The sequence below is a fragment of the Felis catus genome, chromosome B2, assembly GCF_018350175.1.
Source record: "Felis catus isolate Fca126 chromosome B2, F.catus_Fca126_mat1.0, whole genome shotgun sequence".
NCBI lineage: Eukaryota > Metazoa > Chordata > Mammalia > Carnivora > Felidae > Felis > Felis catus.
The window spans coordinates 35,631,010-35,866,404 of NC_058372.1; the positions used below are offsets into that span (position 1 = coordinate 35,631,010).

General features: G+C 43.8%; 3 protein-coding genes, 1 long non-coding RNA gene and 2 pseudogenes across 9 annotated transcripts; 2 read left to right on the plus strand and 4 right to left on the minus strand.

The window, feature by feature from the left end:
• Positions 1-22,428: 22,428 nt before the first annotated feature.
• On the minus strand, positions 22,429-23,457 carry LOC101093774 (annotated as a pseudogene).
• Positions 23,458-33,715: 10,258 nt separating this feature from the next.
• LOC101094020 (transmembrane protein 217) lies at positions 33,716-60,440 on the minus strand. Its single transcript, XM_003986112.6, has 2 exons — positions 60,324-60,440; positions 33,716-34,893 (listed from the first exon to the last, which is right to left on the minus strand). Exon 2 carries the CDS (start codon positions 34,792-34,794, stop codon positions 34,216-34,218), a length of 579 nt encoding a protein of 192 aa, XP_003986161.1. The 5' UTR covers positions 34,795-34,893; positions 60,324-60,440; the 3' UTR covers positions 33,716-34,215.
• A 71-nt stretch (positions 60,441-60,511) lies between these two features.
• On the plus strand, positions 60,512-141,133 carry TBC1D22B (TBC1 domain family member 22B). Of its 2 annotated transcripts, XM_045057467.1 has the most exons (14): positions 60,512-60,730; positions 78,221-78,277; positions 88,905-89,212; positions 92,664-92,843; positions 93,377-93,447; positions 94,849-94,977; positions 96,233-96,298; positions 100,457-100,571; positions 118,453-118,559; positions 118,881-118,956; positions 121,258-121,385; positions 121,670-121,765; positions 123,152-123,214; positions 140,090-141,133. In XM_045057467.1, exons 1-14 carry the CDS (start codon positions 60,675-60,677, stop codon positions 140,216-140,218), a joined length of 1,581 nt encoding a protein of 526 aa, XP_044913402.1. In that variant the 5' UTR covers positions 60,512-60,674; the 3' UTR covers positions 140,219-141,133. The 2 variants fall into 2 exon arrangements, with proteins under 2 accessions (XP_044913402.1, XP_006931744.2); XM_006931682.5 differs by lacking the exon at positions 123,152-123,214 and having other exon boundaries at positions 60,514-60,730.
• An 881-nt stretch (positions 141,134-142,014) lies between these two features.
• On the minus strand, positions 142,015-157,971 carry LOC109499653. The gene is made up of 4 exons (XR_002157045.3): positions 157,835-157,971; positions 142,951-143,621; positions 142,529-142,670; positions 142,015-142,290 (listed from the first exon to the last, which is right to left on the minus strand). It is a non-coding gene; the product is annotated as an uncharacterized LOC109499653 (long non-coding RNA).
• A 131-nt stretch (positions 157,972-158,102) lies between these two features.
• RNF8 (ring finger protein 8) lies at positions 158,103-191,204 on the plus strand. 5 transcript variants are annotated; one of them, XM_045057469.1, is made up of 8 exons: positions 158,103-158,182; positions 164,519-164,647; positions 173,651-174,391; positions 176,827-176,889; positions 179,057-179,146; positions 181,256-181,363; positions 183,295-183,499; positions 190,699-191,204. In XM_045057469.1, exons 2-8 carry the CDS (start codon positions 164,579-164,581, stop codon positions 190,713-190,715), a joined length of 1,293 nt encoding a protein of 430 aa, XP_044913404.1. In that variant the 5' UTR covers positions 158,103-158,182; positions 164,519-164,578; the 3' UTR covers positions 190,716-191,204. The 5 variants fall into 5 exon arrangements, with proteins under 5 accessions (XP_044913404.1, XP_023109698.2, XP_023109699.2 ...); XM_023253930.2 differs by lacking the exon at positions 158,103-158,182 and adding an exon at positions 158,189-158,383; XM_023253931.2 differs by lacking the exons at positions 158,103-158,182; positions 183,295-183,499 and adding an exon at positions 158,189-158,383.
• LOC101094507 lies at positions 191,111-193,571 on the minus strand (annotated as a pseudogene).
• Positions 193,572-235,395: the final 41,824 nt, after the last annotated feature.

The following is a 235,395-nucleotide window of genomic DNA, read 5'->3' on the forward strand; positions in this document are numbered from 1 at the left end:
AAACATTTATTTATTTTTGAGACAGAGAGAGACAGAGCATCAATGGGGGAGGGTCAGAGAGAGGGAGACACAGAATCTGAAACAGGCTCCAGGCTCTGAGCTGTCAGCACAGAGCCCGACGCGGGGCTCGAACTTACAGACCACGAGATCATGACCTGAGCCGAAGTCGGACGTTTAACTGACTGAGCCACCCAGACGCCCCCCAAGACATCTTATTTAATGTATATATTAACTCATTCACATTGAGCTCATGGCCAATAGTCCTGTAACTCACACCTGAGGGAAGCTTATCTAACACATGTGTTTTCTCCATGAGGCATGGTCACTTAGGGACACTAGACAGCACCTCATCACCACATTTGGGGCAGTTTTAAACAACAATGTCACCAACAAAGAGCACAAAAATGGCAACACCTAAGCGGCTTGGTTGGTTGAGCATCGACTGACTTTGGCTCAGGTCATGGTCCCATGGTTCGTGAGTTCGAGCCCCACATCAGGCTCTGTGCTATCCGTGCAGAGCCTGCTTCAGATCCTCTGTCCCTCTCTCTCTGCCTCTCCTCTGCTCATGTTCTCTCAATCAAAAATAAATAAATTTTTTTTTGAAAAGCACAAAAATGTAAAAAACACAGCACTAAATATATCACAAATACTGATTCATTTTGTTCCGTTTTGCATTTAAACTTTCTTTCATATATTTTGTTTCTTTGGAGAAACATGAGGTAGGCAAGGGAAATGATATCTCCCCCTTTTTTGTTTTGTTTCTTTTCTTTTTCTTTTTAAAATAATTTCTTTTTTTTTTTTAATTTTTTTCAACGTTTATTTATTTTTGGGACAGAGAGAGACAGAGCATGAACGGGGGAGGGGCAGAGAGCGAGAGAGACACAGAATCGGAAACAGGCTCCAGGCTCTGAGCCATCAGCCCAGAGCCTGACGCGGGGCTCGAACCCATGGACCGCGAGATCGTGACCTGGCTGAAGTCGGACGCTTAACCGACTGCGCCACCCAGGCGCCCCTTAAAATAATTTCTACACCCAACCTGGGGCTCGAACTCGAGCCTGAGATCGAGAGTCACATGTTCCCCTGATTGAGCCAGCTTGGCGCCCCAAGGGCAATGTTCGTCTCCCCACTTTATAAATGTTTAGAGTGACAAGGCTTGAGTGTCAGAGATAACACTAGTGCCAGGATTTTACCCTTCTGTCCCAGGACTTGTCCACCACAAGTGTGTTTTGGTTTCGGTTACCACAAAGTGTCATTATTCAAGCCTACTCAACTGAATTTTGAAATCTTTATGTTTCCAGTCATCTAGATACTCGGTGAAGGAAGTCATTTGTTTCTGCAATGATTTATTTTAGCAGTATGGACTCATGGGTTTTTATTTTGTGGGTTACAATATCCAATACGATTGTTACTTATTTTGTGGCTCAAACCTTGACCCCGCCTTGGCCATTGAGAGTGCTTTCAGGTTGGTTCTCGTGTCCTTTCCAGGAACTCAGGTGCTCCAGGCTCATCTGGTGCTTTCCCTTCCCAGCCCTGGAATCAACCAGTTCTCCAAGGAACCTTGGTTTCTTTCCCTGAAGAAAGGCCTTGAAAAAATAAATCTGGGCGCCTGGGGGGCTCAGTCGGTTGAGTGCCCAGCTTTCGATTTTGGCTCAGGTCATGACCCTAGGGTTGTGGGATTGAGCCCTGAGTTGAGTTCCATATTCAGCATGAAGCCTGATAGAGATTCTCTCTCTCTCCCTCTCTCTCTCTCTCTCTCTCTCTCCTCCACTCCTCTCCCCTGCTCATGCTCTCTCTCTCTCTCAAATAAAAAACAAAATCTTTATGGGGTATCTGGGTGGTGCAGTTGGTTAAGCGTCCGACTCTTGATTTTGTCTCAGGTCATGATCTCAAGGTTTGTGAGATCGAGCCCTGCGTCTTGTTCTTCTACTGACAGCGTGGAGCCTACTTGGGATTCTCTCTCTCCCTCTCTCTCTGCCTCTCCCTTACTTTCTCTCTCTCTCCCTCAAAATAAATAAGTAAACTTAAAAAAAATCTTTAAAAGCAAAATCTGGGCCCTAGATGTGCTCAGTTGCTACTGGGGTGTTACTGCTTCTACACCTTCTCAGGGGTCAGAGCTAGGAAATACATGTATACATACTCATCCATGCATGAGCACAGATCTGTGTTTACTTCTGTATCTATCCGGGATACCGATTAAGGAGCACTTTTTTTTTTTTATAACGCTTATTTATTTTTGAGAGAGAATGAGACAGAATACAAGCAGGAGAGGGGCAGAGAGAGAGGGAGACACAGAATCCGAAGCAGGCTCCAGGCTCTGAGCTGTCAGCACGGAGCCCAAGGCGGGGCTCGAACTCAAGAACCGCGAGATCATGACCCGAGCGAAGTCGGACGCTTAACCGACTGAGCCATGCAGGTGCCACTTAAGGAGATTTTCATGAAGGTCGTTCCTGTCTTTACAGTGTAGTATATAGTAGGTTTACAATAAATATTTTCTGATTTGAATTGCATTAATTAGATAATTAGAGAACAATGTGATGCAGAAAAGTGTTTGAAGATTGAAAGAAAGCAAGATAAAGGAATTTTTGTCGACGGTGACATTGAGGGGGCCCAGGCTTGGGGGTGCCTGGCTGGCTCAGTCTATAGAGCATGTGACTCTGTCAGGGTCATGAGTTCAAGCCCCACATTGGGTGTAGAGTTCACTTTTAAAAAAAAGTCTGAAGGGGCCCAGTCTTGGATTCAGAGATCTGAGTTCTAGGACCAACGCTTGACATGTATAGCCCCAGGACCTTGAGTCAGTTACCTAACCTCTATGAGTCTAAGTTTCCCCGTCAATTAGAAGGGGGAGCAAGTGGGCTAAATGATCTTTAAGATTTTTTTTCAGCTTGGGAACACAAAACATCACATTGCTCATTTGCTTAAAACCTCTCGTAAGAACAGGAAGTTTCTCTCTTTCGCTCCCTCTTTTTAATACAATCCATCATAATGAGTGTCATTTACAATATGGCCTGGGGTGTGTGTATAAGCACATGTACATATAGGAACACATACCCATGCATATATACATACACACCCGTATGTGTATTAGGGATTGGTCTGAGATAACGTACTAGAAATGTTAGCGTGCCTTCAATAAGATAGATGTTAACTTCTCTTTCACATAACTTGACTTCTCTTTCATAATCTGGGGGTATGCTTTTCAGGGCACTGACACACTGAACACATACATAGCTTCTAATTCTGGGCCTAAAGTGGCTGCTCCAGTTCCTGCCATCATGTCTGTATCCCAGCCAGCGAGAAAAAGGAAAGACAAAGAAGTCTATTCTTTTTTAGGAGCATGACTCAGAGGTGGCACTCACTACCGTGCTCACACTGCACTGGCCAGAACTTACTAACATGGACCCACCTGACTGCAAAAGAGGCTGAAAAATGTAAATTTTTCAAAATGTTTATTTGATTTTGAGAGAGAAAGACAGAGAGCAAGAGCGGAGGAGGTGCGGACACAGAGGGAGACAGAGGATCCAAAGTAGGCTCTGCGCTGACAGCAGAGCCCCACGTGGGGCTCGAACTCACAAACCGCGAGATCGTGACCTGAGCCAAAGTTGGACGCTCAACCGACTGAGCCTCCCAGGTGCCCCAAGGCTGGAAAATGTGGCTTTTAGCTGGGCAGCCATGAGCCAACACTTGGGGATCCGATATTAAAACAAAGACGAGAATGGGTTGATGGAAAACTTGTGGCATCTGGGTCAATGTATATAAACGAGATAACAGTTTCACAAAATGGTACTTACTCTTTTCAAACAATTTTTTTTAGATGCTCCCTTTATTTATTTTTCTAAGTAGTCTCCACCCCCAACGTGCGGCTCGAACTCATGACCCCCAAGACCAAGAGTTGCGTGCTCTACTGACTGAGTCAGCCAGGCACCCCTAGAAGGCTGCTTACTCTTCACGCAAAGAGTATTGTGTCTGTTTATTCTCGTCTGTTCCACTCAATTTTCTTTTCATTTTTTTTTTAATTTTTTTAAATTAAAAAAAAATTTTTTTTTAACGTTTATTTATTTTTGAGACAGAGAGAAACACAGCATGAACGGGGGAGGGGCAGAGAGAGAAGGAGACACAGAATCGGAAACAGGCTCCAGGCTCCGAGCCATCAGCCCAGAGCCATCAGCCCAGAGCCCGACGCGGGGCTCGAACTCCCGGACCGCGAGATCGTGACCTGGCTGAAGTCGGACGCTTAACCGACTGCGCCACCCAGGCGCCCCTCTTTTCATTTTTAAAAGCACTGGTCTTGACCTACCTACCTGATTTCACATACTCAGATGGGTTGCAACCCTCAGCGTGAGCAACACTTTCCCAGAGCGCAGTGCAAATGCCTTGGCACAGTGCGGTGGTCTCTTCAAGACACGGCTGCCACTCGCTCTGCCACCTCCCTTCTGGCTGTTGCCACGAGCACAGTGGCAGCCCCGCGGAGCTCCCACACCCTCAGACACATCATCATGTTCCCCACCTCCTTGTCTTTGCACTTGGCTGTTCCCTCCATCTGGGATGCCTTCTGCCCTTCCCTCAATCTTCGCCTACGCCAACCCCCCCCCCCCCCCCCCCGACTATCAGCCTGGCAAACCGTCTTCATTGTTAAAAGCCCAACTCGTATGTCTCCTCCTCTAAGAAGCCTTTTCTTACCTGTAAGTCCCCTGCAGGGCTGGTACCTCCTTTGGTGGTATCTCTGCTTCCCCCCTGCGTAGAAGCCACTTCTTGTCCGGCTTCACAATTAATGTTCTCAGCTGTCACCTTCCCCTCCTGCCTGTGAGCCCCTCAAGGGCAGGAGGGCAAGTCTCATTCATTCTTCTACAACCAGTACCCTTCTCCAGGACCAGCACAAAGTCCAGGTCCAATGCACATTTGCCAAACTGACCAGAAGATCTTCCGATCTCTTTTGGAGGAAGGGAAGCCTGACCTGATCCCCTTAGGCTGAGTTACTTGTGTCTTTGCTTTGCGCTCGGAACGCCTTCACGGAGCCTCACACGCTGCCTGGATGGGATCAGTTGCAGAGACTCCGGAGCCAGGTTGCCTGGGCTCAAATCCCAGCAGTGTACTCTATGCGTTAATCTAGAAGAGAGACTTAACCTTCCCGGGCCTTGGTTTTCTCATCTGTGAGATGGGGAGAACAACGTGATTTATTTCATAGCATTGCTGTGAGAATCAAACGGGTTCGTTCATTTGGAGCACTGCCTAGGGGACACTCACCTAGCCTTAGTTATTTGGTCTATCCGTGCATTTCTCTCCGCTGGACGTTCGGCACCTGGAGGGAAGCCCTCTATCTCCCTTGGTGCTTTCTGTACAGGCTTGCTTAGAGTCGCACTCCTTAAATGTGCACTTTAATTGGCAAATCACCTGGAAGTTCAGACCAGTGTCGTTTCCAGGTCTGGTTAGCCTGTGGGAATTGTGATAAAGGGCAGGTTAATGAATATCTTGCCAAGTATAACCTAACTCAGGGAAAGATGGCCGGAGGAAACCAAGCCTGCCTGCAACATCTACTCACGTTTTTTTAGCCATTCAACAAGCGTGGCAGACAAAGGGAAACTTGTGGACTTGTTTATTAAGACTGCCAACAATTTTTTAATGTTTACTTATTTTTGAGAGACAGAGTGTGAGCAGGAAGGGGACAGAGACAGAGGGAGACACAGAATCCGAAGCAGGCTCCAGGCTCTGAGCCGTCTGCACAGAACACGACGCGGGGCTCGAACCCACGAACCGTGAGATCATGATCTGAGCCCAAGTCGGATGCTTAACCAACTGAGCCACCCAGACGCCCCTAGACTGCAACAATTCTTTGACCAAGTCTGAACTACCCTGGGGGAGCGAGGGGAAATGTTTTGTTACAAGCGTGGAGTTGGCTGGGAAACAGTGGGCAGAGGTAGACAGGTGCTTGTCTGTGTAACAGAGGGGTCTCCCGAGGGGCAGAGCTGGGCCTCCCAAGGATCAGGATCAGCTGCAGGAAACTGGAGACCCCCACGGGTATTTGAGGCAGGAAGGGATTGAATATAAGGAATCGGTTCCTTCACAATCTTTGGAAGGGTGCAAGAGGTTTCGGGCTGGGCCTCTGGGATGACTCCTGGAATAACAGTGCTGAACCGCCCCACCGGGAGAGTGGGTTGCTGTTGCCCCCTCGTTAAAGTGGGAAACAGGGGCCACCCTTGGCACTGTTGATTTTCAGGAAACACCACAGCTGTAGCCCAGGGATCAGGAAGTTACAGCAGATACCAAGGCCACTGACCAAACCCTGGAAGGTGGCTACAGAGAGAGAGGGTTTCCACACATTACCCCGTTGCCAGTGGCAAATCAATGGCGGCAGGAGCACGGCCTCTGCCTCACTTCTGGTATATCTGAGTACAGTTGACACGGCACGTTTAGTTTCAAGTGTACAACGTAGTGATTCGACAAGTTGATACACTATGCTGTGCTCATCACAACATAGCTGCCGTCTGCCACCATAGATCGCTATTACAATACTGTTGGTTCTAGTCCATGGGCTTTTTGTTCACGTGACTTATCCATTCCGTAACTGGAAGCCTGTATCTCCCACTCCCCTTCACCCATTTTGCCTGACCCCACACCCTCTGTCACGCTCCTACCTTCTCAAGTTCATACTCCGTGGCCAGTCTCCAGGACTGTAGCTGCAAGGGAGTCTGGAACGTTGGGTGTTAGGTTTCCGCTCTGAGACACAGGGAGGCACGCCAGAGCAGTTGAAAGGAACACAGGACCAGTTGAGCCACCATATCCTCCAGGCTGTCACCCGCTGTGCTCTAGTCACTGGCTTTTTGACTGGTCTTTGCACACACTAAATTTGCTCCCCCTGCTCAGAACTTTGCATTTGCTGTTCCCTCTGCTTGGAACGCCCTCCCCACTGATTGTCCAAGTCCTGTTAAGCATCACTTCTCCAGAGAGACATTCCTTACTCGGAGGCCTCCTAGATGCCCCCCTCCACTGGGTCTTGGACCTGTTCCTGAAACATTGAATCATAAGAGGCTGCAATGCTAGGACTGGCTAAGTCTCACTATCTGGGATGAAGCTCTATCACGTCACCTCATTTCATTTTCTTAGCACCCATCACTAGCTGAAATCATTATCGTTATTTTTTTATTTATTATTATTATTTTTTTAAATTTATTTTTGGGACAGAGAGAGACAGAGCATGAACGGGAGAGGGGCAGAGAGAGAGGGAGACACAGAATCGGAAACAGGCTCCAGGCTCTGAGCTATCAGCCCAGAGCCCGACGCGGGGCTCGAATTCACGGACCGCGAGATCGTGACCTGGCTGAAGTCGGATGCTTAACCGACTGCGCCACCCAGGAGCCCCTATTTTTTTATTTTTAAAGATTTTATTTGTAAATAATCTCTACACATAACGTAGGGCTCGAACTCAAAACCCCGAGATCAAGAATCGTATGTTCATCCGACTGAGCCGGCCGGGTGCCCCTGAAATTATTGTATGTACTTGCGTGTTACTTGCTTATCCCTTGTCTTCCCTCCTTAGAATGTAAGTTTCATGAGGAGAGGAACTGTATCTGTTTTCTTCTCCCCGAAGCTCCAACATCTCGAACAGAGCCTGATGTGTAGCATAGCATGTGCTTAATAAACATTTGTTGAACGAACCACTGAGAAACATAGATAACATAGCACTTTGCACTTACCTCCATTACCCAATTTATCATATAATGTTGTAATAACTTCCTCACGTGTCCCTCTTCTTTTTGTTTTTAATTTTTTTAATGTTTATTTATTTTTGAGAGAGAGAGAGAGAGCGTGAGCAGGGGAAGGGCAGAGAGAGAGGGAGACACAGAATCCGAAGCAGGTTCCAGGCTCCTAGCTGTCGGCACAGAGCCCGACACGGGGCTCAAACTCACAGACCTCGAGATCATGACCTGAGCTGAAGTCGGACGCTCAACCAACTGAGCCACCCAGGTGCCCCATCTTTTTTGTTGTAGTTGTTAACGTTTATTTATTTATTTATTTATTTTTATTTATTAAAAAAAATTTTTTTTTCAACGTTTATTTATTTTTGGGACAGAGAGAAACAGAGCATGAATGGGGGAGGGGCAGAGAGAGAGGGAGACACAGAATCGGAAACAGGCTCCAGGCTCCGAGCCATCAGCCCAGAGCCTGACGCGGGGCTCGAACTCACGGACCGCGAGATCGTGACCTGGCTGAAGTCGGACGCTTAACCAACTGCGCCACCCAGGCGCCCCTGTTTATTTATTTTTAAGAGAGAGAGAGACAGAGTGTGAGCAGGGGAGGGGCAGAGAAAGAGAGAGAGAGACAGAGACACAGAGTCCGAAGCAGGCTCCAGGCTCCGAGCTGTCAGCACAGAGCCCAACGTGGGGCTCAGAATCACAGACTGTGAGATCATGACCTGGGTCCAAGTTGGACGCTTAACTGACTGAGTCACCCAGGTGCCCCAACATGTCTCTCCTTGATTCACAGCCAGGACTGCGTCTCATTTTTCGTTTTTGCCTCACTTCTCACACAATGCCCCAGCATGTAGGTGGCAAACCATGCATTTTGGTGACTGAATAAATGAAAAGAAAGAAAGAAAGAAAGAAAGAACCCAGCAATTGCACTACTAGGCATTTATCCCAGGGATACGGGTATGCTGTTTTGAAGGGACACATGCACCCCCATGATTATAGCAGCACTATCAACAGTAGCCAAAGTATGGAGAGAGCCCAAATGTCCAGCGATGGATGAATGGATAAAGAAGATGTGGTATATACATGCAATGGAGTATTACTCGGCGATCAAAAAGAATGAAATCTTGCCATTTGCATCTACGTGGATGGAACTGGAGGGTATGATGCTAAGCGAAATTAGTCAGAGAAAGACAAAAATCATATGACTTCACTCATATGAGGACTTTAAGAGACGAAACAGATGAACATAAGGGAAGGGAAACAAAAATAATATAAAAACAGGGAGGGGGACAAAGCATAAGAGACTCATAAATACGCAGAACAAACTGAGGGTTGCTGGAGGGGTGGTGGGAGGGGGGATGGACTAAATGGGGAAGGGGCACTAAAGAATCTACTGAAATCATTGTTGCACTAGATGTTAACTAATTTGGAAGTAAATTTTAAAAAGTAAAAAAATAAGGAAGAGAGAAAGAAAGAAAGAAAGAAAGAAAGAAAGAAAGAAAGAGAGTGTTTAGGAAGCATAGGTGTGTTCCAGGAGGGCCAAAGGTAGGGAAGGAGGGTGGTTAGTTATTTATTTTTTATGGTAGGCCCCATGCCCAATATGTGGCTTGAGCACAGGAACCTGAGATTAAGAGTTGCATGCTCTGGGGCACCTGGGAGGCTTGGGCAAGCGTCCAACTTCGGCTCAGGTAACGATCTCACAATTCGTGAGTTTGAGCCCCGCATCGGGTTTTCTACTCTCCGCACAGAGCCTGCTTCGGCTCCCCTGTCCCCCTCTCTGTCTGCCCCTCCCCTGCTCACGCGCTCTCTCTCAAAAATAAACATTAAAAAGAAAAGAAGAGTCGCATGGTCTACCGACTGAGCCAGCCAGGCGCCCCAAGAGGGTGGTGACTGTACGAGGGTGACACAATGCTAGAAAAAATCGCCTCAGTTGGTCCAGAAAACGCAAGCTATCCCTGGGTCAGAGGGTAGAGCAGGTGGGGTGGGGCCGAGTTCAGGGTGGCTGGCGGGAGCTCAGCCTGGGCAGAGGAAGAGGCCAAGAGCTAGGGAAGCTTCGGAGCTGCAAAGGTTACTTTCAGAATTGAGAGGCTTTCTAGTTGCTTGGGCACTTTTTATAATTGCTTCCTCCCAATCCCTCTGAAAAGGATCATCTGTTCCCCTAAAACTCTGAGAAGCAGGACTGCTCAAGTTTCATTCTCCGCGTCATTCATAGACTATGTCTTGTCAGGGTCATGCTCTTGGGGCAAGAGAAAAACCAAGTATCCTATTTTTATTTTAAGATTGTGTTTATTTGTTTAAAGATTTTGTTTTATTTATTCTTTTATTTGAGAGAGAGAGAGGCAGAGGGGCAGAGAAAGAGAGAGAATCTTAAGCAGGTTCCATGCTCAACATGGAACCCGACAAGGGGCTCGATCCCAGGACCCTGGGATCATGACCTGAGCCAAAATCAAGAGTCAGATGCTCAACCAACTGAGCCACCCAGGCATCCCTAAAGATTTTATTATGAAGTAATCTCTACACCCAATGTGGGGCTCGAACTCACAAACCTAAGGTCAAGAGTCTCATGCTCCACTGACTGAGCCAATTGGTGCCCCCAAACATCTTTTAAATAAGATGCCTTCTAGTGTTGCCCCTTTGGGGATGTATTTCTGAAGAGGAAAGGCAGTGTTGGTAGGAGTCAGAAGCAAATTTTAGAAGAGCATAAAGCCTGGGCATTTCTTTGACCTTTTTATATCTTTAACATGTAAGTTATTTTTTTATTATTATTTATTATTATTTTTAAATGTTTATTTATTTTTGAGAGACAGAGAGAGATAGAGCATGGGTGGGGAGGAGCAGAGAGAGGGAGACACAGAATCTGAAGCAGGCTACACGCTCCGAGCTGTCAGCACAGAGCCTGATGCAGGGCTTGAACCCACGAACCGTGAGATCATGCCCTGAGTCGAAGTTGGATGCTTAACCAACTGAGCCACCCAGGAGCCCCAATATGTAAGTTATTTTTGACCACCAGCAAATAATTGTTTGACTCAGCCGTTACATGTTCACAAACATGAAGACCACACATTACAAATACAGATACATAAACACACACACACAGAAACACAACATACACAAACACACACGAACATTCACATACACAAACACAGATACACAAACACACACAATCACACACACAAACACATACACAGAAGGCATTTGTGAAAACTATCTCCCAGGGAAGAAAATCATAATTCACTTATGAAAATAAGAAAGTAAGCATTTTTTAAAAGCTTCATTTATTTAAGTGATCTCTATATTCTACCTGGGGCTTGAACTCACAACCCTGAGAGCAAGAATTGCATGGTCTTCCAACTGAGCCAGCGAGGTGCCCCAATTTTTTATTTTTTTATTTTTTTTAATGTCTATTTATTTTTGAGAGAGAGAGAGAGAGAGAGAGAGAGAGAGCATAAGTGAGGGAGGGGCAGAGAGGGAGACACAGACTCCGAAGCAGGCTCCAGGCTCCGAGCTGTCAGCACAGAGCCCGACGTGGGGCTCGAACTCACGAACCGTGAGATCATGACCTGAGCCGAAGTCGGACTCTCAAATGCTGAGCCACCCAGGCGCCCCCAGGTGCCCCAATTTAAGGATTTAAACAAGTTATTTTACTAACAACTGGTGAGGGGATGGAAGAGAAGAGAAAGGAAGCTGAGGCGAGTTTCGCCGAGCCGCTCACCCACGAGAAAGGCTGTCTTGAGAGTCAGGGCCTGGCTCTCAGAGGCCTTCATTAACCTCTTGTCCGGTGGGCAAATGAGTTGGAAAAAACAGCAAAGCATCAGACGATACGTAGAGACTGGTTGTCAGGAGAGACCAAAGAAAGGGAAAAAAAGAGCTTTGAAGGCTGAGGCCAGTAGCAATCAATGTGGGCAGTTCTAGGGGAAAGGAGGCAAACGAAATGGAAACCTAGATCCTGGGGAAAAAAGAAGTCAAACAGATGGAAACATTGACGCATCTCGAAACAGATGGGGAGAAGTGGACGCAGAATGAAGTCTGTAGGACATGGCTGCTAGGGGAAACTTGGAGTTATAGGTGACAGCAATGAGGTGGGAACGGTGCTCAGAAATATTCAGTGGTTGTGTACTTCAGAGCAAACGCCTTCTGGGAGCAGCCAGCAGAGGCCGTGGGAAAAGGGGGGACCCTCTTCTCTCTGGGGAAGTTCATGTCTGCTTGCTTCCTCTTGACACCATCATCTCCCACACAGAGTAGCTTCCTTCACCCTGGGGTAGCTCTACTATCCCAGGGTGTCTGCACCTTCTCAGGCTGCCACCTTTCCTTTTCCTCCCCTCCCTTCTCAGGGCTCTCTTCCAGCTGCGGCTTAAATGTCTCCTCCTCCAGGAAGACTTCCCTGATTCTCCCGTCTCCAAGAATTAGGCCTCCTCCGACGGTCCCCCCAGTGCTTCCCTCAGCACCCATCTCATGGATCCAAATGGCCCCGAGTGACTCAGCCCTCCCGAGGCTGTCAGCCTCTTGAAATGTGGGCTGTATCTTACTTTCTAGGGGATTCCCCAGTTCCTAGCTCAGGGCCTGCTACAACAGTAGGCACTCAGCAAACCTAGGGAAGCAGCGGGGGATGGAAGGCCAGAGATCTTCATGGGGGCGGGGGGCCGAGGGGAGATAAGGAGGTGATGGTGACAGCTCTCAGAATATACCCTTCCCAGGGACACCTGCACCGTTCAAAAGGCTTGTTGTAGGCTTGGTGAGGTGAGCTGGAAGATGGGGTGGTGTTTCTAGGATCAGCAGCTGGTGCAAAGGAAAAGAGGGAAGAAGGAGAGGGACAAGGAGGCTGAAATCATATCCCTTGTGAGTGTTTCCCACCTGCAACTATCTGCAGACTCCAGAAGGGAGTGAGAGAAGAAAGGAGAAGGAAGAGCAGGCCGAAGGGCATAAGAATTTGCTCCTCACTGGCCCGCCTGCTATAACCACCAGGGGGGAAGCTGGCAAGAGTTGCTCATTCCATACTGCTGAGGGTCTGTGTCCACTCATCCACAATGCTTTTTTAGAGTGAGAGAGAGAGTGTGTGCGCGCACAAGGGAGGGGGTGTGGAGGGAGAGAGGGAGAGAGAGGGAGAATCTTAAGCAGGCTCCGTGCCTAGTGCAGAGCCTGATGCGGGGTTCGATCCCACGACCGTGAGATCATGACCTGAGCTGAAATCGAGAGTCGGATGCTTAACCGACTGAGTCCCCCAGGTGCCCCCATTTCACAAATATTTGTGGAGCACATGCCATGCGCCAGGTGTCGTTCTAGGTGTTGGGAAAACAGCGATGAAGAAAATATGGCGCTCATATTTTGGGGGGCAGTGGAGGTAACTATAGTAAGTCAGGTGATGTGTTATGGAAAAAATAAACCAGGGTAAGCGGGTTACAGAGGGAGGGAGTGGGGAGGGGCTGGGTTCCTAGGTCAGTAGGGAAAGCGCCTCTGATGACTTTTGAGCAGACACCCGAAAGAAACAAGAGAGGAAACTATTGGATACCTGGAGTGAGAACATTCCAGACTGAAGGAACAACGGGTGCAAAGGCCCTGAGGCTAGAGTGTGCTGGGTGTGTAGGAGGAACTGCAAGGAGGCCAGTGTGGCTGGAGCAGAGGGAGGGAGGACAATGGTGAGAAAGGAAGTCAGAAGGATGACAGGAAGCATTTCCAATGTTTGAAGGTCAGGGACATGAAGCCCAGTGAGGCAGGTGGTGAATGGGGAGTGATGGTCCTGGTGAGAAAAAGCTGTTTGCAGGTCCGGGAGGTATCAGGTGGTCAAAAGCCATGGAGAGGTCTAGCAAGAGAAGGCTGAGCTCAGGACTGGGCGGTGTGGAGGCCACCGTGACAGGAACAGAGTCGGTGGAGTGGAGGGGGTTCTAGAGAGAATGGGAAGCTGGGACGGGGGAAGCGGGAGGCGGACAGAGGGCTCTTCTGAGGAGTCCTGGTGTGGAGGGGCGCACAGCCTTGTATCTGAGCATCTTAAGCTTTCCTGCTCCAGGTAACTCTGAGTTGAGCTGCTTCTTGGAACTTGGCTTCCCTCTCCACCTCTTCTGCACACCGTCGCCGGTCTCCCAACCTCCCCACCGCCACCCCGGCTGGGAAGGGGGGATTAGAGCCTGTTGTCAGCCCATGTTTTATTTTTTATTATCTGGTACCAGTCAAGACGTGCTTTGTGAGACTGGGGAGGGGATGCACACTGTTAGTCCTCAGTTATCAGGTTGAGGCTCCCCAAATCCCTCATCATCCACCCTTAGAGGACTGGCTGGGAAGGCGAACAGCGCGAAGCAAAAGCTGGTGACTGACTGCCATCTGGTGGACATTTTGGGAACTGGTTTGGATCCAAGTCTGTGACGGGGTAGGGTGGTGGGAAGAATTTAATGAGTTCTCCCAGTAGCACCAGGCATTTATTAAGTGTTTGGTAAAAGTGGGCTACTGTCGTTATGCTCCTGGTTTGGAGGAGTGTGGTTAAAATAAATGTGTCCCGGGGCGCCTGGGTGGCGCAGTCGGTTAAGCGTCCGACTTCAGCCAGGTCACGATCTCGCGGTCCGGGAGTTCGAGCCCCGCGTTGGGCTCTGGGCTGATGGCTCGGGGCCTGGAGCCTGTTTCCGATTCTGTGTCTCCCTCTCTCTCTGCCCCTCCCCCGTTCATGCTCTGTCTCTCTCTGTCCCAAAAATAAATAAACCTTGAAAAAAAAAATTAAAAAAATAAAATAAAATAAATGTGTCCCTTGGGCGCTGGGTGGCTCAGTCGTTCAGCATCTGACTTCAGCTCAGGTCATGATCTCACAGTTTGTGAGTTCGAGTCCCACTTCAGGTAAACAAGAACCCCCTCCTCCGGTAGCCCCCTTCTCTCTCTCTCTCTCTCTCTCTCTCTGTCCCTTGCTTTCTTTCTCTCTCTGCCCCACCCCCCACTTGTGCCCTCTCATTGTCTCTCAAAAAAAAAAAGTGTCCCTTGATTTCACTTACAACATTTTTCTTAATGTTTATTTATTTTGAGAGAAAGAGATTGCAAGTGAGAGAGGGGCTGAGAGGGGGAGAGAGAGAATCCCAAGTAGGCTCAGCATCGTCAGTGCAGAGCCCTACTTGGGGCTTGATCTCAGAACTGTGAAGTCAGGACCTGAGCTGAAATCAAAAGTTGGACGCTTAACCAACTGAGCTACCCAGGTACCCCTCACCCCCAACATTTTTTTGAGTGAAAAGCAAATGCTCTAAAGGGAGGTCCCTCTTTTTTTATCTTGGTGAAGATAAGACTGCTTCAGGGAACCAAGTAGGACATTGTGTGTACGGTCAGATGATCTAGATTCAAATCCGGCTTTAGCCACTGTGTGACCTTGATCACATCCCTTAAGCACCCTGAGTCTCAGTTTCATCAAACCATAAAATGGGAGCGTTAGCGTTAAAGGTACACCAGGCAGTGAATGTAAAGGGCTCTCAGTAAAAGAGAGTTAATAGTAGTAACATAGCAGCTCTCAACGCTGGGGTGTATTGTAAAACAGTGGTTCTCAGGACACCTGGCTGGCTCAGTTAGAAGAGTGTGGGACTCTTGATCTTGGGGTTTCGGCTCCAAGCCCCATGTTAGCTGTAGAGATTACCCAAAAAGATAAACTTGAAAAAAATATAAAATAAAATAGTGGTTCTCAACGGGGGGCGATTTTGCTCCCCAGGGAACATTTGTCAATGTCTAGAGATATTTTTGGTTGTCACAAGGATAGGGGGGATGCTCCTGGCGTCTAATGGGTAGAGGTCACAGATGGTAAACATCCACCAATGCATAGAACAGCCCCTACAGGATAGAATTATTCTGTCCAAAATGTCAGTAGTGCTTAAAATGAAAAAATCCTGGAGCTTTTAAAAATGAGGATTCTTCTTGCCATGTATGGACCAACACGAGGAATTTCTTTCTGAAAAGTAAGAGAAAAGCAGAGTGATGCATGAAGCTGGAGAGGGATTCTTTTTTTTTTTTTTTAATTTTTTAAATGTTTTTGTTTTTACTTTTGAGACACAGAGAGACAGAGCATGAGCAGGGGAGGGGCAGAGAGAGGGGGAGACCCAGAATCTGAAGCAGGCTCCAGGCTCTGAGCTGTCAGCACAGAGCCCGACATGGGGCTTGAACTCATAGAGTGTGAAATCATGACCTGAGCTGAAGTCAGACACTTAACCGACTGAGCCACCCAGGCGCCCCGGAAAGGGATTCTTTCTACGATTATATGCAGGTGAAAAATGAGGGTCCGGATTATTGTGCTCTCCAGTATGGTAGCCAGGCGCCAGCCACGTGTGGCTATTGAAGTTGAAATTACTTAAAATGGGAAAAAAAATTTTTAATTGATCCCTGGGTTGAAATAGCCACGTTCCCAGTGTTTAGTAACTTTGTGACTAGTGGACAGCACAGGTATAGAACATTTCCATCGGCACAGAAGGTTCTACAGGATAAGCACTACTCAAAACAAAACAAAACAAAACAAAACAAAAAAACCAAAAAACAAAAAACCTCAGCAGAACCAGGCATGGGTGAGACAATCTGCAAGAGAAAAATTAGAAACTAGGGACGCGCAGGGAGGAGGGGACCATGAGAAGTAACGGCATATACCGAGACGGCTAAGTAAGAACAAAGGCAGAATATAATTAAAGGCTAAAACAAGTCACAAATACACACATGCACAATAATTGATCCGTGCAAACGTCCCTCCCCCAAGAATACTCTTAGGTGCATAAAACTCAAGGACCCTGAAAAGGTAAGCAGAAGCAACAGAAGGCAAGCAGGGAAAAGGGGAGCTATCGCTGGGGAGCACTGTTTATTTATTTCTCTCCTTCCTGGCACAGTTCAGTTTAACTTGCGGTACAAGGTTCTCAGCCCGACAGGCGGCCACGAATTGACAGTACTGATGGAAGAGTGCCTGTGGCGGCCTATTTTAACTGAAATCTTGGGGTCCTTGTAAAGGACGTAGGTATACTTGGTGACAAAAGGCAGAGAGAAGAAGTGCAGGAGCATACGGGAGATTTGGAAGATCAGGTGGAGGTACATCACCTCCTTGAACTCATCTTTGATGATGCTGTTGACGATCACGATCACGGAGACACTGATGAGCTCGTACGCGATGATCCACAGGGCATAGCACAGCAGCCCCACGTAGTTGTTCACGCGGATGCAATAGAGAAGCAACACGCTGAACACGAGGGTGATGGTGGATGAGACGACGTTGATGCTCCTCCTGTGGATCATGACCCAAGACACCAGCTCAGATTTTGTGTCCTTGTAGATACTGACTTTGTCCTCGTAGCCAAAGTACGTAGTGTGGTACAACTCAAAGATGAGGAACTGGAAGGTGTTAAGGAGAGAGAAGATGCCCACCACGAGGGAGAGCGTCTTGTTGTTCATTTTATACATGTTTTATCACAGCACCTGCTGCAGGGGAAAAAAAATGGAGATAAATGATACGGTGGTAGAGCTAACCCTAGACAAATTCCTTGAGCCCCCGGATGTAAATGGGAGGGAGCCAAGAGTAAAATTGGTATATGGATAGGCAATGGGCCAGAGGTCAAGGGACATGGGCGTCTGGCCCCTGCTCTGACGTGACTAGCTATAGGCGACCAAGGCACTGGGAATTGAGGGCATCGTTGGCCCAGGATACCCCTGGGATAGCTCACAGCTCTGCTGTTTCAGAGGCAGCTATGCTTGAAGGGGGCCAAAAGCACGCTCCTGTCAGTGCCAGGCTTGTGGGAATCAGGAGGCTCCTGTATCTGGAATGATGATGAAGGCAGCTCTGGGCTCTTCTCTGGGATATTTGTTTCTGTGAAGTCAGAAAACTGGCATGGCTCCTTGAATGGGGGCCTGGAGTGACCCCTGATTTTTTTTTGCTTTTGTTTGTTTGGTCAGTGCAATTGTTCTATTGTAGTGAAATATACATAATTTTTACCACTTTAGCCCTCTGCAGGTGTGCAGTTCAATGGCATTAAGTACATTCACATTGTTGTGCGACCATCACCACCATCCCTCTTCAGGCTTTTATATATTCCCCAAGAAAAAGTCTTGTACGTAGAAAATGCTAACTCCCGATTCCCCTACCCTCAGCCCCTGCTAACCACCAATCTACTTTCTGTCTCTGTGAATTATGACTACTCCAGGCACCTCACAGAAGTGCAATCATACGCTTTTGTGCCCGGCTTATTTCATTTAGCATATTTTGCTTCTTCTTTTTTTAATTAATTAATTAATTAATTATTTTTAACATTTTAATTTTTTTTAATGTTTATTTATTATTGAGAGACAGAGAAACAGAGCATGAGCATGGGAGGGGTGGAGAGAGGGAGAGACACAGAATCTGAAGCAGGCTCCAGGCTCCGAGCTGTCAGCCACAGAGCCCCATGCGGGGCTCAAACTCACAAACCCCGTGATCATGACCTGAGCTGAAGTCGGACACCCAACCGACTGAGCCACCCAGGCGCCCCTTTAATTAGTTTTTTAAATGTTTATATTTGAGAGAGACAGACAGTGTGCAAGTGGGGGAGGGGCAGAGAGACAGAGACAGAATCCAAAGCCGGCTCCAGGCTCCAAGCTTGGAGTTGTCCGCACAGAGCCTGACGCAGGGCTCAAACTCACGAACCGTGAGATCGTGGCTTGAGCCGAAGTCGGACTCTTAGCCGACTGAGCCACGCAGGCAACTCTAGCATAATGTTTTTCAAGTTCATCCCAAATATTCTTGTACCTTATTCCCCACTATCCTCCCAACTCCGTGTGTCTCCAGAGTTTAGTCCTTGGTACACAAACCTCTTGCTGCACTCCAGGCCCCAGCGGTTTCCCAGGTAGGGTGGGAGAAGCTTTGTGCTGGCTGGTGGAGAACTGTGCTGATCCTTCCCTGCCCCCGCCGAGCAAACCTCCCATTGTCCCTGCCCACAGAACAGCTTCCAGAGCTGCTACTTTCCACGGGGTACTCTCCTGCATCATTCAAAAAGAAGGCCCCAAGCCACACAGGTGTCTTCCCTTGGTTTAAGACTGTTTTGGGGCGCCTGGGTGGCTCAGTCGGTTAAGCGTCCGACTTCAGCTCAGGTCACGATCTCGCGGTCCATGAGTTCGAGCCCCGCGTCGGGCTCTGGGCTGATGGCTCAGAGCCTGGAGCCTGCTTCCGATTCTGTGTCTCCCTCTCTCTCTGCCCCTCCCCCGTTCATACTCTGTCTCTCTCTGTCTCAAAAATAAATAAATGTTAAAAAAAAAAAGACTGTTTTGCAGATTTCAAGGCTTGTCTTTGTAAATCCCCTTGGTTCTTTGTCCGTGCTGCCCCAGCCTTGGGCTTAGCCTTTAACGCTGTCCCACGGTCACCATAAAAACTGCCTGACTTCCCTTTCTGCCTCCTGTCCTGTTCCTCTGGCCCATTTTAGTCATTCAGCATTCACTCAGCAAACACGTACTGAGCATTAACTATGTGCTGGATACTGAGCTTGGCACAGGTAAACATTCTAGTGAGGAAGCTAGACAAAAACAAAACAAAATGTGAATAAAATGTTTTTGATGTTTTTAAGGAAAACTTGCGATGCGTTGTGATAAATGCCACGGAGGAGGTGGTCCAACGTCCTCAACATGTAGCAAGATCTAATCCGGAATCACTCTGTTGTACACCAGAAACAAATAAAACACCCTGTGTTAATTAACTGCAATTAAAATAAACTTAAAAAAAAAAAAGATCTAATCCAGAATGAAAATCAGGGGAGGCTTTCTTTCTTCTTTTTTTTAAATTTTGTTTTGAGAGCACAAGTGGGGGAGGGGCGGAGAGAGAGGGGACAGAGGATCTGAAGAGGGCTCTGGGCTGACAACAGCAAGCCTCATGAGGGACTAAAACCCATGAACCATCGTGACCTGAGCCGAAGTCGGAAGCTTAACCGGTGCTCCAGGGGAGGCTTTCTGAAGGAGGCAATCGTGGAACTTGTGTCTTAGAGGATATGGCCAATAACTGGATGGAAAAGGGAGGGACTTCACCTCTGGCAAAGTGGACAACATCCAGGTAGGCATGACAGGCAAAAACCATTTGGGAAATAGCAAGTCTGATGTGGCTTGAGTAGAGAGGTAGGTTACAGGAGATGGTAGGGTCAGAAAAGGAGAGGACTTACCTGCCACGTCCAAGTTTCTCTGGAAGGCAATGAAGGAGACTCGGAAGGGCCTTAAGGATGTGTGTGTGTGTGTGTGTGTGTGTGTGTGTGTGTGTTGATCTGATTTGCATTTTAGAAAAACATTTCTTGGGGCACCTGGGTGGCTCAGTCAGTTGAGCATCTGACTTTGGCTCAGGTCATGATCTCGTGGTTCATGGGTTTGAGGCCCACATCGTGCTCACTGCTATCAGCCTGTCAGTGCAGAGACTGCTTCAGATCCTCTGTCCCCCTCTCTCTGCACACACCCTCCCCCTGCTTGCACCTTCCAATAAATAAATAAATATTAAAAAAAAAGAAAAACCTTTCTTGCTGGTATGCGGACCATGGGTCAGAAAGGAGGCAAGAGTAGAGGCAGGCAGAGAAGTTGACAGATTTAAAGGCAATGGTGAAGCAAGGCAATATGAGGTGTTAGGGGGTTGCATTTGGGGTCTGGGGCTGTGGGAGGAGTCTGGGATTAGCACCAGGGTCAAGGGTGGCCCATTCACTGAGGTGGGAAGCACACTTAGAATGGGGGTGGGAAAGATGAAGAGAAGAACAGCTTGGGAAATGGTGGGTTTGAGCTCCCCTGGGATAGCCAAATAGATATGTCTGTTATGAAGTCACCTCCATCAACCTGGAACTCAGAAAGAATCTGAGTGTTTCTGAAATACAGCATTGCTGGATACAGGATTCTTGGTTAATAGTGTTTAGAAGGGGGTGTATTCTGAATACATTATCACCACCAGTTGGCCTCCATTGTTCCTGCTAAGAAATCAGCTGTTAATCTTGAGATTCCTTATAAGTGTTGAGTCATTCTTCTCTTGTTTTCAAGATTTTCTTCTTGGGGTGCCTGGGTGGCTCAGTCAGTTGAGCATCTGACTTTGGCTCAAGTCATGATCTCATGGTTTGGGAATTCAAGCCCCATATGGGGCTCTCTCCTGTCAGCACAGAGCCTGCTTCCTCTGTCTTCCTCTCTCTCTGCCCCTCCCCAGCTCATTCTCTCTCTCTCAAAAATCAACATTTAAAAAAAAAAAAGAAAGATTTTCTTCTTGTCTTTGACTTGAGCATTTACTATGCAGGGTCTATGGATCTCTTCGAATTTATCCTAATTGGAATTCTTTGAGCTTCCCGGATGTGTACGTTAGTGTTTTTCAATAAATTTTGGAAGTTTTCAGGCATTATTTCTTCAGATATTTTTTTCTGTTCTTGTCCCTCTCTTCTCTCCTTCTAATACCCCCACTAGGCATACGTTGCTTCTTGTTAGTATGCTTCTCATGTTTCTCTGAGGCTCTGTTTATTTTTCTTCACATTTTTCCTCTCGGTTCTTCAGATCGCATAATCTCTAGCATCTATCTTCAAGTTCATTAATTTTTAAAAAAAATTTTTTTTTCAACGTTTATTTATTTTTGGGACAGAGAGAGACAGAGCATGAATGGGGGAGGGGCAGAGAGAGAGGGAGACACAGAATCGGAAACAGGCTCCAGGCTCTGAGCCATCAGCCCAGAGCCTGACGCGGGGCTCGAACTCACGGACCATGAGATCGTGACCTGGCTGAAGTCGGACGCTTAACCGACTGCGCCACCCAGGCGCCCCAAGTTCATTAATTTTGTTTTCTTCTGCCAGTTAAAATCTGCTGAACCTCTCTAGTGATTTTTTTTTCACTTCAGTTATTGGACTCGTCAGCTCTAGAATTTCCATTCAGTTCTTTTTTTTTTTATAACTTATTTCTCTTTTATTCATATTTATTGATATTCTGTGTTTGATGTGACATTGCCATCATATTTTCCTTTACTCCTTTTATCACTGTTTCCTTTAGTTCTTTAAATATATATATGTTTAATGTTTATTTTTGAGAGACAGAGAGAGAGAGAGAGAGAGAGAGAGTAAGCAGGGTAGGGGCAGAGAGAGAGGGAGACACAGAATCAGGAGGGAGACACAAATAAATTTGGCTATTGTTGAAAGTACTGCTATAAACATCGGGGTACCTGTGCCCCTATGAATCAGCACTCCTGTATCCCTTGGATAAATTCCTAGTAGTGCTATTGCTAGGTCATAGGGTAGTTCTATTTTTAATTTTTTGAGGAACCTCCACACTGTTTTCCAAAGCAGCTGCACCAGTTTGCACTCCTACAAACAGTATGAGAAGGTTCCCGTTTCTCCACATCTTCGCCAACATCTGTTGTTTCCTGACTTGTTAATATTAGCCACTCTGACCGGTGTGAGGTGGCATCTCAGTGTGGTTTTGATTTGTATTTCCCTGATCATCATCAACTACGTTGAGCGTAGTTTCACATGTCTGTTGGCCATCTGGAAGTCTTCTTTGGAAAAGTGTCTATTTATGTCTTCTGCCCGTTTCTTTACTGGATTATTTGTTTCTCAGATATTGAGTTTGGTAAATTATTATTATTATTTTTAATGTTTAACAGTGGCTTTATTAGGTGAACGCTTGAAAGCATTCAACGTTAAATTCAATGTACTTCATGTTAAATTTTTTTTTAACGTTTATTTATTTTCGAGACAGAGAGAGGCAGAGCATGAATGGGGGAGGGGCAGAGAGAGAGGGAGACAGAATCTGAAACGGGCTCCAGGCTCTGAGCTGTGGGCACAGAGCCCGACGCGGGGCTCGAACTAACGGACTGCGAGATCATGACCTGAGCCAAAGTCGGACGCTTAACCGACTGAGCCACCCAGGCGCCCCAATTTACTTCACGTTAACGTTTGCAAATACATTATTAGCAATTCTTAAATATTTCAAATCAACTCACTTAAGTATAGAAGGCTTGCTCATAGGTCTTCTGAGGTGACAAGACGACTGAAAGGAGCCTTGGACTTGAGTCCAGATCTCTAACCAACAACCACCTGTCATCACTGGTGAACTCATATGAGGGAACTTCAAGACTGAGAGGTGCAGGCCCCTTCCTGATCCCGCCAGAAGCATCATGGTGTGACCCATGGCAAGGACAGTAATCACCAAAATCTCCTGCATTTGCAATGGGTACACAACCAAGATGAACGCAAACACCTATCAGGATAACCCGTTCAGGTTTTTCTTTACTCGATCTAAATCATGCTGCAGGTCCCCCAACTGGGACACTTCAACTGCGGCTTCCTGCTCAATTTCCTTCCTGGTTCTATGACGCACAAACAGCGGTTTCCCTCTCCATTGGGAAGCCATGTTCTTGCCTTCTGGAACATCGGAGAGCTTGATTTCGATTTTCGACACGGCCAACACGTGAGCAGAAGCACTCATGCTGGAAACAAACTGGGAGACGACATTCTTGACAGCATATGCGACACCTATACTCGTTGTTGCGTTATCAAATAGGAGAAACCTTTTCTAACCTCACTGCTCTCTTTTGAAGACTTTGTACCATCTAACACTTCGGTGCGTCGATAGTCAGACAAGTCAGGCACTCTGATGTCTGTGTGGGGATAACGGACAGAAGCAGGGACATTGAGGCCCACGGAGGCGACTCCTGGCGCAGGAAGGGCCGCCTCACGTCGGGCACTGGCGGCCCCAGGGTGGCGGGCACCGAAGCCTGCACCAGAGGCCGCCACCCCGCCGGACGTGGCCCATAGGACGGCGCGACATGGCGACAGCTGCTCCGAACGCCGAGCCGGTCGGTCACAGGCGAGTTTGGTAAATTCTTTATAGATTTTGGATACTAACCCTTTGTACGATAGATCATTTGCAAATTATTTTCTCTCATTCCGTTGGCTGCCTTTTAGTTTTGTTGTTTCTTTTTTATTTTTTTATTCTTTTTTTAACGTTTTATTTATTTTTGAGGCAGAGAGAGAGCATGAACGGGGAGGGTCAGAGAGAGAGGGAGACACAGAATCTGAAGCAGGCTCCAGGCTCTGAGCGGTCAGCACAGAGCCCGACGCGGGGCTCGAACTCACCGACCGTGAGATCATGACCTGAGCCGAAGTCAGACGCTTAACTGACTGAACCACCCAGGCACCCCCAGTTTTGTTGTTTCTTTGCAGTGCAGAAGTTGTTTATATTGATGAGGTCCCAATAGTTCACTTTTGCTTTTACTTCCCTTGCCTTCAGAGACGTGTTGAGCAAGAAATTGCTGCGGCTGAGGTCAAAGAGGTGGTTGCCTGTTTTCTTCTCTTGGGTTTTGATGGTTTCCTGTCTCACATTTAGGTCTTTCATCCATTTTGAGTTTATTTTTGTGTGCGGTGTAAGACATGGTGGAAAGTGGACATTGTAGACAATATACTGTAGTAACTCTGGGTAATGGGATGCCCCACCCCTCCCCTAGGCTTGTTATTTGCTTGTTTACTCGTTTAGTGACTGGCTGGATTACTTTGGTAAACTGTATTCTCCCCTGCACCCCAATATCCCACAGTGTGAAGCTTCTGGTATTGTTTGTCCGGGAGGTGCAGCTTAGGGTATGCCCACAGTCACTCTAGGATGACAATGGTTTTGGAAGTGCTGTCTTTCCTCTTTCTCCAACCGTGCCTTAGTTGTTAAAATTCACTAATCTCTGGCTGATTGCTCTATTGTTTTCAATAATGCCCTAGGGCATAAATTGCTCTACAGACTAATCCAATAAAATTTGGGCTCCTTTGAAGGAATAGTTTCAGAAGTCAGTGTTTGAGGGTGTGTGTGGGGGGAAAAAAGAAACTGGTGTTTGATATTTTTTCTGACCCTAGGAGGGTTTCTCTTAGTTCTTTCTTTCTTTTTTTTTTTTTTTCTAATTGGGTTGCTTGTTTTATTTTTTAAAGTTTATTCATTTATTTTGAGAGAGACAGAGAGAGAGCATGCTCTCTCTCTCTCTCTCTCTCTCTCACACACACACACACACACACACACACACACACATGCGTGCACGGTGAAGGGGGAGGGGCAGAGAGAGTCCTAAGCAGGCTCCAGCTGTCAGCACAGAGCCGGAGCCCAATGCAGGGCTTATCTCATGACCTGAGCTGAAATCAAACATCGGACGTTTAACCAACTGAGCCACCCAGGTGTCCCCTCCTAGTTATTTCTTTCTCCGGTTCTCTCCTGAAAACTAGCTGGCCTAAAGTTTAGCCTCTATCTTCATTGGAGCTACACATCTCCTATCAATTGCCTTTTGCCACAACCTTCACTGTTTTTTGGGGTTTTTTTTAATTGTTTTTTTAATGTTTACTTTTGAGAGAGAGACAGAGAGACAGAGTGTGAGCAGGGAGTGGCAGAGAGAGAGGGAGACACAGAATCCAAAGCAGGCTCCAGGCTCTGAGCTGTCAGCACAGAGCCCGACGCGGGGCTCGAACTCACGGACTGTGAGATCATGACCTGAGCCGAAGTCAGACGCTTAACCGACTGAGCCACCCAGGTGCCCCCCAACCTTCACTGTTTTTAAAGAATGTCTTTAGGTTTGAACTTCTCTATGCTCTATTGGAAATGAATCCAGTTCCTTTGGGAAGAGATTGTGAACAATCTGTTTTATGGCTTACTTCTGTCCTGTCCCAGCCAAAATCTCTGAGCCACGGCTTTGGAACTGTGAGTGAGGACAATTATATGCTTCTGTCTTAGGGACACTCCTGCATTAGGAACTGAATGCTCTGTTGGGGGGGTGGGGGGAAGAGAGCTGGATAAACAACATGTATACACATACAGTGGGATATTACTCAGCCTTAAAAAGGAAGACAATTTTGATCCATGCTACAACGTGGATGAACCTTGAGGATGGTATACTAAGTGAAATTAACCACTCAAAAAAAAGACAAAGGCTTTTTTATTCCATTTACATGAGATAGCTAGAGAAGTCAATTCATAGAGACAGAAAACAGAATGTTGGTTGCCAGGGGGTGAGGGGAGAGGCCGAGGAGCTGTTGTTTAATGGTTATAGAGTTTCCGTTTTGCAAGATAAAAAGAGTGCTGGAGATCTGTTGTACAACAATGTGAATGTACTTAACATTATTAAACTCGGCACTTAAAAATGGTTATGATGGGAGGTGCCTGGGTGGCTCAGTTGGTTTAACATTTGACTCTTGATTTCAGCTCAGGTTGTGATCTCACAGTTCATGAGTTCAAGCCCCACATCAGTCTCTGTGCTGATGGTGTGGACCCTGCTTGGGATTCTCTTTCTCTCCCTCTCTATCTGCCTGCCCCCCCCCCCACTTGTGTGCGTGCATTTCTTTCTCTATCAAGATAAATAAATAAACATTTCAAAAAATGTTTTCTAACTTTTGAGAGAGAGAGAGAGCTTGAGTGGGGGAGAAGGAGAGAGGAGAACAGAGGATCCGAAGCGGGCTCTGGCCGACAGCAGTGAGCCTGATGTGGGTCTCGAACCCATGAACCATGAGATGATGACCTAAGCTGAAGTTGGATGCTCAACTGATTGAGCCACCCAGGAACCTCTAAATAAATAAACTTTTTTTTTTTTTTAACGTTTATTTATTTTTGGGACAGAGAGAGACAGAGCATGAACGGGGGAGGGGCAGAGAGAGAGGGAGACACAGAATCGGAAACAGGCTCCAGGCTCCGAGCCATCAGCCCAGAGCCTGACGCGGGGCTCGAACTCCCGGACCGCGAGATCGTGACCTGGCTGAAGTCCGACGCTTAACCGACTGTGCCACCCAGGCGCCCCTAAATAAATAAACTTTTAACAAATGGTTATGATGGCAAATCTTATGTGTATTTCACTATAATTTAAAAATTTTAAATTATTTAAATTTTTAAAAATGAAAGTGAAATAATCTTTTTCAGACATAAAAAAAGCTGAAAGGATTAATCATCAGCAGACCTGCACTACAAGAAATGTTAAAGGAAGTCCTTCTGGCAGAAGAAAAATGATACCCAGTAGAAATCTGGATCTATACAAAGGAACAAATAACCCTGGAAATGGTAACAACACAGGCAAATATAAAAATAAAAAAAAAAAGATATTTTTCTTGTTATTTAAAGCTCTTTGAAAGATAATTTAAGGAAAGATAATAACAATATATGAGGAGGTTTATAAAAGTCAAATGTATGATAACAATAGCACAAATAGGAGAGGAAAATTGGAAGTATACTGTTATAAGATTCTTATACTACATGTGGAGTAGCATAATATCACCTGAAGGGAGTTGTGCTAAGTTAAAGCTGTATACCATAAACTCTAAAGCAGCCACTAAAATACACAACAAAGAATTACGTATCTATAATAAGTTGGCAAAGGAGACAAAATGAAACCATAGAAATATCAAATTAATCCAAAAGGAGGTTAAAAAAAAAAGAGGAAAAAGAAAAGAGAAAAGGTGTGATGAATAGAAAACAAATAACAAGATGGCTACTAAATGTAAATGATCTAAATACTCCAACAAAAAAGCAGAAGTTGTTACATTGGATAAAAAAGGAAGACACAGGAACACCTGGCTGGTTCAGTCACTAGAACATGCAACTCTTGATTGCAGGGCCGTGAGTTCAAGCCTTCTGTTGAGGGTAGAGTTTACTTAAAAAAATTAAAAAAAATTTTTTTTGGGTGGGGGGCACCTGGGTGGCTCAGTCTATTAAGCAGCTGACTTCAGCTCAGGTCATGATCTCACAGTTTGTGAGTTCAAGCCCCACGTCGGGCTCTGTGCTGACAACTCAGGGCCTGAGACCTGCTTCAGATTCTGTGTCTCCCTCTCTCTCTCTGCCTGCTCCCTGCTCACATTCTGTCTCTCTCTCAAAAATAAATAAATATTTAAAAAAATTTAAAAAAATGTTTATTTATTTTTGAGAGAGAGTGTGAGCAGGGGAGGAGCAGAGAGAGAGAGGGAGACACGGAATCTAAAGCAGATTCCAGGCCCTGAGCTGTCAGCACAGAGCCCGACACAGGCCTCAAACTCACAGACCGTGAGATCGTGACCTGAGCTGAAGTCAGACACTCAACCGACTGAGCCACCAGGCGCCCCCCAAAATTTTTTTTTAAAAAAGGAAGACCCAACTAGTTACTGCCTATAATAAACATACTTCATACATAAAGACATAAATTGACTAAAAATAAAAAGATGGGAAAAGATATACCATGTCAACACAAATTAAAAGAATATTAGAGTGGCTGCATTAATATCATATAAAGAAAACTTCAGGGCAAAGAGTAATCTCAGGGATAAAGAAAGTCATTTCATAATGATAAAAGGGTCAATTCATCAGAAGGATATAACAATTCTAAACATTTATGTACCCACTAATAGAATTTCAAGATACATGAAGCAAAAACTGATAGAATTATAAAGAGAAATGGACAAATCCACAATTATAATCAGAGATTTCAATGCATTGCTTTCAGTAATTGATAGAACAAGTAGACAGAAAATTAGAAAATATATTAAAAGATTTGAATAATACTATCAACCAACTTGATCTACTTGACGTTTGGAGAACAGTGCACCCAACAATAGCGGAATAAATATTCTTTCCAAAAGCACCTGGAACATATATCAAGATATAACATATTCTGGACCATAAAACTATTTTCAATAAATTTAAAATGATTCATATAATAAATTTATGTTCTCTAATTATACTGAAATAAGTTAGAAATTAATAACGGAAAGCTTTCTGGAAAATCCCCAAGTATTGAAACAAAGTAGCACATTTATAAATAACCCATAGATCAAAGAAAAAATCAAAAGGATATTAGAGAGTTTTTAACTGACTAAAAATGAAACACAACATATCAAAATTTGTATGAAGCCATTCAAGTAGCACTTAGGGGAAACTTTCTAGTACTAAGTGGCTATATTAGAAAATAAGTAAAGTTGGGGCACCTGGGTAGCTCAGTTGGTTGAGTGTCCGACTTGATTTTGGCTCAGGTCATGATCTCATGGTTTATGGGATTTAGCCCTGTGTCAGGTTCTGTGCAGACAATGCAGGGCTTGCTTGAGATTCTTTCTCCTCTCTCCCTGCCCCTCCAGTGCACGTGCACACACACACACACACACACACACACACACACACACACTTTCTCCCTCTCTCAAAATAAATAAGTAAACTTTAAATCTTAAAAAAAAAAGAAAACTATATGGTCTTCAATCAATGACCTCAGCTTCTACCTTAAGAAGATATAGTAAGAAGAACAAATTAAACTCAAAGTAGAAGAAAGAAAATAATAAAGATCAGAGTGGAAATCAATGGGACATAAGACAGGAAAAAGAAGAGATAAAATCAATGAAACCAAAAGCTGATTTTATTAAAAACTTAAAAATGTCTAGTCGGGCTGATCAGAAAAAGAGAGAAAACACAGATTAACAATATCAGGAATGAGATCAATGACCTCACTACACATTCTACAGATGTTACAAGGATAATAAGGGGATATTGTGAACAGCTTTATGGTAATAAACTTTACAGTTTAGATAAAACAGACAAATTTCTTAAAAGACACAAACTACTAAGGCTTACTCAAGAAGAAATAGATAACCTCAGTAGTCCTATATCTGTTTTTTTGTTTTGTTTTGTTTTGTTTTTTAGTTGAATTTGTAGTTTAATACTTCCCACAAAGAAAATTCCAGGTCCTGGGTAACCTGGGTGGTTCAGTTGGTTAAGCATCTGACTTCAGCTCAGGTCATGATCTCACAGTTCATGAGTTTGAGCCCTGCATCAGGTGAGTTCGAGCCCCACTTTGGTTGAGCCCTGCTTTGGGTGAGCCCTACTTCTCTCTCTCTCTTTCTCTCTCTCTTTCTCTCTGCCCCTCATGGGATTTTCCCTCTTTCCCTCTCTCGCTGCCCCTTGCTCATTTGCACCCTCTCTCTAAACGAAAGAAAGAAAGAAGGAAAGAAAGAAAGAAAGAAAGAAAGAAAGAAAGAAAGAAAGAAAGAAAGAGAAAATTCTAGGTCCAGATAACTTCATTGCTGAATCCCACCAAACATTTAAGGAAGAAATAAATACCAGTGTACATAAACTTTTAAGGAAAATTGAAAAGGAAGAAATATTTCTTTCTATGAAGCAAGTATTACTCTAATATCAAAACCTGATGAAGACATTATAAGAAAACTACAGACAAACATCTCCTATGAACATAGATGCAAAAATTCTAAACAAAATTGAACAAATCTAATCCCACAGTATATAAAAAAGGTGATACACCATGACCAAGTAGAGTTTATTCCAGGAATATCATGTTTGGCTTAATGTTTGAAAATAATATGAAAGTAATTTACCATATTAACAATCTAAAAAATAAAGACCATATGATCATGTCATGTAGAAAGAAACATTTGACAACATGAAGCATTTGTTACTGATTTTAAAAAAACCTAAGCAAACCTGGAATAGAAGGGAACTTCCTCAACATGATATAGGACATCTATGAAGAATCTACAACTAACACCATTATTAACAGAGAAAGACTGAGTGCTTTCCCTCTAAAATCAGGAACAAGATAATAATGTCCTTTCTCAGGGTGCCTGGCTGGCTCAGTTGGTGGAACATGCAACTCTTGATCTCAGGGTTGTGGGTTCAAGCCTCATGTCTGGTGTAGAGATTACTTAAAAAATAAAATCTTAAAGAAAATAATGTCCCATCTCTGCTTCTACTCAACATTGCCCTGGAAGTGCTAGCCAGCCCTGTAAGGCAAGAAGAGGGAGAAGTAGGGAAACCTGGGTGGCGCAGTCGGTTAAGCGTCCGACTTCAGCTCAGGTCATGATCTCACGGTCCGCGAGTTCGAGCCCCGCGTTGGGCTCTGAGCTGATGGCTCAGAGCCTGGAGCCTGCTTCTGATTCTGTGTCTCCCTCTCTCTCTGCCCCTCCCCCGTTCATGCTCTGTCTCTCTCTGTCTCAAAAATAAATAAACGTTAAAAAAAATTTAAAAAAGAAGAGGGAGAAGTAAAACTGTCATTATTTGCAGACCATATGATCGAGTATACAGAAGATCCACAAAAACATTACTTTACCTAATACATGAGTTTAACAGCGTTGCAGGATAAAAAAAATCAATAGGCAAAAAAATTATTTTTATATCCTAACAACGAACAACCAGAAATGAAATTTAAGAAATAATACCATTTACAACAGCATAAAATATACACAATTCTTAGAGATAAATCTAACAAAAGATGTGAAAGACTCATGCATTGAAACCACAAAGCATTGCTGAGAGAAATTAAAGAAAAGTGAATGAAGAGAGATACTGTTCTCAGGGGTTAGAAGACTCAATATTATTAAGATGTCAGTTCTCCCCAATTTGATGTATAGATTTAATGTAATCCCAATCGAATCCCCAGCAGGCATTTTTTAAAATAAAAATTTTAGGGTGATTCTAAGTTCATGGAAATGCCAAGGACCTAGAACGGCCAAAACAATTTTGCAAAATAATACAGATGGAGGAATGTGATTTAAAGACTTATAAAACTGCCATAATCAAGGCAGGATGACATTGGCATAAAGATAGACAAATAGATGAATGGAATAAAATAGGGTCCAGAAATAGGTGTGTGTGTATATATAAAGTCAATTCAGTAGAGAAAGGATAACCTATTCAACAATTAGTATTAGAACAATTAGACATCCAGGAGCAAAAAAGGGAACTTTGATCTATATCTCTTGCCATATATAAAAAAATATATCTCAAAAGAGATTATAGGGGCGCCTGGCTGGCTCAGTTGGTAGAGTCTGCAGATCTCAGGGTTATAATTTTGAGTCCTGCGTTGAGTGTAGAGATTGCTTAAGAATAAAATCTTTAAAAGAGAGAGAGAGAGAGATTATATATCTAAGTGTGAAAGCTAAAATTTCTAGAGGAAAACATAAGAGAAAACCATTATGATCCTGAGGTAAGCAAAGATTTCCTATATATGATAACCAAAAATGTGAGCCATAAAGGAACAAATTGATAAATCAGACTTCTTTGAAATTAAAAATCTCTGCTCTTTAGGGCACCTGGGTGGCTCAGTCAGTTGAGCATCAGAATCTTGGTTTTGGCTCAGGTCATGATCCCAGGGTTGTGGGATCAAGCCCCGCCCTGGGCTCCATGCTGAGTGTAGAGCCTGCTCGAGATTCTCTCTCTCTCTCTCTCTCTCTCTCCCTCCCTCCCTCCCTCCCTCCCTCCCTCTTTCTTTCTCTCTCTCCCTCTGCACCCCCCCCATATTTGTGCTTGCTCTCTCTCTCTAAAATTCAATTCAATTCAATTCAGTTAAAAAATTGAAAATCTCTGCTCTTTAAAAGACACTAAGTGAATGAAAAGACAAGGCACAAACTGGAGAAAAATGATAAAGGACTTGTATCCAGAAAATATAAAGAACTTCCAAAACTCAGTAATAAAAAACAAAACAAAACAAAACAAAACAAAACAAAAACCCCTCCATAATAAAAAAACAAACAACCTCAATTTTTTTTAAGTAAGCTCTATGTCCAACACGAGACTTGAACTCATGACCTTGAGATCAAGAGTTACATGCTCAGGGTGTCTGGGTGGCTCAGTTGGTTAAGCATCTAAATCCTGATTTCAGCTCAGGTCATGATCTCACAGTTTGTGAGTTCAAGCCCCGCATCAGGCTCCACTATGACTGTGTGGATTCTGCTTGGGATTCTCTCTCTCTTTCTTTCTATCTCTCTCTCTACCCTGCCCATGCTCACACTCTCTCTCTCAAAAAAAGAAAAAAAAGTTGCATGCTCTAGCCACTGAGCCAGCCAGGTGCTCAATAACCTCAATTTTTTTTAAAGTTTTTTTTTAATGTTTGTTTATTTTTGAGAGACAAAGAGACAGAGTGAGAGTGGGGGAGGGGCAGAGAGAGAGGGAGACAGAATCTGAAGCAGACTCCAGGCTCTGGGCTGTCTGCCCAGAGCCCAACATGGGGCTCGAACCCACAAACTGTGAGATCATGGCCTGAGCTGAAGTCAGACGCTTAAACGACTGAGCCACCCAGGTGCCCCAATAACCTCAATTTTTAACATAGACGAAAGATTTGAGTAGACACCGTACCAAAAAAGATATAAGGATGCTAAATAAGCACATAAAAAGATGTTCAACATCATTTGTCATGAGAGAAATGCAAGCAGAAACCACGATGAGAACCACTCTATACCCAAATGGGGTATAATGAAAAGGCTAAAATGAAAAATTTATTGTTTGTGTTAAGTGCTTGCAAGGATATGGAGGGACTAGAATTCTCATACCCTGCTAGTGGGAATATAAAATGGGACAACCACTCTGGGAAAACATCTGCTAGTTTCTTAAGAAGTTAAAATTGTATTTATCCACAACAAATGAAATCATAGGTCTATACAAAGTCTTATCCACAAATGTTTATAGTGTTCCTATTTGTAATTGCCCCAAACTGCAAATCACTAGATGTCCTTCAAAGGGCAAATGGATTAAAAAACTGTGGTATATTCATGCCATGGCATACTACTCAGTGATAAAGAATGAACTTTCAACACACATAACGTGGATGAATCTTAAAGAATGAACTCTTGATACACATAACAACATGGATGAATTAGGCTGAGTGAAAGAAGCAAGACAAAAAAACAGTGCATACTGTATGATTCTATGTATGTAAAATTCTAGAAAATGCAAACCTAATAGATAATGATGGCAAATCCGTGCCTTGTGATGGTAGGGGGTGCTGCAGGAAGGGGAGGGAGCAGGGGTTAAGAGGAAACTTTTGGGAGTGATATGTTTAGGAATTCAGTTGTGATGATGTCACCGGGATACACTTAGGTCAAAACTTATCAAATTATGTACTTTAAACACGTGCAGTTATTATATGTCAATTATACCTCAAGAAAGCTATTAAGCTTATTAAGCCATAAGCGGTGGTTTTGTTTCTCTCACTAAACTGCAAAATCCTCAAGGTCAGGCCTTGTATCTTGTACTTTTTTTGTATCCTTCTACTAAGTCCAGCATAGTGATGGACACAGAAAAGTTTAGCAAATACCTTTGGGCTAACCGAGTGCATTTTGCACTCTTTGACAAATCTCGGGGAGGGGGTACTCAAGACAGAAAATGGAAAATGGTTTTCTCTACTTTTATTCTTTTATTTATCTGGAATATAGCACAGAGGACAGAGGGGGAAAGACCATGGCACAAAGCTACCCCAAGACACCACCAGTCTCCCTTACACTACAGCTACCTGAGGTATAAATACAGATATGCCCGTGTCCCAGGGTTGAATTAGAGAGCTGTGGGTCGAAGGCTGATGAAGGTATATAACAAGGTGAAAGGATTGCCAGACTGCAACTCAGCTTCATTTCATTCCCTTACCCTCTTTATTTTGACCTCTAAGGTGGCACTGACCAGAAAACGAAGGAGGCACCCAAGAAGTGCTTGGCAAATAACAACGGCCTTTCACTAAACGCCCTTATGGATTGAGCAGGTGGTCCCCATTGGGATTATAATTACATTTCTCTCCACTTCTCCCAAAAAGATGGCAGTAGGGCCTCTATTCTGAACAGATCAGCAAAAGTGAAAGAGATGGAACTAGAATCACCATCAGTGGCGAGAAGGGCAAACATCATCCATGATAGTGTCGGGTAAAGTTGATGATCTTTGATTTCCGTCGTAGGAACACTCCATTGCCTGTCGAAATACGTCTGTTGTAGGAAATTATATTCCCTGGGCTTTGACTTTTATAGATTATGTGGGCATAGGAGATGACATAGAATATCCAGAAGCAGTGCATGAAAATACGAGACATCAGGCCAAACCAGCGCACGACTCTGACCTCTTCAATGACAGAGTCATTGTTGGTAAAGATTTGTACTATAATGTTTACAGCTTCATAGAAAAGGATCCAGATGATGTAGGTCATCAAGCCCCGGTGTATTTGAGCGTATACTGAGTACAGGAGGAAGCAGCTGATGATGAGGGTAATGAAAGACAGGAAGAAGACCATATTGAAAGCCCAGCAGATGATGAACTGGCTTATCAGGACGCTTGCACTCTTGTTCAGTAGGTGGTTATCAGTGCAATTGTTGTTCCTTATGTATCTGTGTTCGAAGATGAGGTACATGTTGGTGGCCACGATGGTAAAGACCCCTGATAACACGGTGCCCATTTTGGCAGTCATCCCAAACCAGTGCTGCTGTCTCATGCTGAGACTTCCTGTGAAGACGAACAAGATACAGGAGAATTCTGGTTCCTGCCAATGGGATCAATGGTCACAGTTTCTGCCTCCTGCCCCAAATGCACCCTGGAAAAACAATAGAGAGAAATATGGAAACAAGGAAATAACAGCTTTGGGAAGACAGAAGGACTTCAAAATTGCTTGCGAATGACGTATCTGATAAAGGCTCAGTGCCCAGAATCTGTAAAGAAATTATCAAGCTCAGCACCCCAAAAATGAATAATCCAGTTAAGAGATGGGCAGAAGATAGGAGTAGACATTTGCCCAGAGAAAACATCCAGATGGCTAAGAGACATGAAGAGGTGCTCGACAGCACTCATCATCAGCGAAATACAAATCGAAACCATGATGAGATACCACCTCACACCTGTTGGACTGGCTAAAGTTAACAACACAAGAAACAACAGATGTTGGTCAGGGTGTGGAGAAAGGGGAGCCCTCTTGCACAGTTTCTGGGAATGCAAACCGGGGCAGCCACTGTGGAGAACAGTATGGAGGTGCCTCGAAAAGTTAAAAATAGCCCTATAGGGGCGCCTGGGTGGCTCAGTCGGCTAAGCGTCCGGCTTCGGCTCAGGTCATGATCTTGTGGTCCATGGGTTCGAGCCCCGCATCGGGCTCTGTGCTGACAGCTCAGAGCCTGGAGCCTGTTTCAGATCCTGCGTCTCCCTCTTTCTCTGACCCTCCCCTGTTCATGCTCTCTCTCTCTTTCTGTCTCAAAAATAAATAAATGTTAAAAAAATTTTTTTTTAAATAATAAAAATAAAAATAGCCCTACAACCCAGCAATTGCACTACTAGGTATTTACCCCAAGTTTATAAAAATACCGAATCAAAGGGTACATGCACCCCAATGTTTACAGCAGCAGTGTCAACAGTAGCCAAACTATGGAAGGAGCCCAAATGTCCATCGACCGATGAACGGAAAGAAGATGTGGTATTGATACCATGGAATATCACTCAGCCATCAAAAGGATGCAGTGTTGCCATTTGTGGTGATGTGGATGGAGCCAGATTGTATTATGCTAAGCGAAATAAGTCAGAAAAAGACAAATACCGTATGATTTCACTCATGTGGAATTTCGGAAACAAAACAGATGAACACATGGGAGGGGGGAAAGTGAAGGAAACAAATCATAAGAGGCTTTTTTTTTTAAGTTTTTATTTATTTTGAGAGAGAGAGGGAGTGCGTGTGTGCACACAAGTGATGGAGGGGCAGAGAGAGAGAATCCCAAGCAGGCTTCACACTGTCAGCGCAGGGCCAGATGTGGGGCTCGAACCCATGAACTGTGAGATCATGACCTGAATGGAAATCAAGAGTTGGATGTTCAACCGACTGAGCCACCCAGGGGCCCTCCATAAGAGACTCTTAACCACGGAGAACAAGTTGAGGGTTGATGGAGGGAGGTGGGTGAGGGACGGATTGAATGAGTGATTGGTATTAAGGAGGGCACTTGTGATGAGCACTGGGTGTTGTATGTAAGTGAGGAATCACTGAATTCTAGTCCCGAAACCAATATTGCACCATGTGTTAACCACTAGAAGTTATTTATTTATTTATTTATTTATTTATTTATTTATTTATTTATTTTTAAATGTTTATTTTTGAGAGAGAGAGAGAGAGAGAGAGAGCGCACATGAGTGCGAGTAGGAGAGGGGCAGAGAGAGAGAGGGAGACAGAGGATCCAAAGCAGGCTCCATGCTGACAGTAGAGAGCCCGATGTGGAGCTTGAATCCACAAACCGGGGGATTATGACCTGAGCCGAAGTCGGACACTTCATGGGCTGAGCCACCCAGGTGCCCCAACTAACTAGAATTTAAATAAAATTTTGGAAAGAAAAAAAAAAAATCGCTTGGGAGTGGGAGTGGGGAGGAGGGAGGATGCAATCTGGGGCGGGTGGCAAGCAGCAGGTGATTAGAGACGCGGTTCTCAGCCCTGGCTTTACATTAGAATCAGTGAAGTACCCAGGCCCAGGCTCCACCCCGGACCAGTTAGAACATCCTGCGTGTGCTACTCAGAAATCGGTATTTTTCACCACTTCCTGGTGATTTTCACAGGTAGCCAGTAGTAGGAAACACTGGGTAGAGAAGGTAGTTTAAATTATGCCCTCCTCTTCTCCCAGCACTGCTGCACCCTGGTAGGGAAAATTGGCGGCACTTGCCAGACCTTGAGTGAAGGTGTCTCAGGAGAAAAATCAGTACAGTATCGCCGCTGGCGTGAGGCGTTGACGAAAACAGGTGGACACCAACTGGCTTTCCCCAATCACTCCTGCACTACGTATCAAAACTGAAAGAATACAAAGAAAGTGGGAGGGACGAGAGGGCGGGTGATGGGCACTGAGGAGGGCACCTGTTGGGATGAGCACTGGGTGTTGTATGGAAACCAATTTGACAATAAAGTTCATATTTAAAAAAGAAAAGAAAAGAAAAGAATACACAAGAAAGGTATACCTTAAGGGCAATTTGGAGCCTTCAGGAGAGGATTGCCTAACAATAGAAAAGAAAAAGCCACAATGAGCTGGGTGTTCAACTAAAAAACTTAAGGGGAAAAAAATCCCAATAATAAGAACAACAAAAAAAATAGGAGGAAGAAAATTAAACAGAAGAGCAGAAATCAGTGAAAAGGAAATAAAGATAGAGGGGTCTCTGATTGGTTAGGTTATCGGGGCCAACTTGCTGCTTAAAGCAACTAAAAAATGCTAGACACCATAGTTTTAAAATATTCTTAAAAGCACAGAAGAGCTGACAAAGTAGGAGGTGGGAAGACAGTCTATGGGAGAGGTAAGAAAGCATGGAAGTCGATTTTGCTCTGAGGGTATTTACCAGTCTGAGCAAATGTGAATTACATTATGTGCTGTAGGCTAAGGGTGAATGAAATCAAAGCTCAGGATCCACCAAGGTGGGGAGTCTATTAGAAAGCCTTCCTTGTATTTGTCATGCCCGTTCCCCAGAGGGCTATGATTAAATGTGAATCAGAAGTAAACCTGACCCCACATCTTTCTCTCAAGAGCTCCAAGGAAGACAACTTAGTACTACACTGCACAAAAGGGGAGAAGACTCCCCTTGAGACGTTGTAACCATAGCTAATCTTTTTGTGGATTCGTAGCCCAAATTTTATGAAGTATTCAAAAAAGCTTTTCATTTACCAGGAGTCTAGTTTAAAGCAGTCCTGAGGGGCGCTTGGGTGGCTCAGTCAGTTAAGTGTCGGACTTCAGCTCAGGTCATGATCTTGCAGTTCGTGGGTTAGAGCCCCACATCGGGCTCTGTGCTGACAGCTCAGAGCCTGGAACCTGCTTCAGATTCTGTGTCTCCCTCTCTCTCTGCCCCTCCCCTGCTTGCACTCTGTGTGTATGTGTCTCTCTCTCAAAAATAAATAAACATTAAAAAATAAATAAAATAAAGTAGTCCTGAACTGGAATTCTCTTAAGTTCCTGGTAGCAGCAAATTCACATCTTCTCTGGAGGAATGCATCTTTGTGTTGGTCCTCAAAGAATCTCCAGCAGTTAATCACTGCATAGACGATGGGTACCACGCAGTAAAAAAGAACCCAGCATGCAAGGAACAAGGCACTGCAAGTGAGAACCAGCAGAAATAACAGCAGAAACAGAACTGCGAAAAATATCAACTTATGAAACAATTATAGTTAACTACGTTTTTTGCATTAAAATTTTTATTTTCTTAAATTTTTATTTTATTTATATTTTATTTTTAATGGGTAAAGTACACATAAAATGTACCACCTTAATCATTTTTTAAAGTTTATTTATTTTAGTAATCTCCACACCCAATGTGGGGCCCAAACTCATGACCAAGAGTTGCATGCTCTTCCAACAGAACCTGCCAAGTGCCTCACCATCTTAACCATTTTTAAAGCGTACAGTTCAATGTTAACTATATTCACATTGTTATGCAGCCATTCTCTAGAACTTTTTCATCCTACAAAACTGAAACTGGATGCCCACTAAACAACTATTTCCCCTCCCCCACAACCTCTGATGAGCATCATTCTACAATTTTTTTTTTTTCAGTAGGCTCTATGCCCAGTGCGGGACTTGAACTCATGACTCTGAGATTAAGAGTTGCATGCTCTCCCAACTGAGCCAGCCAGGCGCCCCATCTACTTTTTTTCCCTATGAATTTTGCTATTCTGGATATAATGCATAATGTACTTGGATGATACATATTCAGAGTAGTAAAGTGGAATGATACAGTATCTATCTTTTTGTTTCTGGCTTATTTTACTTAGTGTAATTTACTCAAAGCTCATCTATGTTATAGCTTGTATCAGAATTCCCTTTGATTACACACTTATGTAAATAAAAGACGATATTGAAAATATATGTAAAAACAGGAATCCATAGAAAATAAACTAGCAGACCTGAATGAGAAGCAAATAGAATTTCTAGAGAGGAAAACCTCAAGACCTGAAATTAAAATTTTGGTGGCTGTATCTGGTAGCAGATTGGACACAGACAAAGTGATGATTAGTTAACCAGAGACAGGTCAAAGGAAATTATCCCGATCGTAGCACAGAGAGGCGGTAAGATGGAAAATATGGATGAGAAGTTAAGAGACATGAAGAATATAATAAGATGGTCTGACGAGAGAGGGAGAGAGGGAGGGAGGGAGAAAGAAAGATGGAGAGAGAAAGAAGAAGGAGTAGAAGGAGGAAGAGAAGAAAGAGGAGGAGGAGGAAGAGGGAGGAAAGAGGAGGTGGAAGGAGAAGGAAGGGAGGAGACAGAAGAACAGGGTAGCATATTTGGAGAGGTAGTAGCTGAGTGTGATATTGTGATTTATTATAAGAAATATATATTTGGGGGGCGCCTGGGTGGCTCAGTCGGTTAAGCGTCCGACTTCGGCTCAGGTCATGATCTCACAGTTCGTGAGTTCGAGCCCCGCGTCGGGCTCTGTGCTGACGGCTTGGAGCCTGGAGCCTGTTTCCGATTCTGTGTCTCCCTCTCTCTCTGCCCCTCCCCTGCTCATGCTCTGTCTCTCTCTGTCTCAAAAATAAATAAACATTAAAAAAAAAAATAAAAAAAAAAAAGAAATATAGATTTGGTCTTCATCCCTGGTTCTGGCTCACAGCTCCCCAAACCCTTGGAACTTCCTAAGTGTAGAGAACGATAGAGGTGTCCTTTGTTATGTTAATGAGGCGACTCTTGTACCTTCCCTCTCTCTCCTATCCTACATCCCCAAATACTAAGTTCCATCTCCTCTCCCTCCCACATATCTCTTGAATCAGTCATTGTTTTTCCCACCTCCATTGCCACCACCATAGTCCAATCCCCATCATGTTCTTCTCTGGACTACTGTGACTGATACCACTTGTGAAGTTAGTCTTTTTTTTTTTTTAATGCTTATTTATTATTTTTGAGAGAGGGAGAGAGAGTATGAGTTGGGGAGGAGCAGAGAGAGAAGGAGACACAGAATCCGAAGCAGGCTCCAGGCTCTGAGCTGTCAGCACAGAGCCTCATGGGGGGCCCCAACTCACAAACTACCAGATCATGACCTGAGCCGAAACCGGCCACTTAACCAACGGAGCCACCCAGGCGTCCCAGTTATAGTCTTGATACAGTCATGAATGATGCTACAGGGAGTGGGGAGGAAGACAGTGGATATGTGTGCAGGGGTAAGAAGTCCTCATCTATCAGGGTGGGAAGCCAATAGATACTGTCTAAAAATGATTAAGCAAGAAGCATCAATACAAGTGTATCGTTTAGAGATAATGAGGTCAGTAGGAGGGGAAGTAGAAGAATGAAGGTGGATGCCTGTGGGAACTATGACTAGGAGTGGGGGGCGGAGGACTGCTGTGTTTACTATAAGCCTTTCAATATTAATTAGTGCTACACATACACAATTTTAATAAAAATGGGCTTATGAAAATATAATTATTTTATTAAGCCTAATAAATCAGATCATTAAGTATATCCCATTGGCTCCCTTTATGTTGTCGGGGTAGCTTTCTTTAAATTTTTTTTTTTTTAACGTTTATTTATTTTTGAGACAGAGAGAGACAGAGCATGAGAAGGGGAGGGGCAGAGAGAGAGGGAGACACAGAATCTGAAACAGGCTCCAGGCTCTGAGCTGTCAGCACAGAGCCCGACGCGGGGCTCGAACCCACGGACCGCGAGATCATGACCCAAGCTGAAGTCGGCTGCTTAACCGACTGAGCCACCCAGGCGCCCCGGGGTAGCTTTCTTTAATACAGTATCTTTGTAGCCCCCAAAATGGTTAAGCCAGCATTGTGGAAGGACAGCCAGGTAATTCTGTCATCGTCTAAACCAAGAGCTACAAATGTTACCATGAAAAGTAGTTGGTAATAGTGCGATGAGGTGCCTGAGTGACTCAGTCAGTTAAGCATTCCGGTCTTTATCTCAGAGTCGTAAGTTCAATCCTGGACTGGGCTCTGTGCTGAGCCTGAAGCCTACTTAAAAAAAAAAAAAAAAAAGTGATCCCAACAGTCTTTTTTGTTTATTTGTGAAATGTTCTGAAAATGAGACATTATTTCAACAAGTACACCACTAGAAGTGATTCTGATTCCATCTTTGAATATTGACATTTTTTTTTTAAAGTAGGCTCCATGCCCAACGTGGGGCTTCAACTCACGACCCTAAGATCAAGGGTCACATGCTCCATCAACTGAGCCAGCTTGGTGCCTCGAATATTGATATTTTAAATGCTGAAAAAATATTTAGGGGTGCCTAGGTGGCTTATTTGGTTAAGCGTCTGACTTCAGCTCGGGTCATGATTTCGAGGTCTGTGAGTTTGAGCCCCGTGTTGGGCTCTGTGCTGACAGCTCAGAGCCTGGAGCCTGCTTCGGATTCTGTGTCTCCCTTCCTCTCTGCCCCTCCCCTGCTCATGCTTTGTCTCTCAAAAACAAATAAACGTTAAAAAAAAAAAACACAACTATAGGTATATATCATACACACATTTTATGACTATATGTATAGGTGCAATAAAACTATAAAACTGTTGGTGTGCCTGGGTTCAGTCAGTGGAGCATGCGACTCTTGATATCAGGGTTGTAAATTTGAGTTCCATATTGGGTGTTGAGATTACTTTTCAAAAAATCTCTTTTTTTTTTTTTACATTTATTTACTTATTTATTTAGTTAGTTAATTTTTTAATGTTTTATTTATTTTTTAAGACAGAGAGAGACAGAGCATGAATGGCCGATGCGGGGCTTGAACTCACGAACCGTGAGGTCATGACCTGAGCTGAAGTCGGACGTTTACCGACTGAGCCACCCAGGCACCCCAACATTTATTTATTTTTTGAGAGACAGAGTGGAACAGAGCACAAGCAGGGGAGGGGTAGAGAGAGGAGACACAGAATCTGAAGCAGCCTCCAGGCTCTGAGCAAGCACTCAGCACAGAGCCTGACGTGGGGCTTGAACCCAGGGACCTTGAGATCATGACCTGAGCCGAAGTTGGATGTTCAACCCACTGAGCCACCCAGGTGCCCCTGGATTACTTTTTTAAAAATCTTAAAAAGACCCCTACAGGGGCGCCTGAGTGGCTGAGTCGGTTAAGCGTCTGGCTTCGGCTCAGGTCATGATCTCCCAATTCATGGATTCAAGCCCTGCTTTGGGCTCTGTGCTGACAGCTCAGAGCCTGGAACCTGTTTCAGATTCTGTGTCTCCCTCTCTCTCTGCTCCTCCCCTGCTTGTGCTCTCTCTCTGTCTTTCAAAAATAAATAAATGATAAAAAAAAAACAACAACTTATAAACCTCTATGAGGAAACCATATAAGGAGGGGAATGGTGAATTTAGGATTCTAGATGATGGTCACCTCAGACCAGGGGAGGAAGTGAAATGGCTTGAGCAGACCAGACAATAAGGTATGAATTACTGACAAGATCCTAATTTTATTTTGGGTGGAGGATTTGAAGGTACCTATTACATTACTAAAAATAACTAATACTTAAAAAATAAATAAAAGAGCCATGAATGGACCAGTGAGGAATATGTCATGCCCCAAGGATTATGGTTAAGTCTAACTGAGAGTATATGAAGTACAATAAAAAATACATAAAACAAAGATAACAATAGCACTTACCTCCAAGTCGTTGTGAAGATTAAATGAGTTAATATGTGTGTTAATATATTTAAAACACTCAGAACAGTGCCTGGAAACTAGTAAGCATTCCACTGTGTAAGTATTTTTGCCACCATTTGTTTTTGCTTTATGCCAAGGGGTAACTATTTATTATGCATGCAAAACTACTCCTCATTAAGCTGTGTTGTAGCAGACGCCATAAGCTTTGTTCTCAATACTCATTTCCGTCCCTTTTTTTTAAAGTTTATTTTATTTATTTATTTATTTATTTATTTATTTATTTATTTATTTATGTTTATTTCTTTATGGAGAGAGAGAGAGAGCACGAGCTGGGCAGGGGCAGAGAGAGGGAGAGAGAGAATCCCAAGCAGGCTCTGTGGTGTCAGTGCAGAGCCCAACTCGTGGCTGGAACTCAACGAACCGTGCCTATCTTGAGTCAACACCAGGAGTGGGATGCCAACAAGGAACCCCTGCTTTTCTTGATAAAAGAGGGAAATGTGGCCGACACCATCCCTGCATCTTCCTCTTTTCTTTCTTCTTTAAATGTTTTATTTTTTTAAGTAATCTCTACACCCACGGTGGGGCTTGAACTCACGACCCCAAGATCAAGAGTTGCATGCTCTTCCGACTGAGCCATTATTTTGGGGGGATGTGCCTGGGTGGCTCTGTCGGTTAAACGTCTGACTCTTGATTCCGGCTTGGGTCATGATTTCACAGTTTGTAACCTCAGGCCCCACGTTGGTCTCTGCGCTGACAGTGCAGAGCCTGCTTGGGATTCTCTCTCGCTCCCTCTCTCGAAAGAAATAAACTTAAAAAAACACTAATTTTTTAGATGTATTCTTTCTACTCAATCTATATAGTAAGTGAAAATTCATGTTCTGATTTGTGCATCTTTTTTTTTTTAATTTTTTTTAACGTTTATTTATTTTTGAGACAGAGAGAGACAGAGCATGAACAGGGGAGGGTCAGAGAGAGAGGGAGACACAGAATCGGAAACAGGCTCCAGGCTCTGAGCTGTCAGCACAGAGCCTGACGCGGGGCTCGAACTCACGGACTGAGAGATCATGACCTGAGCCGAAGTCGGACGCTGAACCGACTGAGCCACCCAGGCACCCCCGATTTGTGCATCTTATTGATGACTCTTTAGGTTGAATATTTTAAAAGTATTTGTTAACTACTTTTATTACTTCTTACGAGTTATTTATGTCCTTTACCTAATACATTTGTGTATTAAGATGTTAGTTATCTTTTTCCAATTTGTAGGAGTTTCTTATATGATAAAGGTATTACTCTTTGTTAAGAAAGAAAATACAGAGGTGGCCGTGTAGGTGATGGGTGGTGTTGAGACCCTGCAGTCCTCTCAAGGTCATTCAAATCCTCACAAAGGTGTCGGGCTGTAGGATGGCATCCATAATTCTCTTGGCCTTTCCTTTGTGGTCGTAAGCCGACGGCCGCAGTGCCTCGCACCAATATCCCGAGCAGGAGTGTGCCAGTAAGCTCTCCCCCGTGTCCGTCTCTTTCATAGGAAGGAAAGCACTTTCCAGAACCCCTCAGCAGCCTTCCTCTCATGGCTTGTCGGTCAGAACTGGCTCACGTGGCTACCCATAGTTTCAAGAGAGGCTGGGGAAGCCAGTTCCTGGCAAAGCTGAGTAGAATTGCCATAACTGGTTTAGTCATATTGTGATTTATGCCCAGAATACAGCTGCCCCCCTCCCCCCCCCCGCCCCCAGAGTCCCCTGAACAAGGAGAAACAAGGAAGTGGCTGATAAAGTCTGCCATACATATCTCGCTCCGTTAATTACTCTTTTTCTCCTCTGACATAGAAGGAACCAGGGCTACCTGTTCGCCCCTTCTTTCACAGAAGCAGAATGTTTAGGTATATAACATGGTTGGCCAGGATAAGGTTTGCTTTTCCCCAACTTTCCTTGCAGCTGAATGTGGTCATGTGGCCAATTCCTAAGAAAGAGTTGAAAGGGGACAAAATGAACCTAAGTACCAGAGAGTGGGGCACGTGGGTGGCTCAGTCGGTTAAGCGTCTGACACTTGATTTCAGCAAAGGTCACGATCTCATGGTTGTGAGATCAAGCGCTGCATGGGTTGTGCTGGCCATGAGGCTCCCTTAAGATTCTCTCCCTCCCTCTTCCTCTGCCCCTTAGCTGCTCACACGGGCATGCTCTCTCTCTCTCTCTCAAAAAAAAAAAAAAAAAAAAAAAAAAAGCCCACCAGATAGTAAGGAGAAAGTCCTGTTCTCCCTTTCCTTCTTCCCAGTGGTTGGAACACTGATGTGGTTGGGAGTCATTTTGGACTCGCCGGGCAAGGGCACAGTAGAGCATAGACAGAAGGAGCCTAGGTCTCTGAAGATTTCACGGGGCAGAGATACCCACACCAGCTTAGGCTTTTACATGAGAGAGAAAAACTATAAACTTTTATCATCTTTAAATTTTTCTTAATGTTTATTTATTTTTGAAAGCGAGAGAGACAGAGTGCAAGCAGGGCAGGAACAGAGGGAGAGGGAGATACAGAATCCGAAGCAGGCTCCAGGCTTTGAGCTGTCAGCACGGAACCTGATGTGGGGCTCAAACCCACGAACCATGAGATCGTGACCTGGGCCAAAGTCAGATGCCCGACTGAGCCACCCAGCACCCCAACTTTTATCATCTTTAAAGCACTGTTATTTTGGGGACGCCTGGGTGGTTCATTCGTTTGAGCATTCGATTTCAGCTCAGGTCATGCTCTCATGGTTCATGAGTTCGAGCCCTGCGTCTGGCTCTCAGCTGTCCGCACAGAGCCCACTTTGGATCCTCTGTCTCCCTCTCTCTCTTCCCACCCCCTGCTCACGCTCCTTCTCTCAAAAATTAAAAAAAAAAAAACACATTAAAAAAATAAATAAAGCACTGTTATTTTGCAGGCACGCTTACATCCTAACAAATACAACTGCCTCCAACCCTCTGTCTGAGAGCATGCTAAAATCTCTCCCACCTTGATCTCTCCCTTGATCCTGTGTTTCTAATTTACATTCAGTCTTTCTCTGGGTTAGTCGGAGAGGGCAAAAGATACCGATCATTTGCCTGATTTAAGCAGAAAAGGGCATAGCTCATAGATTGTGGAGAGGGCTAGAGAACTGTCAGCTATCTATTGCTACAATAACACCACACAAACAACTCCAAAGCCGCGGTGGCACGTAACAGTGAACAGTACTTCATTCATAAGTCCATGGAGCTCAGTTTATCTGGGGCTGAGCTGAGCTGGGCTCAGGTGAATTCACCGAAGTGTCTGGGGGTCAACTGTTGGCTGGCGAGAGAGTTGTGTTGATTTTGGCTGAGCTCATTCATATTCTGAGGCTCAACTGGTTGCTGGCTGATCTCGGATGGGCCCAGCTGGGATGACTCGGGGAGACTAGGCCTAATGTCGCGCGTCTCTCATCAGTCAACAGGCTAGCCTAGACATATTCTTTTTTTTTTTTTTTTTTATTAAATTTTTTTTTCAACGTTTATTTATTTTTGGGACAGAGAGAGACAGAGCATGAATGGGCGAGGGGCAGAGAGAGAGGGAGACACAGAATCGGAAACAGGCTCCAGGCTCCGAGCCATCAGCCCAGAGCCCGATGCGGGGCTCGAACTCCCGGACCGCGAGATCGTGACCTGGCTGAAGTCGGACGCTTGACCGACTGCGCCACCCAGGCGCCCCTAGCCTAGACATATTCTAACGGCGATGGTGAGGACACCAGCGTGAGTGCTACAGAATGAATGTTTATATGCCCCCCAAATTCACCGGTTGAAGACCTAATGCCCAAGGTGATAGTATTAGAAAGTGGGGCCTTGGAGACTCATTAGATGATGAAGGTGGAGCCCTCGTGAAGAGATGAAGAAATTAGTGCCTTTATTATTTTTTTAATTAAAAAATTTTTTTAAGTTTATTTATTTTGAGAGAGAAAGAGAGAGCACGAGAGCTGAGAGCAGGTGAGGGGCAGAGAGAGAGAGAGAGAGAGAGAGAGAGAGGCAGAGAGAGAATCCCAAGTAGGCTCCACCCTGTCAGCGCAGAGCCCCATGTGGGGCTCGATCTCCCCAACCGTGAGATCATGACTTGAGCCGCAACCAAGAGTTCGCTGCCTGACAGACGGAGCCACCCAGGCACCCCCAAAATGAGTGCCTTTATAAAAGAAGTCCCAGGGAGATTCTCGCTTTATTCACCACATAAGGGCACAGCAAGAAGTCAGCAGGCTGCAACCCGGAAGACGGCCTTTCAACGTTTATTTATTTTTGGGACAGAGAGAGACAGAGCATGAACGGGGGAGGGGCAGAGAGAGAGGGAGACACAGAATCGGAAACAGGCTCCAGGCTCTGAGCCATCAGCCCATAGCCCGACGCGGGGCTCGAACTCACAGACCGCGAGATCATGACCTGGCTGAAGTCGGACGCTTAACCGACTGCACCACCCAGGCGCCCTGACGGCCTTTAAAACCAGACCCAACCTACGCTGGCACCCGATCTTGGACTTCCAGCCTCCGGAGCGGTGAGAAGTAAATTTCTGCCGTGTGTCAGCCCCCCAGGCTGCCGTGTGCTGTTCCAGCTGCCCAGACAGGCTAGGACAGAGAGCGAGCACTGACCAAAGCAAGTCCCAGGGGTGAGCCCGACCTCAGAATGGGAAGGTCTGACAAGACAACATGGATGCAGGGAGAGGCGAAGAACTGAGGCCATGAATGGAGTCAGCCCACCGCCCCACATTCAGAGCTCTGTCCGGAGGGGTTGCCAACATCTTACCACAGGGCCAGACTACTACAGACGCTGCTAGTGCCACCGAGGAGCATTTGACGCTCAAGTCCCACCGACAGACCTTGGGGCACCGACCCCAGGTGCCGCTGCCATTGGCTGTTCCCCCCCAAACTGAGCGTGGCTGTGACAACTGGCACTGCCCACCCAGAGAATGATTCTTTTCTGCCGGTGTTTCTTCGCCTCACAAACTCCTCCTCGTTCAAAGCCGAGGCTGGGCAGATTTTATTAGCAGAGCCTATGACACAAGTGCGTGACTTCGTTCACAAGGAAAGATGGGAAAGTGAGGAGCGGGCGTTTTGGGCTACACAGTCCTGGGAGGTGGGCTGTGCTTGCCACAAGGTTTCGTAGACTGGAAAATTCTCCATACATGGGAAAGGGGCTTATATCGTGGGCGGCTAAAGAACCGTAAGGGAACCACAACAACGAGGAGGAGGAGGACACTAGGCTCTCATTCCTTTCACAACTAAACGTCTTTTTTTAAAAAAATTTTTTTTGTTTATTTTTCGGAGAGAGAGAGACAAAATGCGAGCAGGGGAGGGGCAGAGAGAGAGGGAGACACAGAATCCGAAGCAGGCTCCAGGCTCTGAGCTGTCAGCACAGAGCCCGACGCGGGGCTCGAACTCATGGACTGTGAGATCATGACCTGAGCCAAAGTCAGACGCTCAGCCAACTGAGCCACCCAGGTGCCCCTGCAACTAAATTTCTTGAAAGAGTACTCCTGGCTCGCTTTTCTCATGGCCCACTTCACTTCTGTCGTAATCAGTTACTACCACACCAATGAGGCAAAATCCAGTGGTGTACAACCACGAGCACCTATTTTTCTCACTCATGCTTCAGGCTGCACGTCGGCTGGGTTTAGTTCCGGGCTCCAGTCTGGGTTTCTGTCTGCTACACACGTCTCTTCTCCACCTGGGACCAGCAGCTCCCAGAGTATGCTACGATGGTGAATGGTAGGAGTGCAGCGGAGTGAACAAAAATATATGATGCCAGGGCGCCTGGGTGGCGCAGTCGGTTAAGCGTCCGACTTCAGCCAGGTCACGATCTCGCGGTCCGTGAGTTCGAGCCCCGCGTCAGGCTCTGGGCTGATGGCTCAGAGCCTGGAGCCTGTTTCCGATTCTGTGTCTCCCTCTCTCTCTGCCCCTCCCCCGTTCATGCTCTGTCTCTCTCTGTCCCAAAAATAAATAAACGTTGAAAAAAAATTAAAAAAAATATATATGATGCCTCTTCAGGTACATTGGCATTTTTGTTCACATTCCATTGGCTGGAAGAAGTCTAGCAGGGAACTGTATACTCCATCCACCCTCATGCCTGCAAGGTCACGTAGAAAGATGGAGGAAAGAACTGAGGACAATAATCCAGTCTCCCGTAACTCTTCATCTGGCTCTGCCCAGCTGAGCCATTTGGGTCCATAGTAACTCTACAATTGCCAAATCAAACAGTTTTCAGAGGCTGGGGGAGCAGGCAGGTGCCGGGCCAGCAGTACCTTTTCGGGCATGGTTAGGAGTTTGGGTTTTATTCTAAGTGTAGTGAAAGCCACTTCGTGGTTGAATATGTGGTCTTTCTGCAATGCAAATCTGGTCATGCTATGCCCCTACTTAAACTTTCAGTGAATGTCCACTTGTCTACAGGAAAAGGTACCACAACTCTCATGTGGCGTTAGAAGTCCACCATGAGGGGCGCCTGGGTGGCGCAGTCGGTTAAGCGTCCGACTTCAGCCAGGTCACGATCTCGCGGTCCGTGAGTTCGAGCCCCGCGTCAGGCTCTGGGCTGATGGCTCAGAGCCTGGAGCCTGTTTCCAATTCTGTGTCTCCCTCTCTCTCTGCCCCTCCCCTGTTCATGCTCTGTCTCTCTCTGTCCCAAAAATAAATAAACATTGAAAAAAAAGAAGTCCACCATGATGGTTCCCTGCTCCACTATCTACCATCACTGCACCCCATTCTGTGCACTCTTTGCTGTTCCCATGTAGTGCTACTTAGATTTTATTTTAGTTTGGACTCTCCTAGGAGCAATCTCTAAGACAAGGACTTGAGAGCCAGTAGTTTATTTGGGAGGTGATGGAAACACCAGTGGAGAAGAGGTGGAAAGTGATACAGGGGAGGAATGTAGCCCATAAAGGATGAGCTATTAAGCTAACTACCACAGTGAATAAGAGGAGCTTCATCCTGTCAGGAAACTGGGCAACACATGCCTCAGAATGATCCCATCTGAGGGGTGAAGGAGCTGGTGAATTTACGCACCAACTCCTGAGAGTTGTTGGTTGAGGGCTGCTCCCGGGAGGAGTTAACTCCTAGGCACTAATAGTGCACTGGGAGTTTGTGCACTGCTTTTTTTTTTTCCTTTCCAGTTTTGGGGAGTTGGAAGAAGAGCCTTTGGGCAAAGAGAGCATACACAGAGGTCGAGGGATGTGGGTGAGGCACTGACAGCGTCTCCTATGTGGTTTTCCAAATGCAACCTCTCTTGTAGACCACAATTCCATAAATGTGTCATCCTTCTGCCTAGGATGCTTTTCCTGCCCTCTCTACCTGCAAAACTCCTACTCATCCTTCCAGACTTTTCCCAGCTTCCTAAACAGAGAGGACCACACTTCACTCTGGTTTTTTTTTGGATATAGTGCACACTTCTTACTTTTATTACTTATCACACTGCTTTACTTATGAGCCCGACTCTCGTACTAGATTATACGTTTGTTAAGGGCAGGAGCTGTACTTCACAGCTCTTAATATAGTTTGGTGCCTGGAATATAGTACATGCTAAGGAAAAGCTAGTTGGACGGAAGGATTAATTTCTGTCTACAGAGTCTGGCGATGATCTGCTGGAGTGCTACATTGAACTGTGGCCAACCTGAGGGTAAATAATAGCAGTTTTTATGCTCCTTTTCATCTCGATGACATTACCTACCCTTCCTTCGCCCAATATCCTCCTCTTCTCTCTCCCTATCCTTACATCAAAATCTGCTCCTAGATAACTTCTTTTACATCAAAGGAGGATCAAACCAAGAGACAGGAAATGTGAGTTCCTGTTCCTCTTCACCAGGTCTTTGAGCAATTTCTTCTTCTGAACTTCAGACTCCTCACTTGTAAAGTGATCTTGAATATCCCTGCCCCTACTAAGGGGCTCTGTAAGAATATCTCTAGAAGGGGAGCACAGAAGGAACTGGCAACAGTGGTTGCCGCTGAAGGATATATGGGTGGCTCTGGGACAAAGATGAGAGGGAGACCAACTTTTTCTTTACATCCTGGGTTAATTTCCTAGGACTATTGCATCAAATTGCCATTTGGTGACATAAAACAACACAAGTTTGTACTCTCACTGTTCTGAAGGCTGGGAGAGCACAATCAAAGTGCTGGCGGGGCCGTGCTCCCTTTGAGGATTTCAGGAGGAATCCTTTCTTGCCCCTTCTGGGTTCTGGTAGCTCCAGGCATTCCTCGACTCGTGACTGCATCACTCCAATCTCTGCTGCCATAGTTGCACCACCTCCTCCTCTTCTGTCTGTGTCTTCTCTCTCGTAAGGACATTTGTCATTGGGTTTAGGACCCAACCAAGTAAAACAGGACAATCTCGTTTCAAAATTCTTAACGTTATTATTTCCACAAAGACCCCCTTTTCCAAATAAGGTAACATTCATAGGTTTCAGAAATTTGGATGCGGACATGTCTTTTGGGAGGCCACCATTCAACCTATTACATACCTATTTGGATGTCTTGAATTTGTATCATGTGCAAGTTTAAGAAAGGAAGATAGGAAAGAGGAAAGAAGGGAAGGAAAAAAGGAAGGACCTGCTTGACAGAATCGTAGGAGATTTTTTTTCTAGGATACCTAATAGTTCAAACAAAGGTGGTCCACTCCTGTTATTGATTACAAGCCCAATACCTCCCATCTCCACGATTTTCTCTTCAAGATATCCCCATAATTAAAAAAAAAATTTTTTTAACGTTTTATTTATTTTTGAGAGAGGGAGAGACAGAGCATGAACAGGGCAGGGTCAGAGAGAGGGAGACACAGAATCTGAAACAGGCTCCAGGCTCTGATCTGTCAGCACAGAGCCCGACGCGGGGCTCGAACTCATGGACCGCGAGATCGTGACCTGAGCCGAAGTCAGCCGCTTAACCGACTGAGCCACCCACGCGCCCCAAGATATCCCCATAATTTTGAACAACAAAACATTTGCTTTCAGTACAGAGCACTCATACAAAAGAGTGGCGAGAAAAAGGAAGGAAAGAAGAGAGACTTGGATGTGACTGAACAGACACTAAGATTTCTATTTTTCTGCTTCCCGTTCAACCCAACTTTGACGGATCTGGCTTTGAACCAGCTTTCTCTCCTCAATTTTTATTTACTGTTGAAACCACGTTGCAGGCGATGAAAATGGAACTCTCATCCCATGCAGGTAGAAGAATAAAGTAGTACAACCACTCTGAAACATGATTGAGGGGTGCATGGGTGGCTCAGTTGGTTGAGTGTCCAACTTCAGCTCAAGTCATGATTTCACAGGTCCTGAGTTTGAGCCCTACTTTGGGCTCTGTGCTGACAGCTCAGAGCCTGGAGCCTGTTTCAGATGCTCTGTCCTTCTCTCCCTCTGCCCCCTGCCTCTGCTTGCAGGGCAAAAATAAACATTTTTCAAAAGAAACACAACTGAACACTATTTTGCAAAGTTGAACACATGCACACAGACCAGCAATTGAACTCCTACATTGATGTCCTAGAGAAACCCTTCCCCCTGTGCACTTATCCAGGAGACATGGATGAGAGTGTTCATAGCAGCAGAGTTCACACTAGCACAAAATGTGAAGCGACTGAGTGCTGATCAGTAGTCACGCAGATAAACTGTGCTATTTCTAAATTTTTTTAAATGTTTATTTATTTTTGAGAGAGACAGAGACAGAATGTGAGTGGGTTAGGGGCAGAGAGAGAGGGAGACACAGAATCTGAAGCAGGCTCCAGGCTCCGAGCTGTCAGCACAGAGCCTGACGCAGGGCTCGAACTCATGAACCGTGAGATCATGACCTGAGCCGAAGTCGGATGCTCAACGGACTGAGCCACCCAGTCTCCCTGAACCTGTGCTGTTTATAAAATGGAATACTGTACAGCAGTGAAAATGAGCAAACTACACTCATCAATGTGAACTAAAGCTAAATCTCAAAACCCCAGTGTTGTCTAAAAGCAGCAAGCACAGGGGCTCCTGGGTGGCTCAGTCAGTTAAGCGTCTGACTTCAGCTCAGGTCATGGTCTCACGGTCCGTGAGTTCAAGCCCCACATCAGGCTCTGTGCTGACAGCTCAGAGTCTGAAGCCTGCTTCCAATTCTGTGTCTCCCTCACTCTCTGCCCCTCCCCCACTCATGCTCTGTCTCTCTGTCTCTCAAAAATGAATAAACGTTAAAAATCTTTTTTTTTTTAAAGCAGCAAGAAACAGAATAGGTACAATACAATGTCATTACTATAAAGAATACATTATTTAAGGTTATGAACATAGGTGGAAAAGTATAAAGAAAGACAAGAGGACAATACAAAACCCTGCACAGTGGTTGTACCTAAAGTGAGGAGGAAGGGGAATGTTAACTGAACACCGTTCAAAATTCAACAAAAATTAGAGACAACAATTGAGGAATATTCACAGAGTGGAACACAATATTAGAGCTACTATGAATCAACTAAAGCTCCATTTATCAACAGAATACTGAATGAAAAAAGCGAGTGGCTGAAGTTTATGTGTAGTGTGGTGCTATTTATAAAGTTTCAAAATGTGAAAAACATGATTATGGACATTCATACATAAAGTAAAAGTTTGCAACACGCATACAAAGCTGAACACATAACTCAGGATTGTGGTTTCCACGGAGAAGGGGAGGGGAACAGGACCCAGGAGGAACAAAAAGGGGACTTCAGGTTTACTGTAAATTTTTTGTTTCTTAACCTTGTTCTTATGTGTTCTTTATTCTTTTTTTTATGTTTATTTTATCTAAAAAAAATTTTTTTTAGTGTTTGTTTATTGTTGAGAGACAAAGAGTCACAGAAAGTGAGCAGGGGAGGGGCAGAGAGAGAGGGAGGCACAGAATCCCAAGCAGGCTCCAGGCTCTGAGCTGTCACCACAGAGCCCAACGTGGGGCTCGAACTCACAAACTGTGAGATCATGACCTGAGCCGAAGTCGGACGCTTAACTGACTGAGCCACCCAGGTGCCCCTATTATTTATTCTTTATTGCAGGGGTTGGCAAACTACCACACATGAACCGAATCTGTCATGCTTTTTTTGGTATGGCCTGTGAGCTAGGAATGGTTTCTATATTATTATTATTATTTATTATTATTATTATTATATTTAAAAAATTTTAAATGTTTATTTACTTTTGAGAGAGAGAGAGAGAGACAGAGTGTGAGTGGCGGAGGGGCAGAGAGAGAGACACACACACAGAATCTGAACCTCGCTCCAAGCTCTGAGCTGTCAGCACAGAGCCTGACATGGGGCTCAAACTCACAAACTGTCAGATCACGACCTGAGCCAAAGTCGGACGCCTTACTGACTGAGCCACCCAGATGCCCCTATTTTTTTAATTATTATTATATCATTATTATTATTTAGTCTTTACATCTTTAAATAGTTGAAAAAAACTGAAAAACTAATTTTTTTTTTAATTTTTTTTTCAACGTTTTTAATTTATTTTTGGGACAGAGAGAGACAGAGCATGAACGGGGGAGGGGCAGAGAGAGAGGGAGACACAGAATCGGAAACAGGCTCCAGGCTCCGAGCCATCAGCCCAGAGCCTGACGCGGGGCTCGAACTCACGGACCGCGAGATCGTGACCTGGCTGAAGTCGGACGCTTAACTGACTGCGCCACCCAGGCGCCCCTGAAAAACTAATATTTTATGATGTGAAAATTACATAACATTCACATTTCTGCATCCAAAAATAAAGTTTTGTGGGAACACAGCTACACTAGTTTATTTTCATATTGTTTGTGGCTCCTTTCATGCTATAGGGCAGAGTTGAGCAGTTTCAACAGAGCCCGTATGGCTGGGAAAGTGGAAAATATTTACAGTCTGGCCCTTTATAGAAAAAGTTTACCTACCCCAGGTTAAATATCTGACACATATTTCAAAATAGCAAAAAAGAAAAATTCTGGAAATAGAAAGATATATAATTCCACCACCTAACAAAATTTCCTTAATTTTCCTATGTTTTCTTCAGTCTGACAAAACCCATCTATTTTTTAAAAAATGTTTAAATATTTATCCATTTTTGAGAGATGGAGAGAGACAGAGTGCAAGCGGGGGAGGAGCAGAGAGAGAGGGAGATAGAATCCCAAGCAGGCTCCACACTGTTAGCACAGAGTCTGATGCAGGGCTCAAACTCACAAACTGTGAGACCATGGCCTGAGCCGAAACCGAGTCGAACACTTAACCGACTGAGCCACCCAGGCTCCCCTGTGACCACTCTAACTCCCTTTACTCCAACAACCTCTTGTTCCTTCAGTCTTTTTGCTTATCGCTTTGCCTTCTCTAATACAACGGATTTCTCTCATTTTGCTCTTTCTAGAGGTTGTTTAGATCTCGAGAAAGCTCTGTTGCCTTTAGATCCCAGGTTGACCTCACCATCCCTTTGGTAACTCAACAGAACATTCTGTGGTGCATTGTGAGGGCTGCTCCTTGCTCTCCTGTCTTAACCCTTCTTCTCATCACAGGGTCCACTCCACTCCTTTGCAGAGGTTAAAGTCTGCCAGTGATCTCCCGGTAACTAAGTCCAAAGGCTTTTTCCTCGATTTTTATCTTCCCCAATCAGGCTCCTTTTTACTATTCTTCAAGTCTCTCTCCCCCTCTCTCCCTCTCTTTCTTTTTCCTATGGTGTCTCTACTCAGGGCTTATCTCTTCACAGAACTTTCTCTAAGGATTGGGATACACCCACCTCTTTTGAATCCACCTGCAACCCACACGTGGATCATTCCCTTAACTCTACTTTGCCCCCGACTGAGTTGTTTTACTCTCCTTTGAATGAAGATGCAGTTAAGGAGGGAAAGGTTTAAACCTTGCAGGCAGATTACGTTGAGAGTCTTCTATTCATACTTTCAAAATAATCAAACCTGGGGTACCTGGCTGGCTCAGTCCGTAGAGCATGGGACTCTTGGCCTCGGTGCTGTGACTTTGAGCCCCACATTGGGTGTAGAGATTACTTTAAAAAATACATTGGGGCGCCTGGGTGGCTCAGTCGGTTAAGCGGCCGACTTCGGCTCAGGTCATGATCTCGCAGTCTGAGTTCGAGCCCCGCGTCGGGCTCTGTGCTGACAGCTCAGAGCCTGGAGCCTGTTTCGGATTCTGTGTCTCCCTCTCTCTGACCCTCCCCTGTTCATGCTCTGTCTCTCACTGTCTCAAAAATAAATAAAATGTTAAAAAAATTAAAAAAAAAATAAAAATAAAAAATACATTAAAAAATAATCAAATCCTTGAGATAAACTCAAGGGTCAAAGGCCATAAGGTGCTTGAAACAGATCTATGAAGGGAGGTCCACAGATAAGCAGCATCAGTGTCACAGGGGGGCTTATCAGAAATGCAGAATTGTAGGGGCGCCTGGTGGCTCAATCGGTTAAGCAACTGACTTGGGCTTCGGTCATGATCTTGCGGTTCATGGGTTCGAGCCCCGTGTCGGGCTCTGTGCTGACATCTCGGAGCCTGGAGCCTCCTTCGGATTCTGTGTCTCTCTCTCTCTGTTCCTCCCCTGCTCATTCTCTGTCTCTCTCTGTCTCTCAAAAATAAATAAACATTAAAAAAAAAAACCCAAAAAGAAATGCAGAATCGTAGGCTTTAGCCCAGACACGCTGAGTCAGAATCTGGGCTTTTAACGTGATCTCTATGTGATCCACATGTATATTAAAGTATGAGAAGACTGCAAAAGAGTTTGAAGAGGACAGTCTTTCCAAGATAGGAAGGGAGACTGTTCTTCAACCAAAAGTAGCGGCAAGCTTGTAGTCTTTGGTAAAGTGGACGCATCCTAGTAGGTGTTAGAAAACATGGTTTGTAACATGTTTTCCAACAACAGCAAAATGTTTATGAACAACATAGAGCCAAAGGACAAGAACAGTTTATACTTTTCATTTTCCTACTTAGTCAATATTAAGCACCGACTATGTGCCAAGTGCTATCCCAGGTGAGAACAGCAGAAAACAAAACAGGCAAAAATCCCTGCCCCAGAGGAGCTTACATTCTAGGGATGGAGATGGGCAACAAAGAAGTGCATAATAGGCCAGGTGGTGATCATGTCTTTTTTTTTTTAATGTTTTTATTTATTTTTGAGACAGAGAGAGACAGAGCATGAGCAGGGGAGGGGCACAGAGAGGAGACACAGAATCTGAAGCAGGATCCAGGCTCTGAGCACAGAGCCTAACGCAGGGCTCGAACTCACGGACTGTGAGATCATGACCGGAGGTGAAGTCGGCCGCTTAACCGACTGAGCTACCCAGGCGCCCCAAGAGGGTTTTAAAGAAAAATAGAGTGGTGGGGACGGCTATTTAAGATGAAGTCAGGGATGGCATCCCCAGTGTGAAGACACTGAGGGAGCAAGTCATCCAGATCTTTGTGGCGAGAGAATTCCAAGCAGAAGAAATGGCTAATACAAAGGCCTGGAGGTAGGAACATGCTTGGAGTATTCAAGGAACAGGGAAACTGCCAGTAAGTGCGGTTGGAGCAGATTAAGCAAGAAAGAGAGTGGAGGGGTCTTTAAGGAGCTTGGATTTTATGCCAAGTGTGATGGAGCCATTGCAGGGTATTGAGCAGAGGAGTGACATAAGGTGACTAACATTTTATTTTATTTTATTTTTCTTCCCCTGAAATATACATGTTTATTATTTTTTTAAATTTAAATCCAAGTGAGTTAACATATAGTGTAATGATGATTTCAGGAATAGAATTTAGTGATTCATCATTTACATATGACACGCAGTGCTCATCCCGATGACGAGTGCCCTTCTTAATGCCCATTGTTCATTTAGCCCATCCCCCCACCCAACACCCCATCAGCAACCCTCAGTTTGTTCTCTGAATTTAAGAGTCTCTTATGGTTTGTCTCCTTCTCTGTTTTCATCTTAGTTTTGCTTCCTTTCTCTTACGCTCATCTGTTTTTTTTTCTTAAATTCCACATACGAGTGAAATCATATATTTGTCTTTCTTTGACTGACTTATTTTGCTTAGCATAATACCCTCCAGTTCCATCCACATTGTTGCAAATGGCAAGATATCATTCTTTTTGATCGCCGAGTAATACTCCATTGTATATATACCACATCTTTATCCATTCATCAATCAATGGACACATGGGCTCTTTACATACTTTGGCTGTTGTCAGTTGTGACTAACATTTTAGAAGGCTCTCTCTGGATGCTCTCTGGGGAAGAGACTCTAAGGGGGAAAGAGTGTAAGCAGGGAGGACCAATAGGAGGCTGCTGTATAGATGTGGTTGGTTTAGATTTTGATAATGATGGTGGTGGTGGTGAGAAAGGGCCCAACAATCTCAACTATCTTAATAGAGACTATTTGGGTTGAGGTGGCTGGGTGCTTAACAAAGACTATTTAAAGGGCCACGTGGGTGGCTCAGTTGGTTAAAGGTTGGACTTCAGCCCAGGTCATGATCTCACGGTTTGTGAGTTCAAGTCCCGCATTGGGCTCTCTGCTGTCAGCACAGAAACCCCCCTTTTATCCCTCCCCCACCAAAAAATAAACACTGGGGTGCCTGGGTGGCTCAGTAGGTTAAGTGTCTGACTCATGATCTCAGCTCAGGTAATAATCTATAGGTTCATGAGTTCGAGCTCTGCACTGGGCTCTGTGCTAACAGAATGGAGCCTGCTTGGAATTCTCTCTCCCTCTCTCTCTGCCCCCACCCCACTCCTGATCACTCTCTCTCTCTCTCAAAATAAATAAACTTAAAAAAATAAACATAAAAAAAGACTATTTAAAAAGTTTTTGTCAGATGACAAGAGTGATTTTTTTCCCCCTTTGGATGAGAAACTGGCTTAGATGTAGAAAACAAAGAGTAGGAATAATAGCACGTCTCTGGATTGAATGATGTTAACAGCATCCCCTGGGAATCAGTGTTATTTAACACCTCATAAACAATTAAGAAAAAGGAATACTTTAAGACATTTTTTGGTGTACACATTATAGTCTGCTTTCCACATAGTGAAATGTCAAGTCAATAGGGAGCATCTTCTGGAATATTTCTGAAGCTATGTGAGTAGGCTGGAAAGTGGCAGGTGACTTGCCACATGGACAGTATAAGGCAGCTAACACAGGGGGACACAATTCTGAACTGCCAGTTACCACCAAAGAAAGGGATCTAGAAGTTGCTGTACATTATTCCTTTGAGATGCCAGCTCTTGTAAAGTCCAAAATGCCAGCAAAAGTTCTGGCTGTCCAGAATAAAGACAAAGCATCAGTTTCAACAAAAACCTCAGGAAACTCCTCGTGGAGCCCAGTATGCAGTGCTGGTCACTGCATTCGAAGAAAAAGAAAAGCCAAAGAAAGGCAGCGAAAATGATTTAAAGGCTAAAAGGGCTTTTGTTTGTTGGATTAAATGCCCATAAAGGTGACTATCTGCGACTATGAAAGTCTATGAAAGCTTGAAAAATTCATAGAAAGTAAAATAGCCCGTTTCATACAGTATCATGGTTGCAAAATTTACAAAAGAAGGTTGAAAATGGGGGTAATGTCAATATAGAAAAAGGCCATTGGAGGGCATATGTTCTTTTTTAGACAGGGGGTCCTTAAATGTTCTCCAATATGTGGGAGGATGTGTTGTAACAGCAAACAGAAGCCGGGATGGAGGACAAGCAGCCCACGTCAACAGTTCTTTTTTAGGACAAAAATTACTTTGGACTAGGGTGTGCTCTCTGCCCACCCCCTCATTCTCCCTGCTCACCCCAATCGCTGTAGTATACAACCACAGAAACTCACAAAGAGCAAAAAACACTGACCAGACATTCAAAGGATTCAAAACGCTGTATCGAATCTCATTCCAAGTGAAAGCTAGATTGAAAATGAATTCAAGGGTGATAGATTTATAATAGATTAATAAAGGGGATTAAAGATGTTTGGGGGTATATCCTTAATCTTTGTGATTCACGCCTTGGAGATAATGCTATGTCCCGGCAGGAAATGTTACTTAGTAGTCTGAATTGGATGGAAAAAATAAGAGCATGTCCTAAACAGTCAGTATCTGGCTTCTCATAGTCAGAAAGTGGCAGTTAATGATAGAAACACGGATTAAATCATTCGAATTTTACCCCCAGAACAAATCCTTTACTAGTGATCAATTACCAGACGAATGGAAGACTCTTACGAACCAACCGTTATTCACGTGTTGAACAGTTGGCAACCCTGGGCTATTGGATACGTATAGATCTTCCTTCATAGATTTAACCAAAAAAAAAAAAAAAAAAAAAAAAAAAAAAAGAAAAAAAAGGACACCAAACGAAACAGGGAAAGGTGAGGAGGATAATAACCAGAGTGACATTGATTTGGGAGATGTTAAAAATGGGCGGCAACCACCACATGGCCGTTATTTTTAGGTCAAAGATTTATATATATAAATACATATACTCTGTCTTTCCAAAAAATATTAGGCTCAGGAACCTCATTCCCTCCCGAAAGAAAACAGTACTCTTTCTTCCTTCCCCATAGGTCCCTTTCTTTACCTGCTTCTTCCACTCCCAGGGTTAAGGAACTTTCAGCTCCGCCTCCCTGCTCTTCCAAGCTCCGCCTTCCCGGTCCACCTGTGTGCCCAGTGCCTGATGTCACTTTTCGGCTTCAGCGGCCTGCAGGATTCCGGCTCCCTATTGGTCTGTCTGACCACGGCCTGCGCAACCCACCAATGGCAGCGGCGCTGGGTGGGGGGGTGCCCACATCCAAGATGGCGCCCCCAGGAGCTGGGAGCGGGTGACCGGCGGCGGGGAAGCGGCCTGGGTTGGCCCTACGATTACGGGGTCCTGGGGGCATCTCGCCGGGTACCCCCTGGCCCGCCTGCAAGGCCTTCCCCGTCCAGAGCAATGGCCGCCGAGAACAGCAAGCAGTTTTGGAAGAGGAGCGCCAAGCTGCCGGGGAGGTAAGCCCAGGACGCCGAGAGGAAGAGATTGGACCAAACCCTTTCAGATCCTAAGCCCTAAATCCCGCGGCCCTGGGGCGCCACCGACCTCGAAAGGCTGGTTTGGGGGAACCTGGGCTGGGGGAGCTGGGACTGCCTGGTGGCGGCGGGGCAGCTGTCGAGCAAAGGTAGCGGGCAGCGAGCTTTGGGAATGGCTGGGTGTGGGAGCACACCAGGGTCTGGGGGCGGAGGGCGCCGAAGCCGGTGCCCTCCGCCGGAGGTGGCCGGAGTCTGGGTGTAAAGGACAGTGGAGTTGGGTGAATAGCCAGTGTCGGTCCTGGATTTGGAGGGTCATCCCCAAAGCTGTCTCTCGCTTTAAATATAACTCCTTCTTGGGGGTCTCTATCACGCACAGGTGGTTGCTTGCATAAGGGCTGGCCCCTTCCCTTGCTTCCCCAGATCTTTACGTATGAATCTTTTCTTGGACTCTCAAAAGATTCTGGTGGGAGCTTGGGATCGTATGCAGGGGGACAGAAAAAGTGAGGAAAATTCTCCAGCTCGACCTTGCTTTATCTTGAGTTGGCTACTTCCCATTAGGAATTATTACAGAGTGACTCAAGGATCGAGGTAATTTCTTTAGCATTTTCTATGGATTTGTTTAACCCCAAGTGACCTCTTCCCTCTGCGTGGTAATGTTCTTGTGCAAATGCACGAGATTCTTTCATTCTTCAGTAGTTTAGTTGGAGAGCAGACCTTTTAAGCTACTCGACTCCCCTCCCCTTTTTGATGTATGTTGAGAGCTTAGCATTTGTACATCCATCAATCTGCTGTTGCTTTATAGTTTCAATTTGTTTTGGGCAGAGCCCTGAGAAGCATAAGGAATGTATATCTCAGTCAGGAATTTAAGATTTCCACCAGCCATAGGCTACTGGGTGATGAAATACATGTTTGCTTGTGCCCCACATGCTACTTTTCTTAATGGATAAAAGGTCTTTTCCTTCAGGGACAATCCTTTGAATTTGTGTGTATATGTGGATTTTTTTTTTTAATAGCAAAACGGAAATTAGGGTCAGTGATGGCTATGTAGCAGTCTTATTTAGGATCCTATTAGACATATGGGGAATGGGAATCAGCTTTTAGTAACACATTATTAGAATAATGCAAGAGAATGCAGAAATAGCTTCAGATTAAAGTGCTGTGGAATTACAACGTTAATACTAATGCTAAAGACTTCTATGTTTTTAGATAGGCACCGTTTCCTGCCAACTGATTTGTTTTCCTTCCTGGTCTAGGGAGCTCTCCAGTGTCACAACTGCTGTTTTCTGGGGTTTTCCATGGTGAGATCATTGAATTTTGACATCCTAAGGTTATAGTCAGAATCAGTGGGAAAACTGTTAAGTCAGGAAGCAGTATTTGAGATGTGGGATATGGCGGGGTCTTTTACGCCTGCTGAGTGCTGATTGTTATGAACAATTTTTTGTTTTCCATATTTCCTCTTTTGGACTATAGGAGCAGTCAACTTTTTTCAGAGCATTGCTTTTGTGCTCTGTAAGTAAGAGGAGTCTGTTCTGTTTCTTCAAGTTTCTGGCTTCCTTTTTCATTTCGAAGAGGAATAGAGGAGAGAACATTTGAGTTCAGAAAGGCCTGAGTTATTACTTGGACTCTTACCTGTGTGATCAATGACAAATGATTTACTCAATCTCTCTAGACCTCAATTTTCTTATCGATGAAATGAGGATAAAAATACTTCCTCGGGGTTACTATCAGGACTAAATTAAACATCCTATTTGTAAAGAACCTAGAACGATGTTTATTTAGCACATTATAGTTGCTTAATAAATACTAGTTATGAGGATTCTTGTTATTAGAGCAAGTAAACATTTAAAAGAATGTTTCTCAGCTCCTTACTCCAGTATTAGGTATTTCTGTTTATTGTTTATCTTAAGGCATTAAAACGTTGGCACAGCTCATAACAGTTTTTAGTACCTTGCTGGTTGAAGAGAACTATTGTTTAGCTGTGTTCTTTCAGTGGGGAGCCCTAGCAGCTGTTGGTTATGGGAGAAAATTAAAGTTTTTTTAGATAGAAGGTGCTTTGATTTAAGGAAAAGACTAGGGCGTTTTCCCAAGAATAGAAGTTTTGCGTTTGTACTCTTTCAGTGTTTGTGAAGAACTTTCTCCTGGGTGGGGAAATGACATCAGTAACTTTCTAGGTCCATGGCAGCCTAGAAGTGAAACTAGTTTTCTCTGCAAATTGAAAGGTAAAAATTCAAAGTGATGACAGTTACTTTCAGTTTCTTTGATCATGGTCTAGCAACCTTAACGACAACAAATAGGAATTTTATTTTGTAAATTAGCCTAAGTTCAAAATGAATGAAACATCCTTTTAAAAAATAACATCCTTTGTTAACAATAGCTTTATTGAGATATAATTCACATACTATGAACACGCGTCCTTTTAAAGTGTACAGTTCAGTGGTATTTGGTATATTCGTCCAAAGTATAGATGGTTTTGTGCAACCAGCACCACCAATTTCAGTACATTTTCATCACCCCACAAAGAAGCCTTGTATTCGTCCCCTCACCTCGGCCCTTGGCAACCACTAATCCTTCTATTTCAATGGATTTACCTTTTCTGGACATTCCATGTAAATGGAATAATGTGAGGGGCGCCTGGTGGCTCAGTTGGTTAAGCGTCCAGCTCTCGATTTCAGCTCAGGTCCTGATCTCACAGTTTGTGAGTTCGAACCCTGTGTCTGGCTCTGTGCTGGCTCTGTTTTTGAAGGCTGGCCCATGTTGTAGCATGTATCAGTATGTTGTTCCTTTTTATGGCTAGATAACGTTCCACCGATTATACTTCATTTTGTGTATCCATTCATCAGTTGATGACGTTTGGGTTGTTTCCACTTTTGGGCTATTGTAAACAATGTTATGAAATTCACGTGCAGGTTTTTGTGTGGATGTGTGTTTTCCATTTTTTGGAGTTTATGTAGAAGTGCTAAGTTATATGGTAACTGGATAGCATTAAACATCTTTTAAAATTTTATTTATTTATTTAAGTTTATTTTATTTAGAGAGAGAGAGAGAGATTACAAGTGGGGGGGGGAGAGAGAGAGAGAGAGAGAGAGAGAGAGAGAGAGAGAGAGAGAGAGAATATGAATGAATCCTAAGCAGGCTCCCCACTGTCAGCACAGAGCCCAATGCAGGGCTTGAAGTCACAAACCATGAGATCATGACCTGAGCCAAAATCAAGAGTCAGACACTTCACCAACTGAGCCATCCAGGTGCCCCTGTTTTTTATTTCTTGAGAGAGAGAGAGAACGCTTGAGCAGGGGAGAGGGGCAGAGGGAGGGAGAGGGTAACTCTTAAGTAGGTTTCATGCTCAGTGCAGAGCATGACTGGGGGCTTGATCCCATCATCCTGGGATCATGACCCGGGCTGAAATCAAGAGTCAGATGCTCAACCCGACTGAGCCACCCAGGCACTCCTTAAACATCTTTTAAGATTCTCTCAGTTATTTATAAGAGCCTTATGTACTTACGACATCAAATGGTTCTTCTCTAGATGCCTAGAAAGATAGGCAACACTCTATACCGTGTGGTTAAGAGTTTAGGCTCTGGAAACTTGCAACTAGGATAAATAAGTTCTGGAGATCTCATGTACAGCACAGTGATTATAGTCAACAACACTGTATTATAAACTTCAAAGTTGCTAAGAGACTGGGTCTTAATTGTTCTCACCACAAAAAAGAAATGATAATTATGTGACTTGATAGAGGTGTTAGCTAATGCTAAGGTGGTAAATACTCTGTACACTTTAAATTTTTTTTTTTAATTTATATTAATCAGAGCACGAGCGGGAAAGGGACAGAGAGAGAGGGAGATGGAGACAGAATCTGAAGCAGGCTCCAGGCTCTGAGCTGTCAGCACAGAGCCCAACCGGGGCTTGAACGCACAAACTGAGATCATGACTTGAGTTGAAGTCGGATGCTTAAATGGCTGAGCGACCCAGGCGCCCCTGCACTCTGTACACTTTAAACTTATGCAATGTTTTATGTCAATTATATCTCAAAAAAAAAAAAATGCAGATTCTGGAACCTGACTGCCTGGGTTCAAATCCCAGCTCTGCCACTTTCTAGCTGTGTGACCCTGGGCAAGATACATAACTTCTCTGTGCCTCAATTTCCTTATCTATAAAATGGGAGCAGAGTACCTATCTCATAAGGCTGTTGGGAGGATTAATGAGATAATACATAGAAAGTGCATAAGAAGGACTCAATAACATTAGCTATGATGAAAATGATAGTTATGATTGTAGTAGCTCCTTTTTAATTTGTTTCTCCCCCTTGCTCTAGTTTCTGAAACTGGGATTCAAATTGGGGCGCCTGGGTGGCTCAGTCGGTCAAGTGTCCGACTTTGGCTTGGTTCACGATCTCACGGTTCGCGAGTTTGAGCCCCGCGTCGGGCTCTGTGCTGACAGCTCAGAGCCTGGAGCCTGCTTCGGATTCTGTCTCTCCCTCTTTCTCTGCCCCTCCCCTGCTCACACTCTGTCTCCTTCTCTCAAAAATAAATAAACATTGAGACTGGAATTCAAAAACTTTGATCAGTGGTATGTCTGGAGCCCCCAGTGAGTCCTGGGTAAAGAAGAAAACCCTAAACAAAGCACCCCCTATTGCTAATCAGGCAGAAGATTTACAGAGACGCAAAGAAGCCTAATGCAGGGCAGCTGTGGCTATCAGGTGTTCATTATCACCGAGGAGCATGATTGTGAGCAGCGGTCCTAAAACTTTAGACTTTGGTGAGTCACCTGCAGGGCTTGTTGAAAATAGATTGCCAGGTTTCTGATCCAAGGTAGCCGTAGGTAGCCAAGGTTTCTGATCCAGTAGGTCTGAGATGGGACCTGAGAAGTAGACTTTCTCAGAAGTTCCCAAGTGATTACTGCTGCTGCTAACCTGGGGGCTGCATTTTGAGAACCATTGGGATAAGAGCCCTGAATCAAACTGAAAGCAGCCTGAGTTCCAGCGTTGGGAGCCTTTGCCATGTGGATTTTGAACATTTAACGCATCTCCGCTTGGCTGTCCGATAGGTGTCTCATGCTGAACACACCCACACAGAACTCCTGATTTCCACATGTGCCCTCTCCTGCCAAGCCACTCATTCCATCTCATTTAATGGTCCCGCCATTCACCAAAATCCTAACGTCTGATCCTTCTCTTTCCTTTCCTGCCTCATTCAGTTCATCAGCAAGTCCTGTTGGCTCGTCGCAATATACTCTGGGTCTGAGCCGTTCTCTCCTCTCTCTTGCCTGGACTACTGCGTTAGCCTTCTAACTGGTGTTCCCGTTTCTCTTCTTGCCCCTCTCTCTCATTTGTAATTAGAACGAAATCCAAACTCTCTATGTCTTCCAGGCCCTTCGTGTTGGAAAGATAGGCCGAGTTAAGGACTTTGATATTTATCCCAAGAGCAGTGGGATGCCGTTAGAAGGTTGGTGGGGGCTGTGGCACGATCAGATTCACATTTATTTATTTATTATTATTATTTTTTAATTTATTTTTTTAACATTTATTTATTTTTGAGACAGAGAGAGACAGAGCATGAACGGGGGAGGGGCAGAGAGAGAGGGAGACACAGAATCCGAAACAGGTTCCAGGCTCTGAGCTGTCAGCACAGAGCCCGACGCAGGGCTCGAACTCACGGACTGTGAGATCATGACCTGAGCCGAAGTCGGCTGCTTAACCGACTGAGCCACCCAGGCGCCCCCAGATTCGCATTTATAAAAAAATATTCTGGCTGCCCCGAGGAAAATGGCTTGGACCAGCATTTTCAACAGTTAGGGATGGGAGACACACAGTTGGTGTTTTGGGTGGGTTAAATCTGGGCTATACTGGACTGTGGGCTGTTTAACACCCCTGGCCCTTGCCCACTAAGTGCCAGGAAGACCCACCATTTATTGGGACAAACACCTTTCCCACATACAAGTTTCCAGACACTCCAGTCACCACCCACCCCTGCCCCCCACTGGGGATCAGGATGAGTATAGTTAGGTGGCCACTGCAGTCAGTGGAAGGAGAGGTGATGATGGCTTGGACTAGGGCAATGGCACATAGAGGTCAAGTTTGAGAATATCAATAGGACTTGGTAAACCACTGGATTTAGGGAGTGAGGGAGAAGGAGATGCCATTCCCAGGTTTCTGACTTAGCTGGTCAGGTAAGAGTGTGATGTCATACACTTAGAGAAAAAGCCAAGTTTCAGGACCAAGTACTTAAATACTCTATGCTCAGTTTCCATATCTATGAAATGAGAGTTTTGGATTGAGTGACCTCTAAGGCTGAAGCTGAGGATTAAGTTTGAAGTTCAACTAGTATTCAACGAGCTTCAACTCATGTCAATGGGTATTTCTCTTTTGCTTTGTCACTCACACCCGGCATGACTGATAGGTAAGAGTAGATGGTGTGGGGGCCACTGAAGGTGGGCTTTTCTATCTCGTGCTTTTGGAAGTAGCAAATTGCTGGCCCCATGGGCATCTGAGTGTCGTGAAACTGTAGAATGTCTAAGGCCACTGCAGGTAAGGAAACTGAGGCCAGAGAGGGAAAGTGACTTGCCCCAAATCACGCTGTGTAGCTGCAGATTTCTTGACTCTGGGTCCGGTGCTTTTTCTGCTGCTTCTTCCCTCAGTCAGTCTCTGCCAAGATTAGGACACCTGTCGAGGCACCTCATCCAGGCCAGGGGTGTAGACGCTTCCAGTGAAAAGATGTAGATTAGACCTGGAATAGGAGAGACCAGTGTGAGCCAAAGCCCAGCTAGTTTCCCACATTCTTATTTCCAGTCCTTCTGGGAAGGGCTTCTCCCTCTTTTTAAGCAAATGTGTTTATTGTTAAAGTTAGGGAGGGGCGCCTGGGTAGCTCAGTCGGTTAAGCGTCCGACTTCGGTTCAGGTCATGATCTCACTGTTCATGAGTTTGAGCCCCGTGTCAGACTCTGTGCTGACAGCTCAGAGCCTGGAGCCTGCTTTGGATTCTGTGTCTCCTTCTCTCTCTGTCCTTTCCCTGCTCATACTGTCTCTCTCTGCCTCTCAAAAAATGAATAAATACTAAAAAAAAAAAATTAAATCAGGGAGTGCTTTTTAGCATTAAATGAAGTTGAGAGAAGTGTCTAATCACTCAAATTATTTAGGAGCTTGCAGATTTGCAACTAAAAACCTCTGTCATTTGGTTATTTTCCATAACATTTATGAATCTGATAGTGGACTCAGTGTTATGGTCGCAGCCTGTCTGGGCACGTACACTGTATTACAACCTATTCTTAGTTTGGAAATGTGTGACTGATAAAATTAAGTGGCTAGAAGATACTAAATTATCACAGAGACAGCATAGAACCCCAGTTCTGGAAGACTTCCATCAAATGAGTGTGTGAACCTGAATCAGTTGCCAACATGTTTGGCTTTAAATCACATAGGTCTGTTCCCATATTTGCTTTTGCTCCTTTGTCAGCACTCAGCAAACACCTGTTGATTTTTCCTACCAACGGTTTTGCACTATGGCGACGATGCAAACCAGCTATATGCCAATACACCCTGTGGTGTTGGTTTTATTAAGGAGAACGTCGGAGGTTGACCAGGAGTTTTGCTCACTTTTGTCTCCATTGCGGTACGTGCTATGGCATTCATTTCTCTGCATGTGCAGTGTGATTTCTCCCAAGATGCCGGGTTTGCCTCTAGTGTTGAGGTTTAATGAGCCACTAGTCTGCCTAAGCAGAGGCCTGGGGTTTGTAGAGTTCCAGTCCTCGCTCATTAAAAAAAAATTTTGTGTGTGTGTGTGTGTTGAAGTTTATTTTTTGATAATTTAGAGAGAGAGAGTGAGTGCACACACGTGCACAACCAGGGGAGGGGCAGAGAGAGAGAGGAAGAGGGAGAGAATCCCAAGCAGGCGCTGAGTGCGGACCTGATGCCGGGCTCGAACTCACAAACCGCGAGATCGTGGCCTGAGCGGAAGTCGGACGCTTAACCGACTGAGCCACCCAGGCGCCCCTCGTTAAGTATTGTTAGTAAGTGCCTGCGGAGTGTGTTGCACTCTGCCGGGTGGTGAGGGGACTGCAAAACAAGACATGGCCTCACCACTGCTCCCTAGAAGCGGGAAGTCTGCTTGGCACCGTGGCTTCCCCCGTGAGGACGCTGTGTATCATTGACTCTTGGGTTTCTCCACCACAAACGCTACTCTGCAATCAGAAAAACTGAAAAGTGCAGCGGGGTGAAAACACACTGTTGAGTGAGAAAAGCGAGACGTGGAAAGGGAAGTGCCGTGTGGTCTTTTGTGTACGGTTTTAACACAAAACAGTATTTTATGTGTGCATGTGTGTGTAGAAGTATAAAAACAGGGGCGCCTGGGTGGCGCAGTCGGTTGAGCGTCCGACTTCAGCCAGGTCACGATCTCGCGGTCCGGGAGTTCGAGCCCCGCGTCGGGCTCTGGGCTGATGGCTCGGAGCCTGGAGCCTGTTTCCGATTCTGTGTCTCCCTCTCTCTCTGTCCCTCCCCCGTTCATGCTCTGTCTCTCTCTGTCCCAAAAATAAATAAACGTTGAAAAAAAATTTTTTTAAGAAGTATAAAAACAGATGGAACGGATTTCATACCCACTTCAGGGGAGTGGTTATCTCTTGGGGACAAAGGGGAACAGGACGGGGGACTGCACTTGGGACTTCAGTAGTCTTCCCCAATTTTATTTTCTTAAAAAAAGAGATGTGACACGTATTAACATTTGTTAAATCAGAGTGATGGGCTCATGGATGTTTGTTAATTTTTCTCTGTACTTGTCTTTTTGTTTGAAAATGTGAATAAAGTGCTTTCTGCACTTGTGTGGAGCAAATGCTTTTTAAATTTTGTGTTGGAGAGACCAGTTAGCCAGCCATGAAATTAAGTAATATTTAAGGTAGCATTTATGACTTAGGGTCAAAATAAGTCATAATGTATAGTGTGCCATTTATATAAAGTTTTAAGAAAAAATACTATAATACTATAATATTCTTTAGAATATTGTTTGGAAAATAAAAACATGAAGACAAAAATAAGGGTGAAAAATGCCAGATGCAATAAAGTGGCTTCTGAGGACGGGAGGGAGGAAGAGGTTGGCAGGGTTTGAAACCCATGATGTCTTCTTTCTTTCTTTCTTTTTTTTTTTTATTAACTTGTTTTATTTTTTATTATTATTTTTAATTTTTTTTAATGTTTATTTATTTTTGAGACAGAGAGAGACAGAGCATGAACGGGGGAGGGTCAGAGAGAGGGAGACACAGAATCTGAAGCAGGCTCCAGGCTCTGAGCTGTCAGCACAGAGCCTGACATGGGGCTCAAACTCACGGACCGTGAGATCATGACCTGAGCCAAAGTTGGACGCTTAACCGACTGAGCCACCCAGGCGCCCCTATTTTTTATTTTTTTAAATTTACATCCAAATTAGTTAGCATATAGTGAAACAATGATTTCAGGAGTAGATTCCTTAGTGCCCCTTACCCATTTAGCCCATCCCCCCCTCCTACAACCCCTCCAGCAACCCTCAGTTTGTTCTCCATATTTATGAGTCTCTTATACTCTGTCCCCCTCCCTGTTTTTAGGTTATTTTTGCTTCCCTTCCCTTATGTTCATCTGTTTTGTCTCTTAAAGTCCTCATATGAGTGAAGTCATATAATTTTTGTCTTTCTCTAATTTCACTTAGCACAATACCCTCCAGTTCCATCCACGTAATTGCAAATGGCAAGATTTCATTCTTTTTGATTGCTGAGTAATAATCCATTGTATATATATATACTACATCTTCTTTATCCATTCATCCATCGATGGACATTTGGGCCCTCTCCATACTTTGGCTACTGTTGATAGTGCTGCTATAAACATGGGGGTGCATGTGTCCCTTCGAAACAGCACACCTGTATCCCGTGGATAAATGCCTAGTAGTGCAATTGCTGGGTCGTAGGGTAGTTTTATTTTTAGTTTTTTGAGGAACCTCCATACTTCCAGAGTGGCTGCACCAGCTTGCATTCCCAATGATGTCTTATTTCTTATGTAGGAGTGGAGCACTGACCTCGGTATGCCTTATATTATGATCTAAATCGAATTCATTTAAAAAAGTTATTTACTTATGGGGTGCCTGTGTGACTCAGTCAGTTAAGCGTCTGACTTTGGCTCAGGTCATGATCTCATGGTTTGTGAGTTCGAGCCCCGTGTCGGGCTCTGTGCTGACAGCTCAGAGCCTGGAGCCTGCTTCGGATTCTGTGTCTCCCTCTCTCTCTGCCTTTCCCCTGCTCGCACTCTGTGTCTGTGTGTCTCTCTTTCTCCAAAATAAATAATAAAAAAATAAAAAATAAGTTATTTACTTATTAGAAGTAGTATAAGCCCTGATTTATATATTTTAGGGAATCAGAGAAGGCATGGGTAATGGATGCTGTGGGGTAGCATCCGGGAAAATCTCATGTCGGGAAGTATAGAATTTGAAGGGAATGTTTCAGATTGGATATGATATTGAAATGGGAGAAGAGCCTGATTCAGTAGCTAAGAAATATTTGGAAGGCAGTGTGGAGACCAGCCCGCTCTAGAGTTGAGTGTGGTTTGGGAGGAGTAGGGATGGTCCAGGCTGACAGGTGAATTATAAATGCTGGGAAATTGAGCACCTTAATCACCAGGCTTTCAGTCAGTCTGCGTTTAGTCTCTGTTTCATCTTCGTTTCTCTTTCTTTTCAAATGTCTTGGCTACTTTTTGAGATTCCGTAAACTGATTAATTAAAGTGTTTTAGGTACAGATGCATCATGGTTTTTTAGTTCAAGAGTACGTTAACAAATTCAACATGGGCTCTGATACCTTTGCTGAAGAAGTCCATCACTTACCTTGGCCTTTCTGGCTGTGCCGACACCTTGAGGCTGACATAGACAAAACAGCCTACCAGGGCACCTGGGTGACTCGGCTGGTTAGGTGTCCAACTTGGGTCGTGATCTCATGGTTTGTGGGTTCGAGTTCCACACTGGGCTCTGTGCTGGTGGCGCAGAGCCTGCTTGGGATTCATTCTCTCTCTGCCCCCCTCTCTCTACCCCTCCCCTACTTGCTGTCTGTCTCTCTCAAAGTAAGTACACTTTTAAAAAATTAAAAATATGGGGGAGAGGGGAAAATGGGTGATGGGCATTGAGGAGGGCACTTGTTGGGATGAGCACTGGGTGTTGTATGGAAGCGATGAACCACGGGAATCTACCCCAAAACCAAAAGCACACTGTACACACTATATGTTAGCCAATTTGACAATAAATTATACTAAAAAAACAAACAAAAGCAAATAAAAATAAAACACAGCCTACCATGATTTTAAGATCTCCTTCCTGGATGGTAATTAATAGACCTGCACAATTAGGATTGCTTGTTTTTCTGCATGGACTACTGGCAGGTGGTATTACTCTTTTAAAAGGGAGACTCTAAGGACCGTCTCTTATTTTTCTATCCATTCACCCAGTCTAACCAGCCTGTTGAAATCTTCCTGCAGGGTTTATCCTCCTGTCTTTATATTTTACTGTAAAGAGGCTTGTGGAGTTGGAGAACTCAAGCGTACTCATCTGCGAGTGTTTGCAAATATTAAAATACAAATAAGTGGCCCTTAAAAAAAGTTTTTATTTTAATTCCAGTTAGTTAACTGTTGTATTAGTTTCAGGTGTACAGCATAGTGATTCAGCAGTTTCATACATTACTCATCATGCCAAGTGCACTCCTTAATCCCCTTAAACCATCACTTACTTAACTCAGCCCCCCCTTCTCACTCCCCCCCCCCCCCCCCCCCCCCCCCGCCTTTCCCTCTGGTAACCATCAGTTCCCTATAATTAAGATTCTGGGGCGTCTGACTTCGGCTCAGGTCATGGTCTCGCTGTTCGTGGGTTTGAGCCCCACAGCAGGCTCTGTGCTGTCAGCGCCAAGCCCACTTCAGACCCCCGCCTCCCTTTCTCTCTGCCCCTCCCCTGTTCGTGTTCTCTTTCTCTCTCTCTCCCCCCAAATAAACATTAAAAAAAGATTCTCTTTCTGGATTTGTCTCTCTCTTTTTTCCCTTTGCTCATTTGTTTTGTTTCTTAAATTCTACATATGAGGGAAATCATATGTATTGGTCTGTCTCTGACTGACTTATTTTGCTTAGCATTATATTCTCTAGCCCCATCCATGATGTTGCAAATGGCAAGATTTAATTCATTTTTATGGTTGGATAATATTCCGTTGTGTATGTGTGTGTGTGTGTGTGTGTGTGTGTGTGTGTGTATATATATATATATATATATATACATCTTTATCCACTCATCAATTGATAGACACTTGGGCTATTTCTATATCTTGGCTATTGTAAATAATGCTGCTATAAATATAGGGGTGCATGTATCCCTTTGAAATAGTGTTTTTGTAGTCTTTGGGTAAATATTCAGCAATATGAATCCTGGGTCATATGGTAATGTTATTTGTAACTTTTTTTAAGTTTATATTTATTTTTTAGTAATCTGTACACCCAACGTAGGGCTTGAACTCACGACTCTGAGATCAAGAGTCACATGCTCTTCCAGCTGAGCCAGTCAGGTGCCCCTATTTTTAACTTTTTCAGGAGCCTCCATAGTCATTTCCACAATGGTTGCACCAGTTTGCATTCCCACCTACAGTGCAAGAGGGTTCCCTTTTCTCCACATCTTCACCAACACCTGTCATTTCTTGTGTTGTTGATTTTAGCCATTCTGACAGGTATGAGGTGATATCTCATTATAGTTTTGATGTGTATTTCCCTGATAATCAGTGTTGATGAGTATGTTTTCATGTGTCTGTTGGTCATCTGTGTGTCTTCTTGGAGAAATGTCTGTTCATGTCGTCTACCCATTTTTAAATTGGATTATTTGGTTTTTGGGTGTTGAGTTTTATAAGTTCTTTCTATATTTTAGATACTAACCCTTTCTCAAATAGGTCATTTGCAAATATCTTTTCCCATTCAGTAGATTGTCTTTTAGTCCTGTTGATTGTTTCCTTCGCTGTGCGGAAACTTATTGTTTTGATGTAGTCCCAATAGTTTATTTTTGCCTTTGTTTCCCTTACCTCATAAGACATATCTAGGAAAGATTTGCTATGTCTGATGTCCAAGAGGTTGCTACCTATGTTCTCTTCTAGGATTTTTTGGTTTCAGGTCTCACATTTAGGTCTTTAATCCATTTTGAGTTTATTTTTGTATATGGTGTAAGAAAGTGGTCTAGTTTCTTTCTTTTGCACATTGCTGTCCAGTTTTCCCAACACCATTTGTTGAAGAGACAGTCCTTTTCCCATTGGATATACTTTCCTGCTTTGTTGAAGATTAATTGACCATATAGTTGTGGGTTTATTTCTGGGTGTTCTAGTCCGTTCCATTGATCTATGCCTTTTGGCTTTTTTGCTTGTGTTTTCATTTTTGTTTTGTGTCAGCCTTCTCTCTGTATGCCAGACTTTCCTGTTATTCTTTGATCCCTCTTATTTTCTTTCTCCTTTTTCTCTGCCTAGGAATCTCTGTAAACATGTTAAAATTGTATTTGTATCTCTATAGTAGTATAGGTAATGGTTTGTTTACAAATTACTGAATAACCTTTCAGAAAAGTTTGGGGAGTTAGAGATACTTAATAGCTAAAAAGGTCACAGCTATATCCATAAAGATTGTACATAAGAACATTCCCGCTGGAATCTTAGTAGAAATCAATATGAAAATGATTGAATTGGCTGCATTTTTATTTAAAAGCAACTTTGGGATCACACTGGTTGTGTCAAACAAGATAGTTGGTAAACTTGTTCTACTTTTTTTTTTTTTATTAAATTTTTTTTTTCAACGTTTATTTATTTTTGGGACAGAGAGAGACAGAGCATGAACGGGGGAGGGGCAGAGAGAGAGGGAGACACAGAATCGGAAACAGGCTCCAGGCTCTGAGCCATCAGCCCAGAGCCCGACGCGGGGCTCGAACTCCCGGACTGCGAGATCGTGACCTGGCTGAAGTCGGACGCTTAACCGACTGCGCCACCCAGGCGCCCCTACTTTCTAAATGTTGGTAAGGAATAAATTACCAAAACGGGAGGGAGGAAGAAAGCCAACATTTCTTGGGCACTGAGCGTATGCCAGGTGGCATTCTGGATGTTTGCAAATCTACCTCATTACCTGCTAGTATTACTACCTGCCAGGAATTGTGCTAAAGGGCTTTTTACACGTTGACTCATTTAAACCTCCCAACTCTCTTAAGATTGCTTCATTTATTTCCTAAAAAGGTGATACATGTCCATGATACCAATTCAGAAAGTTTGTAGTAAAAACTCAGCCTCTCTGCTGCCGGGTTCTCCAGTTCTCTTCCAAACCCCTGCTGCTGGTGTCGTGTGTATTCTCTCAGAGATCTCTAATCATAGAGAAGTATGTGGATTTGTTTTATTTTAAAGGTTTTCCACAGAAATGACGGCATGTTATGCATACAGTTCTACATGCTTTTTTTTTTTTTAATGTTTTGTTTATTTTTGACAGAGCACAAGTGGGAGGGGGCAGAGAGAGGAGGGGACACGGACAGCAGCGTGCCCCTGCGTATGTTTTTAATTAAAACATTTAATTGATGTTTTAGAGTTTGTTTCGTGCCAATCGGTGTAGAATTGCCCCATTCTTTTTTACAGATGTACCATCATTTATTTAATCAGTCCCCTCTAAATAATAATTTTCTTTTAATGGGTAAGTTCATCCCTTTTATATTTGCTGGAATGACTGATATATTTTATTGTAGCTCTGTTTTTAATGTTTTCTTAAAAAAAATCTTTCACTGTAAGGACTACTTGCTTTGGGAGAGGGTGTGCATGTGTACATTCTGATAATTGGGAAAGTTTGTGTTTTTATTCTAGTTATATTGCATTTATAACTCTATACTGTATTTCTTGAGACATCTATTGACCGCCTACCATGATCAATGATGAAATTGGTAGTTGCATTTCTTGCCCTTTCCTCATCTGCTTTTACTCGATTATTTTTTCTCAAAGTTTTTTTTTATTTTTTAAAATGTTTATTTGTGTGTGTGTGTGAGAGAGAGAGAGAGAGAGAGAGAGAGCGAGCGAGCACGGGCATGAGCAGGGGAGGGGCAGAGAGGGAGGAAACACAGAATCGGAAGCAGGCTCCGGGCTCTGAGCTGTCAGCACAGAGCCCGACGTGGGGCTCAAACCCACAAACCATGAGATCATGACCTGAGCCAAAGTCTGACATCTGACCAACTGAGCCACCCAGGCACCCCTCAATTAAAGTTTTTTTTTTTCAATTTATGTATTTATTTTTGAGAGCAGGAGAGAGAGAGCACGAGAGCAAAGGAAGGGCAGAGAAAGGAGGAGAGAGAGAATCCCAAGCAGGCTCTGCGCTTTTAGCACAGAGCCCAGTGTGGGGCCTGAACTCACAAACTGTGAGATCATGGCCTGAGCCGAAACTAAGAGTCAGGCACTGAACCAACTGAGCCACAGGTGCCCCTATTTTTCTCAGTTTATCTCCTGTCCTAAAACATACTTATGCCTCTATGACTTGAGCTATCACCTTTAAATATCTTTTGAGCCTTGTCCGTGAAAGATGAAGAAACCAACATACTTTTTTAAAAAAAAATTTTTAATGTATATTTATTTTTTGAGAGAGACAGAATGTGAGCTGGGGGGTGGGGGCAGAGAGGAGGGAGACACGGATTCTGAAGGAGGCTCCAGGCTCTGAGCTGTCAGCACAGAGCCTGACGCGGGGCTCAGACTCACAAACCGTGACATCATGACCTGAGCCAGGGTTGGACGTTTCACCGACTGAGCTGCCCAGGTGCCCCAGCCAACATACTTATTTGTCCACTCCATCCTCTGTTCCATTTTAACCTATGCCACTTACATTGTTTTTACATTCTCTCCTCTAATCATGAAGCCTCAAATTTAAGACTTAGTCTTAAGGCTAAATTCATTAAATTCTTTACACGAGTCCTTTCACTGTAGTTTCTCTATCTCATTGTTCATTGAAGTTTTTCTTCTAGTAGTTTCTTCAGGAAGGAGTCAAGGAAACCATATTTCCTGGGTTCTTGCATCTTGCAACATGTTTTTCTGTCACCTTTGGCCGTCACAGTTTGGCTGGACATATAATTATTCTCAAGTCACTCTTTTAATGTTCATTTCAAGAGTGAGTGTGAGTGGGAGAGGGGCAGAGAGAGAGGAGTGAGAGAGAATCCCAAGCAGGCTCTGCACCATCAGCACAAAGCCCAATGTGGGGCTCAACCCTACGAAATGTGAGGTCATGACCTGGGTTGAAACCAGGAGTTGGTCTCTCAACTAACTGAGCCACCCAGGCACCTGGCCCCTCAAGTCACTCTTTTTTATAAAACAGTTGTGTGGTATGATAACTTGACGAATAATCACAAAGTGAACACCCCAGAAGTGAGCAGGTCAGAAGCCCCTGGATCTGTTCTCGACCACAACTCTCTCCTTCCCTCTGAAGTAACCACATCCTTTTGTGTTAATCCCTCCTTCCTTTATGGGGTTATTGCTGTGGATGCATCCCTAAATATATAAATCCTTTTTGCTGTTTTTGAAGTGTATATAAATAGAACAATATTTACCCTTTTATTTTTTGCTTGTTTTGCTCAGCACATTTGGAAGACTCATGCACATTATTACTTGTGTGCCCCATTTTGTATGTTTATGTTGCTATATAATATTCTATTATACGAACACATTACAGTTTATTTTCTGTTGGACACTTGGGTTATTTCTAGTTTTAGGCTAAAAGGAACTATAATGCTATGAATAGTCTTATATATGTCTTCTGATACACATATGTATGTATTTCTATTAAGATACAGATTTGAGAAGAATATGCTAGGTTTTAGGGTATGCATATTTCGTTCCTCCTGGATATTGCCAACCTGTTTTTTTGAAGTGGGTTGTATCACTTTATGCGCCCACCAGCCACCAGTGAGTCACTTGGGTCACCCTTCCCTTGGTACCTAGTGTTGCTTCACTGTTGTTTAGCCCGGGTGATCTTTTGGGGTAGGTGATCCTCTCATTTTACAGACGAGAAAACTGGCTCAAAGTGGCCCAGTAATTTCGCGCAAGTTTACAGAGGTGGCGGATGCCAGAACGCGAGTTCTGGTTCAAACCACGCTGTCTCCAGCTCAAAAGCCTGTTATCTTTCTGTGCTGTCGTCTTTACCGATAGGACTTCCAGTCTGTCAGGTTCATAAGGTGCTGAAGCCCCAGTGGAAAATGAACATTCTCTAGAGACTTAATTTTTTTTTATGTTTATTTAATCTGTACACCCAATGTCCGGCTTGAACTCATGACCCCGAGATCAAGAATCACACACTCTGCCAACTGAGCCAGCCAGGTGCCCCCAGGCTGAAAGGCTTGGATGTGGTTGTCTTGGAGGAGACCTCTTTCCCAAAGTCCCTTCCAATTTTGTGATGCAGATGATACTTACCTGACGTATTTAGCTTCCTGACAATTTTCTTCTTTCTTTTTTTCTTGGTTCCAGCATCCAGCCTGTGTATGGAGCGCAACACCCCCCTCTGGACCCTCGGCTCACCAAAAAGTAAGTCAAGATAGTTTTCTTTTCATGCATGTACTTTTTAAAAGTCTCAAACCTTCCCCTACTTTGTTGAAATGACAGTTTCTACTTTGATCTTTTCTGGCTTCTCCCCTGCTCTATTTTGGATCAAGAGATGAGCAATCTTCTTACCTCTAAATGATCTATTATTAAGTGGGAAATTAACTCACACCAGAGATTTATTTTCCTGAATTGGAAGCTGGTATATGTAGGGTTTGGTGTTGGACCCTTTGTTCTGATGGAAGGGTCTTTATTGGTTAGATATCGTCTCCAAATTGGATGACTGATGACCTTCTTCTTGTAGGAGCCTCCTTTCTGGGGTTCATTGCTTCTGAATATATATAGGTCTGCCATCTTGTTTTCACTTATACTATGAGGACTGGGGCGAATAGAATGTAACTGTAGGGCTGGCATTCTTCAGGTCCTCTTTCTCCAGCCTCAGAGAAATCTAGCCATACAGTAGAGTTAAAAGCTCCCTGGAGGTTATTTCTCTAGTAAAATTCTAGTAAGTTATTTTCGAACACAATAGAAACCCTGGTCAAACCCAAGATGTGTGCGTGTGTATTCATACCCCCAGTTATCACTTCATCACTCCTTTCTCTCATGGGCCATCAATCAGCCACAGTGAATTTAAATGAAGAGATACATCATCTTCTCAGATTTTCTAAGAATTTTGGGCTCTGTCTCTGGGCACGCTTCATCTTAAGACTTATTTCCAGGAAAGCTGTAGTTTGTGGTGAAAGCCGAATGATTTGAGAGGTACAGGAGACCTAAGTTGTCATCTTTCGGGGCCCGTGTAATAATATCTACCCTTTCTTTCCTTAACAGTCAAGGAAGGAGTAAAGATAACGTATATTAAAGTATTTTGAATACCTACAAAAATGCCATAACAGATATACATTATCAATGTTTTAATATTTAAAGTTTTTTTTTAATGTTTCTTTTGAGGGAGAGAGTGCATGTGTGTGCACGCAAGCGGGGGTCAGGGCAGAGTGAGCGAGAGAGAGAGAGAGAGAGAGAGAGAGAGAATCCCAAGCAGGCACTGCACTGTCAGCACAGAGCCCAGCGTGGGGCTTGATCTCACAAACCGTGAGATCATGACCTGAGCCGAAATCAAGAGTTAAATACTTAATTGACTGAGCCACCTAGGCACCCCGGCATTTTAATATTAAAAAAAAATAATAACTTAGCTGAATATGTGGTGAACTTTCTGTAATTCTACCAACTCATTGCAAAAAGATGGCATTTTGGCCGGTATGTGGAAGGTACGGTCGTCTGAATCACTTTGGAAGCGCGACTGCTATTCTTTTCTGTAATGCACAGTTTTTACACCAGAAGCCACGGTATAAGCTCTTGGAGGGCAGGGATTTTGCTTTATTCACCGCTGTGCCCTTAGTACCTAGAAGAGCACGCAGCGCGTACTAGGCACTTAGTAAACATTTATGGGTTGAAGGAATGAAATCATTGCATGCACTTAGACAGTGAGCTTTACTTTAGTGCTTCTTAGTTTGTACCTTGCTCTTCACAGGGGAGCATGTTTTCTGTGACAATTGTGTGGCATTCACATTAAGTAGAATGGATACTCTTTCCTGGTTTTACCAATAGCAGACTATCTGGTCTGTCGGTCGGTACAGCAGGCACTACTTAACTAACAGTCTTCCCTGCCCCTGCCTCTTCCTTGCTCAAGAAGCATAATTTTATTCAGCTCTTGAGCAGGTATCTGTATTAGTTTAAGCCTTTTATAATAATCTTTTGGTAATCACAGTGACTGGCCTGCAGTGGGCTTATGTCATTGGTTCTGGCCCATGAGATGTAAAAGTCTCCTGAGGGAGGGTACCTGGAAAGATGTTCCCGTTCGATCAGAGAGAGATCATTTTGTGAAGAGAGCCTCTTTTTGTCTCTACTCACCTTTCCTGCTTTTGACTGTGGTGGTGTGAAAATAGATGCTGAAAGCTGTAGCAGGTAACTTGTAAACTGAGGGAACGGGTAAGAGACCCTCAGACACCTGCCGAGTAGTGCCTTGGCATCATGGGTCTTTACAATTTAAGCATCAGAGGTTGAGGATTTTTTTTTTTTTTTTTTTTTTTTAGTGTTTTTATTTTTGAGAGAGAGAGAGAGAGAGAGAGAGCGAGCACAAGCCAGGGAGAAGCAGAGAGAGAGGGAGACACAGAATCTGAAGCAGGCTCCAGACTCTGAGGTGTCAGCACAGAGCCGGACATGGGGCTCAAACTCATGAACTGCAAGATCATGACCTGAGCCTAAGTTGGAAGCCCAACCAACTGAGCCACCGAGGTGCTCCCAGAGGTTGAGGATTCTGTTCCTTGTAGCCAGTTCTCTTCACAGCCAGGATTTGTTGATTGGTAGATCCATTCCAGCCTGTTTTATAATTGCCTTTGATGAATACGTGGCTAACACAGAAATCACTCAGTCCACCCATGCATAAGGCAATCGAGGGTACTGTCCTATTTCATGTTCACGTCAGAGTCACCACACCTTGTCTGCATCTGTTATCGAGTGCATTTTCCCTGACTCTGTATTGAGGACAGGTCTTGAGGAACATTCCCATATCCCAAACTGCCAAGACAAATTTTAAATACTTTTGTTTTCCCAGCTATTATATAAAACCACAAAAGTTTTCACTGATCATTCAGGAGAGTTGGAATCAACTTTATTTTTTTTTTATAGGTTTAATTTTTTCTTCGTGTATCTTACTTAAATATCATTCTCCTTTTATTTATTTTTAAAATTTTGTTTTAGAGAGAGTGAGAGCTAGGGGAGAGGGCAGAGGGAGAGAGAGAGAATATCCCAAGCAGGCTCCACGTTCAGCACGGAGCCTGATGCAGGGCTCAATCCCACAGCCCTGGGATCATGACCTGAGCTGAAATCAAGAGTTGGACACTCAACCGACTGGGCCACCCAGGCGCCCCTGCAATCATACTTTCAATAGAAGTAATCACTTAGCTCTGCAATTTGGGAAGAATAGGATTGTCACTGAATAAATTGCCGCCTCTTTTCATGCACTTGGTGGTTTGTTAGCACTCTGCAACATGGGACAACCTCTGGGTCTGCACTGGACCATTTTACAGTTCCAGATTGTTACTATAAAACATTTATCGCCCTTATTTTAGTACCTTTGTTGGGACATTTTTATTACTTTCTCCTCTGTGTGATTATCATTCCACTTCAGACTGCCATTAATTACCGTGTGGTTAAGCCCCATCACAGCAGAAGCCTTTACACTGGGTCTTCAATCATCTAAACTGCATGAGCACAGTGCATCGTTCCCTGTCTGTATATACTGACTTTAATTTGCCAAATTATTACCATTACTGATAATATTGCCAGCAATAATTTTTACAGCTCGGATGAAACTAGCCTTACTGCAGAGTGGCCCCATTGGCCACTTGATGGTATGACAAGCCTCTAAATTTATTGTTTACTGAATTGCACTAAAGTACGATCCTGCTTGCGCGTTACGGAGCTGGTTCACACGCAGCCACACTAGTTATCGGGATGACTGGATTTATTTGAATGTCACCGAATTCCCCGCTTGTTTCACACCCCTCACCAGTGTCAGACATTATTTTTCTGAGTAAATTTGTGTACTGTTTCTGTTAAGCGAGCAACCATGTCAGTAAAACGGTGTAGCCTCAATCAGATTACAGAATGATTGATCTTTTGTTTCCTAACCAGTAGAACCTGTAGCCACTCTTGTTCAAAACATCCTTTGGGGCTCGTGTCAGCATTCAACAAGTTACCATTCACCAAACGACTGATTTCTCTCAAATGTGCCACTTAATTACGTTTTCAGGAGTTTTAGGGTCGTGTGCACTCCTTGAATCTCTTTTTCTTCACCACTTTCTAGCTCCATGATCTTGGGCAAATTACTTAACCTCTCTGAGTCTCCTCATCCGTGAAATAGAAGTAATAAGACTCAGGTCAGAGTTAGTGGGAGAATTAAGAGGTCTCTGTGAAAGTGCTTTTGAAGCTATAATTTGGCATTCGGTCGTAAGGAGGCGCGATGGAGGCGTCTGTGACAGGCCAGTTTGGTTGTAAGTCTGACACAGATCAGTTTGAACAACCTTGGCTGAACTTCAAGCCACACTGTGGTTGTTAGGATACCTCAGGTTGGCTATCAATTAGTTGGGGCCATGTTAAGACGAGGCAGCCTATAAACCAGAGGTACCCCCAGCTGGGATCACCTGGATTGGTTTTTTCACTGGGCCTCCTGATGTCAAAAGAGAAGAGCGGCGTGTCTCCTCCAGGGGCCATATTCCTGAATTCAGCTTCTTCCCATTCTGGCTACCAACGCACACAGCCCGCTTCGTGTAGACAGGAGACGATTGGCACAAGGCCAGAGAGTTAGGGCTGTCAGCTGTGCACGCGTGGGGGCACTACGGCTGTGGTGGTACGTGCTCCGTTTGCCTGGCAACTCCTCTCCCTGGGCTGCAGATCTTACTAGACCTCCTTTTCTAGGTAGATGAGTTAAAGAGGGCCGTCAGGTCAGGTAGACCTAGATTTGAGCCCAGACTTTGCTGCCTGCTCATGACCTCAGTAAGCCTCAGTTTCCTGATCTGCAAATAGGAATAATAATAATAATACCTCAAAAAGTAATAGTACCTTATAGCCTTATGAATGAGCATCGATCAGAAAACGGGTATATATAAATATTAGCACAGAACCTGGCACCTAGTAAATAGCCAATACATTCACACTTTAACGTATGTATAAATTTATATTCTCTCCTTTGGAGAGAACAAAATGAATAAACATGGAAATGCTTCAACTTTAAATCATCCCACCGTTGTTGCTGGTCTGTAGATTTTCTTGTTTCCTCTCAGTGGCAACCCAGCAGGAACCTTTTCACTCTGACCTGCCTCTTTCATTCTGTGACTGGTTCTCCCCAACCCTCAGTCCTCACACTCCTACCCCTCCTGGTGGTACCGACCCCTTCCTCCATGAAGGCCTCTTTCCAGAAGACGGAGCTGACTTTTTTTGACTGGTTGGTTGCGTTCTGGGCTTTGTGGAATAGGCATCTCTAAAATAATTTCCAGTGGCCTCAAGATGGTCTGCTTCCTGTCACAGGGAATGACAGCCTTTCCTCCTTTCTTTGTTCTTCAGTGTGTTGCAATATGTCCTTCCAGTTTCTATTCGCAGAAGTCTTCACCTGAGTAATTCCAATTCTTAATCTCAATAGTTGACTTATATTGAATCTTCATCTCCTTCAAAAAATGTAATGAAATACTTGAATGCTTAAAAAGATGTAAAGAAAAATATAACAAATCCTCATGTACCCACCACTCGGCTGATTTAACCTCCTTTGTTTGTACAGATGTGTTAGAGCCTGAGTCTTAGCATGTCCCATCTCTTGGTGCAATGTTTCCATCCAGTGCAGCGTGTATGTGTGCTTCACCCAGTGTTAAACTATCAGCATCCAGTCACTTCTTTGGCCTGAGTTAAAATTTAGCTTCTTGGGGCGCCTGGATGGCTCAGTCAGTTGAGCGTCCGACTTCAGCTCGGGTCATGATCTCACAGTCTGTGAGTTCGAGCCCCGCGTCGGGCTCTGTGCTGACAGCTCAGAGCCCGGGGCCTGTTTCAGATTCTGTGTCTGCCTCTCTCTCTGACCCTCCCCCGTTCATGCTCTGTCTCTCTCTGTCTGAAAAGTAAATAAATGTTAAAAAAAATTTTTTTTTAAATAAAAAAAAATTAAAAAAAAATTTAGCTTCTTGATTTGATGGCTTATTTTAAAAATCTTAAAAATATTGGGGCGCCTGGGTGGCACAGTCGGTTAAGCATCCGACTTCAGCCAGGTCACGATCTCACGGTCCGTGAGTTCGAGCCCCACGTCGGGCTCTGTGCTGACAGCTCAGAGCCCGGGGCCTGCTTCCGATTCTGTGTCTCCCTCTCTCTCTGCGCCTCCCCCGTTCATGCTCTGTCTCTCTCTGTCCCAAAAATAAATAAACGTTGAAAAAAAAAATTAAAAAAAAAATAAAAATCTTAAAAATATCAAGAGAGTATTTAAGAGGGGTGCCTGGCTGACTTAGTTGGTAGAGCATGTGACTCTTGATTACTGGGTCGTGAGTTCAAGCCCCATGTTGGGTGTGGAGCCTACTTTAAAAAAAAAAGAGAGAGAGAGAGAGAGTATTTAGGAAACATCAACCAGAAAAACACGGTGGTTAATCTTGGTATCCAAGGTGCTCCATATCAATCAGTTGGGTTCATTGTGTGCAATCTTGAGGTACACATAGCCTCCAAAGAGGAAACCGACAGTAACCACGAACTTGTATGCAGTATTTTATTGGTGGCAGAGCTTTCTTACACATCTGCCTATTTGTTCTTGACAGTGGACCCTCTGAGGGTCCCTTTCTACATCCCCCTTTACAAAAGAGAAACAGTCATAGTGATGAGTCCAGAACCTGCAGCCTCAGCAGGTCCACAGACGAGTACTTTGCCTCTTCTGGCTCGTGGATGGATTTTTGACAGCAGATATTCACAATGTGTTGTCCCAGTTTTATTTTCTTTGATTGGAGCTCTTGCTCATCTCTGATCGTTTGTTTAGTAAGTTTATAAGTACCCTTACTTTGGGGATTGATGAAAGCCAACAACCTTATCCACTGGTTAATAATATGCTCACTGTCGAAGACACAAATAATTCAGAGACCTATAGAAATGAAATGAAATATCCCCTATAATTCCACAGCCTAGCGATAAGCACTGTTAACATTTTGATGTATTTTCTTTCTGGTCTTTTCTATGCATATACTTTTTTTTTAATATAGAGATTATAAAAATATATTTTTTTGGCTCCAGTTTCACTTTATTGAGATCGTTTTCTAGTGTTACTTAATAGCCTGTGAGATGTGCTTTTCAGTGGCATTATAACATTTCATCTGGTGGCTGAACAAATTTCATCATTCCAATTTCTAGATGTTTATGCTGTTTTCAGTTTTTAACCAAAATAACACCATGATAAACTGTCTTGGATCCTTTGACCCTCTGGTTATTTTGTTAGGGTCAGAAATTATAAACCATTTTCGGGCTTATGGTATGTATGTTGCCAGATTGTTTTCCAGAAGGCTGTACAACATACACCCTCACCTGCACCATTAGATGGCGGTCCCAGTGCACCCTTGGCAACACTGAAGAGAATGCTGTTTAGATCTTTGCTAACTTGGCGGGTAGAAAATGGTATTTTGTTTCTATCACATTTGAACTGCTACATCTTGTAATCTAGTTTTCTCCCTTGTATTTTGTGTGATGTCTTCTCTTCCTTTACTCTGTGTAAGACCAGCTTTGAAAGCAATGCCTCAGTTAAAAATCTTACTCCTTTTCTGATGCTAATAGTAAGGACATATTGATGAGCTGAGCTGTATGAGCTCCCAGACTGTATTTATCCGTGTTGATAACAATTATCTTTTAGGATAAGCATTGGACTCATCGAGGGAGATGAGATGGGTTGTTAGACCACCCACCTCTACCCAAAGGGAAGAAACAGCTCCTGGAAATGGGGAAATTCAGCTCTTCTGGCAGAACCTTGTTTCCCCTCTAGTATCACTGTGCTTTGCTGGAGGAAACAGGGAGGCAATTAGTGATGTCTTTTTTTTTTTAAACATAATACTTAATTTTATTTTTTTAATTTACATCCAAATTAGTTAGCATCTAGTGCAACAATGATTTCAGGAGTAGATTCCTTAGTGTCCCTTACCCATTTAGCCCATCCCCCCTCCCACAGCCCCTCCAGGAACCCTCTGTTTGTTCTCCATATTTATGAGTCTCTTATGCTTTGTCCCCCTCCCTTTTTTAAAAATTTTTTTTTAACGTTTATTTATTTTTGAGACAGAGAGAGACAGAGCATGAACAGGGGAGGGGCAGGGAGAGAGGGAGACACAGAATCTGAAACAGGCTCCAGGCTCTGAGCGGTCAGCACAGAGCCCGACGTGGGGCTCGAACTCACGGACCGTGAGATCATGACCTGAGCCGAAGTTGGACGCTTAACCGACCAAGCCATCCAGGCGCCCCCCCCCCCCGTTTTTATATTATTTTTCTTTCCCTTCCCTTATGTTCATTTGTTTTGTCTCTTAAAGTCCTTATATGAGTGAAGTCATATCATATTTGTCTTTCTCTGACTGATTTCACTTAGCATCATACCCTTCAGTTCCATCCACATAGTTGCAAATGGCAAGATTTCATTCTTTTTGATTGCCGAGGATTACTCCCTAGTATATATATACCACACTTTCTTTATCCATTCATCCATCGCTGGACATTTGGGCTCTTTTCATACTTTGCCTATTGTCGATAGTGCTGCTATAAACATGGGGGTGCATGTGTCCCTTTGAAACAGCACACCTGTATCTCTTGGATAAATACCTAGTAGTGCAATTGCTGGGTCATAGGGTAGTTCTATTTTTAGTTTTTTGAGGAACCTCCATACTGTTTTCTAGAGTGGCTGCACCAGCTTGCATTCCCAAGTGATGTCTTTACTCCAGTGCATTCAGGCTCCAGGTGTAAATGTACACAAGGTTTGGGATTTGAGGGATGTTAGACAAAACTGAGTTAGAAATGTCCCAACCACGTAGTCCCCAGGATCCAGAATAAGGGCCCACAGATGTTAAAGGGGAGACCTAAAGAGGAAAAGGTCAGGAAAGTAGGAATGATTCGCATGACTCCTAGGACTAAGCTCTCTTTCCTCAGTGAGTCAATCTAGTTTTCCCAAACTGTCGTCATGTACCATCTTCATGTTTTTTTGCCAAAGTCTGTTCTGTTATTTTACTGAATGCATTTTTTAAAAGTAACCTCTTAAAAAACCTCAATTAGATGTGTGTGTGTGTGTGTGTGTGTGTGTGTGTGTGTATTTAAGATTTTATTTTTAAGTAATTGCTACACCCAATGTGGGGCTCAAACTCACAACTCTGAGGTCAAGATTCACATGCTCTACCGACTGATCCAGCCAGGCGACCCACATTGATATATATATATATATATTTTTTTCTTAATATGAAATTTATTGTCAAATTGGTTTCCATACAACACCCCAGTGCTCATCCCAACAGGTGCCCTCCTCAATACCCATCACCCACCCTCCCCTCCCTCCCACCTCCCATCAACCCTCATATTGTTCTCAGTTTTTAAGAGTCTCTTATGGTTTGGCTCCCTCCCTCTCTAATCATTTTTTTTCCTTCCCCTCCCCCATGGTCTTCTGTTAAGTTTCTCAGGATCCACATAAGAGTGAAAACATATGGTATCTGTGTCTCTCTGTATGACTTATTTCTCTTAGCATAGCACTCTCCAGTTCCATCCACGTTGCTACAAAAGGCCATATTTCATTCTTTCTCATTGCCACATAGTATTCCATTGTGTATATAAACCACAATTTCTTTATCCATTCATCAGATGATGGACATTTAGGCTCTTGCCATAATTCCACATTGATATTTTATCTTTTTTTTTTTAATTTTTTTAATGTTTATTTTTGAGAGGGAGAGAGAGAGAGAGAGCATGAGTGGGGGAGGGGCAGAGAGAGAGAGGAAGACACAGAATCCGACGCAGGCTCCAGGCTCTGAGCCGTCAGCACAGAGCCCGACGCGGGGCTCGAACTCACAAACTGTGAGATCATGACCTGAGCTGAAGTCGGACACTTAACCGACTGAGCCACCCAGGCTCCCCACATTGATATTTTAAAGTAAACCTCATCACTTCTGTAAATTAGAAGTGGAAAGCTAATTATCATTTGCCAAAAACAGAGGAAGTAACCTTAAAAGTAAACACAGTGAAAAAAACAAAACTCTCTTATCAAGAAAATTCTAAACCAGCTGATGTTGCTTGCAAACATGTTGATCTGAGGCTGTCCTCTCTTTGTTAAAAAATAGTCTTAAAGACAGAGTAGCACCATACTGAGACTGTCTCCTTTAGGCTAGCTGAAGGACTTTAACAGAATGAAAAAGGAACATCTCATTCATTCTGGAACTTGATGTTTCATGCTACATATGGACTGCCTAAAATTATCTCTGGTTCTGCCAGGAGTTCATGTCCTACTCTAAGGAATAGTTTAGGTTATGTTACCGTAGCAGATTAACTCTGGAATCTCAGTGGATTGTCACAACAAAGGTTCATTTATTCCTTTCTCATGCTACGTGTCCAGAGTGGAGTTGAGTGGGAGTGGAGGGCAGGCTCTACCCTACGCAGTCACTCTGCTTCCCAGGTGAGGGAGGCGCCTGGCCAGTTACCACAGTAGAAGAAAGCTTATAGAGAGAGAACTCATCCCTGTGCTTGTCTGCTTTGGCTTTGGAGTGATTTCCTCACTTCTCTCCTCAGCTTATTGGCCAGAACTAGTCTTCTAGCCTTGTCTGAATACGGGGCGGGGGTGGGGGGCTGGGAAGTATAGGGGAGCACATGGGATATTTGGTGAGCATTTTTGTCTCTGTTCCATCAGGCTCTGCAGTATAGTAGTGCTGGTCTAGATGCCTCTAGATGAGGAATGGATACAGCTGTTTTTATTTGTAGAAGGTAAAGATTATATACCAACTAGTTTGTCATACTGTTCATATTAAGCCAGTGAAGGTGGTCAGAAGTGTCAGATCATTCCCTGGTAATGATGTCTCCTTTCTTAAAGCTTCATCAAAGAACGGTCAAAAGTCAACGCGGTTCCTTTGAAGACTAAGAAGGCCTCCAGTTTCCATGAGTTTGCCCGGAATACCAGTGATGCTTGGGACATTGGCGATGATGAGGAAGAGGACTTTTCCTCCCCTTCTTTCCAAACTCTAAACTCAAAAGTTGCTCTGGCGACCGCAGCCCAAGTCCTAGAAAACCACAGCAAGCTGAGGGTGAAACCAGAACGCTCCCAGTCAACAACATCCGATGTTCCTGCCAGCTACAAGGTCATAAAGTCCAGCAGTGACGCTCAGCTGTCCAGAAATTCCAGTAAGTCCGTCCTGCTCCCTTCCACAGCCTCACCCTTTCCAGCAGAGTGCACCTCAAATGAACAGTTTTTCTCTAGGGCATTACTCAGATCTTCCATCGAATGGTAAATGCGAAAGCTCAAGCCCGAGCCCAATGGGTCACAGACCCTGCTTGTTCCGCCCCCACACCTTGATGGCTCCTTGGGGCTTCACTGGCTGACACCCCATTTTTGCCTGCCGTTTTGTTCTTCCGTTCCCTGTGATGGGGTCTAGAACTTTTGCTCTTTGGTTGCTTCACATTTCTTTGGGCCTGGTCAGGTTTGAGATTATTGACTCGTGTATGTAAAGTTGTTAGTGGCTGAATTTCACAAACGTGTGGCACTGTTGTTTGGCCTGTTCGGCCCTGGGGAGCAGTCACTAGTAAGGTTGTTCCTTTCCCGTTCCTAAGGAATGGAGCAACATGTGCCCGGAGGCTCTGTGTCACAGCCTCAGGTTGGGGGCGGGGTGGGAGGAGACGCGCCTTCTGTTTCTTTTTGGGAAACTGGCTTCTGCAAGTGGTTGAGGTAATGGTGGTTTTATCAGATGTTTGGGGTCTCTCAGTGTACCCTCTTAACTATCCATTGCTGTATGTAATTTTGCTCTAGAGGGTTTTATGGAAGCCAGTTATTCTGAGTCGGAGAGGGAAGTGTCATTATTCCAGTGAAAGTTAGAATGGCTGACTGGTAAAGGGCGAAGGGAAGTGGAAGAATGTCAGAGCCTGGCGTGTGTCCCGACTCGTGCTCTAAGAGAACAACTTATGCAGTTTCAGAATAAGCACGTGGTCATGAACTTAGGCTGTGAGGCTGTTAAAATGCCACAGCCATTTTCCATCGCCGATCGGGCTCCAGGTTCCACCTTCAGTGCCGTGCCCACGTGGGTGTTCTGTGTTGATTGACTGGCCGTAGCTATAGGCTGTTGGAAGTGTCCGTATGCTGTGATTGAGGGTCTTAAAGGATCTCAAGTGTGAGGAAGCACCCCCCTCCCCGCCCCCATCCCTAGTAAAGATGCAGCCCTCATACAGCCAGGACCGTCCAGAACATTCCCTTTATGAGGTCCCCTCCTGTGAACATCATGTGTTAATCTGTGATATCAGCGGTGCACATCGCTCTCAGGCCCCCAGTGTGTGGTCTGTGTTTCCTAGGCCCCAGGTTACACTAGGCATCCCAGCCAAATACCCTGTGACTGTTGCTTCTGTAAACCTTCTAGTTGTGCATGTTGCTGAGTGCTCATCTTTTTTTTTTTTCCCAAGAGAGGATTTCTTTATTTTTTATTAAAAAAAAATTTTTTTTTAAGTTCATTTATTTTTGAGAGAGAGACAGAGCATGAACAGGGGAGGGGCAGAGAGAGAGGGAGACACAGAATCCAAAGCAGGCTCCAGGCTCTGAGCTGTCAGCACAGAGCCCAACACGGAGCTCGAACTCACAAACCACGAGATCACGACCTGAGCTGACATTGGACACTTAACCAACTGAGCCACCCAGGCGCCCTGTCTTTCTTTATTTTTTGAAAAATGTTTATTTTGAGAGAGAGAGAGAGAGAGAGAGAGAGCATGCATGCAAGCAGGGGAGGGGCAGAGAGAGAGGGAGAGAGAATCCCAAGCAGACTCCATGCTGTTAACACAGAGCCTGACATGAGGCTTGATCTCACAAACTGTGAGATCATGACCCGAACCAAATGCTTAACCAGCTGAGCCACCCAGGAACCCCTCATCATTTAATTCTTGTTGTGAGTCCTGCCTTTTTTTTTTAAATTTTATTTTTTATTTTTAAAAATTTACATCCAGGGGCGCCTGGGTGGCGCAGCCGGTTAAGCGTCCGACTTCGGCCAGGTCACGATCTCGCGGTCCAGGAGTTCGAGCCCCGCGTCAGGCTCTGGGCTGATGGCTCAGAGCCTGGAGCCTGTTTCCGATTCTGTGTCTCCCTCTCTCTCTGCCCCTCCCCCGTTCATGCTCTGTCTCTCTCTGTCCCAAAAATAAATAAAAAACGTTGAAAAAAAAAATTAAAAAAAAAATTTACATCCAAATTAGTTAGCATATAGTGAAACAATGATTTCAGGAGTAGATTCCTTAATGCCCCTTACCCATTTAGCCCATTTTTTTTTTTTTAATGTTTATTTTTGAGAGAAGAGAGAACATGAGCGGGGAAGGGGCAGAGACAGTGGGATAAGATCTGAAGCAGGATCCGTGCTGACAGCACAGAGCCAGATGTGGGGCTTGAACACATGAACTTCGAGATCATGACCTGAGCCGAAGTCAGATGCTTAATTGACTGAGCCACTCAGGTTCCTTGTGACTCCTCCTTTTTAAGGCCCAGATAGATAAAAGAACATGCAATAGTTATGGAAGGACAGTCAGAATTTAAAACTGACTTTACTTTGGGGTAGTAAAATAAATAAGGATCTTGGAATCAGACAGACCTAAGGTGGCATCTCAGGTCTCACTAGCAAATCACTTTTAACCTCTCTGAGCTGTGGTTTCTTCATCTGTAAAGTAATAATTCCTACCATATGTTGCAAGAATCAAATGAAAGATCCTATGTAAATGTGACCAGCGTGATGCCTTATACATAGTAGGAGCTCAGGAAATGTCAGTCCTATATTGCTCGTTTCTCCTTCCTGTCATCTGGGTTAGAAATGTCAAGAACCAGCCATGTGGTTCTGCTGGGGTCTGTGTTCCTGTTATTTCAGTCATATCCCAGCAGAATTAAAAGCTGGCTCACCTTGGTGGGAAATGTAGGAGCACAGAGGAACCCAAAACAGGGTTGCCTGGGGCCAGAGCCTCTCACCTGCTGTGCAGGGGATGTTGATGGGCCAAGAACAGCTTCGGGTTGTGCCGTGGATATTGATCCTCTCAGCCCTTGGGCCAGCTGCATGGGGCCTGGGGCTTCAGGCAAGCAGCCACCTGTTTTTATTACATGTGCCCTACTTACATGCCTAACCGACTGAGCCACTCAGGTTCCCTGTGACTCCTGCTTTTTAAGGCCCAGATAGATAAAGAATATGAAACAGTTATGAAAGGACAGTCAGAATTTAACTCACTGCTTACGTGCTCTGTGATGTGGAAAGGGAAGGCAAACACTACCTTAGACCGTGTTGCCCCCACATTCAGTATTAGGCACGAAGACACATCCCAGGTTGGGGTAGAAAGAAAACATTTGATTTCCATCCAGAGTTGCCAAAAAAGTTGTCACAGTTGCTACGGCCTCTGGAGACTGTTAGCACATAAGATGCCTTGGGAGCCTGTGATAAAAATGCAGCCCTTCCCCCGGGCAGACGGTTTCCATCCCCTGGCTGCCCCCAGCGGGCACCTTGGGGCAGCGCGCCAGCTGCTCGGACCCGGTTCTGGCGGAGGGGCCAGTACTGAACAGCCAGCTCAGGGTCCCTCCACGTCCATGCTCTACATTGCCGCCTGTTCTCTTTCTCTTTCATTGTCACAGGTGACACATGCCTGAGGAATCCACTCCACAAACAGCAGTCACTCCCTCTCCGACCCATCATCCCCCTGGTTGCCCGCATCTCGGACCAGAATGCTTCCGGGGCGCCCCCGATGACCGTCCGGGAGAAAACCCGCCTAGAAAAATTCCGTCAGCTTCTCTCCAGCCACAACACTGACTTAGGTGAGTCCCCACGAGCCCCGGGCAAGGTAGGACCTCTTGGTGACTGGAATTCTCAGAGACCTGGAAGCTATTGCTCTTTATTCTTCCTTCTTTTACTTTTCCAGCATCTCCTGATCTGGTGCCCATTGCAGTGACCTGCAGGTATTAAGTCAGAAGTATGTTACTAGAAATTAGGGACCAAATTAGGTGGGACTGGATTCTGCGGCCCGTAGACCATAGTGTAGCTGTTCTGGCTTTGGTCTCCTCTGCCTCGAGGCAACTCTGACTCAGATCCACACCCACGGGTCTCTCTTTGCCCCCCCTGAGTCTGATCTCCGAGCTGACTGCATCACTACTGCAGAGCCGTGTCTTCGCCACTTTGCTGCTCAGGGCTGTTGTCTGGGGCTTTCTCCCCGTGCTTGTCGTAGCCGCTGCTGCTGCTGGTGGTGGTGGTCTTTCTTGAATGGTGGGAGGAATCAGGCAGTGCTGGCTCAGGGTTGTCTTAGGGCATTTGTGGGAAGGGCTAATCCAATCAAGCCGTTGTCCGTTTGCAGATGAACTGAGGAAGTGTAGCTGGCCGGGGGTTCCCAGGGAGGTTCGACCCATAACCTGGAGACTCCTGTCGGTGAGTTCTGCCCGCTGTGTAGAGAAGCGTGAGCCTCACACAGCCCTTCTTACCTGCTGAGGTTAGTGTGGGCACATTCATCTTACTGCATAGACTCCTCCAGTCCCACTGGGCGTGGCAGATCTGTGGGACTGTCATCTTATTTCTGCCCCTAAATAAACACATCCTTGCGAGTTATTCACGCACGTATGGAAGAGCACAGCTTTTCCCTGTTGGTGTATCCCCCCTTGCTCAACGCCAGGGAGAAAGAGCGTAGTGAGGTAGGGATCTCAGCACTTGTTTGGACAGGCTCCCACACTCCCCAGACTTCACTCTTTCCTCAGTAGGAATAACCAGAGTGGTGGAAAGCGACTCTGGCACTGTGAGGAGGTGAGACATGGGCCTCCCCCAGGAGCCTGCACCAGTCCCGCTCTCACTGAGGGCAGAGCACTGTGCCAGCGTCTGGGATAGGGACGCTCGGACTTCCTGAGCCTGTCACGTTCGTTCATTCATTCATTCATCTAGCAAGGAATTATTGAGGGCCTGCTGTCTGCCAGGCATGGTGCCAGCAGCTGCGGGGATACACAACAATGAACGAAGCCTGGTCCCTGCTCTGCAGGCCCTGCCTGGGGAATGTATTACATAAATGTCTGCGAGAGGAAGTGACTCTTTCCTCGGTGTTCCCCACGAGTCCCGATCCTGCAGCCATGTAATCACTGCCTCCGCCACTTCTAATAAGTTTGAATGCCAACCAGAGTAGATTTGGTCGTGGTTTCGGGAACGGGAGCCGCACGAGTTGAGAGTGGGCTCTAGACCAGGAGTGAGAAGGAAAGTTGGCCTGAAGCTTTGGCTAGGCGGGAGGCTGCTGCCAGAAGTTCCGTGTCTGCGCGTTGTGGCTGCCCGTGTCACAGATTCCATTCAGCTTTCTAAGCTGGCAGTTCTGAATGTTAGCGTGGAGAAGAATGTGCGACTGGCACAGACTTCCAAGGCACACCCCTGGGATGTGCCGTAGAGGTGGCCGTAGGGCTGGGATTCCCGGAAGTATCGCCTTGCACACACGCAGCCCTCCAGAGGCCCCCACTCGGGTCCAGTTCCCTCCCACTGACCTAGATTCATTGCTCTGCCGAGCCAGCTCCGGGGCGCTCACCAGCAGCACGCACTGCAACTACAGTGCAGGGCCGCGGGAGTGTGCACGTAACCCTGGGAAAGCTGGCCTGGCTTCATCTGCCCACATGTGGGTCTCATTGAAGAAGGAGAGAGCAGACGCTGGGCGGCCGGACCCAAGAAGGGAGGATTCTTGTGCTCTTGGCAGCTGTCCTTCCGCCCCTTTGACGGTTGCCAAGCCAATCCTTAGGCTCAAATAAAAATTAAGGACTCGTGCAACCAACGTGTGTCCCCGTCTAACCACGGTCCTGTCTGTAGGGCTATCTCCCAGCAAACACCGAGAGGAGGAAGTTGACCCTGCAGCGGAAGCGGGAGGAATATTTTGGCTTCATTGAGCAGTATTATGACTCTCGAAATGAGGAACATCACCAGGATACCTACCGACAGGTACAGTCATCACCTTTTTGGTTACGAATCATAATTGTCAGGTGGATCTCCTGGGAGAACTGTCGTAGTGCAGGATTTCCGAGTCTTCAGGCTTTGGTATGCTGGTTAGGAATTAAATTTATTCCCAGAACTGCTTCCCCTGTTTCTAATGAGTAGCTCTGATTTTAGCCATTTTAAATAGAGTTTTTGTTTTTTTTTTTTTTTTTTGCACTGATCAGTGGCATTGCTTCTCCAACTTCCACATGCATACAAATCATCCAGGGTCTTGATAAAATCCCACCCAAGCGTTATGATAAGATGCAGATTCTGATTCAGTGGGTCTGGGTTGAGACCTTCACTTCTGACAAACTCCCAGGCGGTGTCAGCTCTACTGGTCCCAGACCGCAAGTAGTAAGGGTCCCGGGGCACAGAGTGAAAGAGAGGCTCACTCAGGAGTGGTCCAGTCCCTCTAGACTGTGTGACATTAGCATGTCCACCTGGCAGCTAGTGCCGTTTCAGCACCCATGTCTGCCCGTGTGTCTGCAGGAGCAGTAGTTACCAGCAGGCTCGGCAGGCAGTGTTCCATCACCCTCACGGTGGTCCCCACCGCCTGCCAAAAGAGGAGGGGAGGAAGAAGAGGGGCGAGGGGAAAAGCCCGGGTTGCTGGCAGCTGTCTTCAGGAAGCCTCAAGAGCCAAAGTAGCTTCTGCTGCTGTCGCCGCCACGGTCCTTGGGATCGATCGTTAAGGCTCGGAGAAATCCTGAAGCTGAAACCAGCTGTCGTGACCTCTTTGGTAACAGAAGTGAGGGCTTGGCAGTGACAGTTACTGAATGCCGGCTCCCTCTGGTTCCCAAGCCAGTCACGTGTCTGCCACTTTCAGAGCTCTCTCCGCTCTTGGGAACTATTGATGAGTAAGACTCTGAAAGAGGGACGCACATTTTGATCATGCCTGTTGAGTAAGCACCAGCCCAGAGTGAAACAGACTCCAGGGCGATTCTCTTAGGCCGTGGGTTCTTTAGGTCGTGAAGCCCGTTGCTGTTCGACATAAGTGGTTTATCTGCGGAGGTTTCCTCAGTTTCAGTAAGCTACTGCTGTCATGGAAACGTATTCCAGATGGACAGGTGGGCTTAATTAGACTCTTCTGGTATGTCCGTCAGTTCTTTCTGAAGATACTGTGCTGTCACTCTTACCCCCTTGATTCGCAGGTCTTAAGAAAATACCTTCTCAAAAGAACAAACTGGCATTTGTGTTTTTAGACATGACTTCTCTTTTTCAGATTCACATCGACATTCCAAGGACAAATCCTCTCATTCCATTGTTCCAGCAGCCGCTTGTACAGGAGGTAAGGGAAGTACTTAACCGTTCTCGGCCCTTCTCCGCTCCATGCCTCCACAGCACCTGTTCTGCATGTATGTGTCCTAGACCTCCCTCCGGCCGTGGGCAGGTGTGTGGCTAATCATGGGGGTACCTTCTGTTCGGATACGGAGCTGTGGAGAGCTCTGGATACGGAGCTGTGGAGAGCTCTTTCTTGTGCATTCTCGTTTGTTCTCCTCGACAAATCTATGGGTCAGGTCACACTCTGAGAAGTTAAGGGACTTATCCGGGGCTTTAAGGCCACACTGTAACAGGATGAAGGCTAGAACTCATACCTCAGAATTCCTAGTCCTGTGTTTGCTCTACTTTATCAAGCTGGGCTAGTGATGGTCTTTTTATTGTGGTAAGTGTGTGTAACATGAAATGTCCCATTTTAACCCTTTTTAAGTGCACAGTTCAGCGGCATCAAGTACATTCACACTGTGGTATGACCACCACCTGTCTTTATGACTTTTTTCGTCTGCCCAAACAGAAACTTTGTATCCATTAAATAATAATTCTGGGGGCGCCTGGTGGCTCAGTCAGTTGAGCGTCTGACTCTTGGTTTCAGCTCAGATCGTGATTCCAGGGTCATGGGATCAAGCCCCACGTTGGGCTCCATGCTGACATCAGGGAGCCTGCTGGGGATTTTCTCTCTCCTTCTGTCTCTGCCCCTCCCCTCCTCTCTCAAAATGAATAAACATTAAAAAAATAATAATAATTCTCCATCCCCAACAACCACCATCCTACTTTCTGTCTCTATGAGTTTGAATATTTCAGGTACTTCAAACAAGTAAGACCATATATTGTCGGTCCTTGCGTTACTGGCTTATTTCACTTGGCATGATAATATCTTCAGAGTTCATCTATGTTGTAACGTGTGTCAGAATTTCCTTCCTCTTAAAACTGAATAATATTCGTTATTTGTGTGTAACACAAATTGTCCGTCTACTCTGTCATCTGTGGACAGTTGGATTGCTTCCACTTTGGGTATTATGTCTGTTTGAGTCCCTGTTTTAAATCCTTCTGAGAATATACCCAGAAGTTGAAGTAGTCATGATATTGTGAAACCTGACAAGTCCACGAAACGCATAGAAGGTCTCAGTGGGACTGTTATCTTTTGACCCAAGCAGTAATTATAACCTCCTTGAGACTAGGGATTTCCTTAGCAGCTTCACGGTAGCTAGGATGCTGGGTGTAAGTGCTCTCTGAATCCTGTTTTCAGTTTTCCTTGGAATAGAGAGGGACGGTGGTAAAAATGCTCAAAATAATTTCTATTTGACTTTAGATTATATTCATAATTCTATTTAAATGCAGATCTCCACTGGTGGGATCCCTCATGACTTACCAGTAGCATTAAGAAGATTTGAAGGGGGTGGTGACAGCATTATTTTAACTCTAAGATTCAGCTCAAAGGAAGCGGAAGACCCATTGAGCGTCCCTTTGTGCCTCCCATTGTTTCCCACGGCTCAGCCCTGCTTATGCTTTAACTTGGAGATGTTCAGATACTTTTCTTTTTTTTTTTATTTTTTATTTTTTTTAATGTTTATTTATTTTTGAGACAGAGACAGAGCATGAATGGGGGAGGGGCAGAGAGAGAGGGAGACACAGAATCAGAAGCAGGCTCCAGGCTCTGAGCCATCAGCCCAGAGCCTGACGCGGGGCTTGAACTCACGAACTGTGAGATCGTGACCTGAGCTGAAGTCGGACGCCCAACCGACTGAGCCACCCAGGCGCCCCCAGATACTTTTCTTTTACCTGCGCGTGCTTACTGTAAACTTGGAGACAGGGAACGCGGTTTGTTTAACATGCTTCTAGTAGTAGAATCTGAATACAAAGAAGGGAACTCAAACTACATTCTTTCCATTTTGTCTTGAATCATCTTTGCTTCTAGCTGGCTATAGTCCTCTCACAGAGTATTACTTAAAATGCCGACCAAGGAGCAGAGAACTAAGCAACACAGAATACTGAAAGGCTTGCTTTGCATGTCTGAAAGGTAACTTGAGAATTGACTACAGTAAGGCAGAATTACCCAAGTACAAGAGGTGCAAGAAAAACCTTCAGGGATTATCCTTTCCACTCTTCTCCACAAGGCAAGATTATCCCAGGTTGTTTTCTGTCATGACGGTTCCACGGTCTCCCCTGGTAACCAGGCCTGGTGCCAGGCCATGTCTGTGGCATCTTCACTTGTACAGTGTGTGAGCACCTGCATTGTCCCATCCTTACCAAGCAGGGATGGTCACAGGTCTCCTGATTGTGAGCTGCTGGCCTCCATGCCCTTGGCCACTGTTGAAACCAGTCAGCGAGGATCTGTGTTTTCACGAGGAGCTGACAGTGTGGAGCAGAAGCCCTGGGATTCTCTCTCTCTTTCTGTCTCTGCCCCTCCCCTCCTCTCTCAGAACTAACAGAGACGTCCAGACAGACACAGGCCACAGGAGGCAGGCAGGAGCCCCTTGCGATCTTCCTGAACATGGTGGGTCTAGCCTGAGCTTGGGCTTGTGTTTCAAGGGAGGGAGGAGAGAATGTAAGAGGGCCCCCGTTAAAGTGTTGGGCCTAACCCATGTGAGGATGTCACGCCCTTCCCTCAGCCCCAGAGAGCAAGTGGGCAAGTCTAGTGGAGGCAGAGAGGCCAGCTTGCTTCCTGGTAGGGCTTGTTCTCACTGCTTGTAAGGGCAAGAGTGTTGACAATGGGCGTGTGTCTCATTTCCCTCTGCAGCTGGAAGGCAGACTCAACACGGGGGCTGGGACACATCCTTTATTGTGTCTCTAGATTTTCTACTTCTCTCCTGCGCTAGCTTACCAACTCCAAAACCATACAAGCATTTCCTTCCCGTTGTTTTCCCTGGGGGGCTTTCTTCCTTGCATCTGACCTCTAAGACGGCCTCTTCAGTCTGCCCCCAGAGCCCGTGTGTGTGCGGTGGAGGCCCTCTCATCTCCCGTGCCCCCCAACACGTGGTCACCATCAGCTCTGCCGTCCCTCTGGTGTGGCTCACAGAGACACGAGGCAGCCCAGTCAAAGCCAGTGTAAGGACCGTGTCGGACTGGTAGTTTTGGCCACCAGGATGAAGCCCAGGGAGGAATAGTATCAGAGAAGACGGGGGATAGCTGAGAGCCTAATGAAGGCAGAGGGAGTGTAGCTGAATGGGGCAGGACCAGACTCTGAAAAGGGACCCTAAACATCTTTTCCTTCTCCCCAGTCTAGGTCTCTGGTCTCTTGTGGCTAATATACTTAACCCCGGTGGCTTCCCCATGGAGGCCCGGGCTGATTTCTCTGTTCTCAAATTCCCAGCTGTAGGATTTGGTTTATTTGCTTTCCTTTCCCCAGCAAATGTCTGGGTTGCATCCTGATACACACAATGACTTCCTGCGTTGACAGTTCTCAGTCAGGCTGGGCTAGGAGTAAGTCTAGGTATAAGTTTTCCTCTGTCTCAGCGGGGAGAAAGGGGAGCGTGGTGGGGAAGGCGTTTCTACTCCACATCTTATGATGATAAAAAAAGGTGTGAAAAAGGTATCAGAACTTAGATGTTTTACCATCTTGCTTCTGGAAATCAAGAAATCGTTATCTACAAATGAGAGTGGGGTGGCCTGGGTTGGGGACATCGATAAACAGACCTTTTCCTAAGCCCTTTGTGTCCCTGCCCTTCCCATTTTCCTCATTTTATTTTATTTTTTAATATCCATTTATTTTAGAGAGAGAGAGAGAGAGAGTGCGCGTGTGCACAAGTGGGGGAGGGGCAGAGAGAGAGGGAGACACAGAACCCGTAGCAGGCTTTAGGCTCTGAGCTGTCAGCACAGAGCCCGACATGGGACTTGAACCCCCAAACCGTGAGATCATGACCTGGGCTGAAATCAGATGCTTAACTGACTGAGCCCCCCAGCCCCCCCCCCCCGTTTTTCCCATTTTATATCACAGTGGCTGGATACTGAAAAGAGAAACAAAGGCAAGAACTGTCTATCTACCCCTGCTTAAAAACAACCAGCATCTTAGAAACTTTCTGCATTTATAAACTTCCTTTGTCCCAGAGTAGCTTTAGAATTTTCCTAAAAATTTGGCAGCATCCCTGGGGCAAATTGTGACATAGGTAAATGGAGGGAGGGAGGGTATCCCTATGATTTAACAGTCCTGTCTTCTCTCTCCTTTTCCTAGATCTTCGAAAGAATTCTATTTATTTGGGCCATCCGACACCCTGCCAGTGGGTACGTCCAGGGAATTAATGACCTGGTCACTCCGTTCTTTGTCGTCTTCCTCTCAGAATATGTGGGTAAGAAGCATGAGTACCAAGCTGAACAAACTATTGCTCTTTCTTATCTGCGGTCTGTTTGTTTCTCCCAAGAGTGCAGCCAGTAGGCAAGTCTTGCTAAAAAAGAGGTAGTGGCCTTCGAATACACGGCTAAACCTGTCTGACAGCAGAAGCAGCCTGGAATTTATCTCTAGAGATGGCCACAGACGTCACCCAAAAAGGGCCCACTTGGTCCCAGAATGACCAAATGGATACCTTTTTTGCTCTACCGTAAGCAGATGGTTTGATGCTTTATTTGAGGTCCTTTTAGGATTATTTTGAACTCGTCTCAGACACAGGCCCTCATCCGTGGAAGCTGGAGTTTTAGATTGTACACCAGGCCTCCACACTCCAGTTCACATGCTGTATGTTGGCAGCATGAAAGGTGCTGGCATCAGAATCGAGTGCACGTTGGAGGTCCTGGAACAGGCCGAGGAGAGCTCCAGGACCTTGATTTCTCCCCTCCTCCTGCTCCTCTAATCCCACTGGGTTCTTGTCACTTTGGATAGGGTGATTGGATCCCGTGGTGGCAGTTAGGTTTTCTTACAGCTCCAGCCTCCTCCTCTGGCCAGGCCTGAACTGGGCAGAGTCTTAAAAGGGGTTGAGGATCCTCCCCTTCTCCTTTTGATTTCTTTATCCGCTTGTGCTTAGAGACTCCCAAGAAAACCCATGTGTCATGTGTGTTCGCTCAGGCAGTTAAGGAGAAGCTCATGTGGAAATCAGAATGTTGGAGGGGGTCTCAGAACATCATCCATCTATCCTCTCATTTCACCAATGGGTTTTGAGATGCCCTGTCTCCTTGTTGGTGGCAGAGCAAAGACTAGAAGGCTTTCTGTAGGCGCTGGAGGTGGTGGGTTATTACGGGTGTTGGAGGAAGCCGGTGTGGGAGAGGAAGAGGGTAATGAGAGGTAGACCAGAGTGGAGCCCCTTGGAGGGTAAGGGCATGAAACTATCTCACTCGATCCATCCCATTCATTGTTTTCTCATAGCGCTCACTGGATGGTGTTTTGGTCTTTTATGAGGCAGTTTCCGAAAAGTAAGATGACTAAATGACACCATCCCCCATTCCCTTTAGTGGCAGCAAGCCGAACAGGACTGGGAGTAAGGTCTCTCTTGCCCACTCCATCAGGGGGTCCTAAGCAAAAGAAAGATTAGTTAAAATGTAGCTACGAAAAGCAGATAGGTAATGCTTTTGCTAGAGGACTTTTCATTTTCCCTTTCACATTAATGGGTCAGCTTTCGGAGGCAGCTTAATTCTGTGTGTTTAACTTTATTAAGAGCAGTGCAGCTGATCTGTTGGGATTTGGGGGTTGCTTCCTTGCAATAGTACTCTTCTAAAACACTATTAAAGGATGAGCCTAGGAAGGTAGTAATCCGTTCACTAATCTACACTTGAAGTGTAAATGCTGGCGTGGAATCTCGGTAACAGTATCATGCCAGTTACAAATAACCCTCAGCAGCTGCAGTGTCTAATTGGATATTTAATTATCTCGTTAGCTGCCATTTATATTGTATGCCAGATTTTCCTTTCCTTTCTGTAGGCACAGCTCTGTTGGTCCCACCAAGCACTGTGCCTTTCTTTGATAGATATGCCAGCATTCTGATCTTGGTATTGGCAGCCGCACTGCTGACCCACGGCGTTTATGCAGTAAAGCGTGGGCTTCTCCACCCTTCCTTGGAGGCAGTCTTGGCAAGGCCATGCCCAGTTTTACTGCTGCAACAGACTTCAGAAAGGTCTTGGTGCCTCCTCCTAGACTGAGGAAGGTGGGGCCCATTCTTTTTTTTTTTTTTTTTTTTTTTAATGAAAACTTTTGTTAGGTTAAGTTTCAAACAGATGTAAAAGTAGAAAAAATAATGCCATAAATCTCCATATAGCTCTCACCCAGCTTTCCCAGCCAGGCTTGTTTTATCTATCCCTCTATCCGTTCTCTTCATCCTTTCCTCTTTGTGAATTATTGGGAAGCAATTAGACACCATATCATTTCATCCATAGATATTTCTATGTGTAGCTCTAGAGGATATTGATTAAAGAAACTCACAGCCGTAATGCAGTTATTACATCTAAAAAGTTGTAATAGCTCCGTAGTATAATCTCATATATAATCAACATACACGTTTTTCTGATTCTTGTAAATATATTTAATAGTTTGTTTGAATCGGGGTACAGATTGGGTCCACACATTCTGATTGGTTGATGTGTCTCTTAAATCTCTCTTATTCCATCAGTTCCCATCCCTCTTTTTTTCCTTGGGAGTTTGTAGCTTTAGCCCTTGTTTTTCTGGTTTTCAGCTTAGGGCTTTACCACGGCAACCAGGGATAACACCCTGATTCTTAAAGCACTTTACCATTTTGCAAAGCACTGTGGCCTACCAGATTTCATTTAGTAGGCCCCAGTATCTCTTTAAGGTAGATGCACAACTCACTTTACAGGGAGAAATCCCAGGCTCAAGGGTTTAATAAGCTTTCCAGACTCAGACCTAGGTCTTTTGACCTTAATACCTGTCCTCTTAATATGACTTGCTGCTGTTTCAACTTAGATCCCTGTTTTCAGACTTCTAATGGCTCCCTCTACTTCATTCTCTGTTCCAAAGCAGGCAGTATGTTTCTTACTGCTCCTTGCCTTTAAAAAAAAAAAAAAAAAATTGCAGTACAAAGTACATACTCATTGAAAAAAATCAAAACAGTATAGAAATGCTGTTACCTCCCTTACCTCCCACCCTGATCTGGTGTATATTCTTCTAGACCTTTCCCTGTGTGTACTGCACATACTATTTTTCTTTATTGTGTTGAGAAAAAAATGGATTTAAACTATTCATACTTTTCTTTCTTTTAAAGATTTTATTTGGGGGCGAGGGGGCGCTTGGCTGGCTCAATGATAGAGTGTATGACTCTTGGTCTTAGGGTCAGGAGTTTGGGCCCCGTGTTGGGCATGGAGCCTACTTAAAATTTAAAAAAATTGTTTGTAAAGATTTTATTTTTAAGTAATCTCTACACCCAGTGGGCTCGAACTCACAGCCCTGCGATCAAGAGTCGCATGCTCTACCAACTGAGCCAGCCCAGTGCTTCAACTATCCATAGTTTTCTTTTCTTTTTTTATTTTTTATTAAAAAAATTTTTTTTTAATATTTATTTATTTTTGAGAGAGCAAAAGAGAGAAACAAAGCATGACCAGGAAAGAGGCAGAGAGAGAGGGGGAAGAGAATCCGAAGCAGGCTCCAGGCTCTGAGCTGTCAGAGCCCCAATGCGGGGCTCAAACTCACAAACTGCAAGATCATGACCTGAGCTGAAGCTGGACACTTAACCAGCTAAGCCACCCAGGTGCCCAACTATCCATAGTTTTCTATATCTTGTTTGTCTTCATTAAAAAAAAAAAAAAAAAAAAAAATCACGGCCAGCTTTCCAAGTCTGGACACGCAGATCTACCTCATCATTTTCAGCAATGACATTTGTTCCCCTAATAAGGCTTTACTACAGTTTGTTTATTTAAGGATTCCTCTATTGAAGGACATTTAAGTTGTCTACAGTTTTTAGCTATTATAAATAATATTGTACCTATTTTGAATATCCTTATATATATTTTCTTGTGCATTTGTGTTAAACTACGTATTTCTCCTGGGGTGCCTGGCTGGCTCAGTTAGATGAGCGTGCAGCTCTTTATCTCAGGATTATGAGTTCCAGCTCCACGTTGGATATAGAGATTACTTAAAAATCTTAAAAATAAATAAATAAACAAGCAAAAAACAAACCTTATTTCTCTGAAAGAGAGCCCCAGAAGTGAAATTGCTAGTCCTAAGAGCATGCCAAATAGGTACTTCTTTTTTTTATTTTTTACTTATTTATTTTTAATATTTATTTATTTTTGAGAGACAGAGAGAGGATGAGGGGGGGAGGGGCAGAGAGCGGAGACACAGAATCAGAAGCAGGCTCCAGGCCCCGAGCTGTCAGTACAGAGCCCAACCAACATGGGGCTTGAACTCACGAACTGTGAGATCATGACCTGAGCCGAAATTGGATGCTTAACCAACTGGGCCACCCAGGCGTCCCTAGGTACTTTTAAATTACACGTCTAAATTCTAAGTTTGTACCAGTTTATACTCCAGCCACTAGCGTGGGGGTGCACTTTTCTTCATATCCTTAGCAGAACTAGATATCCTAATTTAATTCTATTTCACCAATCTGGCAAATAAACCATGGTTTGTGTTCGTTTTTGTTCCGCTTGTTCGTGAGTGAGGTTATCTTTTCCTCTGTGTACATATTAGCATTTGTTTCTTGGGGATCTGCTTGTTCAGATCCTTTGCCACTTTTTCCTGTTGGATTGTTGGTCTTGTTGTGTAAAAACTTTTTGTAGATTAGATATATTCCTCCTTTACCTGGTATGTGTTAAAAATAGTAGGCTATACCACACAAAATTGCTAATATTCAACCATTTTTGACCCCCCCACTGCCAGATGAGAATTTTATATGGTTCAGCCTAATATTGTTTTTCTCCCAGACTATCATTTGTCTTTTAACTTTGTTGATTGTGTCTCCTTATATAGAACATCCTGATTTTTATGTAGTCAAATCTGCCCATTTGACAGGTGTTTATTGAGCTCCTGCTGCCTGCCAGGGGATAGAGAGGCTAAAATGACAGAGGTGGGCCCTGCCCTCTAGTGGAGGGGCTCGCAAACAACAAGTAAACCAGTCCTGGCAAATGGTGCTGAGGTCGCGAAGGAGACCACTCCTCCTTCATGGTGTAGGGGTTTGGTATCTTGCTTAGGAAATCTTTCCTTCCTCACCTCAAAATTATGAAAATACTCTCTCCTGTTTTCTTCTAGTACTCTTGTGGGTTTGTTTTTACATTTAGCTCTTTAAATTTCATTATTAATTTGTTTTCCTGAATGGTGAGGGTTGAGATTAAAGTTCCTGTGCAACTGAATGGTTCATTGTTTCAAACACCATTTATAAATAATGCATCCTTTCTTCACTGGTGTGAAATCCCTCTTGGTAATACAACATAAATTCCTTTATTTACATGGCTCTCCTTCTTTATTCTGTTCCACTTATTTCCATTTCGATGCCAACAGCACACAGTTGGGGTTTTGAGCTTTGTAGTGTGTTTTGTCATTATTCCAGGGCCAGTCCCTTTCACCATCTTTCTTAAAAACTTGGTTTGGCTCTTCTTCCGTGTGAACTTTAATTTATTTTTATGTTTCTACCTTCCTTTCTAAATTTTATTTTAATTTTTATGATTTAAAAAAAATGTTTATTTGTTTTTGAGACACAGAGAGTGGCGAGAGCAGGGGAGGAGCAGAGAGAGAAAGGGAGAGAGAGAATCCCAAGCAGGCTCCGTGATGTCGGCACAGAGCCTGATGTGGGGCTCGATCTCATGAACCATGAGATCATGACCGGAGCCGAAACCAAGAACGGGACATTCCATCAACTGAGCCACCCAGGTGCCCCTCTAAATTTTATTTTAAATTCCAGTATAGGGTCGCCTGGGTGGCTCAGTCGGTTAAGCATCTGACTTCGGCTCAGGTCATGATCTCGCGATTTGTGAGTTTGAGGCCCATGGCGGGCTCTGCGCTGACCGCTCAGAGCCTGGAGCCTCCTTCGGATTCTGTGTCTCCCCCTCTCTCTGCCCCTCCCATGCTCATGCTCTGCCTCTCTCTGTCTCTCAATCATAAATAAATGTTAAAAAATACATTAAAAAATTCCAGTATAGTTAACAGTTGTATTAGTTTCAGGTGTACAATATAGTGATTCAACACTTCCATACAACACCTGGTGCTCATCGTGACAAGTGCTCCCTTAATCCCCATCATCTGTCTCGCCCATCCTCCCCACCATGTCTCCTCTGGTAACCATCAGTGTGTTCTCTACAGTTAAGAGTCTGTTTCTTGGTTTGCCTTTCTCTCTTTTTTTCCCTTTGCTCATTTGTTTTGTTTCTTAAATTCCACGTACGAGTGAAATCATACAGTGTTTGTTTTTTCCTGACTGACTTATTTCCCTTAGCATAATCACACTCTAGCTCCATCCGTGTCATTGCATATGGCAAGATTTCATTCTTTTTTTTTTATGGCTGAATAATATTCCATTGTGTGTATACACCACTTCTTTATTCATTCATCAGTTGATGGACACTTGGGCTTCCATATCTTGGCTATTGTAAATAATGCTGCTATAAACATGATGATGCACGTATCCCTTTGAATTAGTGTTTTTGTATTTTTTTGGTGAATACCGAGTAGTCCAATTGCTGGATCATAGGGTAGTTCTATTTTTAACCTTCTGGGGAACCTTCATACTGTCTTCCACGGTGGCTGCACCAGTTTGCGTCCCCACCCACAGGGTGCGAGGGTTCCTTTTTCTCCACATCCTCGCCGACACTTGCTGTCTCTTGTGTTTTCGGTTTTCGCCATTCTGACAGGTGTGAGGTGGTATCTCATGGCAGTTTTGATTTGCATTTTCCTGGTGGTGAATGATGTAGAGCATTTTTCATGTGTTTATTGGCCATTTGGATGTCTTCTTTGGTGAAATGACCGCTCATTTCTTCTGTCCACTACACGAACTTTAGAATCAACCTGCCAAATTCAGGCAGTGGGAACCTTTTAGAATCTTTACTGGAGTTACAGTGAGTTTATAAATTAAGTTTTGTGGGCTTTTTTATTGTAGTGGCTTTATTGAGATGTAATTCATATACCATACAATTCACCCACCAAAATGTGCAGTTCAGTAGCTTTTAGTATACGGAGTTGTGTCACCATCACTACAGTCAATTGAGAACATTTTCATAACCCCCCACAAGAGAGCCTGTGTCCCTTAGCCATCACCCTCAAGCCTCCCATCCCCTCTACCCCTAATTAGTTACTAATCGACTTTCTGTCTTTATGGGTTTGCCTTTTCTGGGCATTTCATGTAAATGGAATCTTACAGTGTGTGGTCTTTTGTGCCTAGTTTCTTTCACTTAGCATGTTTTCGAGATTCATCCATGTTGTAGCATCTGTCTGTACTTCATTCTTTTTTTTGGTCAAATACAAATATCCATTGTGTGGATATACCACATTTTATTTATGTATTCACCAGTTGATGGATATAAGTTACGTTTTATTTTTTTTTTTTAATTTTTTTCGACTTTTATTTATTTTTGAGACAGAGACAGAGCATGAACGGGGGAGGGGCAGAGAGAGAGGGAGACACAGAATCGGAAACAGGCTCCAGGCTCTGAGCCATCAGCCCAGAGCCTGACACGGGGCTCGAACTCACGGACCGCGAGATCGTGACCTGGCTGAAGTCGGACGCTTAACCGACTGCGCCACCCAGGCGCCCCTAAGTTACATTTTAAAGAAATGAGGCATTCAGACTTCTCCCCAGCCTCAAGGTCGTCTTGAACAGAGATACAATATTGTTTATGACCTTTAAGAATAATTCTTGGGGTGCCTGGCTGGCTCAGTCAGTAGAGCAAGTGACTCTTTGGGGTGGTGAGTTCAAGCCCCACATTGGGCATAGAGCTTATATTAAAAAAAAAAAAAGGGGGGGGGGCGCCTGGGTGGCTCGGTCGGTTAAGCGTCCGACTTCGGCTCAGGTCATGATCTCACGGTCCGTGAGTTCGAGCCCCGCGTCGGGCTCTGTGCTGACCGCTCAGAGCCTGGAGCCTGTTTCAGATTCTGTGTCTCCCTCTCTCTCTGCCCCTCCCCTGTTCATGTTCTGTCTCTCTCTGTCTCAAAAATAAATAAACATTAAAAAAAAAATTAAAAAAAAAAACAATTCTCTTGTTTAGGTAATAATGCTTCTTTCCTCCCCTTCTCTAATGGTGTTGTATCCTAATAAGGCAGCTACTGTAAAAGTCTTTTGCTCTGACACCCCTGCTTCAGGAGGCCTCAGGTATCTTTCACCTGTGGGATAAGCCAGACTCTTGCCTTTGTCATCCTGGGCAGGTGCCACCAGGCAGCCTTGGCCCACTGCCCCATCTCCCTGAACCATAGTTTGAAGGGTCTGCTCTATCAGAGCCTCTCTCCTTTTTCGTCCCCTATTTGCACTGTACCACCTTCATCATGTCTATAAAGTAGCACCTGAGCTTGCTTCGTGGTATGTCATGTTTGTCGTAAAAAGAGTTAAAAACGGAGATCCAGTGACTCCCTCTGAGTTGATAGAGAAGCTGCCTATAGCTAGCCTGGCCCCCACGCATCTTCTTTATCTGCTGAAGACAGCTGCTCACATAGAAGCTTATCTCTGGATAAGCCAGCTGTGTCTGGGCCCAGGGTGACAGTGCTAAAGGAGATCTAGTCTCTGGCCTGTGATCCCTGAGACTCCAGAATACCTGTAAGAACGTTTGCGCTTACACAATATTATTGATCTAGCCCCAAACATATTAAGGTCCACCATACCTGATAGTGTGGTCCTCATCAAAACAAACTGCTTACTGGCAACTTTTGAGTGATGCATATGAAGAAATCCTGTAGAAGAGCTGAGCTCACGACCCGTCTTGTTTCCAAAGGCAGAGTGGTATCTATCTGGTGGTTTCCATCAGTACAAAATGAACCCTCAGTATCGAATAGCTCTCCCTCTTCTCGTCTGCATGAAGCAGCATAGTAGGATTTTCATTTCAAGTTCTACTTGAAGCGTGATGTTTTCAGAAGCGTCATGGCAATGGAACTCCCAGAAGGGAAGTCTTTCCCAGACCTCTGACTTACGAGTCCAGGCCCCTGTGTGACATTTCCACTTGGATGCATCGTAGATGATCAGTTAGGGCTAGCTTGGCTACGTGTGACTGGGAACCCCAAATAATAGGATCTGAAGCAAGATAGAAAAGCTTATTTAATTTCTCTCATATAAAAAGACGAGAGGTCGGGTGCCTGGGTGGCTCAGTTGGTTGAGCGTCCGGCTTCGGCTCAGTTCGTGATCTCACAGTTTGTGGGTTCGAGTCCCGCATTGGGCTCTATGCTGACAGCGTAGAGCCTGGAGCTCGCTTTGAATTCTGTGTCTCCATCTGTCTCTGCTTCCCTTGCTCATGCTCTGTCTCTCTCTCTCCTTCAAAAATAAATAAAAACATTTAAAAAAATTAAAAAAAAAAAAAAAAAGGTAAGTAGTCCAGGGCTTGTATCTTAGGGCTTAGCCTGCCCTAAGATATCAGGGACCCAGGCTCCTCACTCTTGTTCTTCCGTTTTCAGCATGTGGTTTCTTCTTGTGATCCAAGATAGCTACTTGTGCTCCAGCCATCACGTCTGTATTCCATCCAGTACGGAGAAGGAAGGGAAGAAAGGAATACTCTTTCCATTTAAGGACACTTCCCAAAGTTGTATATGGTGCTTAGGTTTGAATCTCTTTTGTCTACACTTAGTCATGTGAGCATAGCTGGCCGGAAAACAGTCTATATCCCAGGTGGCCAGTACTCTTCAGGGGTCCCTTCACCAAGACGTAAAAGGGAACAGTTATTTGGGGACAGCCTGCAATTTTCGCTACCCCTAGGCTCCTCACACTCCGTGTTTTACCGACTCCTTCTCTCCCCGGACCCAGCCACTCTTTTCTCACGGTTGGCAGAGTTTTTTTGACTCTTCAGTCAGAAATGCTAAGGATTGTGTGTGAGTCTTACCCTTCTATATCTAATCATTTACAAGCCTCTGATGATTTTATGTCCTAAACGTTTCTTGCATGTGCCTTGCTCTCCGTTCTTCTGTGACTGCCCTGGGTCAGACCTGGGTTGCTGAAATGGCTACGTGTGTTTCCCCTTCTCGGCTTTTATCCCCCTTCAAGTCCATCTTACACACCATTCAAATACAGACTTGCCCATGCGGCTCCTCTACTTAAAGCTCTCCAGTAACATCCCCTCACGTACAGGTTCAAGTGTGTCCAGGTTGCCTAGCTTGTGCAAGGTCCTGTGGGATCTGCTCCCTCCCACACCCCTTAAACTCAGCCGCCCCAAATTGACATTTTTAATCTAAAGCCTGTCCTGCACCATGTCCTTCTTCTCCCCTGGGCTAATCTTTGTGCCTCCTTTACAAAGGAAGCCTGCCCTCACCCTCGCCGTGCCCCCGCCCCCACAACAGTGCTGTGTCCCTAACCCCCGTCCGTTTCTTCTATAGCACTTCATCATGCCGGTTGTTGTTTGTATTGTCCTCCTGCCCTCTGCCACCAGATTATATGATTCTTTAAGACTAGAGGCTATTTTCAATATCTTCGATTCCTAGTGCTTTCATTTTGATGTCCGAAATAGGCACTCCATACATGTCTAGGTAAATGAGAGAATGAAGAGTTCACGATTAACTTTGTCAGATATTTAGGAATTAGTATGGCGTTGCTAGGATTGGCCGCCAGGGGGCAGTGGATTACAATATTTTGATACTGTGCTGAATTAGCCAGAAGTTTTATCTCTTCTAAGAGATGGAGACAGGAGTAGCACTACTCACTCAGCGAGTATTCATTGAGCATCTGTACTGTGCCGGGCAGTGCTCTGGGCACTAGGGATACAAACATAAGTAAAGTAGAGAAAAAGCACAGTCTTTTACTGCTAGGTATTTATTCAAGGAAAACGAAAGCTTACAGTATCCAAAAGACTGTACAAGAATATTCATAGCAACTATATTCATATAGACACAAATTGGAAACAACCCAAATATGGGTTAGCAGGAAAATTCAGTGGATTAGTATTTAGCAATAAAAAGAATGAACTATCAATAAATACAACAACATGGAAGAAACCATCCCCAAACCACTGTGTTGAACAAGTCAGATACCAAAAAAGGACACATTGTATCATTCCACGCAAATGGGGTTCAAAAATAATCCATGGCAGTAGACATCAAAGCAGTGGTTGACTATGGTGGGAGATTGGGAAGAGACATAAGGAAATTTCTGGGGTGCTGGAAATGTTCTCTATTTGGACCGAGATCTTTAAAAAAATTTTTAGTGTTTATTTAATTTTTAGAGAGAGAGAGAGACAGAGTGTGAGTGGGGGAGGGGCAGAGAGAGAGGGAGGCACACAATCTGAAGCAGGATCCAGTCTCTGAGCTGTCAGCACAGAGTCCAATGCAGGGCTCAGACCCACAAACTGTGAGATCATGACCTGAGCTGAAGTTGGATGCTTAACTGACTGGGCCATCCAGGTGCCCAAGGACTGAGGCATCTTTTACACAGATGTATACGTGGGTCGAGACAGAACTGTGCACTTATGTGTCGTCTACTGTAAGTAAATCATACATAAAGATGGGGTGCCTGGGTGGCTCAGTCGGTTAAGTGTCTGACTTCGGCTCAGGTCATGATTTCCCAGTTTGTGCGTTCAAGCCCCACATTGGGCTCTGTGCTGGCAGCTCCGAGCCCGGAGCCTGCTTCAGGTTCTGTGTCTCCCTCTCTCTCTGACCCTCCCCTGCTCACACTCTGTCTCTGTCTCTCTCTCTCTCTCAAAAATGAAAAAAACATTAAAAAAAAATTTTTTTTTTAAAGAGTCCTATGCTTGGTCGTCTGAGCCACCTAGGTGCCCTGATGTTGAATTTTTTAGTGCCCACCGTCTTTGGATGCTTTCCTCAAGGTGCCTCCTGGCCCTGTCTTCCTGGATGAAGCAGCCTTGTACATGATAGGCGGTTGAGGAATACTTGAGGCTCTTCCCGGCCACACACACGTATGTGGGTGTAGCCCCGCCAGAGTGTTGAGCTGAGCCACCTCCAGCTGACACTTGAGAGCAGTGTGTGCATTTGGTGGGACGTCCAGTGCTGGATTTCCTCTCATGTCGGAGGGAAGTTCTCCAAGGGCAGGTTGTGGCTTATCGCCTCGGGAACCTTGAGACCTAGCCTGCTCTCTCGCGGGCGGTGAGCTGAGTGGCACGTGCTTGCTTGCTCGCTCTGTCTGCCTGGCATCTGACCCAGGAATCAGCGAGCAATGGTAACAGAGGAGAGATGGTGACAGCTAACATACTCGAGGCGTTTGAACCCAGATGAAGAGCCTCAGAGCAGCTGACGTGGGGGGCCCTGGACTCCCCAAGCCTGTTCGCATCCACAGTGTCTTGGGGACGTGCTGCCTGTCTCCGTGGGTGATCTTTGGACAGGTCCTAGAAGGCTAGGTGTTTGCTGGACCTGGCCCTTCTTTGGCCCATTATCCCAAATACATAGTCTGGGTTTATGTAATCTGGGCTCCCACAGCCAGTGCCAAGAGGCTGGGGTAACCCCGAGTCAGTAACGTTTGCTAAGTAAACGTTCTACTTTCCTGTAGAAAGTAGAAAAAATGGGGTGGTATGTTGATTTTTAAAACTAATTTTAACCAGGGTCTCATGATGCACGTGTGCTCGGGCTGCTCCACGCTAAGAAGTGAACAGCCAGAGATCGTGTGTCGTTCCGAGTTAACAGTTACCCTTTAGTCACTACACCGTCAGGCACAGTGTCAGGAAGGGCTCGCTGGTCAGCTGCTTCCCCGCATCTCTGAGACAGCACGCCGCCTCTCTCACGGTCTGCGGCGTGGTCCTCACGAACCAGAATCGACTCCCTGCGGGTCTCTGCTCTGTCGGAGCCTCAGAAGAAGTCTTCCGTCTGACCTCCTCCTTGCAGGAGACCAATTCTCTTTACCCTCCTTGCTCTGCCAGATCGTCTGACCCTCCAGGAATTAGCCGGGAGCCCCTCCACCCTCCCCGTACTAGGGTTTGCAGTGACATCCTCACCTTGGCTGCTGCCATCGTGTACCTGCCTGAAAATGCCAGATGAATAGTGCCCAGTAATACGTTTATGTCGCATTTTGAACCACTTAAAAATAATTACGTGCAAGCGACACCTTGAATCCCTTGACACTTTTCTTAAAGCGGTGTTTTTCTGGATGTAGTATTTACGTTCTTATTTTATGAGCTGCTTTAGATGGGTGACCAAAATTTTATTTTTCCCTTTCCTCAGTTTACTTTTGTGTTCAGAAAATATTATGTAAGGTATTCATACGTGTCTAGTTTTAAAACTATAAAAACAGGAATCAGGCAAACCAAAGGCTTTAGGAAGTAGAAAGGCTATCTGCAGTCTGATCTTCTCCTGCCCACCAGTCGGGCCGAATCGTTCTGCCCCAACAGATCACAGAATCTAGAAATTGCCCTGCAATCACAGATGGCTCCTGGGAGATGCCTAGAGCGGCAAAGAGACGAGTTACTCTTGTCAGTTTAAGCACAACTAGTTCTTCCCAAAGCTGTCTTTGAGTATTTGAGGCATACACGAGCCTGATGTAGGGCCCAGGACTTGGGGTTCTCAGAAAAATAAACACTCGACTAGAGTCACCGCTCAAGTACGTTTTATCAGCTAATAAATGGACATGTTCTCGTCGAGCCCAGAGTGGGCAATTTGATTCTTATCAAGAGCTTTTGGGTTTCCTCTTTTTGGATGCGTTGCCTTTTAAAATAGCCAGAAAATATCCTTCAAATCTCATTGCCTCCAGTCGGAGTCCTGGCTGTTGTACGCTCTGTAATGACAACCAAAGACGCTGCCCCCATTCGAGACTACGTTGCTGGCATGGGTTCCCGTTCCAGCTTCAATTATATGTTGAATTTTCTCAAGTGGAATGTTTAATGATCCTCCTGAACAGACTGTTTATGCTGAATGAAGCTCTTCAGAGAGCGTTTGGGCCTTCCTTTCTCTGCTGCTTTTTTGCTGGTGCACTCAGCTCACAGTTTTTGACTGAATGTGTGAATTTTATCCTCCCAGCAGGCAGAACACTAGAACAAAACTCTCCTCCCACTCCCTGAAAGGCTGGTGAACTGTCCCACCGTCTGTGGAAACAAAGGTCTAACGCGCAGGCCAGGCACACGGGGAGACAGAGCCCCTGACTCGAGGCCCCCAAAGAGGGCTCAGCGTCTTGTCTGTTGGTCCCTCTGCTCCTGGACAGCTAATGGTTTGGAATCGGTTCAGCTCCTGAGGGTGGCATCTTGCCGACTTAAGACCTTACGTTGTTAGATTTTTCCTCCTTCAGACCAAATGGGGGAAACGGAAGGCTTTGAAAATTAGCTAATCTTTAAGGTACATATTGGAGTTAGGTTAGGGGTGGCTGCGAATAACAGAGATCCAAAATAACAGAGGCTCCAAAGAGATGGAAGTTTGCTTGGGCCTCTTTTAAATTTTTTTTTTTTTCAACGTTTATTTATTTTTGGGACAGAGAGAGACAGAGCATGAACGGGGGAGGGGCAGAGAGAGAGGGAGACACAGAATCGGAAGCAGGCTCCAGGCTCCGAGCCATCAGCCCAGAGCCCGACGCGGGGCTCGAACTCACGGACCCCGCGAGATCGTGACCTGGCTGAAGTCGGACGCTTAACCGACTGCGCCACCCAGGCGCCCCACTTGGGCCTCTTTTAATAACGATAACACCAGCTAACATTTACGTCACGCTTCTCATGCCAGGCACTGTTGTTAGCACATTTCATGTATTAATCCTTGCAGTATCCTGTGACGCTGGTAGGGTATTACCACCTTAACAGAGAAGGAATTGAGGCACCAAAGTAAAGTCCTTTCCCAAAGCCACACACCTAGCGAGTGACGGAGCCAGGACTTGAGTCTGGCTCCAGAGCCGGTACTCTTAGCCACGTGCCGTTCAGTCTGACAAAAACGCCACAGGCTGCCAGGGCTGCTACGGTAGCTGTGCTCCCCGTTCTCGGGGACCCAGGCTCTTTTCCCCCCGTGGCTACTCTGCGGTGGATAGTTCCCACTCCCAGTTCCATTTCCACTGTGGTGTTCTGGAATTGCAGCGTGCCCCGGTTGGAGAGGACTCCTCGAATGATCATGGAGTTCTGGATCCTCGCTTGGGAAATGCGTGGGAGCGGCAGGAGTGGTTTCGGTCTTGAGCCTTCCTTGCGGGTCTTACGGTTTTCTTCCAGCCCCGTTCTGAAAGGGGGGCTCCTGCCTAGGACAGTTAGTGTGAGCAGCCGCGCTCGGTCCAGGAGGCGGCACTCTCCTCGTCGCTGCTGGGCTGGCCCCGGGGAGCGCGCTGCCTGTACCTGTGGCTCAGAGCACTCCCTGTAGAGGGTCGGAGGGGGTCGTCTCTCAGGGCCTTGTCTGTGGTAGCGGGAGTCGGAGCCACCTGCTATCTGTCCCTAGGGGGGTGGACATGTAAAGTGGTGGAAGGCGTGTGGAGCAGCGATCTGCGGGTACGGGATGGTCTCAGAAATGTAATAGGAAGCAAAAAGAAAGAGGAAGGTTCTGAACTGGGTCTTAGAGCTCAGTATTCTTTAATAGTATGTATATGGCACATAGTAGGTGTTTAAGTTGGTGGGGGGGGATGCTATTTAGAAGGTTGTGTTGTTTTTTTTTTTTTCATGTGATTTCTCAAGTGGACCTTTATATGTTATCTGAAGTCTTAGTTTCTGCAAGCTTAGTGTTAGTTTACAAAGCCTTTATTCCTTTTTGGTGATAAAAGACAGGTGTAGTCAATTGTAGCCCTTTCTTTTCTAAAATAATGTACGTTTTTTCCCCCGACTGTAAAAATTATGCTTATTGTAGAAATTTTGAGAAGTCGAGTAAAGCTTAAAGAAAATAAAAATCTTTTATCTCTACTACCTAGGGAATAAACACTGTAAACCTCGTGGTATATTTTGTCTTTCCTCTGTGCTTATATAAGCACACATAAATATTGTATGTAGAGTAGTTGAGAGTATACCATAAATAATTTTGTATCTTGCTCTTTTCCCTTAACACTGTGACACACTTTCCTTTGTCGTTACAAATTCTTGATAAGCTTCATCTGAAATAGACTATCTTGTACCCACTGTGTGCCAGGCCCGATAGTTAGCACTTTACATGTATTAACTGTGGCTGTACTTGGAGTTGAGCTTGTAGGTTGTTTCCAGGGTTATAGCTTTTCCTTTTTTCTTTAAAAAAATTTTTTTTAAATGTTTATTTATTTTTGAAAGGGAGAGAGCGCGCGAGTGGGAGAGGGGCAGAAAGAGCAGGAGACGCGGAATTCGAAGCGGTCTCCAGGCTCTGCTGAAACTGTCGGCACAGAGCCCGACTCAGGGCTCGAACTCCCGAACTGTGAGATCGTGACCTGAGCCAAAGTCGGATGCTCAACTGACTGAACCACCCAGGTGCCCCAGGATTATAGCTTTTCTAACAAAGCACCCTAGCCCCCTCAAAAGGGTTTTTACAGTCTTTGATGTCCATTTAAAAATGCTGTTTATACAGAATGAAAATCTGAAAATTGTTACATGTTGTCCCAAGGGGGGTTAGTTGTAGGTCGTAGTAGTAATTCTCATAAATGAAAGGGCTGGATTCTGAATATATGTTGTCAGATGCCTGTGTCTTTGCAGCACATGGGACTGCAGTGAACATCCTGTTTTCAAAATAAGGCTGTGGGTCTAAGGAGAAAAGCCGCCTTTGGCACAGAACTCCAGCCTGAACATTTGCACGTGTGGCCTCTGCCAGGCATGCTGGGGCCCGTGGGTTGAGGTGGCCTGTCATGTTGGCAAGCAGAGGCTTCTTAGTACTCCCACCTCTGTGGCAGGAAGGACACGTCCCATGGCCTTTTCCTTCTTCAGGTTTCTAGAGCACTTCTGATGTTCTCCCCACTTGGATCTCAGAGACAGGCTAGTTCTCACTACTATTACTTAGTGTGGGGTTTCCACGAGAAACTAAAAGAGGTCTCTAAAAGAGGCCCCTGGGTGCCTGGGTGGTTCAGTCGGTTAAGTGTTCAACTTCAGCTCAGGTCATGATCTCATGGTTCCTGAGTTAGAGTCCCACATCTGTGCTGACAGCACAGAGCCTGCTTGAGATTCTCTGTCCCCTTCTCTTTCTGCCCCTCCCCCACTTGCATGCACACATGCACTCTCGCTCTCTCAAAAAGAAAAACAAAAACATTTAAAAAAATAGAATAAATAAAAGAGGTCCTGTGGCTAAAGAAGCCTGGGAAGTCCTGGATAAAAAAGGTTAAATAGGGGCGCCTGGGTGGCGCAGTCGGTTAAGCATCCGACTTCAGCCAGGTCACGATCTCGCGGTCCGTGAGTTCGAGCCCCGCGTCAGGCTCTGGGCTGATGGCTCGGAGCCTGGAGCCTGTTTCAGGTTCTGTGTCTCCCTCTCTCTCTGCCCCTACCCCGTTCATGCTCTGTCTCTCTCTGTCCCAAAAATAAATAAACGTTGAAAAAAAATTTAAAAAAAAAAAAAAAAAGGTTAAATAGATTTACTTAATGCAAAATTTGTTATAGTTTCTCAAATCCATTTGTTCGCTATGATCTTTGTGAATCTCCAAGATGAGACTGCCATTTCTCAACCGTACTTGTCTACGGAACGCCCTTCTTCTGGAGTACCCTATAGGTTTGATGTTTTACGGAACCCAGCTTAGGTCCTACCAGCCTGGTGAAATTAAGTCCCAGAAGCTCCGTCAGGCTCGAGCCATCTGCCTTCACACCCTCATCTTCATTTCTGAGTGGTCTCAGCAGTGGGTCTGCCAGAAAATGGAGATTCTGTCTTTAAAATGAACTATGGGGGGGGAGGGGCCAAAGGAAAAAAAAAATGAATCACAGGGTCCATCTGATCCCACCTTTCTCAGTCCATGCAGGTGTGCGTATGCTAGACAGGCCACTGAATTTCTGAAATCAAGAATTTTTCCAGACCACCTCCAAGGGTCTGGGTATGTAGCTCACTGAGCATGAGGCCTGAAATATCTTTTCCTAAAGCCCAATGAACGAATACAGCCGAGAAAGATATGTTGGACCCGGTGGAACCAGTGTGAGAAGTGGCCTGTTCAGTGTTGTAACGAGATCCTCAAGAGCTCTCCTGGGACCCGCTTGCCCACCTGACCAGGGGAGGAGGACAGGCCCTTACTCCTCTCATCACTTTAGCCTGGCTGTCCCCTGGCCTGAAGGACCCCGTAGAAGATCCCAGTCTCTAGCTTTCTCCATGTTTTAGAGAAGACCTCTGGACTTTCTTCACCTTTTGTTTTACAGAAGAGGACGTGGAGAACTTTGACGTGACCAATTTGTCTCAGGACGTGCTTCGAAGCATTGAAGCCGACAGCTTTTGGTGCATGAGCAAGCTGTTAGATGGGATCCAGGTGAGCTGGCTCTGCCCATGCAGGCTGCCCGGGTCCAGGGGCTCCCTGCAGGCCTTTGAGCTCCTTACTGCTCCTCGGCATCAGCCAGAAGCACCCCCCCACCCCCGCCACCGCCCAGCACGGCTCTTCCTCGTTCCTCCACAGCGCAGGGCTCCATCAGGATTTGCCCACCCTCTGCTGTTCTGTAGATTCCTTTGTTCTCCAGAACCCCGGCACCAGCTGTGGAAAACAGCTTGTGCTTTTAAACGTGTTTCAGTGAACTCGAGAGCAGTAGCACGACTTTGGAGTCCCTGTTCATCCCGGGCTCTGTGTCATTTGCAGGATAACTACACCTTTGCACAACCAGGGATCCAGAAGAAGGTCAAGGCGCTGGAAGAGCTCGTCAGCCGGATTGATGGTAGGTTGGAAGAAGAAGCATTCTCTGGTAGCAGCACGGTACGGTTCCGACACAGCCAGTTGTGCTGGTGGGGGCCTCTCCTCTGCCCGCTTCTTTGCCACCACCCTCTCCAGTTCCGTCCGGGCTGTTGGCGCGCCCGCGTCCTTCCACGCGTCGGCAGGAAGGGGAGGCGAGAGGTCTGCGGGCCCCTCGAGTTCTTTTTTCCCCTTTGTTTTTTGTCACCAAGTTCTGTCCATTCTCTTTAGCATCTCTCTTCACATTCACCCTTTTTTTTCTTTTTTCCAACCCTTCCTCCCTTTTTCTTCTTTTCAAATTTGCCCTTTCTTCTCCATTTCCCTGGCCACAGCTCTGATCCAGCCATGCCTGGATTTCTGCAGCTTCCTCCTATAAGGACTTGCCTCCTCTGTACTCTTTCCTCTTCTAAACCTTCTGTGATGCAACTGCATCTTTCCAGAGCACCATCCTGGTTCCGTCCCTCTCCTGCTCTGAAGCCTCCTGTGGCTCTCCCTTGCTTCTAGCGTCAAGCTGTACTCTGACCTTGTCCTTCGGGTGGTGATGTCATTCAGAACTCCTGGGCTTGACGCAGAGTCCTCTAGTCTGGCTGATATCCGGCAGGCCTTTCCGCAGCTCTCTGCGACTAGTTTGGGCTGGGGTGGGGGTGGGGGGTGGCGGGGGCAAGAAGTGAGACATGACTCTTCCTGACACAGAAGGTCTCTGAGGGGCGAGAGCCCTCCAGTAATTCCTTGGCTCTGGCTTGGAATCATGGAATGTTAGAACTAAAAGGCAAGCTGGGAAGCCCTGTCTTGACTGATGAGGAAACTGAGGCCCAGAAAGAGAAAGTCAGAATTCAGTTTCATAAAGATAGCCTAGAACCTCACAGCAAGGTCTTCTGTTAAGTGGGCTCCGTAGCACCATTTACATTGTAGAGCTTTCTTAGGACTCTACCAGACACGACACAACTAATAAACCTCATTTCCTGGCTTTCTGTGTGGATTTTGTGCCTCATCAAGGCATCGCGTATCTTTCTCTCTCCTTCCCCAGCTTCTCTCTTCTTGAAAACCTTCCCTGGTTTGTGCCACTCACTCCAGCTTCATTTCATGACAGGATTTCCGTCTTCCTGTCTTGTTTGCTGATTTACGGTTGTTTCTGACACATCGTCCGGAGGCGGTTTTTTCCCCCTTCTCGCCCTGACCTAGCCGTGAGCTTCAGCGTGGGCCCGGAGGGCAGAGGGCTGTGGTTTCTGCCACCATCTGCCCTCTCCTTGTTTTTTTTGCCCTCGCGAGTACCTGATAAGTAAAGGCATAGTACTTTAGGATATTGGACTGGTAAATGTATATATCTTTATTGTTTCATTGAATCATAGAAGTAATAGACATTATAAAAATTAAGACAATTCGGAGAAGCACAAAATGAAAAGTAAACATCCTCCCCCCTCCTTAAATCCTATTCCCCAGAAATAACTATTGTTATTATTCTTTCAAAAAGTGTATGTCTTACGTATTTACCACATGCCAGGTGCTGCTGTGAGCACTTTTGTTTTCTCATTTTCTCCTCCCCCGAATCTTCTGAGGTACGAATAATTATTTGCATTTTCTAGGTTAGGAAACTGAGGAGGATAATAATTTTTTTTTTTTTTTTAATGCTGTTAAGCACTATTTAAAGGGCTGCCATGTAGAACAGGGATCAGGTTTGTTTGGGGTTGTTCCAGAACACCACACAAACACCAAGGGTGGGAGTCAGGAAGGAGCTAGTTTCTGTTGAATACAGCGAAGCACTTTCTGGCGAATCACTTAATACATCAGTGGGAGAGGCTGCCCTTGATGGAGTCAGTGAACCTCTTTCTCTGGCAGTGTTTAAGTCCCTGCTGGCTGCCATCTGTCAGGGATGCTGAGGAGGAAGTCCTCACTGGCAGGAGGATGGCCAAGGTGACCCCCATGGTTCTGTTCCATTCTGCCTCCTCCTCTGAAGAGTAATGGGGTCAAGCAGCCAAGTGAACCTCACGTCTGCCGCTTTATGGCCAGAGGAGCCCTGTGAAGGAGGAAAGGTACCCAGAGCGTCACCATGGGCGTTGAAATAGTTTTGCCGAGTGTGGGACTGGGTTACCCATGTGGTGTGGCTGTGAGATGGCAGAATCCAACATGAAGGACAGTCGGATGCCGATTCGGCCCTTCTGTGCCTGTATTCCCCAGGAGAAGGGGGGAGAAGGAGATGGAAACTGCCTTTTTGGCTCATGCGACCCTTTCAGGGTCCAGTCAGTCCCCTAGGTTGTGGTCTTGGGGCCAATGACACTTTCTGTTTCAGAGCAGGTACATAATCACTTCAGGAGGTACGAGGTCGAATACCTACAGTTTGCCTTTCGTTGGATGAACAACCTGCTCATGCGGGAGCTTCCCCTTCGCTGCACCATCCGCCTATGGGACACATACCAGGTATGAGGGGACCCCTGCCCTCTCCATGCCAGGCTGTCCCTGAGGCCCCCAGCTCCCTGCCCTGGTGGAGAGTAGCTGCTCAGAATCCCCTACCTCCTTTCTATTTCTGTGTCTGCCTTGGCCTCATGGGCAGGGCCTCTACAGAGTCTGTTCAGGCCTCTGTGTGCCCAGCCGTGAAAGGAGTGCCTTGCTGTGCTCCTACCTTGCAGGAGGACCGGGACCGAGAGGACTAGAGCCGGCTCCTTGTCAGGGCCTGGAGACCTAACTGTTCTTTCCCTTCCCAGTCTGAACCGGAAGGGTTCTCCCACTTTCATCTCTACGTGTGTGCAGCCTTCTTGATCAAGTGGAGAAAAGAGATCTTGGATGAGGAGGACTTTCAGGTGAGTGGCCAAGAGCTTAGCCTGGGCTGGGATGAGCATCAGAGCGGGAGCCATTCCGTTAGTGGGGCTGCACAGGGAGAAGGCGTAATGGCAGGTACCTGGCCGAGAGGAGGAAAGGAGACAGGGTGCTCAGAAGGCCGATGGGCCAAGTCAGTGAGCCCCAGAGTTCTTCAGTACGAAAAGGGTTTTAGGGCACCTGGATGGCTCAGTCAGTTAAGCATCTGACTCTTGATCTCAGCTCAGTTCATGATCTCACGGTCCATGGGATCAAGCCTGGAGTTGGACTCTGTACTGGCGGCACCAAGCCTGCTTGGGATTTTCTCTCTCTCTCTCTCTCTCTCTCTCTCTCTCTCTCTCTCTCAAAATAAATAAATAAGCTTAAAAAATATATATGTATACGTATACATGTATGTATATACATATGTATGTGTGTGTGTGTGTGTGTGTATATATATATATATATACATATGTATGTGTGTGTATATATATATATATATATATATTTTTTTTTTTTTTAATAGGTAGTAGTGCTAGAAAGGTTGCATAGCAGCTAGGCAGGCCTAAGAGATGTCTCATTCATTCATTGACAAGCATTTGCTGAATGCCTGCCATGTGCTAGGCACTGGTGAAGGCATAGGATATACTGGAAAGCAAAATAGACAGATCCCTGTTCCCATAGAGCTTACATGCTGGTTGGGAAGAGGCTTAACAATAAACAAAAGCGTAGGAAATTTTTTTTTTTTTAAACATTTTTTTTTTCAATGTTTATTTATTTTTGGGACAGAGAGAGACAGAGCATGAACGGGGGAGGGGCAGAGAGAGAGGGAGACACAGAATCGGAAACAGGCTCCAGGCTCCGAGCCATCAGCCCAGAGCCTGACGTGGGGCTCGAACTCCCGGACCGCGAGATCGTGACCTGGCTGAAGTCCGACGCTTAACCGACTGTGCCACCCAGGCGCCCCGGAAATTTTTTTTTTAAGTAGAGCAGGATAAAGGGATTATTAGGTGGTAGGGAAGAGATAGTTTACAATTTCAAATACAATAGGATAGGCTCACTGAGAAGGAGATGCTTGAGCAAAGGCTCAGGGAAGGTGAGAGAGTGAGTCGTGGACATCTGGGGGACGAGTGTCCAAGCAGAGGGGACAGTGGGGTTCCCTGGGCTACTTAAGGAATCATGGTGGTGGCCTGGAACAGAGTGGTCCAGGGGAAGAGTAGGAAGAGGTGAGGCCAGAGAAGTCACAAGGGACCTAGATCACAGAGGACTTTGTAGCCACTGTAAGCTTTGGCTTTTACTCTGAGTGGAAGGGGAGCCATAAGAGGGTCGTAAGCAGAGGAGGGCCGTGATCTGACTTACATTTTCAAAGGATCGCTCTGGCTTCTATGTAGACCGTAGGTGTGGACGAAGGTGGAGGCAGGGAGACTGCCCAGCAGGCTGTTGGAGTCCTCCAGGTGAGACACGAGGATGGCTTGGACCTGGATGGTGGCAGTGGAGGTGTGACAAGTGGGCAGATCTTGCTTATATTTTGTAAATAGAGCCAACAGGATCTCCTGATGTGTCGAGTGTAGAGTAGGACAGAGAGGGATGAGTCAGGATGACTCAGTTTATGAGAAGGGTCTAGGAGGAACAGGCTTACGGAGGAATTTCAGGAGTTCAGTTTTGGGCACGCCAAATCGGAAGTGCTTTTAGACACCCAAATGGAGATCTGGAGTAGGCAAATAAATCTTAGGAGTCTGGAGCTGGAGAAGGAGAGAGCTTGGACACACGTTTAGGAGCCTTTGGCCAGATGGTCCTTAAAACCAGGACAGTAGATGAGGAGTGAGTGTGGACGGAGGAGGGAAGAGCCCCGGGCCTGAGCCCTGGCACACCTTCCCGAGGAGGCTGGTGGGGAGAGAGGTGGACAGAGCAAAGGAGGCAGAGGGGACGGCCGGGGAGAGTGAGGCGTCCGGGAAGCCTTGGCTGGGGAACGTGAAGAAGACTGGAGGGCACACGTTGGGTGGTGGAAAGCCAGGCAGCTGCTCCAGGAGGCCCAGGAAAGGGGGAATGGGGAATTGGGGGTCGAGGGGACAGATTGCGAGGCTCTGCAGTCCGCAGACACAGAGGCCTGGAGGTTGTTCGGTGGTCGTTATCTCTGGGGGGCAGCGGTGGGCTTTTCTTTTTCTGCTTTGCACATTTCTGGACTAAGCAGTTTCCTTTCTCTTTCTTTCTCCCTTTCTTTTTTTAATGGGCATAAAGCTCTTTTAAAAGCCGGGGGGGGGGGGGAGCCAAAGAAGGTTGAATGTTCTTCTGAGTTCTAACTAATAACGTAGGTGTTCTCAAGAGCAGCAACATCTCTCTGTGACCCCTGGGCTGGACCTCTCCGTAATTGGTGTTAGGTGGTTAAAGAACAGAAGTCTCTTTAGCAGATAGACGGAAAGACGGGGCCCAGCCTGCCCAAGTAAGGGCTTTGGAAGGAAAAGGGGAGAGTGGGCTTCTGTGAGCAGATGCTGGCTGTGGTGCCGAGAGGCTGCGGCAGCTGACCGCGAGCCACGGCTTCTGCCAACGAGCGGCATATGCGACGTCCCAGGATGAATGAGCACAAGGGGGCCGGATTGGCCGCGTGCTGGGGTGAGCTATCAGTTCTGATAACGTGGTTGAGGTGGAGCAGGACATCAAGAGCACGAGGTCTAATTTAGTTATCATGAGCCAGGCTCAGTGGGCCTTGTCATATGTGATAAAAGTGCTTCCCAGATTAGCTCTGAGAGGTGGAGGTGATTCCTGGAATGGCTTTCAGCAATTCACAATCCTGGCAGAACATAGGGCCGTAATAGTCTGTGACTTTAAAACTAGAGATGTTCTTCTTTACCGGGTTGCATATTCGATTTTCTGGTGGATTTGAGGTCTTTCTTCAGTAACCCACAGAATGACAATGAGGATTTGTGTCTGTTGCTGTATTAACACCTCGGTGAGACTACTCGAGGACTGTCACCTCTCTCTTATAGACGAAGTAGAATGGGCAATTAAAGTGGACAGTCCTCAAAGTTCCTCCCAGCCCCACTGTTCCATAATTTTATGGCCAAGAAGAGAAAACCTGTGCCCAGCTGTGTTAAGATCGACGGGCAGGGTCCCTTAGGAGACAGAAGCGTGGTGCAGGTGCAAGAGCGTTGTACGAGATTGTGAGCTCCTGGCCCGTGACATGTGCAGAGAAAGAAGGCATGCGCAGCCTGACTGCTGAAGGGCCACCTGTGGTTAAGTGGCTGCAAAGGAAGCTCTGTAAATGAACACAGGTACCCCAGAAAGCCACACTGGCCCAGCCTGGATGAGAGAAGTTTGAGGGCTGAACAGCTGCAGCGACTCGAAGAAAAATTAGGCGAAGCCACTGCAGAAATAAAAGAGAGTTGTGGTGGTTTCAGCAGACCGGCCATTGGTCACCCTTAGTGACAGGGAAGAAGAGCCCCCGGTTAGGGGAGCCAGTGGAGGGGCGTTAGGGGGAAGCAGAGACCCTCCTTCGAAAGTTGGGGACTGTGTGGAATAGTGCAGTGGTAAAGCCACGGTCTGTGGAGCCAGACTGCCCGGGGTCAGATCCGAGCTCTCCTACCTTTCTAGGTGTGCAGCCAGAAGCAAGTAACTTGGCTCTGTAGGCCTCGGTTTTCTTGCCTGTAAAATGGGGGTGAGTACCTACCTCCAGGGCTACCGTGAGGATTAAATCGTTAATATGTGTGAAGCACTTAGAATGGTATACGTGGCCTACGGCCTCAGAACAGGGTGCTTATTATCATTAATATTGTTTCCTGAAATGTACTCCCAAATGTCTGAGAAGCAGTGAAGACAAAGCTTTAGGAACCTAAGTCTCTAAGTGGTGTGTAACTTACCAGAGTAAACCATGATAGGCTAATCGTGGGCGAAGCTGCCAAGCTAGATGGGCAAACAGGACTGGAGAGGGGGTGTCAAAGTTTGCGGGGGTAAAAGGCAGTGTCCCAGCTGTGGCAGAAGCCCCCAGAAGGAAGGGCGCCTGCTTCTCCTTGGCTGAGCAGATATCTGGGCTCATACTGCCTGGGAGAGGGGCCCCAGAACTGACGACAGGAGGATCACTTGAAGATGTTTCCTTCCTGAGGCCTCTGAGCAAGGGAACCTGAGGCAATGTGTGCACGGGTGCTGCAGGGACAGAGTGGCCCGTCCTGTGAGCCATGGGCCACTTGAAGTGAGAGCTTCTAATAGTGCTGGGCCTAGGCTCTGCCCTGGTCTGAGGGGCCCTCAGCCTGGCCTGGTGTAGTGGAACAATGATGATTATGTTAGGGTGAAGTTTACAACATTGTTTTCATAGGTCCAAATGTCAGATATTGGCAGTTTCATAAGGTTCGGCCTAATAATAACTAATTCTTAGCACTTTTAATGTAGCAGGCACTAATCTAAACGCTTATTTGTGTTGGGGCGCCTGGGTGGCTCAGTCAGTTAAGTGTCTGACTTTGGCTCAAGTCATGATCTCACAGTTCGTGAGTTTGAGCCCTGAATCAGGCTCAGTGCCGATGGTGCAGAGCCTGCTTGGGATATTCATTCTCTCTCTCTCTCTCTTCCCCCCTCTCCACGCCCCCTGCCCCTTCCCTGTGCATGCTCACTCTGCCTCTCTCTCTCTCTCAAAATAAATATATAAACTTTAAAAAATAAATTTAAAAAAATCTTAATAAATAAATGCTTATTTGTGTTTAATTCATTTAATCCTTGCAATAGTCCCACAGAGTAGGTCATAATAACTACCCCCATTTTACAAATGAGCAAACTGAGTCACAGCGAGATTAAGTAACTGGCTCAAGGTCACCCAGGGAGTTAGACACTTAGCATCGTGCCCCACACATGGATTGTGCTCTGTTGCCTCTACCTTGGGGCCTGGCCAGACACCTCCTGGGGCATTTGAGCTGAATTCACATAGCAGTACTCCAGGATCCCGGGCAAAGATCTTCGTCCTCCCCCTCCTCCCCCTTTCCCCTCCTCCTTCCAGGGCTTCCTCTGCCCTCTACCACCCCGCACCTTTCATTGATGATTGCTCACAGGCTTTCTTCTCATGAAGTAAATGTTTAACAAAAGATTGGTTGTTTTAAAACTGAGAAAGAAGTCCTCTAAGGTCCTCCTTTTGGTCTATTCTGGCTCCTGGGTTTTTCTCCTTCCACTGCCAGAAGGGCCTTCAGCCTCCTCATTCCTTTCCATGCCCTCCTTCCCAGGAGGAAACTAAGGCACTTGCCTCTGTGGGAAAGTGGAGTCCGAAAGACCACCACACCTGGAGGCAACAGGGAGTTCTGGGCACTTGTACATGTTGCTGGAGCCCGGTTGGGGGGTGGGGGGGTCTGGGCCTCTGTCTGGGAAGTCCTGGAGCTCCGCCCACGCCCTGAGAGAGCCCCCAGGCTTAGGAGCCACTGGCGCTCTAGGGGCTGAATGTCAGACTCTGGAGGGGCTGGGGAGGAGGGACTCCACTCAAACCAGGTTTTTAAAAAAGTATCCTCTCTCTTTTACTTTGCAATAATTTTTATACTTACAAATGTTGCAGAAATAGTAGAGTTCCCAAATAGCCTACCCATATCCACTTAATGTTTACATCTTATATTCCGTACTGTGATTAACCAACCAGGACGTTCAGGTTGCTAAAATATTAGCAATCTACAGACTTTATTTGAATTTGACCAGTCTTCCCATTAATGTCCTTTTCTGGATGAGGATCCAATTCAGGATCCTAATCTGGGACAATTCCTCAGTCTTTGTCTTCCAGGACAAAATTTTCAAAACTCTTGGAGAGTACGGATTCGTTATTTTGTAGACTGTCCTTTAACTTGGGGTTGTCTAATGTTTTCTTATGACGGAACTGAGGGTCATGCCTTTTGGGGAAGAAACCACAGAGGCGATGTCTGTGTATGAGGAGGTAGCTGGTGTTGGCAGGTCTCATTCCTGCCGCCTTCGATCGCTTGACTCAGGGGGGCCTCCTGAGTCTCTCCCCTGTGAAGTTACTATTTTCCCTTTGGTAATTGGTAAGTATCTTTTGTAGAGACAGTCTGAGACTATGCAATTCTGATGTTTCTCATCATTCTTTCGCCCACTTTTTAACATTCATGAATGGCTCTTGCCTGTAACAGTCATTACTGTGATGTTTGCCTAATTGTGATTTTCTATTTTCACTGCTTCTATATTTATTAATTGCTATTCTAACCTAAGGGAGAGCTGTCCCTTCTCTCCCATTTATGTATTCGTGTATCTATTTATATCAGTATAGATTCACAGGTATTTATTTCATGGGTTATCTGACATTGTCATTATTTTGCTGTTCAGGTTGTCCCAGCTTTGGCCCTTGGGTTCTCCTTCAAGTTGTCTCCTATGTCTTTTTGATCCCATCATGTTTACCTTTTTAAAAAATGTTTGTTTGTTTGTTTGTTTGTTTTGAGAGAGCACGAGCCAGAGAGGGGCAGGGGACAAAGAGAGAGGGAGAGAGAGAGAGAGTGAGGGAGACAAAATTTGAGCAGAGGAGGAACAGAGAAAGAGGGAGAGAGAGAGAATCTCAAGCAGGCTTCTGAGCTGTCAGCATAGAGCCCAACACAGGGCTGAAACTCATGAACCGTGAGATCATGACCTGAGCCGAAATTAAGAGTTGGAGGCTTGGGGTGCCTGGGTGGCGCAGTCGGTTAAGCGTCCGACTTCAGCCAGGTCACGATCTCGCGGTCCGTGAGTTCGAGCACCGCGTCAGGCTCTGGGCTGATGGCTCGGAGCCTGGAGCCTGTTTCCGATTCTGTGTCTCCCTCTCTCTCTGCCCCTCCCCCGTTCATGCTCTGTCTCTCTCTGTCCCAAAAATAAATAAAAACGTTGAAAAAAAATTAAAAAAAAAAAAAAAAGAGTTGGAGGCTTAACTGACAGAGCTACCCAGGCACCCCTGATCCCATCATTTTTAAAGCACTTCCTTACTTTCTGGTGCCATGAGATGCTCCCAGCTTATATTTTCTTTGCCTTACCTTGGAATCAACCATTCTCCAAGGAGCCCTGGTTAAGCCAGTTTTTTGCCACTAAAAAATATTCAGAAGTATCATGATAACTTTGGAAATAAGATTGTAAGGAAAGCATTTATGTGAAGTTCAAACTTCTGATGTCAGGTCACTGGTTGTAGACGGAGTGTTGACTGAGAAGGAACATGAATCTTCTGGGTGGTGGTTACATATGTAAAAATTGTCCAGCGGTGCACTTAAGATTTGCGTAGTTACTGTGTACAAGTTATGCCTCACTGAAAAAAACAAAAAAGATTGACAACAGAGTGCATGATAGGACAAGAGCACATGGTTCAGTTTGCTGCAAGGTCACCATTGAAAGGTGAAAGTGCAGTAACACTAAATACAACTAAATACAACCAATACACTAAAATCTCCATACTAAGTAGACAGTTGACTGTGTAAAAATCACCCAAAACAAAATGGGTAAATGAGTCCTTTCTCACATAGGAATTTTGGTATTGAGTGAGGATCTTGATGTTATTTGCATCGTGGGGGCTAGAAGGGCAAAGGGTGACCCTAGGATTCAGGGCTGCTGGCTGTAGGGGTAGTGGCCGTGCTAGAGGCTGTGTGATGCCGACCGAGGGTGTTGGGGATGGGAGCAGTGACGGTGGGAAACTGTGGCAAAGGGGAAGCTTCAGTGGTGGTCAGAGAGAGCGAGATCTGCCTTGGATGTGAGCGCCCTAATCAGAACCGGCAGGTCTCCTATGTGGCTGTGCACCTGCTGAGGGAGGGATTGGGGCTTCTCTCCCCAGCCGTGAGCCTAGAGAGAGTTCTGTCTGCCCAGGAGTCCTGTCTGCCTGTCCGCATCTCTTGTAGCTGCCATAGGCACTTGAAGGAGAAGGTGAGCAGAGGGGACTGTCTGGGGACCTAGGCTGAGCAGGTGAGAGCTGGGAGGCCTGCTGTCCCACTCAGCCCTTCCCAGCGCCTGCCCCTGGCCCGCACTTTGCTGGGTGCCGTCTGCCTGGCGGTGAGGAGCAGCCCTGCCAGGGTAAGAGGTTGAGGGGTGGGGGGAGGGAAGAGGCAGAGAGAAGGCAATGTGGCCGGAGTGTCACAGGGGGAGGGGTGGTGCTGCAAGACCTGATTGTGGAGAAGCCTGTGGAGAGATTGGGCTTGACCCTAAATTGGGGAGGAGGTTTCACCCCCATCCCTTGTTGGACCAACAGCCTCCGTCCTAAAGCCTGGCCAGGGATGTCTGGGCCTTGACCCGTGCTGCTAGCTCTTTGGAGATGGAATGAAGAGGGGTGCCTTGGTCCCACCCCACAAGGCCGGCAGAGTGAACTAGGGAGTCACAGGGGTGTACACGCCACCGTGAAGTGACAGAATCATAGCAGTGACAGTGGACTCTCCCGCCCTCTGGCCAAGGCTGAACCTGGCACGTTAAGTGAGCCTGGAGAGCCACAGAATTTGGTCGCTGGAAGACATCTTTATTCCTGACACCCAGTGGCAGAAACACCGTCAGGGCAGGCTGTGGGCGTCAGACTCTGGGGGAGACTTCCCAGAGCAGGTGCGTGTCAAACCCAGAAGGGCAGGAGATCGTTGAGTGAGTTCTGTGCGTGAGGGAACGTGGGCCGGTGCACCACCCCATAATCACAACCAAAACCAAAGGAGTTGCCAGGGCGAAGGAGTGGAGCACCTCAAAAATCAGAACTTCAGTGTGCATTGGAAGGATATGAGCTATGCTGACATGTGGGTATTCAGGAAAAAACGTGTGCAGAGCACTTGTACAGGCCCGCGGTGGTTCCCAGTGGTGGGGGCAGCTCCCTGGAGAACCGGAAGTGAGTAACGTCGTCTCTGAGCACTCTGGGGACACCTGGTAACTATGGACAAAGAGGACAAGTAGGTTCCCAGCAGCGGTGGCGTGCACGGGACCTTTGATCTGATTTGCTCCGTCAGCGTCAGTGACCTGGAGCAGCCAGCGACGCTAGAAGAAGTGAATGTAGTAGAGCAAGTCCACGTTCAGGGGAGCGACCCTGAGGACACAGTGGCCGTGGCCTTCACACCCCCTCCATACTGCAGCACGGCCACCCTTACTGGCCTGTCCATCACAGTCAAGCTTTTGTGATCCCTACCCCAGCTTTTCACAATGGACGTACACTTTACACCGGGGTTTCGTTCCTTGGAGCTCGCGGTGTGCAAGCGACAAGAACTGGGTGGCGGCTACCCTGGAGAACATCCATCTGCGGGGGGGGTTGTAAACCGGTGACTTGTGGCCAGCTCCTGAGCCTGGCGGCGTCTGGCCTCCAGCCCCACCCAGGGTGAGCTCCTGGCTTTGTTTTCTTGAATCACTGATGATGAGAAACTAACATTTTGTATTTTGTAATAAACTCGTAATTTATATTAAAAAAAGAAAAAATTTGTACTGAATGAAGTAACCCACAGGAAGCCTGAAAACTGTTCCACTATGAATAACATACCTGGGAAAAGTGTATGTGCCTGAGTCAGAGAGAACAGGCACCTGAGTGAATGCCTGCTCCCTCGTCCCACAGTCTAAACAGTCATCTCAGGAAAAGCAGCATCTGTGAGAGCCCAGAAGGGCATGGGACCCCACAAGATGTCAGGGCCAACAAGGCCTCAGAGGGCTCAGAACTGATTTTGAGAAGCACCCCGCAGAGGACTCTGAGGACTAATAATCAAAATTCCTTTACATAAAATGGGGACCAGCAAGGGAGTCCGTGGGGCCAGCTGAGGCCTCTAAAGCAAGGTGGCAGCTGATCCCAGAATCCCGTGCCTCCATCCTACAGAAGAACACCTTGGAGAGACTCCTATTCTGAAAGCGTCTTCTGTAGGAGGTAGGTCAGAGTTGTTCAGTTCAGTAGTGCTAAGCCTATAAGATGCTCGAGGCCTAAATAGAAACTAAATGCAAATAAATCCCTTGAATCAGATGGCATCCACCCACCACTTCTGCAGGAACTCAAGGGTAGGATTTTGGAGCATTGGCCAGTGCAGGCCTCATCTTTACAGACATCCAGTGAGTTGTCGGTGTGAATCCTGCCCAGAAGAAGGGTTCAGAGGGAGCCCTGGGAACTGAAGATCTTTCACCCACAGCAAGCTGGCGTGAGAAAGGGCACGATCCCTAGACATAACACAAGCCATTGAAGAACTCAACCCGGCCTCTCTGATGGGAAAGTTGCTAAACACACTTTGGGAGAAAACCAGTGAATAAGTTTGACTCTCAGAAAGTTTACATACAAGGACATGGTTTTGAAAATTTTTATTGTAACCAGGGGAATTGGTGTGCTAACTCACTGATTCTCAGAATGGGGGATTTGTTTTAAAGAACTGCTTATTTGACTAGGAAAATATTTTTGCATGCCTGAGTACACTTTACATTTGCAAAGGATGTTCCAATATTGCTAAGTGATTCTACACACAGTATCTTATTTAATAGTGTATGTTTTATGGGGTCTTTAAGTTCTTTTGCTGTTAATTACTACACATCCTATCTTTGGTTGTGCTTGGCTCTTATCACTGAGTAAAATCAAGCAACTGTTCCACATTTCCTTCAAACAGCGTCTGCCATGACTTCCTTTCTTTTGGTTTCTTCTACGTTATGCCCCATTTCTCTTCTTACTCCAGGGCAAGCGCTGAAATATATAGTGCTTATGAGCACAGGCTCTAGAGCCAGATTGCCTGGGTTCAAATTCCAGCCCAGTACCACTCTGTGCCCCTGGGCAAATTCCTTAATCTCTGTGCCTCAATTTCCTCATCTGTAAGGTGGAGATAATATTATGTATCTCATGGAGTTGGTGGGAAGATTAAATGAGTTAATACAGAGTACACGTAAAGCATGCAGAGCCCCATCTGGTGTGTAGTAAGTGCTCAATAAATGGTAGCTGTCGCTATAATGATTATTCTTGGTGTTCTTGCTCTCCACTTCTTCCATCTATTGGACATCCTCTGAGAGGTTTCCCCTATACCTTTTCCTTACAGGGTCTCTTTGGCTATAACCTCTATCCCTTCTCCTTTGACCCCCTTATCTAATTGTTGCCTCCCCCTACCCACCATGGCACTAATTTCTTTTCTGCCATATTCCTTTTCCTTTAGGATCTGTGGATTCTCAGCTGGCATCTAGGTCAGGTTGTTTTCTGCTATTTTAGCCACTTCCAACTTTTCTTTGGTCCCTTCCCATTAATTTGGAACTCCTCACTGCTGCTTGCCTCATAAGCTGTCTTCTCATGGCTGCAGTGTTTCATCTGACTGCCTGTCATGCTTAGTGCTCCCATGGGCTGGCTTTGTAACAAATCTTCAGTTATTCCCTGCTCCAACTTTGTCTCTTCCCTATCATTAGATAAAAGCCCCTGACTTGTGATTAACATCTTCTTCCCCCAGCCATTTGGTTTCTGCTTCTTTTCTATTATCCCAGATTTATCAATGCGTTGGGCAGGGTTTCCCACTGTTGCAGCACCGTGCGAAGGGATGCAGTTCCTAGACATGCCACTAGGTGGCAGAGTGCTCCCTCGCGATGCCTTACTGCCCAGGGGGCATCCGGGGACGTTAACTTGTGCAGTGTTAGAATTATTTCAAGGTTTACCGGAGGTTTCTAGCAGGGTTAGAGGCATTGGAAATTATAGGTAGATTCTATCCCAGCAAAGAATATTCCCATCTAGAGATATTACTCTTTTGTTGTTTATCAATTGTGCACGGGTTGGAATCATTATAAAAAAAATTAGAAACACGAATAAGCAAAAAGAAAAAAGAACTAGATACCTGAAGTTGTGCCACACAAAGGTGCTTTATTTTCTTCCAGATGTTTCCCCACACAGATCTCCACAAATACGTACTGTGTGTATATAGCCATTAATGCAACCATTTTATAACTTGTTGTGTGACCTCTTTTTATCACTTTACAAAATATGGTGGATGTCCTATCTTGTCAAAAACTGTAAATTCCTCCATGTTTATATCTTTTACACATCACATGAGTACATGCTCATACACAAACTGCGAAAACATTAAAATAAATTGGCTACAAGCTATTTTTATTTTATAGATTTCTCTTAGTTTACGTAATGAAAGGTCTCTCTCTGTGTAACATCTAGGGGTTTCCTTCCTTAGGATCTATCTCACCATGAGGCCGGCATCCCAAATATGCTTTTATTCCTGTAGAGCTTTTTTTTTTTTTTTCAACGTTTATTTATTTTTGGGACAGAGAGAGACAGAGCATGAACGGGGGAGGGGCAGAGAGAGAGGGAGACACAGAATCGGAAACAGGCTCCAGGCTCTGAGCCATCAGCCCAGAGCCCGACGCGGGGCTCGAACTCACAGACCTCGAGATCGTGACCTGGCTGAAGTCCAGACGCTTAACCGACTGCGCCACCCAGGCGCCCCGACCTGTAGAGCTTTTTAATCCCCCTAGCGGTAAGCCCACACCTGATGGCCCACTGGAATCATTGGGAAAGTGTGGTTACCAGGTCCCATCCCAGGGCTTTAGAATAAAAAAACTCCAGGGATGAGGCTTGGGCTCAGGTTTTTCTAAGAGGTCCTGCAGTTGATTCAGCTTTTGCAGCCTGGTTGGAACCGCCTGGCTGTGATGACAGGACGAACCCAAGGATTTTTGTTGAGGCTCCCAAGTTCCCAGAGTCTGCTTGCTAATATTCCGGATGAGGCTAACCAAGTACCATTCCTTCAGCTCCCCTTCCATGGAAGGCAGGGGTTGGTTCTGAGTCAATGAAATGTGTCCTCAAGAAAAAGGATAACAATTTGACCTCACCCAGCAAGCTGATTGAAAATGGGACTGAAATTCTATAATGACAAAAGCAATTTGAACCAAAAAGAAGAAGGAGAAGAAGGGAAGGAAGGGAGGGAGGGAGGGAGGGAGGAAGGAAGGAAGGAAGGAAGGAAGGAAGGAAGGAAGGAAGGAAGGAAGGAAGGAAGGAAAAGGAAAGCAAGAAAAAAGTTTTCCAATGAATAAATTAAGTTAAAAATTTAATGTTAACATTAATATGGATACTTGGGTGTTAAACTTACCTCTGAAGGAAAGTATAGTAAGAATTCTTGTTGACTGTGGTGTGAATCAAGAGAAGGGCAAGCTACAAGAGTAAACACTTTCATTTAGGGTCTAAGTTTAGAAGTCGGGAGATCCCAGGGCGCCTGGGTGGCTTAGTCAGTTAAGCGTCTGATTGTTGATCTCAGCTCACGGCTTGTGAGTTCAAGCCCCGCCTCTGGCTCTGTGCTGATGCTGGGGAGCCTGCTTGGAATTCTGTCTCTCCTTCTCTCTGACCATCACCTACTTGTGTGTTCTCTCTCTCTCTCAAAATAAATAAAATTTAAACACACACACACACACACACACACACATGAATTTGAAAGAAAGAAAAAAGAAAAAAAAGTCGGGACCCCTAGACATGAATGGAAAAAAATTTTCAGTTTCATTTTCGGTAACCCCAAATTCAAAGTTGGCATTTCCTACATTAACAAATGTGACCAGGAAAGCACAGTAATATTAGCGGTACCTTCCTTTGTCACTAACTGCAGGTATTTTGATATCATATTAAGTTGTTACAGATATCTGAGAACATTATGTTCATTGCTACTTTGAAATGGTGGTAATTATTTAATCTGCCATTAGGTCCTGTTACAGAATATATTAATAAAGTACATATACAGCAGTATCATAAATTTGTTTAAAAATATTTTGATAACTTTCAATTTAACGGGCCTCCTTCATGGTACTGTGTATTTAATTTTATGTATTTAAAAAATCATAATTCTAAGGGATCCATAGGCTTCTCCAGATAGCCAAAGAGTCTGAGGTATAGAAAAGGTGAGGACCTCTATAGTAGAGAATCTGCCCAAATTAGAATAAAAGTAGACTCCCTGAGGGGCACCTGGGTGGCTCAGTTCGTTAAGCGTTGACTTGGGCTCAGGTCATGATCCCACAGTTTGCGAGTTTGAGCCCTGCATTGGGCTCTGTGCTGACAATTCAGGGCGTGGAGCCTGCTTCAGATTCTGTGTCTCCCCCTCTCTCTGCCCCTCTCCTGCTTGTGCTCTCTTCGTGTCTCTCAAAAATAAATAAACATTAAAAAAAAATAAAAAGAAAGAAAGAAAGACCTAGAAGAGAGGCCGAGACATCCCAGGGAGAATCGTTAACCATGAGAAAAGCGCACTCCAGAGACATTAGGTCAGCTAATAGTGTACGCAACGTTAGCATCTGGGTGGGCTGAGTGAAAATCATTAACTGGTTGAGGAAGCTGTCTGGTTGAATGAATTTCGGTAACAACGATGGACTAGTAGAGGGTGGCTAACCTACAGGGTTTGGGGAAGAGAGAAGGAGGTTGATGGCAACCAGGATGGGGGTTGGGGAGAGGGTTGAACATATGTAGAGAAGCATATAGGCTGATTCCTTTCTCAGTGTGTTCATCCTGTGCATTCACCACCATGTTGACACTTAAGGCTTTGAGCTCTCTTCTCAGGCTTGGAAATCTCAGGCAGGGAAAAGGGTTATGATGAGAGAACTTTGTTTAGTAAGAGTACTCAGTGCTGGTGGAGATCTACAGAAATGAGCATTTTTCTGGAATGCATTTTCTGAATGAGCGTTAAATACCTTTTAAATGTTCATGTTCTTTGACAGTAATTTCAATCCTAGGAAGTCAGCCCATGGAAATAATCTAAAATATGGCTCTATGCACAAGGCTATTCATTGTAATTTCATTATAGTGAAAAACCAGAAATAATTAAGTACTCAGAACAGGAAGATGTAAAGTAAATTTGGTGCATCTGCATCGTGAGAAATTCTTTAGCCATGAAAATATTTACAAGGAGTTTTTAATATCAAAGGAAATGCTTATGACAAATGCTAAATAGATTCAAAATTATGTAGATAAAATGTTTCAACTATGGAAAGTGTGCAGAAAAAGGAGTGGAAGGAAATATGCCAAAGTGTTTAAAAGTGACGTCCTTTTGGGGCTCTTGGCTGGCTCAACCAGTGGAGCATATGACTCTTGATCTTGGCGAGAGAGAGAGAGAGAGAGAGAGAGAGAGAGAGAGAGAGAGAGATTGGGGTCATGAGTTCAAGCCCCACATTGGGTGTAGAGTTTACTTAAAATTTGTTTTAAGTTTATTTATTTATTTTGAGAGAGAGAGAGAGAGAGCACAAGCAGAGGAGGGGCAAAGAGAGAGAGGGAGAGAGAGAATCCCAAGCAGGTTCCTCACTGTCAGCGCAGAGCCTGATGCGGGGCTCGAACTCACAAACTGCGAAATCATGACCTGAGCCTAAACCAAGAGTCAGACACTTAACCGACTGAGCCACCCAGATGCCCCAATAAATAAATATTTTATTTATTTTATTTTATTTTAATTTATGTTTATTATTTTGAGAGAGAGAGACAGGGCATGAATGGGGGAGAGAGAGCAGAAAGAGAGGGAGACACAGAATCTGAAGCAGGCTCCAGGCTTCGAGCTATCAGCACAGAGCCCGATGCGGGACTTGAACCCACGAACCGGGAGATCATGACCTGAGTCAAAGTCAATACTTAACCGACTGAGCCACCCAGGCGCCTCTGCCCCCATAAATAAATATTTTAACAAAAAAATTAGCTTCGTCTTGGTTATGAAATTACGGGTGATTTATTTTCTGCTTTTTTACTTTTTACTAAACAAAACTACCACAGAACACGTATTACTAAAGAGAAAAAGTTCTATCACCCGAGTAATGCATCAACACTTTATTGTAAAAATTGAAAACACAGAGCCCAAAAGATACAGAAGTATAACAGGAAAAAAGTGAAGGTCTCTCATCCCTGAAGGTAACTACTGTTGTTTACCACTCACCTTCTAAATTTTTTGTATACATATGTGCACATACAAATATATTGTGTTTTCTCATTTACCTAAGTGGGATCATCCTGTATTTTTCTACAACTTACTTTTCTTTGGTACTTGTAAAATTGTCTTTGTTATCTTTCCACCTCGGTGCACCTAGTGCGACTTCATTTGTCCCATGTGCTGCCGTGTGTTTCACGATGTGGATGACCACTGTTTATCCAGCGATTGATTCCCCACTGTTTGAAGCAGTGGTGCATGCCGGGAAGACCCTCCTGCCGGACTGTGAATATTTCCCTAGGACAGGATACAGGGGTGGAGTTGCTGGATCAAAGACCATGTGCATTTCTGATTTTGATAGCTACAGCCTGTCTTTGTTAAGATGATATAAGCTTGTCCGCTGTAACCAAGACCCTAGAATAGCAGTGGCTTAAAACCAGACCGTTGTTTACTTCTCCACTGTTCACAGTCTTTCAGCATAAGCAGTCGAGGGCTGACATCCCGGCTCCAGTGTGGCAGGGACTCAGATGTCTTCTGTCTTCTCGCTCTGCCGTCTTCAACGCATGGCTGTAATCTTATGGTCTGAGATGACTGTTCCCCTCCTCCACTCACACCCACTTTCTGGGAAGTGGGGAGGGAGAGGTTTAGGGCAGAACCAAGAACATACACTGTCCCAGAACGGGGCTCTTAAACAGTGATGTACCACAGGCAGCTTTGTGCACAGCTAAGTTTCTGTTTCTAAAGGAAGAAATCTCGTAAAAGATATATGCAAGACCTTTCCACTAAAAACTACAAAACATTGCTGGGTGTTCAGAGCAGCTAAAAGCAAGAGTACTCACCGCATGTGTGTTGGGCCATAGGCACTCTGCCTGTTACCTATTCATATTACTCACCTGTTTCTCTATTTGGTGGTTTTCTTATTTCTCAGTGATTTGTAGGCACCCTTTTTGATTATAGATATTAACCTTTTGTCTTTTATAGGTGTTACAAATATTTTCTTACAGTCAGTTTCTTTGTTTTTTATTAATTTTATTTTTTTTAGTTTACATCCAAATTAGTTAGCATATAACTTATAGTCAGTCTCTTAGATTTTAACTTGGTTTTGGCACCTTTTGACATTTTGAAGTTGTATGTAATCGAGTCTGCCAGTCTTCTTGTGTCCCTGGGTTTTGTCTTGCTACTATCACTTTTATAATCAGAAAAATAAGACTATGCAGTTGATGGGGCACCGAGGTGGTTCATTGGGTTAAACGTCTGACTGTTGATTTCAACTCAGGTCACGATCTCACAGTTTATGAGAGTAAGCCCTGAATCTGGCTCTGTACTGACAGCGTGGAGCCTGCTTAGGATTCTCTGTCCTTCTCTCTCTTTGCCCCTCCCGCTGTCTGTCTGTCTGTCTCTCTCTCAAAATAAATAAATAAAATTTTAAAAAAGAAGAAGAAGGATATCCAGTTCAAAAGAGACACAGGGGTACCTGGCTGGCCTGGTTGGAAGACCATGTGACTCTTGATCTCGGGATTGTGGGTTCGAGCCCCACATTGGTTGTAGAGATTATTTAAGAATAAATAAATAAATAAACTTAAAGAGAGAAAGAAAAACAACATGAAGCAGCAGCAACAACATGGGTAAATAAATTACAGAGAAAACCTCACATTCGCTTTTTATTCTGTTATCCTCTTTAATAGGGTGTCTCTATGGGAACTATTTGAGGGACCTGGGCTTTGAGAACTGAATAGGATTGAGGTAGGCAGAGGGGAAAAGGAAAGGTATTCCAAGTGAAAGGAACCAAGTAAACTAAACCACGGAGGCACAGATAAATCTGGCTGAAATGGGACTAGCTGGAGGAGGCATGTATACTGGGATAGTAGGAAGTGAGCTGGACCGGTAGGTTGAGGACAGGACAGTCTTTGGAGAACAAGGAAGAAGCTAAATATAGTGATTACAAGTGAACACTCGATTAGGAGAAATATGTCAAATGCATAAGGTTATGCATTTATGAATATGAATAAATGAGGGGTTTTTTTAATAAATGTTATTTTTAAAGGAAGCAAATTAAGTATCTAACAAAAGATAAATGGTTGAGTACATTTGGGTATAGCTACATACTAACCCTGAGAATAGTCAGTTTTGAAGGCTGCATGGAAAGACACTAAAATTCTTGAGAAAGAAGATGATTAAAAAGCATAAAATCATAATTATGATTACAGCTGTTTAAAGGAATATGCGTGTGAGAAAAAGACTGAAAAGCAGTACTTGGAAATGAAGGGAGTATGTTTGGATGATGAGGGAGATTATTTTTCTCTTTTAAATATCCTGATTTGTCGGTGTCGTTCTCTGTTTATAATATTGTTCAAAGAGGCAGGTGCTAGTGGATATCGGAAAATTAGCAGAGGCTTTTCAGGGCTTTCTGAAGGTGAACTGGGGGCCGGGAGATGTGTGCTGCTCTGGAGGAGGCAGCCCGACCTTGCGGGATGTGTGTGATCCAGGAGGGAGGGACCCCGTCCCAGAGCCTGCTGGTCCCCTGGTCTGTAGTCCCGGGATGATGATAACGTCTTTCTTGCGTTCCAGGGTCTCCTGATGCTGCTACAAAACCTACCTACGATCCATTGGGGCAACGAAGAGATTGGGCTACTGCTCGCCGAGGCGTACAGACTGAAGTACATGTTTGCCGATGCCCCCAATCACTACCGCCGATAGGTGCTGTCTCCCCAGGGGGGACCCAGACTGTCCCCATCTCTGATGGCAATCTGATCACTGTGGCCACTGTGCGAGCCGTGGACTCAGGCCAGGAACCACTCCTGCTGTAAAAAGCTCACATCCGCCGCCCAGGTCTTAACTCTTTGGCGTGCCTGTCCACCACTCCATGTCTCTGGATATGTTTCTTGGACCACTCTCAGTATTCCATGACATGTGGATGGGCCCAGCTCTGGGAGAGGACAGGAAAGGAGGTACAGGGTTGTCTGCCCCTTTAAAAGAAACTGGACAGAAGAAGGGGAAGGCTCAGGGTCTCAACTCACATTGTCCCTACACGGACGGACTGTCTCTTGCCTCCCGGCCCCAACTGACGCCGTTGCTTTTTGTGACATGGTTTCATTTGATCACAGGTCAAAAAACGCCTTATGTTTTCAAAAGACTCCTGGCCCCTCCCCCCTCCCTCCCTCCCTGGTTCCTAGCCCTTCCCCCTCTGCCCTCGTGTGAGCCAGTGAGGGGCAGTTTTAGACTGTTGTTCTCAGATGGAGGAGGCACTGATGCTTATAAGTCTGGGAAGAGGCCTACACCCAAGGGCTAGGAATTTTAGTTTTCCTTTTCTCACCAGATGTCTGTATGTGTGCCTGCGTTTGTGTGTGTACGTGGGTATCCACACCCCTCGGCATTTAGTTACGTGTCCGAATCATGTGTCCAGACCAGCCCTGTCACGACCCGCTGGGAAGGGCCCCCCGGTGACCAAGTATAGAAGCATCCCTTGAGAAGGATCAGGGCAGGGGGAGGGAGAAGGGGCTTTTTACCTCTCCAAACCCTTTTTCCATGATGACCCACTCCAAGATATTATGTGTAAATTGTGTTATTATGTATATGGGTAAAGATGTACAAATATACGTCCTCTTTGTAGCAGATATGATTTTATATTTATAATGTGCATCAACATGTGAAAGCAATCTAGGTCACTAGCACAGATGACGTCGCCAGGCAGGTGGGCCCAGCGCCTCCAGGTCGCTTTCTGGACGCCCCCCCCCCCCTTGAGGGAGCGGGTGGGCGTCTGCCAGAGCAAGTGGCGCTGAGCAGATGGAGCTGCTCTGACAACCAGCGGTGGCCGTCCCAAGCGTCAGCGGCTGAGTTTTTCTGTCTCCCCCTCGCCCCACCCCTCCCCGGGTCTTTGTGGAGCGTCAGCGCCACTCCTTCCCCCTGTTGGGCAGACAGAGCCCCCCTGCCCCCCACCCCTCACCCCTAGCCACCTCCCAGAGAGCATGTTTTCAGCCCTTCCCTTCCCCCAGGATGCTGGGGGAGAGCTTTTGTTTTTCCGTTTTAAGTCAGCGTTGTATTCAAGACAGAAGCTGTGACTGACTCATCAGTGCCAAGGAAAGGGGTTTCCTGTGTCTCCCTGGGGTTGAGGGCTCTTCTCCGAGAGAAGCATCCAGCGTCCCCCACTGTCACCACCATACCCTACACCGCTCATGAGATGCGTGAGGCGTGTTTGATTTCTAGAGTTCCGTAGTGGAGAGGCGGCGGGGGGGGGGGGGGGGGGGGGGGGATGGTGGCAAGGAGCCGTCGTCCTCTTGGGAAGCCGGTCAGTGTCCCCAGTGGGTGACGCCCTTGAGTCTCCGCCAGTGAAGCTCCACCACGCTGGCGTGTTACATTTCTCATCTGGAGCTGTTTCTCAGGCATTCTTCCCAACCTTCTCCTGTTCCCCTTCAGTGTGCCTCAATAGTCTCCTTCACAGAGCAAGAGGGCGGTGACCCTCCCTCAACCGGACTAATTAAAGAAAGACACTTGTGTTCCCAAGTGGTGGTTTTATTTTTTTAGTTTTTATGTTTGTATGGAAATTGTGGATAAAGTGAAAGAATTGTAAATAAATAGTGTATTTCCTCCTCCACTGCTGAGTTTTCTCCCATGGATTTGTGTAACCTGGAACCTAAGGCGTGCCCTTTGGTCAGGTTTTTCTTGCTGACGCCAGTAAGGATGGGGGACACATTTTCCGTAGGGCAAGCCGGGGATCGACAGAGAGTCAGAAGGCGGTCTCGGAGGATGGCGCATCGACTCTGTGCTGGATACTGTGGAAAATACAAAACTGAGCCACATGGTACCTAACCATTCACATTTACAGAGCACCTCGCCATTCGCCAAGTGCCGTGAGAAACACTTGGATGGTTTCCTCACCCAGAACTTCTCCCTGGATCCATTCGAGAGTGTTGCTTGGTTTCAGCAATTAGGAGCTGTCTTAGGGTCAAATGCAGCAACACGCTACAGGAACCCAGACGTAACGGTGGCTCACACACCAAGGGAGCATACCTTCTGCCTCACATCAAAGTCCAAAAGTAGACCACCCAGGGCTAGGATGATGGGTCTGTTTCACAGAGTCTTTAGGAATCTGGACTCCGCCTCGCGGTCTTCACCGGGGAAGATGGGGCTGCCACGCCAGCCACTGCATCCACTTTCCAAGCAACAGGATGGATAAAGAAGGGACAGAGAAAAAGGAATGAAAAAAAAAAAAAATGTGTCAGCAGTATCTTAAGGAATGTTCCAGAAAGCTGCCCCTTAATACCTCCTTTTACAACTCGGGGAGCGGAACTTAGTCCCACAGTAGGTGACACCTCGTTGTAAGGGAGGTTGGAGGAATAGTCTGTTCCAGGCGGCCATATGCCTGGCTCAAAATCAACAATTTGCCCTCAGTAGATACACATATCTTAAAGAACCCGAGAGGAGACACTTACCATTTACGCCCCTCCTTCATTCCTCCGCTTGATCTTAGGCAAAAGGCCGAGAAGCGATTCCTCCTTCATTCCTTAACCTTCAACATCCCCTCTGAAACTGTGATTTCCCTTCTGCCTGCAAAACTTTCTCGAGAAATTCTCTTAGTGTTCCTTCATCTGAGAGTGGTCTTTATTTTGCCTTCAGTCCTGAATATATTTTCTCTAGGTATAGTTATTCTGGCGCTTTAAAGATGTCGTTCCACTGTCTCTTCTAGTTTCTGATGAGAAATCCACAGTCATTGAGATCGCTGTTCTATATTTAATTCCACTATTTTTCTCAGGCTGTGTTTTTAAAAATTGTGGCAATATGCACAGAACATAGCTTGCCATCTTAGTCATTTTTAAGTGTACAGGTCAGTAGGGATAAGTCCATTTGCATCGTTGTGCGACCATCACCACAACTCGTTTCATCTTGCAAAACTAGAACTCCGTCTCCATTAAACGACAGCTCCCCATTTCCGCCTCCTTGCAGCCGGCAACCGCCATTCCGCTTTCTGTCTCTCTGAGTTTGCCGACTCTAGGTAAGTTATGTAAGTGAACAATACAGTATATGGGGTTTTTTGATTGGCTTATTTTACTTCGTAATGTCCTCAAGGTTCACCTATGTCGTAGCACGTATCAGAATATCCTTCCTTTTTAAAAAAAAAAAAAAATTTATGTTTATTTTTAAGAATGAGAGCGTGAGCATGGGAGGGGCAGAAAGAGAGGGAGACACAGAATCCGAAGGAGGCTCCAAGCTCTGAGCTGCTAGCACAGAGCCCCATATGGGGCTCAAACCCACAGAATGTGAGATCATGACCTGAGCCGAAGTCAGACGCTTAACCGACTGAGGCGCCCCATCCTTCCTTTTTTTTAAGGCTGAATAATATTCCAACACGCACGTGGGCACGCACACACACACCATATTTTGTTTCCGTCAGTGGTCTTACATTTTTTGGCCATCGAGAATAACGCTGCTGTGAACACAGTTGTGTAAATACTTAAAGACCTTGCTTTCAGTTCTTTGGGGTACATACCCATAAGCAGAATTACTGGACCATACGGTAATTCTATTTTTGATATTCTGAGGAATATGTTTTTTCTCAGACTGCTTCTAAGATTTTTTTTTTTCCCTTTGGGTTTCAGAAGTTTGATAGTGTATCTGAATTGTGGATTGTTTGGGGGGTTATTTTTGTTTTTGGAGTTTTGGGGTTTTTGTGTGTTTTTTGGTTGTTTGGTTTTGCTTTGTTTTGTTGCATTTATCCTACTTGGGATTTGAGTTCCTTGAATCTCTAGTTGTATGTCTTTCACCAAGTTTGAGAAGCCTTCAGCTCTTATTCTTCAAATATATATGTATTTTTCTGCACCAGTCTCAATCCTCCCTTGGGACTCTAATGATGTGAATGTTAGACCCATACTTCCTCAGGTTCTGTTTTATTTTTTTCACTTTTTCTCCTTTCTGTTCTTCAGATTAAGAACTTTCTTTTTGTCTATCTTTAAGTCCATTGACTCCTTTTCTGTCATCTCCATTCTACATTAAGCCCACACAGTGAATTTCTTTTAAAGTTTATTCAATTTTGAGAGAGCATGAGTGGGGGAGGGGCAAAGGGAGGGGAACAGAGGATATCCAAAGCAAGCCCTGCACTGACAACAGTGAGCCTGATGCGAGGCTTGAACCCACAAACTGGGAGATCATGACCTGAGCTGAAGTCAGACAATCAACCAACTGAGCCACCCAGGCATCCCAAGCCCATACAGTGAATTTTTTTTAAGTTTGTTTGTTTGTTTGTTTGTTTATGAGAGAGAGGGAGAGACAGCGCATGAGTGGGGGAGGGGCAAAGATAGAGCATCCCATCAGGCTCTGCTCGATCAGCACAGGTCCCGATGCGGGGCTTGAACTCACAAACCGTGAGATCATGACCTGAGCCGAAATCAGGAGTCAGACGTTTAATGGACTGAGCCACCCAGGTGCCCCATGAATTTTTACTTCAGATGTTGCAGGCTTTGGTCCTAATATTTCCATTTGATTTTGTGTGTGTGTGTATGTGTGGTTCCTGTTTCTCTCCTAAGTTTTGCCTTCATTTCAAGTGTGTTTACTTTTACCTCATGAAGCATAGCTGTAATACCTGTTTTACATTTTTGTCTGGCATTTTTAACATCTGTCTCATCTTGGGGTTGACATCTTTCAATTGGCTTTCCTCATAAAAATTGACCACCTTTTCCTACATCTTTGAATGTTGAGTAATTTTGGACTGTATCCTGGACATTTTGAATGTTATATGTGAGAGTCTTGGTCTTACTAAAATCCCCTAGAGCAAGGGTCAGCAAACTATGGCCTGTGGGCCAAATCCAACCCTCTTCCTCTTTTATAAATAAAGCTTTATTGAAACACAGCAATACTTATTCATTACATCTTGTTTTTGGCTTCTTTGACACTCCAGTAGCAGAGTTGAGTAGTTGTGATAGACTGTATGGCCCACAAAGCTTAAAAATATTTTACTTTCTGGTGTTTTATGAAGAAAGTTTGCTGATCTCTGCTCTAGAAAGCACTGACTTCATTTTGCTTTGTTTTAGTAGGCAACCCAGTTAGGTTTTTTTTTGTTTTAAACCACTTTATTGACAAATGATTGACATACAAAAACTATACATATTTAATGTGCACAACTTGGTAAGTTTAAGATGTGGCTTTTTTTTGTTTTTGTTTTTTAGTTTACATCCAAGTTAGCGTATAGTGCAACAATGATTTCAGGAGTAGATTCTTTAATGCCTCTTACCCATGTAGCCCATCCCCCCTCCCACAACCCCTCTAGCAACCCTCTGTTTGTTCTCCATATTTAAGAGTCTCTTATGTTTTGTCCCCCTCCCTGTTTTTATATTATTTTTGCTTTTCTTCTGTCGATGGACATTTGGGCTCTTTCGTACTTTGGCTATTGTTGACAGTACTGCTATAAACATTGGGGTACATGTGCCCCTTCAAAACAGCATACCTGTATCCTTTGGATAAATACCTAGTAGTGCAATTGCTGGGTCATAGGGTAGTTCTATTTTTAATTTTTTGAGGAACCTCCATACTGTTTTCAGAATGGCTGCACCGGTTTGCATTCCCACCAGCAGTGTGAAAGAGACTCTCTTTCTCCGCACCCTCACCAACATCTGTTGTTACCTGAGTTGTTAATGTTAGCCATTCTGACAGGTGAGAGGTGGTATCTCATTGTGGTTTTTATTTGTATTTCCGTGATGATGAGTGATGTTGAGCATTTCTTCATGTGTCGGTTGGCCATCTGGATGTCTTCTTTGGAGAAGTGCCTATTCATGTCTTTTGCCCATTTCTTCACTGGATTATTTGTTTTGGGGGTGTTAAGTTTGGTAAGTTCTTTATAGATTTTGGATACTAACCTTTAATCTGATGTGTCATTTGCAAATATCTTCTCTCATTGCATCGGTTGCCTTTTAGTTTTGCTGATTGTTTCCTTCACTGTGCAGAGCTTTTTATTTTGATGAGGTCCCAATAGTTCATTTTTGCTTTTGTTTCCCTTGCCTCTGGAGACACGTTGAGTAAGAAGTTGCTGCGGCCAACATCAAGGAGGTTTTTGCCTGCTTTCTCCTCAAGGATTTTGATGACTTCCTGTCTTACATTTAGGTCTTTCATCCATTTCGAGTTTATTTTTGTGTATGGTGTAAGAAAGTGGCCCAGGTTCATTTTTCTGCATGTCACTGTCCAGTTTTCCCAGCACCACTTGCTGAAGAGACTGTCTCTATTCCATTGGATATTCTTTCCTGCTGTGTCAAAGATTAGTTGGCCATACATTTGTGCGTCCATTTCTGGGTTCTGTATTCTGTTCCATTGATCTGAATGTCTGTTTTTGTGCCAGTACCATACTGTCTTGATGATTACAGCTTTGTGATACAGCTTGAATTCCGGGCAACCCAGTTAGGTTTAAATGGCAAGTTCTCTCTCATCTTCTGAGGGCCATTGTTCTAGTGTCATTTCAGTTTTTCAGAGGCTTTGCTATGCTACTTTGGGTTTGTTTTCACCATGCAAATCTTGTGCCAGTTCATACACAGAATTGGGATCCCCTCTCTAGTTGGCTTCTTTCTGGGATTCCCCCTTGTACTCTTTGGTTCACTGGTGCTCTGTTTCCTAGTCAGCCGGAATGATAGTGTTTCTCTTGAATTTTCTGCTGCCCACACTAGTGCCACCACTGCTGCACGATTTAGTCCTGCCCTTGTGACAGGTCCAGAAGAGAAAAAATGAATTGTAGTTCCCCCCACACTCTCTGGCTCGCAGAGACCCTTTAACCAAGTCACCGGGTCAGGGAGATGTGGTTTGTGACATAATAAGAAATATATATTTGGTCTCTGCCCCCAGTCCCTGACACAGAGCTCCTAAAGCCCTTGGAATTGCCTGAGTGATAGAAGCGTCTTTTGTTCACCTTATATTTTGAGGTGACTCATGGTGAGCTCCTGGATAACTTCAAAATGGGTGGCTGGTCATCAGAAAGATCAAGCCATGATTGTAAGCTTGGAACTTTCAGCCCATCCTCATCCTTTGGGGAAGGGAGAGGGGCTGGAGATTGAGTTATTAATCAGTTATGGCTACGTGATGAAACCTGCTTTAAAAACCCTTACCAAAGAGGTTCACAGAGCTTCTGGGCTGGTGAACACATCCATGTGCTAGGAAGAGTGATGCATCCCGACTCCACAGGGACAGAAACACCTGTGCTCAGGACCCTTCCAGACCTCACCTTGTGTATTTTATCTGGCTGTTCCTTTGTGATAGACCAGTAAGTGTAAGTAAGGACTTCTCTGAGTTCTGTGAGCCATTGTAGCAAATTATCAAACCTGAGGAAGGGGTTATGGGAACCCCCTAATTTGTAGCCACTTGGAAAAGACACAAGTGACAACCTGGGGCATATGACTGGCATCTGAAGTAGGGGCAGTCTTTTGGGATGGAGCCCATAACCTGTGGGGTCTGTGCTAGCTCCGGGTAGTGTCAGAATTGAGTTGTAGGACATCCTGTTGCCATCCAGAGAGCTGGAGAATTGGTTGATGTGGGGGAAAAAAAAAAAACCCACACATGTGGTGTCAAAAGTGTGAATAGAGTAGAAGAAACAAGAGTTGTTTTCTTTTGGGTTTCTCTCATTTTTTGTTGCCAGTGCTACTGGGAAGCCACTTAACTGGGACCTAATCTCAAGTCAAAGCTGTGAGAGTAAAGATGGAAAAAAAACCTTTTTTTTAATGTTTATTTTTAAGAGAGAGGGAAACAGAGCATGAGGGGGGAGGGGCAGAGAGAGAGGGAGACACAGAATCCCAAGCAGGCTGCAAGCTCCAAGCTGTCAGCACAGAGCCCAACGTGGGGCCTGAACTCACTAACCCTAACCCTAACCCTAACCTGAGCCGAAATCAGTAGCTTAACCTACTGAGCCCCCAGGCACCCCAAGATGGAAAATTTTTTAGAAACTCACCCCCTACAGATAGCTTCTTCAAGCTTTGACTCCCTCCCTAATTTCCCTGCTTGTTTACTTTACAGAGTTCTCAGTGTTAGTTTGTCCAGAATTTTTAGTCATAATAAGCAGCAGAGAGAGACTGCAGTGGGCTTACTCCTTCTTGTCTGGCACCAGAAATCCTCCAACCGTCTTTGACCACAACCTACAGTAAAAAACACACTTTACATTGAGCCCAGGACACAGACACACACACACACACAAATATGAACAACAAACATTTCACAACAGTACATACTGTTCCTATACATGGTGGCCTGTGACCTGTTTTATTCCATTTTTTTTTTTTAATGCTAGGGGCGCCTTGTGGCTTAGTTGATTAAGTGTCCAACTCTGGCTCAGGTCATGATGTCACAGTTTGTGAGTTTGAGCCCTGCATCAGGCTCTGTGCTGATAGCTTAGAGCCTGGAGCCTGCTTTGGATTCTGTGTCTCCCTCTCTCTCTGCCTCTCTCTCTCTCAAAAATGAATAAACATGGGGGCGCCTGGGTGACTCAGTCAGTTGAGCATCAGACTTGGACTCAGGTCGTGATCTCGGGGTTCTTGGGTTCAAGCCCCACATCGGTCTCTGTGCTGACAGCTTGGAGCCTGAAGCCTGCTTTGGATTCTGTGTGTGTGTGTGTGTGTGTGTGTGTGTGTGTCCCTCCCCCACCCACGTCTGTCTCTCAAAAATAAATAAATGTTAAAATTTTTTTTTAAAAATGAATAAACCAACAAAAATTTTTTAATGCTGGTTAAGACTCATTACTAAGTGTTAACTTGAGTTTGAAAAACACAACTCTGCGTGTTATTACTGAAATGGAAGAAATAAACCTGCTGCTGGCTAAAATAAGCACATTTCCACAAGTCCTGAATAATAAATGCCACAGCTGATAATGCAGTGAATTTGTTAAGTCGAAAAAGTGTGATGAGAATTGCATTATAACCTTGGATTATAGAACTCAAGGTTCTCCATGTGAGAAACATTTCCACTCTCTCCCCCCCTTTCCCCAACCCTAGACAAAGGTGAGTTGAATTAGGGATTTTTGCTTTTTGGGTTTTTCTGTAGTCCAAATATAGCCAACTCAGAGTGATAGGATTCAGTTGCAAGTCACCCCAAGCCTATTTTATATTAGCTACCTAATCCCATGTATTACTTGCAAAATAAACAGCCTGAAGCCAACTCTGTCAGAAGAAGAAAACGAGGTAGTAATTATTGATACCTGATTCCTGCTGCCTCTTTCCCTCCCTCTTATCTACCTCCTCTTTTCCTCTCTCCCTCTCCCCTTCAGTAAAATCAGATGGGTAATAAATATTTGAAATGGATACTGATCCTTGGCAAGTTAAAGGATGCTTAAAGAAACAGCGAGAGCCGCAACCAGAAAGGAGTGGTGGTTTCCCACAGCACTACTTTCAAGAACCTCTAAAACATCCACCTTCATTCCCGATCACAATCCCTCCAGAATACCGTAAACTCGATGAGTCATTATAAGCACTTCCAAAATATAGTAAACTTGATTAAAGGTATCAGAAATATCTTACAAACCCTGTACTTAAAACCCTGTTTGCATAAAATAGCAGTTAATACACAAGCTGTCCAAAGCAGATGGTGCCTTTTTCCCTCCTCACCTACTTCTGGTTTGCTAAAACATTCCCTTTCAAAAATAAGAGACATATTTACCTGATCCCTTCAGCACAGAGTCTTACATTTGGGGGTGGGCAGAGAAGAAATAGTAGAATAAATGAATAAAAGAAAAGGTAGAGTGAATGAGACTGTGGAGCCATTAACCCTACCTCCCCATCACATGCACACGCGCGCACGCGCGCGCACACACACACACACACACACACACACACACACACACTAAGGCTGGATCGCTCCATCTGGGATTTTACCTCCCCTCAGTCACCCTGAACTCCTCCAAGTCTAGAGAACCCATCTGTGTAATCACGGCCCACCCCACCCCCAGGATGACTAAATGTAGCAGTCTATTGAAAAGTTGGCCTGTGATCTCAGGATTAGAGAGACCGAAGGAGAAACACAGGACTTTGCTTGAGATGCTATATCAAGACCCTTTTCTTCTCTGCTCAATCTTTTGAAATCATAATAAAAAAAGTTCCACTTCACCTTTATTGAACCTCACACAGGGGAACCACGCTTTAAATCAACCGGCAGAGCTGTGCCCCCAAAATGGACAACGCTTGCTCACATTGGGAACTATTTGCTTTAGACGTTAAAAAAAAACCACACACACACACACACAAAACCATCTTGCTTGGAGATGGGTAATAAAAGTCTAAAACTGATTCAAGGGACTTCTAACTTTATAATAAGCCAATTTAAAGAGGGGGACACATTTTGTTTCCATGTCTCTTAGACAAGAAAACATAGAGAAGGCACAGGGAGATAGACTTTATACCTATAGGAGGCGGCTTCTGCAGAAGCTGAAGCTCCATTCTTCTATAATAGTAGCTAACAATTATAGGGTACTTACTCGGTACCAAGCAAAACTATCTTATAGGAATTCACCAGATTAATCCTCGTAACAATCCTATAAGTTGAGTGTTATCCTTATCATCACCCTTGTCTTATAAATAGGGAATTGGAGGCTTGAAGAAGTCAAATAACTTGCCTGAGGTCTCATATCTAATAAGCAGCTGAGCCAGGATTAGAACTTGGGCAACTGGGCTCCAACCTCCACACATCTCACTCTCATGCCGCAATAGCATCTAATTTCCCACCAAATTAAGGGCTGACCTTTCACAAAATCCACAGAGTGGCCAAAATGTGATCACTGATACTCCATCCTTCTATTCCACCTCTATTCCAGGGAGATAAAAAGAAAGGAGATGGGAGAGAAGAAGAGGAAGAGAAAGCTTTGTTAGGATCATCATTTCAATTCATAAACTTGAAATCTAAAGTCTGCCAGAGTCAGCTAGCTGCCCATCAGAATTCATGTTCCTCTTCCCACGGTGTAGAATAGTTTCTGTGAACTGGCTGATCAACCAGGGATTACATTTCCCAACATTTCTTAGGTCTAAGTAGGATCATGTGACCAATTCTCTTCAATAAAATATGAGCAGAGAGAATGTAACTTTGGGGACAAGACAGTTAAGAAGCAGGTGTGCCTTCTTCATTCTGTCTTTCCCCTGTGTTGCTTTGTAGATACAGAACACTCCAAGCTCTTGGAAGTAGAGAAGCCACAGGATGAAAGAGGTCTGAGATCCTGAATGATTTTTAAAAAAATTTTTTAATGTTTATTTTTGAGAAAGAGAGAGAGCACAAGCAGGGGAGGGACAGAGAGAGAGGGAGACGCAGAATCTGCAACAGGCTCCAGGGTCCGAGCTGTCAGCACAGAGCCCGATGTGGGTCTTGAACTCATGAACCACGAGATCATGACCTGAGCCGAAGTTGGACACTTAGCTGACTGAACCACCTAGGCGCCCCATCCTGAATGATTTAATGACAGGCTGTCCATAAACCAGGAACACTGCACTGAACACTTATGTGAGTAAGAAATAACTTCTATTGTACTAAACCACTGAAACTCAGGGTTTGTATGTTACAGTTGCTAGTATTACCCTAATATATAAACAGATAACTAACGACTGGCCAGCAGCACCCCCCCCCCCCACCTTTCCTGTTCTAGTTCTGTATTGCTGTATAACAAACCACCCCAAAACTAAGTGATTTAACGCAACCATCGTGTTATGCTCACAGACTCTGGGGCAGGAACTCAGGTGTGGTACAACAGGGATGACAATTCAGGAATCACTATTCCATGAGGTCTGGGGCCTCAGCTGGAAAGACTCAAAGGCTAGGGTTGATTCACCGTTGGGGGCTGGTGTCATCTAGGGGTGCCTTAATACCCATGTGTAGCAGTTGATGCTGGTTATCAGCTGGGACCTCAATTGGAGCTATTGGCCAGAACATCTACACGTGGCCTCTTCATGTGTTTGTTCTCTCCACTTCCTTTTGGTGACTGGGTTCCAAGAGCATCCCAGAAAAGGTCATGTGGAAACTGTATTATCTTTTATGGCATAACATCACTTCTGCTGGTGTCACATGCCCACCTAGATTCCAGGGGAGGAAATATTGATGCCATCTCCCAAGTTAGGAGTGTCGATGTCACATTGTTAAGAGTATGTGGGATGGGAGATCTTATAATCATCTTGGAAAACAGTCTGCCCCACTTCCTTTTCATATTTTTAAAATATTTTTTAATGCTTGTGTTTTTTTTATTTATTTATTTTTTCAACGTTTATTTATTTTTGGGACAGAGAGAGACAGAGCATGAACGGGGGAGGGGCAGAGAGAGAGGGAGACACAGAATCGGAAACAGGCTCCAGGCTCTGAGCCATCAGCCCAGAGCCCGACGCGGGGCTCGAACTCACGGACCGCGAGATCGTGACCTGGCTGAAGTCGGACGCTTAACCGACTGTGCCACCCAGGCGCCCCAATGCTTGTGTTTTGAGAGAGAGGGACAGAGCGTGAGCAGGAGATGGACAGAGTGAGAGAGGGAGACACAGAATCCAAGGCAGGATCCAGGCTCTGGGCTGTCAGCACAGACCGATGCGGGGCTCAAACTCACAAGCTGTGAGATCAGGACCTGATCTGAAGTCGGACGCTTAACCGACTGAGCCACCCAGGTACCCCTCCTTTCCGTATTTCTTTCCTCCCTTTCCCTTCCTTCTTCTTGCCTTGTGCTTCCTCCTCTTCTTGTTTTCCTTTCTTATTTCCCAAGCCTCTCCACTATCAACTCTTTCCAACACTCCTCAGCTCAGTGTGATTCACCAAAATTGAGCGTATGTAATGAGACAAGTGTCAGATCCACGGATACAGATAACACCCTAGTTCCTTTTCTGCATCCTTCTCTTTCTTTCCTCTCCATTATTCCCTCTTGAGATGGGTATAATGCAAGTCTTCTCAACCTTATCACTATTGGCATTTTGGACTGGATGATGCTTGTTGTGGGACTGTCCTGTGATTTGTAGGATGTTTTGCAGCATCCCTGGCTTCTACTCACTGTATGCCAGTAACACCCCTGCCCCGGTCATGACAATAAAAAGTGCTCCCAGATATTGCTAAATGTCCTCTGGGCAAAATTGCCCCCAGTTGAGATTCACTGTTATAAGGGAATAAACAGGGGAGGTAGAGTTAATAAAATCCCCAAATCTTAGATGGCAGTATCTCCAAACCATTTTGACCATGCATTCTTAGCAGCAAAAGAAGGTCTGAGCAAAAAGCCCAATATATGTGTATTTATTTATTCGTATAAAGTCTGTATCCTCTATGTTGTCTTTTTATGTGAATATAGAATATTCACAAAAATGAACTTTTTTTTTTAAAGGATGGGATAATAACCTAGACATCCTAACATATTCTTCCCACGAGCAAATGGGTCATCTTGTGTACTCCCTAGGGGACCATTCCACCTTAGAGATCACTGCTAGACTGTAAGGTGTTCAGCCTTTGGGGTAGATAAGTCCAAGCTCGAGCCATGGCTTCAGTTCCCAGCACTGCCATTTACTAGTTGAGTTGCATTTATTTAGTCAATTAAAATGTCAGGAATACAACTGAAAACCAGACATGACTCTCAAGAAGTTCACGGATGGGGCGCCTGGGCGGCTCAGTCGGTCAGGCGTCCGACTTCGGCTCAGGTCATGATCTCGCAGTCTGTGAGTTTGAGCCCCGCATCGGGCTCTGTGCTGACAGCTCAGAGCCTGGAGCCTGCTTCGGATTCTGTGTCTTCCTCTCTCTCTGACCCTCCCCCATTCATGCTCTGTCTCTCTCTGTCTCAAAAATAAATCAATGTTTAAAAAAAAAAAAGTTCATGGTGAGAAGACCTTGGGCAACTTAGTAGTCTCAGGTTTCTCATAGGTAAGTGGAACTATGTTGTAGGATGGTGATGAGGATTAAGTAAGATAATATGTGAAAAGCATCTAATACTCATAAGTGGTACCTACTAATTCATTGCCGGGCTATTTACGATAACGAAAGACTAGAAAGAGGCAAACTGTATATCATTCAAGGACTGGTGGAACAAGCAATGGTACATCTGCACAATGGAGTGATCCACGGCCATAAAGGGGAAGAAGGAATATAGGTCCATACTGCTATGGAGTGATCTCCAGGATATGTTGTTAAATAAAACAAACAAGGTACAGGGGTGGAGGAGAGCCAAATAGGTGAGCACAGGAGACTTTTTAGGGTGATGAAACTATTCTCTATGATACTATAAAACATGACACTATGCATGTGCCAAAAACTCATGGAACTTTACATTATGAAAGTGAACCTTAATGTATATGAATTTTATTTTGTTTTTTAAATGTGTTTATCTTTGAGAGAGAGAGAGAGCATTAGTGAGGGTGGGGCGGGGGGGGGGGACAGAGGATCTGAAGCGGGCTCTGCACTGACAGCAGGGAGCCAGATGTGGGGCTCAGACTCACAAACCATGAGATCATGACCTAAGCCAAAGCTGGAAGCTCAACTGACTGAGCCACCAGGGCACCCTCGATGTATATGAATTTTAAAAGATCATTGTGGGAGGTCAGGGGATCCCAGATAGAATTCAGAGTGTGACAAAGGAATCTAACTAGGAAACAACCTCTTTGAAGGGGGTGGGGAATAGGGTGCTGACCTAAGTAACTTTGGAAATGAGTGAAGTCTTTAAGACTAAAAGCTAAAGACTTGTTCATGGGTCGTGTACTCTAGTTAATAGAGTGTTTCCCAAGGGTGTATTGGTTAGCAATTCTGAAAACACTATACATGTATACAGGAAATGACATGCTTAATGGAAATTAAGTAAATGGATGGCATTTTTGGAGTGGAAGGTTGCAGATAAACAAGGGTGGGGGATGACTAGAATGATCTAGGTGCCAGGTGGTAATGCATTAGAGTTGTAAGACATCAGTATGCACACCTTTAACTTACAGATGGAGATATATGTATTACTACATATATACATAAGTGCATATAACATAATATGAATAAATGCATACATATATAGTAAACATTCATAGATATGTGGATATAGAGGAGTTAGTATTCATACAAATATTTACTTCCCTGTCAGCTGAGACAAACTAGAAGTAATAACATTCCAATGGCAACAAGCACACCTAGTGTCCAGATCTTGGTTTATAGCACCATTTCCCAATAAAAGGAAGCAGGCCTCCTTGGAGAAATGGCCGATTCTAGGTCTAGAGCATCTTGCGCTAGAGAGTAAGGATGTGCTCAATCAAAATAAAACACAGTGATGGAAGTAAGTCAAAGGGACAATGTAGCCAAAGTAGGAACAATCTGAGTAACAAAATAAATAAAGTGGTATTGGATTATAACACGAAGTATAAAATAAGCATCCATGGGTCCATACCAATATGAATAAATGATTCAATAAATAAATGGGGGAGAAGAGGCAAATCTCCCATGCAGAATTATAAGCAATTTATGTAGATACCCTGCTCTTCAGGAAGTAGAGCATAAATCCCCACTCCTTTTTATTTTAAATATTTATTTATTTTTTATTTTAAAAAATTTAATGTTTATTTATTTTTGTGAGAGAGAGAGAGAGAGAAACTGTGTGCGTGCGTGAGTGAGCAGGGGAGGGGCAGAGACCGAGGGAGACACAGAATCCAAAGCAGGCTCCAGGTTCTGAGCTGTCAACACAGAGCCCTATGTGGGGCTGGAACTCATGAACTGTGAGATCATGATCTGAGCTGAAGTCAGACGCTTAACAGACTGAACCACTCAGGAGCCCCATTTATTTATTTTTGAGACAGAGAGAGAGAGAAAGAGAGAGAGAGAGAGGCAGAGAAAGAGAAACACAGATTCTAAAGCAGGCTCCAGGCTCTGAGCTGTCAGCACAGAGCCTGATGCAGGGCTTGAACCCACAAACTGTGAGATCAAGACCTGAGCTGAAGAAGCTGGATGCTTAACTGACTGGGCCACCCACTCCTTAGTGTAGGCTGTGTGTAGTGACTTCCAAAAAGCACAGTATTAGAAGAGGGGAGAGACAGTAACTTTACAGAAGAGAAACCTGACAAACATTATCTCAGCCAGAGGATCATGATTAACACCTATAGTGATAATTCCTGTTGATAGCATGCACCCCCAGTATGATGTGATGAGAATGGCATTTAACCTCTGTGGTCTTCTTCCCTAAACCTATATCCTCAGTCTAGGCTTCTCATGCCAGACAAACAAACACCAGACAAATCTCAATTGAGGGACATTCTACAAAACACCTGGCCAGGTAAGTCTCAAAAACTGTCAAGGTCATCAAAAACAAAGTAAGTCTGAGAAACTGTCACAGCCAAGAAGAGCTTAAGGAGGCATGCCAACTAAATGTCAGGATGGCCTCTAGATGCGCTTGCTGTCCCTGGGGCAGAATGCTAAGCTGGAATGGAGGCACCAACAGACGTGGAATCCAGAGCCTAGGGGAGCATCTGCACGAGTGCAGTTGTGGCTCCCACCAATTTTCCTGGCCCTCTGTGACCTCACAGGCCAAACATTCTCGACAATGCCACCCAGATAAAACTCCACGCTGGGTTTGCAACCATGGTTAGAAAATTAGGTCCTGGAAACGGAACCGAATTGGCATTCTACTCTACCGTGTAACTTGTTACTTCGAGACGGTTGCTAAACTTCTCTGTGCCTCTTTTCTCATGAACCTTAAAATAAGAACTATAATTGTAACCATTATCGTACTGTTTGTGAGGAGCATGTTAAGATATGGCGTGTAGGGTGCGTGGTTCAGTACTTGGCACTTGGTTCTCCACAAATGTTAGCCTTTTACTGTTGTGCTTTGTGTGATTCAAATGGAGAAGACAAAAGGGGGTGTTGAGTTATCACAGAGGTACTCATTACAGGGAAGAGCTACCACACTATACTGGAGAATCAAAGGAAAGAATTTGAGGTGTGTGTGTGTATGTGTGTGTGTGTGTGTGTGTGTGTGTGTGTGTGTGTGTGTTTTAACATAGCTTTATTGAGGATAATCTAAATACCATAAAATTCGTCAATTGGGAGTGTATGTAATGCTTCTATGACTCTTCACTAAATGTATACAACTGTGCAATCACGACAATCGTTTCGGAACATTTCTATCACCCCTCAAATTCTCTCAGGTCTCAGTAACTGATTTCTGCCTCATTGATTTGTTTACTATAAGTTTTGAAAAATTCAGTAGTAAAAGGAGGTCATGCAACACAGATGCTACTTCGGAAACGGACTCGACTCAATGTGGTTCTTTCTTTTCTTCTTTCTTTCTTTCTTTCTCTCTCTTTTTGTAAAGTCTGCAACCAACGGGGGGCTTGAACTCACCGCGGAGATCAAGAGTCGCACCCTGTACACACTGAGCCAGCCAGGTGCCCCCAGACTTACCATATTTTAAAATGATCACAAGTTGTTTAAAAGTTGGTTACAGCTTTAGAGATCATGAAAGCTCGTCATAAGGCAAAATAAAAATTTTAAAGAGGAGCGGGTAAGAGGCTCCGGTCACGGGCGGCTACCACTGGGGTGGTGGGGCTGCAGCGGGAGAGGCGCAGCTCCACGGCGACCCCGCCCCACCTGGGGCTAGACAGCTTTCACACCTGCGCCGTCCCCGCCGCCCTCGCTCCGGCGCAGGCGCAGTGACTCGGCCTTGCTGGCTGGGCGGGCGAGGGCGCTGAGCCCTAGCGGATGTTCGCATCGATCGCGAGCGCGTAGCGATTGCTTCTGTCTGTTGTTTAGGTATGGCGCCGGCGCCGAAGCCGAGAGGCGGCGGGAACCCGGGTGGGGGTCTCGCTCTGTGCTGACCGCGATCCCGGGGCCGAGTGGGCTATGGGGGAGCCCGGCTCGTTGGTCACGGGAGACCGCGCCGGTGGCCGGAGGTGGTGCTTGCGACGGGTGGGGATGGACGCTGAGTGGCTGCTGCTCGAGGACGGAAACGAGGTGAGGCGGAGGGGGTCCTTGAGGGAGCCTAGGGGGTTGAGGAAGCAGGGCCGGGAGGCAGCCGGGGCGTCCGGGTGGGAGAGATGAATGGAGAAGGGGAGGTGGGAGCGGGTTAGAGGGAAGGGATATGAGGGGGGGGGGTCCTGGGGGAGGGGAGAGAGGGGTTCTGGGGCGGGCGGTTGAGGGGGGCGAGGTGTTTGTGTGGAGGGAGGACCGCGCGGAAGAAAAGATGGCCCCTTTGAGGGAAGCCGGGGCCTGCGGGGCGAGCCGGGGCTGAAGTCGGGGTTGCCGGAAGGAGCTGGTGGAGGGGCTTGGCGTGAGGTGGGCGTGGAGGACGTGTGGACCGGCTGGGGGTTCGAGGGGGAGGGCCCTGGGACAGCCCCCGTGTGGATTGCACGGAGCGGTGTCCCGGGAGGCGGTGGGGGGCAGCGGGAGAGCAGGAACTTTGTCAAGTTTTGTGTCGAAAAAGACCCGAGCTGCAGGTCACGTCCCTTACGGTGCCTCGACTTTAACGTGAAAATGCCCGCGTTCCCCTCTCTTGAGGTAAATTGACCCCGTGGGCGGGTCTGCAATCGTCCCGTGCGTCTCCGTGCTGCGAGCGGCGCCCCCGCAGACGGGTTGGGGGTGGGGATTCGGAAACACCGGATCTGTCCTCGCCAGAGGCCGCCCGTGGTGTTCTCTAGGGCGCTCCTCCGTGCCCACCGGAGAAACAAAGAGGACGGACGAGGCGCGCTTCCACTTGGGGGCTTGCTGGGGTGGGGGCTTAGGGTGTTCGGAGAGGGGGCTGAGCGGTTTCGGGTTCAGGCAGCTTGGGAAGCAGAGCTGGATCAGGGACGAGCTTGTGACTGGCTACGATTTGGATGCGGGGAATAGTTTGTATGAAAGATAAGTCTTTTGACGGTGATGTGTGTTTGATTAGGCCTTTTTCTCTAAGCAGTATAGTCTGAGTTCAGTCTTCCACGTATTTATTATTTATGGTTTTTCGTGTATCGTGAGACGGACTGATAAGAGCGACTTTGCCGTCAAGAGTTTATTGCTTGAATGGGGAAGCACAGTTTTACGCTGGGAAGGCGGAGAACATCCACGCAGGCTGTCCAATCAAGTACCAAGATATGGATTACTTAGTACTCTCCTGGAACAGTGGTTCCTCCGGTCGGAGGAGGGGTTCAGGTCCAGCCTTAACTTGCTGGATTAGGAGGTCTTAAAGGGTTCCTTGTGTGCTGTGATTTGAAGAACACCAGAAAGACACCCCTGCCCTCTTTTTCTATCCAGGTATCGGTACCTAAAGTCCATATTAATCGTACTAATCAACCCCTCCACCAGCTGCTTCCTTCTTTTAGCTTGAGCATTGACCTTCCCTGCACGCCTTTTTCCAAAAGCATTTTCCCTTTGGGAAGGTTAACAAATGAAGTTAACAAATGAAGACGCAACACCTGGATAATGGGAGCTGCACCTTATTTTGTATTGGGTTTGGGCTTTTACATGTGTTACTTAACGTGAGCCTTGCAAGTGTACCACACTCACGCTCAGCCTTGTAAAGTTAGTCAGATGTTAACATTCAGATTCAATTGATGAGGATTAATTCATTACTTGTCAATAGCTTGGTAGCCCCAGGAGGGGGAGTAGGAGTAGGAGTTGGGGGCAGAAAGAATGAAAGCTGCTGCAGCAAAGACAAGAGGAATTGTAAAGTACTCCTACACACATTTTAAACTCTTGGTTAATTTTGTGTAAGGCCACTGCTATGGGAAGAGACCCATACAAACCATCGTGAAAGGTAAAGACATAGTGGGAAGACCGACTTGCTCTAGGGGCATGTGTGAGCGACCTGCCAGGCCTGGCTGTCTGCAAGGTCAGGTGTTAAGAAGTCGTTGGAGCGTAGCCTGCAGTGTGTATGAAGAGAAGTCTGAATCTAGGCGAGAGATGAAGTCTTACTTATCGTAGTGGCCCCCAAACCATAACACAAAGTGGTGTGCGGTGTGCACAAGATTTAAGTGTGCCGATAGCATTTCGTTATAACGGAGTTAGTTTCCTGCCTTTCCAGTTCCCTTAAAAAAAATTTTTTTTTTCAACGTTTTTATTTATTTTTGGGACAGAGAGAGACAGAGCATGAACGGGGGAGGGGCAGAGAGAGAGGGAGACACAGAATCGGAAACAGGCTCCAGGCTCTGAGCCATCAGCCCAGAGCCTGACGCGGGGCTCGAGCTCACGGACCGCGAGATCGTGACCTGGCTGAAGTCGGACGCTTAACCGACTGCGCCACCCAGGCGCCCCTCCAGTTCCCTTTAAAGTCTTAGATTTCCCAGATAAAACAACAAAACAAGATTCCTCTCATTTCACTGAATGGAACATAGTAGTAAATTGACTGAAGTCAACTGAAGAAGTCCTTAAACTTCTTTTTTTCAAAGAAGGCTTTTGTTTGTTTTGTTTTTTAATGTTTATTTATTTATTTTTTGAGAGAGAAAGGGAGAGAATCCCAAGCAGGCTCTGAGCTGTCAGAGCAGAGCCCGATGCGGGGCTTTAGCTTACAAACCAGGAGATCATGACCTGAGCAGAAATCAAGAGTTGGAAGCTTAACCGACTGAGCTACCCAGGTGCCCCTGTTTTTGTTTTTTTAAGTAATCTCTACACCTAACATGGGGCACAAACTCATGACCCGGAGATCAAGAGTTGCATCTTCCACCAACTGAGCTAGCCAAGCACTGTCCTTAAACTTCTTAAATCAATCCAGAGAGTTTGGTGGAAAAACAAATTAGGTTTTCATGAAGCTTTTTGGGCTAAAGGGGTTGAAAACAGGGAAAGGACGGTTCTACAGTATTTGCTGGCCATTTGGGAAACAATAGGAATCATCCCCGGGAGGAATGGGATAGCAGCAAAAGTGGGTAAGGATTGCAAAATTGTTGTAAATAGAAACAACCCCCAGCATATGCATTGGTGGTTTATTGGCACTCAGTTCCCTTGCAAAGTTTACTTTCATGTGCAAATGGTGCTGGAATATCCGGATAAACTCACCACAGACTCTTTAACCTTGGTGTACGAAGGTACATTCTAGGACCAGACAGTAAAGGGAAGGACAAAAAAGAATGATTCCTTACGTTCATGGATTCAGAGTCTGCAGGAGGCAATTTCAAAAAAAATAGCCATTCATCTCCCTTTTCTGTAATGCTTTACCCAGGCAGTTGTCAAGGGCTGTGTGGCTGTCTCTCCATAAGTATTAAAATAGGCTATGGAATACTTCCTTTATTAGAAATAAAGCTACCTACATGAAAATTCTTACTGAATATGGATGACAGATAAACCCTTAAACGTTTCATTTAAAAAAAAAATTAACTTTTAAAAATAAGCTACATGCCCAGCATAGGGCTTGAACTCATGACCCTGAGATCAAGAGTCACGTGCTCTACTGACTGAGGGGTGCCTAAGTGGCTCAGTTAAGTGTCTGGCTCTTGATTGTGGCTCAGGTCATGATCTCATGGTTTGATTATGAGATCGAGCTCCACACCTGGCTCTGTGCTGTCACCAAGCCTGCTTGGGATTCTCTCTCCCTTTCCCTCTGCCCCTCCCCCACTCATGCGTGCTTTTTTTTTTTTGCTGTCTCTCAAAATAAATAAATAAACTTTAAAAAGTCACATGCTCTTCTGATTGAGCCAGCCAGGTGCCCCTAAACATTCCATTTTTGAAGGATATATATGTTAATTCTGAGGAACTTGGATAACAAATGGGATTTCTGGCAAACTGTTCGAAGAACTAAAGAACTTAAGTCAGATTGTAAGAGTTCCTGGCTGCTGCTCCATAGTTTTCAGAGGTAATAACTGAGTTTCCAATTTCTGAGCTAAAAAATGCTCATCCTAGAATCTGGGAGGATGCATAAGCTCTTTATTCTTCCACTCACAAACTCTTACTAAGTGCTGTCCCAGGTACAGAAACAGTGGTACACGAGACAGATAAGGTCCCTGCTCACGAAATTTATATTCTAGTAAGGGGGGAGGAATAAATAGGTAAAGCAAACAAGGTAATTTTGGATTGTGACAAGTGCATGCTAACAACATGAAGGAATGCAGTGGTCGGGGAGGGAGCAGGCAACAACTCTAGGGTAATCGGGGTAGGCCCTTGGGGAGCTGAAACTTGAAAGATGAGAAGGAGCCTGTGCAGATGTCTCAGACAAGAGTGTTCCAAGTAGAGGGGACTTGTGAAAAGACCCTCAGGCAGTGGTGAGTGTTTCTGTCTGTGGTGTGAGGTACACCTGTGTGTGTGAGGTGGAGGGGGTTAGGACATTCAGGCCTTATAGGCTATGGAAGGGAGTTTGGATCATGAATGTAGTTTGAAAAGAAGGGAAATGGTCTGATTTAGAGTTTGTATGATACCACTGCAGCTGCTGTGTGAAGAACGAAGTTGGTCTGAGTCAGGGAGTGCAGGGCAGGAACAAGAACAGCCTAACTGGTGGAGGTCAGGTTGTATGGACCAAGGTATTGGCCATAGAGAGAAATGAACAGATTTAGGATATATTTGAATTACAACCAGCAGAATTTGCTGATGATTTTAATGTCAGGATGAGGGACAGAGAAGAATCAAAGATGGCTCCTTGGTTTTGGGCTAAGCAGTTGCTTGGATGGTGGTGTCAGTTACTGAGATGAGAGTTTGAGGGGAAGAATAGATTGGGGCAAGGAGAGTCATGGTGGTCCTTGAGGGACTGAGGAGGACAGGCATGATTCTGAAAGATTTTCAAAAGGAGCAAAATGGGTAGCTTATACCAAACCACAGACCATTTGGCTTAATGTTCTCAGCTATGGTTGTGGTATGGGTCATTAAAGAGGTGGCTTGTGCACCAAGAAGAATAAGCAGGGGATTCTAAGATCTAAATCTCGGGAGAATTTCATTTTCTTCCTTGACAGAGTTATTATAAACTAAACTGGTCTATCAGGAAAGTGTGATGGATGGGAATTGAGGCTTCTTTGCAACCTTTTCCAGAGGCTCTCATGATGTCTTCTCATGGATAAGATAGAAAATATGAACTTGATGCAAAGACTCTTGGTTGAATTACAACTGGTTAAAGGTATACCCAGATTGTTTGGTATAATGTTTACTAGGCTTTCCTGGGAGCTTTGCCTTTGGCTCCATCCTGTTTCAATATTTTTTATCTGTGCCCTAAATGAATGTAGAGAGGGTCTCATATCAGTTTGGTAGATGAGTCAAAGCTGGAAGGGATATTGAGTATGTCTGATGGCAGATTAAAAATTCAGAAAGGTCTTGACAAGCTCATGTGATAGGCTGAACTAACAAGATGGAATTTAATAGGAATCAATGTAAGGTCCTGCACTCGAATCCAAATTTGCCAACTAGTCAAGTATAGGACAGAAGAGACATGACTTAGCATAGCAATTCTTGGGGGAGGGTTAGACCAAGAAATTTAATCATTCCTAAGCCTGAGGATACATTGGCAGTGTGATAGATCTGCCGTGAAAGCTAATGCAATTTATATGCTCCAGTGATAATATCTAGAACTGGGAAAGTGATACTTGCATTTGACTGTGTTACAAAAATTATTTTTTTAATATGGCATCCAGGAATAAAAATAAACCAGGAGTCTCTTCACAGATCTATTAGGATAGCAAAGAGACTCAAACATATGCCATGGGAGGTAGGTTGAAGTAACTGGGAACATAGGGCCAAGAAAAGACTAGGTAGATACTTTATAGCTGTCAAGTGGAAGGAGGATGGGAGATTTTTTCATGGTGCTCAGGCCAAAGGATGGAATTTATAGGGAGAAGGATGCCAAGTCAGGACCATTAAAAAATTGGAGCAGCGGTCTTGTATAGATGTTATAGTCATTGGCAGTGTTTAAGACTAATTGATTGGGGTGTGTGGAAAGGTTTTCCTCCATCTCATGACCTTTCAGCGTCCTCCCAACCCTGACATTCCATGATTAACTTCATTCAGCTGTTTCTTCATGTCAGAACTTGCTTTTTTCTAACTGATGGCTCCCATGGTAGCTGAAGGAGATAGCTGATGAGATTGGGTTTCATGAGAGTCTGGTTTCATAAGTCAGGACATGTGCATATTGCTGGTTGACAAGATTGTAAAGGACCTCCCTGTTCAGCAGAATGACTGATTATGTCTCTTACATTGTTGTCTTCCTAGGTGACTATAGGGCGAGGATTTGGTGTCACATACCAACTGGTATCAAAAATCTGCCCTCTGATGATTTCCCGAAACCACTGTGTTTTGAAGCAGAATGTCGAGGGCCAGTGGACAATTATGGACAACAAGGTACAGGAATATATAGAAGCCTGTTGACTTTACTAAATTTTTGTTTATTTTTAAATTCCTTTTTTTTTTTTTTTTTTTTTTTTTTGCATAGGTAGTACATGATACAAAGTTAAAAGGCTCAAAAGTAATATCTTCTCCCCAGCCACCCAGTTTTCTTCTTTGGAGACAGACATTTCTGTATGCTGCCAGGGATTAGATTATACCAAAATAATTTCTAATGACTTGAATGAAAGTATTTTACTTTGAAGGGAATACCTGAATTGGAGCAGTAGGTCCTGCTCCAGAAACTAGACTAAGTTACTGGGGGAATTGGCCTTTGTGAGTCATAGGTCCAGAGACCTTGGAAATCTGATGAATATTCTGGAGTACACCTGTGGTTCAGAGCACTGGGAGGAGGAGGGAGCTGAGCTGACTGGACTTAGCTCCTTCCCTTCCCTATTCCTTTCAATCAGAGCAAATACTTCCCACCCCCTTTTTAATCTGTTTTACATATTCATGTTTTGAGGAAGATTTCCTTTGAATAACTTTGAAAATCACTGGTCTGGTGTGAATACTAAGGGAGGTGAAATAGTGTGTAAAGCCCAGCAATTAGGAAGTGCCTAATGAGCAGATAGATATACAAGCACTCAGGGATATGGTGAAAATAGAGATTGTGCCGTGAGAGAAATTCTCATGTTGATAGCTAAAAATTAGGAAGTATGAAATGTCTTCAGATGCCATCTTACATTGCTCTGGTTGAAGGGAGTGTAAAGACACCTGTTAGAAAGAAGGTTATTAAATGGTTCTGAGACCAATTCTGAGGTGGGTGCAGTTACCCTCCCACCACCAAGCAGTGCTTGGGACACCAGCTTGGAGTCCTACTTACTATTCAACTCAGTTCTAATAGCATCAGATTCCATAGGTTAACCCCTATGCTCCTGACCAACAGCTGTAGATTGGAGGCTTCAGGGACCCCTTCCTTGGACTTCAGATGCCAGTCACAAGTCCAAGTTGTTTACTTGTACTTCTAACCAACTGGAACCAACTGGTTCTAATGACCTCCTTCCCCTTTGGATTTGATTAGTTAGCTAGAGTGGCTCACAGAACTCAGGGAAACATTTACTTAAGTTTACCAGTTTATTATGAAAGGATATGGTAAGGAATTCAGATGAACATCCAGACAGAGGAGATGTGTAGGGCAAGGTATACAGGAAAGGGCACAAGGCTTTCATGTCCTATATGGGTATTCCACTCCCTCAACACCTCCATATAGTCACCAACCCAGAAGCTCCCTGAACCCATCCTTTTGAGTTTTTGTGGAGGCTCTATAACACAGCATGATTGATTAAATCATTGGCTGTTGGTAATCACTTCAACGACCAGTCCCTCTCCCTTCCCAGGAAGTTGAGGGGTGGGACTGAAAGTTTCAACCCTCTGGTTACTTAGTTGGTTCCCCTAGCAATTAGACCCCCATCCTTAGGTGACCTGGGATGGTCCCAAAGTTGCCTCATTAGCATAACAAAAGACGCCTTTCCGTCTCACCACTTAGGAAATTCCAAGAGTTTTTAGGAGCTCCGCGCTTAGAAACAGGGATAAAGGCCAAATGTATATTTCTTATTATAATTCACAGTCTCACAGGTATCCTGCAGGCCTGCCTCATTTTGCATGCTTAAAACTGCTAGATTTAAGCTGTTGAGAAAGTACCTTCCTGACTAGAATTAAGTTGAGTTGGCACTATATTGAAGAAGAGAGTATAAGTGCTAAGTAAATTGGTTTGGCACTCTTGGCAAGACATTATGAGCAGAATAGAAATTGGCACTGAAAGGGGGCCTTAGAGATGATCAAGGTTAATCTCTTCTGGGAACAGATGAATCTGAGGCCCAGGGAGATAAATTGACTTGCCCAGGGGCCTTCTAACTGACTGTTGAAGTGAATGAATGAACCAGGGCTGGAACTCAAATAAGTCTCTACTATGTCCTGTTGTCAAACACCAAGGAGGTATGCAGTGATTTGCTATACAGATATGTCCTGCTTTTGGAAAGTTCACATTATCTATCCTACATTTTGCTTTTACAAGAGACCTACATTGGTACCTGTATTTGCTAACTAAAAGAAATCAGAAGAGGATTTTCACTTTTACAAAATAAGGCGAAAATAGCGCTTAGCATTTGTTTTGCAGCGAGCTGTTATAGAGGCAGCACACACCAGAGCTTTGAGAGTGGCACCGGGGAGCTCTTTCACAGGGAGCTACACTCAGCATCTCAGCTTCACGGTGCCATAGTTGTGGGGGTTTTTTTGTTTTGTTTTTTTGTTTTTAGTTTATTTATTTTGAGAGAGAGAGAACTTGTGCATGAGCGGAGGAGGGGCAGAGAGAGGGAGAGAGAATCGCAAGCAGGCTCTGTGCTGTCAGCGCAGAAGCCGACATGGTGCTCAATTGCACAAACCTTGAGATCCTGACCTGAGCTGAAACCAAGAGTTGGGTGTTTAACCGACTGAGCCACCCAAGCGCCCAAGGTTCCATAGTTTTGAACTGTGTCTGTGAGCATCAGTGTTTTAATCTTGATTTATTTTGTGTTTCCATTAGCAGGTGATGTCCTAAGGTATCAGAAAAGCCTAAAAGAGGCTATATTATGTGTCTGAGAACAATAAAAATATTTTCCCATATAAGTTAATGGTAGTTGCATCTTTACTTTGCACCAGCGGCTTATGAAGAAGGGCTTCATGGGAGCACTCTCCTTTTGGATAGCAGGGGAAACCTGTACTGGTTGCATGATTTAAAAAAATTAATTATACATATCTAAGTCATAGACGTCAGGTTTTAAAGCCCCTGCAATAGCTTATATCGAACCACTTTAGGAAAAGACATTTTCCTTATCAGAGTTGGCTGTCTGAGAAATGGAATTACAGTATTATAGAGGTAAGTTCTCCGGTGCTCTTCTCTTTGATGATGTGTAGTATGGGTATACACCATTTATGGGATAGCAGATTTTGAAAGGTTGGGAAGCCACCAACTGACTGATTTTACTGTTCCTTGAACATCAGCTTCAGGGACAGAGGTGGCCCATGCCAGCGACAGATCATGACTGTGCTTCTGGGCTGCTCTCCAGTGTTAGCTGTGTATGTTTTCTTCCAGGGCTGTTGTTACCATGAGATTCCTCTCTGAGGTCTCAGACAGATAATACAGAGGAAAGGTAGGCTCCTGATTCTTCCAAGCCTTTTCTGGTTTAAGCCTCTTAGCTTTGATTCCATTTGTGAGGTAACTGATTTTTAAGAGAAGCTGTGAGTCAAGTGTTTTGATGGAGCAACTACTCTTACAGGTAAAAGCACTCCCCCCCCATTTTTTTTTCCTTAACAAACGCTCCTTTCCTTTGTGGCTTTTTTCTGGCACCATGCCTCGGCAGTCCTCTTCTTCTGATGAAGGATTTGAATTTCACGTGCAGGATGTTATTGTTATGGTCATGTTTGAAGTCATTTGCCAAGTCTTTTCAAGAGGTAGATACTTCTAAGAATTCAAAACTCAGAACTGCATTCTCTCTTCATTAAATGGTCTCTCTTATATGCTGGAATGGCCAGAAAATGAAAGCTTAAGTACAGATACAAAAATTGCAACAAATGCAATTTTAGTTTAAATTGGCTTAAAAAAAAGAAAAACTGTGGAGGACTGCTGAGTCTGCACACAAAATATTGTAGTTGTGTGCATTTCAGTTGGAAAGCTCTTGAGATGGCTCATTGTAGGTATTCATATCCAGCTGTTTCAGAAAATTGGTTGTTTGAGGGTCCATCTGAAATGCCTTGGTGGGTTTTCTTGCCTTCAGTCCTAGAGATTTGGGCATGGAGTTTGAACCTTTCTCCTCCTATCGTGTTGTTATTCATCTGCTCCCTGGTGAGTCCCACCTTCATGCTTCTGTACACTATGGCATTTCATGTCTCTGGTGAATTATACTGTCTGTGAACACACCTTGTTGCTTGGGACAGTTCAACTTCTGGTCTTCCAGCAGCTGGAGCAGTGATTGTCAACCCTGTTTCCAGTTTTTGTGCTTACCTGGGGTTCTTTTAAAAAATACTCGTGGTATCATATTAAAATTGAGAACTTCCATTCATCAAAAGACACCATTAAGAAAGTGAAAGGCAAACTCAGAGTGGAAGATATTTGCTGCACATAACCAATGAAGGACTTTATATTTGAATATGTACATAACTCCAAATCAATAAGAAAAAGAAAGATAATCCAGTTTTAAAAATGGGCAAGAGCCAGACACTTCACAAAAGATTATATCCAAATGTTCAGTGTTCATGAGAAGTTGTTCAGCCTCATTAATGATAAGGGAAATGCAAATTAAAACCACAGTGGAATACCACTACATATCCACCAGAGTGGCTAAAATTAAATACTGATGATGCCAGGTATTGTCAAGTTGTCTTTTGGTAGAGGTATAGATTGGCATAACAAATTTGGAAAATTATTTGGCATTATTTATTAAAGTTGCATACACACACACACACACACACACACACACCTCACAACAATATTTTCACTCCCAAGGAAACAACCCAAGTGTTTATCAACGGTAGAATCTTAAAATGAAACACTATACTAGAATGAATGTGAATGAGCTACCACTATATCCAGCAGCATGGATAAATGTCACAATATTGAGTTAGAGAAGACAGACACAAAAGAATACATATTATATGATGCCATTTATATAATTGTCAAAACCGGGCAAAACTAATATGTGACATCAAGCCAGGCTGACAGTCCCCTTATGTATGGAGGGGGAGGGGCTTAGTGACTAGAAGGAAGCCCAGGGGGTCTCTGGGATGCTGAGAATGTGTAATTTTTTTTTTTTTAACCTTGTGGTAGTTACACTGAGATGTTCACTTTGTGATTATTCATCTAGTTATATATTTATGATTTGTGCACTTTTATGTTTGTATGTTATATTTTAGTGAAGAATTTCTAATGCCAAGTGCCGGTAAGGATGCAGAGTAACTGGAACTCTTAACCATTGCAAGTGAGGATACAAAATGATATCAGCACTTTGAAAACCAGTTTGGCAGTTTCTTCCAGTTAAACATGTACTTATCCAACATTCCTTTTCCTGTCCCAAATTAATAAAAACTTATGTTCTTACAGAAACTTGTATGTGAATGTTCTTGTGGCTTTATTCATAGTCACCAGAAACTGGAAGAAACAACTAGGGACTGGATAAACAAACTGGTAACATCCATGACTTAGGATATTATTCAGCAGTAAAAATGTCAAACTGCTGTTAATGCAACAAAGTAGATAAATCTTAAAGTCATTATGCTAGGTGAAAGAAGCCAGATTCAAAAGGATACATACTGGTGTGGTTCCATTTATACAACATTCTGGAAAAGGCAAACCTATGTAGGGCAGAGAATAGGTGAGTAGTTGCCTGGGAATGAGGGAAGGGTCGACTGCAAAGGGGCACTGTGTCTTGATACAAATTGCATATTCTGTGTTTGTATATAAACTGGATTTTTAAAATTCTGATGTCTAGTCCCCATCTCAGACCATTTAACCCAGTCACTATTTCTTGTAAACATTTCCAGGTGATTTCACTGTACATCAGGGTTGAGAACCACTGGGTTACATAAATCATTTGATGAACTGCATGAAAACATTGCCCGTTGGCTTTGGGTTTCCACTCAAACGGATTAAAAATGCTGGACAGAGATTGAGCATCAAGTGAAGTAATTGGTGTTGAAGGGGGTGCAGGTGATCCCACTTTTTTCCCATTGATGGCTGAGAGTCACTGGGCAGGCTTTTCTTTGGTTATCACTTTGCTGCTGCTGACAGTGCTCAAACTGGTGATTGTGAAAACTATCAAGAAAGGCTTGGCGGTGTCTGGGTGGCACAGTTGCTTAAGCGTTTAACTTTGGCTCAGGCCATGATCTCGTGGTTTGTAGATTCAAGCCCCGCATCGGACTCTGTGCTGACAGGTGAGAGCCTGGAGCCTACTTCAGATTCTGTGTCTCCTTCTCTCTCTGCTTCTCCCCTTCTCACGCTCTTATCTCTCTCAAAAATGAACTTTTAAAAAAAAAAAGGCTTAAACACAGTTTGAGATAGATATATTTAAATGTTTATTCTTAAGAGAGGGGCAGAGTGCGAGTGGGGGAGGGGCAGAGAGAGCCGGGGAGACACAGAATCTGAAGCAGGCTCCAGGCTCTGAGCTGTTAGCACAGAGCCCGAGGCAGGGCTTGAACTCATAAACCAGGGAGATTGTGACCTGAGCTGAAGTTGGATGGTCAACTGACAGCCACCCAAGTGCCCCCAGTTTGATTTATTTAAGCTGTTGCATTTGAGATCATATCCTGGGCAGTACATGATTGTTCTTATACAGCCGTGGTAATTTCATCCTTTTCTACCGTCGCCCTGTGAACAGACCTGAGTTGGGGCTGTGGTCCAAAGTATACCACTAGATGTCACCAAGGAGTGATGAATGGATAAACAGAGGGATCCAGGGATAAAAAGTGATGGGAAAATTGTGAGAGTTTATTTTCCAGATCTCAAAGGGCTCTCAAGGAGGCAGGTTACTGCAGAGGATCTTGCAGAGGGTTGCAATACGTCTTGAAAGTTCACCCTAGCTTTTTAGGGTTTTGTTCACTCTAGTCTTAGGTTGCTTCTATAGCCTTCTTAACCTTCTCTTTGTCTTTGAGATTCTTCTTAAATGTCTATACCTTGGCAGTAGGTGGCCTCCTGTGTCATACTACTTTTCCTGAAACCTTTTTCCTATGTATAATCTATAATTGACTATTCTGCTATAGAACTGTTCTCAAATACATTCTTTGGGCCTTCCTCCCCCTCCTTTTTATTCCTGCATATGTTGTTTCAGAAATCAGAACCGATCACTCTCCATAATTTCTCAGGCTGAATATGAGTAGAAAAGTTGGGAGAAGGTTGGTCAGATAAGCCAGGTTAGGGCCAAGGCAGTGAGTTAAAGCCAGTCTTTCTATATGTATCTATGCTCGTCTTTCTCTCCCTCTCCCCACTCTGGCCAGATAACACAAAACCAGAAACAAGGGCCTAAAACCAATCCAGAGCTGAGATCCAAATCTATTCTTCATCCTTTGTGGCTTGTGGTCAAGCCTCCCATCCCTCATATTTGGGCTGATCAGGTATTCTAGCCGCGAGGAGGTAGCTATCGTTACCAACTTGAATATAGTCTTAGTCCCAGTTCATATGTGACCTTCATCTCTGGCCTGTGTCCCAAAGATACGTTCTTATTATGAGTTAAATTGTTCACTTGTCTCTTTCCTTCTCTTCCCTCTCCTCTTTCTTCCCTTCCTCTTTCTTTCTTTCTTTCTTTCTTTCTTTCTTTCTTTCTTTCTTTCTTTCCTTCCTTCCTTCCTTCCTTCCTTCCTTCCTTCCTTCCTTCCTTCCTTCCTTCCTTCCTTCCTTCCTTCCTATGGGTTAAAATGTCCACTTGTCTCTTTTCTTTTTTCTCTTTCCTTCCTCCCTCCTTCTCTCCCTCCCTCCCTTCCTTCCATCCAAGTTTATTTATTTAAGTGATCTCTACCCCCAGCATGGGGCTTGAACTCATGCCCCGAAATCAAGAGTCACATGCTCTTCTGACCAAGCCAACCAGGCACACTCCCACTTGTCTCTTTAAACTTTAAATCGTACATTTGTTTCAAGTCTGTTTTAGAATGCGTCATCTCTGTTTAGCATCTCTTCTCTAGCCCGTCTCTATATGATACTCCTTTGCATTTATAGGCTGTGCTGTGTAATCCCACATTTACTTATGTGTGCCCTCATGTTTTCCTTTCCACAGTCAGCTGCTAAAAGTTGTTTTCATATCTTCTACTTTTGTGCTCAGTATATTTACCTTGCAAGATGCTGAGCATAGAATTGAAATAACTGTTGATAAGTCAATTGAGCCAGAACATAATAATAGTAGTGAACACTTATATAATACTTACCATGTGCCAGGCACTTTTCTGAGTACATTACATATGTCATCTCATTAAATCCACACAGACTCCATGAGGGAGAGACTATTATTATCCTCCATTTTATAGATGTGATAACTGGAGCATGGAGAGGTTAAGAAAGTCACCCAAAGTTACACAGCTATTAAGTGATGGAGCCAGATTATAAATCCAGGCAGTCCGACTCCAGGGTCCATGCTCTTAACCCCTACACTATGGCTTAATTTAAGTCATTAAAGTAAATATATATTGAGCATTTATTATATGTGAGTCACTGTGCTTAGTGTTTTACATGTATTATTTCATTCTTCACAGAACAGTATGAGTTAGGAACTGTACTATCCCTATTTTACAGGTAAAACTGAGATACAGAGGTTAAGTAAATCGCTGAAGGCCATGCAACTAATAAACCCAAGGTGGTGCATTGGGGCTATGAACTCAAGTCTGTCTGAGCCAAAGCTCCATCTCTTAACCACTGTGCTGTATTACCCCCTGGACCTTTGGTGCTATTAATTGGGTCAGATCCCACCTGCAGGTTGACCCCAGTACAAGGTATTGATACACTCTTTTTAGGTTTATGTATGTGTGCTGGGAAGTGCTTTGCTCATTCACCAATGTGTTCAGGGACCACATTTAGAGACAGTGCTTGTGTGATTTTCCTGGCTAAGCCTATCTTTTGAACCTCATCATTAGATACTACTTCCTTCACTAATAGCCATTTTTCCAGTCTTGGGCCATTGCCCCCAGTTTAGGTCAATAGGAGCTATTCAGTTGCAGTTTCTTTTAGTGCTGCTGCATTTATTTGAGTAATTCATCTGCCAGTAATAAGGTAATTCCTGCCTGTTACACAGGCAGTTCTCTGTGGAGGCATGGATGTGAAATATAGGTAAAAAGCCAAAGCTGTTTCAGAAATGCTATTTCTAAGGGTGATGGTTTATCAACCTTTTCTGTTTGTTCTCAGGGGTTTTCCTTCTGAAAAGGCAGAAGTTTTTGTAGCATCAGGAGAAACGTTCCATTAAGAGGAGGAAAATCATGAAGCTTATTTTGTCTTTATTTCCCTTTCTCTAGAGTCTGAATGGTGTTTGGCTGAACAGACAACGTCTAGAACCTTTAAATGTCTATTCTATCCATAAGGGAGACCACATCCAGCTTGGGGTACCTCTGGAAAATAAGGAGAATGCAGAGTATGAATATGAAGTTACTGAAGAAGAGTGGGACAGGATGTATCCTTGTCTTGCCCCAAAGAATGACCAGATGACGGGAAAAAATAAGGGATTGAGAACTAAAAGGAAATTTAGTTTGGATGAATTAGAGGGCCCTGGAGCTGAAGGCCCCTCAAATTTGAAATCCAAAATAAGTAAAGTATCTTGTGAATCTGGTCAACCAGTGAAGTCTCATGGGAAAGGTGAAGTGGCCAGTCAGCCCTCTGAATATTTGGATCCTAAGTTGACTTCTCTTGAGCCAAGTGAGAAGGCCACAGAGGTTCATGTTTACCCTGGCTCCACAAAAGTCATAGAGCTTCATCATAAGAAGCAGAAAGCCTCAAACCCTTCAGCATCTCACAGCAGCTTAGCACTGTTCAGGGTGACCATGTCCAGGATTCTGAAGCTGAAAACACAAATGCAGGAAAAACAGGTAGCTGTACTGAATGTGAAAAAACAGACCCAAAAAGGGAACTCAAAGAAAATCGTAAAAATGGAGCAGGAGCTGCAGGACTTACAGTCCCAGCTATGTGCAGAGCAGGCCCAGCAACAGGCCAGAGTGGAACAGCTAGAGAAGACTTTCCAGGAAGAGGAACAGCATCTCCAGGTACGGCATAGGAGGAAGGGACACCAGTGCTCCTCAGGGGTGGGTAGGCCTTTGGTGGGCCTCTGGCCATAGCTCTCTGTTTCTGGGTCAGGGACCACATGCTGAGTGCCAGGAACAGGAAGTAGAATGGGAGAAGAAGACTTAGATGGGAGAAGGGAGTTGAGTGCAGGGTTAAGGCTTCAGCACGATGACCAAGAGCCAGAGTTTGGGTGCTGTGTTGGCTGAAGGGGGCTGGGAGAGCCAGCCAGGATGCAGTTGATCTCAGGATATAAAGCTGAGGCACCTGAGAACTGAGGCAGATTCAGAGAGGGGTTGGATGAAGGTCAGGATGCCACAGAACCACAGTACACTCCAACTAAACCAGTAATTGTCCCTAGGAATTATCTTTCTTTGGTGTGTCAAAGCCAAACCAGTTAACCTCAAGGCAGCTATGAGTCAGGTGGTTACTCTGCCCTTGTTGTACCTGGCAACTTACTAGCTCTGATGGTTAGTTAACTCTAGCTAACCTAGGAAGTGGGAGCCTAGAAAGGCAGAAAATGTTTTTGTTTCTATCCTGAGCAACTAGCATTGGAGGGGACAAGTATACTGTGACTCAGTTGTTGGGTTGAGTGGTAAGCCACTTTCCACAGTGCCTTTAGCGGGGAGGCAGAATGATTGTCTTAGCTGTATCAAGGTAAGACCAAATGTGTCCCCATCCCTGAGTCATTTGCTTAGATGATAAGCTCTTGCACAAAGCCTCTAGGCTAGAGCTGATTTCTGGTCCTGCTGAAAATATCAGTTCCAATCTGGCTAGAAGCATACATTTTACTCCCATCTCTTTGCTCAGGTAATATTGAATGTCAAGAATTCCCCATTGTTGACTTAGAAATAAAAAGGACCAATCAGGATTGAAGTGAATAAGCTTTTCTGTTTTGTTTACTTTGCTCAGGGCGAGGAACAACCAGTAGTGTTGACTAAGTTTGGAACAATTTAAAATTTTCATTCTAATCTCTGCTTTCCACTTGAACTGGTAGCATTAGCAAAGGCCATGGATTAAATAGGTCTTTCTCAGGATATTCATTGCTTGTTTATGTGTACCTTTTTGCTTCCCTTACCCAGCCTGGACTAGTTCTTGAAGTTAATAGAGGGAGGCTTATCTCTACATATTTAGTGTATGACACCTTCACCAGAGCAGAAGCCTCTTTAAAGGCTAATGTGTTCAGGAACAAGAGTTATTATTAATTAATATTTGTGGCTGCTCTGGGTATGCTTCAGGATATAGTTATAAAATCTTTTTCTATATCAGAATGGTAGAGAAAGGCAAAAAGGACTGGCTTAGAGAATTTCTGTGGGTATTAGAGGGTCATATAGAAATGGCTCATGGTGAAATGTATCTAGTCCTTTGTTTATTAGCAGCATTTCCCTTTGCCACCAAGCCCTAGGGATTTATTCTTCTCCTACTACTTCACACAGATTTTTTTTTAGCACCTATGGCAGTATACTTAGACATCAGGTGGTTATTAAGAGGCTTAATAAATGGTTCTTGCCATTAAGAAATATAATACTCAGAACAGTTTTAAGTTAATATATTTAAATTAGAGAACAGTTTCTTTTTTTTAACTTTTTTTTTTTTTTTAGCGTTTATTTATTTTTGAGACAGAGACAGAGCATGAACAGGGGAGGGGCAGAGAGAGAGGGAGACACAGAATCTGAAACAGGCTCCAGGCTCTGAGCGGTCAGCACAGAGCCCGACGCGGGGCTCGAACTCACGGAGCGTGAGATCATGACCTGAGCCGAAGTCGGACGCTTAACCGACCAAGCCACCCAGGCGCCCCTAGAGAACAATTTCCAGTTGGCATATTAAATGGGTAGGCAGTTCTTAACGAGGGAAAGGCTCAGAGGTTCTTGTAGAAGGTGCTGAATGTAGGGCAATGATGATGTGGAAGACATCCACATCACAGGGGGCTGACAGAGAAAACAGCATAAGCTCAGGCAAGGAAGAGAAGCAGTCTAGAAGAGATACTCACACTAAGAGACAGCGTGGCCAGAATTGAGCGAAGAAACATGGTGGAGCTTGTGAGTGTCAACCTGGGGGATTATATCCCGAGTTTAGATATTTGGTGGCTTAGAATCTCTCAGTTTACATCTTTCTGGGGGTCATGACATTAGCCAGTGAAGGACACTTGGAGTATTACCCCAGGGTTTCTCTCCAGAACAACCTGAGTGGCAGCTTGAAGGTGACAGCCCTCAGGTGTGCAGTGTTTGAGCAGTTAACTCTGCTCAGATCCCTTCCTGCCAAGAGCCTGAAGTGAAACGGGAGGTTTTCCACCTGCTCCCTGCCCCCTGTCGTTTCCAGATGCTCTCAGGAGCCAGTCTGCTCTGCTTGTTGCTAGATTTTGTTTCTTTTCCCCCACCTCCCTGCAGGGAAATTTTCCATTTTGTTTTTGGCTTTGCAGGATTTGGAGAAGGAACAAGGAGAAGAGGACCTGAAGCAACAGCTGGCCCAGGCTCTACAGGAGGTAACTTACCTCTTGCCACTGTACTGAGATTATAGTGGGCTGGGGAGTGGGGGGCAGCCAGACCTCACATGGCCACTGGCTGCCTCTTCTGCTTAGCACACACCTCTGTGGCATCTCCAGTCTGCAGACAACAGCTGCTCATACCATCAGGTCGGAGATTTGGCCTCACAGACATGCCAGACCGCAGCATGAAAACGTACATCTTCATCTGAGCAGAAGTTGCTCTAGTGAAGATGGAACTGAGCCTGTAGCAATTAGGAGGCTCTCTGGGGAAGTGTCTGCACTTCCAGAAAGGTGAGGGCAGCAGAGGGGAATTTCAAGCTATGACTTGGCCACCAGAGCCTGCAAGGGCCTTTATTACCTCACTGTTCCTGAGCTGAAGCCATCCAGAAACCATTCAAGAATGTTCCAATTAAGCGTTTTAGGTCAGGTTGAGAATGTAGTTTAACAGTCAGCAGAACATACCGATTGACTGAAAGGGCAAGGCTCACAGGAATAAAATTCCCCTAAAAGGTTGCCTGTAATTTATTTCATGTAACTTGACTATCATCTGATTATTTTTTTACAAGCTCTTTTGCATCTTTTAAACCCACTTTATCTTCTAAACTTTATGTGTTTATGATTAGTAGTTTAATGCAAGTTTTGTCAGGAGGTTAGTGAGATGGTTCAAATCTCCTTGATCAATTGCATTAGAATTTGTTTAGGTGAATTTATCCTTATGGTCTTTTATTGCATATCTACTTCACAACCTTCATAGAGTGCCAACAGCCCTGTATTATTGTAATCTTTGTGGGGATGTCTGCCTTGATTTCCTTGAGGGGTGCACAAATAGTCTTGAAAAGAATTAGATGAAAATTTATTCAGTCTTTTTGAATTTTATTTTCTAAGCTTGTTTATTTTCTAGGGTGGGAAGGTAGGTATATTTCTCATTTAGAGCTTTATTAAATTGTATTGAGATACCGTTTTGAAATTGGCTGGAAAAGAGTAAGGTTCTGCTGCTTGGAAATCGCCAAGTGATCATTGAGTACCTTGTACCCACGACTCCTCACCCTTTCCCCAGAGATAGGAAAATATTTGGCATGAGGTGCTTGGCCAGTCTCCATTCATTAGCCTAAAATGGGAAACTTTTAGGTCATGGTTTTTAACAACATGCCTGGGGGACATACCACTTTCTCAACTGAAACAGTGGTTGTTTCTTGGTCCACCTTGTTGGTCCCTCTGTGACAATTCTTTTTTACTTACTAGGCAATTTTTAAAACTTCTGAATGCTTTCATATCTGTTATTTTCTTATCAACACTGATGTAGGAGGGGGCACCTGTTTTCCCATTTTATAGATGAGAAAGTTAGGCACATACATCTAATCAGTGGTCAAGATGAATACCCAGGCCATCTGATATAACTTTTTTTGGGAGACCACACATTTTAAAAGTTGTTTCTTGAGTAATATCTTTTCAGAAATACTTACCTTTATTCCACCTTCTTTAAAAAAGGATTGGAGGTGAGATTTAAAGTGTAAGCTATACTTAAGCGTGAGGGTGCTCAGAAATTCTCATAGATGTGGAATCTCTTGACGTGCATTGTAGGCAGTAAGTCACAATAAATGAACTGTCAGCTTCCAGAAGACACAGGCAGGGTTCAGGCAGTATTGCCTCACAAGTATGTAGTATGTGATTTGTAGAATAAATAGGTCAAAGGTCTTTTTTATTTCAATGAAAATGATGATCTAGAAATCCCATTTCTCCCTGATTATTAAAAGCCACTCCCATTGCTGGGTAGCCTCAGATTTACTTACTTGTTCTTGAGTTCCTGAGTTCCTAGAATCACTCGGGTGGCTTTAGAAAAAATGCACATTCCTGAGCCCCCAGCCAAACCTACAGAATCTGAAAGGCAGTGTAAAGTTCCTTAGTTGATTTGGATGGCCATTGAGGTTGGGTTATTTTCAGAGGGGTTAATGGATTTGATGACCTTCCTCCCTACCTCCCCCCCTTCTCTAAAAAAAAGCAGCAGGTAAGTGGGATGTCCTGAAGGAACAAAGGCTATCTTGAAATTGCCAATCCCTTGATCCCTTGAACCAAAGCTACTGATGGAAGGAGCAGGCTCATGTATGGAGAAAAGGAAATATGCAGTGTAGCCCATTTTGAATACATATCTGCTATGTTTCTGCAGCATCGGGCTCTAATGGAAGAGCTAAACCGCAGCAAGAAGGACTTTGAAGCAATTATTCAAGCCAAGAACAAAGAATTGGAACAGACCAAGGTACTAGAAAAAAGATAAAGGTTTAGAATTTGGTCAATACATGCAACTCAGCATTTCCAACGGTGCAAGGGTTGCTGTGGTGAATAAAGAGAGAGATTATGGCTGTTCCCTGCCTTAGGGGAAATAATCTGTAAAATGATTCAGGCCTATGGAAGGGTCTGCCTCTAAGACAATATTTTTTTCCTTCCCTCATGAAGAAGTGAAATGCTGGGAATGAGACTCACGTCCTGCAGTCTAGTCCATTGGCTGTGGTAGATGCTCCTTCAGAGTAGTCCACTGACACAAGCTAAGGGGTCGTGTAGTCAAAACACAGTTCATCCTGATGCATTTAGGTAATTATTTCTCACATCAAATCAGTGGAATGCTTAAATTAGGGGTTATAAACTCAGGTGCCCCCCAGGGTTAGAGTGGTAATAGAAGTGAGTGAAGTGGCCTGGATACAAGATCACAGTAGGAAGGGGTGCCTGGGTGGCTCAGTCGGTTGAGCATCTGACTTTGGCTCAGGTCATGATCTCGCCGTCTGTGAGTTCGAGCCCTGTGTTGGGTCTGTGCTGGCAGCTCAGAGCCTGGAGCCTGCTTTGGATTCTGTGTCTCCCTCTCTTTCTGCCCCTTCCCCGCTCATGCTCTGTCTCTCTGTCTCTCTCTGTGTCAAAAATAAATAAGCATTAAAAAAATTTTTTTAATTAAAAAAAAAAAAAAGATCACAGTAGGAAGCTGCAGGGACAGAGACACACCAGAAAGGGGCACTTGCCACCTCTCCCCAACCCCACCCCGAAGAGGCAGCCCTTCTTTGCTAAGCCACTTGTTGCTGCCCAGAAATGCAAGCTCAGTGTTGTCAGATCCTTTGACTTTTCCACAGAAGATAGAAATCCAATTGTTTGTGTGAACTATCCCAATTTTCAAATATTAGCAATAAGTTCAATTTTATTCTATTTTGTTTTTTAATACCTGAGGGCCAAACTAAACAAATCTGCCAGGTAGATCCAGTCCACAGGCCACCAGTTTGGAACCTCTGACCTGAAATTGATGTCCAAGACTGTCTGTATCTCTCAGTCCACCCTTCCCCACAGACAGACCTGCAGCAGAATACAGAAAGGAGAAGACTCAGTGTTCATTTGGTTTGCTATCCTTATCCTTGGTTTAAATCATATAGTACCTTTCTTAACTTGCAAAAAGCCACCATATCTTTTTAAACCTAGCAATTTGTAGGTTTTCAGGGAACTGGACTTTAATGAAAATGGGTACATACACACTCTCTTCACTGCCCTAAGCAGTGTTATAGTCTTTGCTTTGATTAGAAGGGACAATAAAAGATGAAAAATTAGCCACTTAAATATGCCCTAAATAGCTTTTCTTTCCCCTCAGGGGCTCCTGGCACTTTCAGTTTTAGGGATGAGAGCTAATTTAAACAAATGTCTTCAAGAGAGCACACCTAGGGTCCTCCCCAAAATGTATGTCTGCAAGTGGTCTGACCTCTTGGGGAAAGCACAGGGAAATTGGACTGCAGACCTCTGCAGGAGTAGGAGGTGGCAAGCATCATAGAGTTTGGATCCTGAAGGTACTTGAAGAGGCCATCTCCCAGCCTCCCGTCTCCAGGGAGTAGAAGTATTATCCTTATTTTATAGAAGAGGCAGCTGCAAGGAACACAGGGGACCTTATAAACTAATTCAGCCTTCCTGCCCCTATGGATTGTTTTCTTCCATGTCTAGTGAGTCCTTGGTTGCTTGGGATGATTTTATATCACCTCTAAACTGCTGTTAATTATAGGATACTTAATGCCTCATTCTGGTTTTGGGTGGCTGCTGGGGTTAGTACGCTGCCTTCAGTTTTTCTCATTTGGTTAGCTCTGGGAAAGGAGACAGAAGCTATGGTGCAAATACAGAAAAAGTGGAGAGAGGAAAGAAAGGAAGACCATGCCCTATATTAGAAAGCTGTTCTGAGGAACAGTCACCCTTAGAGAAAGGGTTTTTATTCTCAAGACACGGTGCCAGGTTGAATTTTTAATTTAGAATCTTGAATCCTATTTCAGACAATTAACCCTGTTCCCTGTCCTGTTTTGCATTCTTGTTGGGTCATCCACATGACAGGTGGGGTTATGTGTCTTTGCAGGAGGAGAAGGAGAAGGTGCAAGCACAGAAGGAGGAAGTTCTTAGCCACGTGAATGATGTGCTGGAGAATGAGCTCCAATGTATTATTTGCTCAGAATACTTCATTGAGGTAATTATCAGCAGTGGCTTATGTCTTCTTGATCTCTCAACCCTCAATGGAGCCTTGGCTACGCCAGTTCTGTTATAGGGAAACATTCTGAAGAGGTTTTTATTCTAGGAACCTATTGTAGTTATTTGACTTCAAAGTGACCTCTAGAGATGGCCATGTCTCATTTGTTTTTGTAGTCATCTTTACCTTCACTGATCCTTTTTCTTATTTCATGTGGTGTTGAGTGTTTATTTGGTACAATCACTATTTTTAGCTGCAGTGAAGCCTTTATATCTTTGCTGTTCAGAGAAAACAGGGCCACATGGCATTAGATTTTTGAAGTATCGGTAAAGCTGCTCACTAAAGCTTCTCTTTCTTTACTCTGAATGGACGCAGTTCTGAGAGTGGGCGTATAGTGCAGCCTTTAACAGAGTGGTAAATGTCACTGATGTGTGGTCACTTGGGGAATTCAGCAGCCAAGTGGAACATATTTCAGGGACTCTGAGGCTCCCTATGAAAATGAAACATCTCCTAGGTTACCGTTTGTTACCCTGTCATATTTTTGCATAGACCTTATTTTTCACAAATTCTACCATTTGTGACTAGTTCATCTTACACTGATCTTAAACTCAAGTTTTGTTAAATGACTGTGCTTTTCGGATTTCGTTAAAAAGGAAAATGCATGCACACACTCGTTCCTTCTTTCTGGTAGTCTTTTGGGAGGTTGAGCCTATTAGCCTCCCGAGAAATCCCTCTCAAGCAGATCTGTTTCTTTTGCTCTGGATCCAATTTGACTTCAGGTCATAATTTCCCTCCATAGTTTCTAGTCATTTGATTCCCTAGTTTGGAGAAACTCCGTGTTGCTTTGACAGGATTCTGCTAGAGGAAGGCAAGGAAAGGGGGGTTGGGATTGGAGATGAGTTCGCCAACCTAGGGCATCTGCACAGACATCTAAGAGACAACCTGACCTGTGCTTTGTTTACAGCACACTGCCTGACTTTTTCTACGGTCACCTCTTAAAGTCAGCATTGGAAAGAGGTTTTACTTTAATCAGACAGGTTTTTAGTCCTATTTGTGAGGCTTTATCTCATACAGTTAACAAAATATCTCCTAGTTGGCTTTCTGTGCTCAACTTAGCATTTGAAAACTGCATAATTTCTGTTATTTTCCGCTGCCATCCTAAAAGCAGGAATGAAGACTTTTGAGCCTCAGAAAAACTTGTATCTTAGGAGATGTACCTAAACAAGACTATTGAAGAGGATGGTTTATATTTTTAGAAGTGAAAAGGACCCTAGAAGAAATCTGACCATTGGAATTACTCCTTCTGCTTTCCCTCTTCTGACAGGTTTATTTACTTAAGAGTTCAGTCACTGTCAGTGAACCCATTACATTTTTTCTATTATCTTGGTTCCTTTCTCCCCAGACTTTTTAGTCATTTTTTACATATATTTTACTTTTTGAAGTTTCTTTTGAGTAGAGATATGCCTCCTACCATTCTATGTACTGAGTATTTAGAATGTGCTTCCCTTCGTATATTAAAATTGAAGTTCTGGTTCACCATTAGCAGGATATAGATTTATTTTCCATGAGGGAATTAGTGGTGTATTTGTATATTCACTCGCTTCCTAGTCCTACTTGTGTCCAGTGACATTTGTTTGCAAGGTAGCTAATCTGCGTTGATAGTGTCGTCTGAATTGGTGGAACGAGATAGACAAATCAGCCTGTGTCTACGAACTTACCTTTGAGAAAGAAAATGAATTATCTAACTTAAACCTTAAAATTTCTCATCCCCAGGAATGACTCTGATACCCTCCATAAGCCCTGTAGATGGGATTATTGTTAAATTTCCATTTGGCCTTGGGAATGAACTCCTGTCTTAGCATTGAGATCACAACTGCTCTGGGAAAGTAAGCATGACGGTTCTGTTATGTGTGTTCACATTCCCATTGTAGGCTGTCACCTTGAACTGTGCCCACAGTTTCTGCTCCTACTGTATCAGTGAATGGATGAAGCGAAAGGTAGAATGTCCCATTTGTCGGAAGGACATCAAATCCCAAACCCACTCCCTGGTTCTGGACAATTGCATTAATAAGATGGTAGATAATCTGAGCTCAGAAGTGAAAGAACGACGAATTGTCCTCATTAGGGAACGAAAAGGTGAGTCAGTGTGAACAAGAAGGTGAGTCCCCTCAACAAAAGACTTACAAACTTAAGCAGATTTTTTTGGCTGGGTAGGAGAGTCAGATAAATGATTCTTAGGCCAAAGAAGAGGAGGGAAAAATGGGAAAAAATAAAGAGAGTTAAAGGTAATGAGTATGTGATTAAGAGTTGAGGGAGAATGGGTGCATGTATTTGAGCAGTGGGAAGGGGGAGGCTTAAGTATATGGATGTGCATAGAAAACACAAGGTCAGATGGTTTGTTGTGCTGATAACTAGATGGTGCTGTTGTTCAAGACAGTTCACTTGCTGTCCAAGTGTTGGAAAAACCTTGGGCTGGGTACACTATCAGTTATAAATAGGAGGTAAACAGAGATTCACAAATTGGAGAATGCTTGAAGAAAACACATACAGGTTTTATAATAAGTCACAGCGTAATTACACAAAGTGGACATAATGTTAAACTAGAGAGATGAATTTAATCTTTGAGGATCCTAATATGTTTACCAACTAGTCTCCTAGTTGGAAAGAATTGGGATAAAGAGATTGGGGAAGTGGGGGTGGGTGAGTTCCCTTAATGAACCATTCTTCCTTGGTGAATATCTGTTCATTCAAACGAGTGATCTCCTCATGCTTGGAGCTTGCTGTGTTGGGGGTTATAGAGCCTCTCCGCTTGAGACTCGAATATCCTTGTGGCAAAAGATGTGTCCTAAGGCTGGGCACAAGGAAACCAATGGATAGGAGGAAGGATTGGTTGGTTATTGGCCAGGGACGACAGTGCATAGAAGCAGGGTGGATCTGGTTATCATGTTCAGTACCTCTAAGAATCCAGCACAGTACTACCTTCTGGGAAGTCACGAGAGCCAAAGTGCCATGAAGTCAGTTGGCTGCACAAAAAGGCTGAGCAGAGAAGACAACCAAGAAGCTCACTGCCTTTACACGTGCTTCCCACCACCTGGCCATTGATAACCCATATTCATATGTTATGGGTTTGGATATACCTTTCTCTAAGTCCAGAGGAACAGAAGGCCTAACAGCTACACTGCTAAGAGTAGGATCTTCTGTCCACTGCTTTCTTTTCTTCTAGCCCTTCCACAGATGTCAGCCACTTTGAGTAGGGCCAGGAATCTGATGCTGATGTGCAAGCAGCTGTGGTGTGAAACTGGACCTCAGCTGGTCAGCCAGAGTGGAGGCAGCAGGCCTGTTGCAGAGCCAGGCAAAGCGGGTGCTGAGCAGGAAGTATGCTTGAGCCTGTTCTGCCGAAGGAAGGCTTTGTGACCTGTGGGAGAGTGGGACAGCCCTCAGGTGGTTCTTTGGAACCAGGGTGTTTTCCACTGTTCTGACAGCTGTGTGCTAATAGATTTTGTGGCCAGTCTGAGCTCTCATAGATCTTTTACTTCCCAGGAGCCACTTGATTCTGGCAGAGTCCTGTTGTTCTTCTCCTCACTTTTTACTTCATCAACTTTTACAGGAACAGTACCTCCATACCAAGATAAAGAGATACATAAGGCATCGTCTCAGTTCTCACAGCACTCAGTCTATGGAGGAAGTAGAAAGGCAGGTCGGTAGTGTGACAATTTCCCCACGAGGGTGCTAGGACACCGCAGAGGAGCAGACAGTTTGGCCTGGGCAGGTAGAGGTACAGTAGAAAGCCGCATGGAAGTAGTGTCATTTGAACTGAGTCTTAGAGGTTCCCAGGGCTGTAGCTTTCCAAGCAGAGGCTTCAGCACAAACAAAGCACAGGCCTGAGAAGCAGTGATATGTTCATAGCAGTGCCCCCCTGGTGGCCCATACATGACAGAATATCTACATGGTGCTGGAGCAGCATGAGGACAGCCAAGACCTAAGAAGTGTCTGCCGAGGCGTCGTAGATGCCTTCGGTTTTCTTTTTTCTTCCCTTTCTGAGAGGAGCAGTGACCTGGGACCCAGATTTAACCAAGGTCAGCCTTTGGCTTGGGTCTGTGTCAGGGTGGGGACACCCATGTACTTTCTTCCCCCAAACCAATGATTGGGCTTCTTCTCACAAGTGCAAGCACAGTAGATGGCTTCATGTAGTACTAGAAAGGGAAAGAAGAGCCCTATGTCTTAAGTTCACCTCTGGCTCCCCTCACACAGAGTTAATTATGCACATTAAATTGTATCACACACCCTTTTCCCTCCAAAGGCTAAAGAGGGTGCCTGTCTGCCTTTTTGGTAAACCTAGGAGCCTACACAGTAAACTGAAGCAGCCTCTCTGTTGCACTCGATGGCACTAGGCTCAGTTTCCACAGGGAGTGCAGCTTTGAGGTTTTCTCCAGAGACCGACAGAAGGCTCTGAGTACCGATTTAGGGGAATATGTGCCAGAGCCATCAGTGGCTTCACTGGTCTGCAGTGTAGGGGTTAGAGGAAATCTTAGTTCAAATACCAACCTTCCTTACCAACTGAAAACTGCTTTAATCCCCAGTGCATGGGAATTTTGAAAAGGACCAAACTAAGGATCTGGGAACCAGGATTGGCAAGCCTATAATTGTCAGAGTTCTGACACTGTGGTAGGGCTATTTTTCTCCTGGACAAGGGTTGCTCTTATCACAAATTCAGGGAGGGAAACCTGTCTGTCTTGTGGCAGCGTAGTATGCTGATTCCACCAAGGCAGCCCCACTCCAGGCCTCCCTGGCTGCTTGTTGTCTTCTAGTTCCATATCCCCATGGGAGAAGTGATGCCTCATGACTGATGAGCCATTGATCCCTTGTAAACTCTGTGAGGCCAGATTATACAGAGGACATGAGGAGAGTATTAGGATACTAGATCCTCTGTTAGAGAAAGGATGCTCTGAAGCTGGGGCAGATAACAAGCATCTAGTAAGTGCTTGTCACGTGAGTAATTGTGGCTCTCTGGGATATTGACATGAGATTTTCTGAAAGGAAGACATTTTTTTGACATTCCCTATGGAGGGTCTCCCTCTGGAGCTGGTGAGGAGCTAGAGCAGAGTCTTCTGTCGGCTCCTCCTCTTCCTCCATTTGTTCTGTTCTCGTTAAATGTTGGTTGACAGAGTGTTAACGTTCTCACTTTTAGCTTTCCCTTGCAGTTTCTTTGGGTTGTGCTCAGAAAAGAAGAAACCAAATTATCTAGAAATAAAATCTTGCTGGTCCTTTAAAATAGTGATTTGCAGTCTAGGGGCTTTTTCAGACTGCAATTCCCTCACTCCCTTGATGCTGTTGTATTGAACCAAGGCTACTGGTGGGAGTGCGCCATGGCCTTCAGGTATGTTGAGGTGGGGAGAAAGGTGTATAGGCCACAGCTTTCCTGAATCTGTGAGACAGAGGCCCCTCCAGAGGTTAAGGGTCTCTAGGAAGATAGACTCAGGTCACACCACTTGGCCTGTGGCTCTTGCCAATTTCCCGTAGGCTATGTGGAGGGTGATCCAGACCCAGGACAGGAGAAACTGGCAGCCGCTTAAGATAGTATCTGCCTGCCCATTTGGAACGCTTTCCTTGATATTGCCCATCACCCGTTGCTGAAAAGCCTTATACAGGAGTATGCGGGAATGGCAGTAACAGTGTCTGGCAAGTTGACCTCATCCAGAGAGAATACTTGTTAGCAAGTACTTTTAATCCACCCAGTCCTCCCACTAGAGACTCGTGTGCATGTAGTCAGCATGCCTGGCTGGCTTTACAACAGTTTGTCTAGGGGAAACGGCTCTCAACAAGGTTGGCATGGGGTGGGGTGTCCACATGCATGCACTCAAATAGTGTGTAACACTGAACTCTTAAAATTTTTGACTTTTAAAAATTCTCCCTTTGCAAAATTGTCATGGGATACAAAATTAGAATTATTACTAGAAGCTTTTTTCTTATTTCTCCATCACCACCCCCCGTTTTTGCCCTTTATTTTTCCTTTCCTTCCCTTCTTTTGTCTGTTGTCTTTCCTTTCCTTGTCCTTTGATGGGTGTCTCCCCCATCACCCTTATTGGCATCTCTGAATGCATAGTTGGAAACAACAAGGGCAGCACAGGAACTGTCCGCCCAGTTGGGGAAGGGAATGTGATCTTAGTAGAAGTCAGCTATGGGATTAATTGGAATCTGTGGAATAGCAGCCCATGAAGTCCTAGAACCTCAGATTTTTTGCTGACTATATAGTCCTTTAGACTTCTGAGTGTCCTTCCCTCTAGAGGTCAAAAGCCTGTTGCTGACGTTAGTGCTCTGTCATGGAGTGTCTTCTCCCCTTCACCAAAAGCACCTTACTGTAGGAACCTTGAGAAAGTTTAGGAGAGTGGCCTTCCTGGATGTCATTAAAGATCCTTCACTGTACCCCAAATGTATAGATGACTGGTTTGAGAGAACCATACCATACCAGAGCAAAGAGACCTTGACTACCTGCCCACTGAGTTAGGAACTCTGGTGAGCCCCTCACATGCTTACTGGCCAGGGCTTGTCCACCTGGGGAAAAGGGTCTGGAGGAAGAACATGAGCACACGCTATAGCATCAAAAGAAGTAAGTATTGAGCAGCTCTGGCCATCTCTAGGGGTGTAGCAGGAGGTACTTTAGATCATTCATTGCTGTTTTCCTCAGCAGAAGTTTCTCCTGGGCTTTTTTGTCTTCTTAATGATAAAATAGAGTTATTTTGGTTTTCTGAAAAAATGGATCTTCCCTCCCCGTGAACATGTAACTTAATGATTTGCTTTATATGGAAATACTTTCAGGAACTTCTTATTATAGACCACCTGTGTAAATACAGAGTAGTGTCATTAACCAAAACAGATTTTCCTTTAGCGTTTCTTGGTTCCTACACTTAACTCTAGATGAACACAGAGCGTGTTGGTTGGTTGGTTGGTTGGTTGGTTGGTTGGTTGGTTGGTTGGTTTTTAAGTAGGCTTCACACCCAGCGCAGAGCCCAACATGAGGCTTGAACTCATGACCTGAGATCAAGACCTGAGATCAAGACCTGAGCTGAGATCAAGAGTCAGTCAGCCCCAGCTGACTGAGCTGCCCAGGAGCCCCAAACACAGAACATGTTTAGATTTCAATGAACCGATCTTGGAGAGTGACTGGGGTCACTGAATATGCCTCTTCCTCCCGCTCCCATAGAATATCATAGAATCAGGTATATCACCATTGATATATATGGTGCCCATATAGCTGGATATATATGTTGCCCAACTGCCTACTACTGCGTTCTTAAGAAATCTGATAAGACCAAGGACACCTGGGTGACTCAGCTGGCTAAGCGTCCAACTTCGACTCAGGTTATGATCTCATGATTCTTGAGTTTGAGCCCCGCACCAGACTGTCTGCTGTCAGCACAGAGCCTGCTTCCAATCCTCTGTCCCCGTCTCTCACACTGCCCCTTCCTCACTCTCTCTCTCAAAAATAATAAACATTAAAAAAAAAAAAAAAAATCTGATAAGACCTGTCATGTCCTATTCCTGGCTAGGGCTTCTGCTTTAACTGCTTTCTGCTTTCCTACTCTGGAGAGTTTGGACCTCTTTTACCTTTGTCTCATGGAACCTGAACCAGAACCAGCCCCCAAAAAACATCTCTTCCTTGCTTCCTTTCTTCTCGGCCTTTCCTTCTTAGTTTCTACTAAGTGCCAGGTGCTGAGGCTAAAAGTGAGCAGGCATAAGGATGAAAAATTGCCCTTTGGATGCAGCAGGAATGTAGGACATTGATGACTTTATTTAGTACAAGTTTGAGGAATGGTGGGGTCAGAGCTAGTTTTCAGTGAATTGGAGAATGAATGTGAGATTAAGGAGTAGAGAAAACAGAAAAGTAAGATAGACCAGGTCTTCTAAGAAATTTGGCTACGACTAAGACCATAGGGACAGCATGAAGAGAAGGCTGTAGTTGGAGGAGGAAGGTTTTGTTGTGTTTTGTTTTGTTTTAAAGAAATGAGAGCTCTGTGTGGTATTCAGTTGCTGAGCCTGTGAAGGAGATGCTGGGAACCTGGGATGGTGGGTAGGGCCAGATTCTTTGGAAGGCAGGGTAGGGAATGCAGAGCACAGATGGGGGGATTAGCCTTTAAAAGTGGGAGGGTGGGGTGCCTGGGTGGCTCGGTCTATTAAGCTTCCGACTTTGGCTCAGGTCATGATCTCACGGTTCATGGGTTTGAGCCCCATGTTGGTCTCTGTGCTGACAGCTTGAAGCCTGGAACCTGCTTCGGATTCTGTGTCCGTCTCTCGGCCCCCACCCCCTGCTTGCGCTCTTTCTTTCTCAAAAATAAATAAAACATTAAAAAAAGGTTTTTTTAAGTGAAAGGGTACATCCTATCTTCTAGAGAGAAGGGCTTCATGTGGGAGGGTGGGCAAGGAAATTTGCTTGAGAGAATTTCTTTTTTGTGGCTTCTGTATTTTTCTGTGAGCTACTAGGTGAGGCCATTAGCTGCACGCAAGAGAGTCTTGCTTGGCTCTCTCAGCTCTCTAAGGCTTCCCACAAGTGGAGAAAAGGAACTTTTACAATCCTTTCAGTCCTCCTACCAAGTCTGTAGGACCTCAGTCTCAGGGAAGGGGACAGTCTCCTTGGTGGCTTTGTTGTGTCCTTAGGCCAGGATCCCTGCTTCCCCGAATTGAGGAAGCAGAAACAGTAAATAGCAGTAAATTGTCCCTCCCACCCCCACTGTCCCCACCTCTCCCTGCCTAGTGCTGTGTATATAATTCCTTCATTCTCCAACACATGTTCATTGAGGGCCAGCTTTGTGCCAAGCTGCTCTAGGTTCCAGAAATAGAAAGAGAAGTGAAAATCTAATAAGTTTGATGTGATTAGTGCTATGGAGAAAAACAAAGCAAGGGATCAGGGAGTGATGGGAAGAGCATTGCCATTTTTGATAAGGTAGCCTAGGAAGGCATCACCAATAAGGCAGTACTAGAGTAAAGCCCTGAAGGCAGCAGCCGTGTTGCCACGTGGGGAAGAGTGTCACGTGGGGAGTGCACTTGGGGAGGTGGAGGGGCAGCGAAGCTGTCGGTGTGGCTGGAATGGAGCGTGTGATGGGGGAGGACTAGGAGGTCGGGCAGCACAGATTTTGTAGGACCTCAGGGGCCTTTGGAAGGAATGGGACTTGAACTCTTACTCTTGGGACGAATGAGGATCAGGCTCTGAACAGAGTGATGTACTCTGAGGTCTGTTTTCTTGGTTCACTGTGTGGGGAAGAGGTGGAGTGTGGCAGCAGGGAGGCCAGGCCAGGGAAATGCAGGCTCCTCCTTTAATTCTCTTTTCTTTCTCTTCAAAGCAAAGAGACTGTCCTGAAGACCATGCTCCAGGGGCATTCGAAGGACTGCCAGGCAGTGGGAGCTTGGAGCTTGGGATGGTCTAGAGGATTCTCTGTGGACAGGTCTTGGGCCGCTCTGAGATAGAGCATGGGATGGAGCCACGTGGGACAGAGACTGAGTTAGGAAGTCCTCCTGAGCCTCCATGTCGGCCAGCCTTGCGGCCACCATTGTCTGAAGAGCCACTGGTCCTCACCGCACTGACTGCTTCAGGGTACTCAATAGACTCGGCTTCACTGCGCGTTGAATGGGTTATGTATTTCTGTTCTGCTTTTTAAATTTATTGTTGTTGTTACTGTTTCGGTACCTCAGAAGCACCTCTGTCGACATTTGTTTTGGACGGGTTGGGTGTACCCTTACGGCTGCCCCTAAAAGCTAAGACAGCTTCTCTTGGAGAAGATGGCATACCTCTTTGTGAAAACAAGATGTCATTTCCTGGAAATAAAATGTAAAGCCTGTCAGTTGTGCAGCTGGGCTTTGGTGTATTTATCTTCTTCCCTTCCAGCTCCCACACAGTCTCACAAGTAAACACTGGCAGCTCATAAATTGCAACCAAGAAAGTGACTGTATCAGATGATAGACTCAAGTGAATGTCAGCATAAGAAGCCAAGCCCAAGATCATGACCATCGCAGACGGGCTCTGTTAAGGCCCTGACTGTTGTTTTTCCTTTTCATTCCAGAGGTGGGTCACTGTTTACCTGGTTTTGAAACAGGGTTGGTTTCCTCTTTCAGCTGAGGTTTAGAAGTGGTTCCCAAACTGTTTTATTTATTAATTATTATTATTATATATATTTTTTAAGTAAACCCCACACCCAACATGGGGCTCAAACTTATGACCCTGAGTTCAAGAATGACATGTTCCACCAACTGAGCCAGCCAGGCACTTCCCAAATCTATTTTACCCGGTGTCAGAAAACAAGGGCAATGGTTTTATGAGAACGTGGTATTATTTAATTAATTAATTTATTTATTTATTATTAAAAATCATTTATCTTTTACTGCTTCTTTTTAAACAGAAAGAAAACTAGTTTGATGTTTGGGAGATAGAAGCTTAGGAAAACCTGTGGTCTCCTTGGTTACCAGTGAGGAGAATGAGGGAAGATGCAGGAAGCTGAAGAGTAGTCATTTGAAACGAGGAGCTCTCTAGTAAGATTATGAAACTGCGCATTATGTCGTTCAGCAATTTGCTTCCAGATGGAAAGGTATTTTCCTCTCCCTTTTTACTGTCTACCTGGAGAATCATACTTTGTATGCTTTATTTATACCCATGTGTTTTCATTAAGGATTGGTAACTGTTGACTCACCAGCTTTCTAGGGGTGGTAGATTTGCAACACTGACTTTCCGTGTACATGTGTTCTGTTTATATGATGGCGTGAGCATGTATAAATTTTTGTATATTTGGTTTTTTAAGCTCACACATTCACTTTTAGAAGAGTGCAGATAGACATTTTTTGAATAGGTAATATGGTCACATACCTTAAAATCAGAAGGCACAGAAGGACCTAAAGTGAGAAGCCTGTCACCCTTGCCCCCCAGTGACCACTTCCCTGCACTGAGGTGATGGGTGTTACTAGTTCTTTGGGTACCTTTCGAGACATCTCTGACTGTACAAGCAAACATACACATAGTCTTTTCCCTTCTTTCACGTGAATTACGAGAGACTCTACACTCTGTATACCTTGCTTCTTTCAGATATATCTTTGTGATGGTTCCATATCAGAACATGAGGAACTTGCTGTTTCTTAGTTATATCGTCCCATTATTCCATTGTGTGTTTGTACCATAGTTTGTTTTTCCAGTCTGTTTTTGGTCTAGGTTGCTTTAAACCTTTTACTTCCTTTTTTTTCATACAGCTCTCAAAATCCTATTAAATAAATCTTGGACTATATACTTTAAAACAACAAAGCAAAAATAACAAAAAATTCCATAGAACCCATAAGATGTTATGCAAGGAAGGAAAAAAGGAAAGTTTGGAAATCCACATACTGGGAGTTCTCTTTTAAAATCAAAGCGGTTGGGGGCCTCTGGGTGGCTCAGTCGGTTCAGGATCTGACTTCAGCTCAAGTCATGATCCCCCAGTTAGTGAGTTCAAGCCCCACATCAGGCTCTCCACTCTCAGTGCAGAGCCCGCTTCAGATCCTCTGTCTCCCTCTCTGTCCCTCCCTTGCTTGTGCTCACTCTTTCTCTGTCAAAAATAAACATTTTTTTTTTAATTTAAAAAATTTAAAAATCAAGGAAGGTCAGTGTTTCTTTTTTAAAAATTTATGGTTAAATAAATAAGTAAATAAATTTATGGTTGTAACTATTTTCCTAAATGTTTCATTAGTGATAGTCTTTTAAGTCTGGTTCCATAAGAATCTATAACATAACTACTTCCATCTGAAGTTCCTACAATCTGTGCTGAAATAAGAATGAAATCAATTAGGCTCTCAATTCCACAAAACACTACAGCACAAAAGTAAACCTAAGGCAGACTATCTAAGATAAAATTGGTCTCCCAACCATTCAAGGAGAAGACAGTGCAACTATTACTTTGAATGAATAGCCATTTACATTTACATTTGGGAGCTTGAGAAAATCAACCTCATTTCCAGTAAAATATGTTTCACATTGCCACAGAAATCCTTATAAGTTGTCTTGGGCGCTAGAAAACAGAGCATGAACTGTGTAGTTTGTACAGTTATCTGGTTCTTGCCACAGCATTGTTGGTTGGTTGGTTGGTTGGTTTAGGTATTTACAAATACGTTGTCTCATTTTGAGGTTCTCACACTTTTGTATCTCCTTGCCCCCAGTGGTGGTGGTGGCAACCTTCCAAGGTTCCATGGTAACCGACATGAGCCGTAGGACTGCCAAGAGCTGTTGGGCTTGTTATGGATCAGTGCATCCCACTTTTTACTCTTAAAAAAAAACAATGCTAAAAAAAATAAAAACAACAACAATGCTGCAGTGAACACTCTTATCATTAGAGCAAAGATCCTTGAAGAAGAAACATCTTGACTGGAAGAGCCTGAAAGCCATCTGCCAAAGACTAATCTCACAGACTGACCATTCCCTCCTCTGCCTGCACACAGGGTGACTTACAGCCTCTCCCTTCAGAACACCATGTTCTTCTCAAGAACCATGTTCTTAACACAGGTTAAGAAAGTAAGCTTTTAAATACAGACCTAAGAAAAAGAAAACTTAACATTTGGAAGTCAGACTAGCTGGGTTTGAATCCCAGTCCTGCCATTTGTAACTAACTATGTGACCTTGAGCAAGTTGGTCAATCTCTCTGAGCCTCCCTTTCTTCATCCCTTGAATGTCCTGATGTGCTATTGTGAGGCCTAAATAATTATCCCAGTTATTGCACTGCTCACAAACAAAAATCTGAATGTTCTATTTTTAAAAGGCAACCAAAAACTAACCCAAACTTTTGCATTATTTCTCTGAGCTACAGTATGTTCTTCCCCTGGAGAGATATCTGATACTAAACATCATCTACATTTTGCTTGCCTAGAAAAACACATGGTAACTTTTCTGCCTGCAGCACCAAACCACAGTATAGCTGAGCCCCATTACTGTGTAGTCTAGCTCTAATTAAAGGCATGTTTTCGACAACAGGGCTCTGAGAAAGTGGGTAAAGGGTTTGTTTCAGATTCTGGCTTTATTACACAGATGAATGCAGCCAGCTAGCTCTGCAAAGCACTTTGCAATGAGTGGCAGGTGTCCCATATACATCTGATTACATTAACCTAGAAAGGGCTTACTCTACCTCTAAGCATGCTTCATCTCAGCAATCCGACTGCCCAGGCAGGGTTAGGTAGCTGGATACTCGTCATCTGTTTCTCTGATTGGAAGCTGCTGTTTTTACAGAAAGACATAAATCCTCTTGTTATCTCCAGCCCTTCTCTCTCACAGCTTTTTTCCTCTGGACTATCCAGGCAGTCATCATAGCTGCAAGAGTGCCTGGAATGGACAATTCTCTCCAGCCACCCATTAGCTTTTAACATCCTGACTCTGGATAAAATCTCCCCACTTGACGTCTAAAGATAACCTAGAAACTTAGGGATACCCTAAGTATGTTCTTTGCAACAACACATTCTAAGCCTCTAAAGAATCCTACAGTTAACTCTATTCGACACAAAAATTAAGAGAAGGAACATCTAATTTGCATTGTGGTCCTAACCTAAGAATTAAGAAAGTTAAGAGAATCATGTAATCACTGTCCCTAATCTAAGAGATGCAGTCTTGTTAACAGGTGCAGGGCCTGATTTGAGCAGAATGCTGCCACTGGTAACAGTAGGCCAAGGGCTTGTTCTGAACTTCCCACTTGGTCAATTCTTTTAGCTTTTTTGATAAGTGAGAGTTGAGGCCGTAAGAATAGGGGCTTCTGGGGAGAAGATTGGTGTATTGTATTGAGCTTGTATTGATGAAAAGTAATGAACTGTCTTGTTCAACTGATTTTATTGCGTTTTAAAAATTTTTTTCTTTTTTCTTTTAGAGAGAGAGCATGAGTGGGGGTGAGGGGCAAAAGGGGAGAGAGACAGAGAGAGAGAAAATCCATGCTCAGTGTGGAGCCCAATGTGGGGCTTGATCCCATGACCCTGGAATCATGACCTGAGCCGAAATCAAGAGTCAGATGCTCAACTGACTGAGCCTATTTTTTGATTTTTTGTCATGTTTAGAAGAGCATATGAATCCCAGGAAAGGGCTGAATCTGTAGTAGGTGCTCAATAAATACATGGCTCTAATTCTTTTGTCTGCAGCATCCCCAAGCAATGTACCCATTGTGGGTTGCCAGAGCTCACTAATGTAACCTCCAGGCATTATTTTCTGTTTGTGGTTGCTTTACCAAAGTCTAACCCAGATCCCCACCTCAGATCTAATTTCCAGACCCACTATCTCTGCTACCCACTTCCCTTTGGGTTCTATGAATACTTAAATCTGATGTAACTTTTTTGTCATAGAGTGGCCATTTGAATTCTGGATGTTTTCAGTAAGTTCAGCAATAGTTATTGAATGCCCATTTTTTTACTAGGCACAGTTCTAGGTGTTTGGGGTATGGCACTGAAAAAGCAAAAAAGCTGCTGTGAGCCTATAGTCTGTTCTGGGAGGGGTCAAAAGGTGAAAACCTTCCCACAAAGGTTTTGCCAGATTTAGCAATGCTGCCTGTGGAGCTAGTATGTTGGATGTGTTTTCATATTCCTCAAACAAAGAGCCTGTAGGCCGGGACTGGATCCACTGGAAGATATGAAGCTGGAATTTCACACCTTGAGGACCTGGGGTCTGGGAGGACCAGAGGGTCCTCCATCTATTTGCCACCCCTTAGGGTGTAGGGACCAGCTCTTTAGAGGGGCCTTCAAGGGCATCTCTAGGCAAGTTTGGGCCTTCACAGCATGGAAGGCAGGCCCTGAAGAACCCCCTCTGAACTACCTAAGACGACCACAGTTCTATGCAGGCAGTCACCTGGGTGACCACTGAGGGAGCTTCAGGTGACAACTACTTCAGCCCGGGTAGGCACAGCCAAATGTTTCTGAAGTGAGCATTGACACCAAACTTAACCTAGTTGGTGGGTGATAGTGGGCAGATTTTCAGGACATGTGCCTTTGTGAGTTTATGCCTAGCTGTGAGGACTCTCCTGACCTTGTAGCTCTTCTTGGTTCCTCACCTCCTTACGCAGGCTTCTCCCTGTGCTGCCCTGGCTCTCAGGAGCTGATTGTGTGTGTCTGTTCCTAATTCTACATTCAGCGACGTCATGTTTGGTAGTCTGAAATCAGTCACGGTGGGATTATTTGTACCATGGAAATTGGCAGAATGCCACAAATCAGAGCCCTCGCCCCCGCTGGGATAGCCAGTTAAAATATTTACCAAAACATCACTGGCACCTCCCAACATGGTTGATTCCGAAGGCCTTCTCACTCCAGGTCTTCCCAGTTTCTGGTGAAAAAGCCACTGGTCAGGCCAAGGGTGCTGTCTCCTTCCTGGTTCTCTAGAATTGCTCCAGGATGGTAGTGGTGTGCGTGCAGAGGCAGAACAGCCCTCCCCACTACTCTAGGCCACACTTAGTCATCTTTGGAATCACTGACACTTTAAGAATCTCCAGTTTCTCAACAAAATGGCTGCTGACCATCAGTCCCACAGTCATAGGGGCCTAGGCCTAATCCCAGAGGTCCAGGGAGAAGGCAGAGGCTACACCACCCACTGCATCCCCACTTCTTTAATGACCTGCGTTCTCATAGCCATTGAATGCAGTTGGATGCTTGGTGGAGGACAGGGATATAATCAACAGCGGCAGAGTCTCAGTCAGCAGGGCCATCAGTCAGTATGCCCCATCATGCTTACTCAAGCCATCTTCCTACAGGAGTCCTTTAACAGTGATTGGGAATAGGCACCGTGGCTGGGGTACTGGGCATCTCTCCAGGGGTGGAGCCTTGTTGCTGGGTGGTGTGAACTGCACTTCATCCTGAGCCACACGAATCTGGATATTAGTCCTCCCTCTTGGGATTATAAACCAGCTTTGGTTTCTTGCAGCACGGGCACAGGTTGTCCTAGGTAGCATCCTAATGATTTTTGGAAGAATCCTTCCCAGGCATGGTGTGACTTTGGAGATGGCAGTGCCCTTGACTCAGGCCACCAGGTACGACTTAAGGCCTGACCTTGTGAGCGGGCTGATTTCCCAATGAACGTCTCTAGTCATGAGATCTTGTCTCCAAGTGTGCAACCCTCACAGAGCAGCAACGGCTATCTTCCTACTTCCATTTGAAGAACCTCCTCACCCTTCTGCAACAGGTCCTGAAATTTGGGAAATGGAAAACAGAATCTCTATAACCTCCCCTTCAGTTGCCTAAATATGAGGGGGCCAGATTTTTCATTTTCCCCTGCCCTTTTGGAGTTATCTAACCCCTTCTAAGAAGTTAGCCTCTGAACCCCTGGCATAGTTCTCAGCATTCATTCGTTCCACAAGTATTTACTGAATACCTACTACGTGCCAGGCACTGTGTTAGATTCTAGCATTACCACAGTCTCTGACTTTATAGGACTTGTCCTAGAGAACAGACAGTAACAGGTGGTTAAGGTTTAAGTAGAAATAGTACTGGGAACCAAGAGAACACAGAAAGGGGGCAGCCAGCTCAGACTAAGGACATAGAATGCTTTCTAGAGCATTAGATATCTAAGCTAAGACCTGAAGGACAACTAGGGATCACCAGGTTACGGATGAGGAGAGGAGAGGACTGGGGGTTGGGTGGAGAAGGAAGTATTCTGGGTAGACAAGAGTGGGAAGCCAGGGAGGTGAGAGAGAGCATGGCCTTCTTGCGGAAGTGAAACGCATTCTGTGTGGTTGGATTGTAGAGTTCCTAAAGAGATGTAATAATATAAGCTAACAATATCTCAATAACATGTGTTGAACATTGTTACTATCACTTTAGAGGAATTAACTCTTGTAACAAATCTGTTATGATTCCATGTTATAGATGAGAAAATGGAGGCAATAAGAAGTTAACTCGCTTGCTCAAGGGCACACAAATTAGTGGAAAGGAAAAAATGCGGCTGAAGTGATCAGCCCCTATTATGGAGTTTTATCCTAAGAACAGTGAGCAATCATTGGAGGTTATAATTGGGGGGAGTGACATTTTCCTGTGTCTTGGGAAGATCAGTTTGGTTGCTGTGTGGAGGGTAGGTTAGAGTGGGGAAGACAGAGGGTATCCAGGGAGGCCATTTAAGCAATTCCAATAATCCACACAAGAGGTTAGATGGCCTGAATTAAGTAAGGCATTGGTAGTGTGGGTGGGGAGAAGTGGAAGATTTCACAGATATTTAGCAGGTGTATTGAGCAAGACTTCTGATTGATTGGATGTGGGGATGAGGGAGATCCTGGAGTTAAGGGTGATGACTGGGTTTCTGCCTCGGAAATAACTCAGGAAGAGGAAAATATTTGGGGGAAGATATTAGTCAAGCATGAATTTATTTTTGGGGGATTGTTGAATTTGAAAATGCTGAAAAGAAAATTGCATGGAGTGACTACAGAGTCCCTACACATGCTAATTATGTACTCCCCTCCATGGACCACACACATTTAAATTTTTCTGCCACATAATCTTCTGGACATTATCTTTCAGAGCAATGGTTGGAAGTCATTAAAGTAGGCCTCGATAGCTGCTTTGAGGAATTCAACTGTTATCAGGCGGATTTGAGAATTTATCATGATACCCAAAGGCAAGAAGCATACTACATGATATCAGAGCTACAGCCATTCCAACATCCACTAAATTGGCTGTCAAGGTAAATATTTACAAACTGGGAAACCATAAGTGCTGGAGCAGAAGAGCTGTTGATTTAAGACCTTTCACACACAGTTGTGGAAAAATCCGCGTGTTAAGTGTACTCAAGTAAGCATTGTGGTTGACACTTGTGACAAAAATGCCCCATCAAATGATCTTATGAAATTGCTACCCACATCAGGACATGAGACAGCTATTGCTCTGGGATGGACAACATGATGTGACTCATGAGGACTTCAAGGCTTCTCAACATAGAGCTGAGAGCTCAGAGGTGAGACCTGGCTAGTAATACAAATGTGTACAGATGGTTACTGGGATCATAAGAGAGAATAAAATCCCCCAGGGAGAGTAGGCTGAAGGGGAAAATACCCCAAACAGAACACTGAGGACCACTGACATACAAGGGGAGCCACCTACAGAGACCAAAAAAGGGTAGTAGGCAAAAGGTAGGAGAAGTAAATGGTGACGTATCTCAGAGGGCAAATGTGATGGTTAATTTTGTGTGTCAACTTGATTGGGCCACGAGGTACCAGACATTCAGTCAAACGCTATTCTGAGTGCCTGTGAGAGTGCTTCTGGATGAAGTTAACATTTGAGTCAGTGCACTGAGTCAAGCAGATTGCCCTGTCCAATGTGGGAATCCTCATCAAATCAGCTGAATAGAACAAAACACTGACCTGGTAAGTGAGAAGGACTTTCCTCCTGCTGTACTTCCTTGAGCTGGGACATGGGTTTTCTTTTCCTGCCTTTGGACTCAGACTGAAACATCAGCCCTTCCTGGGTCTCTAGCCTGCAGGCCTTCAGACTGGAATTACACCGTCAGCTGTCTTGAGTCTCCAGCTTGCCAACAGCAGACCTTGGGATTTGTCAGCCTCCATAATCACATGAGCTATTTCCTTATACTCAGTCAATCAATCAATCAATTTATCTGCCTGCCTGCCTGCCTGCCTACCTACCTACCTACCTATATCCTATTGTTGGCTCTGTTACTCTGGAGAACACTGACTAGTACAGCAAGGCAACATTTCAGGAATTTGGGAGTGGTTAACAGGGCTAAAGGTTGCTGTTGGTCAAATAAGATAAGAACTGAAAATATCAATGGGTTTAGCAACTAGGAGGTCATTGGAAGAGCAGTTTTAGTGACACGGTGGGGGCAAAACTACCATTTGCTCTGCATTAGGAAGTGAGTGAGAAATATTTCAAGGGAAGAAGAAGAAAAAAGGATGCAGTTGGAGAGAAAAGTCTGAAAATATGGTAGAGAGAAGTTGAGGGCTTTTTCTAATGATGGTTTTGATGTATTTCATGAAGTTGGAAAGGATCTTCTCTGACTAGAGTGAAGGAAAGGGGAAGTGTTGAGATTGGATATTGGAAGAAGATGGAGAAGATTTGAAATAACTGCTGGCCTGTGTGTGGACAAGGCGTGTGCCTGGATGTCTTGTGGCACCAGTAGGTACTTTTGTGTGGTTTTAGCCTGGCATGGCTCAGCTTCCTCTGTCTGGAGAAAATGGAGCTGCGTGGATTCAGGGTTGGGATTTTGATAAGAGGGTGTCATGGGGATGAAGAGGGGATGACCTTGGATTCAAGACTGATTGGAGTGGAAAATGAAGAAAGCAGGGAGGTGGCATGTAGAAAGTAGATGAGTTTAGAGCCTGGAGTAGGTATCTGCAAAGTCAAGGAATTGGATGTGAAGGAAAGAGCTAGAAGTGAAAGAATTGATGTGTGGATTTAATATTTAAAGGCGGGAACAGTTCTACAACCAAACATGGATGTCCTCATCCCAAAATAAAATGATGGGCTTTGCCCTATGAGCACTCTCCTTTATGGAAATAATCTTGAACGCTTTTCTTAAATATAATATTTTTATTTATAAAATAGCTTATTGCCATTATATGTGTACAATAAATTTAATAATTAAGAAATTTATAATTTATGACATAGAAATTCATTTAAGAACAGATAACCCTAAAATTTGTATAGGACCACAAAAGACCCCAAATAGCCATAGCAATCTTGAAAAATAAGAGCAAAATTGGAGGTATCACAGCCCCAAGATTTCAAGTTATACTACAAAGCTGTAGTAATCAAAGCCAGTATGGTACTGTGCCAGTATGGCACAAAAACAGATGCATAGATCAATGGGACAGAATAGAAAGCCCAGAAATAAACCCAGAATTATATGGTCAATTAATCTTCAACAAAGGAGGCAAGAATATGCAATGGGAAAAAGTCTCTTCAACAAATGGTATTGGGAAAACTGGACCACTTTCTTACACCATACACAAAAATACATTCAAATGGATTAAGGGCCTAAATGTGAGAGACCTGAAACCATAAAAATCCTAGAAAAGAGTGCAAGCAGTAATTTCTCTGACATCAGCCATAGCAACATTTTTCTAGATATATCTTCTGAGGTAAAGGAAACAAAAGCAAAAATAAACTGTTGGGACTGCATCAAAATAAGCTACACAGCAAGGAAACAGTCAACAAAACTAGAAGACAGCCTACTGAATGGGAGAAGATATTTGCAAATAACAAATCCAATAAAGGGTTAGTATCCAAAATATATAAAGAACTTATACAAGTCAACACCAACCCCCCCACAAGTAATCCAATTTAAAAATGGGCAGAAGACATGAACAGATATTTCTCCAAAGAAGAGATACCGATGGCCAACAGACGCGTGAAAAGATGCTCAACATCACTCACCATCAGGGAAATGCAAATTGAAACCACAGTGAGATATCACCTCACACCTGTCAGAATGGCTAAAATTAAAAACAAGAAACAGGTGTTGGCAAAGATGTAGAAAAAAGGGAACCGTCATGCACTGTTGGTGGCAATGCAAACTATGGAAGTTTGCAGCCACTGTGGAAAACAGCATGGAGGTCCTCAAAAAGTTAAAAATGGAATTACCATATGATCCAATAATTTCACTACTGGGTATTTACCCAAAGAATACAAAAACGCTAATTCAAAAAGATATATGTACCCCTATGTTTATTGCAACATTATTTACAATAGCCAAATTATGGAAGCAGCCCAAGTAGCCACTGATAGATGAATGGATAAAGAAGATGTGGTGTATATGAATATATGTGGTGTAGAATATTACTCAGCAATAGAATATTACTCAGCCATAAAAAAAGAATGAAATCCTGTCATTTGCAACAACATGGGTGGATCTAGAGAGTATAATGCTAAGTGAAATAAGTCAGAGAAAGACAAATAGGATATGATTTCATTCATCTGTGGAATTTAAGAAACAAAAAGAACAAAGGAAAAAAAGACAAACCAAAAAATGGACCCTTAACTACAGAGAACAAACGGATCATTACCAGAGGGGAGGTGGATGGGGGGATTGATACAGGGATTAAGAGTATGCTTACCATGATGAGCACTGAGTATAACATTGTATGTTAATTGAAAAAAATTATGTGTATTAATATATATATATATATATAAATGTTCTGTTCTTATGTGTGTATTCTCATAGTATATTAATTTAAAATGTTATTAAATAATATATTTATAAGAACTGTTCATTTTTGAGTGTATCTTTATGGACCCCTAATCTCCCATTCTTTCTCTCTTAATCTCCAGCTGCAACAGTAGGAACAAATTAAGCATTATTTTATTTAAAACAAATTTCTTTTTTCAACGTTTATTTATTTTTGGGACAGAGAGAGACAGAGCATGAACGGGGGAGGGGCAGAGAGAGAGGGAGACACAGAATCGGAAACAGGCTCCGGGCTCTGAGCCATCAGCCCAGAGCCCGACGCGGGACTCGATCTCACGGACCGCGAGATCGTGACCCGGCCGAAGTCGGACGCTCAACCGACTGCGCCACCCAGGCGCCCCAAAAACAAAATTTTTTTAACATTCATTTATTTTTGAGAGATAGAGATTGACAGAGCACGAGCTGGGGAGGAACAGAGAGAGAGACACACACAGAATCAGAATTGGGTTCCAGGCTTTGAGCTGTCAGCACAGAGCGAACTCACGGACTGTGAGATCACGATCTGAGCTGAAGTCAGTCAGACACTTAACCAACTGAACCACCCAGGTGCCCCAAGCATTATTTTAAAATGCTGTTACAAAAATCTTTGGTTCCTGTCCTTTTCCTGCAACTGTTCCACCTACATTTGTCCTTTCTTTGGCTATCTAGCACCTGAACTACTTTCTTATTTTTAACTAGTTCTCTTCCTTATGAAGCAAAGCCCACCTCTTCACAAGGAAGCTGAAAATACCAGATACTTAACTTTCCCAGAATCCTTTGCAGCTAGAGCTGTACACATGACAAGGATCCATTAATTGGACACATTCAAGCTGTGAATGGGAAATGTGATCCAAAAAAGCTGGGACCAGCAAAATCATGGTTCTGTGAAGACGGTGGCTCATGAGTCCAGTTTCTAGAAACAGTTGTGGCAGTGGTGCTCAGCATTATCCATGGTCAAAGGCATTTGCCATGCAAACTTTGGTATGTGTGCCCAGGTACTAGGGGCAGGTGTGCCCAGGTACTAGGGGCAGAAGTGACTTCACCAAACCGGTTCTGTAGTACAAATTTGGGGTATTATTCCTGGCTGCATAGCTGCCAAGCCTCTTCTGATATATTCTTTCAATCCTGTCAATATATTCCTTCTCTAAGTAATGTGCCCAGAATCCATTTCTACTACTAAGTCAGAAAGCTGACATAGCCTGGTTCAGCCTTGCCTCAATTCTCTGAGCTAGCCTATATCCTTCCAAATCATTTTCTTTTGATTTGAGTTAGCATCAGGGTCCATTACTTGTCTGGGTAGCAAATGTGATGAGGAAAAGAGTATGAGTTTCGAGTCTATTTTTTTAATTTACTCTATGACCTTTAGCCAGTTACCCTACCTCTTCTAACAGATAAGAGGGCACTTCCCACTCTGACCTGTTCTGGTTATAGAATTTGGATGGCTCCTCAAAGGTCTCTACTGAGTAGTGAGCAACAGGTTGAACTGTTGATTGATGGTTCCCTTCCTTCCCTCTTTTCCCCCCACCCACCGAGGTTCTCTTTTAAGTTCATAACATCCTGAAGCAAATAAGTTTATCACCTCTTCTCTTCCATCCATTTTCTTCCCTCACAAACTCTGTGAGACTGGGAGAGTGGACATTCCAGAAGCTAAAGGAAGTGAGAGACAAGAGGGAATGGAAGGAGCTCCCCAAATAAGCTTAGGGAGGGGCCTCTGGAGGGCTTGGTTGGTTAGAGCATGCAACTCCTGATCTTGGGGTTGTGAGTTTGAGCCCCATGTTGGGCATAGAGATTACTTAAAAACAAATAAAGCTCAGGGAACAGAGAGACAGACATGTCCTAGGCCCTACCCTCTTACAGGTGGCTTCTTATAAGGAGCTTCCTTAGAGCATACATACCGTGCATCTTAGAAGTTGGTATCTGGGACAGGCATCAAAATCTTTTGATAGCTTTCTAAATGAGTCTCTGGTCTTTGCTCTTTCCCTCTCCAGTCCATTTTCTACTCCTTATCCCAAGGTAGCTTTCTAAAGTACATGTGAGATCATGTCTTGGCCATCTACGTTTCTGCTGGAGTCATGGGCAAATGACTTAAAATTTCCAAGTGTCAGTTTCCTCATCTGTAAAATGGGGATAACAGTGTCTATCTCCTAGGGGTTGTTGTAGAAGATTAAATGAAATTATAAGTATGCAGCCTATAGCATAATGCCTGGTATATGCCAAGAGCTCAGGTGTTAAGTATTGTTATTATTGCCATTATTGCTATTGCAGAGGACTTAGATTGCCCATATTGCAAAACAACCATGCGGCCTGGAGGTCATGAGCACTAGCTAAGGAGTCAGACACACCTAAGTTTGAATTTTAGCACTACAGCCTGTACTATGCACACGAGCTTGGGCTAGTCAACTAATCTGTCTTCTGATTTACTTCCCATAAAATGAGGATAATAAAATATTTCTTCCCAGGGTTTTTGTGAGGGTGAAATGAGATTACACATACATATCAGAGTTAGGTTAGGCTAATACAGGGCCCTAAACAAGCCATTTTCCACCCACATAAAAGAAGCTAAAGGAAAGCTCTATTTTTTTTAAGAAGATATTTTCTTTTTTGTTTTTAAGTTTATTTATTTATTTTGAGAGAGAGGGAGAGAGATGGAGAGAGAGAGAGAGTCCCAAGCAGGTTCCACACCCCCAGCATGGAGCCTGATGTAGGGTTCATACTCACAAACCATGAGATCATGACCTGAGCCGAAACCAAGAGTCGGATGCTTAACCGACTAAGCCACCCAGGTGCCCCAAGGCTCTATTGTTATTAAGGAATAAGGCTCTTTTCTTTTTCTTCACTCTTATTAGTGGTTGACTGATAGTCCAAGACAGGAACCATCTGGGAAGTTTTAAGACTTCCTAGAAATTCTACCCAACAACGTCTACTTACACATCATTGACTAAAACGTATATAGTCCTACCTAGATGCAAGGGAGGCTAGCATTATAATTTTTTTTCAGCTGGACAAATTGCCACCCAGAATGAAATAGGGTTCATTGAGGAAGTGAAGTTTGTGCCAACAGCTACATGAGTGAGCTTGGAGGTGGATCTTCCAGCCGAGTCAAGCCTTTAAAAAAATTTTTTTTGTGTTTACTTATTTTTAGGAATGAGAGAGAGAGACCGAGTATAAACAGGGGAGGGGCAGAGAGAGAGGGAGACAGAATCTGAAGCAGGCTCCAGGCTCTGAGCTGTCAGCACAGAGCCCGACGTGGAGCTTGAACTCCCGGAGTGTGAGATCATGACCTGAGCCGAAGTTGGAGGCTTGACGGACTGAGCCACCCAGGCGCCCCAAGCCTTTAGATGGTTGTAGTCCTGGCCAACTGCTAGACTTCAACTTCATGAGAGACTCAAAGCCATACCCCTGAGCTAAGCTGCTCTGAGATTCCTCCTTTTTCTTTATAACATTTCTAAGATTATAGTGTTTAATGTTTATCGGGTTAAATTCAGATTCCTGACCCCTAGAAATAGTTTAAAATAATAAGTGTTGTTTTAAGCTACTAAATTTGGGGGAAATTTGTTATACAGCAGTAGGTAAACTAATATAGTAAGCAACAAACCCCAGTAATAGTAATTATCTAAGACTATCACCAATAGAAACCATAGCTATTTTGTTTTTAGTTTATTTTTTTTTAAGTTTTTATTTTAATTCCAGTTAGCTAACACAGTGTAATACTAGTTTCAAGTATATGATATAGTGATTCAACAATTCCATACATCACCCAGTGCTCATCGCAACATGTGCACTCCTTAATCCCCGTCACTTATTTAACCCATCCCCTTACCTTCCTTCCCCTATGGTAACCATCATTTGCTCTCTGTAGTTAAGAGTCTGTTTCTTGAAACCATAGCTATTTCATATCACATCAAAGTTGCTGTAGACATTTCATAATATTATTTCTACTCATCTTTACTTTAGAAGTATAGTATTTTTAGATCTACCACTGGATAATACATGATTACAGTCTGCCATCTACTTACATTAGTGGGGTATAGCTGCCATGGGGCAGCTTTGGGGTATACTGGGGTATAGCAGCCATGGGGCAACTCTGCACCTAGTTGATTAACATGTTTCCTCCCATTGATAACCCGGATATCTATGTTGCTTTTTAGGAGTTTCTATCAAAAATTGTTTTGTTGACCACACAAACAAAGGAGGTCAGTTGTTTCTGTTATTGGTTCAACTTCTGCAAACCAGACAGCTCAAATTCTTAACTCTCCAAAAGGCACCTTGACCCTCTTTAATGTGAACAAGAATGCAGTCTAGAAGTATGGACTAGGCAGTTTAAAGCATGTCTAATAGTTTAGGTAACTGTCTCAGGATATTATTTGAGATAATTTACTATTGCTAACACATGATATAGGTGTATATACAGTTATAAGTTCTGTGAGTAGCAAAGGCTCTTTCTTTTACTTTACTCCTTAAACTCCCTTTTGTATGTTGCCTATGTTTTGAAGTAAAGGCATAAACACACAGTATATTGTACAGGTGGTATTTGTATCTTGTTTCTCCCTAAAATACTGAGCATTTAAACTAATAAAACTAGAGGCAGGACTTTGCCAAGTGAAAAGATCAGCCTATCATTTCCTCCAAAACAACAAAAAGAAAACAAAACTAGGGGTGCCTGGGTAGCTCAGTCGGTTAAGCATCTGGCCTCGGCTCAGGTCATGATCTCGCAGTTTGTGGGTTCGAGCCCCACGTCGGGCTCTGTCTGTGCTAGCAGTTCAGAGCCTGGAGCCTGCTTCAGATTCTGCGTCTCCTCCTCTTCTGTGCCCCTCCCACGCTCATATTCTGTCTCTCAATAATAAATAAACGTTAAAATTAAAAAAAAAAAAAGAAAAAGAAAAAACTAGTGACAAAAGCAATAGTTGACAAAAAGAAAAATGGAGAGAAACAACCATTTTGGTTCCCCAGAAACCAAACAAAATCATACAACAATCTGAGAAGCATTTATGCTTGAAAAATTGCTGAACTTCAGCAAGAATAGTGGGAATCTGTGGTGTTCTAGCCTGAGGCTATTCCATCACTCTCCTCTGTTTATTTGACACAGAAGTTCAAAATTTGGGGGCAATCAGGACCAGAAACATCTCTGCTGTGGTCATTGGGGCCTTACTCAGTTTGGAGCAGTGGACAGTTACCACACCTAGCAGTGTTGTTGGTGAAAGTGACAATCTCAGAGGCAGGCAAGTGAGGAGGGCCATTGGCTCTGCTAGCTTGAGGCTGTAGTCTTGGGTTGGGGCAAGCATGTTCTAGACCGAGGCTGCATGCATGCAGAGAAGATCAGAGAGGGCCCAAGTTAACAACAAACTGTTGACCAGCCCTGAGGTTATGTGTATGTGCAGAGGAGACACAAAAGGGCCCAACAGAAAGTAAAAGCTGGATAAGACTTGAAAATGACTTCAACTTTGAATTCACTCCCCTACCTGTATACAGATCTATCAGTAGAGGACAGAAGGCTCACTTGCTTGAAGTGTTTAAGCATAACCTTTTTCTGATCAGTGGCTAACTACTAAACTACACAGACATGGGGCAATGCTTAGGAAGCCAGAAATAAAAATAAGAATAAAAAATAACAGAACAGAAACGTCAGTGCTATATACTGGAGGAGAGACAGATTTAATGGGTTTTGCCCAGACAAATTATTAAGGAAACAAAAAACAAACAAATAAAAATATCAATAACAGTAACCTGTGGTGGGGGAATTAGAATCCAGACTTGATACAGGGTATTATCTAAAATGCCAAGTTTTGGGGGTGCCCTGGGTGGCTAAGTTGGTTAAGCATCCGACTTCAGCTCAAGTCATGATCTAGCAGTCCATGAGTTTGAGCCCCTCATCAGGCTGTGTGCTGACAGCTCGGAGCCTGAAGCCTGCTTCGAATTCCGTGTCTCCCTCTCTGTCTGCCTCTCCCCTGCTCACACTGTCTCTCTTTCAAAAATAAATAAACATTAAAAAAAATTTTAATGCCCATTTTCAACAATAAAAACAACAAATTATAAGACACAAAGAAATGGGAATGTGTGACCCATACTCAAGAGAAAAAAAACAGTCAATATAAATTGACTCTCAGTGACTGACCGCAGATATAGAATTTAGCAAAGACTTCAAAGAGGTTATTATAATTATGTTCAAAGAACTAAGGAAATTATGTTTAAAGAATTAAAGCATTACACTAATGAATCAACAAATAGAGATTCTGTTTTTAATGTTTATTCTGAGAGAGAGAGAGAGTGTGTGTGTGCACATGAGCAGGAGAGGGGCAGAGAGAGGGGGAGAGAGAATCCCAAGCAGGCTCCACACTCAATGCAAAGCTCAACATGGGGCTCAATCTCACAACTATGAGATCGTGACCTGGGCCGAAATCAAGAGTTGGATGCTCAACTGACTGAGCCACCCAGACACCCTTAGAGATTCTTTTTTTCCCAAATGTTTACTTTTGAGAGAGAGGGAGGGAGACAGAAGATCCGAAGCAGGCTCTGTGCTGACAGAAGAGAGCCCAATGTGAGGCTCAAACTCATGAACCGCAAGATCATGACCTGAGCTGAAGTTGGACACTCAACCAACTGAGCCACCCAGGAGCCCCATTGGAGTTTCTTAATAGATAGAAATTGTTTAAAAAAAAAAATGAATGAAAGGATATTCTGGAGGTGAATACAGTAACTACTGAAAGCAATTTGTATGTTCAATGCAATCCCTATCCAAATCCCAAAAACATTTTTTTTGTGGAAATAGAAAATCCATCTTAAAACTCATATGAAATCTCAAGGGACCCCATAGCTAAAACATTGTTGAAAAAGAAAAACAAACTGAAGGTCTGATACTTCCTGGTTTCAAAACTTAGTACAAAGCTAGAGTAATCAAAAAAATGTGGTGCTTATTTAAGTGTTGAATCACTATATTGTACACGTGAAACTAATATTACACTGTTAACTAACTGGAATTTAAATTAAAACTTTAAAAAAATCTAAAAATAATCAGCACAAAAACAAAAAACCAGTTTGGTGCTGGCATAAAGACAGACATATAAATCAATGGAACAGAGAGCCCAGAAATAAACCCTTGCATATATGATCAAATGATTTTTGACAAGGATTCAAAGATTATTCAATGGGGAAAGGACTGTCTTTTCAACAAGTTGTGTTGGAAAAACTGGATATCCATGTGCTAAAGAATGAAGTTGGACTCTTACCTTACATCATCTACAAAAAATAACTCAAAGTGGATTCAAGACCTAAATGTAAGAGTGAAAACTATTAAATTCTTTAGAGAAAATATAAAGGAGAATCTTCATTACACTGGATTTAGCAATGATTTCTTGAATATGACACTGAAACACAGGCAACAAAAGAGAAAATAGATAATCAAAATTAAAAACCTTAGTGCATCAAAGGACACTACTGGGGCACCTGGGTGGCTCAGTTGGTTAAGCGTCCAATTTTGGCTCAGTTTGTGATCTCACAGTTCATGGGTTGGAGCCCTGCATCGGGCTCTCTGCTGTTAGTGCAGAGCCTGCTTTGGATCCTCTGTCTCCCCCCCCCTCTCTGCCCCTCCCCTGCTCATGCTGTCTCTCTCTCTCTCTCTCTCAAAAATAAATAAACGTTAAAAAAATTTTTTTTAAAAAAAGGACACTACCAACAGAATGAAAAGGCATCTTATGGAATGGCAGAAAATATTTGCAAATCATCTATCTGATAATTAATATCCAGAATATATAAAGAACTCCTACAAATTCAACAACAAAAACCCAAACAACCTAATTAAAAAATGAGCAAAGGACTTGAATAGATACATCTCCAGAAAAAATATACAAATGGCTAAGAAATACATGAAAAGATGCTCACCATCACTAATCATTAAGGAAATGCAAATAAAAAGCACTATGAGATTGGGATATAACTTCATACCTATTAAGATAGCTAGTATAGAAGAAGAAAAAAACAAAAAATTCTCCAGAAAATAACTAGTAGTTAGTGAGGATGTGGAGAAATTGGAAACATTGTGCATTGCTGATGGGGATTTATGTCAGATGGTGCAGCTGCTGTGGAAAACAGTATGGCAGTTCCTAAAAATATTAAACATTGAATTACTATATGATTCAGTAATTTCATTTCTGGGTTTATATCCAAAAGAATTGAAAGCAAGGCCATGAACAGATACAAGTACACACATTTTCAAAGAAACCTATTCATAATACCCCAAAGGTAGAAGCAATCTGAATGCTCATTGATGGATTAATGGATAAAGAAAATGTGGTATACACATACAATGGAGTATTATGCAGTCTTATAAAGAAAGAAGATTCTGACACAGGCTATAAACATGGATGAACCTTGAAGACATTCTGCTAAACAAGCCAGTCACAAAAGGGTAAATATTGTACGATTCCACTTATTTTAAAATTTTTTTTAAATGTTTATTTATTTTTGAGAGAGACAGAGACAGAATGTGAGTGGGTTGGGGCAGAGAGAGAGGGAGGCACAGAATCCGAAGCAGGCTCCAGTCTCCAAGCTGTCAGCACAGAGCCTGACATGGGGCTCAAGCTCACGAGCTGTGAGATGATGACCTGAGCTGAAGTCGGACTCTCAACCGACTGAGCCACCCAGGCGCCCCTGATTCCACTTATTTTTGAAAATGTTTATTTTATTCACTTAGAAAAAAAGAGGTAGAGAGAGACAGAGAATAAGTGGGGCAGGCGCAAAGAGAGAGAAAGAGAGAATCCCAAGCAGGCTCTGCACTGTCAGGCTCCATGCTGTCAGTGGAGGGATTTAGCAGCAGATGCTAGATAGCAGAAGAAAGAACCCATGAGCTTGAATAAAATAGAAATTACCCAATCTGAAGATTGAAAAAAAACTGAAGAAGAATAAACAGTGCTCAGAGACCTGTGGGGCAACATCAAGAATGCCAATGTATGTCTAATGGTTGTATCCAAAGAAGAAATGGAGAGGAGAGAAAAGGGAAGACTTTTTAAATGAAATAATGGTCAAAAGCTTTACATATGTGATGAAAACATGAATCTATACATGCAAGAATGTAGCGAACCTCAAGTCAGGTTAACACAAAGAGATTCATACTTAGACACATCAGAGTCTAACTGCTGAAAGACAAAGAGAAAAATCTGAAAGCAGCAAGAGAAAAATGACTCATCACATACAGGGAGCATAAATACTGTTGGCTGACTTCTCATCTGAAATGATGGGGGCCAAAAGACTGTGGAATGACATATTCAGTGGGCTGAATGAAAATTTCTCTATCTAGCACAACTACCCTTTCAAAAGGAAAGTAACATAAAGACATTCCTAGATAAAGACAGAAAATTGGTTACTGGCAGAGCTGCCTTTAAGATATACTAAAGGAATTCATTTAGACTGAAAGGAAATGACACCAAAAAATGACTCAAATCCACAGGAAGAAATTAGGAGCATCACAAATGGTAAATACATGGATTGATATGAAAGACTTTAGAAATATAATTTTCCTCATTTCTTAGTTTTCCTCATTTCTTTTCTTTTTTAATCTTTATTTTTTTAGAAGTTTTACTTATTTACTTTTGAGAGAGAGAGAACACAAGTGAGGGAGGGGCAGAGAGAGAGGAAGTGAGAGAGAACCCCAAGCAGGCTCCACACCACCAATGCAGAGCCCATTGTGGGGCTTGAACTCATGAAATGCAAGATCCTGACCTGAGAGCCGAAGTCAGACACTTAACCAACTAAGCCACCCGGCACTACCCCTCTTTTTTTTTTTTTTTTTAAATATTTATTTATTTTGAGAGAGAGAGAATCCCAAGCAGGCTCTGAGCTGTCAGCACAGAGCCTGATGCAGGGCTCAATCCCACAAACCATGAGATCATGACATTGAGAGTCAGATGCTTAACTGACTGAGTCACCCAGGCACCTCTCCTCATTTTTTTTCCTTAACTATCTTAAAAAACAGATTATAAAAAACAATTATTATAGCACTGTATTACTGCGACAGATGTGTGTGTGTGTGTGTGTGTGTGTGTGTGTGTGTGTGTGTGTGTATGATAAAAACTGCAAAAAAATGATATAAAAAACAAGAACCATTATTTCTAGGAAGGCACAGAAAGCCATTCAACATCATGTTCAACAAACCAGATTCTTGGAAAAATATAATTTTGAGCTACTGCTGCTATAATCCATTGTAAGGATTAAAAGCCAGTAAAGGTGATAAAACTAGATAAAGTATAAAATTTGCCTTGTTTTATAGCTTACACATATCTTTTGAATGTCATTTGACTTAACAAATTATTTCTTTCTAGGTTCATGAAAAACAATTTGCTTAAAAATCATACAAAAATTGAGTTTCAAAAATGTCACTTGGAGCCTTAAAATAAATAACAGTAATGTATAATAAGTGAATGCTATTATAACCAAATACATTCATACATGCATATGTACATACATACATATATTACAGAGAAGGAAAACCTCTTACAATAGAATGCCAGCCATTAAAGTCAGAAGGATGACATAGTTAGAAAGTCACCATTTGTAGATCTCACAGTAAAAATTGATTAGCCAAGAGTCATCATCAGATGCTAAAAACTAGTTAGTAAAATTTTGAGGAAGAATAGAGCACCTCCAAATACTTGTTAATTGCAAAGGGAAAAATAGTAACTTTACTGTGGAGAAACTTGACAGACACCCCCTTAAACAGGTGATAAAAGTTACCATCGCTAGTAATGGTACAAACTGACATCATGTCACCCCCCAATAAGAGGAGCACAGTATCATTTCTTTTTTTTTTCCCATTACTTCAGCTTTCTTTTTCTTTTTCTTAAATTAATTATTTTTTAATTTATATCCAAGTTAGTATATAGTGCAATAATGATTTCAGGAATAGAATCCAGTGATTTATCCCCTACGTGTAACACCCAGTGCTCATGCCAACAAGTGTCCTCCTTAATGCCCCTTGCCCACGTAGCCCATCCCTCCACCCACAACCTCTCCAGCAACCCTCAGTTCTCTACATTTGAGTCTCTTATGTTTTGCCCCACTCCCTGTTTTTATGTTATTTTTGCTTCCCTTCCCTTATGTTCATCTCTTTTGTATCTTAAATTCCACATGAGTGAAGTCATATGATATTCGTCTTTCTCTGACTAATTTCGCTTAGCATAATACACTCTAGTTCCATCCATGTTGTTGCAAATGGCAAGATTTCATTCTTTTTGATTGCCTAGTAATACTACATTGTGTGTATGTGTATATATATATATATATCTCACATCTTTTTTTCATTTTTATTTATTTTATTTTATTTATTTATTTTTTTAATATGAAATTTATTGTCAAGTTGGTTTCCATACAACACCCAGTGCTCATCCCAACAGGTGTCCTCCTCAATACCCATCACCCACCCTCCACTCCCTCCCACCCCCCATCAACCCTCAGTTTGTTCTCAGTTTTTAAGAGTCTCTTATGTTTTGGCTCCCTCCCTCTCTAACCTTTTCTTTTTTTCCCTTCCCCTCCCCCATGGTCTTCTGTTAAGTTTCTCAGGAAACTTAACACATAAGAGTGAAAACATACGGTATCTGTCTTTCTCGGTATGACTTATTTCACTTAGCATAACACTCTCCAGTTCCATCCACGTTGCTACAAAAGGCCATATTTCATTCTTTCTCATTGCCACGTGGTATTCCATTGTGTATATAAACCACAATTTCTTTATCCATTCATCGGTTGATGGACATTTAGGCTCTTTCCATAATTTGGCTATTGTTGAAAGTGCTGCTATAAACGTTGGGGTACAAGTGCCCCTATGCATCAGCACTCCTGTATCCCTTGGGTAAATTCCTAGCAGTGCTATTGCTGGGTCATAGGGTAGATCTATTTTTAATTTTTGGAGGAACCTCCACACTGTTTTCCAGAGCAGCTGCACCAGTTTGCATTCCCACCAACAGTGCTAGAGGGTTCCCGTTTCTCCACATCCTCGCCAGCATCTATAGTCTCCTGATTTGTTCATTTTAGCCACTCTGACTGGCGTGAGGCTACCACATCTTCTTTCTCTATTCGTCTGTCAATGGACATTTAGGCTTTTTCCATACTTTAGCTATTGTCGATAGTGCTGCTATAAGTAAACATCGGGGTACATGTGCCCCTTCGAAACAGCACACCTATATCCTTTGAATAATTACCTAATAGTGCAATTTCTGGGTCATAGGGTAGTTCTATTTTTAATTTTTTGAGGAACCTCAAAACTGTTTTCCAGAGTGTCTGCACCACTTTGCATTCCCATAGCAATGCAAAAGGGTTCCTCTTTCTCCACCAACATCTGTTGTTAACATTTTAGCCATTTTAGCACATTTAGCCAGTGTGAGGTGGTACCTCATTGTGGTTTTGATTTGTATTTCCCTAATGATGAGTGATGTTGAGCATTTTTTCATATGTCTGTTAGCCACCTGGATGTGTTCTTTGGAAAAGTGTCTGCTCATGTCTTTTGCCCATTCACTAGATTATTTGGGTTTTTTTTTTGGGGGGGGGGTGGTGTTAGCACAGTATCATTTCTATGGTATCCTTTTCAAAAGTACATAATCCCAGGGGCGCCTGGGTGGCTCAGTTGGTTGGGCGACTGACTTCAGCTCAGGTCATGTCATGATCTTGCAGTTTGTGTGTTCGAGCCCCACATTGGACTCTGTGCTGGCAGCTCAGAGCCTAGAGCCTGCTTCAGATTCTGTGTCTCCCTCTCTCTGCCCCTCTCCCACTCACACTCTGTCTCTCTCTCAAAAATAAATAAACATTAAAAACAATTAAAATGAAAAAAGTATATAACCCCAATTCAATCATGAAACAGACAGATTCCAATTGAGGAGCATTCCACAAAACGCCTTTTTAAAAATGTCAAGGTTATCAGTTGGGAATGTTACATTTTGTAAACCCACCCAGTGAATGTGAAGTTGTACATTGTGTATCGTTGTTCATTAGAAAGGACAGTTTTACATAAATATTCATACGTTTATTTTGTCTTAATTTGAATTGCCTGTGCAGGGTTCCCTACGCAGAGAAAAATAAAGCTGATTCAGGACCCAGAAAAAAAAGAAACCTCAAGGCTATGAATGACAAGGACTTAGGAACTGTTCCAGATTAAAGAGGACTAAAGTGACATTACATAATTTGACAAATGATCCTGGATTGGACCAGAAATTTTTTTCCCAGCTTTATTGAGGTATAATTAACAAATAACATTATAAGATATTTAAGTGTACAATGTGATGATTTGAAATATGTGTACATTGTGAATGGATTCCCTCATCAAGTTAATTAACACATCCATCACCTCATTTATTTACCTTTTATTTTGTGAGAACATTTAAGCTCTACTCTTTTAGCAAATTGTAATTATGCAATACAGTATTAGCCAGTATAGTCACCATGTTATACATTAGATCATCAGATTTTATTCATCTTATAACTGACAATTTCTACCCTTTTACCACGTCTCCCTAGCTCCCGTATCTCCCTGCCCTTGGCAATCACTTTTCTACTTTCTGGTTTTATTAGCTTTTTTTTTTTTTTTTTTTTCAGATTCCACATATAAGTGATAACCATGCAGTATTTGCCTTTCTCTGCCTTGCTTATTTAATTTAGCATAATGCCCTCCAGGTTCATCCATGTCATTCCAAATGGCAGGATTTCCTTATTCCTGTGTGTGTGTGCATGTGTGTGTGTGAGACTAGCACATTTAAAAAATTCTATTCATCAAAAAAATTATTATTTACTATAAAGGGTATTGTGGGACAGTTGGTAAAATATAAATAAGGTCTGTAGATTACAGTAGCATATCAATGTTAACTTCCTGATTTTGATCCTTATACTATGGCTAAGTAAAGGAATATCCTTGTTCTTATGAAACAAATACATTAGTATTTAGGAATAAAGAGTTATCATGTCTGCAATTTACTTCTAAATGGTTCATGAAAACAATACATATTTACATAGAGATGAATGTGTTATGTTTGTATGAAATGATAAAATAGAAAATTATATTTATATATATTCTATATATGTGTGTGTGTATATATATATATATATATGTGTGTGTGTATATATATATATATAGAGAGAGAGAGAGAGAGAGGTATAGGTATATATATATAGAGAGAGAGAGAAAATGATAAAGTAAATGTGGTAAAATGTTAACAATTGGGGAATATAGTCCAGGGTATATGGGAATTCTTTGTATTATTCTTGAAATTTTCTATAAGTTTTAAATTATTTCAAAATAAAAAACTAAATTGGATCAAATGTTTTATTTTAGCTTTATTTTGTATATTTTTTTACAAACCCAATTTAAAATGAAATGTCAAAGAAAAGGACAGATGATGAAGACCATGTATTATATTATTTTATGTGCATCATTGAATGTGATGGAACACAAAGGCCAGAGTGGGATGTGTATATGTATAAAAATTAATGTGAATTGAAGTATAATGTCAGCAAAATTGAAAGAGCCTCTCACATCTGCCCAGCCTGAAAGGCATCTAAATAAGATATGTCTCTCCACAGATATCTCTCAATGTAGCCGGCTTCCTTTTTGTGTTTCCTGTACACATGTTGGTGCCATCAAGGAAGAATTCTTATTTTGTGAATGCTTTGGGAAATTAAAAAGACTATGGATATTTTGAGAATAGTAAAAATATTTTTTGCCAAATAAAACTTTGGAAAGAAAACCTTCAGATTCTGCATAGATGGAGGGCCTGAGATGCTTGGTAATGCACCTAGTTTCGCTACTCTCACGAGAAAGGAAACTTTTCACATCACTCATTGTCTTTTTACCCAGACATACACTGACAACAAGATTTTTCTAACAACACTGAAAAAGAAGTTTTGTCAATAGCCAGAAATGTCATCAACTTCACCAGAGGCAGATCTTTGAGTCAAATGCATTTTAAAATTTGTTTTAAAGATATGAAAGCAAAATATGAATTCGTTCTCTACCACACAGAAATTCACTGGCCTTCGTGAAGATATGCCTTCAAGCGCTTTTTCAAACTAAGGGCAGAAGTTTTACTTTAACTGAAATTTTAAAAAGAAAGAAAGAAAGAAATCCACCCTTGGGTCATGAGAAAAAGAGCTATCTATGTATTGGCTTACCTGGCACATACTTTTAACCATGTTGAATCAGTTAAACCTTTCAATTCAATGTTATGAAGTCAACATTATAGACGCTTCCTAAAAAATTTAGAACATTCCTGGGTAAGCGATCAATAAAGAAGAAACTGGAGGATATGCTTGTCTAAGATGGAGTTGTAATACAAAATTCTGTCAATTTCTTTGAAAGGAGAAATCTGCAAAGTTCTGGAACACTTCAGAAGTCCTTCAAAAGTTATTTCTATCTTGATGGCTCCTAAATTGAACTATAGATATGTAATCCATTTCTTTCTTATATAAACTGAATCAAAGATGTTAAGATGTTGACCTAACTGAAGATTAATCCATTGATTTTTAGAACAAAAAATTACAATTGAAGTTTAACTCAAACATACTTGAAAAATTCTGGTATTCTTTGAGATAGGATTATCCTTGCCTTGATTTTAAAAAACACTCTAGAAACTTTAATTCCATTTGTAACAATAGATCTTTATGAATCTATAAGTGGGGATTTTCAACACTTCTGACCATCAAAACAAAAATTAAAAATTGATTGAATGTTCAACAAAACATGAGTGTAAAGACCATCTCACAATTCAGGTTTCTTATTTAAGCTAAGTAACAGCTTTCTCACTGATATACATATATATGATACACATCATATATATGATAAATTTTTTATTGAGGTAAATTTTACATCTAGTTAAATCACAGATGTTAAATGTGAACAGTTGTATGAATTTTGACAGTGTATGTACCTGTGTAACCACCACATTTCCAGGACCTCAGAAAGTCCCTTCACACCCCTTTTTAGTCAGTTCTTCTTTTCTTCAGTTCTGTTCCAGAGCCAACCATTGTTCTGATATTACCATAGATTAGTTTTGACTGCTCTTGAACTTCATACAAATGGAATAATAGAGTAAATATTCTTCTGTGCCTGGCTCCTTTTGCACAATATTTTATGTTTCAGGTGATTATCAATAAAGATTCTATGAACATTCATGTTTTCATTTCTCTTGTAAATACCTAGAGGTGAAATTGCTGGGTCATAGAATAGGTTACATTTAACTTCGTGAGAAATTTGCTACAGTGATTTCCACGCAGTGTATGAGAGTCCTAGTTGCTCCATACCCTTGTCAACATTTGGTTTTGTCTGTACTGTATATTTAATTTTAGCCATTCTTGTGGGTGTAAGGTGGTATTTCATAATGGTTTTAATTTGTATGTTCTTGATAACTAACATATAGTCAAATTGGCTTTTTGGTGTGCAGTTCTATAAGTTTTAACATGTGTAGACTTGTGTAGTCACCACCACAATCAGGATATAAAATAGTGCCATCACCCTAAACTGTGCCTCATGGATCCCATTTTATTTTATGGTAAACCCTGCACCCGCATTCCTAACTCCTAACAATCACTAATCCATTCTTTGTCTCTATAGTTTTGTCTTTTCCAGAAGGTCATGTAGATGGAATCATACAGTATGTAACCGTTGGAACCTGGCTTCTTTTACTCAGCATTTGAAATTTTTTCATGTTGTTGCCTATGTCAATAGTTCTTGCTTGTATGGTATTCCATTATATAGGTGTACTACAGTTTGTTTATCCATTCTCCTACTGAAGAACATTTTAGTTCTTTCTAGATTTTGGCAATTATGAATAGAGCTACTTGATATACAAACATTTGTATTTTTTAAAACTTTTTTCATGTTTATTTATTTCTGAGAGAGAGAGAGACAAAGTGCAAGCGGGGAAGGACAGAGAGGGAGACACAGAATCTGAAGTAGGCTCCAGGCTCTGTGCTGTCAGCACAGAGCTTGATATGGGTCTCAGCCCACTACCCATGAAATCATGGCCTGAGCCGAAGTCAGACACTCAACTGACTGAGCCACCCAGGTGCCCCTATATTTGGTTTTTGTGGGAACATAAGATTCATTTATACAGGGGTGCCTCGCTGGCTCAGTTCGAAGAGCATGTGACTCTTGATCTTGGAGTGGTGAGTTTGAGCCCCATGTTGGGTGTAGAAATTACTTAAAATCTTTATGGGGGTGCCTGGGTGGCTCAGTCAGACTCTTGATTTCGGCTCAGGTTATGATTTCACAGTTTGTGAGTTTGAGCGCCACCCCACTGTGGGACTCTGTGCTGACAGTGCAGAGCCTGCTTAGGATTCTCTCTCTCCCCTCTCTCTCTGCCCTTCCCCTGCTTATATGCACACACACTCTCTCTCTTGCTCTCTCTCTCTTTCTCCCTCAAAATAAATAAATTTAAAAATAAGATAAAAAATAAAATCATAAAAAAGGATTCATTTATATAGGGTAAATAGATAAGTGTGGCCGCTGGGTAATAGGTGTGTGTATACATATTAAGTTTCTAAGACGCTGCCAAACTGCCAAATAAAGTTCTTCTAGAGTGTTTGTACCATTTTGTATACCCACCAGCAACATAGAAGAGTTTCAATTGCTTTGCATCTTCACAAGCACTTAGTATTATCAGATTTTTTAAAAATTGTAGGTGTATGTCTCACTGTGGTTTTAAACTGCATTTCATTAATGGTTAATGATGTTGAATATCTTTTCAGATGTTTATTCGTCATCCATATATTTTTTTTGGTAAGTTATCTGCTTAAATCTTTTGTCCATTTAAAAAAGTGGGTTGTTTTCTTACTGTTTAATACTGAGAGGTTTTTTTTTTTTTTTTTTTTTTTTTTTTAAGTAGGCGCCACACCCACCATGGAGCCCAAACCAGGGCTCAAACTCACCACTCTGAGATCAAGGGTCTGTGGCTTAACAACTGAGCCAGCCAGGTACCCCAAGAGTTGTCTGTATATTCTAGATACAAGTCCATAGAGGGATATATGATTAGCAGATCTTTTCCCCAAAACTATAGCTTCTCTTTTCATTTTCTCAACAGTGTCTTCTACAGAGCAATAATTTTCAGTTTTGATGCGGTTCAATTTGTCAGTATTTTTTTATGGATCATGATTTGGTGTCTTATCTATGAACCCTTTGCCTAAACCAACGTTATGAAGATTTTTTCCTATGTTTTTTTCTAAAAGTTTTATAGCTTTAGAGTTTATGTTTAGATCAATGATCATTTGGGTTTAATTTTTGTATAATGCTGCAGTTTAGTTCATGATGATGATGATGATGATGATGATGATGATGATGATGATGATTTTGCATATGGATATTTAATTGGTGTTCTAACACCATCTGTTGAAAAGACCATCTTTTCTCCAGTCAGTTGCCTTTGTACTTTTGTCAAAAAACAATTGGCCATGTTTGTACGAGTCCATTTATGACCTTTATATTCTTTTCCATTGATTCCTCGATCCCATGACTCTGGGATCATGACCTGAGCTGAAATCAAGAATCAGATGCTCAACTGACTGAGCCCTGTAAATTACAGGTGGCCTGTAAACTTTTTTTTTTAATTTTTTTTAATGTTTATTTATTTTTGAGACAGAGAGAGACAGAGCATGAGTGGGGAAGGGTCAGAGAGAGAGGGAGACACAGAATCCGAAGCAGGCTCCAGGCTCTGAGCTGTCAGCACAGAGCCCGACGCGGGGCTCGAACTCAAGGACTGCGAGATCATGACCTGAGCCGAAGTCGGACACTTAACTGACTGAGCCACCCAGGTGCCCCTGTAAACTTTTTATAGTAAGTCTTAAAATCATGTACTATGAACTCTAGCTTCTCTTTTTTTGAGATTGTTTTTGGCTATCCAAGTGTCTTTGCTTTTCCACATAAATTTAAACACCAGTGTGTCTATATCTATAAATATTCCTGCTGGAATTTTTATCGGAATTACACTAAATCAATAGATCATTTAAGGATAATTAACATCTTAATTATACTGAGTCATCCAGTCCCTGAATGTGGTATTTCTCTCTATATAGGTCCTCCTTGATTTATTACATCAACATTTTGTAGTTGTTTTTTCTTTTTAGCAGACATTCCTTGAATAAGTTTTGTTAGAATATTTCATTTTCTTGAAGCTTTTGTAAATGGTATTTTTAAAACTTTGATGTCCAATTATTAATTGCTAGTATGCAGAAATGTTAATTTATATATGTTGACTTTGAATTCAACAAACTTAAAAAAGTCACTTATTAATTCTAGGAACTTTTTTGTAGATTCTTTGGGATTATCTATATAGATATCATTTTCTGTGTGAATAAGATCCTTTTCTTCCTTTCCAATAATCTGTCTTTTTTCTTCTGCCTTATTGCACTGGGTAGGACTTTCAGTATGATTTTTTTTAATGTTTTATTTATTTCTGAGAGAGAGAGAGACAGACAGAGTGTGAGTGGGGTAGGGGCAGAGAGGAAGGGAGACACAGAATCTGAAGCAGGCTCCATCCAGCCTCTGAGCTATCACCAACAGCAAGATGATGATCTGAATGGAAGTCAGACGCTTAACCTGCTTAACCAACTGACTGAGCCACCCAGGAGCCCCCAGTATGATTTGAATATGAGTGGTGAGAATGTTTATCCTTCCCTCATTTTTGATTTCAGATAAAAAGCATCAGACTTTTACTGTTAATTAGGATAATTAATATATGTCACATATCACTACATTATATTATGATAATATATGGTTATATATATCCTTTTTACTACTAGTTTTTAATAATGAGTGCTGAATTTTGTCATATACTTTTTTGCAAGAGTTAATATCATGAGGTTTGATTTTTTTAGTCTGTTAATATGATGGATTACATTGACCTGTTAATATTTAATCTGTGTTGCATTCCTAGGATAAACCCTACTTGGCCATGGTGTAGAATTTTTTTTATACATTGTTGGATTTGATTTGTCAGTATTTTGGTTAGGACTTTTGTTTCTAATTTTCGTAAGGGATATTGGTCTACAATTTTCTTTTCTTCTATTGTCTTTATCTCATTTTTGGTATCAGGATAATGCTGGCCTCATATTAACTGGAAAGTGTTCTTTCTTTTATTTTCTGGAAGAGATTGTGTAGAGTTGGTGTGATTTCTTCTTTATATGTTTGGAAGAATTCAACAGTGAAGCCATCTGGACCTCAATTTTATTTTGAAGTTTTTTTTTTTAATTAAAACTATGAAGTCATTTTCTTTAACAGATATAGAACTATTCAGATATCAATTTCTTCTTGGGTGAGTTTTGGTAATTTGTAGTTTTTAAGGAATTGGTCAATATCAGCTGGTCCATTTTTATATGTAGGGATGTTCTTAGTATTCCCTTATTATCTTTTTAATGTCTGCAAGGCCTGTAAAGATACTCCCTTTCTGGGGCGCCTGGGTGGCTCAGTTGGTTAGGCCACTGACTTCGGCTCAGGTCATGATCTCGCGGTCCGTGAGTTCGAGCCCCGTGTCGGGCTCTGTTCTGACAGTTCAGAGCCTGGAGACTGTTTCAGATTCTGTGTCTCCCTCTCTCTGACCCTCCCCCATTCATGCTGTCTCTGTCTCAAAAATAAATAAACGTTAAAAAAAATTAAAAAAAAAGATACTCCCTTTCTCATTCCTGATATCAGAAATTTATACCTCCTTTTTTTCTTGGTCAGTCTTACAAAAAGATTATTAATTTTACTGATCTTTTCAAAGAACAGCTTCTGGCTTCTTTCTTTTTCTTTTTTGAATTCCACTGATTTTTGCTTTTATTTTTATTATTTCCTTCTTCTGCTTACTTTGGGTTTATTTGCTTTTCCTTTTCTATTTTCTTGAAGTGAAGCTTTGATTGTTGATTGTGACTTTTCTTCTTTTCTGCGTTTAATGCAATAAAATTGACCTCTATGCATGATTTATCTGCATGCTGGAAGTTTTTGTATGTTTTATTTTTATTTTTATTTTGTTCAAAATACTTTCTAATTTTCCTTGAGATTTCTTTTTGACCCATAGATCATTTGAAATAATTAATATAAGTACCAAGTATTTGGAGATTTTTCAGTTATCTTTCTGTTATTGATTTCTACTTTAATGCTAAATAGTTAGAGAACTTACTTTGTATGATTTCAATTATTTTAAATGTATCGAGGTTTGTTTAATGATCCAGCATGTAGTCTATCTTGGTGCACATGTGTACTTGAATGTGTATTCCACTGTTGTTGGGTGAAGTGTTATGTCAGTGTCAGTTAGATCCAATTGGTTAATGAAGTTGTTCATATTTTCTATATCCTTGCTGACTTCTGTCTCTTGTCCCACTGATTACTGAGAGATGAACTCACCAACCATAATTGCCCATTTTATCTTCCATTTCCATCAGTCTTCACTTTTATTTGGAAGTCCTCTTGTGATGCACATACATATTTAAGATTGTTATGTCTTCTTGATCCTTTTTATCATTATACAATATCTCTCTTTATTCTTGAGAATTTTCCTCTCTCTGAAGTCTACTTTGATATTATTCTAGATCTTTCAGCTTTCTTTTGGTCAGTATTTGCTTGGTATATCATTTCTTGATTCTTTTAATTTTAACTGACTCTTGTATTAAGTGAATTTTTATAGATAGCATATAAATTGGTTCTTGATTTTTTTATCCTTTATGACAATCTTGGTCTTCAAATTGATGCGTTTAGACTATTGACACTAAATACAATTATTGATATATTTGGCTATAGGTCTGCATTCTTTATATTGTGTTTGTTTATACTGTTTGTTCTGTTTTTCGTACCTCTGTCGCCGTTCTGACTTTTTTGGATTAAGATTCCATTTTAATTGATATAGTGAGTTTTTTTTTTTAACTGTATTTCTATATACTTTAAAAATTCATATTTTTTAAAATTTTTTTTAAATTTTTTTTCAACGTTTTTATTTATTTTTGGGACAGAGAGAGACAGAGAGAGACAGAGCATGAACGGGGGAGGGGCAGAGAGAGAGGGAGACACAGAATCGGAAACAGGTTCCAGGCTCCGAGCCATCCGCCCAGAGCCTGACGCGGGGCTTGAACTCACGGACCTCGAGATCGCGACCTGGCTGAAGTCGGACACTTAACCGACTGTGCCACCCAGGCGCCCCCTAAAAATTCATATTTATTTTTAAAGTAAGAAATAAAAATACATCTTCTCAAGTTACTTCTGACTTGGTTTTCTGATTAAGTGACAGGGATGAACATGGCAGAGAATAGAAGACAGAGAACTCTGAATGTAATTTATTTACTGTTTTTCATTTGCCTACTCTGAAAATGGATTTGAGGCAGCCTCTACTGGTGCTATATATTTCTTTGTGTGGATTCAATTTACTGTCTAGTGTCTTTTCTTTCAGCTTGAAAGATTCAGTATTTCTTGTAAGGCAGGTCTGATAATGACAAATTTTTGTTTTTAATCTGGGAATGTCTTAATTTCTTCTTTATGACCCCTACCCCCAGTTTGGTTTTGTTGCTATTTTTTTGAAGTTTTGCTGGATATAGAATTCTTAATTTACAATTTTTTTCTTTCAACACTTTTTTTTTTTTAAGTTTATTTATTCTGAGAAAGAGAGAGAGCTTGCATGTGAGAGGGGAGGGAAGGCGAGATAGGGAGAGAGAAAGAGAATTCAAAGCAGGCTTCATGTTGTCAGTGTAGAGCCCCACATGGGCTTGATCTCACAAACTGTGAGATCAGGACCTGAGCCAAAATCAAGTGTCAGACACCTGACTGAGCCACCCAGGTGCACTCTTTCAACTCTTTCATATGCATTTTGAATATGTCATCCTACTGTCTTCTGGCCTCTATGATTTCTGATGCAGTCAGCTGTTAATGTTATTGAGGATCCCTTATGACCTCATTTAACCTTACTTATCTCCTAAAAGCCCTATCTGCACATGCAGTCACATTGGGAATTAGGGCTTCAACATATGAATTTTATGGGGGACAATTCAGTCCATTATAAGCCCCAACAGTGAAATTTTCATGTCAGTTTTTGTACTTTTCAACTCTAGAATTTCTACTTTGTTCTTTTTATTTATTTAAAAACATTTTTTTTTTAACATTTATTCATTTTTGAAAGGCAGAGAGAGACAGAGCGTGAATCGGGGAGGGGCAGAGAGAGAGAGAGACACAGAAACAGAAGCAGGCTCCAGGCTCCGAGCTATCAGCACAGAGCCCGACACGGGGCTCGAACTCACGGACCGCGAGATCATGACCTCAGCCGAAGTCGGCCATTTAACCGACTGAGCCACCCAGCCGCCCCTACTTTGTTCTTTTTAAAAAATGATTTCTATCTTCTTATTGATGTTCTCTATTTGGTGAGACACTACCCTCACACTTTCTTTTAATTCTTTGGACATATTATAATAGATGATTAAAAGTCATTATCTACTAGGTTCAGTTTCTGGGCATTCTCCGGTATAATTTCTATTGGCTGCTTCCCCTCCCTGTATGAGTCATAATTTACCATTTCTTTCTGTCTTGAAAACGGAATGTTTAAAATAATGTTGCAGTGTCCCCTCCCCGCCCCCCGCCCGCAACTAGTTTGGTTTCATTGCTATTAGTAATTTTCCTGAATTCTGTAAAGTTTGCATTCTTTGTCATGGATGGCCACTGAAGTCTCTGCTTGGTTAGTTTAACGGTCAGCTAATGACTGGACAGATTTCCTTAAATGCCTGGAACCAATAAATCTCCTAGCCTTTGTCAAGGTCTGTGTGTGCATGTTGGGATATGGCTTCAATGCTCTGACAGGCAGTTTGCAACTAACTCTGCCTTTGTCTTCACTTCCTGCTTGTTCAGAGCTGCACAGTAGGTGAGAGGTGAGAGATTAGGGCCCTCTCAGGTCTTTCCTAAGCATGTGCACAGCCCTGCATATTCCTGTAGCCTTCTAGATACCTAGGAATATTCTGGGGCTTTTTAGAGACCCCTTTGGGCAACTCATTCCCAGATATTTGTTTTTTGTTAGGTCCAACTGGTAACGCTGCCTCAAGTAATGCTTGCCAGTGATTATTTTTGATAATGTTTTGCAAATAGAACTGTTTGCACAGAGTAACCTCTGGGTCAGATAAAATAAAGACATGCTTTGAGAATGGAGTTTTTCAGCAAGCTGCCAGACAGTTAAAATAGAGATAATTCTCTGGAGGTGGGGCTTTGGAGGAGCTCCAAACCTGTTTTGTCCTGCTAGTTGCTGCTAGGTTGATGGTTTTCATAGCTACCATGCTTGTGATGCTGTTGATTTTCAAGTCTACTATGGAGCTGGTGATAAGGGGATAGGATTGGGGCAAGTTAAAATGCCACAAAGCTCATTGTTCTTACTGAACCCATTTTTCCTGAGGAAACCCTCCTTGTATTGTTGCAAGTCTCTGGTTAATTTCTAGAGTTCTAAAAAAATTGATTTTGACAAATTTGCCTGTGTTTTCATTGCTTCTATGGAAGACTGTGTTTTTATTTAAAAAAAATTTTTTTTCAACGTTTTTTATTTATTTTTGGGACAGAGAGAGACAGAGCATGAACGGGGGAGGGGCAGAGAGAGAGGGAGACACAGAATCGGAAACAGGCTCCAGGCTCCGAGCCATCAGCCCAGAGCCTGATGCGGGGCTCGAACTCACAGACCGTGAGATCGTGACCTGGCTGAAGTCGGACGCTTAACCGACTGCGCCACCCAGGCACCCCAAGACTGTGTTTTTAGAGGTCCTTACTATGCTATTCCAGAAGTTGGAATTCTTAAATCTTTTTTAAGGGGTTGCTCTAGGGATTACAATATGCATACCTAACTTTTCATAGTCTATTTAGAATTAATATATTACAAATTTCAGCAGAATGTGGAAACCTTGCCACCTTATAGGTCATTTTGCCATCCCCCATTCATGTTATAGTTGTCATACATAGAGACAGACATCTACAATGGTCTACATCCATTGAAAACCCCATCAGACGATGTTATATTTTTTCCTTTCAAATCTCATGTGAATTTTAAAGAACATAAAAGTAGAAAAAGAGTTTATGATATTTACTTAAATACTTACCATTTTTATCATTCTTCCTTCATTCCTGACATTTCCGATGTGAAATCCATAGTTGCTCTAATTGTTGTTTTTCTATATATGATATTCAGTTTTTCTCTGTTTTCTTTTTTTTTTTTTAAGTTTATCATTCATTTTGAGAGAGAGGGAACATGCTCAGGAGGGGCAGAAAGAGAGGGAGAGAGAGAATTCCAAGTAGGCTCTGCATTGTCAGGGCAAGGAGCAGATGCGGGGCTTAAACACGTGAACCTGTGAGAGCATGACCTGAGCTAAAATCAAGAGTCGGACACCTAACTGAGCCACCCAGGCGCCCCTCTTGCTGCTTTCAAGATAGTTTCTTTGTCATTAGTTTTCAGCAGTTTGGTTATGATGCTTTTGGGAATAGATTTCTTTGAGTTTTTCGTGTTTGGAGAGTTGTGAGCTTCTGGAATCTATAAATTTATGGGTCCCCCACCACCACCTTTTGGAAATTTTCAGCCATTATTTCTTCAAATATTTTTTTCTGCACCCAATATTTTGTCTTTCTGTCTTCTTCTGGGACTGGTGTCAGACCTTTTGATGTTTTCCCACAGGTCCCTGACATTCTGTTCATTTTTTTTTTCTTTGTTGTTCAGATTGGAGAGTTTCCATTGATTTATCTTCAAGTTCAATGACTCTTCCTCTGCCATTGCCATTCGGATATTGAGTTCATCCAGTGAAATTTTTGTTTCAATCCTAAAATCCCTACTTCGTTCTCTTTTATATTTTTTCTTTCTCTGTGGAAACTTACTATTTTTCTATTCATTTTAATAGTCTGCATTCCTTCTTAGGTTGTGGTTATAATAGACATTTTTTTCAATTGTGGGGAAAACACATAAAAATTTACCATTTGTAAATTGTAACCATTTATTTTCATCTTAACCATTTTAATTTTTTTTATGATTTTTTTTTAAGTAATCTCTACACCCAACATGGGGCCTGAACTAACAACCCCAAGATCAAGAGTCTCATGCTCTACCAACTGAGCCAGCCAGGCGCCCCTCATCTTAACCATCTTAAAATGTACAGTTAAGTAGTGTTAACTATATTCATATTGTTGTGCAACAGATCTTTAGACACTTAGGTTGCTTCTATTTCTTGACTACTGTGAATAATGCTTCAATGACCAGGGGTGTGCAAATCTCTCTTTCAGATCCTGCTTTTGATTCTTTTGGATATATACCTGGAAGTGGGATTGCTGAATCATATGGTAGCTCTATTTTTAATTTTTTGAGGAACCTCCATACTGTTTTCCATAGTGGCTGCACTTGACATTCCCACCAACAGAGCACTAGGGTTTCAATTTCTGCATACCCTCATCAATACTTGTTATTTTCTGTTATAGTATATATTTTAAAATTTTTTAACGTTTTTATTTATTTTTGAGAGAGAAGGAGAGAGAGAGAGAGAGAGAGAGAGAGAGAGAGAGAGAGCGCACATGAGTGGGGGAGGTAGAGAGAGAAAGAGAGGGAGACATAGAATCTAAAGCAGGCTCCAGGCTCTGAGCTGTCAGCACAGAGCCTGACATGGGGCTTGAACCCACAAACCATGAGATCATGACCCGAGCTGAAGTCAGACACTTAACAGACTGAGCCACCCAGGCACCCGTTTCATTTTTTGATAGTGACCATCCTAATGGGTGTGAGGTGATGTCTCATTGCAGTTTGGATTTTCATTTTTCTAATGATTTCTGATATTAAGCATATTTTCATATTCTTGTTGGCCATTTGTATTTCTTCTTTGCAGAAATGTCTATTCAAGTCTTTTGCTCATTTTTAAATTGGGCTATTTGTTTTGGTCATTGTTATTTTATAACAGTTATTATAAAAGCTTTTGTCTTTTGAGGTGCCTGTGTGTCTCAGTTGGTTAAGCAAATGACTTCAGCTCAGGTCATGATCTTGCGGTTTGTTGGTTCGAGCCCCACATCAGGCTGTATGCTGACAGCTCAGAGCTGGGAGCCTGCTTTGAATTCCGCGTCTCCCTCTTTCTCTGCCCCTTCCTTGCGCAGGCTCTGTCTCTCTCTCTCTCTCTCTCAAAAATAAATATATATTAAAAAAAACCTTTTGTCTCTTGTAGGATATAGGATTAATATACAGAAGTTAATCAGTTTCTTATATACCAGAATGAACAAATGGAACTTGAAATTAAAAACACAATATTATTTACTTTAACACCCTCAAAAATGAAATACTTAGGTATAAATCTAACAAAATATGTACAAGATCTATAGGAGAAAAAGTATAAAATTCCAATTAATGAAATAAAAGATCTAAATAAATGGAGAGATATTCCATGTTTATGGATAGGAATACTTAATATTGTCAAGATATCAATTTCACCCAACTTTATCTATAGATTCAATGCAATCCCAATCAGAATCCCAGAAGGTTATTTTGTGGATAATGACAAACTGATTATTATTTTTTTAATGTTTATTTGCCTGTTTAGAGAGAGAGAAAGAAAGCATGATTGAGGGAAGAGCAGAGAGAAAGGGAGCAAGAGAATCTCAAGCAGGGCCCATGCCCCAGTGCTGGGCCTGATCCCACAAAGCAGGAGACCATGACCCAAGCCAAAATCAAGAGCTGGAGATGCTTAAACAACTGAGCCACCCAGGTGCCCCTTGACAAACTGATCCTAAAGTTTATATTGAAAGACAAAAGGTCCAGAATAGGCAACACATTATTGAAGGTGATGAAAAAAGTTGGAGGGCTGACATTACCCAACTTTAAGACTTACTGTAAAGCTATAGTAATCAAGATAATGTGGTATGGACCAAAGAATAGACAAATAGATCAGTGGAACAGAATAGAGAGCCCAGAAATAGACCCACACAAATATAGCCAACTGATGTTTGACAAATGAATAAGGGTAATACAATGGAGAAAAAAATCTTTTCAACAAATGGTGCCTGAAAACTGGACATCCACATTCAAAACAATCTAGACAGAGACCTTACACATTTCACCAAAATGGACTCAAAGTGGATAACAGACCTAAATGTAAAACACAAAGCTATAAAGTTTCTAGAAGAGAACATATGAGAAATCCTAGATGAATTTGGGTGTGAGGATGACTTTTAAGATACAACACCAAAGGCCTGATTTATGAAAAAAATAATTGATATGCTAGACTTCATTAAAATAAAAAACCTGTTCTATGAAAGACAATGTCAAGAGAATGAGAAGACAGACTGGGAGAAAATATTTGCAAAAGACACATCTGATAAAGTACATTACCTGAGATTTATGGAGAACTCTTAGAACTTCATAAGACAGCAGACAACTGAATTATAAAATAGGCCAAAGACCTGACCAGACACCTCACCAAAGAAGATATACAAATGGCAAATAAGCATATGAAAAGATGCCCCACATCATATGCCATCAGAGAAATGCAAATTAAAATAAGATACCATTACACACACACACACTGGAATGGCCAAAATCCAGAATACTGATGCCACCAAGCATTGGTGTGGGTGTGGAACAAGAGGAACTCTCATGCGTTGCTGGTGAGAATGTAAGATAGTACAGCCACATTGGAAGACAGTTTGATAGTTTCTTATAAAACTAAATATACTCTTAAGATACTATCCAGAAATTGTGCTCCTTGGTATTTACCCAAAGGAGTTGAAAACTTATGTCCACACTAAAACATCCACATGGATGTTTATAGCAGCTTTATTCATAACTTAGAAGTAACAGAATAACCAAGATCTCCTTCAGTAGGTGAATGGATAAATAACTGTGGTACATCCAGGCAATGGAATATTATTGAGCACTAAAAAGAAACGAGCTATTTAGCCGTGAAAAGACCTGGAGGAAACTTAGTGCGTATTACTAACTAATGACACTCTGGAAAAGACAAAAACTATGGTGGCAGTAAAAAGATCAGTGGTTGCCAGGGTTTGGGGTAGGGAGGGAAAAATAGGTAGAATGCAGAGGACTTTTACAGTAGTAAAAATATTATGTATGAAACCATATGATGAATACATGTCATTATACGTTTGTCCAAACCCTCAGAATGTGCAACATCGAGAGTGAACCCTAATGTAAACTCCGAACGTTGGGTGATTATGATTTGTCAGTGTAAGTCCGTCAATTGTAACAAATGTACTATTCTTGTGGGAGATGTTGATAAAGGGGGAAGCTACCACACATGTGTGGGGGCAGGGGTATATGGAAAATCTCTGTACTTTCCCTTCAGTTTTGCTGTGAACCTTATACTCTAGAAAAGATAAAGTCTTTTTTTGAGTTTACTTGCTTATTTTGAGAGAGAGTGTGTGGAGGAGGGGCAGAGAAAGACACAGGGAGGGAGGGAGAGAGAACCCCAAGCAGGCTCTGCACTGTCAGCGCAGAGCCTGAAGCGGGGTTCAATCTCACCAACCTTGAGATCATGACCTGAGCTGAAATCAAGAGTTGGTTGCTCAACTGACTGAGCCACCCAGGCACCTGAGTAGTTTTGGATTTTATCTTGGACGCTTTGAATATTACATATATGATGCTGGGTCTTGCTCAAATCCTATGGAGAATGTTGATTTTTTTTTTCTTTTTTGGTTTATGTGTTTTTGTTTGGTTGTTTTTCTGTTTTTGTTTGTTTTAACTGGGAACTGGGGGCACCTGGGTGGCTCAGTTGGTGAAGTGTCCAACTCTCGATCTCAGCTCAGGTCTTGATCTCAGGGTCATGAGTTCAAGCTCCACATTGGAACCCGTGCTGGGTGTGGAGCCTACTATAAACAAACAAACAAACAAACAAACAAACAAACAAACAAAATAATGGGGAACTGGCCCAAGTAGGTCCAAACCACAATTGCCTATCTACCTTCTGTGGGCTGTGATTCTAATGGGCTGTAGGCTTTGTCCGCATTGTCGCCTGGTGACTGCCGGGAGACTGGGATGGAAGTGAATTAAGGAAGCTGACAAAACACCCCCTTCCCCACTTTCTGTAATCCGTAGGAACCTCTTTCTTGCTTCTGGGATGAGAAATACATGGTTTCTCTTGGAGTTCTTTTCACCTGCACCTGTTGGATAGCTCCAGGTTTCAAGCTGCCTTTCATTCCTGGCCAGGAGATACCAATGAGGTTAGAATTGGGAAACTTATCTCCAATTTGGTGGTTCTGTGACTTCTGGTTTCCTTCTCCACTAATCGTGCTACCATTTCCTTTTCAGAATCCTTAGGGAGATGTTCCATATATTCTTCCTAGGTTTTAGTTGCATTCAGTTGGAGAAATGGGATGGAATGTATTTTCTCCATTTTGACAAGAATTGCAACTTTCTTTCTTTTTATTACTGAATATTATGTGTTTTTTGGATGTAAGTCATTTGTCAGATATATGTGTTGTGAATGTTTTTCTCTCAGTCTGCGGCTTGCTTATTCAATTTCTTTTTCTTAAAGATTTTATTTTTAAGTAATCTCTACACCCAACTCGGGGCTGGAACTCACAACCCTGAGATCAAGAATTGCATGCTCTACTGACTGAGCCAGCTAGGTGCCCTTTGCCTGTTGAATTTCTTAATGGTGTCTTTTTTATTTTTTAAATGTTTATTTATGTTTTTCAGAGAGAAAGAGAGAGAGAGAACAAGCTAGGGGCAGAGAGAGAGGGAGACAGAGAATCCCAAGCAGGCTCCATGCCATCAGTGCAGAGCCCGATGCAGGGCTCAAACCCACAAACCATGAGATCATGACCTGAGCTGAAATCAAGAGTCAGAGGCTTAACCCACTGAGCCACCCAGGTGCCCCTCTTAATGGTGTCTTTTCATGAGCAACAGCCTCTTATTTTTTTCCCAAAATTTTATTTAAATTCTCGTTATTTAACATACAGTGCAATATTGGTTTCAGGAGCAAAAAGCCTTTTATTTGATGAGGTCTATTTTATCAAGTTTTTCTTCTGATTCATGCTGTTCTGGTCTTTTGTGAAAAAAACCTTTGTCTACTCCATGTCTGCAAGGATATTCTCCTGTGTTTTCTTTTAACTTCCTTGTCCCCCTGTTTATGGAGTTATAATAACATATAGTATCAGTTTAAGGTGTGTAACATAATGACAATATGTATATGTTGTGAAATGATTACCACAAATAAGTTACTATCCATCACCTCACACAGTGGTAATTGTTTTTCTTGTGATGAGAACTTTTAAGATCTACTCTGTTAGTAACTTTCAAATATACATTACTGTTCCCCATAGTTGCTAATGTTTTCTTTTACAAGCTTTACCATTTTTGCTCTTATGTTTAGGTCTGATCCATTTTGATTTAATTCTGCACATGGTGTAAGGTAGAAATCAAGATTCATCATTCCCCTAAATACTTATTTGGTTGTTCCAGCTCTATTCATTGGTTTTTTACTCATATATATTAAAAACTAATTTTATCTTTAATTTTCCTATTTTTAAAATCATTACTTAATGCTTTACATTAAAATTACAAAAACAATCACAAAGTTCATTAAATAATTGTATTTCAATATAATTGATTTCCTTTGTTTTCCTAAGCTTGTATTTTATGCCATTCAAATTATTATTTTTGAGAATGGGTCTGTTCATAAGCTTTACAAGATTACCAAAGGTGTCTAAGGCACACATATGTTAAGAATCTGTCGTGAGTTGGCTTAAATGCTCATCCGCTGCTTCCTGGTTCTGTGACCTTGGGCATATCACTTAACCTTCATTCATCTTCCATACTTCAACAGATTCAATAAATGTCTATTGAGCACCTACTACCAGCCACTGTATTAAATCTTATGGATCTTAAGGATTTAATACAGACGGATGGAGATAACCTTTCTTAAAATTTCTTTTAATGTTTATTTTTGAGACAGAGAGAGACAAAGCATGAGCTGGGGAGGGGAAGAGAGAGCGGGAGACACAATCTGAAGCAGTGCCCAGGCTCTGAGCTGTCAGCACAGAGCCTGATGCGGAGCTCGAACTCATGAACTGTGAAATCATGACCTGAGCCGAAGTCACACGCTTAACAGACTGAGCCACTCAGGCACCCTGGAAAGAACCTTTCTTGTACAAAATTTACAACCGAGTGGGGGAGGCCAACCTGTCAAGGGGTCATTACACAACACTGTGATAAATGCTTTGATAGCAGAAGGACAAAGCTATGGGAACACAGGGTGGGACTCCCAACCCAGACTTGGGGAGTCGGGAAAGATTTCCAGATAAGGATGCTAAACACATCTCAGGGATATGTGGACATTAGCCAAGCAAAGGGGGAGAAGAGCTATCCAGACAGGAGGATGAACCCTTAGGAGACATGGCAATGGGAATAAAGGATCAGTAACACAAGGCATGACTGCAGAAGGGGTGAGACTGGAGAGTTTTGTAACCATCTCAGGGACATTAGCTTCAACCTAAGTGAAATAGGAAGTCCTTGCTGGGTTTTAACCATTGATAGGTAGTGACAGGATCAGAATAAATTTTTAAAAATCTACACCAGAGGCATCACCAATGGAGACAGGGATAATGGTTTGGAGATTATTGGACTAATCTTGGTTAGAGAAAGTGAGTGCATGGGTTGTGGCAATGGGGATGGAGAAGAAAGGATATATATGAGACATAATTAGGAGGTAAACTCAATGAAGTGTATATTGGGAGGACTTGGGGAATGAGGAAAATGGGCCATCTCAGATTTCTGGTTGGATCAACAGGATGAATGGTGGTGCCATTCACTGGGAAAAGGGCAGGTTTACAGAACATAAAGTCAGATTAGAATTTATGGGTGTGAAGTGACTGAGTGAGGATGTTCAGCACACTTCTGGCCATGTTGGCTAGAAAACTGGAAGAGGGTTTGGGATGGGAAACCATCTGCGTCCATATGGTAAGACGCCATAGGCAGCATTCCTT

Bases quoted from the DNA above. Each gene is read 5' to 3' on its own strand.
- LOC101094020 (XM_003986112.6), bottom strand. From the start codon at position 34,794: ATGAGACAGCAGCACTGGTTTGGGATGACTGCCAAAATGGGCACCGTG.
- TBC1D22B (XM_045057467.1), top strand. From the start codon at position 60,675: ATGGCCGCCGAGAACAGCAAGCAGTTTTGGAAGAGGAGCGCCAAGCTG. The intron at 78,278-88,904 runs GTAAGTCAAGAT...CCTTTCTTAAAG, and splicing joins GACCCTCGGCTCACCAAAAA to CTTCATCAAAGAACGGTCAA. The intron at 121,766-123,151 runs GTGAGTGGCCAA...GCTTCTATGTAG, and splicing joins TGGATGAGGAGGACTTTCAG to ACCGTAGGTGTGGACGAAGG.
- RNF8 (XM_023253930.2), top strand. From the start codon at position 158,273: ATGGGGGAGCCCGGCTCGTTGGTCACGGGAGACCGCGCCGGTGGCCGG. The intron at 174,392-176,826 runs GTACGGCATAGG...TTGGCTTTGCAG, and splicing joins AAGAGGAACAGCATCTCCAG to GATTTGGAGAAGGAACAAGG. The intron at 179,147-181,255 runs GTACTAGAAAAA...GTGTCTTTGCAG, and splicing joins AAGAATTGGAACAGACCAAG to GAGGAGAAGGAGAAGGTGCA.